This window comes from Scomber japonicus, chromosome 11, assembly GCF_027409825.1.
Source record: "Scomber japonicus isolate fScoJap1 chromosome 11, fScoJap1.pri, whole genome shotgun sequence".
NCBI classification, from domain to species: Eukaryota; Metazoa; Chordata; class Actinopteri; order Scombriformes; family Scombridae; genus Scomber; species Scomber japonicus.
In genome coordinates, this window is record NC_070588.1 from 13,302,143 (window position 1) to 13,545,935 (window position 243,793).

General features: G+C 39.8%; 8 protein-coding genes across 10 annotated transcripts in view; 5 read left to right on the top strand and 3 right to left on the bottom strand.

Moving 5' to 3' along the window:
• Nucleotides 1-1,259, top strand: part of vgll3 (vestigial-like family member 3) — a 2,521-nt gene extending 1,262 nt beyond the window's left edge. Inside the window, exons 2-4 of the mRNA XM_053329256.1 lie at nt 1-264; nt 361-900; nt 997-1,259. The exon at nt 1-264 is cut by the window's left edge and continues 79 nt beyond it. Of these exons, the coding sequence (XP_053185231.1) occupies nt 1-264; nt 361-900; nt 997-1,037 (845 nt within the window). The 3' untranslated portion in view covers nt 1,038-1,259. The remainder of the gene's footprint in view (nt 265-360; nt 901-996) is intronic.
• A 24,367-nt stretch (nt 1,260-25,626) lies between these two features.
• On the bottom strand, nt 25,627-28,095 carry LOC128368356 (uncharacterized). Its single transcript, XM_053329148.1, has 2 exons — nt 27,954-28,095; nt 25,627-27,860 (listed from the first exon to the last, which is right to left on the bottom strand). The coding sequence occupies exons 1-2, from the start codon at nt 28,093-28,095 to the stop codon at nt 25,795-25,797; spliced, it is 2,208 nt and encodes a 735-aa protein (XP_053185123.1). The 3' UTR covers nt 25,627-25,794.
• Nucleotides 28,096-38,178: 10,083 nt separating this feature from the next.
• Nucleotides 38,179-52,127, top strand: LOC128368358 (coiled-coil domain-containing protein 138-like). The gene is made up of 15 exons (XM_053329149.1): nt 38,179-38,256; nt 38,808-38,847; nt 38,982-39,096; nt 39,190-39,290; nt 39,642-39,796; nt 39,924-40,061; nt 40,569-40,688; nt 41,070-41,147; nt 41,619-41,729; nt 42,888-43,040; nt 43,139-43,255; nt 45,303-45,516; nt 47,318-47,491; nt 51,361-51,499; nt 52,001-52,127. Exons 1-15 carry the CDS (start codon nt 38,179-38,181, stop codon nt 52,125-52,127), a joined length of 1,860 nt encoding a protein of 619 aa, XP_053185124.1.
• Nucleotides 52,128-66,298: 14,171 nt separating this feature from the next.
• Nucleotides 66,299-91,253, bottom strand: edar (ectodysplasin A receptor). Its single transcript, XM_053329254.1, has 11 exons — nt 91,203-91,253; nt 87,286-87,405; nt 82,809-82,990; nt 79,886-79,971; nt 74,711-74,788; nt 74,432-74,557; nt 74,232-74,306; nt 71,049-71,121; nt 67,436-67,751; nt 67,255-67,318; nt 66,299-66,684 (listed from the first exon to the last, which is right to left on the bottom strand). The coding sequence occupies exons 1-11, from the start codon at nt 91,251-91,253 to the stop codon at nt 66,299-66,301; spliced, it is 1,557 nt and encodes a 518-aa protein (XP_053185229.1).
• A 12,489-nt stretch (nt 91,254-103,742) lies between these two features.
• Nucleotides 103,743-222,485, bottom strand: septin10 (septin 10). Of its 2 annotated transcripts, XR_008321939.1 has the most exons (11): nt 222,355-222,485; nt 220,846-220,960; nt 219,049-219,244; nt 218,753-218,939; nt 216,228-216,389; nt 215,779-215,875; nt 215,130-215,298; nt 214,901-215,033; nt 213,868-214,046; nt 213,193-213,371; nt 103,743-103,752 (listed from the first exon to the last, which is right to left on the bottom strand). XR_008321939.1 is itself a non-coding variant. In XM_053328459.1 (10 exons), exons 1-10 carry the CDS (start codon nt 222,382-222,384, stop codon nt 213,356-213,358), a joined length of 1,284 nt encoding a protein of 427 aa, XP_053184434.1. In that variant the 5' UTR covers nt 222,385-222,485; the 3' UTR covers nt 211,370-213,355. The 2 variants fall into 2 exon arrangements, 1 of the variants encoding a protein (XP_053184434.1); XM_053328459.1 differs by lacking the exon at nt 103,743-103,752 and having other exon boundaries at nt 211,370-213,371.
• On the top strand, nt 110,351-205,662 carry LOC128367808 (E3 ubiquitin-protein ligase SH3RF3-like). The gene is made up of 10 exons (XM_053328458.1): nt 110,351-110,806; nt 172,266-172,541; nt 176,695-176,790; nt 182,613-182,921; nt 184,354-184,469; nt 188,428-188,598; nt 192,725-193,002; nt 197,888-198,213; nt 204,754-205,127; nt 205,388-205,662. Exons 1-10 carry the CDS (start codon nt 110,399-110,401, stop codon nt 205,554-205,556), a joined length of 2,523 nt encoding a protein of 840 aa, XP_053184433.1. The 5' UTR covers nt 110,351-110,398; the 3' UTR covers nt 205,557-205,662.
• A 2,904-nt stretch (nt 222,486-225,389) lies between the features above and the next one.
• sowahca (sosondowah ankyrin repeat domain family Ca) lies at nt 225,390-229,276 on the top strand. Its single transcript, XM_053328923.1, has 4 exons — nt 225,390-225,732; nt 226,911-227,302; nt 227,466-227,855; nt 228,812-229,276. The coding sequence occupies exons 1-4, from the start codon at nt 225,390-225,392 to the stop codon at nt 229,274-229,276; spliced, it is 1,590 nt and encodes a 529-aa protein (XP_053184898.1).
• A 4,633-nt stretch (nt 229,277-233,909) lies between these two features.
• Nucleotides 233,910-243,489, top strand: akap17a (A kinase (PRKA) anchor protein 17A). 2 transcript variants are annotated; one of them, XM_053328625.1, is made up of 7 exons: nt 233,910-234,010; nt 235,422-235,720; nt 236,138-236,356; nt 236,778-236,990; nt 239,807-239,955; nt 240,888-241,128; nt 242,151-243,489. In XM_053328625.1, the coding sequence occupies exons 2-7, from the start codon at nt 235,475-235,477 to the stop codon at nt 243,045-243,047; spliced, it is 1,965 nt and encodes a 654-aa protein (XP_053184600.1). In that variant the 5' UTR covers nt 233,910-234,010; nt 235,422-235,474; the 3' UTR covers nt 243,048-243,489. The 2 variants fall into 2 exon arrangements, with proteins under 2 accessions (XP_053184600.1, XP_053184599.1); XM_053328624.1 differs by lacking the exon at nt 233,910-234,010 and having other exon boundaries at nt 235,387-235,720.
• The last annotated feature ends 304 nt before the right edge of the window (nt 243,490-243,793 follow it).

The following is a 243,793-nucleotide window of genomic DNA, read 5'->3' on the forward strand; positions in this document are numbered from 1 at the left end:
ATCAGGGCCTCCGACAGGTTCCTGGAACCGATTCAGGCTGTATATCCGCATCCGATTCAGAACTTAAGGATGGTACTCAACCAGCAGGAGCAGAGTACTTAAACTCCCGGTGCGTGTTGTTTACCTACTTCCAAGGAGACATCAGTGACGTGGTAGACGAGCACTTCTCCCGGGCTCTGAGTCAGTCCAGCACTTTCAACAGCGAGACCAAGCCGATCAGAATGACTCAGCCATCTGTATCAACCACTGCTGGTTCATGGAAAGGTGAGATTTGTTTTTACTTCACAGCAAATACATTTTAATATCAGCTTAAAAGAACTGCAGTTGATTAAAAAAAATGTGTGTCTGTGTTTGTTACAGATGGTGTGTCTCACTCTGAGGGTCAGAGCAGCTCAGTTTGGAACAGCACATATCCATCCCAGGCCAGTTCCTGCCTCCCATCTGTCTCCGTCTCAGTTCACCCAGACTTCTCTCCCAGCCCCGTTTCCTTCAACCATCCCGATGGAGCTCTGTGGGCGGGCCATGTGCTCACCCAGGCCAGCCTTCCGCCTCTAGCAGCCCTCCCCGACAGCTGGACCTACAACCTGAACTCCCAAAGCCCGAGCGGTTATCCCAGTGTCCACGACGTCTACCCCCCTCACCCCCATGCTCACATCCACACTAGGCACCACCACCCCATGCTCCATTCCTATCCAACCCACAGTGCAGCATTAGATACCAGGTTTGGTCCTCTGCTGCTGCCCAGTGTTAGGAACCAGAGCCAGCCAGCTGCCAGTGCTGGCAGCTCCCCCCACAGTGAGGGGGTGAAGACAGAGATGGATTCCAGCAGCCCCATCATGGCTACCTCTATCACCTGGACCCCCTCACCCCTCCATGGATCCTTGGAGGTGTACGACTCAGGTAGATACACAAAATAGTGCAGTTACAAGCATGCATATATTCTAAGTGGTAATAAAGACAAAAATAAACTGACCATCTTTCTTTCTCTTTTTGCAGCTCTTGATCAGACCAAAGCAAAGTCATCAGTTTGGTTCTAAGTGATGTACTAAGAAGGACTATCAATGGATTCTGCCTACAATTTACACCAAAAAGGACCTACTATGTGGCTTTATCAATGTATGGCTGCAACACCAGCACTGTAATGTACAATGTAGATATAGACTGCTTACTGTAGCTTAGACTACGAGTCCTGCACTGTCCATACAACTTATCATGGAGATGAACTCAGGCTTGGACTTAAATGACAGTGATGAGATGCTTTGGCTGCAGGTCAAGGCCCTTGAAGAACGATAAAAACAGACTACTAGCTTTAAAGATGGGAGGCCCCTTTTTCTGTGTTGGCACAAAACACAATTTCCTCTTCATACAATGTGAGACAAATTGGTTCTGTTTCAAGAGCTTGATTTTGATCCACATTTTGTTTTGTACAGTAAATGTTTGTTGATGACTATATATTTTTTGTGCACAGTTTTGTCATGCTAAGTTGTTGTTTGCTGGATGAGTTCTGCTAAATTGTTGCCTGAATGCTACCTTTGCTATTTTGCCTTCGGGGGAATGTGTAATGTAAATATTGGTCCTGTATGTTTAAGTGATAAATTGTTAAGATCTATTTGCAAGTGTGTTTTTGCAGACATAACTCAATGCGCCCCGAAACGTGGAATGCAAGCAGAATATTCACCTCCAACAACACTCTAATAACACTAGAGGGCATTGAGCACATCACTGTTTTAAGAGCAGAAGTCTTCCTACTGAGACCAAGAAATGGTTCATTTCTTGTAAAATCAGGGAAAGTCAATATCTTCTGACCCCAAAATGGATTTTTCCTGTTTTCAATGTAAAACAGGGTTAGAAACAGGTTAAATAACTATAAAATAATAATCATAATAATAATACATTTATTTAGTATAGCACCTTTAACACAACAAGGACACAAAGTGTTTCACAAGAGTAAAACTGTTAAAAATAAGACCATAAACCATAAAAAGCAACAATAAAACATAAGCAAAATAAAAGACATGCAGGATTACAAACACAAAGGCCAATCTTCAGCTGTTTTTTAAAGGCATCAGATGGTAGATCTATAGGAAGAGCATAGTGTTGGAGCCACAACAAAGGCACGATCACCTTTTGTTTAAAGACGAGCATGAAGGACAACCAATAAGCTCTGTTCAGAAAACCTGCTGGTGATAGAAGGATGGAGCAGGTCACAGATATACACACGTGCCAGACCATGCAAGGCCTTAGTGAATACAAGTACATTAAAATAAATCTTAAATTTGATGGGAAGCCAAAGTAGAGAAGATAAGGTGAGTGTGATGTGAGTTGTCCTGCTGGACCTCGTCAACAGCCTTACAGCAGCATTCAGGATCTTTTTTAGCAGGTGAAAAGGGAATTGCAGTGGTCCAGCCAGGATGATATAAAAGCATAAATAATCATCTCTACCTCACACTGTGACATAACAGACCTGAATGTGGTGATGTTTCTAAAATCCAAGAAACATGCATGCGGTTTACGATTTGATACGTTGATCGAAGTAAAGTAGGCTGATTAAATACAACACCAAGATTTCTAAGATTAGACTGTGCAGCTGTAGAGGAGATTTAAAAGAGGATACTAAGTTTGCTACAGCTGTGGTGCCTGGACAGCAAAGGCCTGGTTAACCTCTCACTGCAAGCTGAGACTTAGGAATCATTACATAATAGGATCCTGGTCAAGGATCCCAAGCAGCAATCAGGCTCTACAACAATTCATGTGATGATGCTGGTATATACATTTTACATAGTTTCAATCTACTATTTAAAGGACAAACCAGAATATCAAAACTAAAAACTAAAATAACAGTTTGTGCACCTGTTCCAGTGCCTAACAGAAATCCTCCAATAACTGGTTACTTTTTTTATTTTCAACTCTGTGTCTTCAAAAACACTACTAATAAGGCTCAGACTGTGTTAAAAAACGGATACTCAATACTACAATACTCAGTTACAGGTACTAACACTGCTAAACAATATAGTGTACATTATGAACCTAACAGGAGCCAATTTGTAACAAGGGAAGTGCGTTGCATTCCAGACAGATACTGTAAGATACCATGACAGGTCTGTTGCCTCTCCTCACACAAACAAATACATAAAAATGCACACACTCCCAGTCTGACAAACACACACCAAAGAATGCACTTCCCGTCTGGACAGGAAGTTTGTTGGACTGTGGCAGACACACCTAAAAAGACACATTTCAGGTATATCAGTTAAGTTTGGTTTGGTGTTAGTCTGTCATGACATTATACACAAGAAGCCTGCAAAGAAAATACCATAAAACACATTCTTTTATACAATGAATGGAAAAAACACATGCAGAGAGACATCCTGGAGGTCAGTGTCTGAATGAAGGTCTGGACTGATCTCCACGCTGAAGAATTCAAGGAGCGATGATGACTATGTACAATGATATGAATTCTGGAGGGAGGGGGGGGGGTGAAAGCTGCTCTTAATACATATTTCAGGCTCGGGTCCAGTGCCAAGATCAGCATTATTAGTACCCATCCTGACATAATCAACAGCTGTGTGAGCTTGCGTAAGCATGGCCATGGCTGTGTGTGTGTGTGTTTGTGTGTGTGTGTGTGTGTGTGTCTGTGTGTGTGTGTGTGTGTGTGGTGAGTGGTCTGACCAGGTGGTATGATCAGCAGTAGCAGCCCACTAACATTCCTGCCTCCTCTCCCACGTCTCTCTTATTCTCCATCTCAACTGACCAGCAACAGTTCAAATCTGGAACGAATCATGATGCATCAAAACACATAAAGATTTTCTTGGGATGGGTAATGACATAAAAAGTAAAAATACCCTTTGCTTGACCTTTGCAAAGAATTTAAAAATATCATCTACTCAGTGAAAAATCCAGAACATGCAAATATTGTTCATTTTAGTTTACTTCACTGAAAAGTCCCTTCGAGTTTCCACATTGTAAACACACAATTGGCTTACTAATTTTTTTAGTGGAGGGGGAACATGAAACTCAGAAGTGTCAATATTTGTTTATCAACAATCTGGAACTTTATTGTTAATCATCACTTTCAGGGACGTCTGGCATGTGTGATCCAGCCTACACAGAGAGGCTGGGGAGTATTTTGTTGATAATAAGTAAATACTATCAATAAATATTGCTTACAACAAGCTTAGGCCAGTAGTTCAACAACTGATCTAAGCTTAAGGGGATTTTTGGATACACTTGGTAGCTAACATTTTTCATCATTCCATGTCATATAATGTCATGGCAATGAAAACTACAGGCTCTCAGACAGGTCGAATGTGCAACTGCTAACATGTAAGTCTGTGTTTAACCTCTTAAACTTCACAAGGATGTTAGCATCCTCAGCTGACATTACTGTCTTTCAGAGGCTGGAGCGGGCTCAAGGCATCCATTGGTACCAATCATGTCATGCTAGCTTGTCAGGAAGATGGCTAAATTATGCTCTAAAGTTAGGCTAAATTTTAGTAAGTAAAAAACTGTCACAGCCTCATGAAACTTAACAAGTAGAAACATGAGACCTCAGGCATTCTGAGGATGTCTGGATGTCTGTGCATGCCATGTAATCGCAACATCCCTAGTTTGTCTCTGGCAAGGGACCTTTGTTGCATGTCATTCCTCTGTTTCTCTCCCTCTCCCTCTTTCCTGTCGGCCTCTACACCTACTTTCAAATAAAGGCAAAAAATGCCCCAAACATGATATATTAAAAAAAGGAAATCTCTGAACATCAAACATTTTTTAAAACAAATCACAGCATGGATTTTTCTACAGTGTTCCTCAAGGTTTTGGTGTCTTAATGTAGTATTTTGGGGGATTGTTTTTTTTTTCAGTTTCAGTTTCAGTTGTCAAAAAATCAAATCTCTGTAACAAACAGTATCAACCCAAAAACTGCTGCAACAACTGAGACTGGGACATAATTGAGCACAGGAATAACCATCATACACTTCCATCATAATGTTTGACAATCTTACACACTTTAATTTCAAAATTTGAGCTGCATCTCAAATTAATCTGCAGGTTCCCAGCTTTGAAATGATGTATACTCCCTCTATGAGACATGCAGTGTTGACCAGCTTTCCCCAAAGTGGTCAATGGCCTGATGTGTAAGCATTACTAAATGTGCTGTGTAGCTTAATCTATAATGTAGAGTTATAATTTATTAGGCAATTATATTCTGTATGAATAATTTGAATCTGCAAAGTAACCAACATGTTTCGTTTTGTATCAATGTACAATAATTTTCTTTCAGTATATATGTAAATTACATTTACGGATTCAGAAAATGAGTCAGCAAACACAAATTGTTGTTATTATGTTAAATAAATGAGTTTGCTCAATGAAATCATATGTGAAATCCTTAATCAGGCCTCAAAGATTCCCAGAACTCGCAGAAAATGAGAAAGAGCATAGAAGAGACAAGCCGAGAGGAAAAAACAGAAAGTGATGGAGACATTTAGAAAGATTTTTGAGCAAAGATTCTCCTCTTCCCTCCTCTTCTCTTCTCCAGGCCTCCTAATTAGCATTAGCATGTAGCCTCTGCATCAGCATGTAGTGTACTTATATGCTAACAGACATCCCACTGGCAGCCTTGAAGAATCACCACAGGCACTTCCACTGCAGGAAGAACACTAAAAGATAGAAACCCAAACCTGGAGGGATGTAGGATTATAATGAATGTCGAACATTATCTTTTGCTGTAATTAAAGTTCAAAAGGCCAGTGCTTTTTTGCTGATATGTAAGATCTACAATGTAATTATTGGTAGCATTTTTTATACACACAAGTATAAATTAAAATAACTCACCGATATAGTACTCAAGAATAGGTACGTGTAATTAGTTACTTTCCATTATTGAAACACACAGATACACACATGCACATACACACACACACACACACACACACACACACACACACACACACACACACACACACACACACACACTTCAATTCACAAAAGATACAAAATGAGAAAAGCCAGTCTGGGGATTTTAATCCTCATCTCTTTGTTGCCATGATTGCCTCTTTTGTAACCAGTATGTATTTCCTTTTTTGTGATGGAGAATTGCATTCGGTTGAAGAAATTGGAATAATATTTTTTAATTTATTTGCTTGGAATCTCCATTTTCTGCTGACTTGTTGAGCCCCATTTCAACCTTTCATGATGCTGGCTGAGACTGAGATTTACAACGGAATATTAGGGCCAGGCAAAAAAAAAAAAAAAAAAAACCCAGGCAAAAAAGAAAAGACAGAAGGAAATCAACTTACTGCAGAAGCTTGATCACAGTACAACAGGATCAAACCAAGTTAGTAGAGCGACTGACTATGCCAGCAGCTAGAGTGTGTAGTCTTTGGAGTGTGAAGGTGATTTTCTGAAGTTATACAACTGTATTCGTAACTGATAAATGTATCATATCAATCACGTAAAGCATATTTATTCTCCCTCCTTTTTTTTTTTTTTTTGTCTGGCCCTAATACTCTGTAGTAGAGTTCCTGTCATTGCTGGTCCTTATCAATTTAATTAACTAATATTTCAGACTGGATTATTTATTAAATCTCAAGAGTAGTGCAATGGGAAAACTGCACAGGAGAAAAGCCAAGTGATTCTAAACCTTTATTTACACAGCACACATACACAATATCTAATCAAGACGAACAAAATCAATCAGTGTCCTCTATGTTATTGGCTCCAATAAACAGGTACAGCATATATGTATGACTGATCAGATGGCCTTAAACTCAATTCAAGGGTATTGTCGTTTGTCAAACACAGGTACAATAAACAACATGGCATTAAAGTTAAATGCCACGATTAGTGTGCTGCTTCACCTATGATGTAATCATTTTAAAATATTTGTTGGATGGGAGTTGAACGGAAAGAAAGCTAAGTCTCTCGAGACTGATGCATCAAAATGTAAAAAGCTCACAGTGTTTTGGCTGCAGTGCAACTGCCAGCAGAAGCAGCATTAATGCAGTCTTAGACGTCAGCCAAAGTATTGAATCGTCCAACAAAAGTGTTGAGGAGCAGGTGGAAGTTGAACCTGATGATCATCCACAGGTTGGTCATGATAAGGGACAGACAGCAGATGTACTGGTAAGTGGCAGGGACACAAAACAATAGGCTACATATATTCAGGTTACCATTGACCCCTCTCATCTCTATCTGACATATTCAGCTTTTATCAACTGTGCTTGCATATGATGATGAATAATGACATGCCATTTAGTGCTGTCAAAATTAAGGTGTTAAATCTTGCTGTCAAGCTAATAAATAAATAAACATGTTAATTAGGGGGTGACTGCGATTTCATCTCAACGTTATAGAGAACTCACTTCTGCAGGTAGATAGAAGACCATGAATGAAACTAGAAAACCTAAAGCATCCATTGGTATCACACTGACATGCTAGCAAGTCGGGAAAGGTTTGGGGGGTTAAAATCTCTCTGCCTTCCATCTGAGTGCTGTTTGTTTCTCTGTCATTTGCGTGGTGGGCAGGGCTATGAGCTGACACTTAGCCTAACATAGGTTTTTTTGTATACAGCTTCATTATTATAAGAATTAAAATGATAGTAATTAATCACAGCAGAATTATACAATTAATTATTTAATTAAAAATGTAAGGTTTTGTGATGTTACTTGCTGCAAATACCTTGTTTGGTATAATATTGGTATAATATTTGGTTATAATATTGTGAGGAGATAACAGGACAACCCTGTTAGTGACTGTTTGTACCTGGTGGGCCTATTAGGGAGAAAGTCCAGGGCAGTTTGTTAGTCCCAGTCCATCCCTGCTTACAGTATCACTAGTAAAATCATGTTGAATTAAGCGCAGATTCACAGGTCAGTCTCTGAATGCTTTGCTCATAGAGACTGAAGAGACATCAGGTTTCATTGTTAACAAGTAGAATATTTAAAAAACAAACCCTGCATTGCAGAACCAATCCAAAGTCTTTAGGTTGGCCCTTCATATTGGGTTCATGTGGTTCACTATGGGGGAAATTGGGCGTAGAACATCATTTCTGGTAAGGCGTGTCCTGGACAAAATGTATGAGGCGTAGGTTGGTTAGCAGCCGTTCTCACCACTGTTCAAGTGACTTCTGTGCATTTAGAAATCCCTAAACTTTGGTAGGTGGAGATCTATGATTGTGTATCACAAGACTACATTTAGTGGAGTAAAAATTGCTTTAGTTTTTATTTTTATATTCCATGTCAAAATAGTGCAGCGAGAATAGATGGTTTTACAAAGCCTCCAAGCTATACTACAAATAGCTCAATACACTACAAGCCAAATCATTACATACAAAAAAGAGCCAATGTAAGATTCAAAACACATGATGGTAAATATTACACCACAGATCATTTTTTAAGGAGCTGAACCACTCACTGAACTGAACTGATTTGAATTGATTCAGCTGGTAGACAGAAGAAAAAGATGCAGAGAGATGAAGAAAGAGAGACAAAGAAACAGCACAAGAAAGTGAGACAGAAACCAGATGCTGAAAGAGAGTAGCAGACTAGAGAGAGCCAGAGTCCACGAAGGAAAAGATGAAAAGACGGACTGAAAGCGAAAGAAAGCTGATCAGTCATAACATGGCCCTGCTACACATTCCTGAGTAATTGAGCGGATGATTAGTCTAACAATCAGCAACACAACGCCAGCTGTCCGAACACAAAGATCAGGATGGCAAGGAGAGGAGAGGAGAGGTGAGGTGAGGAAAAAGAGGAGAGGAAAGAGAGGAGAGGAGAAGAATCATATGGCAATCATAATCTCAAACATCACCTCCCTCTACTCCCCTCTCCTCCCTTCCCCGCCTTCAACCAGTATTTTCTCACTTACATGAGCCAGCACCACGCCTACAAATCACTGGGGTATTTAGAGTTAATTTGCCCTCCTCGTGTGAGTATTAAGGGTATTAGGGGTATTAGTGGAGGGCTCAGCTTTCACCACCCTGTTTGTGTCAACAGGGCAGCTTAATGAAGCATGCTGGGAGTGTCACAGAACACTTGCTGATTACACTTAATTCACCAAGTCCTCTTTGTTTTAAATTATACCTGATTTCTTGTTAATGAGCAATGAGGAACACCCAAGAGTGAGAAGCAAGTGAAACACTGGATTCACCTGACGTTCAGCTTCTGAAGACGAGTATTATTATTAGCTGTATTGGATAAATAGTTCAGGATTAATTGGATTAATAGCAGTCTTGCATCAGCATTTTTGCTTCCTATTCTAACTACCAATTATGTTAAACCTAATGCTGCACGTCCAATGAACAAATCACGTAATGGGGGTTCAGAATGGGACTGACATTAAATCTCTATAAGCTTTCTAATCAAGTTTAGATTAGATCATTATTGTTTCATCTAATTTAATCTGTAGTTGATGAAGCTGTAATGATGCCACAAAGAAAAAAGGTTCACAGCACAAGAGAGCAAACAATAAAAAAGTGAAACAATAAATAATTTTAACTGCTGTGTGCAAATATGCAACATTTGCTATTCATGAGATCAGAAATCATAGATGGAGCTAAATGTTAACATGTGCAAATGCATTGCAAGATTTTTACATTATTACTTTTATTGGAGCTTTACATCAACACGCAGGGAGCACAGGCTACTAAATTGGTTGCATCTTTTAAAATGCTTGTTAAACATGCAAGTGACGTTTTTGCCTACTTGAGGGTTTTTCATAAATAGTAGTTTAATTGTTAAAATCAGGAAATTTTATCTACTAAAAGCAAGCACTGTTAGTGAATGATCATTTGTCTGTTTTTCTTCATGACAGATGAAAGAAATGCTAAATGAAAAACAGTCCAGACAAGATGTCATGACTTTAGCTGTCTATGGCAAATGTATTATCATTCATGGCTCAAGTAGCTGTACAGTGCAACATCAGCATTCATTTGGAGTTGTGTATGTATCCCCATGAAGAATGTATGTCTTATATTCACTTTCCTTTTAGCTCCATTTTTACATGAGTTTACACCAACTCATGAAACAAACAATGTTTTCATTAGCTTCTAAATGTTGCATGACGTACACCAGCTAGTTGCTAACTTGTCTAACTGGACAAGTAACGGTTGGATTTAGAGGGTTTTTTTTAGTTCTTCCCTGAAAACAGTTGTCTGCTGCTGCTGAAAATGACATTGTTGAAAATCAGCACAGTAAAGGTGCACTCAATTAAACCAAAACAATGAGACACTGAATCACTGATTGAGGGGAACTGCTTCATGAACTGGGTGATAATTCTCTGTGGATTAGTGAAACCTTTCACATATAAGTAGTCTTGTTAAATTGTTTGGTTTACTAACATGCTTCTTGACTTTCTTAACTTTCCTTCATTGCATTTTCCTTGAATTGTTTTTTTCTTGCTAGTTATGTCTGTAGTACTAAGAACAATTTGATGAGATTATAGATAGTATTGGTTGAATCAGACAGCGAACCAAGATGGTTGACTACATCTGGAACTTCTGCACTGCTCACTGAGTGGCTTTCTCACAGCAAAAAATAAATGCAATGAACAATTCCTTGAGTGTGCCTTCACTTTTATCACTTCATGATGTTTAATTAGGACCCACATAGGCATTTGAACCGTTTCAACATGGCTGGTGTTTATATGTGTACTGTAGTCCCATATGGCACGAGGGAGGGAGTGTTTGCACAGGTCCATGATCCTGAGTGGGGCATGCATGAGGTCTGCTGGAGCTCTAACAGCTAAAGGCAGGCTGTTAAATCAAAATTCAATACACAGTTATACCACAGGAAAAGATCAACATTTACGCCTGTTTACAATGTACACCAAGAACATCCACCCATAACACAGACCGGCCACATTCCTCTGCCTGCCCACACACAGAGCGTGAGGAAACATAATGATGTTTTCCCTCCAGATTTCCAAAGATTAATGTTTGAATTTTTACATCATACATTTCTTCCGAAAGAAGAGGTGGAAAACAAATTCCACCGTAAAAAAAACATCCGAACTGTAAAATTTAATGAACGGTAGCTGCTAAAAAAAGACCATGGAGCTCAGTTTGTTTGGCAAATAAAGATTAATACAGACATAATACAATAACTTCCTGCTTTTTCATGCTGTTATTGTCTGTTTCCATGTCCATTTACTAAACCAAAGTCCTGTCTCCATCAGAGGGTTAGGCCCTCCATTCATAAAGGCCCGAGTAGCTGCAGCAGCAGCAGCAGCAGTAGGTTGTTTCTGTCAGCTCCACTCTGGGTAATATGCCAGTAACCACAGAGGCCAGTACATAGCTGTCATTCCTCTGCTCACTGAAAGCACATTTAGCAGCCAACACCTGTTTCCCCTGCTCAGTGCTCTACTACAGCTCCGTCTGCATCTAGAGGAGCAGAGATTCAACTCTTATGACGTTTTATGAGCCAATACTGCTATTTCTGGAATGTAGCAAAAACACTATTTTTAATGCTAACACTTACAGCAGCAAGGAGGACACTTATTAACAGTGGAGCTTAAATCTTGATCCCCTGGTTGAAGGGAATTTATTTTACCACGAGAACTTCACTTACTCATCCTGACTTATTTTCATTATCAAAAAAAAGTAGTGTCACGTCACTGTCTCTCTCTCTTTCTGTTGTTTCTCCATTTGATTTCCCCCTAAACCGATACACTTTCTCTCCAACACAAACACAAACACACACACAAACACACACACACACACACACACACACACACACACACACACACATGCACAGACACTTCCTCTCCCACCCAAGCTTTGTCATGTAATTAGGCTAAAGCAGTGCTGAAAGTTTATAGGACAGTTTCCTGTCCTGTCTTTTTTGCTAATTGGTACCAGCTTACAGTTAATAGGAACAATTGTTATCTGTTAATTAAACTGTCATGAGGTAATCATATTTCACAAATGCCATTTAAAGACCATTTTATCAAGAAGGGAAGACAATTAGAGTAATTGTGCTGTTTGTGGTGTGATTAGTCTGTGAACAAAAAATGTTAAATGTTATCCCAAAACATTCAACAATCAGTGCAGATGTTCACAATGGACATAATACAATACATTTTGTAATTGAAATCTGCGAATTGTTCGAAATTCCCTGTAAAACACTATATATTGATTTTTTAAAGTGCCTGATTAGTTGAAAAGGCACTGAAAACACACACACAGCAGTGGGGAATCCCTTGCTCCACCACCTGCCCATCAATCATCCCAGCCAGTGTTACATTACATGACCCTACTTACTGTTACTGTCCCATGCTGGCCATAATGACCATACCACACATACCAGAGCCACAGAGGGACATTCCTGGACAATTGACCCACATCCTTGTTTTGTTTTTTATCACTTTCAAGCAGTAACTGAAGCCAGGTTTCCACTGAGGATCACAACAACTAAAGGATGGTTTCCTGTGAGAGATTTGGCATCACAAGCAGTGCAGCATTACAAAATGCTGTTCAGACCATCCAGGCTGAGAGAGAATAGGGTGTTAGTGTGTAAACAAGGGCTGGACTGCCATGGTGTTGGAAGTCTGTATTTTTGCCAGTAGTTAAATATTTCAGTGTCACTTGGCAAACATTACAAGCGTTTGTCTCCCACAATATGAGTTTGTGTGTAAATGGTTTCTGACTTTTAAAGTTATGTGCTCTCTGAACAGCTTTCACTGAGGCAAAACTCTTTGGGCTTGATTTACTAAAGATTTGCGTGTGTAAAAACGTGTGCAAACATGACATCACCCCGCAAAAAATGTGCAAGCTGATCTACTAACGCAGCACACTGAGGTTTGCGTCTTTCAACTGTGCAAGATAGTACACGCTGTCTATTTAGTACATTTGCTATAATGAATATGTAATATGGGGCGTTTCAACCCCAGTATGCAAAATACAAAGAGGAGAAAATGCAAATATGTTATTTAGCACGTACATTGTGATCTACCAAACCTGAAGGTATATTTTCTAACACTAACTGCATCTACAAATAATACCTTTGAAGGACAGGTATTAACCGGCTGCGCACTGCACACAGATGACTTCTGTCACTGTGGAGAGTAGGAGACGGAGGCACAGGACGGAGTTTTTCCACCTGTGTTATATTTTAGGAGTGGAATATTTTTGGTTTTAATAACAGAATTGACTTCGTCACAAATCCTTTCTCATGTCGGTTTTTCTGGTAATATTTGTTTTTGTTATAACTCAACATATCTGTTAACCTCTTCCACTAGAACCTGATCACATTTCATTTTGCACTTGCAGCTTTCTGCTCGTCCAAACTCTCCATAAAGACACGCAAAACCCTCATTTAAATACTGCTGTCTTCATTTACGCAGTTATTCTTAGTAGATCACCCGCAATACGAACGCAAACGAAACCCGCAATCTATTGCAATGTGCATGCAATTTAGTAAATCAGGCCCTTTGTCTAAACAGTGGTGCTCAGCCGTTTAACCATTTTCAGTAATAAAAAAGACTGAATTTTTCTGTACTTTGTTTTTATTATGAGGGGTTAATGGTATGTTTTAATGTTTCTCAAATTACATGTTTTTCTGTTTTATGTAAAGCACATTGAGTTGCCATTGTGCATGAAATGCGATATATAAATAAAACTGCTTTGCCTTGCCTTGCCTAAACTTAAAATATGATCTTTCCCTAACTTTAATCTTACCATAGTTTATATTGTAGAAGTCTTGTCATTGCACATAATCCAGGGTATGGCAGAATCGTCCAATATTGGCGTTCTTGCCTGGCAATAGGCAAATCAAGGCAAGGAAGTTTTATTTATATAGCGCATTTCATACACAATGGCAACTCAATGTGCTTTACATAAAACAGAAACATTAAAACATACAATTAACCCCCCCACACCCACCACCCCCCATAATAAAAACAAAGTACAGAAAAATATATAGGGTTGTATCATCTGTATAGCAACAGAGAAAATTACACAAACTGAACAAGAATCTTCATATTGTTATCTAACTTCAACTAAAGTAATTTAATCCAATTACAAGCTACATTTTTGGTCAAAAACGGAAACAAGTTTAGATTAAATCGATTTTTTAAATAATAACTTAAATGAAATGCAACTGTAGCATTGTAACAAACTCCAACCTACAAACCTGCCAGTTTGTTTGCACTGCATGTGTGTGTTGTGTGTGTGTTGTGTGTGTGTGTGTGTGTGCATGAATGTATGTGTCAGTAGAGAGTGTAATCTGAGGGATAACATGGTGCTTATCCAGCTGATCCCCCCACCTCCCCGGGTTCTGACAGGTTGACACCCATCATTCTGCACATTCACTTTGCCTAATTGGCAGGTAATTCTCTGCTCCCCTACCAACCCTCTACTGTCTCTCTATTGTCCTTGTACTCAGCTCCTACTGTCTGAGGCTTTATGCACCAAACTAACCAGGCACCCTGCAGCCAGAGAACCCCCCCACCCAGCAGGACTTCTTGTCCAGGCCCAGAGGCCCAGTGGGTTCTGTCACTGTAACCTGGGGAAGTGAAGTTGGGAGCTTCCTCTGTGATGATGACCCCCATGCTGGGTGGCTCTCTACAAGGCTGACAGGAGAGCCGGCCCCAAATAGTCTTAACCTGTCAGCATCAGCTGCCCACCCATCCTTTTCTACACTCACATCTCCCAAATGTATGGGGAGAGCTAATATATAAGGAGCAATCTAAGGAGCCAAATAAAATAATGTCAAAATGACTTTCAGAGAGTTAGTGGGTTTTTTTGATGATGAAACTAGAAATAAAAGTTGGTACAAACTTTGCTAATAAATGACAATTATCTTCTCTCTTTGATGTTAAAACACACAGCCTTTTTTACCTCACTACCATGTTACATGCTTACTCCAAATCTTCAGCATTGCTCGCATTCTTTTTTTCAATTTCTCTATTGAAAACATACAATCACACACATTCCAACTGTACTGTAGCTCTCGTCCTGCCCTGACAGTGATTGACAGGTGTTTGCAGAGCCACTCTGCAAAGTCAGACATGAGACATATGGGAGTCCCACCCTCCTGTCATGTCTGCCTTCCCATGAGTCCTTTGTGGCTGAAGTGGAGGTGGCAGGACCAGTCAGGAGCTTGTCAGAGCAACAGGAAGAGGCGAACACACTCGCTCACAGATAGAGATTCCCTCTCTCTTAAACTCTTGCTGTCAACCCCCCTGTGAGTGTGTCTGCTGTCATTAGCTTCCCAGACTTCCAGTGAGCAGGGGTGCTTCCCCTCGCTCCCACCCCTTCACAGGTGACTGTCACTGGGGCTCCATGCTGGGAATGCCAGGCTCTCTGCTGGAAGTCTCCATCCTATCATCATTGTATAAGCACTGCATGTTTATGAATGACTTTTAACATTATTATGTGTAAACACACATAGGTGAACATACATATATGTGTTTGTATGCATGCCAATGATGTATTTGTGTCTGTTTTTCATGTTTGTGAGTGTCCACATTTCATTTTTAAGCTTATGTGTGAATTATTGTAAGTTTTGTTAATATTGTGAGTTTTCAGTGTTTGTATCTTTATTCGTATGCGAGTTTGTATTTTTTTTATTTGCATTGTGTGTGTATGTGTGTGTGTGTGTGTCTGTGGATGCGTGTGCATGTGTGTGTGTGTGGTGCGGGCGGAACATTCGTGGAATGTGTGTGCGGTATAAAGGCTCTCTCCTCGCGCCACAATGGTGTCTTTGACAGGCGGGAGAAGGGAAAGCTTTGTTTGGTGACACCACACTGTGTTGTGAATGCCCGACATAGCTGTCATTCCTCCCTCTATGCCCTCCGCCAGGCTACCGGCTTATCAGGGATTCCTCTCCTTTCTATCTGCCCACGCACACCCCTCACTGTGTGTGTCTGTATGTGTAAGTGAGGGAAAGAGTTTGTGGAGCAGTGTTGCTAACACCAAGGAAATGCAAATGAGCTTGCCAGGAGAATAGACTCTCTGTTAGGTTACATATTTCCACACAACAGGACCAATTTGACAGCCACATTTTCAAATGATTTTAAGTGACTGGTTAGCCTGGATTTGATTGATTTCATTCTATTGTAACATAGAATACATAATCAAACAAACTTAATACTGTTAATGCAACCATAGTGGTGATGATAATGACAATATTGAATATAGCAATGATGATATGCTAACTTTTTTCCCTGTCAACCTTTTCAGAATTCTTGATTTCTACAATATCTTTGGAAACTATGATGTACTAAATGGAAATATTGCATTATTATGGCCATTTAATGGCTGCATTAATGTACTGCTTTTGTCCACAGCACTTTACAATCTGCCTGCCATTTATCCATTCACATACCAGTGCAAAGTACTAGCCTGACTATCGAAGACACTTTCACATGGGGACAGGAAGAGCAGAGGATTGAATCGTCAGTCCTGTGATAAGTAGACATCTTTTCATACTACTTCCTGAGCCACAGTTGCCCAGTTAAAGGACATGCAATTTTCTGTATAATTCTTATTGTCAACATTTTCTGTGACTGATATAACTATTTCTCTATACAGGTTTAGACCTGCTGTATGTAACTTCTGTTGTGATTTGGCATTATCTAAATAAACTTGACTTTACTTGACATAACTACAAATCACACATCTGACATTACACAGTCATTGAAACAATGTTATTATAAAAAATATTGATTATTGCTGCTTTACATTTAAGAATAATCTTTTTCACTCAGAGAACCATGATTTACACAAGTACCCTTCTTTTTCAGGAACACAATGACCTCTTGGGCTGCTGTTCATCTGTGGCAGCTGATGTTTTTTTTTGCAAAACCAATAACTGAATAAAATACATGAAAGCAAGTATATGAAACATTTTGAATAGTGATTGCAGAAACAGTGGAGTGGATTGTGCTAGCCTAAACTCCTCATTCAGGTTGTTCTAGAGTTCATACTTTGTTCCCTTATTTCCATCCTCTAATCCTCCTCTCTCATCATTTTGTTTATCTCTCTCTGCTCACACTAATCATACAGGTCCCTCTAGCTCACACGCTCTGAGCATTGTAGTTGCCAAGAGGCCTGATACCCAACTTAAAGTAGGTATGGTACCCACATGTGAGCAAATTAGGAATTGGACACATAAATGCATACAAACACACACATGCACAGCTGTTTTTCAATGCCATGGTGCTGTTATGTGTTTGATGTGTTTATATGAGCTTTGATGGGTTTTGCAGAGGCTTGGCAGCGACAATTCATCGTAACTTGTAGGCAGGGCTAGGCTGAAACAACAGTTTGACTGATAATATCAGTATATTTCACCATATTAATTACAGAAACACACAGTTTATTATACAGATACACAGCAACACCTTAAAACTATACAGTAAGTTATAGAAACTTAGCTTGAGTGATGGTCTCCCATTATCTTGCTGACATTGGCAATAAGTGGGATATGTGGAGGGTGAGAAATTACCTCCTTGATCTTATTGCTGATATTATGGATTATTGCATTATGTGTCTGCCGTAGACTGTCCATAAACATATCCAGTGCTTCTTTTCTCTCATTAAACCAGGAGACCATTTCTTATGGACACACAAGTGAAGAATGGGGGCTTGTATGTCGTCGTATCTCCATCTGGTGGTGAGGCACATCAGATTGAGGTGGAGGCTTCTTGACAGGCCTAGTACACCAAAATGTGTGTTGGGGGGTTGCTGGAAACAGCTGTGGGGGGCTGTGTTATGGTTTCAACTATTGCCTTTGAGCAACTTTTCTTTCATATGGACAGAACTTAAGGACATGAGTCGTGGCAAGGTGGAGGCTAGTGGAGCCTGTCAAGCTGTTAAGATAGTTAGAGAAGTACACAAATAGAAGAAGGAATGAAGAGAAATCTTGCAAAGGAAACATCAACCTTAACTGTAGCGAAGCTGTCAGAGGGTATATTGAACACAGTAAGGAACTCATGAAGTAAAATGACATGCTTCATGCACAGGAAGCAAAGAGGAGGATGGATAATTAAAGGGAACTGGTGTCCATCATCTTCACATTGAAAAGTGGCACCACTTTAAAATTGGCAAGGATCTGCGTTTGTGTTGCTACCAGTGAAAAGATGCAATTCGAGAAAGTCCAGTTGGAGTAAGTTGAAGGCTTGTCAGATGCCAGAAGACTGCAGTGGTATAAAATTATGAGACAGGGTTTAATGGTGAAGATCCAGTGGAAGCAAACAAATATGCAACGTCACCTCCACCACTTCTCGCTTAGGTTGTATGTAGAGTTCCTAAACAAAGACAAATATTTTCTCCTCCACAGACATCTTCCCATAGTTTCCTGGTCCACCATCAAACAACCTTTGGTTTCACTGCATCATTTCCAGACAAATTACATAGATAAAGCTGAAAATTGAACTAGCTTTAATAACTTATATCTAATAAAGATATGCCAGGAATTTCTCCCACTTCCTACCTGACTCTGAAATCACCAGGAGCTGCATGGCCAAGATTATTGGTCATACAATGTTTACTTCAGATGTTGCAGTTCAAAAACTGTGATATTTTGGCTCATATTTTGGAGAAATGTCTCTTCCAAACATCCTTTTCCTCAGGCCATTTTTCTGCATTCTTGTTGTTTTATTGAACATTAAAAAAAACCTAGTAATCTTCCATCTCTCTCTCTCTCTCTCTCTTCTAAACGCTTGCCAACATTTCTGCTGTGATGCGGGAGGTTTGAGTTATTCTTGTCTTGTCTAACACTGTGGCTCCAGGGAACAATTAGGTTGCTTTTATGTTGTTGTAGCTTATTTCATCACATTCCACCTACGGTCTTCCTTCAGACTTAGAGATACACACACTCGCATACGCACAGTTAATAATATGAACACACATGCTCCATTAACTCTACCAGTCTCCCAGGAGTCTTCTGCAGTTGAATCGCGTCCATTCCATCAGACTCATCAGCACTGCGGTGGGAATAATATTAACAAAAAATAATTAGCCTTTCCAGTGGCCTCTCTCTCTTTCTGACTTTGTACAGTGTATGTTTTTTTAGTGTTATTCAAAATGTTTCATCTATATTTGTGTGTGTGAAAGTAGGCTGCATGCACATGTAATAGAGTGTAAAACAAATCAGAGTGCAACAAATATGGAGAGTTATTTTGTAAGATGTGTTTGGGAGCGTGCCCGTCTATGTTTGTGAGTGCATGTGTGGTGTGTATTCTCAGACTTACTGCTCCCACGTCCCTGAGAATGAGGCCAATCAGATCGGACTGACAGTTTATTTCCAAACACTAGCGTCTGGCCTGTTGCCTCACACACATTCCAATACTTCCAGACGGACTTTCAGAAGCGGGAATTAAAAGGCATTGGAGTTGTTAAAACATGACATTCCCAAAAAAGGGCTGCTGGGCCCGAGACTACCCAGAAACATCCCACATGACTCAACCCTGCAGGAATTACAGTACCGCCAGGGTCGCTTACGAAGGTCCTCTCATAGATATAGTCTCTCTATTACCATCTTCCCCTCTCTCTCTTTCTGTTCTTCTGCCTCACTGTCATCATTCTCTCTCAAAAATGAGATAATCCTGAACTGACATGTCTGTCTATGTTATTGTTTTGAATAGATTCAAGGGCCTCTGTCAAGGGAGGCTCAGTGGTGGTAATGAGGGGCAGACAAATGTTGTTTGTTTATTATTATTCTAGAAGTCCAAGAAGCAAATATGATGACCTATTTGTCACAATCTTTTCTAACCTTTAGGCTACTGCTGGCCCATGCTAGTAAACTGTACATTTGGCACTTACACAAAATGTTCACTGGCCATGTATGGGATGACCTTATTCTGAACTGACTGTTATGAGACATTCTTATCAGATTTTGCATAAATATGCACAAAACAATTTAGGTTCAAGTTGAAGTTCAAGTTTATTGTCTCTTACATTTCAAGTACTATTGTGCATTCAGATACAATGGAATGGATCTGCATTTAAAAATATAAGTAAGAAATTTATTTTAAAAAATAAGAAAATAAGAAATCCGACAAATAATAAATTATTATGAGTTGTGTAAATGTTTACTGTTCATTAATCTAAAAGCCTGGAGGTAAAAACTGTCTTTGAAGCAGCTGGTCTGAGCTCTGATGCTCTGTAGGGAAGGAATGAAAACATGTGCTTCCTGGTTGCTGTCCTCCGTAATGGCCAATCTTCTGCAGTGGGAGGTGCAAATGTCCTGAATGTATGGCAATCATATTCCCATAATTTTTGAAGCCATTTTTACTGTCCTCCTCAGTTGTTTGTGGTCATTCAGGCTGCCAAACCACAACAGTATGTCTCCAGTAAGGAAGCTTTGTGTGGTAGCCCGGTAGGAATTGACCAGGGTTTTTGTGGACATTTTATATTATTTAAGGCATGACAGAAAGTTCAGTCTCTGTTGTGCCTCTGTTGTGCCAGGAGACAGAGTGTGAGACCTGAAGAAGAATATGAAGTTAATCACAGTTCTAACAGGGACATGACTGATGTAACCTTATGGCTGAACAGTTTTGGACACTTTTTTCCTTTGATTTCTGAACATTTAGGAAGAGGTTGTTGTCTTGACTCCATATGAATTGGTCCCTCTTCCTTCCTCCTTCCTGTGCATCCTCTTTGTTATTTATCAGTCCAATCACTGTGGTGTTATCTGTGAATTTCATAATGCTGTTATTATGATATTTGGCAACACAGTCAGTATGAATATACTGCAGGGGACTACTGCAGGGGCAGCAACACTGTGGTGCTTCTGTGTTGAGAACTATTCTTGCTGTCTCAGGTCTGCCTGTCAGACAGTCATACAACCATTTACAGATTAAATTGCAAAGACCAAGGTAAGCTTTAAAGACTGTGTAAAGTGAATTCAGACATTTTCTTCTAAACACATTAAATAGGTCCTAAATGTATTTCTAAAATAAGTGTAAAAAGCATTTCAACCATTTAGATTTGAATTGTGGAGCTAGGCTTCACAAACTTCAGCGCACACTACTACTCAGTGTAGCCAACTTGGCGACTTTGTCGCTAAATCTGGCGACTTTCCAAATCCTCTCAGCAACTTTTTTTCTCAAAAGCGACTACCGACAAATCTAGCAACTTTTTCTGGTGTTATTGGAGACTTTTCTGGTGTTTTGGATTTGTGAAAGCATGTATCTCTCTGCAGCTACTGTCCTCAACGAGCAGCAGGTGCTGCGGTGAGCCCCTCCCCCGCCCAAAAGCACTCACAGGCGGTCAGGTTCACAGTAGCGTTGTGCAGCAGTCCCAGCTGCAGTCAGAGCAGAGAGGAGACCCACACCACTCCGCGTCCAGACTGCAAATTAATCACGCATGCGCAAAGCCGCTGCTGTTCCTGCCCCGTTTAACAATACCGAATAAAATGTATTTAAATTTTAAAAAACACACCAGTAATCAACAGAGGAAAGTTCATTTGTACTTCTAAACATATTTAGGTTTTTTTAAACTCACTTTTTATGTCTCTTACGATGTTATTCCTCTCTCCTACAGTGTCCATAACAATGACATGCAAATAGAAAATTATGCAAATTAGGCGATGACATCATTTAGCGACTTCTAGCGACTTTTAGGACAGCCAATAGCTACTTTCCTTTCTGAGGAGTTGGCAACACTGCTACTACCACTACAGTTAGCCAGCTAGCTGAGTTAGCCGCCGAGTTAGCCACCAAGCTAGCAGCCGCTGGACTAGCAGTTGAGCTAGTGGCAGAAAGCTCTCAGAGTAGCTTCCATGTTTCGGGTAGAGGTGGTGACTTTGATTGACAGGTGACACTTGGTAGGGGGCGGGGTTTCAATGAACTCAGCAGGCACTCCCACAGCGTTTGGGAGCAGGGAAAGAGACTGATATTTACACAATTCTGAACCCTAATTTCATATATTTGGCGATTTTTTTAATCATTCAAATTTGGCAGAGTGGTTAACAACAGACTTTTCTGTGGTATGTCAAACTCAGAACACATTTATTCTTACTTTATGCGGACTTTAACAACTAATTTAGATGGTATAATTCTATTAAATGCAGAGATATAGTCAAAAAATGTTGACAGGCATTTTAAGACAGTATGCAGGTCATTGAACAGTCACAATCAAAGCGGGCATATAACATGTTCTATGCAAGGTTCGAGGTCAAGTAGTTTATTGAAGAGTCTTATGAAGAACTAGGTGTTCCTTAAAATTCAGTGTATTAATAAACAAGCTTAGATCAATATTCTGAAATGAAAATGGCCTGTTTTGGTCTTCAGATACCCCATTGCTCTCTCTCTCACACACACACATACACACACACTCACAGGAATGTTGTGTGTATTGTGAGTGGGAGTTGAGGTCAAAATTCACTATCAGGGACTGTGTTAATGTATTCAGCTCAGTGGCTGCCTCAAGCGGCTATCTGTTTAACAGTGGGTCAATTCATCCTGCTAGCAAAGAGGGCTTTGACACAAATGAGGGGACCATTTCAAAGTTTATAAGGGTTGGCCAACTCCAGTCATGTCCGGCGATTCAGTGAGAGGTTGCACATACATCACCTTGGGGTTTGGTTCAATAAAAGTACATTATGATATATCCCTGGTTTTTATTTTTTGAAAACCATAACGGAAGCAGATACACAGGTGTTAAATGTTTTTGGAACATCCAAACTGGAAAATGCACATCTGTTGACCATTTCAACCTCATTTTATTTCAAACTACACCTTGCATTAAAATGGGCTTTGCAACTGGATAGTGCTTGACCACATAATTGTACAGCTGTAAATGTACCCAAGATGCATTGAGTACACATTGCCATCTCAGGAGGTGGTCAAGTATGCATTGTGATCACATTGAACATAAGTGTAAATACAAATGCATTGTCAATCCACATACAACAACTACATACTGTAGGCAGAAATACGTAATCACGCACAACTGTTCCAAACCAGCAAGCAACCATTAGTCAATTAGCATGCTAAGCTACTAGCAAGAAAGCATTAAGAAAGCTATGGATAATCAAGATGAGACCAAGTGTCCTGCTTCTTTTTCAATTCAAAAAGCAAGCAGCACAATTTCATGAATGGCTACCATCTTTTTTGTGTGCTTTTTTGGACATGTGGTTGTTGCAGCTGGACGAAGTGATCAGATCATATTTGATATCTCAATGTGGACACTGGAGATACAATTATATCTGAATATGAGACACATTTTATTGCAACTTTTAAAATGGCAAAAAGAGCCTCTACATACACTACAAGTAAAAAACAGGTTTCCGGAGAAAAAAACATCAAATGAAAAATCATGGTATCTCAAAAGAAGTTTTCGCTTTTTAGAGTGAGCAACAGCAAAGTATTAAACATGACTATGATGTATGAAGTTTATCCAAGTTACTTCATGTTCACTGCTGCCAATATACAGAAATTGTATTGTGTTGCTTCAATGTCTGCCTTCTCACAGAATGTATTTTGGCATGTCACAGTGGGAAGAGCACAGATATAACATTAATGATGGCCACGCTGCAGTACTCATCCATGTTCAGTGTCACATGCCTCAGTGGGACACATGAATAGAACACAGGCTTTGTTAATGTTATTACTAACACTTGTTCTTTTCATACTACAAGTCAAACTGTGTGACATAGGACAGAAACCTGCTGCATCCCTCATGTGTGTTGACAGTTTCAAGCATGTTGAACTTTTGTCCGAGTCCTTATAAGTGATGTCACAGCAGGTGTCTCCCATCAGCTGTCACAGGCAAAACACCTGCTGTGATTTTACTGCTTGGAATAACTGGTAACTTGTGAAGAGATTTCAGCCTATAGAGAAAAGTGCTATAGCGTTTCTGCTCCCACTTTGGTTCAGTATTGATTTGCCCAGTGATTGTAGATAGATAGATAGATAGATAGATAGATAGATAGATAGATAGATAGATAGATAGATCGATACAAATAGAAATAAACTAATTATTTTGTAAACACCAAATTGATTTTGTACAACTTTTTAATAATCACTCACTCTAAAAAGTACATTCACACTGATTTGTGTGACTGAAATGTATGCATTTTAGTATGGAATACAGCTTGGTACATGTTTTTAAAGTTTTGTCGACACATTGTCCCTCATTTTAATCTTAATGTTGTTGTCTGCAACTTACAGCACATTTGTTTAGTTGTTTTTGTGCACATAGACCTATTTCACAGGAAGAACACAGGAGGGAAAAATAAATAAAAATATTCAATAAATATATAACAGTATGTTCATGTTCTTGATATTCAGTTGCCTGCTTCTAGAAGAGTGTAACCTACCTGTTCCCTTCTACAATACACTATCTTTATGAGTAATCTAGATATAATGAGGGGAAATTTGGCAGTAATAAAGAAAAACTATGCCTAATATTTTGCACATTTTTCATTATATCGATGTCTATATTGTATTGTAAGTTCGGAATCAGCTATAACTTTAGGTTATTTACATAACCCCGGTTCTCTGAGTAATATGAGTGAGATGTCTCACTATGGGATGCACGCCTCGCTGCAGCCCTCAGAAGCATTTATCTCATTACGCCAATCCTGATTGGCTGGTGAACGTGTCCGTCCGCCACAGGTAGTCCCACCTACCTTAAATAGCTCATGCGGACGGCACCACCCTCATTCAAGATAAGCACCTCTTCTCACTCGCCCAAGCAAGAAGGGTAGTCTGGTGAGACATCTCACTCATATTACTCAGAGAACCGGGGTTATGTAAATAACCTAAAGTTCTCTTTCATAATATTTCGTTCGATGTCTCACTATGGGATATGGTTGCTCCCGTATTGCCAGACAAGCTTATCGAGCGTCCACCAACCCACAGGGAAAAATGTACTCTGTTCCAATCAGGACAGCAAAACCGCGCGTGCCACGCACGGAGCGGAGACGTCCAGCATATAAAAACGGACAAAAGTGAGAGGCGAGGACCAACTCGCTGCAGCACAGATGTCCTGAACAGAAACTCCCCTGAATAAGGCCCAGGATGCGGCCAAGCCCCGAGTCGAGTGTGCCCGCAGACCCGCAGGTGTCTGCAAACCCTGACTCGTATAAGCCAAAGCAATCGCCTCCACGACCCAGTGGGACAGGCGCTGCTTTGTGACAGGTTTCCCCTTATGAGGATTAGCCCAGGAGACAAACAGCTGATCGCTCCTCCTGAAACCCTTAGTCCTGTCCATGTAAGCGCGCACCGCACGGACTGGACATAACGCATGTGACCGCTGCTCTCCAGGTGAGGCAGCAAAGGCCACAAGGTCAATAGGAGAACATGAGCCCACTACCTTAGGCACAAAGGCCGGGTTGGGCTTCAAAATCATCCTCACATCCCCTGGGAAAAGCTGAGTGCATGATGGATGCACCGAAAGCGCATGGATGTCACTAACCCGTTTAGCCGAAGCCAGAGCCAGTAACAACACTGTCTTGAGAGACAGGTGTTTCAAGCCTGCTCCCCCCAGCGGCTCAAAAGGAGGACCCTTGAGCCCCTCCAGAACCACCGCCAGATCCCATGGTGGCACCAGCGGTCTGGACACGGGGAGAAGCCTGCGCGCTCCCTTCATAAAACGGCAAACCAGCGGGTGCTGGCTCGCTGTTTGTTCCCTAAACCCCACGTGACAGGCAGCTATAGCTGCCAAGTACACTTTAACTGTGGAGAAGGCTTTTCGTTTGTCAATCAGGTCCTGTAAGAATGACAATATCACACCCACTGGACACTGAAAAGGAACATGGCCATTTCTGTGACACCAGTCCTCAAACACTCTCCACTTACAGTCATACAGAGACCTAGTGGAAGAGGCTCGAGCACTTTGTATAGTGGAAATCACACGCTGTGGGAGTCCCACAGCTGACAAATTGAACCACTCAGGGGCCAAACCCACAGCGCCAGGCGTTCTGGGTGCGGGTGGAAAACCGTCCCCCCCCCCTGCGATAACAGGTCCCTGCGCAGCGGGAGCTGCCAAGGTTGCGCGCACAGCAACCGATATATCTCCGCCAGCCAATGCATCGCAGGCCAATGCGGAGCTATCAGAATCAGCGCGTGGCCGTGGTCCCTCACTCTGGATAGAGTGGCGGGTATCAGGGCCAAGGGAGGGAACGCGTAAAGAAGCTCGTGCGGCCAGACGTGCGCTAGTGCGTCTATGCCGAGGGGAGCATCCAGGCTGCGCAGAGAGTAAAACAGCGCGCACTGCGCGTTTCCTCTTGACGCGAACAGATCCACCGCGGCCCGACCATAACGGGCCCATATCTGTTCCACAATCTCCGGGTGCAGAGTCCACTCCCCGTATACCGGCGCGCCCCTGGACAACAGGTCCGCGCCCGTGTTCAGAGCTCCCGGGACGTGCGTCGCCCTCAGGGAGAGGAGACGACCGCAGCTCCACAGGATCAGTCTGCGTGCCAGCATGTGCAACTGACGAGAGCGCAACCCCCCTTGGCGGTTGATGTACGCTACCGTCGTGGTATTGTCCGTCCTCACCAGGACATGATGGCCCATGAGAGACGGAAGGAAGTGTTTCAGGGAGAGGAACACCGCTGAAAGTTCCAGAAAATTTATGTGAGACCGCTGGAGGTCCACACTCCAGCGGCCCCTCACTGACCGGCCTTCGTGAATTCCGCCCCACCCTGTCAGGCTGGCGTCCGTAGTGATCACCTTCCTGGACAGGACAGAGCCCATGGGCACCCCGCGGGTCAGAAAAGACGGGGCTCGCCAGTGGCGCAGTGCCCTGACGCACCCCGGCGTAACCAACACTCTCCGTGCGCCATGACGCACGGGATCCAGCCCGCATGAGGCCACCCAGAGCTGGAATTCCCTCATGTGGAGGCGACCGAGACGAACCACGAGAATGGCTGACGCCATCAGTCCGAGTAATCGAAGACACAATCTGAATTGAACAGATTTGCCTGGATGGAAAAGCGCGAGACATGCTCTGAAAGCTCTCACTCGCTCCGCCGAGAGGCGCGCCGTGAAAATCACCGAGTCCAGGGATAATCCCAGAAAGATTATGTCCTGTGTCGGGCACAGCATGCTCTTTTCCGCGTTTATCACAAAACCCAGGTCTAATAGGTGCCGTGTGAGAATACGCGTATGCGCCATGGCCTCCTGCCTCGATTGTGCCAAAAGCAGCCAATCGTCCAGATATGTGGCCAAGCGAATGCCCTGCTGTCTCAGCGGGGCTATCGCCGCTTCCGTGCACCGGACGAACACCCTCGGGCTTAAAGACAGACCGAATGGGAGCACGCGGTACTCGTAGCACGTCCCCTGGAAAGCGAACCTCAGATACTTTCTGTGGGGAGGATATATTGGAATGTGGAAATACGCGTCTTTCAGATCGACAGAAGTGAACCAATCGTTCTGTCGCACCAGGCGCAGCAGGGATGCGTGTGTGAGCATCCTGAACTTGTATTTCCTGAGAAATGTGTTCAGAGCACGTAGATCCAGGATAGGGCGAATACCACTCCCCCCCCGTTTTGGGACCAGAAAGTACCTGGAGTAAAAACCGCTCTGACACTGTGCGGGAGGAACGACACAGATTGCTCCTTTGTTTAACAGTGAGAGGATTTCCTCTTGTAAAACACGAGCTGACTCTCCCTGAGCCTGGGAGTGTATTATGCCGGCGAATCGAGGGGGAACGGCGGCAAACTGCAGCCTGTAACCTCTCGAAATCGTCTTCAACACCCAGGGTGAAGCTGCGAGCGCAGCCCACCTCTCCCACCTGCGGCAGAGAGGTGAGACGCGCTGCAGCTCCTCCACCATGAGAGGTCCCAACCGCGGTGCGGTGGTGCCCTCTCGTGGTGGAAAACTGACATGGCCTCTGGGCAGTGCTGTGCACTTTGGCCCGGGAGGACATTTTATAGTTTTGGCTTTTATGCGCTGCGCCCTCGGCACTCGGCCTGGATGCGACAGCGGGGCACATTTTATTTTCTTTATGAAAACTTGTGTGTGTGTGCGTGCTTGTGGACATGGGAGAGGGGCAACCGCTGAACCCTCTGCCGTCAGATGTCCGTCTCTCCCGGTCTGCTCTGGCACGGTCCGTGGCAGCCGGGAGATGGGGGCGTGGGGGGCCCCGGAGTGCACGCTCGGAAGCCAAACAGGTGGAGCTGGAGAACGGGGAACTTCCAGCTGCATCACCGGTGAAGAGAGGGGCGGTCAGGCCGCTCTCTTCTTCTTCCTGGCCTGGTGGCTGGTAGCTTGCGCGGGCTGTGCCGGCGGAGCTGTAGCTGGGGCCGAGGGCTTCTTGAACCAGCCGGGCCGCCCGGGCACGGGCGGCGGGGCGGGCTGAGGCTTCGGATGTTTCGGTATTTTGAACTGCGAAACCTGGGAGGCAGCCTGCGCGAAGGATTTACGCTGCGCAGGTGGAGAGGGAGCTGGGGGCTTGCGAGGGAGGCAGAGCTTGAGAGCTTCGTCTTCCTTCTTTTTGGCTTCACACCGTTTTTGCATCGATGCTAGGGCGGAACCAAAAATACCCTCCGGGACAATGGGCATGTCCAGGACGTCGTCCTTCTCTCTGTCTGACAGGCTGGCGAGGTTGAGCCACCGCGCTCGCTCCTGCAGAACCATGGTCCCCATCGCTCTTCCCGTGGCCTGGACCGCGCAGCGTTGGACACGGAGACACAGGTCGGTGATGACCGGTATCTCCTCCCACGCAGCTGGGTCCTGAGTTAGCGCAACATCCTCGCACAACTCAGCCTGGTAAGCCGTGAGCAGCGAGAGGACATTGAGCGCTCTGGCCGAGAGCGCCGCCGCCTTGTACGCTTTCTCAGTCAGGGCTGACTGAAAACGGTCGGACTTGGACGGCAGGCTGGGGCTCCGGGAGGACACCGCTGACAGCTGGGGGTGAAGGTGAGCTGCAACAAGTGGCTCCATCGGAGGCATGCGGAGCAGACCCAGGCTCTCCATCGCCTCACAGTCGAGGGACGAGGCCCCGGGAACCGGGCTCCGGCTGCTGTAGGGGCGGTCTCTCCATGAGCGCGCCATCTCCTCCAGCAGCTCCGGGAAGACGGGGAGAAGTTGCTTCGTCGCGCTCTTGGCCAAGGGCAATTTCTTCCCCTCGTAGCGAGATCTGGTGGTCTCAGCTACGACAGCGGGCCAGGGGATGCCCAGCCGGGCAGCAGCGCGTTTGCACACGTCTAGCATGTCCGAGCTGGGGGAGGGAGAAGCTGGTGTGCTACTCTCATCTCCATCCCGAGAGTCGACGAAAGCCGCGGGCTTTGCAGCCCGAGCTGGCGTGATGAAGATGTCATCCTCTTCTTCATCCTCTGATATGAGGAGATCCAAGGCGCCATCATCATCTTCCCCATAGTCCAAATCCAGGACGTCTTCCTCCAGCGGGGGAACCGCGGCTAGCTCGAGCTGGGAGCCCCAGCTGTTGCTAGCCTCCGGTGTCGCCACCGCAGCGACCCCCACCTCCTCTCCGCCCTCGACGGCGGCGCCGTCGGAAGAGAGATAGGGGTCATGTCCAGACAGGCTAGCCTGGCGGGCTAGTCGTCTGCGGAGACTCTTGATTGTGAACACCGCACAGTGTTGACACGAGCCGGGGACCTCGATAGCCGCCCGGGCGTGTTCCAGCCCAAGACAGCACGAGCAGACCTGGTGTGGATCCATGCTCGATATCTTATTCCCGCAGCGACAGAGTCTGGCTCCGGAGTCTCCGTGCCCTCTGGTGTGAGGGGTTTTAGCCTCCATTCCGTGCGAGCTGGTGTGCAGGCAGGGAGCCGAGGCAGTTAGCTGGTGTGCTAACCGTAAAGAAGCCGAGAATTAGCTGGTGTGCTAATGCCCGGTGCTCGAGTAGCCGTGGTGGGGCGTCGAGAGCAGTGCTGACCAAGCCGTGGAGGGCAGGAAAGCACTGAGTTCGATCTGGTGTGACCGACGAAGCAGAAAAATGTCCTAAGCTAGTAGCGCCCAGCGACAGAAGCTAAATAAGATCCGTCTATGGACAGTTAAGCTAGCTAGCCCTGGACGCGAGATATGCTCCGAGTGAGAAGAGGTGTTTGAATGAGGGTGGTGCCGTCCGCATGAGCTATTTAAGGTAGGTGGGACTACCTGTGGCGGACGGACACGTTCACCAGCCAATCAGGATTGGCGTAATGAGATAAATGCTTCTGAGGGCTGCAGCGAGGCGTGCATCCCATAGTGAGACATCGAACGAAATATTATGAAAGAGAACCATTTTGTTTTTTGGTTCTCCTTTTTAGGTGGCCCAGATACAGAAGTGCATTACAGTAGTCCAGCCTGCTCAACATTCAGTTTTGACCACACCACAGTGTCTTTCTCTTTGGCTAAGGGTCTCTGAGCCTTAGAACATGAGAATGACTACAATTTTGGTTTTATCCTGATTGACCTGTAAATCAGCAGGACCAATTGATAACATGTTGCGTCTCCTGATAACATCACTGATGGGTAGCATATATAGATTAAATAGAAGTGGCCCTAAAATTGATCCTCAGGGAACGCCAACTATAACTTATTATCTAAGAATGTGAAATGTGTCTCAGGCAGAGGTGGACTCCCTGTGATATACTCCTACACTGTCTCCATATACCACAGTGTGATGAAACAGTCCACTGCTGGTGTGTGGGGAGGAGCACACATCATGTCCTGTATATGATGTGATTTTTTTCCTTCAGCTGTTGGTAAATAGAAGTTAGGCTCTATCTGTTGTTAAACAGACAGAGCTGCAGCCTTCTCATCCTACCATGAAGATCTGTCTTTGCGCACCCTATGGTTAAGTGCTTTTTAAAAAGGAATCAAAAGACCACAACCTGTGTGCTTCTTGGCGTGTGTGTTTGTGCTTGTGGACTGTGGACTCCTCCAACACCAGATCAATGAATGACGCTACCTACAGAGGGTGGGACTCATTCATACAGCAGGGTGAAGGAGTCCAACCCTCTGTATACAGTCCCCATGCATTTAAAAATCCTTCTCAGTGTAAGTACACTTATCACAACGTCATCCACTGTGCTCAATAACATTCTCCACACACCGTTTCCTCATTCAAATATGAGTTATAACCTGAAAAGTTTCACGTTATGATGTAAAACTCATTATGTTATAATGTGAAAGTTATTACATTATAATGTGATAAGTTTCACGTTATGACGGGATACTGATACTTTTTTACTCTCTTTCTGGCGTGGCAGCAATATGTTTCCATAGAAGACAAACAAGAGAGACAATGATAATAAAATGTATAGAAGGAGTACCAGAAAAAGAAAGTGGTAGTCCAAGACAATTAGATTGTAAGAGGTAGAGAAAAAAAAATCACCTGTCTTTTTCTATTAAATTAATTACATAACTGAGGCTTATCTATAGACCAGCATGTAACTTTTAGTACATCATTAGGAACATAATGCAAGGTAATAAAAAACAAAACACTTACTCACACTCTGCCAGATTTTATCTAGTTATTATCACCTACATTGCTATAATCAGTAAATTAAATTTATATTTCAGCACCAGAATAATTAGACTAATCTAAAATTCTGATTAAACTATGAACTGATTGAATAATTCAAACCTTTTCATACATTTCTAATACAAAAAAGGGGATTACGAAGGGCTCCCCATGAAGGGGATTTACTTTACTTCTCTTCCTCCCATGTTCCTGAGACCCCAAAGGCCTTGTACAGTACGTAAGGGGTAAACATTAAAATATTCATGTATCAATTAAATCTGCAGAAATTAATCTAATAAATATAACCTGACAAAGCTATTACAGGCTCTTAAACACTAGAAGTTATTATGAGGATAAATTCTGCAGTGCTGACTGCATGACTTCTTCTGACTAATACAAATACATAGAGCTGTGAAACTAGCAATGATATCTCTTTCTATAAAGTGCTTACACACTTACTTACTTTACAGGTGTTCCATGAAGTCTCTGTATCATGTTTTGATTACAACAATTATCTCACAATGCTCATTTAATGCACCTACAATACCTGAGAACCAATGGAAAAGCCTCTTAAATTGTCTGTGATGCCATCACAAAATTAAATCAAAACATCATCTACACACTCATGGTGAACCCACACAGGTGATTCCAACTTTTTATGTTAAATTAGACCTCTTTTCAGGACATACAGATGTATCTTGCTGACTGTCCTGTTGGTGCAGGAGAAATTACACCTCTGTCTTTCTTATTCATTCATGGAGTCTGGTGACTTCACATACTTTCCAGTGTAGCTCTGCCCACCATCAAACTGAGCAGTGCACTAATCAATAAATCTACTAAAAAATATAGTTTCAATGAACAGCTGACAATGAGGATTGAGGATTATCTTTCGTGACATTGTTTGTCAAGTCCTCTGATTTGTCACAAACAAATGCCCATTCACCTACATTGTGCTAGATATGCAAGTTAGATATACACGGAAACCAAACTACCTGCATAGCTACTATGCTTACTTTTACTAATGTGGATGAAATAACCCTTTAACCACTTAACGCACGCTGTTCCGTCTACGGGACGGGACGGATGTTAGGAGGTAGCCACAAGTTCTTCTGGATGTTTTAAACACCAACCCTTAAACATATATATTCATGTCGTACATCGTTGGAAAGCTTAGATTGTCCTGATTCATTCAAGACCACTCACGACTTATATGGTTGCTCACAGCCGTAATAGTATTAGCGATTAGCTCGGCTAGCCCCTGAGCTAAGTGAGAAAAGCTATAATGCTACATACCTTCAAAGTCTTTCCTTTATCCACAACGATCATCTTATGACTCAGCACTTTCTGTACAGCTCGCCAAATGTCCATTCTTGTGAAATATGAAATCCGTTTCCATAAAACCGAAATACTTTCCTAAATATGTCCATGTATTTAGTCCAACACGTAACGTAATAACACAAATAACAAACCATATACGGTCCGTTTACGTCATTTCCTGACCTGCACGTCCATCTCAGAGTACACGTGACTAGATGTTTACGACCGTGAGCCTCTTCTGCTTCTGACGACAACACACAAGAGCCAATCGGTGTTTAGGATTAGGCAGTACATGTCTCCAAAGCCAATGAGGACATGTGACCGACAACAATGACGACATGGCTTTGATTGACTGCTGTTCTAGCCTATGGAAATATTCGGTGAAATGGAGTTGATAACCTTTTAGCCAATAGTCTGAGGTTTCCAACGGTGTATGACCCTAAACTATTAAATTTGGCTAATAACATGGCGTCAGCTTTCATTAGAGACCAAGATTTTGATTGTAGGCAAAGGGGATGTGAAGTTATAGGTGTTTGATTGTGGTTATACAGCTTTGGTAACCAAGTGTCCATTTGGAGTCTCCAAAAAGGACCTGAGGAAAACGCATGGACATACCTGTTGAAAAATAATTCTGAAAAATTCATCTTTTGGTCTTTTGACTCCAAATTTGGACTGCATGAAGCCAAGACATGTGGCTGTGGCCTCATTGTGTCTATATCCTGCTGAGAGGTCCCTGAATGTCTGTACACATGTCATTGTAAAGGCAAACCTATGGGCGAGTAAACAACCCCATCATTGTAACCTCTGCCACTCTTTGTCAGTAAGTCACAGAATCACACAGACACTTTTACAAGAAACCTAAGAGTGTTTCCTTTCCAATGATACCAGACACATCTCTGAGTCTCAAACTATGTGGGATCTGTGCTGCTCACAACTTGGGCATGTCGCAAAAAAACAGGGGCGTGTGTTAAGTGGTTAATTGTGGCGTTACACTCTATAACATTTCTTTAACATTTCGATCACAGGCTGTGACTTTGAAAGCCTTACTGTGATACTGGTAAATTAATTAATAATAATAAAAAATTTTACAAAGTGCCTCACAAAGAATAGGAAGACAAGAAAATTAATTTGTCAGAATATCATCTTAAATGATACCCCAGTCTATCAGTCTTAGATAATATGACCAGGATTCATTTGCTAAAGTGCCTGTGAGTAAAACACTGCTTTCCTCCTTCCACCCTTCAAGTCTGATTCTCTTAAGTGTAAGTGATGCCTGACTTCTGTAAAAATATGAACATTGTGAGGATAACTGGAGCTGTATTTTTAATTCATTACATTTTTCATTATTGCCCCCCACACTGTCTTGGTGGTACTTACTGGCCAAGGTACTGGGCTTCACATTTCCACAGGCTAATCCCTATGATGTTTCAAAATATATATCTTTAATATGGAAAAGCCTGTAAAAAGCACTTCGCAGACCCAGGGACGCTGCGTCTTCTCCAGGCTCCGAGGCAGGGTAATTGCTCCAGGCCCTCCCCCCCCCGCGAACCCTAGATCCGTCTTTACAGCTTGCATTAGCATACATAATACTGCTCTGTGGACTTAAAGAGTCATGCCAATTGAAAAGCAATCATTTTCACAGCAGAGTACTGCCATCACTACTTTAATTGAGTGTTTGCATGTGTATGTGCATGTCTTTGTATCAAGAGACAGGAGATAATTGCTTTTGCAATACAACAGTATGTTGTTAATTCAATGATGGGACATGATTGCTTTTGTCTTGTTGTATCCCATGGGCTGGGTTAAAAGGCTTGTATGTGTTTGTCATGTTTGCCATAAAACAGACGGTGCAGACGATAAATGTTGGCCGCATCCCTTTAGACTGTACACACATACAGTACACAGACAAACACACACACACACAACAAAAATAATTTGAACTGCATGCTTAAAACAGAGGCCTCAGGGATCTATAAACCTTACTACAATAAAGAGGAGAATTGCACCTCATATCCCACGTTTCATTGACAATCAAACCCATTTATCTTATCATTGTCTGTGGATTGCTTTTGTCAAATTACAAAGAGGGGAAAAAAGAGGCATGGTTGAATTGTGGATTCAAGAATTTCATGGCCTCTCTTTATACCTCTGACGTCCTTCTTTGTTTCTGAATGATGCTTTAGTTACTGCATGTCGTTATAGAGGAATAGGATAGACATCACATACAGACCCACAGTGAACACACTACATGGCGTTTACCTTAATCATGACTTAACCCTTACCCTAGCCTCTGACTGGATCATAATTCTTACTTTAAACCTACCAGAAACTATACACCTAACGCAGTCTCCTTTTGGCGCAAATGGACAGTGCAGCTCTGAATGAGGCGTTTATATGACTAATTAACATAAATAAATGGCCATTTCCATACAAAGTGGACAAAGCAAATAGCTCTCTAATGAAGATCAGTGTAAGTATGTTTCCTGGCTAATTTCTTCAGTGAAACCCTGCAGGGACAAAGTGATGGATTCATTCCTGACAATGTGTATTAATGGCTGTGGTGGCTAATTATCCAAACAGAGAAAAAGGGCATTAATCTTTGGGTCTAGTTGTAGACCATTCAACATTTCTATTTCATCTCTGTAGCCCGTCTAAAGATTTCTGTGTTACTAAGTGATTAGTTTAAAGTGAGTTTGTTAAATTTCTCACAGTGTCATTACAGCAGCACAATTTTACTAGAAAAGAATAACCTCAAATAATAATTTTTATAATATTCTTACAGATATAGTTTATACCATTTACAAGGACCATGTTGTACTTTATATTGTTCACAACATACAATGATTTGCAATACAGTAATAATATGCCTATTTGATTATTTAAACCAGGACTACTATTAGAAATCAAAAACTTGTGGAACATTCTCGTATGTAAATGAGAAACTTAGTGAACTGACTACAGTAGTTGGTGAAGTACACAACTGAGCAGGACACTGGTGGTACAATCAGCTACAACCCTGCAGAGAAGACAAATTGATGTAGCCTGGTGCTGTTATTTCTGATGAGGCACTGACACCTACTGGCTTATTGGTGTAACTACACCTTGTCTGAATGGGAAAGGTACCCCATCCATCAGGACTGAGAAAAAGTACTTTGCCCCAGCCCCCAGGACATAAAAAACTGAAATTAGCTGAAATGTGTCCATTTATAAAACTCAGCCCAAAGCAAGTTTTAGTCCAATTTAAAACCCTGATTGCGTCTACGCGTGATAAATGCAACATTCAGTACTTTAGAGGTCAATCAGATCACTTTTTTGTCATGTAGAAATCATATTAATTTTTTAAATGTATAGCCCACTCATTTTGTGGAGGACACAAATATCACAGCAGAACTAAAATATTCTTGATTTTTAAAAAGTTTTATAGCCAAAACATGGTGGGGAATAAATTCAACTCAGTTAATTCAATGACTTCATTGGCATGTTCATAATTTTGCTAAAGCACTGTATGATTATAACTCTTACAGGAGGAAAGGACAAAAAGTAATGCGTTCATGCATAACGTAATAATTTATAACAAAATTAAAGAGAACAGATGAAAGTGAATTTGAAAGGCTTGAAACTTAACTTCAACTTTTTTTGTTTTATTTGACCTGCACATTTAATTACCATGGACAGTCAAAAATAATTAAGACAGGCACTTCAGTTGTTCTTGAGGCTAAATAGTTTGCCGTCATATTTGCTTAGCCAATGTTTTGACCAACAGTTAACAGTTAATAATAAAGACAACACGTTAAAGGATATGTTCACATTTTTTAAAAGTCCACCTGAAAACAACAGTCAGGTGTCCATATGAACAGTAAATTAAAGCATCAATCTAAAAAATACAAAGTCTTTTTTTTTCTTTCAAAAAATTGAAGTCAAACTAGAAGCCTCTGTTCGCACCAGTGGGTCTTCTGGAGTCCTCCATTGGTCTTATGGGTATTTTCTAACAACTTTGAAGGTGTTAAAAAAGTATATGCTGCTGCTGCTGCTGCTGCTGCTGCTGATGATGATGATGATGATAACAGGGTGCAAAAACAGATGGCGTGTCAGGATAGTTATCAAAATCAATCAATGCAATATATTTATATGGGAGAGTAATCAGATACCAAGTAATCATTTTAATTTTGGGAAAGTAATCAGATTACAAGTAATTAGATTACTTTTGGGAAAGTAATCAGATTACAAGTAATCAACACGTTAGAGAATAATCAGATTACAATTAATCAGACTACTTTTGTGAGAGTAATGAGATTGCAAGTTATCAGTTTACAAGTAATCAGATTGCTATTTTAATCTTATTTGTGTTTCCTTTCTTTCTAAAGAACAAATTACAAATATATACACTTTTTAAAACAAAGGTAGGTTAATTTCTATTTTTTCAAATTAGCTGAGCTTCTCCACAATCTTTCCATATACATAGGTTACTGGTAACTGCAGAGGTACCCACTGGTGTATGACCCCAAGCTGCAGCCCCGGAGTAGAAGCCCCTGACGTGACAAAAGCCTCTGGCTTGACGGAAGTCAATACTTATTGTAACTGACTTGTCTTATGATGTTTGAATTTGTTTCTTGATTTTAGACTGCCAATCCTGATCAGGGACAACAGATGAGAACTAGCCTTTGGGCTAATTCTGGCCTATTTACAGAAATGTTTATTTAAATGCACTGCCCCTGACAAATAAACACATTAACATAAATGTGTGCAGTTATGTTACCCACTTGACCGCTAAAAAATACTATTGATGTCAGTTTACATTGGAAACGCTATTCCAAGGTGGCTGCAGTACCAGTATGAGTCCCCAGATAAACTAGATAATATGTTACAACAGATATTAGAGTTTAATATTAATCTGTTGGACTTTGGCACAAAAAAGGTATTGAAACATTAGAAGATATCTACTCAATTTGACTAATTAGGATGGCTGGAATGTCAGATAAACTTTGAAATACTAACACAGAAGGAGGCTTGTGTCCCCAATCACTCACATTGTTAGTGCATTAAGAATGGATTTTCTAATAGTCAGTATGAACAGAAGGAATAATTACAGCAAGAAAAATAAACTGCGTCAACGTTCATTTGGGCACTTTTCAGATAGAGTGCCTTTAAAGGCACTCTACTTTCAGACAGCCTTAAAAACAGTGAACCTATCATTTTATGTCATGTGATCAGTGATGTCATTTATGCGCCAAGTTTGGATTGTGTTTTGTTGTGGTTACCGGCCGACAGTCTAATTAGACGCTGCGTTAAGTTAACACAAATCAAGTAGAGAGATACCGAAAGTCTGACGATTAGAATTTCAAAATAATGCACCTAAGACAGCCAAAAAGCAACTCGTGTTTCTCATGAGCGAGTTTAAGTTTAAACCGGAACTGTGTTTTACTTTGATTTAACTTGAAAACAAGCGGCGGCTGAGCTCAAACTAAACTTTAGCTTTGGCATTACAGTAACATTAAATAGCCATGCACAAACAGTTTAAGGCCGACAGGACAGATACAGTGGAGAAACTTACGCAGAAATACTTGGAGAGGAGAAAACAGGTTTGTTTTTAACGCCAAGTTAAATTGTAACACATCTTTTAACTTGTTTAGTGATAACAGTGCTAGCATTAACCTGTTAAAACAATGCGTAACGCTATGTGTCCTATGTGGCCCAATCGTTACTGTCATTTGGTAAAGTTAAACTGGATTATATGCGAAATCGAGCTATAGCTTTGTGGTTTGTTTAACTTTAGCTAATGCTGGATAACTAAAAAATAAATTAACGCTAACTGAAGAACTTCACGTCAGTATTCACTAAAATATAAACCCTTATTTACGCTGTAGCTTAACCAAGGTGTCATTTTTTTAAACTCTGTGTAAAGTAGCGCTTCATGTCAAGTAAAGACACACGCCACCTAGCTAACGTCAACCTGTGATAGTTGCAAATAGGTTGCTCTGCCGTTGTTACTAACCTAATTGAATAATGAGCTATAAGAAATCATGTTTAATTTTTATTCTACCAGTTATACGTATTGGTCGGGCATAATGAGGATGTGTAACAGCAGATACAATGTACACACTGCTTACTCTTCGTTGTCCTGTGTTTACAGTTGACCCTATCAGAGGAAGATGCCTCACAAAGCAGTAAAGGTAAGTGTAACTCAAGGAGACCTCCCCATGGTCCTCCAGTGGTACGTGATTGTTAGATCCACGTCTAACTAATGATCCTTGCCAAAAAATAAATGTCTAATATACTAACATTGCTTTATGTTTACTGTTTTTAGAAGCAGGACAAAGGCTCATTCAGACCCACAGATCCAAACAGCCAAGTAAAGAGTTGAAATGCTACCACAAAACTTTGCATGAGCTGTTTAAAGCCATTTCCAACTATCCTGACCAGTAAGTCATATGAAATGACTTTCGGATATAATCTAATACATGTTTATAATGAATATTGTGCAATGAGTGAAATGTGATGCTGTCTTGTTTCAGGTTTAGCAGTGATAGTAGTTTGCGTGGCAGTGATGAGGACCTGAGTGGGGACTGCACAGCTACTACCCTTCAGGGTTCTCAGGTGCTGTGTACAGAAACAGGTGTGTGTGTGTGTCAGAGGATAACTATTCATCAGTGTCTGTGCTTAATAAGGCAATACTAACGTACACCTGACCACCTCATAGGAAATTCAAAGTAGCAGAGCTGAAATAATTTCAAAATTTCTACATTCTGAGGAAAATCCTTTCAAGAATAGTCAAGATTGATATTATTGCAGAGTATGAAATGAATCCCTCTGTTGACTTGACAATATCATGAATGATGAATTAGGCTTTACTGATCAATCCCAGAGTCTCACAGACAAATTCTTGATTTCCTGTTATTGCTGAATTCTTGAGTTTTCTTACTGCTCTTTCTTATAAATAGATAATATCTTACATCTATTTGTCCAGATGTGACCTTGCCTTCTTGTCTGGATGGTAGCCCTGGGTTCCAGCAAACTGAGCCCCAGTTACAGAGAGCTTGCCGATCATCCGACTCGTGCTTCTCCACCTCATTATTAGCAAAGGTTTACCAGGAGATGATGACCATCTATGAACAACTAAAGGTGAAAGAGTGACAATTAATCAGTAAAACCAGATGGGAGGAAATATAGATCAACAGTTGCATTTGCATTATTGCTTCTTCCTCTCATGTTTTTGTATACATGTGTTTTTGGGTTTGTGTGTGCCCAGGCAGAGCGACAGAGCCAGCAGCAGTGGGAGAGGAAGCTACAGGAGCGAGAGAAGAGGCTGAAACAACAGGAGGCGGCCCTGGGTAGCCTGGCTGGGCTGGAGGAGATGCTCCACACTCGGATAGTGGCTGTAAAGGAGGTCAGATACATAAACTTCATCCAGTTACAACACTTATGATGCATTCTGTGAGTTTGAGCTTCACCTTGTTTCCTCCCCTTCGCCACTACCACTTCCAAAAAGTAACTCTATGGTCCTCCAACACAAAATTATACAATATCTTGACATTAAAAGTGGAGTTGCATCCAATTTTATTGTTATATTGACAAGATTTTAGGCAATTTTCCACCTCAAAATCTGCATTTTATGAAAAGGATTACAGGTTTCAACTAATCTATGCGTATGGACATTTTAGGTGGCTTAAATGAACCGTAACGTTTTCAGGAAATACACTTTCAATCAAATTTACCGACTAATTGCATTTCTGTCGTGATCAGTAATGACCTTCTGTCAAGGATGGCTTGGGGTGGATATAATACAATTATAATAGCAAACTCAGTTCAGTGTAACGTATCACTGAAGCATTCAAGCATTGTCGGTATGGTTGTATTGCTCATTATGTGTAAATGTGTATTTATGTCTAACCAGAAACATCAGCAAGAGATGGGCCAGCTGCAGGATCTCCTTCGAGAGCGGAGCAAGGACAACAGGAGGCTCAAGTCCAGCTTCGACACCATTAAGGAGCTGAATGAAAACATGAAGAAACAGGTTAAAAGGCAGCTGTATTTTTTGTTTTTATGTTGTTGTGTGTTTAAAATCCTAAGTAAGAGGTTCATTTATCGACCGTGCACAGAGCCAACTCATAATGAGCTCTTTTTTTATACAGAGCAGGTACTACCTTGGACCACAGGAGGGCGCTCTGACATAGGCCTCTTGTATAACAGTATTCACATGTTTTATCACTTTTTAAGTGCCCTATGGGAAGTTTTAAGTGTTTTTCTCATTTTTCAAAAAAAACACAACCCCTGCCTCTCACCACTTTTTTGTTTTTGTAGGTTTGAAAATGTTACAGTAAAACAAATTAAGGAGTGATTTTGCAGATATCAGTCTTGCATAAGAGATTGATATCCACTGTTTTTACATCAACAGTTAAATGAGATCAGTGAACAGAATACAAAGTTGGAAAGCCAGTCCAAGAGGGTGCAGGCTCGACTTGAAAACCTACAGGTAACAAGCTACGAAACTCTTCTCAAATCATCATTGCTTAGTGTTTTTCATCTATTCTCACAAAATATTTGAAAAAGTTGTGTTTTGTTCTCTATTTTTGTGAGCAACATTTTGAAACTGCTGTGTGCAAAATTATTTTGTCTCAGCCTTTTAATGTAAAAAACAATCATACATAACCAGTCAGTGATGTCTGTTTGTTTTATGATGGATATGGCACACTTTGTTTAGTTCATTATTTCTTATTTGATCAGTATTCCATACCTTGGATGTCTGAATGTTGTTTGAAGCCTTGCTGTTCTCCTTCTCTTGTTGCATTAAAATAGTTGATACTAAATATCTGCTGTTAAAAGCTTGCAGCCTGCACTTAGACTTCTCTATTTGTTGAACACTAGAGCATACATTAATTATATTGCTTCATTCTTTCAGTGACGTATTTAGTGTTCTTTTTCTATTTTTTTGTCATACCCCTAGAGGAAATACGAGCACAGCGTGGCATCGAGAGGCTGCCTCAAAGTGAGAACAGAGTGTGTTAAAGCATCCAAAAAGGAGAAAGCTGCTGCTTCTGGAAAACCCAGCAACAAGGTACTTTAAAACCCTTTTTGTGTGTGCGCGTGTGTGTGTGTGTGCGCGTGTGTGTGTGTGTGCGCGTGTGTGCGAGTGTGCGCGTGTGAGTGTGAGTGTGAGTGTGTGTGTGTGTGTGTGTGTGTGTGTGTGTGTGTGTGTGTGTGCGTGTGTTTGTGTTTTACAGATGACTGTACTACCAACCATTGGGATTTGCTCTAATTACAATGCTTCATTTATCACTGATGTGTTTGTTGAAAAAACATAATTTAGCCTGGTCAGACACGCTCTCATTTACACATGTCCAGGCTGGAAACAGTACAAAACTCATTCTCCACAAACCACACTCACCCTGCCAGCTGCCATGATAAATCATCACTGTTGTGTATAAAGATGAATATACTGCGCTCAGTGGATGAAGTTTTACTTGTCATGTCAACATTTTCTATTTTTTATTTTTTTTTACTGCTTTCTTCAAAGATCACTGACAGAGCCAAAATACATCATTTAAACTTTTATTTGCTTAAATTTCCTTTTCTCTGGACATATTATAGAAAACCGCTAAAATAACTGCAATAAAAGTATAATCAAAACAACAACATTAAAGCTGGGGTACGTAATGTTCTGTAAAAGGCAGAGTTCATTTCCATTGAAAGTCTGTCACTCAGGTGTTGCCAATAGGGATTACGCTCTGTTCAGTTTCTCCCTCAGTGCAGGAAATAGTCTGATGGGAAGTTGCTTCTCATTATGCTTTTCATTGATATCTTTATCTTTTCACCATCACCATCTTCTCTCCTTCTCCTATCTGTTCATACAGTTCCTATCCGTCAGTACCCTGCTGCTCTTCTGGCCACCAGACTCGGTGTCATGTGCAATTAGTGCATATACCTAGTGCATGCAGATAAGTACGTGGATAGGTAAACCGGTAGATAGCCCGTCCAATAATTTCATGAGAACCAAATGAAAGGACTGGATGGAGTTATGATAGGCCTGCGTCACACACAGGATTTTTTCCTTTTATTGTCAGAGCATTTGATTTATTGATTGCTGTTGAGATGTAAACAAAATTTCAACAAATAGCACCAAAATGCTTTTAAAATAGATGAGCTACACTAGCCTTAACTAGAGTGACTATCTTGTGGAATTTTCAGTTGCAGATGATGTTTCTCTTTCCCTTAGGTCAGCTCCAGTCACAGCCCACTGAAGCTCCTGGCCTTTTTATTGGACTGGGTACTTGATGGACAGATATTCTCATCAGTAACAGGAAATGAGGGGAAAGATGGAGGCCAGTTTCTGCCTCCGGAGGTCATACTCAATGAGAGATGCCTCAAGGTGGGTTTAATCTCATTACACCTGTATTATAAGTGAAAAAGAACAATATTGGATTAGTTTTATGAGATCAAAATCATAACTTATCATTGGTTCCTTAGGTGCTGCCGGTATTAGCGGATCAGCTTTCTTACATTCATTTGTTGGAACCCGGCCTCGTCCTCAATATTCTTCGCCTTATCCACTGGGCTCTGAGACACATCGAAAACAGCACACAGGTAAAGATAAGATGAGATAGGATGATACAACATGAAGAACATGTGAGGAATTAACCTAATTGTTTTCATTTATTTTCAGTTTTTTACTGAAATATCTCAATTAAAGGATCAATGCTACTGGTTTAAATGTGTCACATGACCTGCAGCTGTGCCTGTGGACATGCCGTAAAAATCAACCATGACTGTTCCTGAGGATTTGACAGAAGCATGAAGCCATTTTATGAAATCTTTAAAGCATGTAACCACTAGGAGGGAGCCACATCACTGTTGCTACAATACTAATGAGATATGTAATCAAGACAGTGATCTAAGGCTAAATAATCAGTCCTTTCATAACACAGAAACAGGAAGATTAACTATGTTATACTGTAGCTAGAGAATGCCAAAAAAAGACAAAAGCCTGTTTACACACTCTTTAGGTGGCTGACTTTAAACATGCCATCTGCTTTTCTTGTCCAAAAATGTATGAGCTCCCACATGGCCACCAAAGGGAGTATCAATCAAAAAGAGCCTGTTTATCCTTGAAAATGTTTTTCTTGGACATATTTGGTTTTCTGCAGCATCTACTCTCTTTTGATTGAATTTAATTGATTATCTGGACTGTAAAAGAAGCAGCAACACAGAGGTGTGTGTTTACATTATATTACACGGCACTGTTGATTCTCTGGCCTGCATCTTCCTCCGTTATTGGTATTCAGCCTTGCGAGAGATGATTGATACTTTCCAAGCAGAGAGCTGCTGGGACACTTTCACAACTTCATGCTGCAGAAACCAAACACGACACCGAGTTTTCCCTCAACACACAGCTACACATCAGAGAAGTACACATCCACTTCAAGCTGGGGAATCCACTTTATCGCTCCATCTCTCCTCACAGCAAGACTGACTTTAATGTGCTGAGGTCCTGTCGAGTCCCATCTTGTGCTCAGATGAAAAACATGGTTATCTGAAGTCCCCTGCCTGTTTTTGTGTGTTGAACAGAGTCTAGACAATAGAACAGACTGTTTTTTATGGCTATGACAATGATGCATGTCCCCCTCCTTAACTGAGATACGGGTGTTATTTAAATGACTAAATTCTCTTAGAAACAATATATTACATACATAAGGCATCCCTTAACAGCTGTTCACTCGCATGTGAGCATGTCAATTTAGGAATCTTGAATCTGCCACTTTTGGCAGCTGCCAACTAAAGCCAGGTTTATCACATCATCCGCCTATGAAGCACGTTCAGGCGATAAGAAGTAGTTGAAGTGGTTTAAAGGATAATAAGTTACTGGAAAGCTTATCTCTATCGTCTCACTCTAGTTTGAGTGTTAACAGCTAGCTGATATTCTCATCATTTTGTGAAGGCCACATACCAGCCTGAAATACTTATGTTCAACCTAAAATGTGTCCATAAAAACATGATAATATGCTTGAGCCTGCAGCATGCTCCTCTTGTCCCCCTAAACCCTAATTCTCTATCCACAGCCTCCAACTTCCAAGCTTAAGTCCTCCTCTCTAGTCTTGCTGCAGGGAGCTTGGCCCCTCCATGTTTGTTTGTCAGGTCATGTCATTTTTGCTCAGTGACATGCTTGATGTTCAACTGGAATCACATGCTCCCTTATTGCTGCAACATGTGCTCACTTTTAAGACTAAAACCAGCCAGTATCAGGCCAGAATTCATAAGTGGAGGAAGGGAGATGACTTCAAATCTGGGGTCCCCATGGAGGCAGCGGAGTCCTTGGGGAGAGGGAATAGAAACTGAGAGATTGATGTCGTGAGTTTGAAAACCACTAGCTCCTCATTGCTTTGGAAATACATAAATCTTGGATACTTGCTGTAGTTTATTGTACTGATTTATTGCTTTCATCAATTATTTGGGGAAGGAGCCTACTGACTCACTGTCAGGCTTAGCTTGTATTTTCTACAGTTGCACTTGATAAAGATTATTGTAGGCATATCATTCCTATTTTTGACAGTTATATAACAAAAGTAACTCACCGCAGACACAGTTGTGAATTTGTGTGTGTGTGTGTGTGTGTGTGTGTGTGTGTGTTGCACAGCATGTAGCTCCATTTGCCACTCTGCGGAGGATAGGAGAGACTCTATCAAAGCCCCCAGCCCAGCCAACAGTGCCCCAGTCTGAAGATCCAGACCTACCCAAGTCATGCAGTGGGGTTGCTGGTGGACCCTCCAGGAATTGGCCCCTTTACCGAAGCCCCTGTCCTCACACATGCATCCTCTCCACCCTCATCATCCTCCGCACTGTCACACAAGGTACGTGGAAACTGCAAACAGATGGTAAATGAATAAATGGGTGTCAGTAATGAGTGAGCTACTTGTAAGTCAGAAAGTAGTGAAAATGCCTATGGATGACATCTTTAAATTGCTTGTTTTCAGACTGATATTTAAAAATCGCCCTCAAACCTCCCCCACCCCCCCATATCTACTCAGATGCACTTGGAAGATATTGAATTTCAGGGGTGATTTAAGTTTAACTGATAATTATCATTTATTATTATAATTTGTTGTGGTTAATACATATATGATAAGCAATTATAATAGTTTACAAATGCTAAAATTTGAAGAGGACAATTCACACATTTATAGATTGACAAGTGTATTTTTCTAACACAACTCCAAAGTTTAAAGAGCCCCCATCATATCTAGAATAAAGAATACATTTATTTACTGTGAACTTGTTTGTAAGAAACCAATTAACACCAAATCATATCTCCTTATTGACTATAAGAATCATTTTTACACAATGTTGGACTGATTAATGGTTACCTAAAAACCCTTGATGTATGTCACTGTTAAGAAAGGGTGGAGGTCTTTGTGGTATCATTCACTGTTAGTTACAAATTCTACAAGAGCTCAACTATTTTTAAGATACGTGGCTCAATGTTACATACAATTGGTGTTTGTTGTTACTCTATTCATAACAATTATTTACTAGCATAAAGAGCTCCATAAAGCTGTAAAACATGCTGACTCTGAAGAGGGGACAGCTGCAGGCAGAGTGTCAAACATTTCTTATGCTTCCAGTCAGTATCAGTCACTGTGATGGTAGCATGCCGATGTTAGCACATAGCTTCAAGCACTCCCAAAGCAGTTGGCATGGCAATAGCACATCTCAAAAATTATGGGATGGATCGACATGAGATTATATAAAGACGATCATTGTTCCCAGACGATGAATTGTAATAACTTATGTGACCTACAGTGTTTTTCTCTTTCACCACCATGGGGTTGAAATTTTTGTTTGAGTGTAGTAAAAAAGTGTTGAGAACGGTTGGATCCAGTTATATGAAAAGAGTGAGAAGGTTTTTGCTATGTCCAAACTTTAGTCCCTGGCCTTTATCTTCTTGTTTTAATGAACTAATTTGGTACAGCTTACATGTCCTAATATTTTTCTTCTTCAACTTTTCTGAAATGACCTTCTATCTAAACTTAAATCTCAAGGGCTTTTTCAGTGAGTGTCTATATAGACTATTTTTCTGCGAATCTGCACACCAGGTTTGCTTTTTCCCTGCACTGGATTGACATGAAACCAGATTGAGCGTAATGGGTAAATGTTTTTTCCCCTTAATTTTTGCTGGGATTCTGCACATAATGGGTACCATTCTGAGATGGAGCTCATTTCAAAATCATAAAAGAAAGCTTTTATCCCCTGTCAAGTTGTATAAATCCAGTACTTTTGGACATATGAAGAGCATTTTTGTAGAACTTCAGAATTCTCACAGCTATTTAACGTGATCACAGATCATTTGGCAGAATGAGAACTGCAAAAGAACGACTATTGCCAAAGTACATTAGTGGAGTGTGAGAAAGAAAAGATAGACAGCTTGGATAGTGAAAAACACTTATCCATGATGGAAGATGAGACTTGAACCCCGGAAAGAAGATCAGATTTTTTTTTATAGATTGGTTTATAATGTAAAAATACCTAATCTAGCTCAGTTTCTTTTCCTAGCACTTCATGCTCCAGCTAATGCATGCAACAGTTTTAGCTGAAAGACTAAAATCCGAATATAACACTTGAACAACTTAAATAATTCTGCATGTGTGTGTGCAGCTGACGTGCTGGCCCAGGCTCTGGACAACCTCCATACTGAGCTGATGAGTGAAGAGAGTCGAGGCCTGTTCATTCACTACGGAGGAGTGTGTGTGTTGCTGTCGGTGCTGCGGGCCAACCGCGGAGGGCTGCACCCACACATAGATATTCTGATGCAGCTCACAGGGCAGTCACGTAAGTAGTTGTGGTTTTTTGGATACACACCGTCAGACAAACCATAGTGTGGAACTCATCAAGCTCATGTGATGATGATGATGAGTCACTGAGGCTGACAAATAGCAGGTTTTTTTGACATGAAAGTAACTCATTTCACAAATTTAAAACTGAGATAATCACGAAATGGATCTGTATAATATACCTCAATTTTATATTCAACCTCAGTTTGAACATAGAAAAACGAGTGTGACATTTTAATCCCATTTTATTTTATTGTTTGGATTTTTCTCATCATTTGGCATTCTCTCATACAACTAGTTTTTAATCCATTGTTTTCTGTATGCAAGAATTAAATAAAAAGGAACATTAGACTTTAATGGCCAGAATTGTTTAATAAATGTTGACATTTAAAAATGCTTATGCTGTAGTTAACTTGTAATTTTTACAATACTCTATGGACTGTTGTTGACATAGGCATGCTGGTCCTTGCACATCTGGTAAAAGACAACAGGCGACAGTTTTATCATAAAAAATAACCAGAAAAAGAGACAGTGCCCCCCCATTGCTAAATGGGTTATGTCAGTATGTTTATGCTATAAAACAGGTGAAGATTAAAACCATCAGAACCGAATGTGCAAGTGTTACTGGTGAGAACACAGCACTCATTGACATATCACCACCACACTGTGTGCAGTTTTCACAGTTAATATAGTATGTTTTGATAGTGTGAAGCTCTTATTTCAGTATGTTCAGGTAATATTGTTCATTGTTATCATTTTGGATAAGATAATCATACTAAGAAGTTTAAATGAAAAGTCAAACTGTGACAGATTTTAGAGGTAAAAAGTCACTGCACTGAGAGTCCAAATCATGTCACATAATGTATTTAAAAGTTAAAAACATGCAACATATTCTTTGGTTTAGGAACTTTACAGTACTATAGCAACTTGTAAAGATTTTTTTAAATTCAAATTAGGAGATGAGACAACTAGTGCTGGTCCAAGCTGCCGCAGCAGCTCTCTAGTGACCCCAACAGAAAAAAAACCCTTTAAAAGCTGCTGCTGTGATCACTCTTCCATGTGAGATTTATAGACTGTCTTTACTATCACTATTTACTTTGATTTATACCAGTTCCTCCAACAGTATCACTCATTTCATCCCAGTATAAAAACCACATGTGAGAAGTAATGGTTAGTCTGAGCTCACATCAGTCATAAACAGTGGTCAGGCGATGGATTTGGAAGTTGAGGTCGTAAAAGTCTTGGAACTCCACCACCTCTTTGCCTTTTTTTTTTTTTTTAAGAGGAAGACAAAAGAGTTGATTGAGTCGGACGAGGAGGAGACAGCAGCTGCAGCACGTTTCCTTGGAAGTGTGAGTTCGGCAGGGTTATGAGCCGTATCATTTAAGACTGCTGTATGCTAATAGACAGCAGAGCCATATGCCAGAGGTGACTGGGGCCAGTTGTGTGTTTCAAGGGGACTGTAAGTCTAGTAAGACTTGCTAATTATGGTGTTTTACAAGCGGTAATGAGGGGAGACAGGAGAGGGGCGAGGAGGAGGGAGAGAGAGGCTTACACCTGAAGGTTGCCTGTAAAACAAAACAAAACAAAAGGGTCTAATTGTACACAACACACACATACACACAGGGTCCTGGTCATACCGCGACAGCAAGACTTTAATGTGTAAAGTAGAGTCACATGCTGTACCTGGTACACAACACATCTTGTAAAAAGCACCTTCATAGTTCACACAAAAGCACTCACATATACACAAACACACTTACTAGAAATGTTTTACTGGCTTTGACTGATGTCTAGTAAATAGTGGGTAGTACATTAACCACCAAATTGCTTCATACAGTATATCCAGCTTCCATGGTCACATATGGACCCACTTGCTGTGTGTGTGTGTTTGGTTTGCATTCTTTCCATGCTCACCACTGTGGAGAAGTGTGTGTCGTTATGTGTTTTGGTGGTGTTGCAGTAAAGAAAAGCTCTTGATGACCTGCTTGAATCACTTTAGACAGGGACTTTTTTACCCCTGCTGCTCACTGTGTGATGTTTCCACTGCACGTACAGTATGTATTCAACCTTCAAACCAACAAAGAATGGGTTCTTTTGAATCTGTATTTCTGTGTGTGGTGTGTGTGTGTGTCTGTCTGTTTCCATCTTTATCTCAAGGAGCCACATGTAAAACACATCAAATCAGTGGGTAGTGGTGCTGCACATGTTTGTTATGCTCCTGGTTTAAATTCGGCCTGAAGACAGACACAGGCCAGTTGTAAACATCTTTGTGACAATTATTTGATGATTTCAATAAACGATGAACCCTGTACTCCATCAGTTTTTCAACGATTCTCACTCTGGTCTGAAAATATTTGGTGTGTAAAATGAGGAAATTTGTCTTAATGAATAAGTTGTTTCAGACATTTTCTAATCTTAGTTTTCTCAGATGTGGGGATTTGCTTCTTCTCTATATGAAATTGAACATCTCCTGGTTATACACTGTTTAAGTTGAATCACTTTCAATGTTACCTTGCATTTACTATTTTCTCACATTTTGTCGCCTTAACTAGGACTTATATATTATACATTAATCTACCAATAATCTTATCAATTCATTGTTTTCTCCATAGAAATTCAGATAATACTGAAAAAGGCATACACACAAACACACACTCTTGTTTTATGACACAATAATTCCTTCAAATATTCATATTCAGTATTATTCAGATATTCAGTGTACAATATAAAACGGAGAAAAGCAGCACATGTTTAAACCTTGAGATGCTGGAACCAGAAACCAAAAAAAAAGATGGTTGATGGTTTGAAAGTAAAGTAAAGTGTTTTTTGTCAATCAGCTAATCAATTAACTAACAATTTTAACTGTTGTCTTAACAGATTAATCCCTTAATAGAAAGATAATCAGATAGAAACATAAACTCCTTTCACCTCACACATTTGTTGTACTGATGTTAAGCTTCAGATATGTGGCCTAGCTCACAGCCACGTTGTCTGTCATTAAGTTATACAATAGTTTGGATGACAGTGGACTTTAAAATATACCAAATGTGCAAGAAAAAATATAAAATATTGAAATTGTTCAAGGTCTTGACGTAACATCACATTTTCAAGCTTTTTAACTTTGAGATGAGGTGCTGTTTTTACTGGAACAGACTGACCAAACTATCCTATCCCTTTTTATCCTTCTCATATAATTGGATTCTACCCTTCCTTATCCTTTCTCATCTGAACCTGATCCCATTCCTCCGCGTCCAATCCTCTGCTGTGATTTGATGCCAGCAGGGCCGCTGTACCAGCCAAAAAAGTCCCTCTGTTGCTCAGATTGTATTCCCTCACCCTGGTGCGTGGTTTAAGACAGTGGGGAGTAAGTTTTTGAAGGAGCAGGAATGTAAGTTTAGCAGAAACAAATGTTTGTTTACCAGGAACCGACTAATTTTAGGACTTCATAAGGTCCACATTAGCTTTTATTAATGTAAAAAATGTGCAACTGACATCTGTGTGGATCAACGCTGTAGTCCTTCCCCTGTTTCATCTGTGTGTGTGTGTGTATGATTGTGTGTGTGTGAGAGGGGGATTATGGTTTAATGTAATGGAGGTCAGAGTTAACAAGGACAAATACAGTCATCACAGAGTCACTCTAACCTGCATCTGTGTCTCCGTCTCACTCAGTTTGATCATTAAAGTGTTTTCATGGTTTGTTTGTGGATTCATGTAGTTTTCATTCTTACCCAAATCCGGAAAGTATGGCAAGACTAAGTTGATCATTTCCACCTCTTCAGAAGTTCTAACACTGAGCACAAATATGCGTGTTGTTTTGATAATAAGCCGCTTTTCTTTGCTCTGCTTGTGTTTTTGTGTTTGTAGGCTACATAAATGCTTTCCTGCAGGCGTGTAGCTGTGAGGATTTTTTCCGAACAGCCTCCCAGCTTCTTAAAACCCCTCATCTGGAGCTGCCGTCGCTGGAAAAGTTCTCCATCCTTCTACAGAAGCTCTCCGGCATCAGGTAATTACAGTGACCCTTCATGCTGGTATCACATGTTGAATTCTTATTCTTTTTGCTTATTAGTTGTTTATTCTTTCAGATGCTCGTCTAATCTTTGCTTTTCTTTTCTTTTCTTTTTTTTCTTCTGATTTACTCAATAATTTCACCTCCTCAGAGCTGTAAAAATATTCAAATTCAACAGTAATTAATACAATTATGTGTGAATGTTTTGTGCTGCTTTGTTAATCACCTCATGCATTTTTATCTTCTGTGTCCGATTAAGTTAAAAACTTCACCATTGGTAGTTTATTCCCTGGACTCAGAAACACACTTGTGGTTTTCAAATACATCAAACGATAGAATAAAATGGAAAATTTCAAGTCTAATGTTTAACTTTTAGACCTGTTCAGGCAGGTGGTTTGACTGGTGACTGGCTCTTTCACACGTTTCATTGATTGTCTTTATACTGACAGGTGCTTGTGTTGTATTTCTTTGATCCTTACTTTTTTTTTTTTTGTCCAGGTCGAATCGACGTCTCTTTGAGCTGTCCTCCCTCCACCTCCAGATACGAGAGCTTCATCACAAAACCAACCCCGCACACACCTTCCTCTGCCTCAACCTCAAGTCCATACTCCAGAACCTCAAGTAACACAACATGTGTTTCTCTACATCGTGCTGGATTCAAGGTCCGACTCCCCAGTTGGGGTAAAGATTACTTGCCTCCATGATTTCAGCACGTCCGCTTGGTCTTTCATGTGCACTCAAACTGTAATTACCATATTTTCAACTACGCTTCATGGCAGCAGCTCTGTCCTGCTGTACCTCAAATAACATATGCAGACACACACTCGCGACTTATACAATGATATGTTTTTGAAGTTCTTTTGTTTGTCAGAAATTCTTTTTTTTTTTTTTTTTTTTTTTACAGTTGTGTGTGTTTGCACTTTGTGACCTGTTTTTGTGTTTCTCAATGCTAATCTGATGTCTTGTCTCTTTTCTGCGATGAAAAATGCTTGGTCTTAATGGGTGTCTCATGTGCTCAGAGGAAGCGAGGCTGTGACTGTGACTGTGAAGCTTTTTAATGGTAGTAAACAAAAAGAACCAAAGGACATTAAGGTTGGACAGCATGTGTAATGTTGAAATCCATATGTTTTGAATAAACTTGTCTTATTTGTTTGTTACAGATCATGAGTGGGATTGATGGGAGTAATGTTCTCAGTATGGGACACGCTGGTGGTGTTAGTTGATGGAGGAGATTGGAGGGACTGGAACAATTACGGCTCATATTTAAAACGTACTTGTTTAGAGCCACCCGGAAGTGCTCAGCTGGTCTGGATTTGAAAGTTGTGCATCCGCTTTTTTAAGAGCATTACAGCATCTGAAAGTAACTATGCAGGAGTTTATTTTCAGTTCATGTTTCGTCGAAAGTTGGTTTGATGAAAAATGTGTATCCCACCTCTCGCCCTATGTCAGCAGAGATTGCCTCCTGCTCCCCAGTGACCCTCCAGAGAATAAGTGGGGGAAAAAAATGGATGCTTGGGGTGGGAGCGCCTTGGGTAGTCAAGTGGTTACCACGCATGCCACGTAATGGCAGTGTCCCTGGTTGGATTCCAGCAAGGGGCCTTTGCTGAAGTCATTCCCCTCTCTCTCTCCCTGTTTCCTGTTCCTGTTCCTGCCTCTACGTAGAGCACCTGCCCCATGTGTTGAGGCTACAGTCCTCACTGCAGGCAACAGTTCAAATCCCGCGCCGAGTGGTCCTATTCTGCGTGTCATTGCCTCCCATTTCCTGTCTCTCTCTACTAACCTGTACAATAAAGGCAAAAAGCCCCAAAAATATACTTTTAAAAAAAGAATTGATCATTATTATGCTTATTGTCCAACTTGAACTGATTAATCGATAGATGATTTCTAGGACTTTTACTCAATTTCTCACTATGAATGCGGCCATTTTTTATTAATCAGTTTTTCATTTTTATGTTTGGTATGAGACTGCGTACACAGTAATGATTATACTCAAGATCAGTTTTGTAATTAACTACTAATTGATTGGATTTAATTGAATCAATGTTGAACAGGTAAAATCAAGATCTTAACTTTCTATGTAAGAACAGAGGTGAAAACTCTTCACCTTTTGGCCAAATTTGCCGTTTTGAGGTCGAAACAGGTCACTTGTGAAGATTTGTGTTGTTCCGAGGAGAATTGGTTTAATTTTAACTTAAGCGATACAAATCTTTGGTTTGGAGCACAGAATTCCAATTATGTGGTTTGGAGCCTTCAACTCATGTAAACCCAGAGAACCTCTGATGTGCGTCTTGAAGGGCGACCATGACAACAGCAAAACAACAAACAACAACTAAATGACAAATGGTTGGATATCTGCGAGCGCTAAGTCAGTGGTTTTCATGGCTGCTTGTTTACGTGGCAACAACGGACGTCTTAGTTTATTTGATATGCGTTTTTAATGGCAGAGTGCTATGGTAATACTCTGGTTCTTCCTTGGAAATAGCATTATTTTCAAATTTTTATTGAAGTAAAAAAAGAAATTCATATTTATGTTACTTGTTATTATGTAATTATGCATATAGACTAGATGTAAGCTTTTTATTAATTTGACTATTTACATATCTGATAGTGAAGAAATGAAGAAGCTACTATGAGCAGATTTCCAACATACTTTTTCATCTTGTTGTTGTCTTCTTGTTTTCGTCTTGTTTATGTATCCATCTCCCACTTCTATTGATACGTTTAGTGTTTTATGTAGGATTATTTTACCCCATAATGCTTTTTCCCCTGGATCCCATGAGCTGTGACAGGTTTTCTCTCTCTATGCAGTGTTCTCACCATTTTTACCTCTTACCTGTTTACAGGTTAAAATTGAGAAGAAGTAAAAGAAGCTTGGTTTCACTCAAGACAACCGTGTGTGACAGTTCATATTTAACAGAAACCACCTGCTGGAGAAAACATTCAAGAACAAAGATGTTTAAAAATGTTCTGCCAAACTAAATTCAACCTATTTCAGACATTTAAGTCAAAGTAAATTCTTTGAAGGATTGCAGACCCTTGGAAACTGTTTGCATCTGCAGGAGGCATTACAGTTGCAGTGTATTATTTCCACTGGTAGAAACAAGACGTGGTGGTATTGTAGTGAAATGTAAAAAGAAAAAGTCAAATGACCTTAGAAAATATGGAAATCAGATTAATTCACAGCATTGAACCCGCCTAAAACAAATTGAAACACTGATCACTGCATTTACAATACTTCTGGGCATTTTTTAAATGTTCTCTACTGTTTTTCCCCCCTTTGATCTGTTTCAGATCTTCTGAGTCATTGTTGTAATAAAGACAAGGCAGTAGATGATAGTTTATCCCATTTAATGATTAGTTATTCCAAATTGCTTTGGTTTTTTAACAGCTTAATTTATTACCTGACTGGCACCAGAACACGTGCTACAACAATGTTAACATTTCCCTTTTATATACAAAATGAACTGAAAACAATTTATTTTTAAAGCACTTTGAAAAATGATTGTGGTTTATGTAAATGAGTGGCATAGCTAGAGACCAAAAGGGGAATTCCCCCACCATCCTCCTGAGCAAATCACACTGATTAAGTTTTTATTTGCTTACTTTTTTCACTATTTTACTATCAGTAAAGAGACATAGATAGAGATGATTTCAAAGATAAAAGAGGGGAGCAGATTTTTCTGACAGTATTACGGAGGAGGAGAATATATGGCATTCCCATTGGATGGGATGTGAGATTTTTGTTGCATCTGGATGGTATCAAATGGAAACGTCTAGCTTTATGATCAACAGTGGAACACACTGCACAGCAGCAGAGTAACCATTCAGTGCTATGTTGAGCATTTTTCAACAAGCCACCCATGTGAGGCTACAAGTGTGCATTGAACCCTGACACGTTTTAACTTGAACACTGGTCCTTAACTTGGCCAAGTTGTTGGGTTAGAAAACACGCGAAAGTCATTAGAGTTATTAGGATGCATCCCCTGGGCACCAGAATGATCTGTACCAAATTTCAATGCAATCAGTCCAATATAATTGTTGTAAGATAGTTCTCTAAAAAAACAAAAATGTTAAGCTCTCTGCTGGAGGAAAAGTTAGGAGACCATCAAAGTCAGGGGGCTTCATCCTCTGGGAAACATTAACGCCTGCAAAAAATTTCATGGCAATCCTTTCAATGGTTTTCAAGATATTTCAGTCTGGACCAAAGCGGTGGACCAACAGACCGGCATTTCCATCCTTACACTTTGCTAACGTGGCTGAAAATCCTTTTCATATGTCTTTTATCACTTCAAGGCAGTTGTTGTGTGGTTAATAAAATCACTGTCAGGGTCATAGTTATCAACCATCATCAACTATGATTATCATCAACTATGATTATTATCAACGTAGATTGTACATCTCTTCTGCCTCTGAGCATATCAGCTCTTTGACTGAAATCTGGAGCTCAATTTGAAGCCACTTGTCACTTTCTGACTCCATCAACTTATTTGCTTTGGCAAAGCTGTAATTTTGGAGCCTTTTGGGAGTTGGATCATTTACTAGCTGAATGTCATAATGCTGCAATACTACTAAACAATCTCTGGTAAACGGACCACAGATCTGGAAACAGATCAATTATGAGCGTTATGAATCAAACTGTCCTGTGAACGGTTCCCAGAAGGAGCTGTGCTCAGTTTGAAATTATTTCAGTTACAAATAAATACGTGTCCAAAAGTCTCAAACCACCCCTGCATGATAATTTACTTATGCTGTTGATAAGTATGTCCACAAAGTCACATTTTCACCCAGAATACAGGTAACACAAACTTGTCAATGTGATGCAGAAGATTAAGGCAAAAACATGACTGAAACATGCTGAGAAATTGTGGAGACAGTGAAGATGGGGATTACAGTTTTTTTGAAGTTTTTAGAACTTTTTCGTGAGCTTAATCTACAAGCCAAAAGCGGGGAATTGATTTTGACACTGAAACAGATTTTGGGTGGAGTATCACTTTAACAGACCCTTAGTGCCTGTGTGCCTACTCCTGAAACTATGTACCGCTGATTTATTTACTTTCATGAATTCATTTAAGTCTGGTCTGCACTGCAGTCGGCACGCTGGTGTCTGCTCCATGTTCCCTAACACGTTTAACTCCGCCAGTCTACTCTGCACTGCATCATCCACACGAGTTTATACACTGGCTTTGATTTATGTTTGGGTCTTTTCAATGGACCAAATATTCTCAAAATTACCATAGTCCCCCAGCTCCAGTCTGGCTTGTAAACCTCATTAAACTGTTATTTGGTTGGGGGGAGCGGCTGGCAGAGCGAAACATTAGCGGTTCCACTTTAGCAGAACCATAAAGCCAAGTCAATCAGCGATTTGACATGGCAGACAAATGTATATTATTTCCACCAGCCGCAATATGCTGCTTGAGTAACACAATAAGCACTCATATGTTCTGGTAAATATACCTGACTGTAAATGAGGTAGCTATTGTGTTAAGGAGCTGTGAGTGGAAGCAGCTGTCAGAAGTGATTCATGATCGATGGGCCGGAATCCCGCTAGTTTCCAACTTCCAGTTTGTTTTCACTTCTTTTATTTTGCTTTTCTGTCATTAAGGAGGATTGCATTTAATGCTGGTTGTATGAAGCAGAAAAATATTATTTCAAAACTGTTAGCTGGTGATGTTTGTATATGATTATAAAATGTTTCCATCCACTTTTTATTTATTTATGGAAATGAATTATTTAGGAAATAGTGTTAACTGATTTTATTACTCAATACTATGTTTGGCAGTGAAAGGCTAAATTAGCACACCATCATTTCTTATGTTTATTGTACATTTAACAGTAGACTCAGATTTGTGATCCCTTGGCTCACCAGAAGTCCAAACAAGAAGTCCTGCTTTTATGGAGAATTGCGAGTGCAAGTATTTCTCAGAACAGGCCAGCTGTTTTCTCCTTCTCCCAATCCTTATGCTAAATTAACTAACTAAACTGCTTTCTGTCTCTAGCTCTGACCGTAAGAGGACATACTATGCACTTTCCAGGTCGATACTTTTTAATCTGGGGCTCTACCAGAATATCTTTGCATGATGTGCAGTTAAAAAAACTCCTTATTTCACTCATACTGGCCCTTTTTGTAGCCCCTCAGTTCAGCCTCTGTCTCCAACAGGCTTTTTCAGTTCCAGTCTCTTTAGGACCCACTCCCGATGACCTTACCTTGTTCTGATTAGCCAGCTCTTGGTTTCCCCTCAGAAGATGTTCAGTGTTTAAATAGGGCATGTCATCAAGCTATGAAACAAACTGTAGTAGCAGGATTTCTCTGTCTTTACTTAAAATATCAACTTCTCAAATATATCTGTACATGTTATTGCCAAAATAAGTGGATCTCTCAAAATGGAAAGAATCAAAAGTTTTCTGACTGTTTGTCGTTTACTGCTGGCAGTTACAAAAGAGTTTGGGACAGGTTTTCACAGCAATACAGAGCCACTAAATTCCCAAATCTCATCTAAGAATTAGAAGTAATTATCTAGTGTGCACAAGGTATTGATCTTGTACAAACAAGACACTTTAATATAAATACATATGTGTGAAATTTTCACCTCATTCATAAATTAAACTTATAATTATTCATAACTGTAGGCCTCAGTGACTCTGAATGTAGAAGACAAAAGGGCAAAATAGCACTTTGAATGTTTCAGTAAAATAACATTAAACAAATGTAATAGTACCTGTCTAGTTTTACCACAACAGTAATTATACTGAGTCTGCTGAGACTGCATTCACACTGGACAGGCTGTGTGTAAGTCCCCGAATAATCAGGATGTTTATAGCTGAGCTAGGATGATCATTCCAAAGCATTAATGATATGAATTATTAACAAAGGTTAAAACGTTTCATGCTTTCAGATACAGTAAGTCATCAGATCTGCAGTTATAAATTGTTAGAAGTCAAAGGGTTAGTGTTTCACATGTTCCAAGTCATCAGGTCTGCAGTTGTATTTAATGAGTCACTAATGAAAATAATTAAAGTCTTCAGTTATACATGTCAATAAACTGTTAATGGATGGGTCTTTGTCTGGATGCCTGCAGGCCTTTCTTTCTTTCTGTCTGTCTCTCTTTCTTTCTTCCTTTATGTGGAAGAGCAGCAATCATTTCATTGTATCCAAGGTGAACATAAAACTTGATGAGCTGAGCTCTCTCCATTATATGGTGGCTCTGTGCATCAAATTGGCAGGCTCATGCATTTTAGTAAATAATCTCATGCACAGGATCCATCTCTTGTGCACCTAAAGTGATACCTTGTTCAAATAAGTATCAAAATATTCATAGAAACGTCTTAAACCACTTAACACACGCCCCTGTTTTTTATGTTGTTAGCCTAAACGACATGCCCAAGTTGTGAGCAGCACAGATCCCACATAGTTTGAGACTCAGAGATGTGTCTGGTATCATTGGAAAGGAAACACTCTCAGGAGTCTTGTAAAAGTGTCTGTGTGATTCTGTGACTTACTGACAAAGAGTGGCAGAGTTTACAATGATGGGGTTGTTTACTCGCCAATAGGTTTGCCTTTACAATGACATGTGTACAGACATTCAGGGACATCTCAGCAGGATATAGACACAATGAGGCCACAGCCACAGGTCGTGGCTTCATGCAGTCCAAATTTGGAGTCAAAAGACCAAAAGATGAATTTTTCAGAATTATTTTTCAACAGGTATGTCCATGCGTTTTCCTCAGGTCCTTTGTGGAGACTCCAAATGGACACTTGGTTAGCAAAGCTGTATAACCACAATCAAACAACTATAACTTCACATCCCCTTTGCCTACAATCAAAATCTTGGTCTCTAATGAAAGCTGACGCCATATTATTATTATTATTATTAATATTATTATTATTATTATTATTATTACAACCATATTTTTTTGTTTAGCCATATCTATCTATCTATTTATCTGTTTATTTTGGTATAAGTCATATGTCAAGTCGAAGAAGAACCAACCGTGTACCAAAATGCCGAGTGCGTAATGATATATGGTTCAACTCACTAATAGCTTAGGGTCATACACCGTTGGAAACCTCTGACTATTGGCTAAAAGGTTATCAACTTCATTTCACCGAATATTTCCATAGGCTAGAACAGCAGTCAATCAAAGCCATGTCGTCATTGTTGTCGGTCACATGTCCTCATTGGCTTTGGAGACATGTACTGCCTAATCCTAAACACCGATTGGCTTGTGTGTGGTGTCGTCAGAAGCAGAAGAGGCTCACGGTCGTAAACATCTAGTCACGTGTACTCTGAGATAGACTTGCAGGTCAGGAAATGACGTAAACGGACCGTATGTGGTTTGTTATTTGTGTTATTATGTTACGTGTTGGACTAAATACATGGACATATTGAGGAAAGTATTTCGGTTTTATGGAAACGGATTTCATATTTCACAAGAATGGATATTTGGCGAGCTGTACAGAAAGTGCTGAGTCATAAGATGATCGTTGTGGATAAAGGGAAGACTTTGAAGGTATGTAGGCATTATAGCTTTTCTTACTTAGCTCAGGGGCTAGCCGAGCTAATCGCTAATACTATTACGGCTGTGAGCAACCTTATAAGTCGTGAGTGGTCTTGAATGAATCAGAACAATCTAAGCTTTCCAACGATGTACGGCATGAATATATATGTTTAAGGGTTGGTGTTTAAAACATCCAGAAGAACTTGTGGCTACCTCCTAACATCCGTCCCGTCCCGTAGACGGAACAGCGTGCGTTAAGTGGTTAAACCACTCCTGTAGTATCATTTTCTGTCTTTTCTGTCAATCAGTATGTTCCAAACACGAAACACACAAAATGGGGCTTCAGAACACTGCTTCTGTGCCTCATGCAAGATCTTTTCACGCTCACAGCCGGGGCCTGTGCAATGTTTTGCGCACACTACAATGACTGCTTCTTGCTCTAATTTTCAGGAGGCCCACTTTTCATATGCAAAGGAATTCTCCTATTATGATTTCTGAAAGTCTGTCCAACATGGCAGCTTTAGAAAGTAGCTGTTGCTGATTGTTTTGCAGGGCTGGCAATCTATTTTGACAGTTTTTGAAGAATACACCACAAGAATATTGCCTTAAAATCTTCCCCTAAAATTCATTTAGCTTTGTTCTTATGTTAATGTTTTGCATTTAGAGTCCAAGGAGGGCAAAATGAGCAAATATGAACATATATAAAGTGAAATTATGTAAATAAATAAAGTGCATTGTGTGCAGATGTTTTCTAACGTGGTTCAGTGGAATTTTCTTTAAAGGGCAGTTTCAACATTTTACTGGAGTTGATTAATTGCTGTTGAAAGCATTGTACTGATTGCAAACACTGTTTATCCTGTCCTGCACTCCAGACAGACACCACATTATGATCCAAATAGATCAAAGAAATTACACCTGACTGAGGGGACATTGAGGGGGCATTACTAGTGCTCCGGCTGTTTGATGTGTCGGCAGGTGACTGACAGGGATGAGTGTGTGCATGTAGTGGTTGTGTTAAAGGGGAAGAGGTTGCTGACTGGCAGATGTTTAATGATCCTTCTGGTTGGCACTCCTTCCCCTGGGAGGCTCTTTATGACTTCTTGCTCTTCATTTAAAAGCAAGCCAAGCACTAAAGATGCAAAAAAAAACAAAAAAAACCCTGAAGACACACAGACTTATGCATACATGTGTGTGCCTACTGCATGTAGGTGCGTTAACAGATTTAAAGGCTCTCCAAGTGGAAATGATTATTTTGGCAATTTTGAGTGTTTGAAACCTGATGAGAGAGAAAGACCTCTGTGTTGCCCCGATGCCCCAGAGCAGCAGCAGCGTTTCCACTGCCAGACAGATATTTTCTTAAACCATCTTAAGATCCCAAGCCAACACATGCACACCTAATCATTTAGCTAAGGCCATGGGAATCCTGCCACAAATACACACCCAGGCACAGCGAAATGATAATAGAGATGTGAGCGGAGGTGACAGCTGACTCTGTTGTGGCTGATGTCATGTTGGTAGAGAGATGGTCTTTAAAAAGATAAGTATTTGCAGTAGGATTTACTCAAGTGTTGTCCATAATAACATTTCCTCCAGCTTGTGAGAACGGTTTGTTGAAAATGTTAATCAGGTTGCATCGTTTACTAATCCGCAGTGGTGGAAAGCAACTTAGTGCATTTACTTTGTGGCAGAAAGGGGATAAAGGAAAAGAGCAGCATTGCCCTTTATCACTTAGAAGGAAAGGAGAGGAGATAAATGAGGCACACCTGTGAGTGGGGAAGGGAAAAACTAACAAAAGCAACATGGAGGAGAACAGAGAGGAGTGAGAGTGACATAAAGAGGATAAGCTAAACTAAAACATTTAATCCAGTTTGTGGGCAACCTACCTAACCTCTTGATAGAAAAGTATTGATTTACATAAAAGAAAAATAGTGGCAGTGGTGCTAAAGAATGTGGTGGATTTTCCTTGATTACCCTCAACAGCCATGGACTGAGGAAGTGTGCTGATCCCTGGAGCTGGTTTGAGATGAAAGTTGGTCTGTCTTCCCTCTGATCTGCTCGGAAGCTGTTCCTAGCCTGGGTTGGATCTCCAGAAAGTGAAGATAAGTGCTAAATCTCCCTTGCTGTAACTCTCCAGGCATCTCCTACTCTCTCCTTTTCAACCCTCACCCCCCTTAAGCAAATTCAACATACTCCTCTGCCCCCTCCAAACCACAAAAAAAAAAAAAAAGACTGTATATATTTTATTATAAACTCTATGTATGATTTACCTCCATGTTCACTTCTGTGCTTTTCATTGATGTCAGTGTGCATGGAATTGGCCCAGGTTTCCAAGCTGAAGCACAGAGTTATGAGACCATGTTTTGGTCTCAATAAAATTAGGTAGAGTAATAGTGAGACACACAAAAATAACAATAACAAGATCTTATGTATAAAGTAACCTTCATACAAATAATGCTTTATCGTAAGGAGAAACAAGTGGTTCTGATTCCCGAAGTCTCTCTTGCAGTAGCAAGCCAGTGAGAGACATTAAAAGTGCATTTGAGGATGAAAACTAATGCTTCAATGAAGTTAGTATTTTTCCAATGAAATTACCTCTAATGAGATGAACCATCTAGTTAATATGTCACATGTAATGACCCATAATTAAATGATGGAGGTTTGAATGAACTGGAAAATGTTGTGTTTAGCAATTTTCTATTCAGTGTCTTTAAGCCATTAACCCACCCCATCAGCATCTGCTGTAATGGCTGACAAATACCGGTCTGTGGTGCACCACTGCAGTATATGAGATCATGCGCCATTCTTTATCAGTTTTGCTCACCTTTGACGTGATGCACATAATGTAATCTGATTACATTTTTATTTAGCCTATTATACAGGTTGTGATATGGGAGGAGCTTAAAGAGTGAAATAAAAAAAAGCATTTTTAGTTTTAATCCTGTCTCCTTTGTTTATAATTACATGATTTCACTCTCAAGTGAGATAAATATAAATGTATGTCCAAAAACTACTTTTTTCATATATCTATATCAAAATACCTCTGTATTCTCCTCTTGTAAAACATTAGAACATTTTAACTACTCATCCTGCACCTGGGAATGTATACATAGATTTGTCCAATCAAATGTGAGTTTTTAATTTACTTAAATTCTAATGGTTTCATCCCTTTTTGGAGGGTGTTTCATTTATTCGTCATCTTTTGAATCAGTGTTGCATTTTATTTATAGTATTTGCATAACTGGAACTTTGTAGCCAGCAGCATTGCTCTCAGGATGTCAGTGTGTTGGTTGATCAGTCTCTGTGATTGAAAGGCCGTAACAATTGCTTCTATTATTGATTTCTTGACTAATGATTTAGTTGTCTGGTCTAAAAAAAATATGAAAATTGTCGATTTCCCACAAATCCAAGGTAATGTCTTCAGATATCTTCTTTCATCCTGAGCAACAGTCCACAACTCAAAGATATTCAGTCAACAATCATAGATGGATAAAGAAACCAGAAAATCAACATATTAAATAAGAATAGTTCAATTAGTTTTTGTTGATGGACAGTCTTGGTCCTCAGAGAATGAATTCTTCAGACTCTGACTTTTCCTTTAGTGCCACCATGAGGTTGACATTTATGACTTTCAGACAAATCAAAAACTATGATGTGTCCCATGTTGCCCTCAGCGTGTTTGCATTTTAAATGAAATACCTTTCATCACTACTTGTGCTATCTTTAGTCCCTCGGGCAGTTTGTACCACACGCTAAAGACTCCTGATGGGTCAATCCAAACTTAATAGTGTATTATAGCTTCTCACTCTTCTCAAACACCAAGCCATGGTTTGCCATACATCTTTATTAAAGTATACATTATGTACAATAATAAGTTATATATACAGTTACACTTTGGTTTTGTGATGAGACTGTGTCTGTTTCTACATGTTCTACTATAATGTATGTGCTACTGAGGTAAGTAATTCATGTTTGGCTTCTGTATATCATCCTATCAGCACAGCATATGTCAGACAAGATTCTGCCTGTCTGAAAACAGGGCTGGGGTCCATTTCATTTCAATTCAATCCAACAATTAGATTATTTACAAAAGTCCAACAGCATTAAAAGATCATAAAAAATAACTAGTTCAACCTGTTTTGAATTGAATTGGATTTGATGAAGACAACCCTGCTCTAAGAAGGCACATTATTTCAAATGTGAGCGTTTTATTTGCCTTGACACAAGATGTTAAGTAATAAAAATATGAATACATGCCTGATAAACATGCACGTTTATTAATTTAAAGTACCAGAGTCCAGCCCCAGAGTTTGCAATGTAAGATGTGAATAAGAAAGCTTTAGAAAAGGGAATTTGGCAGCAGATGGTGTGTTTGATTCTGTGCAGAGTGGTCATGGGACATTATGCTGACAACATCAAGCATCAGATAAAGATCATTCCTATTCCCAAAAAACTAGATCAAAGCCGTTCTTGGCATTGCTTGATAAAGTTGAACTTTTAGAGCTTACTGCTGAGTTTCAGGGTTAACTGCTTGAGAAACCAGGATCTTGACCTTTTAACATTTATCTGTTAACCATGGTTATGGATTTAAAATTAGCATAATTTTGACACTCACAAAATGTAACTTCATTCGGAGCTACTGTCTACCTCGGTACATACAACTGGTGTCTGCTGCTTTACGGAAGTGGACAACTGTGGCTACATATTGTTCTCATTTGCCATATTGGTCCCATAGGGGAGAGGGGAGCTCAAATCCTGTCTGAGCATGACTGAGCCAACCACAAACGCTGAGCAAGATCAGACATTATAGTATCACCGCAGCGCTGCTTCCACCGCGACCGACTGCATTCTTGCTCCGTTCACAGTGCAGCAACCCCGGGGGCAGTTAGTCATGCCCCTGCCGTGGCATCTCTCCTTTTAATTCAGGGTTTTACAGCTTTTCCACTGGGCTTTCAGTGGTTAAGTGGCCCTAAATGCTTAATTGGGTGCTGGAAATCACAGGCACTTTGCACCCGCTCTGTAAACCACAACACTTCAGCCTATTAGAGGCCCGGGGAGCCACACGCCAAATAATTAGGGCTGGCGGCAGCACTAGACCACAGCACTGGGGTAAAAGGGGAAGAAGAGGGGGAGAGGAAGAGTTGTGAGGGGGTCACAGACTGGGTCACTACTGTGGAAGTAGTTGCAGTAAGAGAGTGTACTGGTCTGTGTGTGTGTGTGTGTGGAAGCTATGGAAGTGGATTTACACGTGTGTTTAGGCATGCTGTGTTCACGTGTGTACGGTTGGTTGAACTTTTCTATAAACCTCATCTGTTTGTGATGAGTGTTTCCACACTTCACACACACACCTGTGTTAATCAAGAGGCATGTCTGAGTTGGGGTCACACAACGTTAAAAAAAAAAAAAAAGATGTTGCAGACATTTTGGTCACAAAGGTGTTGATAAAAACCTGCACAGTGTCTTAATTTAAAGAAATTATAATACTGTTCCCTGGTTGTGTGTTTGCTGGTAAACATCATGATTCAGCAAGAGACACTGAGGCGTCACTAAACACTAGTTAACAAGCAGTGTTTACCAGAGGTAAGCTTAGATGAATGATGTTTTAGCATTTCCAGCTGAGCATAATGACTGCATTTTTAGAAGGGAGCTCATGTCTGCTGTCTCTCCTGTATGATGATAACACAGCCAAAGGTGCAGTTATGAATGTTAACTGATGTTGTGGTCAAATTGGGTCACTTTCATTTCACAAACACAAACATCTGGCTTTGTTTGCAGATCAGAGGATTCAGCGAGAGTGATCTTCAGTTCAGCAAACTATTGAAATGTCCTTATCTACTCACCATTTAAAAAAAAAAAAAAAAAAATAGCATGAGGCATTTCGTATCAAACCCTTTGAAAACAGACAGAAAAGCTGTTGCGTCCAGCGCACACTTCATCCATGTTAAATTCTTAAACATTTGAGAAAGACAAAAGTCTAATAGAAAGAAATTCTGCTTATTATATAATGTAACTGAACAAGCCAACTACAGATGAAATGAATCTGAGGTATTGGATTTCTGTCTTTCTCAAACTCTATTTTGGTACTTTAGAGACAAAAATTTAAAACCAAAGAAAATATTTTGGATTAGCTTCTTAACGGGGAAAACCCATGATAGAAAAACAAGTCTGTGTCCAGAGAGGTCCACTGACATTCTTCATGTGATGGTGGTGATGTGTATACTGTATTATGTGCTGTCCTCCTTGTCAGAGCAGTATCTGTCCCAACATACATGTATACTCAGAAGTCTCTGCTCCACCACATATTTAGACACTGGCACAGCGTTGGGAGGGGGACGGGCAAGGGGACGTGCAAACCAACTGGCTGTGAAAACTGCTGATTCCCTGCCGTCCGCCTGCTGCCGCCACCTCATTGCTGCCCAGCACGTCTGAGCAGAGCGACTCGACGGCATCCAGCCTCTCGATCTGTACCAGGCGGGTCAGGAGGTCGGGGATGCTGTAGCCCGCCGTGCTCACCCTCTCAAAGAGCTGCAGGCCGTCGCTCATGCCACCGATCTCGTCGCGTTTCAGGCCGAAGCTCTCGGCCAGGTGTCTCCACGTCTTCACCACGGCCGCCTCGCTGCTGTAGGAGGAGCTCAGCATGCGGCTGGCCTTCTCCAGGCAGTCGAAGGGAAGCTCTGTGGGGCTCAGGCCTGGAGAGAGACGAGAGGATCACACATTAACAGGATTTAAATCAAGTTCATTTTTTGTCCTTTGGTCGCCCTAATATGTATTACAATTCATACTGATTCACACTTTCATTCAAGGCATCATTTTATACCTATCTAGTTCCTGTATTCTTATTTATATTTTGTCTTTGTTCTATCTTAATCTGCTTTGCTGCTGCGATGACCCAGTTTTCTTTCAGCAATGTTTGGTTGTATCTTAAAAAAGAAAAAAGATCTGTGGTCTGTGATCATCTGTGGGCATTGGAAAGAAGTTATTTATCAAACAACACACATGCATGCACACACCTTCACTTCCTAAGTCTCTTAGTCATGGATTAAGTCTGAATCTTGTTTACTTGAAAAACAAGACCATGGAGTAAGGTAATGACTTCTTTTCAATGCTCTTTCATTTCCTCAAGCAATTCTATTCAACACAGTTCATAAAAAGGGAAAGAAGTGAAATGCGCCCACAGTACTGGCATAAATCAATTCTTTATTCTATATTTGTAAAGACCCCTGGTGTGTTGGATATTTTCTCCTGTTTGAGAGACTTACCCTCTGTCACATTGCACGCTCTGGCATACAGATCCAGGATCTTTTTCCTTCGACTCTGTAGCATCTGTGTGGAGAAAAAAGAAGTACAGTTCTATTTCCAGATGATACTGAACTGAAGATCTGTTCATAATCATATTTTTTTTAACTGTAGTTAACATCTATAAAGGTCCAATCTTCCTACCCCTGGGGTTTTATTGTTGTTGTTGATTGCGGTCACACTGCTGGCAATGTGGTTGACATTGCCAATGTGGTTGGGGCTCTGGACATTATTGGTCGGGCTGGCAGTAATGTTGGGGGTCCCGTTGCAGGCACGTTCGCGGTCCAAGAGGCCCAGAGAGAGCAGGCAGAGGTCAGGCTTGTTGCCCAGATTGACGAGGCACAGGTTGGGGTTGGGGTTAGTGGTTTCGGCTGATCCTTGCTTCTCCAACGCTGCCTCCTCATCGCTGTCCATGCTACGGCTCAGAAGCTGCTCGTTCTCTGACGATGCGTCATTTTCACTGCACACACACATATTTTGATGATATTCACATGTGCACATATTCACTGGCATCACATAAAGAGCTTAATGCACACAGTCTCTTGCCAAGAAGAGCTTATGCTGAACAGTGGTTCATAAAACGTTTGGTCGAGCTATCTGACAGACCTAAGCTCGATCCACCTGTGGGCTTAGTGGTGGGTCATGGTTTTTTTTGCATACTGTTTTCCATTACAATGTTTGTTAGTACTCAACATTTCAGTGTCCAAGGGCTTCAAATACTGCACTCAATAATGTTAATGTTAAACATTCATGCCAAGCGTTAGATAAAAAGATTGGTATGACTCTCACATACAGCCACACCTAACACACTCTTTTAGCCTACCAGCACCTCTAAAGTTTACTTAAGAGGGTATACTTGTGTTTGACACAGGGTTATGTGCGGGACTCTTTGTTGGCTGGGTGCAGTTATGTGAGCTTTAGAGTTGCTGGTAGGCAAGATTTTGCAAGGCTATAGCTGTTTCTCCTTGTTTATAGTCTTTATGTGAAGTACAGCTATCGGCTGCTGGCTGTAGCCTTACATTGAATGGACAGATTTGAAAGTGGCACCTCAAACTCTCATCAGAAAAGTCAATGTGCACATACCCTAAAATGTTGAATGTTGTTAAACTCCTTTTAAACAGAGAGAAACCTTTTATGCAGTCACAAGAAGCGCTGTACACTTAGAAGAATGTTACTGGCACTTGTTTCGCACTTTTTTTTTAAAGTGCAAAGTATTTCAGTTTATTCTCAGTAGAAAGATGACATCACGGTGCAACATGCCCATAACTGCACAGATACAGGCAACGCAAAACAAAGCAACTACAAACTATGATGTAAATCTTATCTCTTACTGTTCTCTGCTTTACACCCAGACACATACATGCTCTTATGTTGATCAGAATCCCACCACAGTGTTTATTGTGCACTGCATGATGTTATACTACATAATAATTAAAGGCATTAATTACAGCTAATGCCATGTCTGTCCAAACTTAACAGGACATGTGACAAATGAAAACTGGAGAAGCATACTGTTGTTGTTGTTGTTGCCGTAGCTGCTGATGTTTCTAAGGAGTTCCTGTGATTGACTGAAATAGCCCCGCGTTTTACAACATGATACCATGTAATATCACATTATTACCCGTCCTCTCCCTCTCTGTGCCTGTGCTGGATTTTCTCGCAAAAAAGCACCTTGTTGACAGAGATGCTCACAGAATGCCATTGTTTCACAGTCCCACGCTCTTATCCTGAACACACACACAAATCGGCATTGTTTCCCAGACATCTAACACCCACTCTGGCAGCTTAAAGCAGTGAGTTAGCACATCTTTTGGCATGCTGCTATACCACACTATTTATTGCTATTGATGTTGAGGAGTGTGTGCGTGCATGTTTATCTAATCTGTTCTTAAATTTACACCCCCTCCATATATTTGAACAGTGTATCAATCTAAACATGTGCGCTACAGGCATTGAAACATTTGCACACAATGGCTCTTGGTAGGTTTGTGCTATATGCTTTCACTGCACATTAGTGTCTATAAAGCAGCAGTATCCGTTCATAGAGGATGAGATGTATGCAGATAGACGAAGGTGAGCAAACTATCGTCCTTTTGTTGTCTACCAGGATGTGCTTTCACCTGGTGGTGGTTTTAGGTGAAGCCTGGAATAAATACCCCTATCCACCCTGACAGCTACCCCCCTCCCTCCCCCACATCCATCTTTGTGTTTGCTAGGCTTCAGGGCTCATCTGTCCTACCTCAGCCCCCATTCCCCCTTAAAAAAAAAAACCTCACCCCTCTGCCTTTTCCAAAGCCACATAATGACTTTCTGCTTCATTAAACAGAAAAAAAAAAAACTCGAGCGAGCTTGGGTTTTTTTGCTTTTTGTTTTGTTTCCTTTTTCATGACACACACACACACACACACACACACACACACACACACACACACACACACACACACACACACACACACACACACACACACAGGAACATCAAAAAAAAAAAAAGGCCAGCAGCATAGATACTACTACTGCAGTGACTTGTTCTGTGGTGGCTTAATTACATGCAGATGCTGAAAAAATTACAAAAGGCTCTTTTTGTTGTGTAGAGTCTCTGTGACGCCACATACAAATGCACGCGCACACGCACACTAAAAGATAAAGACGATAAATATTGTACTCATCACTATGAACAATAGTGTGTGAAAAAGTATGCTGATCCTCGCTAGCAACAATAAGATAACTATATTCTATCATCACCAGCCCACCAGACCAGATCTCAGGACTGAAATACTGGATTTGGTAATGCCGCCATCCTCCACTTTACACCTTTTTATAAATGAATCAACTTTTAACCTCAAATGCATACAGTATGTACAGTATGTGTGTACTTTTGTTTATCTGAGTGGTTGTTTTCTTTCCACCTGCTGGACTCAGGTCTGTTTTTTCAAACAAAATCTTGATCTCAGTGAGATTACCTGATTAAATAAAGGTTATATAAAGATCAGGATACAGGAGGTTTGGATCCACCTTCCCATTCACTTGAATGAGAAAGTATGTCTTAACTTTTCATTGGCACTGTTAACAGTATAATTGTCACCTAAAGATTCATTACATCATCAGTCACCATAACACACACATACACAACAATTATGTGAGTATATGCAATAATTTCAACACATAACCCAAGTTCATATAGTTCACAAAACACTAAATAATATCAATTTTAGGTGTTGAAATGCTGGTGGATGAAATTGATACTGTGGTAAAAATGTGGTGCAATCTGGAAAATTGTGAGGAAAACAAACTTAGCAGACGCCTTTGTGCAGCAGCAGTGTTATGGAAAAGTTATTCTGCATTGATGACAAAAAAAAGGGAAATTGCAAAAAATCAAGCCACACTGCTTTTTTCAATGCACAAAAGTTTAAAAAGCCTTTACTACAGTGACTAAAAACTAGACTATGTATTCTGAATGAACCTTTTCGTAATCTCGACACTCTCAAGACCCTAACCCTTCAAACCTCACCCATCACCTGTTGTAATCAATCAAGGTTTGTAGCTTCTATTTCAAATCTTGTTTTGAGTCCCTCTGGTTTTGTACAGTCAGTGAGGCATTAGTGCTTGATGTCACTTGTTTCCCAGGGATGCATTTTATTCCTCTAAGCTGTCTACATGTAACCATAAACCACTGAGAATCCATCTGTCAACTGTGATTTGCTCAGCTGAGGAGCAGTGGTGCGGTGCAGTTGGTCAGTGAATCAGAAGTGTCTCTCACCTTTTCACCGTCTTCTGAGGGGGAGCTTTCAGTTTGTCAAACTCATCTTTCTCTGAATAGATCACAACGTTGTCTGAGGGAGAAAAAGACAGGACATAGAACATAGATCTTGTTTTAATCACGAACACAGAATACAGCAAACAGAGAGAAAAGTCAATCATGATTTAAAGCGACACTGTGTCACTTTTGGATGAACAGCGCCCACTGTGGTTGTAAATGGCAATTACATGATCATTGAATTCCCCCCCTTTTCTCTTGACTCTTGTGTATGTTGCTCTCATTTTAATTATCAGAAAATGCATACGTCCTGCAACACTTTTCTTCCAAAACACATTTTGAGCATCATGCAAAAAGACACTATTCTAAATTTTATACATAGAAATGTGGACACTCATGGTGGGTTAAAGTACAGTGAGGCAAAATTAAAGACATGAATTCAGAAAATATCTTAAAATCAATGCTGTAGGCTCTTGTGTGATCTTTTGTGATGAAGCAAGGACGCATTAGGTCTATGTTATATAACTAAAGTTGGCATTAGTTATAGTTTAGAACCGATTCCTGAGGCTAAAAGGACGTGTAACGCAAATGGAGGGACGATGTATAAAATGATTACAGTGACTTATGTGGAATTACACTTACATCATGGACACCCATAGGGATAGACAGCGTAATCAGAGAATACCTAAGTGGAACAAATTCCGTTTGTGTGTGTTTTTGAATTTAAACGTCTGTATCTTTCATCTCCTAGTCTTATTAAGTCAGTGTCTACATGAGTGACAGCTAGCTCCGGTAGAGCTCTGAGCAATGTGCTGCTCTCCTACATAAACACACCATTCATCAAAAATACCTTACTCCATACACACACATGCACACACACATTTACGGTAACCCGACATTAAGTAACAATGCAGAAATGTATTTTTTCATTATACTCTAAGTACTTAATCTTGTTTTTTTAGTTATTATATTATTAAGTTAGCAACCTTGTTGTGACACATAATGTGTCTGCAACCACAGATACTGTGTGTGTGTGTGTGTGTGTGTGTGTGTGTGTGTGTGTGTGTTAGTGTTCTTGTCCACACCACATGTAAGTTGTTAGTCAGTCAGTCTGGAAATGAAATTGAACAGAGCATCATTGTCAGAAGAAATGGCGCCTAAAGCAACGTATGGCTTTAGCTTTGGAAGCTTCACATTCCACCATGATGTCCTCATCATACTGCAGGTCTGTCAGCTTACACACACACACACACACACACACACACACACACACACAAACTAGAGTGCACAAGCGCTTGCATTTGCACATATTATGCCACAAAGCATAAATATGCGCATACATACTCAACTGAGCCAAAGCTGTATTAACATTTAGATTAGACGCGGCTTTATGATGTGATACAATTGTATTTACATTACATATTCAATATAGACTTTTACTGTTTACTGCTTTGGTTGTCATTTTGCTGTCTTAACGTAACCAGAGTTCAAGTGTCCTATAATTCATGTAAAGATGCTGTTCCTGGAAATCTTCTACCCTGTTTCTCAAGGAAACTCTTTTTTTGGGGGGGTCACGAAATATCCGCACAAAATGATCAGCAATTTGCAGCTGCATCAAAAAATCATTATCAGCTGAGCCATGAGCTCTACAGGAAAGTGTTAGATAATGCTTTTGGTAGATGTAGGCTTGTCCACAGATGGCCCACAAGTTTTGGGTTTAGAAAATAAACTAATCATGCAGTTACCGGAACAAAGATTACAAAAGATTTTGCCGCAGGATTGTGTTCCTCTTATACTGTAGCTGCTGGGTGGTATCTGTTCATTTTACTACTGACTATGGAGCTTTGACACTGTGTTGCAGTGATAATTCTGGAGTTGTTTTACAGCCGTTAAAGCTAAGGGTAGTATAACTAATTATAGTTTGAATTGTCACTATAATTATACAGCTTTGTTTGTGTGTATTTCTAAGTTTGATTTGACTTCAGCTACAGTTTAAACTGCATCTGTTGCATATTTTGGAGGCTATCCTTTAGAAACTGCAATGCGTGAGTGAAGTTTATGGAAACATGGTAATGATCAGTTAGCTGTTTATTTTTACAGATATGAAAACACTGAGGAGAAAAAGAAGAAAAAACAGATGGCCTACATAGAAACAAATAATAATGTCGCTAAATTATTGTTTGTTCATGCTTTACTTTGTTTCTGCATATCACATTGTGTTCCAAGATAGAAGAAACTATTTAATTACAACTGTTTAATTACAAAATAATCTTGCAATATGTACTCAGTATGATCTAAATAAAGTAACACAGTATTTACAGCTTTATTTACTCTCAAGTACTGTTGACTTCTATCGTCCAAGTTTGCTTCACGATGAAAAAACCATTTGTATCCAACAATTTCATGTGTGGTCTTCTTGAAGATCAAAGTCTTTAAATTGTTTTTTCTGCTTCCTTTAGTCTGCAGCTCAAAATGTGACCTTTTTGTAGTATCATGTTTTTTTGATTTAATATCATAACTAACCTTTCATAAACATCATATCATAACTAGCCTGTTTTTAAAAACCTGGATATAAGCACATACCCCAGTTTTGAGAAAGAATTAAAAAATAGAGTAGAAACTGTGAAATTTTGAAACCTTCTCGCAGGTGTGTTGTTGAATAGTCAGAAAAAACAAAGGAAATTCGAATAAATGATGCACACTCATACCATGTAATGCACAAGTCTGACAATATTAAGAGAACGAATGAGATAAATGAATTTGCCACACTTGTCTTCCATTCATTAGAAACCCAGGCACAGTCAAAAAGCCAAATGTGTTCATCCTCAACTGCTGAGGTAAATAAAATGGATTAGAAGTGACGGAGAGGCAGGATGTGGAGGACTCTAACACATGTCTGCACACATGTGATGAGGATCATGGATGAAATTAGAATCATGTATGCAAAGATATGACTCACAAATAACTTATGTTTCATGTAAACAAATCACAATCAGAATATGATCAAAGCCAGAATACAGACACACTGTTTGCTGTTAAATAATCCAAATTACGAAGCCAGATTTTAAAGCAGTTCAGTGAGACTCACAACAGGAAGCCATTAACGAGCGTGAATGCTCTGTAGACTTATTAATTATTCTGTGTGTGTGTGTGTGTGTGTGTGTGTGTGTGTGTGTGCTGTCTCACCAGGGACATCTTTCTTGTCTTCCTGTTTGTTGGATTGAGCCTCAACTGCCTTCGTCACCTGTCCAGAGCAACATGCTGCAGACAGACACACACATAAAATGTCAACACAAATGAAAACATAAATGAAAATCTTAATGATAAAATTGTGTGTGTGTGTGTGTGTGTGTGTGTGTGTGTGTGTGTGTGTCTGTGTCTCTCACCCTGGCCACTTGGTTTGGCCTTCAGGATATAAAACATAATGATGAGGACGATGGCGATGGCCATAATGAAGATGGTTGACATGGCGATAATGAGAGCTGTTGCTAGGTGACCCTGTCCTGTGGAATCTGGAACATGGAGGACTTTGATGAAGTAAAGTAGTATTAATTATGTCTGTTTGTGTGCATGAACAAACACAAGAGATAGAAACTGATGGGAATTAGGACACAGATGAAGCTGGTTTGTATGTTTTTTGCTTGTGTGTGTGTGTGTGTGTGTACCTTTATGTGGATTAGGAAACACAGTTGTGCTGCCGGGATCAATCTGAGGTTTTTCTATTTGCCCGCTGGTTGGCATGCCTGTGAAACACACACATACATGCAGACATGAACTTTCAGTCCTAATTGTCTCAGCAAACAGACATGTACTGCATTAAAGAAAAACACAGTACTACTACTACACACATTAGTACCTAGTTTCCATTTCACTGCACCTGAATGTCTTGAGACTGAATTGATAGACTTCCACACATAATTTGTAAGATTGAACCAGCCAGCTGAGATTAAAGGGTAGGTTCACAATTTTGTGAAATGATCTTCAATTACAGTAGTGTTTCCTAAAATGTATCACCCTCAGCTGCCCTCTGCAATCAACAAATAGTTTTTTTGGGAAGCGTGGATACAGGAAAGCTGTCCCAAGTTTTCTTTTCTCACTTTCCATCACTTCACATTTCCCCACTCCTCCCTCCTCCCCTCCTCTGTGTCTCTATTCTGGATTATTCATTCAACTGTTTTTCCTCTTTCCTAATGGAGCTGTAAAATCCTGGCAGCTCATAAATCAGCCTTTTTAATCAGTCTTTTATTTCAACCAGTTGATATACTGTAAACCTCTTTGGCATGTGCCTTGCCGCCGCTTCCCGTGGTCTCAGAGCTTCATGTCATCACACACACACGCACAAACACACACACACACTCACACACACACACACACACACACACACACACACACATACATATTTAAGTGCCCTGTGGCTGCAGACATTAACTCAGGGTATGTGTTTACACTCCCTGGATAAGGATATAAGCCTGAACTGGAATTCTGTTTAGTGTCTTGCGGTTTCATCTCTTAATAATGTCTCCCTGCGTCAACACACACTGCAAAATGATAATTCTGCAGGGAATTCTGGGTAATCAGGTCCAAACAAACTGAGAGGAGCAGAACTACAGAGCAGTGCTATGAAGCAGTTTAGTTTGAGGTGAAAACTGTGATACAGGATAACTTACTCACTATGTGAAATTGTGATATATGTGTCTAATGTCTTTATGGGTGTGAAAAGAAAAAAACAGGGTCAGTATAGCAAGTCTCTGTTGATGGTGAAAAATGGCAGTAAAAGTCAAGAATAATCAAAAATTAGCGATGCCTACAGACTCATAGCGACTGTCGACCAAAGAGTAGCACCAGCACAAGCACTAACACGCTAATCATCTTTTTTTCTTATACCCACTGAAGTTTTAATTATCACACACACAGAGCTAGGCAGGAGCCAGGGTAATTTACAGATTACATGGCGAGTGTCAGCCTGTCTTCACCCTGAGCACATAGAACTCCCAGCTTTCTGCTCCTTTTCCTTTTTTTTGTTTTTGTTCTCCTACTGTGGGTGCACTTAGTTCTCGTCTAGAGGGGGTTTAATTAAAATGTGGCCTACTTCACAGATATGAAGAAAAAGAGAATCATTGTTTAATCTGTTATCTTTTATCCAAACTTATTTCAGAATATGATACGGGCCTGGCAGCTTGCTTTGGCAAATTCTACGTTACAAGTCATTGGCATTATCTGTTTTGAACCTCTGTTACTGATTAATATAATATGGCAGGGATTCAACTAAATTTCTATTGATTCAAGGAATAATTTGACATTTTGGTAAATAGAGCCAACACTTTTTTGCTTGAAGATGAAGACTTGCCATCCACTGAGACTCCAGCTGGATTAAGCAAACCAGATACATGTGTGGGCTTTAGAAAGGATTTTAATGATTTTGTTACCTTCAGACAGAGCCAGGCTGGCTGGTTCCACCGTTTCCAGGCTTTACGATAAGCTAAGCTAACGGGCTACTGGCTGTAGCTTCATATTTAGCATGCACTAAGGGCCTGATTTACTAAGATCCCAGATAGTGGGTGCTAAATTGCGTGCACAGTGCAATAGATTGCGCGTTTTGTTTGCATGAGTTTTGCGGGTGATCTACTAAGAATAACTGTGTAAATGAAAACAGGGGCAACAGGGTGGAGACAGCAGTATTTAAATGAGGGTTTTGCGTGTCTTACATAATGGAGATTTTGGACGATTACAAAGCTGCAAGCGCAAAATGAAATGTGATCAGGTTCAAGTTAACAAATACATTGAGTTATAACAAAAACAAATATTACCAGAAAAACCGACATATGGGAGAGTATTTGTGACGAAGTCAATGCTGTTAGTAAAACCAAAAATATTCCACTCCAAAATTATTACGTCCTGTGCGTATTCTGTCATTGTGCCTCCCTCCTCCTCTCCACAGTAACAGAAGTCATCTGAGCACAGTGTGCAGCCGGTTAATACCTGTCCTTCAAAGGTATTATTTATAGATGTAGTTAGCGTCAGAAAATATACCTTCTAGTTTGGTAAATCACAATGCGTGTGCTAAATAACATATTTGCATTTTTCCTCTCTGTATTTTGCACACTGGGGTTGAAACGCCCCATATTACATATTCATTATAGCAAACGTACTAAATAGACAGCGTGTACTATCTTGCACAGTTGAAAGACGCAAACCTCAGTGCGCTGCGTTAGTAGATCAGCTTGCACATTTTTTGCGGGCGATGTCAAGTTTGCACACATTTTACCTTTAATAAATCAGGCATCAATCTTCTCATCCTTAAATATTGTGTGGTTCTTTAAAACAAGAAACTTGGTTGTCAAAACCTGTCAGCGCATAACAAATGCCAATTCCCATATGAGATTATTGGCCACATTTGCCATTTTTTGTGGCATTACATCATGAGTGGCATTACATCTGCTCCCCATCCGTCCTTCTCAGAAACAGGAGTGTAATATGCTTGTTTTCCAAAACCATTACAAATCACTGTTTAAAAAATAATGATGTTTTATGGTGTGACAGCGCTGTGGTTAAGGTCTGGTTAGGTTTAGGCACAAAGACCACTTTGTTAGGGTTAGTGAACGATCATGGTTTGGGTTAAAATGACCACTTGAAATGTGGTTTCTACTGCCTTAAAGTTACACAACTTTCGTCATCATTGCAACAGTAAACACCACGACAGTCGTCGTTATGGTTTCCTCGACTCACGGTTAGAAAAATGACCCTTGTGGTTGGAAACGGGAAGCGATTAGGGGTATAACTAACTACATGTTTTAACTATTATATTCTACATATATTTTGCCATATAACTAACTTACTATCTAGCCATCCACCTAACCCACCTCCTCTTAATAAGGAAGTCATCCCATATTGATTATCTGAACTGTGTCACTTCCCGGGGTCATAATTACTGTGCCCGCTAGATGTAAATGTAACTACAGTACAGGTCGTTTTTGCCGGCCTGAATTTTAGGCCAAAACTTTGGTTTTTCTTGAGAACAGGCTGTAAATCTCTTTTTTGCACTTCTTCCCAGCACCATTCAATCACTAATTTCCATGCCTGGGAGAAACAATTAGGGCGCTGTTGAAAACCAAGTGTTTATTCATACACACACACATTGACTCGTGCTCCTACTTCACACCCTCTTCTCTGCAGGCCCAGGCTGCTTTGAGGGCTTTTCATCTTTCAAAACACGCTCATTAAATTTGACACAATAACAATACCATTCATTTCCGGGCTCTTCAATTACACTCAAAGGGGGTTTTGAGCAATTATGGGACCATAAATATCATTCCCAGGGCGGTATGTATCAGTGTGGGTCAAAGACAATGTTCACATTCGGCTGACGTTCCCTCATTCTTGGATCAACGTGATCTATTTGTCACATCTGGCCAAACCCACAAAGGGCACAGCAGGACTGAGGAAATATCTGTTCCAGCTCTGCAATAAATATTCAACTGTATTCTTCTCATTTTTCCTTTCTCCTTTCAACATATAAAGAAGATGGGGAAACTGCACTCTCATTATTGCAATGCATTTATTTCAACAAATGAAGATTCATCAAAGCTTTCCTTTCAAGATATTGATTTATGATGACTGATGATGCTGGAAAATGTAAAATTGCGTTGGCTTTCTGTTTATCTCGTTACCACTGGCAGATGACTTTTGCATATGGAGAGGAAGGTCAGGTTCTGAGACTCATTTCCAAACTAAACTATTTGATTTCGGGGCCATGATTAGTTGTCTATCTAATCCATCAATCAAATTCTAATTAACTGGACTCTAATGTTCCTCTCATTCTCATGGTGTGTTTAATTGACAGGGGGCTGACACAGATAAATGTAACTTATTATAGCTGTACATGGTGAACACATTGTGAAAGAGGCGATCATTTTCATTTTAAAAATGATGAATGATGAAAACTGAATAAACTAAGCCCTTCAGGAGACGCTATGGGGATTGGAAATTAATTGAAATTACACATATTGTAACCCTCTTGCTATCAGCAGAACTTGCTTACATGTCATATGGTAGCAATATCGCTGTGTCCCCTTCTTTTTTACTGTACTGGGGTTTTGAAAATCAATCGTCTCAATCGGGACGTACTTGAGAAAAAGATACAGGAAAAAGAACAACGGGAGCCGTCACCCGATAACAGTCACGTTCATGTTGCGAGTGCATGTGGAGAAACGTTTATGAACTGCTGAGCCGATACTGAGTGGGAAACGGAAAAGTGGAGACACCCTCGGGTAAATATTATCGTCCAGAGATGTGGTCGCGGCAACAGTTGGCGCCACGCATGCAAGCACACACACACACACACACACACAGATGCATGTACACACAGTGTCAGGTATGCAGAGTAATCAGTAAGTCAGTGAGGTTATGGATGAGCTGCCAAACACCCCTCTGGAGCCAGTAAAGCAGAGAGGAGGGGGTGCATGACTCCTTCGATGAGGCCCGCTGACAGGGGAGGACAGTGACTAGAGGGTCTGTGAGAACTCAGCACAACCTCTGACCTTTGATTGTTCCCTCAAACTAACTCCAGGTTTCAATATACAGTACATCTGTATCTGCTTCTACGCACCCTGTCCCTTTTTATTTCCTTTCATTTTAGACAGAGAGTTTTATCATCTATGGTAGCTTTGAATACAGCGGAAACCAGGTCTATGTTTGAACAGAGAAAGTTGTGAAGGTACATGTTGAAAAAGAAAAAAAGGGGATTTTAGAGTTGGAAAAAAAAAAACGTGATAGGGGATGTTGGAGGAAGCAAGCAGCAAGAAAGGTAGAGAGAAAGTAAACCATGAAGAAGTTGTTCTTACATTCTTTGGTGTTGGGTGGTGCATTTTGACAGGAGTGGCAAACCATCCCATAGAGGTTCCTGGGTCTGTTCTCCAGCATGTAGTACCTGGGGGGCATAAAACACATAATCAGTAACTTGTTAGGCTACATGATTACACTACTCTAAACAAGGTTATGCTTCCTGGTAACTTAACAGATACAATGTAGATCATCTATTCTCCAAAAAGCCTTCTTCTATAGCTTTGCTTCACCATGTAAACCAGGGCCTCCATCAGGATCTTTCCCTGCACCAGCCATAAAACCCTCATGAACCTTATTCTGTTCCTTACACAGCCATAGGAAAGGTTAAAAAAAGGAAAAAAATCAGCTTGAAGGGAGAGAGAAAATTTTCAAATAAATACAGTTTTTAATATTTCAAATGAAGCATGGCAGGTGTGTGTAGGTATGTGGCCTCACTACCTTCTAGACATGCTGCACCTACAGTACACGATGCATAAATAAGGTGAGGCAGCTGAGGTGAAAAGTTTGACACAGTGAAGAAATGTACATAATTGATGCCCTGAAGGCGCCAAACATTGCTTGGTACAGACATCGCCCTGAGTCATAGAGCACCTATGGGAGGAAAAGGAAGAATGGGAAGCACTAAGGAGCCAAATTTCTCTGAGTAAGCAGAGTTTGTTTTAAATCGTTGAGGCTTGAGAGCGTGAGCAGAATTTATGAGTATGGACACAAAATGCAGCGTGGAGATAATTACCTGACGCTCGCTTATATCTGGATATACACAGGGCGGCTGGTTCAATCGTGCTCTCAGAGACTCTTCAGCATCACAAGACCACGAGAATATATTTATGGATTTTTGAGGATTTTGGTGGACAGACAGATGAGACATCTGATTTGACTTTTGCTGGTGGTGTTTGAATTCCCACCACTAGACATTAGTCACTGCGTTTTAACTACAAATAATATTTTAACAGTTCACATTAAAGAGGAGCACACGATATATGATTATTTCATGATGATTTTATTCAACACTTCCTTTAGTATACTCCTTTACTTTAAATTACTATATATGTCCTATATTCCTGCAATAATCTTCATCCTAAACCAATTTTAGAGATTTTTTATTTAGTACAAAGTTGTATAAAACCCTAAAAATAGTTGAAAATTTGAAAGATGTACAGAGAAAATATATACTTTCTGTACCAGCTGCAGGCAGTACTAGATTTTTTTTATGGAAAATTGAAAAAAATAAGCAATCATTGAGTACAATTAAGTGTACATTCAGATAAATTATACAAATTACTTCATGAGTTATACATGTTATATGCAAAATAATGTAATATTACATCATTAAATTAAATAATGTGTTAAAACCGTTTTAGTTTTTAAATATTTAATCTATTCATAAAGATATTTCATTATCAACTATGTTTGTGTAAGAGATAACTGATATCACATATAATAATGTCTACATGAACTTACTTCCTACTGATGACTTAAACATTAAAGATTATAAAGTGCTACTGTTTAAAGTGTAACAGAGTCATTCTCGTTTTCCTTCAGGTCTTTTCCTCTACTGAGACACAGACTTTAACTTAACTTCATAGCAACTGTTCAGGCCTGTTCTGTTCTGCGTCAAACGTGTGTGGACTCTGCTAACTGTAGCGTACGACACCCACACAAACATCACAGCCTATACAGTACGGATACGGAAACAAACATGACTGAACTCAGTATTCGCACGCTCATTCCTGTAGCAATCACCCTAATCAAAAGCAAAAACATCCTCTAAAAACGAGACTGAAAGCCAAGAAAACTACAAAGCAGCCTGACAGCATCCAGATTGATAGGAAGAGGCAAATATTTCAACATTTAACAATCTCTGTTTAAAGTGGAAGGATTATCCAACATCATAAATCCCTCATATTTACGACATTTCCTTTAAGAGATACTTAAAAATACAGTACTGCATATTGCTTACATTTAACAAATATTGTATGAAATCCATTTTCCTTTAGCAGCAATGTCAAATAATCATCTCACAACAGGAGATCCTAAGCAACAATTTAACATGCTGTGAGAAGGAAACAGTTTGGTGTTGACACAGCGAGTTAATTTCTACTTAGAGGCAAAAGGAGGAGGGGTTGATAGGCGATGGGAGGTAGAGTGAAGATGGATAGCAAAAATGCTTAATTGTCACCACAAATTTATCACAGGAGAGCAGTGACTGCAACTGTAAAGTGGGCAGATCACACCAAATTAATTAAATACAGAAATTGGACACATGAAGTCGCTGAAGGCCTAAGGGTGTTAAGAAATTTTCACTCTTGCTTACTGTCTCATTTCTGCACAGCTGGCCAATAGTAGGTGTCAAGGTCTGACTGACAGTTTCATAAAGACACAGAAATTGTCGGGTGCAGTCTCTTCAATACCCATGTCAGAAAGGTCAAAAAAATAATTGCTTTCCATTTAAAACTACAGGTTATTTTCCTGCATGCTACGCCACTTGAATTGAGTCAAAAACACAATTTTGACTAAAATAATGTGTCATTTACAATCGCTTCTTCCACTTCTAACATTCATGTGAGGAAAGTTTCCAGATTCTGGATCAAGTTGAGTTTTAAATATATATACAGTAAAAGCTATATTTATTTCAGTATTTTCTTATAGTGTACATTGTTGTTAGTGTTCATGTCAGAATATGTCAGATTACTTTCTATAAATTGTGGTCACCTCATGTGGTCATCACATGTAGTACTCATATGGCTTTGTTTTATGTAACCACAGCTTCAGTGGCAGCTCTTGATGTGAACACTTCCTGAACTTAAAGTAATAATATTTAAGTGTACACTGCAGTATTGTATAGTAAGTGTATGTACTCTTTTTGTTCTTTAGTTGTGCTGCTGACTATCAATTTAAGTCTTGTGTTTGTGAGACATTTACCCTGGTAAACAAGGTCCACACTCTGCGTCGCTGTCTGGAGTTCCCGCTACACGCACTGTGGCTTTGTAGAGGGCATCGCAGTCTTTATGTCGTCTGCAGATCTCATATTTGCCTTTGGAGTACTTCCCCTGCGGGCACGGCACACAGGCAAAGTCCTCATCCTTCACACCGTAGCCACAGGTCTGCAAAACACACAAACACAAACGCACATAATGATGTATAGTTGTGTTAACATTTCTCCCCCTTGTCATTTCATGTCAATAGAGTACATTTTAATATAATGTTGTTTAAATGAACTCAGCGCTGCTCATGATTAATGACATGATTCAGAACTATGGAGCCAACACACACGTTAAAAAAGACCACTTGCAAACACACATCTGTTTCTCTGCAGAATCCTTAGTAAATCTGGCATTACATTTTTGAGATGACAAAAGAGGAATCTGATTGGTCACAGAGGTCCCTGTTTGTTTTGTGTGTGTGTGTGTGTGTGTGTGTGTGTGTGTGTGTGTGTGTGTGTGTGTGTGTGTGTGGCGTCCCATGCCTGGTAGTGTTTAAGATGACCAACTCATCATTCTGTCATCTAGCATTGATCTCCTCCTCCCATCTCCGCATGTTAATTCCTCACAGTGAGGAGGTAGAACAGCAGGCACTGACACACACACACACACACACACACACACTCACACACACAGACACACACACTGTCTGTCTCTCTTGCTCCCTTTCATCTTTCATTTCCCCTCTTACTTTCATCTGTCTTTTAAAACAAGCCTATGTCTCTTCGCTTTGGGCTACAGGAGACCAACCTCTTTTGGAGAAATCTAATACTGCTTCTCTTGTGTTTGACATTCTGAATTCACAGTGTGATTGTTTGATATAAAATTGCACCGGGCTATCAGCAGGGTGTTGTCACTTTGGGTTTAAGCTCACTTTGTAGACAGGATGTCTTTTGTAGACAGGATCATAGACCTGTGGCTTCTGTTCATTCAGTCAAAGCATTTCCGAAACATGACAACAAACAGGGCAGATTATTTTTGGGGGCATTTCTGTGTTTTAGTTTGATGATTGACAGTGAAGAGTGGAAAGAAACATGGAGGAAGAGAAAAGGGAAGAGAAAAGGTCAGAATCAAACCAGGAAAATTGCGGTTATACATCTTAAACCAACCAGGCCACAAAGTTGCCCCAAGGGAACATACTGTATTCTTTATTTTGGGCAATTTTGCCACATAATGAAAGCTAGCTTGAAACTTCAATACCCTTTTTTTGGCTGCAGGGCCAGCTTTTAAACACTGACTGACTGATAGACTGACCCTCTAGTGTTTCATACACAGTCCAACCATATAAAAGGTTTCACTTCATCTTGTTTAATGTTTCCGTCACTTTCGTCAATCAATAAAACTTCAGAAACGATAAAAATATAAGTCTGACTTCGGTGTTCATGTACAACTAGCATGAAAATCTAATCCAGCTCTGTCAGCCACAATCTGGATACAAGATGCACATGCAAGGGGGTCCTCGAACGTCTTCATCGTTTTGTGATGTGCCATGTAGCCGTGTCTCTATGTGTGTGGGGGGCACATACTTTCTGAAGTCTGTTGTGAGGAGGAACCATATGGTTATCCTATGATTAAAAGGGTGTCGCACACTTGCAGGGAAAGCTCAGGGGAATAGACTAACACATGAATTACAGGCTTTGGCACCCAGTGGATTACACAGACAGGAGAAAGTGCAAAGAAGCCTCTCATCTCACTGATCAAACTCCTCTCCCCTCTCATGTCTCTATCGCTCACAAATGGCTAAATTGCTCTTTATGACAGAGCTGTGTGCTTATCAGTCTGAGCTTCTTGTCGCTGTCTTTGTCAGAGAAAAAAGACACGTGGACCGCTTGGTTTTTGAGTTCAAACACAATGTGCTGCTGTGGTTGTTTAGCGAAAGCATATGGTAGATTAGTGAACTCAAGGACGGAAGGAGAGAAGCTGGAAAGGAAGTGGGAAAAAAACTAACAAACAGTGGCACCAATCATGGGATTTTTATGTATGCTGGTTTATTGAGCTAAAAGAGGAAGGAAGGAAGTTGTTATTATGATGAGATAAAAGGATAGTCCAGTTTATGTTTTTGTTTTATTGAGCTTTCATTCAATTTTATTTTAAAACCCTAAAAGAGACTAGCTCAGGATGGCATAAAAATATACATAAAACATTTTGGTGTTATCTATATTCTGTTCTTGGGTTAAAAGAGACTAGACTGATGCCAAACAACGTTAGAAACTCACTCATTATTGAGACATCCAAGTTATATCTGAATATGAAGATTTATTTTTTTAATTCAACTTCTGAATTTCATGGTGATCTCAGCCTTGAAACCAATTTGGTCACTTCATAAACAAGCCTTGAATGTTTTGGATAGGAAGGCACAACAGTATCATCAATATGATATATTTTACAATTAAGATGATCTTTGCTAATTGTATTGAGTTTGGTGTTTAACTTGCAATACTTCACTTCCACCACTGAAAAGCTTTATTCAACTTTTCTCAGAGCTTAATGGAAACTTCAAAGTCAGCTTTTATGGGAAAAAGTAAAAAGTCCTTGAAAGAGACACTTCTCTGCACACTTAACTGCCTTTTTCATTTAAGGCCATGAAGGAGTGGAATAACCTGCCTGACCCTTTGAAAACTTGTATTAGCGTCTTTATCTGAGCTTGTAAAATGGATTTTGAGAGATTAATCGTCTTTTTATTAATTGTATTGTTAGTAGGTGTGTCTGTGTCTGCCTCACTGCAAAAAGGAATTCCCCGATAGCTAAACCTCTCATAAAGCATATATTCTATAAATTAGATTAAATAGGCACATTGGAAGATTTATTGTAATAATTTCTCTGTCAGTGCATGTTGACGTAGCTTTAATTTACCTCAGCCAATTTAAGGTACAATACATATAGAGAGTCAAAACATTTGTTCCCTAAAGTGAAAGTAGGTATAAAACTGAAATCAAGAGAACAGGCTATAAAAAGGATGCATGAACAGGCTTTCCAGTAGCCGCTCCTGGTTTCAATTTGAACCAGGGACTTTTCTTGCACGTCAATGTCAAATAAACGGAAAACACCCAACAAAATCTTTAAAGAAAAGATGCACATACTGAATAAATTGAGAGTGACTATAATTCTGTTTGTTCACTGCTGGGTGCATCTGTCTCTCTTAGGAGGGCGTGGCACCCTGAGGTGCCTGATGAAGCATTTACCTCCGTTGTGTTTGCTTTGGCTGTCTGCAGGCTGACTGACAGAGGCTAAATCACTACGTGACTACTGCAAGTCATTCACCATAATGCATGCCTTCACATCGACGTCAGTGAGAGCGATAAACCATAAAGAAATTGTGCATTTGAATTTAAGCACTCTTCACTGTGCAACAATGTGTGCACTTATGTGTGTGTGTATGTGTGCTTATTGTGGGTGGTCTGAACAAAACAAGGTTAGGTTTTCGGGGCTAATAATCAGTTTGATATGGTCACAGATTGCAGATTGATGTTGAATTGGCAGCTATGCTCAAGCCCCCCCTCCACGAAACAAAACAAAAAATATCCACATTTAAGAAGCTAGAAACTGATCATTTTACTTTTTTTCCTACAAAAAATACTCAAACTGATTAATCAATTATCAAAATAGTTGCTGATTCATTTTCTGTCAAGCCACTAATTGCTTAATTAACAGCAGCCCTAATAGCAGCAGCAGGATTGAAGTTATTCTATCTTTGTGAAACAAGGTCAGTATAATACTAAATATCCTTAAAACTGGGATTTTTGGGACAATTTATACCCAATTCACCCCTCCCAACAATCAGTGGAGATATCTGGTCTGGGATCTTTGTTGGTACCAATGTTTGGCCCTGATTATCTGGTAATGTGAGACGTTTACAGATCCAATTTCTGACGTCCAGGACTGCGCGTTTGATTCATTGGGCCGGTCCTATCATTTCAAACATGTTTAATATTTAGGGTTTCAAATCTGGATGATTGCGTCACTACTTTCCGAGAGGGGCCCACAATAGCCAATAAGAGAGAGCTGACCTTGATGCCAAGCAATGGTAAACACTGTAGCCCTGGAGCCTAACATTAGCTAACATACCACTGCTGACAGACATAAAAAATGTGTCTCACTGCAAAGCATTTTGTTTACACCTGCTTTCCCATGAAACCCACGAGACCCCGTGAGATCATATGAGGTGGTGCAATGCTCCCTCTGGCACGATAATCTTAATAATATCTTGTAGTATTATTTTTCAAGTCTTGTAGTGTGTGCATGTTTGAGATTAGAGAGAAGAACATCTGTGAAGTTTCTCCTAATGTGTGTGATGCAACGTAATTTCATATTTGGTTAGGATTTTAAAACACGTGTAGTCTGATCCAGGCTTAAGTGAAAGTGCAAATTTGGGCTGTACTCAAAATCCATTATTACATGTGCATGCAAATGTGTCTCACCATGTGTGGCTCTTGTCCTGGTTGGCACTGAGGGCAGGCCTGGCAGCTGTTACTGGTCTGGTTTAAGAACTCGTACTCTCCACAGCTGGAATACTCCGCACTCGCAAACATACAACACACCTGGAGGTACAAAGACAGACAGAAACAAACAGAGAGAGTAAGAGTTGTACATTGATAACTTGGTTAATGTGCGAAAACAAGAAAATGCAAATGAAAGCACAGAATATGTGTGAAGTTTATTTTTTGGTATTTAGACACATTCACTGAGCTCGACACATTTTTCCTTTTTAATTTAGCACATATTCCATGTATTAATTTCTACATTTATTTTTAAGTTTATTATTGTAGATATGTATTCATTCTTGCATGTGTAGAATTCAAAATTTTGTATAATTCAGGATGACATTTATTACAATTTCTCTAGATTTCCATATTCATTTATTTAATTATAATCATTTTTATTTATGTTTAGTTTTAGCAAATCTGGAGCTCTGATATGTTTTTTTTGCAATATTTTCATACTGAGCTATTATTTCACATTCTTTGCTGTCAAGTTTAATATTGCAAACCTTGGAGAAAAAAAAAAACTATTCACCCTGTTTTATTTACAGAGGTTTACTAAGACTGCACTTATGATTATGTTTAGTCTTTAAAATGCCAAGACAAGTTTTCAGCAGAATCTTAAATAATAAATAATTTTAACTTTCTCTTCAACTCAAATCTAGAGAACTGACATAAATAAATCATGCTTCTCTGCATATACAGTCTGCAAAAAAAAAGACAACTAGTCCCTCCACAGTTTTATTAGTGTCTCTGGAGAAAACATGATTTAAATACCAAGGAGACTGATGTTGATTTGCATTTGTGTAATGTCGGTGTTGCATCAAATGTCTCTTAATAAATAATTTATAGTCAGTGTAATAATAATTTCAATAGTCAGTGTATGGCAATTAATCAAAATCAACATCTGCAACAACAGCAGAGAAAAATGACTGCACTGGATGCAAACAATAAAGAAAACAAACATCATATCCTGACACTCAGTTTATTGGAGGTCACTGCTGTCTGTGTGTGTGTGTGTGTGTGTGTGGTGGTGGTGGTGGTGGTAGTGGGGGTTGTGTCATTGTGGCTAACTGTAATATGTAACAGCTGGTATTTATGGCTTGACTAGCACACTTTGTGCTTTTCCAAACAAACTAACTGACTTTTTAAAAGAATCATCTGTAGTCCAGAAAAAGGTGGAGGCAAAGTAAACAAGTGTATGACCAATGATTAATTCTCCCCATCTTTTCTTTATTGTCTTAATAACATCTCCATCCATCTCTCTTCCCCCTCATAACTGTCTTACGACAACAAGCACAACGCTGTTTGAATAAATATACAAATGTGCACTGAATGTGTGTATACGTATGTGTTTGGAAGGATATTTGTTTGTCATCTCAGGCCAAATAATCAGTTTGCAATTTAGACTGGATCTGCACCTGATGTAACCTGACGTGCCAGATGGTTGGTTACACAGAACCATCTGAGAAGTCCACCATGGAAACTGTTTGGGCAGGGCAGGAGCTTTCAGAAAAAATACTTGGCATGTGATTATATCAACCATCTGTCCATCACCGTCTTAATTTGAACTTGTTTGCCTAAAAGTCATTTAAAAGCTGCATATAATGACGAACTGTTTAGAAAATCACAACACGGTGCAGTCGAGACCAGTGTTTCCTCTCTGGCTGGTCAGAGTCTATCTAGTTTTGCATTTAAAGTTCAGAGACTCACAACAAAGAAATAAGAATGTTAGTGTGGCAATTTCCAAAAACACTAGATCATGCAATTTCCTTGATACAATTTAACAGGGCTTTTCATGAGACCCCCTCTGCCTTTTAAATGTCCACTTCTTCCAAACCTCACACCTGCAGCTAAACAGAAAACTTTGAAAAGCTCCCTTCACAGCCCCAGAGATTATTATACAACTGCGTTCACAGGCTGAGCTCATTACAACGAGTAAACACAACTTCATGTGGAAAACCTGCACCGCTTTAACACCTTCATCCACTTAGTTTGGGACTAATAAGACAAGCCTCCTATCTCTATAGATCTATTAAATGCTGGACAAAATGACAACCCACTGGAAGCAATAAAAATGTTTTACAACACATCTCAGCATGCGCAGGCTTTCTCTGAAAATGTTTTCAACTTTTCATATAGCAGCACTAATTTTTTTGTCATTCATGAATCCCTGAAACTGCAACAATGATCTCCTCCTCCACATTTTTCCACAGCTGGAGAAAGCAGCTGTTATACCAATGCACCAACACTTCTTTGCAGGCCCACACAGTTTTGCACGTCAAAACCTGGCCTTGTGTCCCCTATAATGTTTTCTATAACACATGGAGCATAATATCAGTAACTGTTCAAAAAGGATGGGCTGTCTATTGGGAGTACCAGTATTTTTCCAGGGTGTCTGGTGCACAAATTGGCTACAATGAAAGAAAAGAAAACACCAGAGAGAGATGGATCGAGCTGTAGTGATGAGTCCCACCACCCTAGTCAATCACGTTTGGTTACCTGGCCCCTTTTCTGTATCTTTGAACATCATATTAATTAACTCACAAAACTGTGGACTGCTGCTGACTCGCTTCACATGAATAACAAACCTAAAAAAACGCAGAGGTAGTAGTGAAAAGATCAGAGAAAAGAAGTGGAAATCCCCCCCAAATAAGCACAAAAAGCTGTTATTTCTAGCTAATCTGTGCTTTCTCAGCATAATGTCATTTATTAACATTTTTTTGCTCTGGTTTCAAAACAAGGGGTTTAAATAGGGAAGAAAAGCCTCTTAAATTAACTTCTTTGATGCTGTAATTGCTGCTGATCAGTTTGAATTCTAATCTTGCACTAAAACTGGTCATTAGCAAAGAGTGGAGCATGAAAAATATGAATGCCTGTACAATAATTATGATAACGTAATGCTAAGAGAACTGCTATAAATACCAGATACCTTCCTTTTAATGTTAAGCTTTTGTTGATGCTACTTTAGCTGTTTGTATCATCCACCTCTCAACTTCACACCACCATGGAATTATTATAACAGCTTTTTTGGCTTGACTAGGCTCAAAGGTCATGGTTCAATTGTTAAGATTAGGCAAGATTACTTTATTGTCACTGTACAAGTACAATGAAATATTGTTTAGATGCCCATTTAAAATAAAACAAAAATACACTTTGCAGTACGTTGCCTCCAGAAATGCTGTCTATATATAAGCGGTTTTAGAATTTGTGGACATTTATAATCCAACCACTTCAGGATTTGGCGATTTGACACCGCTGACTTAATCCAAACATTTCTTCCTTTTTGGCTAAGTACTCCAGTGTCGGCCCGCATGTACGCATCATGACTGACGAGAAGAAAACTGAAGAGGGAGGGAGGGAGGAAAAGGTGGAGGAGTCTGTTTGGAACACCGCCAGTGGGTTTCAACATCAAAACATGCAGAGAATGTATAGATTATGGTTGAGATTAAAAAAGATATCTGCTCTCTTAAAAAAAACTCTTTAGATTGACTAATTGGTGCAAGTGCTGCAGAGTTATGCAAGCTGTTGGCACCTAACGCCTCAAGTCTGGATGACACTGTGCCAAGTGTGGAGTCGATTGTGGCTGCGATCCATACTGCTGGAGCAAAAGGGGTTTCGGAGAGCTGATACAAGAAACATGATGATGATTTTGGATTAAAGCTACTACTTTGTAATATTTCATAATACATAAGGAAGTGAAGTAGAAGAATAACAAAAAGTTTATAAATTAGGCTGGGATGAAAATGAAATGAAAAAATGAAAAGCTTGTTAAGGGATGAAAAATGAGAATTTCAGAGGGATGACAGAGGGAATTAATGAGGAACAGAGAAAACAGAGAAAGAGTAAAAACTTACCAATAACGAGGACAGAAAGATGGACTTTGTCTGAACTCTCCTCTCTGACATTTTTGCGTCTTCTTCCTGGGGGGGGGGACACACAGAAATGGAGATAAAAACACTCATTCATTGTAAAATACATCAACATAAACATGTACTGCTTCCGTACCTAACTGTATTTACAAAACACCAAAGTCATGCATGTAAGCATTATCACTTACAATAGTGCTGTCAGTAGGCGCGTTGTGAATGAGTGTGTATGTGTGTGGCCCAGAGAAGTTCAGTGTCCCGTTACCATCACGTCATAGCCAATAAACATGTAATAATAGCAGAAGAACCACCCATGGCATTCCTCTGGCTCATAACTGCAAGCACACATTACCTCTGCTTGAAAAAAGGTTGGTGATACCACGTAATAACATTTAATTACCTGCTTCTTTCTTTCTTATATCCCTTTGGCAGTCAGGTGAAATTTTTGTCAAAACCCCGTAACTACTCGAAATGCCAGTGAAAACAGCTCTTGAGTTGAGTTTCACACCTGTGGGTGCCAGTAAACAAATACATTGTTGTATTCATGTAAAAAAAAAAAGAAAAAAAAAAAAGGCAACTTCGACAAAAAAAAAAAAAAACACTACTCATTCACTTAACAGCTGCACCAAAAAAAGGTTCAAGGGTACATTTATAGTCTTAAGCGGCTAGGATACCATTTCTCTGCTTTTTACCTTCTCTCATTCTCTCTCACACACACACACACACACACACACATATACAGTGGCTGTGATCCTCAGGTGGATTTGGGTAAGCAGTCATTAGAGGATGCTGTGTTTGTTTTAGCAACCAAGATGAAATATTTTCTCTCCCACTGCTGAAAACTGTCTTAACGACTTTGGCAAGACAACTATGAGGTTGTAAAAGTATGAAAGCCTGGAAAATCAGACAGGAATGTGTCATAATGTAATTTTTCCTCACTGTTATAGAATTGTGATATGGTGATGCGTTTGGCTATACTTGATAGCAACACTTCAGAAAGGTTAAAGTGTAAATTCTTGTATATTTGTGTGACTAATGTGGAATTTTCTTATTTCTTCATATGTGTCCACAGGATCATGTTTATGATTGCATTCAATGTGTGTTTGTCCATTCTTGGTCCGCACAGAGCTTGCAGCGTGTGTCTCTCAGTGTAAGAGTGTGTAAATAATGTCGTCATTGTAATTGAAAGGAGATGCGCTGGCTGGGTTTACTCTGTAAAGAATCACCTTATTAACTGAGTTTGGATAGAAACGATGAGCCCAGAATCACTCATCCAAACAAACAAAACCCATAACAGAAGTGAAAAACGAATAGACTTAAATAATAAGAAACAGCAAATGTCTATTTTCCTTTTTGCCTTCCACTCATCTCAAAGGAAAGAGACTGAAAACCTTCCAAAGGTTTCCCAAAATCTGCAGCTACTGTATGTAAGGATTTGTAGAATGGTAGTTGTACCTCTAACAGTATGTCTGTGTGTGTGTGTGTGTGTGTGTGTGTAGCTGTGTAGGTGTGTGTGGTCCCTGACAGGGCAGCAGTATAAGATAAAAGAGAGCTGAATGAAAGCTGCTTCTGAAAAGCGAAGACTTCAATAAATGCTGCAGAGCTTTTGGATGTTAAATTTCTCTTTGCAATTATTATTTGCCTTTAATCCACAAGTAATTACGAGGTCAATATTTTGCACCAACTAATGCCAGCGAGTAATTGTCAGAAAGGCCTGCAGGGAATCAAATGCAGAATCCTTTGATCATGGCAGTAAGTGGCTGGATTAATTTTCAGGCCATTGAGATTCAATAAAAAATGTTAATACTTATGATGAATATGAATCATAACAATCTGAATAGGAGATTAACTGCCACACTGAAAACATATCCATGTTTACTGCTTTTCCCCTCTTAGATTTTAGTAGTATTTATGTACATTGCTTAAATAAGTAAGTTGAAACCCAAACACTATCAGTGGTGGACTTCAAGTAACTGTTCAAGTATACTGTAGATATATACAAACACAGCTGTAATTACTGTTATTATGTGCATTTCTCATGGAGTCTCTTTTAGTGTTAATTGCTGGATATGAATGAAAGAAAAACAGAGAGCACAACAAAAGTCCCAGTGGTTAAAACAGACAACCTTTTACCATAAACGTAAAGGTTTTTATCATTATCATATTTTTAGATATGTTATTTTTACATATTATTGAACAACCAAAGATAAATCAGTATTTTTATTGCTACAGTACAGCAGAAATCCTGACTTGCAATTTTAACAAGACAGCAACAATCTTCCCAGAGAATCCCTTTGTAGAGTGGGTGAGTTGTGCTGTACTTACACAGCTGATATGTCAAACAAAGTGTATTTACAGGATTGCACCAGCCATTAGTTATTATTAGCCATGAAGGTGATCATTCCCTTTAAAAAGGTAGTTTTAGCTGCCCAAATCTAACCACACCCTCAGCTGAGGAGCAGATCAGAAAACAAATGTCCTCACATTACAGTTTTGAATTTTGTTTTGATTGGTGCACCTTGAGGTCATATCAGTTCAATTCAACACATTTACAGATGAACTTTGAATCCACCTGAACTTGTCGGGAGAATCAAAGTATGTTTGTGTGCAAGAGAGGAAGAAGGCGCCATTATCTGCTATCTGATGTCAAAATCTGCCTGTCTGGCTCCAAACCTCTGATTTCACTCTTCCATGTCACAGACATAAGTGTAAACCTTCTGATCTTCAATAATGGCTAATTCCTCAACCCCCAGGGTTTGATCTAGCTTAATTACAACCTTCACACACACACACAAACACACATAGACACACACACATGCGTACATGTATAGTCTATAAATACACAGAGAGCCGGCTTCTGAGAGTACAATAAGCTTAATTACGCAAGTCCTTGAGGTAAGACCACAACCCAATGAGTTTATGCATGTGCATGCATGTGCGTGTGTGTGTGTGTCTGTGTGTTAGTGTTGAAAAGATAAAACGGTAGATAGCAATTTTTTTTTTGGATGAGGAAATGAAGAACTGCCAAATGGCTCTGGACTGCCTCAAGGCGACTCATTATGGGGTTAAAGTCAGTTATGCTCTCAAATACTCTCTCTCTCTCTCACACACACACACACACACACACATGCATGTACTGCTGTGTTTGAAGACTCTCTGTGTCTTCTTACACTCTTTTCTGCCTCTTTCAACCCTCTCTCTGTCTCTCTATCCTGAGCTCCCTTTGTCAGGGCAGGTCTGAGATGAAAGTCAGCCCAAATCTTTTACCCCCCAAGGGTATTAATCTTCTAACAACCACATAATCACAGATAAATAACCCTTCTGTCTTTAGCTGTATCATTACCCAGGTAGACAGGTACACAGCTTGCATAGAGCAGCGTGGCACAGCAGCCATACTGGGCAGTTCCCAGTATGAATGTGTCAATATAAAGCAGGGTGTTGCTGAGGAAAAACATGACGTTCAGCTTCACATTATAAAAGTTTTAAAGGCCTTCTTACATTGCAATGTTTGCTAGACTGAACAACTTGTCAAATTTTTTGCAGCCTCTCCCCCTCCCTCCCTCCCTCCCTTCATTAGCTCCGTCTTCCGCTCTGTTTTTCATTTGGCTGCATTTGATTGCTCTTTTTGTCAGCAAAGAAAACCAAATATGGAACTCCATGTGACTATGGGAGGACAATTTACTTTGCTTCATTAAAAAAATACACAATAACAAACCCATTGACCTAAATAATCCATACAATGCATATGAACAAGACCTTAAATGTGCAGTGTGTAGAATTTAGTGTCATCTAGAGGAACAGACATGGCAGAAATGGAATATAATATTAAAACGTGCATTTTAATTAGTGTATAATCATGTGAAACTTAGAATAAGCCCTTTATATCTATATTGGTCCCCTTATATGGGGGCCGCCCTGTTGGATTGCCATGTTTCTAAAGTAAGGAGGGAGCAGGGTGGGTATTCATTTGGTTGTAATCCTCAACCTCACTGCTAGATGGCACTAAATCTTACACACTGGTCCTTTAAGAAAGACGTCAAAGTTTCCTGGCCTACAGGGACAAGTATAATACCTTAATGTCGCTATTAATCCAGCGCAGAACTTCAAAAGCAGAATTAAATCTGTATTAATATGGACTGCAGAAAAAAATGACAGGCGAATCTGATAGACTGAGCTAAAAGTCATTATGGGGATGGTAAGACCCGGTAGGTAAAAAGGAGGGGTTGCCATATGGAAATTCCCATAGATCAGCTCACACAAACACACATTAGGTATTCATTTTTTCCTCAATTTTTTGGCAGAGGACATAACTGTCAGTCAATCTCTTGTTATTCATCCTCCTGCTGTCATTCTTCGCCCTCGTGTTTGTCTTCCTTGTGGTAAAACTTTAGACATTACAACACTGTGCACTAATCAGTTGTGAGGGGTCTTGGTCGACTGATTTTAGTTGAATGCCAAATTTCCCCTGCAGCGTAGTCTTTGCCACTGCTAGCTCTACTGTTGGCCTTGCAAGGGCTTGCAGACAGACATGTTCTGCCTCCTTAATAAACAAGGTGTCACCAACCATTTGACCATCCAGCACTGATCTTCACTTGATGTACTGCATGGAATATCCAGACAGCAAAAAACACAATCATGAGATAAAGATGGGATGATTCCAATTTCTAAAACATTTCATTGGATCTGTATGTCAGTGTGGCCACAATGTAAATAAACCTAATTTACTTTCTTAAACCTCACATCTTCTAAAAAACAAATTTAAGTCTACTTCAGATATTCATATGTTCTACATCTGTTTGTTGAAAATAAGTCAGAAACAATATTGCAGGAAAATGAGGCAGATCAAATAATTTCTTCTCTAGAAATGTACACTAAACCTGTTTTAATGGTTTTCACATGTTTTGGTTTGCATGGATCATATAATGTTAACTTAAACACTGATGTCTTTCATGTCTGTCTTCCTGTCTCACTGATTTAATTAATTTCATTCATTTTATTAGCATTCCTCTATTTAAAAAACGATCCCCCTTTCTCAATTGTGTGGGAAATGGCTTTTCACCATCAATGTTTAACCCCATAAAGGATTTTCATTACGGTGGTTGATAATGACATCCTGCCCGATTAAGTAATAGGCCAATCAGTGGCCAGGGAGCCCAGCCAAAAACCAAACCAATGAAGATGAAGGATGGAGTAAGAGGAGGGTTTGTGGGCTCCTCTTTTAATTTCTGATGACAATTAAACCAGCAATGAAAGGATCAAGGAGTTTCTGTTATCCTGGCTTTGGTAATCATACAATGAAAATCTGTTACATATTTAAAACTTTCTCTTTCTTCTCTTATTTTTCCTTTTCTGTCATCCTGCTCTGCTACCCTTTCACCTAATACTCAAAATCTGTCATAATGCCAACATCTAACTGCTTGTTATAGAAGTAAAATTGCACATTCAGTGCACTACTCATGCCCATATTGTCTGATTGAAGCTGCTGGTTGCTGAAGATTTTTACCAATATTAGATATTTTTGGTCAATTTCATCCCACAAAACAGAAACTATGAAGATTACAAGGCTTAAGTCTACAGTTGTCTGCCAAAACCAGGCTAATAATTACCATGATTATAACAATCAACATATTCCAGCATGTAGTAATTTGAGTGGAACATGATTGAAATGTTATCTACAGTTTAATAAATCTGGGTTAAGGTCTCATATAAATTTGTATCCATCATCTATTATAACCATCAAGGCTACAATCTGTCAATAATTTTGGCCCCAGACATTGGCTAACCAAGGTATCAGCCTAACCCTAAACCCCTAAACCATAACAACTCTCACACATGTAATCCCTCTGATTCCAGGTCATAAACAGGTGCCAAATGTAATCAATGCAGCACTCCTGAGCTCTAGCTCAATCTGCCAAATCCAAGTAAGATCTCAAATACATGCTGCACACAAACCCTCCATGTTTGTGTGTTTGTGTCAAATTCTGCTCTTTCCACAAACAATAATTGTCATTTCATCATTTCTGACACATAGTATAGATCATTTCCTGTGGCTTTTTTTGCAAATTAAAGCACAGTGTATACTTTAAACAACTTCCCTCTTTAATAGACCTGCACATGTCCATACAATGTATCTGACTTCACACTGACCAATCCAAACAACTTGTTTAATAGCTGCAAATATAAATTTAATGAGCGAACAACAAGAGCCAAGAAGGGGGAAAACAGAAAATACCACAATGGAAAGAAAAGTCCTCCTCCACTCAAAAAATGTGTTTTTTTTTCTATGTCCAACTATTAAATGTTTGAGCTTTACTGTGCAGCAGAATGAAGTATGTGCAGATTGACACAAGAAGACTGACAAAAGTTATATTCAAAGTAGGGTTTTCTACTTACTTATTAACTTAAAACATATTAGGAGGGGATCTTTAAATAAAATGCTTTAACATATTATGAAAGTTAAAGTCTTAGAAGTAATAAAACCGTAATCTTGTGAATTTGTAGATGAAACATTAAGATGCTAACTAAACATTATCGCACCTTTTCTCAAGTTTGTAGTCTTTCATTAAAACCTGCTTCAGTTCTGGTAAACAACACTCTAACAAAGAATCACTTTACATATATTTTTACTTTAACACCTGATAATTATTCCTCTGCATTCAACTACTTTGTTATGTTTCTCACCGGGTTTTCCACCAGGTTTATGATGAAGGCCTCCAGCAGCCACCACATGAATAAAGTGAATGCTAAGCCTATAATTGTGAAGTATGAATTATGAGAATATCATAAGCACAGAACCCCTTCTAACAATAATCTATAATCATCGAAGGGAAAAAAATCAATAGCATATCATTAACTGCAAAGCAGTCGTAATCATCTACCAGTGTGTTTAATATGTTTACTATCTGCTTGAAAAGCATTAAAAAGCACCTCTATTTAAGTGCTCCCGCATTGACTTTCAATAATAATTTTTGTGTGTGTTTAAGGAATCCACTGTCAATCCATGTTTAAGTGCCCTGATTGTCTATTTTTCTGAAGTGAATTATTAAGGAGTAATGTGCTCCTGGAATTTTGTCTCCTTTCTATCATTTGGAGGCAGCTGGAGAGCAAATAAAGGGGTGGTGGCAGGGCTGTCAGTCAAATTAGACTGCTTTCACCTTCAGCTGAATCTGAACTTCTTAGACTGCACTATATTTATGCAGTGTACATTAATTATTTTAATTAGATTTCTGCAAATCAGACTGCACTCTTTGCAATTGTTCATTCCCATTCTCCTTGCACTTTTCTAAGTTTATAAGTCCTCCTCGGTGCTAGAGGAAGTCAAAGTCAATGAACAGAGTAGCCATCAAGGTTCAGTTATCAGGAACTAAATGAGCCAGAAATAAATAAGTCTAATTTACAACATGATTACCGTCTAAGTTTGATGTGAAAATAAACCCATGATTAAAGCTCTGGAGACAGACTCAAACCTCAAACAACAGCTGGCCCTCGTCTCCTGACTAAATATCCATTTACTCCAATCCCATCCAACTGCAGCATCACGGTTTATCAGTGTGAACTGTATTTTCACGGGAATGTCAAAACATGCTGTGTAGCAGTGGAAAATGACTTGACTTGAATTTCCGCCGACAACTCAGACTGACTGGGACACACAAAGAGTTCTTGGCTCAACTATCATCCACAGTAGGAAACTTGAAAAATTGTCCACTGACGTGTTTGAACTTCACTTCATTTCAAAACTATAGATTTTTAAGGAGCAGACGACAACTGAAATCATATTAATACAGCGTTACGCCAATGGCCAGAACACTTGTGATGTGTGTTTGTGTATGTGCATGTCTATGTGTGTGTGTGTGTGTGATGTTTCTTCCTCTCTCTTCATCTTTTGATTGCTTTAATTACAGACTTAGTGTCAGCTTCCCACTCAGTGCGCAGGAAAAACAAACTCTAAGGGCACATGAAAAGAAGCAGACACACACACACCCACACTCTAGTAACACACACCTATCCCGGCTCTAGACAGTCAGTACACTCTTTGATTCCCTGCCTGCCGGTGATCTGTCTTTCATCGTCTCGTCTCCCTGATACCTTGTTCCCCTCTTTGGCTCTGCTGGGGCAGAACATCTCTCTCGTCTCTGTGTCTCTGTTTATTTTGCGGCGGCTGTAGGTGGAAAGCCTAATCTGCAGCCTGGAATTCATCTGTATGTTTTCCCCTTCAACACCCATATTGAAAGTTAAGAAGACATATATAAATATATATTAATATAAAAATGTTGTTTGGGATTCTGTGAGTTAGAAAAAGTTATCTTGAGAACCACACTTGCTGATTGTTAGACAATACAGTGCAGCAAAAAAATGAAAGCATATATGAAATATGTCTTTTGGGAGCTACGAGTGATTTATTGTGAGTAGCACACAAGAGTACGGCAACACCTCTGATAAAAATGATCTTACTCAAAGAGAGTAACTCTTACAACACTGTTTTTGAGTGTTTACACTATAGGTGAGCAATTTCATCATCTGTGGAGAATTTCTTCAAACAAATCTCAGGGCTCTTGGGAGTGCTTGTGGGTGGATAAATCTAGTTGTCTCAGCAGTAGTTAGTTATGATGGATGTGTGGTTGGAGGGATCTTCAAAGCACAAATCCTAGTGGATCCATTAAAAAAGTAAAGAGTTAAGAATTCAAGCACTTCGAGGGTTTGCAAATGAACAGAAGCATTCATACTGGTAATGTGTGGAGGGTCACGGCATTTTAGGCAGTTCAAAACTGCTTACTTTCACCTGCCACCAAAAGCAACACGGAGACCAAACAAGTGCAACAATTACATTATCCCCCACTGACTTCCCACCCACATAGCCTTCAACAGATCACCCACCTGAGCTGCAAACAACGCAGCCGGCTAAACTGTTCCTCTAAGTGCCACCCAGCACCTGACAATCCAGTCTTATATAAACTATGGTTTATATTACTATTATAAGGTTAAGCTATGAACCACACTACTCAAGACGCACTACTGATATTCCTTCACTTAACTCTGTCATGTCACATGCCTTCAACTGTCTCTTATTAAGTCATGGACCACTTTGCTTTACCAAGACATTTTTAGTATCTACCTTCACAGTTTGGTTCCACTGAAATGACACATAGTTGGCAGCCGTAATAATCTTTTTCAAATGTTTTGGTCTTCTATTGCAACTACTGATCATGTTAAATTAGTTATGTATTCACCTGATGATTTCTGACAGCAGGATGTGAAGCTCTGCACTGTGAAATCAATCTTTTAATCTTCTTAAGTGACAGTGAATGAAACTTGCCATCAATAGGAGTAGAACTGGAACTTGTGTGTAACATTTTAGGGCTTCATGACCAAATCCATTAACACCCATCTAACCCATGGTCAGGTGGTATTCATCAAGTTCATCAAGCCATTCAAGAAATGTTTGGTAAATCTGACTTAAAACACTCATATAAACAATGCTCATTGAAAAAAGGGCAAGAGGTTTAGGAGAAGAATACGTTAAACTTCTTGCATGAGGCCCTGTAGGTGCCAGATCTCCATCCATGGACTGAACAGAAGAAATTGATGATTAACTGAAGTAGGTTCACTATACAGAGAACTTTTAAGCAGACCCAAATTAGACCACAAACCCCAATTTGATTACACTTAATCCCTGGGGCCGACATGGAGCGATTTCAACAGTTGATTTAGTATTGCTTTGTTGAACTGTCTGTGCATGGGGAAATAATAGTGGTAAGAGTGAAATCTATGATTAGATCCTTTTTATGTTGCTTTGGTGGGATTATTGCATGTAAATTAAAATATAATGAAATGCAGCTACTTCTCATTCTGCTAGGGACCTCCTGGAAGCCCCCCAGGAGGTTCTGCAGATCCACTGCCTTGTTCTCAGCTGGTACCTTGTCGGTCTCGGTGACTTCATGTTGTAAAACAGTAATTAGTGACGGAGCCGCAGAAGGAAACAACCACTTCTTTTTTAATTTCAGAACAATGTGCACTGTACACACTGTCAGTGTTGAGCATGTGTTATGCAGATGCTCAGCATAATGAGAATAACAACTACAAAATATAGATTGTGACCCTCAATTTTAGCAGGTATTTAATGAGAGAACATCACTTTGTTCATTTCAGGGAAGTCAGGGTCAAATTATATCATACTGATACTTAGAGATACTTCAATAAATACATTAACACTACAATTACACTAACATATTTAAATATACCGCACTTAGAGGACATAACATGCATATTTCCAGGTCTATTTGTCTGAAAGCCCCTATGCCCCCTCCCAATGAGCCCAGTCTGTGCTGATTGGTTAACTCCCCGGAGATGCCCCTTGGCAGACTACTGCCAGCTCCAGGGGCCACGTAAACAAACAGCAGTAGTCAGATTTGTTACACTATATGTGATCCAAAATATGTGAGTGAACAACATGACCAACATGAACATGACCAACCAGCAAAGGCTACAGAAGAGACCACCATTTGTGAGAATGTGCCAACAATCTGATGTCATCACGAGCAGTCAATTGATCCTCTTTTGATTTGAAAGTGGCATTTTTACCTATGTGCAACTTAAATGTAACAAAATGCAACAATATATTTAGTTTCATTAAACCCAGATTTTTGCATTGGAATAATACACATTTTCTGAGCTACTCCTCTTGTATGAGAATTTGTTTGATACTTTTTCCAGATTTAGCAAAAAGCCCTAAAAATAAATATTCCTGTAGAGATAAACATTTTGGCACTTACATTGAATTACAACAGCATCCCTCCAATGAATCTAAAAGTCTGAGATTCAGGATTACTGCAGTACTTGCACATGGTTCTGGTGCTGGTAAAGCAAACAGCCGTGCCATAAATAAATGTAGTAACCTAATGAGCTGAAATAACTTCACTTCCATAAGTAAACACTGAATGACGTGTTTAGTAGAATTTCTCCTTAGATGTGTGAAGGATTATGAAACATTCTACTGTAACAGGCCTCCTGAGCTCTATAAATTTCTCTACGGGTGGAAATGGATATGCTCTGTGGATTGGAATCAGCTGTGACATCTAACATAAATCATAACTTTCACAAGAACACACAAGACTCATTTTCCTTTCCGTCACTCCAAAATACATAGTTATTTTCTAGTACTGAATAGAATGAAGCAACAGAGAGGTGAGTAAGTAAACAAATTATCTATTCAGTTCAGTATAGTATAGGGTGATCAAGACTACAGGCACTGGCTTTGTTAGTTTTTTTCCCTGCCTTCATCCCTTTAATCCTCAAAAACCATATTAACTTCTTTTGAAGATGAGTTACATCTCCCTCCACCCCTCCTCACTCTGTTTCTTCTCTGTGTCTCCTTAGCCTTTCTACCTGTGAACATGAAAGATTCAATGGCAATGGAGGCAGACTGTGCTTGGGGGCTGCGAGAGGAGAGACAGATAGAGACAGAGAGAGAGAGAGAGAGAGAGAGAGAGAGAGAGAGAGAGGAGGGGGGATAGAGACGGATTGATTTCCACCTCCAGCAGCTGCAGTTCAAAGCCAGCCAGCAAACTTCAGAGGCTCGGCAGGACCCGGCATGTCCCCAGCCGGGCCAAGCTGCCTGTCTGCGGGCAGGACTTCCCCCGGGGGCCCCGGGGCCCGGGACAGTCAGGCGGCACCAAGAAAACAATTATGCAGACAGAGGAGTAAGGTGTGCAAGGTCACAAACGCACATGCTCAAACCTACATCGCCAGAAAATAAACTTCCTCACACACGATAGGGACGGTATAAAAGATTTAGCAGCATTAAAATGATCAGCTAATGAATTGCCCAAACTTCCTGTTTATTCTAATGAAATTCACACTAACCAAAGTCATCACAAGAGAATGAAGCCAGCGCTTACATCTGCAGGGACTCAAAAATCAGCCTTGTCACAGAGCATTTCATGCCAGACTCTTGGGTCAGTGATGTGAAAACAATCTAATTTTTGGGCTAAAACTTTGCAACAACCTGTCACACAGACTTCAGCATGAATTTAGGAGTATGCTTGTTACACACAGCATATTCCTCAAACTCATTACTCAAAAATGCACATTGCATGTAGATGGCAAATATAAACCTGGAAACGTATTCTTCCAATTTTATGCACTTGATAACAAACTGCATCAGCCTCAGACATGATTTGACTTGTCAACATCAACTAGTCAAATATAAAAGAGTCATCTAAATGTAGAAAAGTTGAGTTTGATGTCACTTTAGCTTATATTTATTCAAAGCTGTCATCATAAACTAAGGTTAATATGAAATATATAATAAATATGTACCTCTTTTGACATGCATTAACAATATTTCTCTCCAAAAACAACATTTCCCGATACTGATTGCGCTATTGATAACAAAAAGAACAACACTGCATGCTTGTGTATTTTAGATGAAATCACAGCTACATGTTTGTTTGGCATAATAAGTGTTGCTCAGGAATTTCCCCGAAGTCTTGCAGCAATCCGTCCTTGCATTCCTGAGAGCGGAGCTGCTCAGTCGTCTTACCTGGAGCTCAGAGAGGGGGGTACGCTGGTCTGGATTCTCCGTGGACGCTGCACTGCGGGATCAGCTGGCGATCAGTCCTGGTGATCTGTGATCAATCTCTAGCGAGGGTGTCGGATAAGCATCGCCAAAGGGACTACCGAGTTTTCCACTCCTCACAGTCCCACTTGTGCCTCAGCCTCCACTTTTGGTTCATGTCGGTGTATCTTCTGGCTCCTCCTTGATGAGAGAAAAAAGTGAGAAGTTTCTCCGCCCTGAATCAGATTGAAGTGTCCCAGGTAGACTTTCTGCGGGTACATTATCCAGCTGTAGGCTATAACTCAACTGCGCCACCTGGTGTTCACAGGCAGGTAGTTGCAAACATGAAAGGTGACTGAAGTTTGACCATCAGGGCAGCGATCATCACAAGGTAAACGACTACCGAGATTAACAGAAATCAATACTATTTTGAAGTTATTTTGTAGCTTATCACTAAGGTATGCAAAACTACTTTTTATTGACCATGTGGACAACAATCTAGATCATAAATACATACGTTTTAAAGGTTTGTTCACAAAACTGGTGTAAACATGTCTAAGACACAATATGTTTACGTTGATAGGGAGAAGCTGCATGTCACTAGCACTAAATTATAGTATTACCATTAAAGTACTCTGGTACAAACACACACACACACACCTTCGGATGATAAAATCTAAAGTCTTTTGAAACAGAGGCCATAAATTAGTTTGAGTATGTCTGTGTTTGTGTGTGATGTGGAAGACTGGTGCCTGTTGTCTGTGTTGGACTAAAGCTTGGACTTTAGTCTTCCTTTTCTCCTCCCCCTCCTCCTCCTCCTCCTCCTCTCCCTTTCCGCTGCTTCTTCTTTTCTCAGCCACAGGAAGGGTGAGATAAAAGAGGGTCTTTGAAAACTCTAGGAGTCCTGTAATTACATACACTCTATCTCTGTCTCTCTCTCTCTCTTTCTCCCCCTGTGTCCATATTATTCTTTTTCTCCTCTTTTTCTTACTCCTTCTTGGTCACTCTCTCTTTTTTATTTCACTTTCTCACTCTTTTTCTCAATGTGTATCTTTCCCTCTTTCTCTAATCTTGTCTTGCTTCTCTCTTCACTCACTGTCACTCTGTCGCTCTGTCTGTCTCCCTCCTTCTTTTGGAGGCTCATTGATGTCGATCCAGGGGCTTCCTGACTGAAAAAGAGGATGAGAGGAGAAGAGATTAGATGAGAAGAGAGGATAAAGAGGGGATGAGGAGAGGATAACCAGAAGAGTGATGAGCTCTGCTGATAGAATGATGGCTGCTCTGTCACAGACCGGACAAAACACATATTAAGCAAAACCTGTATTTACTATCATGGATGGTGTCACACAAAAACACAAACAACACACTCTGAATGAGGTGAAATGGTTGTATAATGAGATAGAATATGTTCAGATAATAGGACGTATTGATATATAGCACAATGAAAGGGAGACACATGAGGCATAATGCGATAAGACTAAACAAGATTAGATATGATGAGATCAGGGATTGTTTCATAAGGCAATATAACATAAGATGGTACCGGATTACTACTGCATGATCCCTGCAGGTAAATAAGGTTGTTGTAGAGTTAAATAGTACAATACAAAAACAAAGAAACTCATAATTTAAATAACAAACTTACAGAATGCAATGCATTTTGCGCAATGTGAAAAATAACATTTATACACCAAAAATTATTTTTTACAGATTATTGTTATCATGAATCATCTGTTAAGGATTCTCTTGAGGCCTGCAGGCTGTTTCGGCATATGTCAGTGTATATATATACACACCTACCTTCCACCTTCCTGTTTTCTTTATTAATTATTTGTTCCAAACAAATAAGGTTGGGTGTTTTTATCTTTTGGTTCACATCATTTTTGTCTTAAGGTCAACATCCATTAATGTTGGAGAACAAACTTTTAAAGATTTAGAACAGCACAGCAGCTGTCACAGATTGGCTATCCTGTTTAAATCCCCTCTCCACCACCACATCAAAGTACTGTAAGTTCAGAGAAGACAGCAGTCAGTAGAGGCCTAATTTGCTGCTTGGTGTAATGTAGTTGGGGTAACTTCGTTTTGCAGCATGGTCATTAAAAACAAATTTCCTCAGGTTTTTTGCACCCAAAGGAGGCTTGAACTCTGGAAAGAGAAAATATGGTTGTTGTAAAAAAAAAATTCCCAAAAAAAACAAATGTAGTTGCAAATATTTTCTCAAAAATATGTTGCCAAATTATCTTCCATGGAAAAATGTGATAAAACAATAAACATATGTATGCATCTATATGTGTGTAAATAACTGTACGACTTATTCAACATATTGTCATGTTGAACCAATGTAGTGTAACTGATGTACAAATAATATCTTAAACTCTCTTAAAGTATTTTTTTACTTTAAAAAAAGAAACTTCACATGTTCTTTCATGGCACACATGCTGTACAAGTGAACCTCATCATGACTTTGTTAGTAGCACTGTAAGTCTCCCCCATACACTCATACTCTAACTCTGCAACAAGAGCTGGTTGCCATGGTAACTGCCTTGTCAGCTAACCTACTTTTGCATGAAAGAAGGACATTGGTCGATGAGAGAAGTGCAAGGTATAGGTATATAGAAAGAAACATGCCCATACACACACAGAAATGCACACACACTCTACATATTCATTATATTTGATTGACTAATGTATTTTGGGGTTAAATGTATTGTATTTTGATGTGATGTATGTGTAATACTTTCAAAAAAAATGTTTCAATAAAGTTCATATAAAAAAGCAAACAAGATTGAATATTTCTCCACAGCAGCTCATGGGAGAACTATTGTGTTTGCTGAGAAATTATGGGATGAATGAGAATTAGTATTGATACAGATTACTGTAATATAGGAGTGTATGAAATATAATTGATCCCTGTAGGTAAAGGCTGATAAAGAAGAAAACCGCAATTATAAAGAACAAAGGGGGAAAAAAGCATGAATGCAAATCAAGCTAAAGTCAGGTTAAATTTATTTTTATAGCTCATCACCACAAAGTCAAAATTTAATTACAAAGTAATTGCACTGCAGTAGTAATAACAATTAAGTTTATTTATTGCAGCAATATAACATAATGCAGCACAGTATGCAACACAGTGAAATACAATGCATGCAACACTAACAGCCCACTGGAAACACTTGAAAGGTCTGACTAACTTACCTCGCCAAGCCTTTAGCAGGTTTGGCAGGGGACTGCTCAGCATGCAGTAATGTGCCAAAAATGAAAACAAATGATTGAGAAGTTAACGAGAATGAGAGTGAAAAAACCCCAAAACAAAACAAAACAAAAAACAGGTAAGACCATGATATACAAATGTGGCACGAAGACAGGACTTTAGCCAGCTAAGTCAGCGCTGGCATCCGCAAAAGCTACGACTTGCAAACCAAAACAGAAATTACAATTCCAACACATATATTTCATTATATAAGTATGAATTATGCTTTATATGAATGAAATGCACAAATAAAATTACAATGCATTAATAAAATAATATTGTGTTAGTAATTCATTACTTATGTGTGTATCATTATTGGACTAATTAGTCTCAATGAGCTGTTTAACCCATGTATCTCCAAAATGCTAGCTACCAACTTAGACGTCTGCTCTTGAACCAGCATCCACCTTTTGTCAGCAATGTGTCCCACAGGGAGTTATGACTATGCTGCTTCAATGCTTTGAGGGAATTTAATCCAAAATATTTTTTTCCGCTTCTCCCTATAGTTTCCCTCTAATTCTGAATCATTGGCTGTGGAGAATTGTATTAAGCAGATGAAACACACTGGGCATAAGACATGAGCGGGTATGATAAAGAGAGAGAGGGAGAGACACATTATGAGTTTGGGCTTGTTGCCAGCACTTGTGGGCCGCTGCGTGACTGAGGCATTCAAAATCAGGGCTTGACAACAACAACACACACATATTTTTGGTGGCTGAATGACTGTAGCATTGCAATGTTCTGCAGCTATGGGGCTACAAATAGACCTATCAGAAATGGCAGGCCTCTGTAGATGAAATGTGAGGGGAGCTTCTCTTCACAACTGAGCTGAAAAAGGGCAAAAAGTCTTGCAGTTACCACATTGTTGGTGCAAGAAACTTGACCTTCACTTGATTTTAGATTTTCTCTCCTCCAATCATAAGTAGGAGCTCCTCATACATCTGATTTTCTATGCTACAGCATTTCTAGCCAATATAAAACATTACCTACTAATATTTGCTACTTTGATTTTTGTGGCTGTATATAACTGAACACCAGCAAGAAGTAAATTAGTTCGCACTTAAATCTCATTTCAGTTTAATCACTAGGGCACATTTCATTTTTTAATGTGTATTCTCTCTGTTGTAGAAGTAGATGTGTGAGTTAATAGCATTGCCAAAACCTTTGCGATACTATGACTTTTAGGTGTTTAGTCAGTGTCTAATCAATGTGAATTTTGTGATTGCACACACAACACACACACACACACACACACACACACACACACACACTGACAGTCTTTGTTATACTTTGTGTAAGCAGTCCACCCTCTGCTTTTCGTTGTGGGTGGTAAATAGTGGGCCCACCTCTCATCCAGGAAGGCATCTCTTTAGTCTCTCTCTCTCTCTCTCTCACACACTCACACACACACACACACACACACACACACACACACACACACACACACACAGGGACAAGCATATACACCGCCTATCCCTCTGGGGGCTGAGTGTGAGAGCAGAGCAGGTCTGAACAGGTGGACAGGCAAAGCAAATCTGCAGAAATAACACTCACACACACACACACACACACACACACACACACACACACACACACACACACACACACACACGCACAATAGCATGTCCTTTATCTCTGTGTCCATCAAATTGCACATTATGGTGTTCATCCCCTAGGACCAGCTCAGTGGAAATGCTGCAAAAAAGTGCTGCATGCCATCTGTACGTACATAATCTATGGCTTTCACTAGTGTGTCTGTAAACATAATGTGTACCTGATGATACCTTATAATGGCATGTTTTGTTTTCTGTGGTTACACATCAATCCTATATTATCCCTTTAGGTACTACAATAATGATTGTTTTCAGCTTTTGTGATCAACAATCTTTCTTTCCTTCCTATCACCAAATCTGTTGATCTGGGTGGCGAGCAGCTGCACAGTTGGCTTTATAGGGATAACAAAGTTGTATTATACATTTTATGTAAAAACCATCTCGCATTGTTTATCATTTGCATCACTGATGTTTCTAGGAAGGCCAATTGTGTGCCTTTTAAATGGGAAACTGTAGAGAGCGCTCAGTCAAAGCTGGAGAAATAAAAAAAGAATACATTTATGACCACCAGGTGTCGCCAGAAACCAACATTTCCTAAAGCATAGCTGCAGTTACTGAGGTGAAAAGGATGTCTGCCCCTGTCCATTGGTTATCACAAGGTGAAATGTTGTTGTTTTAACTATGATGCTGTGCTCTCTGTAGATGTACACAAAAAGTCAAAGAAAATCAAAGAAAATCAGCTGAAATCTAGTTGGATTGAAATCTAGTATAACATATTGTAATCAGTCTTTAAAGACATTTGCATGTGCTTGTCTTTGTGAGCAAGGGTGATGACAGAGATTAATCTCAACCTCTTGGTTGTTTGAAAGGTGTGATACCAGCCCTCAGTTTATTTTCTTCATTCAGTCTGTGTGAAGGTGTGAAAAGAGAGTAAAAAAACCTGGCTGGTAATAATTGAGTGACTGTCTCTCTGTAGTGGTTGATGAAGCCACGGTCTGCCCCTGGTTCTTCTGCATCTGCCTGGCTCGTTTTCTTCAGCTGTTTTATCAGCCATAGTTGTGAGATCATTTGCAGGGCTGGAGCTAGTACCTTTGGTGACCTAGACCATAGGGCAACCCCCCAGTGACCCCAGCACTAATTAACTAACAAAAAAGATGACATGATGCTATAATGATTGATCCAACAATTGACAAATCAACATTTGTGGTTTTGTTTTCACTCCGAATTTGTTTAGGCTTTTCATTTTCTTTAAATGCACTAAGTTAAATACACTCCACTCTGTCATACCCGTGAATTCTCTTGCGTGTTCTGACTATGATGATCACTCATTGATGAACTTTTTTGGGGGGTTGGGTTGATTTCTTCGGTATCAATTACATGTCCCGATGGTGTTGAATCACTGAGTCTCAGTACTTGTTCACTGAGGTCTCTCTCTCTCTCTCTCTCTCTCTCTCTCTCTCTCTCTCTCTCTGTCTTTATCAATCTGTCTCTAGGGCGTGCGCGCGCGCCGCAATTCTGCTCGGCGCGCGGATGATGATGATGAGAGCGTGACCTCACCGCTTTCTGCACAGCTGCTGGAGAGAGAGGGGGAGACACACACACATACACACACACACGCAGAGAAACGGAAACACGTTGAGGGAGACAGAAGTACAGAACAGCGGAGAATATTGAGGAGAGGTGACTGTTCGGTGCTTGGGGCTCCGTTGTGGGGCGTCCGCTTGGCTGCTTCCCGCCGGCTTGCCTCCCAGAATGATCTGTGATCCCGGTTCATTTCTACGGTACAAGAACCAGTCGCCGCGGCGTCCCCACGGACACTGAAGCCCAGATGCTCACCCTCTCCGCCGACATGGACGAGTCTTCGTCGCTGCTGGATCTGCTGGAGTGCTCGGTGTGCCTGGAGCGCCTGGACACCACAGCCAAGGTACTGCCGTGCCAGCACACCTTCTGCCGCCGCTGCCTGGAGAACATCGTCAGCTCTCGGAACGAGCTCCGCTGTCCGGAGTGTCGCATCCTGGTGGACTGCGGGGTGGACGACCTCCCGGCTAACATCCTCCTGGTCCGCCTCCTAGACGGTATCAAGCAGCGGCCCCAGCGAGGGAACGGTGGAGGAGGCAGCAGCAGGCAGTCCCTAGCCGGGGGCTCGCTGCAGGGGTACGCAGCCGGGATATCCGCTTCTCCCCCGGGCAGTGCAATCAGAGAGCTGCCTGTAGCCACCAGGAGCTCCCCTGTAAAGGTTGGTTACTTTTTTACCATCCACAATATGTACCAGTCTCTAAGCTCTGCAGAACACTAAACACCCAACTATGTGTAGATGTCCGCTCATTTTTTTTTATTAATCCATGTTTATCCACAAAAACACACACATTCTTACATTCTTACATTCTTACCTTTTGCTAATGGTTTGGAGTCCCTTTTCTGTTCAACACACTGTTATATCAGCATAACGGCAACTTTAAGATCGCTTAATGCTGCCCAGTATATCAGCAGTCTTTTAGTGGAAGAAGGTTTTGGGGACAATTACATCGTACAGCTGAATTCCCACTGTTTATCTCTCTCTTTATGTTTAGCCGAACAGTGTGTTCAGCATGCCATCTGCACAGACACCCAACTGCTGTATGGTTATGGTTTCACAGATGAAAATTTATATGCTCTAAATGTTCACGCAGTGAGACTGATTGCAGCATAGATTGCTGGATAACTGAGATGATTCAAAAACTTGGTAACTGAGTCCGAGTTATGGAGCATGGAGACGGAGAAAGAGAGAATAAAAAAGCATTGCTTCACTCTAAGATTCAACAGCAGGATTGCATTGCGTTGGTTTTTATCATATTGTTGTTGCTGGTGTTGTTGTCTATGGACTGTTCAATCGAATTATTACCAGTCTTGTGTACAATTCCCCACTGCTTTGACATCATAATTAGGTTTTTGCCTGTGATGCCACTGAAGTATTAAAACTCAAGCAAGTGAGTGAGAGGATGAGAGATACAGAGGCAGACTGAGAGGGTCATCTGTCTATGTTAATGTTGTTGCCATTGTCCTGGTGAAGTCCAGTTGACCGCAGGCTGCAGCAGTGTGAGGTTTCATAAGCCGAATGGATAAGGAATCATGAGCCTTGTTTACTTGCTATGCAGTGCATCCAATGCATTGTCTTGAAGCTGTAATGTGGCAGTGAGACAGAGAATGTGAAAACAGTACTGTGCTGTAAAAACTACTGTTGATCCACTGTAAAATAAAATCTTGTGCAAAAAAACTTGTGGTGCGATAGAAACACCCAGTTTATTGCAGTTGATATCAGATGTTTCCAAGACGCTGCAGGAATAAAAAAAAAGTCTGACCACCAGTAAGTTCAGTATAAAATGACATGAAACAGAGAAATGCAAGCAGCTCCCACCACCAGGAAACATTCATTTTTATTTGCATGAGACGTGATGACCTTACCCAATTGTTTTAAAGAAAGCCAGGATTGCCAGTCAATACTGCTCGTTGTAACTTGTTAAGGTGGATGTACTGTATTTGTCTAAGCTGATCTTGTCAGGCAAGCTTGCCATTGATTGAAGCAGTGGAGCGCTTTGGTGTGATGAAGTGCAGCAGCAGTGAGCAGTCACTCATTCATGGCGATGAACAGCAATTCAAACCCTCAGTGACATTTCCACTAACACTTAACACTCCATTTCAATTCACCCAATAAACTTTACTTGTCCCTACAGAGCAGTTCTGAGGCCTGGTGCATAAAGAAAAATAGCACACACACAAAAGAGATAAGCTGCAATACAGGGTTTTAAAATCAGAATCAGATTAATTGCCAAGTAGGTGATCAGATTACATACAAGGGGTTTGAGTGTTGTTGTGGTGTGTAGCAGTCAGAAATACACACAAAGTTAAGAAATCTTAATATATTAAAAAGAGATTGTATAATGGAAGAAAACACAGGATACATTATTCATAATAATGTATCCTTTACATTCATGTATATGATCAAATATCATTGATGTGCAAATGGGAGGTTGTGGAGTGTTATGTTAATATAATGTGTGATGTTGATGGCGGGGCAGATGGGAAGAAACTGTTTTTTTGGCGGGAGGTTTGGGTCTTGACAGAGCTCAGCTTCTTGCCGGAGGGGAGTGTTACAAAAAGTTTATGTACGGGGTGGGAGGGGACGGTCATGATCTTTTCTGCTCTCAGCAATCTGCTGTCCCTGGAGGGACAGCAGATTGCATCCGATCACCTTTTCAGCGCAGATGATATGCTGCAGGACACTTTTGTCCTTGACAGTTGCAGCAGTGTACCTGATAGTGATGGAAGATGTTAGGACAGACTCAATGATGGCTGTGTAAAAGTGCACCATCATTGGCTTTGGTAGGTTGAACTTTTTCAGCTGTTGTAGGAAGTACATCCTCTGCTGAGTCTGCTTACTGTGGCTGCTGAGGTTTAGTTCCCACTTGAGGTCCTGGCTGATGATGGTTCTCAGGAAGTGGTTGGACTCCTAAGTTTTGACTGGGGAGTCACACAGGATGATGTGGGCGAGTTAACATTAACAACATGATGTTTAGATTAAAACTGCATTTATCATGTAACTATTTATGTTTTAAACAAACATTTAACAGAAGGTCCCAGATCCCAAAGTGATGTTAATTTACAATTTCACATTTCAAACATAAAATGAGTTTCATAGGAGATCCATTCATAGGATGAACATTTTGACAAATGTCAGAATATTAATAAGTCTGAAGAAGCCTTAAGCCTTATAGAGAGAGAATGCAGGCATGAGTGCATTAGAGCTGCAACACTTAATCAATTAGTTGATTGATTATTTTCCGGTTCCAGCCTCTCATATGTGATGATTAGTTACACAATCTTAGTTAGACAAAACAGGCAAATTTAAGAGATCACAATGACAATAAAGAAACTGTGAATGCATTTTTTCACAATTTAAAAAAAACCATTTAGTTGACTAAACGATTAGTTGATTAATCTTGAAATTTGAGCAGATGAATCAATAATGAAAATGATTATTGGTTGCAGCTGTAGATTGCATGTAAACACATACACATTTACAGAGTGCAGACTTTAGTCGTGGTCAGTCTGTGTTTGTTTTAGGGCCCCATGGAGAGAGCACTTCACTGTGGGTGTCTTCTTTATTGCCACTAAACACTCACATACACACACTGACACGCGTACACCTATAACCCATTACCCCCTGCAATCCCCTGCAGCCACTTTGCCCAAGTCTCCTCCGAGCTCCTTTGGGACCAAGGCTTGGTGATGAAAGTGTGAATTAATCTCCTCTAACAGTGGGATATGGTGTGTGAGCCTGTGTGTGTGTATGTGTGTTCACGCGCATTAGGACGTGCATCCCCCCCGTGCACACAAAGAAAGAGGGGGTCTTGCAGAGGGAGTTAAATCTGACACACTCATGCAGTACTGCCGCATACACACTTACTGAAGGAGTCAAATGGGTCAAACAGAACACCACGTCAGGTATTAAGGGTTGTAGATGAATGTGTTGCTATGGAAATAGAAGCAGAGGCAGACTTGCTGAGTCAGCAGCAAGGGCAGCTTTTCCCTTTACTGTTTGTGGTCTTTGGGCTTCTGATAATTTTTGTAGCATTCTGAACTACGTGCCCAGAAAAACATCATAAATAATTAGCAGACATACCTCATTGGAATATTTCACATTACCTGCGTGTTTTCAGCCAGGCACTGAAGTGAAGTGTTCTGTGGGATTGTATGGTGTTTTTTGTTGTTGTTGTTGGGACTTTTTCTCTTTTCTCTAACAGGAAATGTAGCCTCTTAGCAGTTGATGACTTTGACAACCTGTTATAGTCCCTTGGTTGTCATGTTGTACATTTAGCTGTTGCAGAGATGACTTGCCTCTTGTTCTTCTGTTCAAAGACAGCAGTGCAGAGACACATATGGTCCACAAACAGAGGAGGTGTTCTAACAATGCAACAATGTTGTGTAAACAGAATAATGTGACTGGAATACATTTGTGTGAAAATTTGTGGGGGTTTTTTCCGAGTAATACAAGATGTTCATTAGGAAGCCCAGTCAGACTGTCTTTCAATGGAGCTGTCTGTCCTCATATGATGCTTATGTGATGTTTCAGTCATGGTATAATAACATCTTATCCGTGTCTTAGTGTCTAAAATTTGCTTCGCCCCCTGTCTGAACACGCTGTTACAGTTGGGAATGTTTAAAGCTATTTGATCTGATTTTAGAGCTGCAACAATTAGCCTATTTATTTATTTGTCAATCGAAAGAAAATTAACTGCCAACTATTCTGATAATTAATTAAGAGATTTTTCAAGCAGAAATGCCAAACATTTGATGGTTTCAGCTTCTCAAATGTGAAGAATTTCTGTTCTTCTTTGTCATGTAAGACTGTAAATTGAATATTTTAAGGTTCTGGACTGCTGGACAAACAAAGACATTGTAGACTTTTATAAATTGTGAATGCCATTTTTAAAATCTTTTCCTTTTTTAAACATTCAATTGATTAATCGGAACAATCTGGTTTTGATTTCTATTCAGATCCTGCTGATCAATTATGTTTTTTAAATAATATATATTTTGATTCTTGGTCTATGATTTAAGCCAGAAAATGAACCAAAACACATAATATTGAAAGCCACGTTTATTATTGGCAGATTTAAGCTGCGATTACAACATATTGTATCTGCTGTTTCCTGACATTACACTGATATGATTACAATGTGATTACCTGCTGCATTATTCCAAGTCTTTAGTAACGTCACAATAGCTGATACTGTACACATACTGTAGTCTTCTTGCTGTTGCTATGAAGATGATGTTTTTATGTTTCTTAACATTGAGAGACCATCAGGCTAAGTTAAGAGACAGACTGTCTCATGATGCAATGATTCTCATACATTACTATCTGTATATTCTTCTGCTGATCGATCTACAGTTTTAACATTGCTGTTTTTTATTACCATATTTAGAGGACTGTGTAGCATTGGTGCTCTCTAAGTACTCTCTAAGTACTTTCTAACTTTATGTATCTGTTTTAGCATTTTTAAGTTCAACAGTTCAAAGTGAGTCCTCTTCCTGTTTTAGTTGCGGCTCTGTCTTTGTGCCACATGTCATTCCTGCACATTTCCTGCTAATCTTGGCCTAGGACAAGATGGATTGAACACATACAGAGCAATACATATGTAGAAACAATTTACACTGTGATTGTCTCATTTTTGCACAATGCAGCTTGCTGACAAAACCTATTTGAGAATGATGTATGAAGGCAAACGTCAGAGAAAAACAAGTGCAGATCGGACGTCTTTAGATGAGCACAACAGGCAGTCTGATACAAAGGTTTCAGTTGTCAGAAACAGCCTTATATTCAAGACTGAATATAAGTGAGCCTTTAAACCATAATTAAATCAATACTTCACAATAAATGAGGCATATGACTTACTGATCCATGATTGTTTCCTGGCCTTGCTGGCCGGCTTTGGCAGGTTCTGTATGTCCTTCTGCTATGTACTGTACTGTTGGTCTCATAGGTCGTTATAATGACTAATAGAGGTATTCATCCATCAGCCCTTGATTGGTTTTTAAAAGTGTCTGTGTGAAGATTCAATTGCTGAATGGTGCATATATCTTGATTTTTTTCCTCATCATTTTAATGATCAGACAAGAACAAGAATCCAATAAATTCTGCACATTATGTTCTTGTCAGAGACGGACCACCATGAAGGGACTCTGTGGAGCTCTGCCAGTCAAAACATCAGTATGTCATCATCAAAAATCAATTTTAAAAGCCCCTGTTAGACACTAGGTCTATAATGATCAAATAAGTATTCAAGCAAACTGAAGCATCCATCATATAATTGGGTAACTTGATATGATCAGGTCTAACACTCTGAACACACTTTATCACCAGATCATCATCAGATACTGCTTATTATGCTTCCACGTTACAGATTTACCTGATCAGTTGCGAGAAATCTATAGAACTTAGTTGTTTACTCTCAACCTTCCTATCAAAGCAGTGTGTGTGCTGTAATCACCTCAACCCTTCATCTTCTCCCTTACCTGTATTTAACCTGAGGTTGCTGCGGTGACGTCTGGGGTTACCATGGTAACGAACTGCAGCAATGACGCCACCTGCTTTTATCTCTGGAGTGAGACATTGCTTTGCCCTGTCATTCCCACGTGTCTGTGTGTTTTTGTGTGTGTCTGTGTGTTTTTTGTGTGTGTGTGTGTGTATGTGTGAGGATTAGGTTGGGAGTTCCAAAAAGGAAATGGCCCATTACCAATCCCTGTAATGAGACTTTGTGAGTCTTTTGTGTTACAGCGCCAGAGCACACAGAATACCTAACTTTAACCTAACCTTAAAGGAAACATATCATGCTTTTTGTCATTTTTTTTATTTTTATACTGAACCAGCAGCCCTTTTGAAGAGGTAGGACTAACCAACACATCACTTTCCAAAAACTATTACTGTTAAGGTGTAAAACATTGGTCCTCACTAATATAGTTAATACAAAACCCCATGCACACATACACTTCCTGCTCTACAGCTCCATTCACAGTTAATTTTCATATCTTTCACACCTTTACAATAACACAGTATAAGAAAGGCTCATTTTTCTTTGTTTCTTCTCTCTTTCTCTCTCTCTCTCTCTATTACACACACACGCACGCGAACACACAGACGCGTGTGCACATTCATTCACATTCATTAGTTTTATAAACTGCCCATCTCTAGCAGTAAACAAGCTCTCAGTCATTACCTCTAGATTACCCTCCAACACCACCACCACCACCATCACCGCGACTTCATGAATACTGAACGAATGCCTGACACATGCTGTACATGCACACGCACGCACGCATGCACACACACACACACACACACACACACACACACACACACACAGACACACAGATACGTATGAAGAATTCATCCTCTCAAGTCTGAGAATATCTCTCTGGACACATCTCTCCTTCTAAGCATGTATATGAACATAAGATTTTCCTTGTTAATGTACACACATTGCCGTTCTTTAGTCATTCTTTCTCATCTTCCTCTTGCTTTTTCTCTGAGGTTCATGTGAAGGGAACTTAATTAATTTTAGTGATACCACATAATGAAGCCTCTCTCCACACTCTCTCTCTCTCTCTCTCTCTCTCTCTCTCTCTCTCTGACTCTCTCTGTCTCTCTCTCTGTCTCTCTCTCTCTCTCTCTCACACTCACACACACACACTCACACACACACACACACACACACACTGAAGGGGTAGTTAAAACTAGATGACTGCTCTGTGCCTCCTGGGATGTTTTGGCAATTATGCTTTTGTGTGTGTGTGTGTGTATGTGAGCACATCATATGCATTCATCTGTTTCCACGCCTGTTTGTTTGTTTACTGGTTATATTTTTCTCAACACCAGGCACAATTGGATTTTGAATGGTTTGCAATGAGGCAGCCCACAGCCCATATTCAGTGTCTAATAGTTTAAAGGGAACATATAATGCTTTTTGTGATTCTCTGTTATTTTTATGCAGTTTTTTTTCTGTTATTTTTGAACTTGAGGTAAATGGTAGGGGGTTGTTTAAGCCTTCATTAGCAACGTTACCTCTGCTTACTCTTTGTGATAACGTTAGACTGTTCGTGCATCCCCACAAATGGCTGTCCATTACATAGCCATTGTTGTTAAAGTTGTTTCATGTGTTGTTTGTGTTCACTCATATTTTGGATCGGATTTTGAGTTCCATGTACGGATTGTTTACGTAGCTATATGGGATGTTGCCAGATACGCCGTTTCTGAAAGCTAACCAATCAGAACAGAGTGGGCTCATCGGGAGGGGGGCCTTAAATAGACAGGAGCTAAAACGGCTTGTTTAAGACAGGCTGAACTGAGGAGCTGCATAAAGGAGTAGTATAAAATAAACAGGGAGCTTTTTGAACTATAAATCATGCAAAGATATTCTAGCATAGACCTGTAAATGTGCATAATACGTCTCCTTTAATCCATTTTCATGCCATAATATATAAAATGTTATTCTTGTCAGCATAGAAACAAACACACATCTATTTTTACTGTCCTTTGAAATACAGGGTGGTACAAAAATACCTTGAATGTAAATATCAATAAATCCAGGTTTCCAAATGGCAACAGTGTAACAGTAAACATCACGCCTATCATCTGAGAGAATGATGAAAGCAACTGGATAAAATATCATTTTTAGATTGGCATGATTTGTTTTGTTATATTGATATAAACACCTGATAATATGAGGAAAGTTCCAGCTGTGTAGTGCTTGTGGTGGAATATTGGAGAGGATGTATCAACTTAATATAAATGAATGATGAATCAACTAATGATAATGTTAAATGACTTGCCTTCTAGCCATGTTTGTTTTGATTCAGAACCATAAGACGGCTTTGGTGATGATGTTGCTGATATACTTAACAATGCTTAACGAGTGAGACTTCTCCTCAATGTCCCCTGTATTTACTTTCTTTACATAACGAGTTGCCCTAATTCCTTGTGTACATGTTGCCCTGAATCTGGGTGATGTCATCTTATATAAGTCGCTATCCTTGGCCCTACCATCATCCTGCACATACAGATATGGAGGTGGGTCAGATGATGGATTGATGGATGGAGGCAGGGTGGTGGTGGTGGTCAAGGGCAGCTTAAAGCTTGGGAGATGATGTAATTAGTTAGTGTGTGTATGTGCATGTGCGTGTGTTATTTAGTTTGGGGGGGTTGATGCATAATGGGTGTTAAAGCCTAAACAAGCTTTTGGAGCTTGACTGCTATTCCCACGGGTGTATGCGTGGAATCCCATCAATCCCATCCCCCAGCTGCACAAATACACACATCAGGGTTAAGGGTTAACCCCCTCGCCACTGTTCCTATTGTTACTATGGAGATGAGGGTGAGATGTCACTGGTCACTGGTCACTGGTCAGCAGTCAAGCCAGCACATTTTAAACAGTGGAACAGCGGCATATTTTAAGGTTGAAATTAAAACATGGCGTCATGAATATGCAATGAACAGACTAACATGTAAAAATGTCCAACACGTCAAAGTCAAACAATTAAAATTCATTTTTGCTGAGAAATTATTATCTATATTATCAGTGTCCTGTGAGAGTACCACCTGGGGGTGTAAATTCCTGGTTCTCACTGACAATGTTGCGTAGGCACAACATTGTCAGCTTTGGGCTGTTTTCTGCTGCTCCCTGTTGTGATCAAATCATGGGGTAACATACAGATTGTTGTATTAGAGGACTACTCCCTGCTGTCATTTGACAGTTGGGTCATTTGCCATCACCACAAGAAGACTCATGACAGAGAGACAGCTAGTTAGACGCTCCTTTGTATAATATGGCACGAGTGCAACACTCAGCTGACTGACTCTGAGTGGAATATAAACTTAACAGCATGACGTGTTGTTCCAAATATCAAACGTTGTAATGGGACAAATATTCAAAATTGCTAATAGTTAAAAATCAAGACTAGGGTTAGGGTTAGGGTTAAAAACTGAGGAGACTTAAAATAACATTAAGATTTAAGTGAATGAATGTTGAAAGTAATAACAATTTTACCTCCTTGTTGAGTGTGACTGGAAGAAGCACAATAGAATGACTTTATAGATCACCAGTTTTAATAGAAGTAAATAGATGACAGAAAGCGTTGATGCGTACCACGTGGGGTTGTGTACAACAAAAACTTCATAATTAGTTAACTATCTGGAATCCTGTTGGATGGGTGGGCATTCATGTGCTACTTCCTAGTGGGAAAGTCACAGTTTCTGGCATCGTGCTCCATGTTTTCTGGCCAATTAAACCGGCAACATTCAGACCAAACCAGAGTTCACTGCTGCTGCCATCTGGAACGCTCAACGTGCAAGCAGCTTATAACAGTTTTCTACTGTGTGGGAAAGGTATGAGCAGTCATCGTTTGTGAGTCTAGGTAGTTTTCATTTTGTATGTAGATTCTGCTAACTCATCCATCGGCATGCAGCGTAATGTGTGTGTCTGTTGTAAGAACGGATGAGGTTCCACTGGTGATGTGTTTGAAGATGTGTGAAACGTTTCTTGGGGAGAAAAGATTTGTGGAAACACTGTGGTTTCTCCAGGTGTCAGACAGTGCAGGTGTGTGTGTGTGTATATGTGTGTGTGTCAATGTCTTTCAGTTCCTTCCTGTCTTGTAGCAAATATGCCTCCTCCATCCTCCACCTCCACCTCCTCCTCATCTTTCTCTGTAATGGAGAGATGTTGAAATGCACCCACCGCCCACTTTAGACTTGGCAGGAAACAGATTCTTGGCTATGCTAGAGAAGAGAGATCGGTGTACACACTCACACACAGACACATGCGCGCAGTAACACACACACACACATCTGAAGAGAATTTGGAAACATGGCAGCGAATGCAGGTCTTCCTCTCCATCGACCTGCTGTTCATTCTCACAGCTCTCAACTTCAATTCATCACCAGCTGTGTTTATGGACCTTTTGTGAAATCATTCTTTTCTCCTCTTTTTTATTATGCCTGAAGGACTGATTGAACTTTCTGAGGTAGTTCAGTCCCTCCTAAAGAATTCTCTTTTTTGTAAACGTCACAATAATTTGCACTCTGAAATGTGTTGTTTGGACTTTTCGGCAGTTTGAAGTTGAACTATAGAAGAAGAATAGCAATGGAAGAAAAGCTCACTTTGGCAGAACTTTTGTCCCTTCTGCCATGGCCGCACTGAACAAACTGCCTTGCTGGCACAGTGTATAGATCGAGAAATATCTGTGGGTGTGTGTGTGCGGTTACATCTATATGTGTTTGCATACAGATGGAGGAATAAATGTTATATATAAGTATATCTGTATGTTTCTCTGTGAAATATGTAGAGGCTGTGAAAACAAATGGTCTGAGGAAACAATAAGGACTATATCTATCCATTCTTCCACCCATCTTTCTGTTTTTCATTCCTTCCTTCCATCCTTCCTTACCTTTCTATCCATCTAATGCATAGGAACACAACAAGTATTTTTAGTAGTTTAAAGTCAAAAATATGCTTAATACAGTATTAACACAACAATACCAAGAATATATAACATCTATAATATAATCAGTAGAGTGATATCATGAGCTCAAAATACATTTGGGGTTACATTGGTCCCTATAAATGTATCATTAAGTACAACTGATCACTACACACACATTATGGGATTATTATCACAATGCGAGTGGATGTGTGAAAGGCGCCATATGGCCACCATAAACTCACTAATGAGCATTACACATAACACATAATGAGTATATAAATATTGTTTTGATATTATAGTTACAATACCGGTAGTTGTTTTTTTTTTTCATTGTGGATACGTGTGATATTCTCCTGAAATGTGTGCTGCGCATGGTGCATATTAATTTTTGGGGGTCAAATAAGAACATTTCAGGTTATTTCGGGACACACTTTGATCCACAGTATTCATGGCTGCAGTACAACTGTGATCAGCTTTCCACTCTGACGTCCATGTCCAAACATCCACTCCTGGCTCTGTGTGTGTGTGTGTGGGTGTGTAAATACTATGTGTGCAAATTCGAATCGGTATGCATGTGTGTGTGGTGTTTGATGGTGGTTTGCGTGTGTATTTAGAAATAAATGCGTGTGTGTATGTACAGTGTGTCTATAAATCATCATGCGCATGTGTGTGTGTGTGTTTTTTGGCTACTTAATGTTAAGCCAAGGCTCTCAACCTGTTGGAGTGCTGTAGTGCTGCACTTGTTTAGGATGATGTGTTTCAAAATGAATGTCATTTAGGACCAAACACAGGAGAAGTGCACCTCAGAACGAAATGTGCAAAATATCAACACACAGAAAAACGACCATAGGCTATAAAACAGATGTTGATTATTGCACATGTGTACAAGTAGCTGTGTGTGTGTGTGTGTGTGTGTGTGTGTGTGTTGTAGGGGTGTGTGTGTGTGTGTGTTGTAGGGTGTGTGCAACAGTTGTTCATGGTAGTATGTTAGAAAGGAAGGGAGTGTTTGGAGAAAAGTTGGAAGAAAAATGCAAACGCCTAGTGGTAGTTATGTAGTGAATATTTCACTTTGGTTCTGGTGTTTGTGTGTGTGTGTGTGTGTGTGTGTGTGTCTGTGTAAGAGGGATCTGGCAGTTTTCATCCTCCAGGACAGGGATTATGTAAGCAGAGAGAAGCGAGGTCAAATACCATCCTCTCTCCCGGCTGCATTCTGTTTAGACTGGGAACAATGGGAACACTGGTACAGTTCAACTCTTCTGCTCTTAGATGTAAAAACGCTCTGAGCTGAAAGCTGTTTTTTCAGGTGCTGGATATTATGCAGCCACTGAAGACCTGACTAATGTTTGCACTGTTTATTCTCACTATTAAGTGTCACTTTAAGAAACCTAGAGAGGAGATGGGACATATCAACAGAGACTGGTCGCCATGGCAACACACTCAGCTCAAATTAACATCCCTGCTTTATAAATCCACTTTTTATCGTCCACTGTTGCACAATGTTTGGGTTGTGGCAAAGAGTTGTTCCAAACATCCTGTATTCTGGACAAGAGAAGTCACAAGATTTGAATAAAGTTATTTGAATTTCAGGGAAAATTTAAAAATGGGTCACTAGTATAAAATATATTGTGAAGGCTGGTAGAAGTTTCTGGTGTCCCTGGTCAAAGTCTTGTTGGTTTTTCAGCAATAGCTTTCAAATATCACACCTAATATGGAAATGATTTGTAAGGTGTTAATGCTGCACTACACAAAATCAGTGTAAGAACTGGTTGAAAATGTGATTACATGTCTATGTTTCTGTCTACAGAAACTTTACCTTTTTAAATATGACTTTCACACCAGTCAAACACATAATTTGTACTCTTTTTTTACCTATAAAGTCCAGCAACATAATTATTTAATCATAATTCATGTTCAAAGGCAACTTGAAGTTTAAATTCTCTGGAAGGTTGAATGGCAAGTCCATAAATGTGGCAGTATGCATTTATGTGAAAGAAAACTCTAGCAGTCTGACTGTAAAGTAGGTTAACAGAACAATTCAACCATCTAAACTCAGTGCTGCACTGAAAATATTGGCATCAGGAGTAAAGGGGAACATTTATAGTAACACAGCTGGCTGCTGGTGACTCTTCATCAACCTGAACCTCCACCTCTCGATTATTGGGTGTGTTAACAATCGATTGTTCCCAAGTAGATTGCAGATAAACATCCACAAAATGGTTATTAAAGTATCTGTAATATACAAGTGATTGTCTGTTGTAGTAGATATTCATACTTTGTTATAGTAACTACTACTCAGTTTGATTTTTTAAGATGTAACCTAGCATATTGTTAACCAGATAATAAACAGAACATCTGCAGGTATTTTGGACATTACAAGCATGCTAACACATGAGTAAAATGTGAGGATTTGAAGCTCTTATGTGTCATGCATGATAGTAAACTTTATATCTTTAGGTTTTGGACAGTTGATCAGACAAACCATGACATTTGAAGATATAAACACTGGGCTCTAAGACATTAGAAGTGGCATTTTAAATGATTTTCTAACATTTTATATAGACAAACAGTGAATGATTAATGGAGGAAAGGTTAGCTGCAGCCCTAGACTGACAAAAACAGTGTGTTCCTTCAGGTTCTCTTGGTGACTTTCTGTGGGTGGAGAAATGTCTAATCCTGACCACAGTCTTTAAAAGGATAAACAGAGTGAATTTCAGTCATGAGTGGGATGCGTTGCGGTCCAATTTAGTCATTTAACCCAAGACAACACTGTTCTCATTGCATTACTCGTCAATGAAGTAACTTCAAGTTAACAAAAAGGAAACACACAAAGCTTTTAAAACTTCTCCCAGAGCTTCAGTCTGACACTATTTGTTTCAAAGGGGCTTGTTTTGCATCAGACTAAATGTTCAGTCACATTCAGCTTTTAGCAGTCTTGACTGAAATGACCAAACAACAGAAAAATCACTGCTGTACTGTAGCTCTGCTGTGTGGGTTCATCTGTTTATGTGGCCGTGTGTGTAAGTGGCTCTATCTTTAATCCTGTGTGAGTCGTGTGAGTCGTGTGTGTGTGTGTGTGTGTGTGTGTGTGTGTGTGTGTGTGTGTGTGTGTGTGTGTGTGTGTGTGTGTGTGTGTGTGTGTGTGTGTGTGTGTGTGTGTGTGTGTGTATTTCACAACCTGGCAACAAGACTGATATACACCACAAAATTATGCCCTTATCAATATATTATATATATCAATATTATATATAGAGAGGATGTCATAAGTCAAAAGTTTAAACACACCTTCCCATTGACTTGAATGAGAAAGTGTGTCCAAATTTGTACTCTATAAAGGATATTTTGCTCATGATAATGCCACCATAGATCATACAGGTAATATTGCAACATCATTTTCTATGATGCATCATGAGAGAGGAAAAACATGACTGTGAAAAAGCAAAATCATATTCTGTGAAAAGTATTATTTAAATGTCAGTTTATCCCAAACTAGCTAAAGGTCAAGCTGCCTGAAAGCAGAACTGTTTAACAAAGGAAGGAAGCAAACAATAACTCGCCCTTTTTTGAAATAAGTTTTTTCAAATGACCAACCCCCCCCCCAGAAAAAACAACAACAACAACGCAAATTACATTGTTAAATAATCCTACACATCATTCAAAAACAGCCAAACATCTAACAAGAGAACATGTTGGAATATTGCTACCAGTGTATCTATAATGTGTGATTTTATTTAACTGGCACAAACACTGACAAACTAAGAATTAGTATTCTCTCCGAATCCTAAACCCCTCAGCATGCCGCTGTGCCGCTGTGCATCACTGTCATCTCTTTCATGTTTCACTCTCTCCTTTCTCTACTCTCTCTCTTTCATTACTCTCATCTCTGTCTTTGAATGATGTTTGTCCACTCGCGGAGGGACTTCTAGCAAATGATTGCAGCCACTTCTCCACTCAGCTCTCCATTCATTCTCTTCATCCGCCCTCAGACAAGTTGGCTGAGGTCCCAACTCATCTCGGGCCTCGTTCACCGAGTCCTGCCAGCTCTATTAAAACTCCATAGGTCATCACGCTGTTCTCTGGCACAATCTGCATATCGCTGCCATCAGGAGAACTTATACTGTGTCCAGTGTTTTAATATCAGTCTTTTAGAAACAAGGAAAAAAGGTTTTGATGTCTAACACATAGAAGATGTAACCCTTAAATTAATCTTAAAAATATGAGCGACAGTTTTTGTGGTCTCGATCCCTTTATTGTAGGTTGCTGGTATGACCCTGAGGCTCTACACTCTACCATAATTGTTTTTTGGTTGTCGTCATCCTCTTTGAATCTGAAACTGCCAGACAGTTCTTTCAGATGCCATTTCCTGATTTGATTTCCTCCTTGTCACCACCACCATGTATAACTCCTGACTCATTGTATTCTCATTTTTCTTGTTCTCGTCCAGCTTTGTCTTTTGCCATCACCACCTTCTCTTTCTCTCTCTCTTCTGTCTAGCACATGTAACATTTGTTTTTGTTTTCTCCCTCTGCCTGTGAACAATTTGTCATGCAGTTTTCTCATTTCTTGGATATATCTTTGATAGTCCACTATTGGCTGATAATATTGGCTGACTGATTATATGAGTCGGGGCTTTACTGGGACATTTACATAGACGACATACCCACTCCAGCTTCATAACACTGTTGGGAGGAATCCTTGGTTGTGCACTTTTCATATAGGGCCAGATAGCGATAGATCATTTCTGTGGCATTTCTAAGTAATGTGCACATTTCAGAGTTTAGAAAGAGTACTCGAATCATCCAAAATCTTTATCAGTTTGTCAGACGAAGAGACTTATACTGATTTTAAATAATAATTTTAGGGATTTAAAATAAAAGTCAAACAAGAAATTGCTGCTTGTGCCAAGTAATCTATAAGGATGTAATCAATTGTCTCCTTTGATCATAATTTGATATAATAATGTGTTTTACAGATTGCAGTCCCTGAAACTGCCTTTTTCACAGCCTTTTTTTAGGGGTTTGAGACAAGCCAAACTTTGTGTGTTGGGATAGATTGGTTCTTATTATGGTTGAACTGATGCTGCCAATATTGGCTGCTAAATATTTTTAACAGTCAAAGTGGCATCTAAGTGCCTCACAGAAGGCTGCAACAGAGAAAACTGTCCCATCTCCATAAAGAAAACCTTTCAGATTTCGAATGAAAAACACCTTTGATACCATAAAACTGTCACTTTTAAAGATATTATTGAAATAAAAAGTAGTGACTTCAGCTATCAGAAAGTCATTTTGTTGAAACTGCAGCTCCTGCTATGAATTTAATTTACTCCACACCATCCTGAGCTACTGTGGTGTGCAGTCATGGCCTAGTTCCACCATCATGCCATCACGTCCCAGAACTGTTTTTCTCAGGCTATCAAGACTAAAACTAGGCTAAAACTGAGTGCAGTGCTGAAAAGAAATTTTATGTGGATCATCATAGTTTCTTTTTTTTTTCTTCTTCCAGTCTTCAAAGAGGCTGGCGATGGTTGCGATGGCAGCATTAATCAATGCTGGTGGAAATGTACTGGGGAGCCACAGGAGATACTGGCACAGTAGTAAAACTGGGACATTGTCAGGCCCTGCAGCCATGGCTTTCCCTTTTCCTCTCTGAAAACACATTCTTTCATACATTAACCCTATTTCTCTCTTCATCAACACTCTCCGCCTCCCTATCTCACCCTCCTTCCTCATTTTTTCTCTCTTTTGCCTCACTCAGTATCCCAGCTTTATGCAAATCCATTTCTGCTTCTTGTGAGTGACTAGAAAGAAAACATTCTTGTTAAAGTGATTCAGAAATCACCGGTAATATTAACAGATACATATAAAAGAATGCGAGTGCTGTAATAGAAAGGAAACCATACAATGGAAAACTGCTTTGAAACCAACCATGGTGAATTCCTAAAATCTACCAACCATGATTTTTATCAGCATTTCGACTTGATGAAAAAAAAATCTCCTATAAAAATGTGCAATGTTTATGAAAACCCACACAAACTGCATTTGCAAACTGCATTTTTCTGGCTTTCCGAACATCTTCACAGAATAAACTTTTGAGAGTGCATTCTAGGATAAAAAAGAATATTTTGGATACTTTAACAATGGTATCAATCTTAGATTTGTGCTACTTTCACTGTGTTTTTATCCCTGTAAAGCTGGCAAGTTTGACTTTCTCACACTCAAAGGAAGCTGCACTACTTTGTCAAGGCTTTTATACTGTATATATTTTATATTTTAAGTACAGGATGTTTTCCTGTGGTGATCTAAATTTAAGTTTTGATGCACCTCCACAGCAGAGTTTAAAATATGTATGGAACATATTCTTACCCCCCATGTGGCCACAACAGGTTTGAGTGCCTCACTACCACTCCCTCAGAATTTGACAGCAAGTAGCCAGTGACCCACCCTGACCAGAAACTCTTAATTGGCCCTCCTGTGAGTGTGGAGTGCATTTGTCCAGTGTATGTCAGGATAGGCTCCAGCCCTGCATCTCCCTCAAGCTGCGTGGAACACTTGTGGCTGCATCCCAATCAGTGATGCTTCAACAGGTGTTTTGCCTTTGACAGCTGATCGACAAAAGCCTGCTGTGACCTCACTGCTTGGGGTGCGGTCAGAAGTGCAACATGCTTGAAAATGTCACCCTGCAGAGAGGAGTCCAGCAGCCGTTTTCATTCCTTTTATAAGGCAATGATGCCTATGTTGAGGTGCTCAAAGAAGGATGACTGGCAGGAGAGGGCAAATTAGACTATATATGTTGCCTTCCTCTGACTAATGTCCACTCTGCAAATCTGCTATCGCCTCCTTTGTTTTACTTCCTCTTTGTTCTGTGCACTATTTCTCTCTATTTTCTCTCCCTCTGGTTTTGAGTGACACTACAGTGCTCCTTTATATCTGCTGAATTCAGCTGCTGCAGCTTTTTACACACACACACACACATATACACACATTCTCACACGCCTTTAAAGACATAAAACAATGTCAGCAGGAAGGCTTTTCCTAGCAGCCGTTTCTACTGTGTATTCTGTGATCGCGGCTGTGTTAAAGGAAAACCTCTGCAGTCACACCTATTCAGTCACGCTCTCGCTCCCTCTTCTATCGCCACCAGAAAATTGAATTTCTACCGCAGTTGTTCTCTGTGATGTCCCTGTCCCAGATAAGTCACTCATGTCACTTGGCGCATGCATATAAACATACACACACACACACACACACATGCAAACACATAAACACGGTAGCGCTCAGCTGACAAGGGCTTTTTGAGGCCAACGTTATTGTTTTGTTGACAATTGTTTATAGCTGATATTTGTGCTGATATTTAATGTTTTCCCAGTTTGACTGTTCCTGGGCCAAAAGCTGGAAGTATTAAGTGTTCTCCCCAGATTTGTGCTATTATCAGGGTTGAAAAGCATCTGAATTAGATTTAGGACACAGTACGAGGCACTGAAACTGAAACCTACTACAGCTTCTACAGCTACTAATACATGTTTAATAGTGAATATCTAAATATCTAAAAACATATAGTCCGAGATTTTTGGAGAGAGATGGAAAGTGAAAACCAAAGGTCCTCTGCCAGATTCAAACCAGGCCGATTTACGTAGCACCATAAACTCATTGGCCAGCAAGAAACCCTAAATTAACACATACATTTAAACTAATTCAAGTTAAGGACTTCCTGTAGACAGAGCTGGCAGCTGATTTATCTGTTGGGTTGTCAATTGCCGCTGCAGTTACTGTGGTGGCAGGTTGGATGTGTACACGTTTACACTTTTAGTGAAAGCAGAGATGTTTGGGTTGATCACGGTCAGCAGTCGCCCCCCCCCAATGTAGGAAACATGAGGATTTAATGGTGATTTATGAAAGTAGAATTGATTTCATGAAGCAGAGGCTTGTGACTTTTGTTTTCTGTTTTACTTTATTTCTCCAAAGTGTAATTTCCTTTGTACAGCAGTTGATTATAACAGTGCAGCTCAAAGAAAGACAACATGGTGAATAACTCTCTGAAAAAAATTGGACTTAATTTCACTGAAAAGTAACCTTTAGTAGATTATAACCTGTATTTTGATGGAATATGATATATAATACATAAAACTGATTATACTGGATCTCTTTTAATTTATTGGCAAATGCATCCAAAAAGTGGGATCTTTTGACATATATTACAGTGTTAGGTGCCGGTTTACAAATGAAGTGCCACTGCAGAAATGGCGACTTGGTTATTTCTGCCTGCAACCTGAATTCGTCTAGTGTAGTATTAATTCAGTTTTCTTATTTATAATATATATTTATTGCTATAATTATATGTTAATTAATCACTTACAATAGTTGAGAGATAATACGATACAGCAATTTTAATGATTAATTTTGAAGTCATTTATCAAACAAAATGCCAACATTTGCTGGTTCCAGATTCATAAAAGATATGTTTTCTGTTTTGAATCACTGTGCATTGAATATTTTTGGGTTAAGGACTATTAGGTGGACAAAAAGCAAGATATGTGAAGTAATCTCTTTTGGAATTTTGATGAGCATTTTTCAGTATTGTATAGCACTAACTGAATGATTACTGAATCAATAATGATCATTAGTAGCAGTCTCAGTTCTATTGTGTGAAAGTGAATCATCTGCGTCACATCCATCATATTGGAGCTGAACACCCTGCTTCAACCAGCTAAACTGCGAATGGTGTCTCAGCAAACTGTGGTATAGTGTGATGTTGTGCCTCCGGCTTTGAAGATTTACTGTACAGCACAAGTTATTATATAATTCTGACTCACAGAAAATATGTCACTGGTCATTTCATTCAGCAACAGAATACAGATAATAATGACCGTGTGTGGCAGTGTAATGCCCATTTAGGCTTCAATTGCATATCAAAAGAATTCTGAAGACACACATTTGTATATGTATTGATTGGCTGTAGGTATAGGCTTTGTGGAGCTCCTTTTGTGGTTGATGGTAATGTATTGCTCTTGTAATATCTCCGAACGCAGGGATGAGGACACAAGATTCAATGAGGCAGAAATAAAAGTAAGCAGGCAAAACAGGCAAAGGTCAGCAGTAGGCAATCAGTCAGCAAGGGAAGCAGGTGTGTAAGTAGGAAGGGCCGACAGGTGATTGAACTGGTGGGAGAACAGGGGTCACCTCAGGACAGGAGACTGCATCTGAAATGACATCAGAGTAATACCATTTTCAGACTACACGACCTGACAGACGTAGGCCATCAGGACTGAAAACGGGCATCAATGGGCGACAACTGATTGATCATAGTAGACGACAAGCGATGCTGCGTCTGGGATGCCTCATGACATTCCAACAAAAAGAGTGTCAGTTTCAGTTTTTTTGCTTCTCTAGCTGCGACACCTTCCACAAAAAGGGTGGAAGTCACAGATGAACACACAATAAGATACTATCATGATATTCTTCCAACAATAATGATTTATTGTAACAGAGGTGATTCTGCGATATACGATATATCACAAAGAAATGATCTACGCTATATCACGATATCTGTAATGGAAGAAAAAATATTTCAGAGAGAGGGAAATAGTCAAATAACATATAGTGTTTACAAAAAGTACATCAGTTTCTCAATGCCGCCAAGTATATGACAATATTTATAACTGTAGCCAGAGATGCTGGCAGTGTTAGGAAGCCTGATAAGAGACAACGGAGATGCGACTTGGTGCTAATAACCTGAATATTTGTTATTTTTCTGTGGCAGTAAATACAACACGCAACCCGCGGATAACTAACTGTTCTGTATAGAGCTTTCAAGATATTGACGATTGATGACAATAGACTAAACATTAAAATGAAAAACAGCAACAGCTGCCTACTGACACGCACACACACACACACACACACACACACACACACACACACACACACACTCTGTGTTTCCAGTGCGGACACGGAAAGTCTGACAGCAGCTGCTCTGCTGGTTATTTCACTTGCATTTCTTCTTCATTGTCACCCACAACTGACATCCATGTGACCATCACCAGTGTGTTCAGCATCTCCATAAGGACATGGAGGATAGTGGCGCACTGCTAGTAGGGAGCCTAAGTAGCTGAATCAATTCTGAGTGATCCTGTGTTTAAAAAAGAACAGCGTATAGATCTTGCCACCGGTATATTAATCATTTATCGCAACTGAAAATATTGCGAAAAGTTGCGATATTGATTTTTTTTGTCTCACCGTTGTTCAATGACGTTGGCACAGAGAGCTCTTTTAAATAGAACTGTAAACGTAGCGAAACAAAAGAGAATGATGTTGTTTGTGGCACTATGGCAACCAGACAGCTAGTATCATACACACTGCCTCAGACGCCATTGTTCATTTTTGTTCCTGGTAGTTGGTCACTGGTATCTCCTTCCGATGACATCATTCAGATCATGAAAGAGGAAATATGTGTTTTTCAGCCTGGATTTGAAACTCTCAACAGGGCTCGCCTCCCTAACGTGCAGTGGAAGTTTACCAGTACCATAGATGGGGAACTTGGTAGGTTGTACCACCAGTTAAGTGGCCAGTATTAAAAGTTAATGTTAAGGATGATAGAGTAAACTCAGTAATAAGTGGGGGTGGGGGAAATTTCCAATTCTTATATGCATCGCAATTCGAACGTGGACGAATCTGAATCGATTCACCCACGACCAAATTTCAATTATTTAAATCTGTTAAATAAAGTAATACAGACGGTTCTAAAATGTGGAACATCTCCGGGACACTATGGGGAGCACACCAGGAGCGGACACGCCGCGCAGTGAAAACAAACAAGGCTGACCATAGCTACCCACCCCACCGTGACATCCAACACGCTCCTTCTAATTTAAAAGCAGACGTGTGGAAACACTTCGGCTTCTAAAACGTCGACAGCGGAGGCGAACTGGACAAGAGCCACGTTATATGTAAGCTGTGTCGCGCTTAAATAAAATACTGTAGCAACCCTGCAGTAATGTTCTTTTTATAATGTGAAATGTTCTGAGTTAATTCAGTGTTTTGGGATTGAATGAGTAGGTAGGGGCCGGGGACGAGGGCTGTGTGATTGCGCGTGCTTGTGTGTGTATGAGCAAGCTGGAGGAGAGAGCAGCAGTACACAGTTGGAGATGCAGCTAAGTCCTTGTTTGTAGGTTGTTTTGGTGTGGTTACGGCCAACAGTAACCTGTACTGTTCAGTAATAAACGGTGGTTTGCCAAATAACTGCGCCGTCCTTTCAACACGTCCTGGCTGGTGGATACTACAATACTTTGGCAACACTACAAACATGAGAATATCTGACCTGTTACCTTTGGTTCTGTACAACGAAGTTATAACTTTCCAGTTTGCATGCATTTCCATTAGTTTAATAAAATATAATGGAAATGAACTATTTTTTTCTTATTACAAATGCACTGTTTTTAAAAATTGCAAGTGATGAATGCTTATTCAGTGAGACAAAAAGATATGTGAAAAAGTGCATCAATATACATAAATTAAAGATGCATCAATAATCGTTTTATAATCGAATCGTAGCCCCTGAATCATAATCGAATCGTGAGGTGCCCAAAGATTCCCACCCCTAGTAGTAAGGCTGGTGAGAAGACAATAACAGTCACTGTCATATTTTTTTCCCCATCTGGTGGAAAGGGTAATCATTTTGATTGTGTAAGTATAGTTCTGTTTAAAGCTGACTGACATTCCTATTCCTAACCACAAGCTGTACATATTCTCAGAAACCACTCTCACACACCTACACACATTCAGAAGACAATGGTTTATGTCTAACTGGTATGATATGTGGCATTCAGACGCATTCAGCACACACCGGGCTGATTGAGCAGTCTGTAACAACAGATGGCTCTGAACCCTGCAGATGTTTGTGTGTGTTGCTGTTGTCAGTCGTGAATAAAGATCTCTTGTTTTTCATAATTGAATCTTATGACTGGCGTGTGGCTCATGAGGCAGAACGACGAACACACACACACACACACACACACACACACAGAGAGATAAAAATTAGCTTTTGTTTTGAGTGGTTGTCCTTGGTGTCTTCTTTTGCTTGGGCATGCACTGACTGACACTGATTCATTAGCCGCTGGTGGTCCACAAATGGACAGGTGGGGCAGCCTGGTGTCCCACTGGTGGTCTACAGACATCTGTGTGTGTGTGTGTGTGTAACATTTGGAAGCAGTCTGGTCTGTGCTCGCGGGGCTGCGGCTTCCCTCTATGTGGTATCTGAGTTGCCTCTGTGAGTGTGTGTGTGTGTGTGTGTCTGTCCTCAGCTTTCTCTGTGAGCCAGTGTTTGACCTGCCATCTGAATGAGGTATTTCACAGCGGAGTCCCAGAAAGAGCAGAGTGAAATAATGAGCTGAACCAATTTAATGTCAAATTACGACAATAAGCTGCTCTGTCGATCCCTGTGAGGACGTTTTTACTTTTTTTGAAGGTTGGAGATTGAAAAGCACCCAGATTCAGAGTCCTGCTCGAGCACACAGGACAACAGCAGTCGGCATAATTGATTAATGAAATAGCTGGCAATTACTTTCTGGAAACTGGATTGATAAATTAATTGACTTATTGACTCAGCATTAGTCTGGACTAAACAAAACCCTGCACTGCATATGAGTTAATGAGTTAATGACACTTTTTCTTAACATTAAATTACTTCACTTTCATCATTACAGTTGACCACTCTGAAGGTGTCTTTAGACCGTGTGGCAACAACGATTATCACGCCGTGCGAGACGGCTCAAACAAAATCTTGGTTGCAATTCGAGTCAGACTGTACAATATCAATTCGAGGCATGTCAGATTCTCAATGAATGTGTGGTGAATCGCAGCTCTATGATAGAAAAGAAGCATATGACAGCAGAAGCGTGTCATCCATCTGTGCTGCTCATATGTTTTGAAAATCCAGCAATACTTTTGGTTTGTGGAGGAGAACGAGTGTTTTTTTTTTTTCCTACCAAACTTTATTCAAAATTAGGAGGAAATGTCACGCTGGTTATGAGTATTCATGTGTCATCATTTCATATCGTTTTCTGTTTGGTTGGTTTTGTTTTGTCGGGTCATAGCAGCAGTCACATTGTGAGAGTTTGCTTCTAAATTTGTGGCACTGTTGGAATTTCGCTGCAGGCTGTCTTTGTTCAGCCGTCAGTGGGATACAGGACCGTCGTTCAGGATTTACGACCAAAAGATTTCACCATGTTTCTCTATGCCTCAAATAAACTAAACTAATCCACTTCAACCTATTAGAATTTGATTACCATAATGCCAGTGAAATTCCACTCTGTGCAATAAAATGTGGTTAAATTCAATGTAATCTGATTCAGTCTACTTTAATTCACTGCCTTCTTTTCCTACTCACTCAATATAGTCCCGATTTGTCCAATATAACCCAGTAATTCAGTATAATCAGTTTAAAACCCACATGATCCAGTTCAGTTCAATGTAATCCCATTTCAGTCCAGAATAATCTGGTTCAGACCAGTTCAGTTCACATGGTGAGGATGTGAATTTGTTCTTGGTCCCAGTAGGAGACAAAATCTGTCTCTCTCGCCATCTCTCTGTGTGAATGAGGTTACGATTGACCTGCTAAGTAGACAGATGGAGGAAGGTGTGTGTGTATCTGCATGTGTCCGTCTGCAGATAACAGCTTCCCCTTGGCTTTGTGGTTTTGGCCAGACTACTCATACGAGTACGCACACACACACGCACACACACACACACACAGGCACACAGGCACACAGACAAGATTTCTTATTCTACCTCGGTTACAACTGTGACTGGCCACAATCTCTGGTCACATAAAGAAAATATAGTGTGGGTGTGTGTGTGTGTGTGTGTGTGTGTGAGAGAGAGAGAGAGAGAGAGAGAGAATGAGGGGAAATAAGCTGTAATCCATGTTGGTCGAGTTCACCTCAGACTGACTGAACCACAATTATGGCTACAATCGACTCCCCACGCTGTATTTTTGGCAGAATGTATGTGAGGCCCCGAGGTTGAACTCCATAAAGTTTGTGTTTCAGTCAGTTTATTCCAGAGAAGTTTGCGGTTGTTGCAAAAAAAAGAAAAAAAAGGTGGAGAGACTTACAGTCGAGGTTTGGTCCGATGACCTAAACTCCCCCCTCTTGCTCTCTCTCTCTCTCTCTCTCTCTCTCTCTCTCTCTCTCTCTCTCTCTCTCTCTCTCTCTCTCTCTCTCTCTCTCTCTCTCTCTCTCTCTCTCTGGGGCCTCGCAGCTGCTCTCAGCTGTCCTTTAGTAATGATGTCAACAAGCAGCTGCAGCCTGGTGATGACATCGACAACCCCCTGTACCCCGCCCAGACAAAACTCACATACACTGAGTTTTACTTGGAGTAAAATCGCCTAAAATGACACACCCTAATTAAAATGACTGTACCTCTTAAACCCAAGTTGTCCAAGTTTTACAAAAGGGGTGTGATGTAGTGAGGCAAGAGATGGAGAGTGGGCCAACTGGCTGACGCAGGCCTAGTAGAATTAATGAGGTTACTTTTTTTTTTTTTTTTTAAATGTGACAAGATATATTGTGACATTTTGCAGTAGAAACATAAACCTGCCAGTGTTCTCTGGTAATTATGTAATGGCTATTTATTGGCAACACTACTTGAATATGTATTTTTTTCCTGACCTTTAATGGCTCACAGCAGGTCTTATTTAATGCTATATGACTGAAGGGAACCAATTAAATACTTATGTCTGCTTGTAAGATTTCTTTTTAATAGCAACAGTCTAGACTCTAGACACAGATGTGTAAGTTTTACCAAAAACCTTCAACATTGCTTCTGTAATGTAACTAATATTCCCTCACATAAAACCTTCCTTGTGCACAATTACAGCTCTGAATGTGTCTTCTTTTCAATCACTATTTTAAGTGTGATCTTATTTAGCAGCTTTTTATGCAAATCAAATGAGCTGCGGCTTTACTCATTTACATATTTAGATTATAGATGCTAAACTGAAAAATTGTGGTATCTCTGGTGGTAATTGGCAACAAACTTAGTAAATACATCCTCCTCACCTCCCTCACCTCGCTCCCCCCCTTCTGTGTCTTGAGGGCAAGTTAACTGAAGCTGAAAATGTTGTTTATGTTTTGACCTCCAGTGACTTCTCACCTCGCTGCGGATGATGTAGACGTTGAACTCCAGTACACCCTGATGCATTACAGATGCACTTCTCGCCACACCCAGTATCACTTATGAGTGCAGTGTATCAGACTTAACACAGTCAGCCAGAGAGGGCAGTGAAACGTTGCTCCTCATTAATATTAAACATGTTTATTTTTAAAGACCCTGAAAAGTTGGCTTCAAATCTTAGGGATTTCTTAATCATATTAAATATTGATGACTAAATAGGGAAAAATCAAAATTCAGATTAGTTGCAAAATATACAGTTTATGTCAATCAAACCAAAAAAGTCACTCATAAGAATCTGATTGAGAGAGAGAGATTGATTCTAATCAGTTAAATAGTTAAAGTCCTCCTCCACTCAAATCTGTATTTTTCCCATTTTCATATTTTGTTGAGCTTCATTAGATTCACTGTGCAGAATGTTGCATGTGCAGAGTTTGACACTTAAAGGCTGTTTTCACACTGAAGGTCTGTCTGTGCTCACCTTAAATCTGATACAAGATTTGTTCATCTCGTATGGAGCCAATCCTGGTCCAGTATGTAACTTACAGAAGTGTGATGTGGAAACGTGAGGCCTGAACTGCACATACAGTAACAATGAATTTTTCAGTGAAGTACAAGACAACCCGCGTCTAGCAGTTGAACTACTGAAACAAACAATATTATACATACATTATTATCCAGATTAAACAGCATTTCGAAAGTATCTAACTTCCATATTGTGATTTATTTCTGAGTGGAACAGGATAGACAGGAATTTTGAGAGGAATTTGATTTGAATGTTGAGAAGTGGCTGTGTCATAATTAATTTTAGCTCTGTGCTGCTAAAACTTGAAGATTGATTGATGGGTGGAGTAGTTGAAATGGGTTGGTTTAAGCCTGCATAAACAAACATCATATTTATACAGGGAGAAAACCTGATTGTATTTGAATATAAGAACACAAAAAACCTGACTTTTTAAATGTTTCTGGTATATATTGTTAAATTAGTGCACAAGATGACTGAGTATGTGATCTAAAAGCGTTAAAAAGGCAGTTTTCATGTCATCTTGACTTTAAAAATAACAGAAAAATACTGACAGCATTCAGATTATATGAACAAAAGCAAAACATTCAAGCCTCAATCTAAAATAACTATCAGTAATTCAACTCGTGCTTTTACCCGCTGTCCTAAAATAAATGAATAGAAAGGAAGCCCTTTGTCCTCAGGAGTTATAAGTGGGAATTAAAGAGATGGTGTTTGGTGAGAGGGGGGTTTGTACTGTAACCTTTAAACCGACCTGAAGCTAGTGAATGTTTTGATTGTAAGGATTTCTTTGGATTTAGCGTTTAGGGACCCTGTCACCAGGCTGATTGGAAACGCATCCTCCAACCATCTGCCTACTCCATCTGACAGCACAGCCTGCCCCTTCCCTTCACTTTCTTTTCCTTTTTATACACTTTACTCCTCACATGTATGTTCCCATCACCAGCCCCCCCACCCCCACTCTCTCACCATGAAATGTTCTTCCTATGTGTTCTCTATATGATGTCTGCACATTATCCCACGCCTGAAATACAGTATATTACGGTGTAATTTACATTCCACTCGAAATGAACCGATGCTTGGCTTCCCACAGAACATTTTCACATTAGCACATTTTTGACCATTACTGAGGCAATGAGGAATGAACGAGGTCCTAAACCTCAGTGTACTTTCCCTCGTGTGAAATGGTTCAATAGATGAATTCCATCAACACTAACCCTCTGTTGCAGTTGCTGTTAAATGCAGCCTTTTTATCGGGTAATACTGCATCTTTTTCAGTCAATTAGGACTTTTTCTCTGATGAATGCAGCATCTGAAAGAACCTTCCAAGTAGATTTTATCACTGTACAATGTCAGCTTTGCAATGTTTGCAATGTTCGCAAAACATAAATTAGTTTTTTTTTTTTTTTTTTTACATTAAAGCTCTTTACAATTTTGTATTGTAGTCTGTCTTTAATGAAAAGAGAGGAAATAATTATCTCTACAAAGACTTTGTTGATTTGGCCTTAATTTAACCCTCCTCCAACTTTAATACATCATAAAAATATTGTTTTTCATCTGATTGCCTCAAGGCCTTATGATATCCTCCACACGAGGCATTTGAGCATATACAATTGTTGATCACCAAGTTGAGTGAATTTTGAGTGGTTTAGTAAATGTTGTTACACCTTTCGTGTTCCTCCTACTGGTTATCTTTTCATAGACCCCATATATGAAGCTTTATTAGTGCCTTGCTCTCATTTCACTCTATGAACACAATAAGTAGGGGACTGATGATTTTCTGTCCAAGAGGCTCAGGACCATATTTTTGAGCCAAATGATAACTTGCGAATGATAGTTACTTATGTTACCAGCACTCTGAGACCATGTTTCAAACCTAAAAATTGTGATAATTGACATCTGGTGATGATTTATGTTTTTTATGTTAACGTAAGAGCAGTTAAAACAGACCTGTCAAATTTGACCACGAACACTTAAATAAGGGTGGAGCAACGAACACTGGAGGAGGGTTAAATGGCTTTATTGGTGTTAATGGTAAATGAGAAGAATGTCCAACTTTTAACAGTGGAAAAACAGCAATTCAAAGAAGCATTTTCTTAATTTTCCACAAGATACATGCATACATGTAGATAAAGTAATCAGTGTTAAATTAAAAGATGTTTTAGCCAGTTATGATGTTCACTCACATAAAACAGTGTGGCAGTATTCCAGTATCACCACGTAATCCTTCTTCTCCTCTATCATTCATTAATGCCCCTTATCTCTTTCATTTTAAATTGTGACGCCTATCAAATTCATTTTTTCTGCTTTATAACTTATCAAGTTCCTTTATTGCAAACTCTTATCAAGTTCATGCATTATTTTATTCGTGACTCTTATCAATTTCCCTGTCTAGTGAAACGCTTCCAAGAAAATTGAAAGACACAGTGAATCACAGATCTGCAGCCCCAGCGCTCAAGGCTGGAGCCCTGTTAATGATAATAATAATAATGTTCTTACATGTGCGCATGAGTCAGTCTATGTGCCTGGCCTGTATAAAGCTGCACTCATCCAGGAATTATCCACCGGATCCAGTAGTCACTCTCACCGCCAAGGGAGGCACCTCCAGGGCTACACAAAGCCTCTTTACTGTGCAAAACTAGAAAACAGTGTGAGACTACACTGAATTAGAAAATCTTAAAGTGCTCCACTGGTTGATTTAAATTCATGTCTTAATTATCACATTTTCATTGTGTTTCTTTATTCTTATGAAGGGCTCCTTGCATGTGTAAAATATGGTCTCAATCTACAAAATAAGTTGCAACTCTCCCTCAAAACCTTTTCATTGTATATTACAGACAATGCATTTTCCCTCTTAGTCATTCTTGCCAATGAGTTACCATGTCCAGAATTAGATAAAAACCAGGGTAAGACTTGTGTGCATGTAAATGTACTGACAAAGAAAGCCCAGTTTCATGCTATAATACGGAACATTTCTCATTATAACAAGATAATATCATGTTATAATGATGTACTTCTTTCTTTGTTACTATAAACTAAATGATTCAGTTTTAATGTAAACACTGGTAACATAAACCAGTTATAACATGAAACCATTTCAAACATTTCTCATCATAGTAAGAAACTGAGGAAACATTTTGAGTATTACACATTCTGACTTGCCACAGACAGACAGGGAGAGCCACTGACAGCTGCATGCATGACTGAAAGACTTGGTGGCTCCATGACAGAGAGAGCCAGACACATACAGTGGGACAGAGAGAGAGAGGAGGAAAGAAAGAGCAGAGGGTCAAATTTCTCTCTCCCTGTCTGCATCAATGAGGCGTTATCTGACCCGCTGTGGCCTTATACATCTGTCCTATTTGCCTCCCTATCTGTTTATCCATGTTCAATGTCTCTCTCTCTCTCTGTCTCTCTCTCTCTCATTTTCACTCCCCTCTCCCCAGTAGGAGGCTTCCTACCATCCCTCTCATCTGGCCCACTTCCCAGTCACACTCATCTACAGTGTGTGTGTGTGTGTGTACGTATAGGTTATAATTCTTTTTAAAGGAGATTAAACCTTTATTTTGGCAAACATCTTAGTCAGAAATTATCCTTCTTACACACACACACACACACACACACACACACACACACACACACATTTTTCTTCATATCCTTGTGATGACCGTCATTGAAGTTGCATTTCCTAGCCCTTTACCCTAACCTGAACCATCAGAACTAAATGCTGTATCCCTATACCCTTACCCTAAACTGAATCTAAACCCAATTCTAGCTTTAACCTTAAATCCATGTCCTAAATCTCAAATTGCCTTTTGAAGTTGTGAAGACCGGCTAAAATGTCCTCACCACACTAGTTTTCAACTGAGCTTTCTCAAAGATAGACAGACATGCACACTTAGGTCACTTTTGGAGACACTGCATTGACATTAATTTCCTTACCCTAACCATAACCACTGCTTGCCTAAACTTAATCCTAACCTCAGCCACTGACCCAAAAATCAGCTTTTTCTTAATTGGGGACACATGTTTTGTCCCCAAACAGAAAAGCTGTCCCCAATTAAGTGGTCTTCTGTCTGAAATATGTCCCAGAAAGTAGAATAAGTCACAACTACACACGTGCACAGACACACACACACACACTGTTAATCTGTGTCTTAGCATCACCAAATCCAACTACTGTATTTTGAGAGAAACAAATCCACTATTCATTGGAACAATTTCAACACAGGTGGACAAAAAACACCTTATCTTACAGTATATTTTGACAAAGGTAGCGTTTATTTTAACACTGCTTTATATTATAATGTGCCCCATTACTTCGCCCACCTGTGTTTCTTGTCTGGAAATCAAACAAATCAGTTTGTCTGTCGTGACTGGGGTTTGGATGATAACAGCTCACAATGATTTTACCCTATTCTGTAGCTCCTTCATCCTCTTTTTGCTTTATTTTAATATGTCATCGCTTTGCTCTGCAGTTTAAAGCTTTGAACATCATAAAAATATACATCACAGACAGTAAAAGCAGACTTAGATCTGTGACATTTAATTTGAATGTCAACTGATACTAATCTTTGTGTTTCTGTAGTAAAAAAACAAAAAAAAGTAGGCAAATGTTCACAAAGTGTAGAGATTTATCAGTGTTATTGTTAAAAAAAGCTTAAAATCGGACAAGATGGATGTTGTAACTTGATGCATTTCTGTGTTTCTATATGCATATCTTTCTTGTACATAAAAAATGCATGAGAAATGTGAAACAACATGCAAGAAAGTAATTTAAAAAGAACATCAAACTTCATCTTTTCTTTTCATCATCTTGTACTTTATCTCTGTGAAACTGAAATCTCATATAACTTGCACCCCCCCCCCTCTGTCACACTGAGCCGATGTGGAAAAAGACTACATCCCCAACCCCCGCCCCTCTTCTTGAAAAAACGCAAATACTTTAAATATTTGATGATGGACATATATAATTCAAATCCCTATGTGATGAATTATACACTGTCTGGTGGGATTTGATGAATATTTGTCTTTGTTAGTGATAGCTCTCTCTCCCATCTCAGGCCACTGAGCGACTTTCTCTCTCTCTCTCTCTCTGTGTGTGTGTGTGTGTGTGTGTGTGCGTGTGTGTATGTGTGTGTGTGTGTGAAGGGAAATGATAGTTAACCAGACAGAATAGTGAATTTAAATACTAAAAAAGTAACAGAATTATGGATGACTCAGTAATTTGTACACTTCTTATTAATAATGAATAACAAGTAGTGTATTTACACACTTCTTAATATAAAATGAAGTTGTCAGTTTCTCTTTTTAATGGTCAGGAACCAAAATAAACTGAAGCTTTCCACCATTTGGCCTAAAAGAATAACAGCTTCAACTTCAGGTGAGTACCTACAGTATACCATTAATGAGTAAAGGGTAAAGTAATGGCCTTCAACATGTTTTGGTCAAAAAAGATGAATTAAATAGATTTTTTAATTATTCAATTCATTTAATTAACACACTGAAATAAAATGCAAAGGCAGCTTGTGGCAAAATATCCTGTGAAGATACTTTTGAGAAGTCAGTTCAGTCCAGCAGCTGAACTCTTTGGATGGTTGACTGATCTTAACAGCTGAAGATGCGTGTGATTGTGTGTGTGTGTGTGTGTGTGTGTGTGTGTGTGTGTGTGCGCTCCCGCAGACGTACAGCACGCTAACTGTCCAGGGTTATTATCAGGTCAGGATGAGTCATGAGAAGGTCAGGGAGGAAGCCACATTTTTGTTATGCAATTAACAAACAAGACTAACAGACTACGCTTGAATGAATTTTGTGTGTGTGTCTTCCTGCCTCAAACAGTTGGTATACATAACTGTATATTATATGTGTGAACACTGCTTGTGTGTGCGTGTGTGTGTGTGTGTGTGTGTGTGTGTGTGTGTGTGTGTGTGTGTGTGTGTGTCAGTGTGTGCACTCACAGCAGAGTAGTGGCCCACCCACCTAATGTGCCACCTGATCCAGCCCACCCCTCGGCCCCTAAAGTCATTACATGCTGCTACCCAATCCCTCTCTGTCTCCCAGTCAGCTCTCTGGGGTCTCAGACACATGTGGCACCTCTCTCTCTCACACACACACACACACACACACACACACATACACTCACACTCACACACACACACACACACACACACACACAGCTTTAATTATTTTAAGAACAATTATAATTTTACAATATTAGCAACCATGATAATTAATAGCGATATTATCAGTGTCTTGGGAGGTATAAAAATAGGTGGCTAGAGGAGCAACAGGGGTATTATTGATAATATTGTCAAATAATATTCAAAATAGTATATGTCTTCCTGTGGAAGTCCTTTCTGGACTTTGGGTGTTGCCTAGTAACTCTAATCATTGTCTACTCGTGGTCTAATATATTGTCATCAGTCATTCAACATGCACTTCTCTATACTGTAGCTGTCAAGACCAAAAAAATCTTCACACAGAGAGAAAAGAAGACCATGTTAAAAGCACAACACACCTCATTAGCTGCTTGTCATTTCATATTTAGTTTCTTTAACAAAAGCAAACACTGTTTTGGCTTTGGTGTTTGTTCTGACAGGGTTTATAATTATTAGAGTCATTTGATATGGAGTTGGAGTGAACTGAGTCAGCAGGCGTTTTAGGACATTTAGTTTTATTTCACTACTTCACTGTTGGTGTGACCAAGCACTACTGCACACATTTTCCTTTCAAGTTTGTTTAAATCCCAGCTTCTGCAGAGGAAGTAGTGTATACTTCTTTTAAATCCCCTTTTGTGCTTATGCAGTGTTTATAAATTAGCTACCAGATGCATAATGTGGTATTTCTCATTGTTTTGTGTCCACATTTAGGCTCATTACATGAGTGCTTTTTCACCACTTCTTCAGGAGATAACTTGGCAATCAAATTTCATTTTGGCATTCGTAGTGTTTTCTTCCCCTAAGGAAACACATTCTGTAGATGAACTACCATGTTTTCCCAACTGCTACATCTACACCCTGTTTTACTATTCACTGTCATCTCCTGTAGCGCTCTCCCTTCATCCCACTGCCAAGAGAGATCCCTAAGACACACATACACCCACACACAGCCCTGAATAGACGTGAAACCAAAAGTGTAAATGTTGATATTGAGAAATAATCCTTTAAACACAGAGGAGAGAATAAAAGCCACAATGAGAGAAAAGACCTGCGGAAATGAACAAGAGAGAAATATTAAACAAATAAATATTAAACTACCTGAAGCTGCATCCTTTTCGGTTTTATCTATCTTTGTACAGTTTAACTAAAGAAAGAGCTAAAGGTAGTAATAATGATTTGTCACCATTAGAGTTGTCGCAATAACCTCCATATTGCAATACTGTGGTATAGACAAGCCAACCACAGTTGATGTCAAGCAACGGTCAACACACTATGTTCATGTTTTTTTTCTTTCTTTAGTTAGGCTAAGCTCTTCTTGTTTCACACTTCAGTGTGTGTGTGTATTGAATATTCAACAGCTCTCCTAGTTCAGTCTGTCTATGGTGGTCACACTGTGCTCTTGCTAGTGGGGCTCCACAGAGCCTCCCGCAACTAGCACCCAGGCTAACAAGCTAACATGACGCCCAGTCCTCATAACTGAGCCGGTCTCAGGGTGAGCTGACTGAGGGTGGGTCCTGATGTTATTTAGTTTGAAATATGAATGAATTTATATATTTTTTTCTCTGTTACATATTTAAACTCTCATGCATCACCACGCAGCTGAGCAGACTGCCATTTAACCTGCAGGGTAAAGTAGTTTTCCACCAATCATACAATCTAAAGCCAGCCAGACTCCATTCATAAATCACAGGTTTAAGGTGACTCAGCTTCAGGACAATGCTTTTTCCTGCCATTTTTTGTGTTCCTCAGGTATTACTGCTCCAATCGACACATAACCAAGCTAACGTACCTTGATTTTTTTCACACAAACATACACAAAATTGCACTAATACTGCACATAACTGCACACAGTGCTATTCTAAATCACTGCAGGGGAAATTCCCTACTGTGATAGCCTTAATCACCAGGTTATCCACTAATCAGAAGATCAGCGAGTCGATCCCCTTCTCTTCCAGTCTACATCTCAAAGTGTCTTTGGGCAAGATCCTGAACCTCATATTGCTCCCGGAGGCTGTGCTAAATTAGATCTCCTGATGAGCAGGTTGGAACCTTGCATTGCAGTTTCTTCCATCAGTATATGAATGTGTGTTTGAACTGATAAATGTTGACATGTACTGTGAAGAGATTTGACTGATCAGAAGACTAGAGAGATGATATATGCAGTCCATTTACCTTCTGGGCTCTAAATACTGGCTCCCTGTCAGCACCCCACTGCTTTACAAAGGTCAGTCACTGCACCTTATTAACTGCGAATGCACCAATCAGAGCAGTTTATGCTGCATGATTAATGACCTCTACACAGGTCGTGACCTTTTCCTAAGTAACTGCAGAAATAAAAGCAGTGTGTGGGTGTGAGGTGTGTAGGTGTAATAGGCTGGGAGGCGGCAGAGTCTATGACTTGATATATGAAGAGTAATGGCGAGTAGAGCGCTCACCTTCCTAGTACATCAAGATAGATATGGAGCAGTGCAAAGCTGTGTGTGTGTATGTGTGTGTGAGAGAGAATGAGAAAGATGAAGAGATTTGGAAGTTAGTGTGCGTTAGTGTGTGTGTGCACACATGTGGATATGTGACAAATGAGAGCAAATGGGACAAATGAGAACTGAAGATGTCATTAAATCAACAGCAAGGCTATACAATCCAGACCCCACACACACACACACACACAGTCATCGAGCCTGAACCACAGCCATCATTAGCATTTCAAAGTAACAAGGTGCAAGGAGGCACAAAATTATGCATTTTGTGCACTTTGCATAAAGACTGGAAAATACTGTTTACTTTTCCACAAGACAGAAGGTTTGATATGCCCCAATTATTCCTACTGTATCGTCAATGCCGACTCAGTCACTCAGTCACTCGCTCACTGGCATATTTACGACAGTATTTCTTTTCTTTTGTTTTTTATAGTGTGTTCATAAGGGTTTGTTGCATATTTCCTCTGCCAACAAAGTTGTAAAGAGGTTGTTTACACCTATTTGTTTTCTTTGTTGAAACCAAAGCACTCTAGCAGCTATAGAAGTTATTACTTTAGTTGGGTGAAGTTGTAGAGACACAAAGTCAGCAGAGGGAGGAAGTTGGGGTGGATGGATGAGTCACTAATCGCTGGACTATAGCACAGGAGGGCACAGTCAGTATTGATTTCTTTTTTAAGCATGAGCACAATTGTTATTATTGTAACCATGGAGACCACGATCTTATCCTACCTTTAAACCTTTTACCAGGCATCCACATTTTTGTGCATGAGACTCAAAATCATTTACCCAAAATGACAAAGGTTACTGTTCTTCAACCCCTTTGATTACAGTCATTAAAGTCTACTTTAAAAGGTAACCCTTGAATAAGTGATGCTTAAAACAGTGCCATCAAGGCTAAAGTGTCCCATAGGTGAGACAGTGTTTAACAGGCTAACCGAGTAGTTTTCTTGCCTAAAGCTAAAGGTGGGGGCACATGGGCATGACTGTGGAGCCAATTATGAATATTATTTCGATGTAACCACTGATCAGGCTGAGTAGCAGCGCGTCTGTTCCAGTCTGGCTCAGTTGGTGGTGACAGTCGGCAGATCAGAAAATGTTTCTCTGTGAAACTTTGTGTAATTCTTAATGTTTTGGTAAAACACAGGTAAATGGTGTGTTTACCAGAAGGCAGGCAATATGTTTTGTTGTTTAGTTAGATGTGCAATGTGAACCTTTATTGACAACTGAGGTCAAGAGGTCAAAAGCTCCTTAGAAAGTAACAGACAGACTGGCTCAAATATGGGCACAGATCCATATTGTAACCAGGCAAGCCAGGACTTCCAAGTCTGTTGTAGAATAGTGACACACTCACATGCTATACTTCAAGTATCAAGTCAGAAAAGATGAATAGCTAAATTATTACCAGAAGCTGTTGCTGTGTCATTTGAAGAATTGCTCTGTTGGTGAAAGTTTGCCTTCTTACAGAGTTTTTCAGTTGTTTTTAGATACCGTACTATGTATGGCTTATATTTAGTTTTATTTAGATTGTGTAATGCCTTTCTTCAAACCATACTTTTTATAATCACTATGTCCTTGCAACACTGAAAACTTGCAACACTGAAACAACCTTTTAAAAAAGTGAGGAATTCTCAAAATTGTTTTAAAACTCTTCAGGTCTAAAGCTCAAATTGATCTCAGGAAGAAATGACTACAGGAACACACACACATACACACCAGATCAGAGAAAAAAAGTATATTTTAGTACAGTTGGTACATGTGTTTATCTGTTATTTTCTTAAAATGTATCTATTCTTTATTTTCTGGGTACCTTGAGGATATTCAAGAAAAAATCACAACGTTTTAAACAAGGTTTAATCCTCTTTTATCATGAATTCAGTTTGTTCAGTAAACTCTCTTTGCAATGATGATTACTGTTTTTAATTGTCCATTCAGTTTCATGCAGACGTTTTTCATTTTCTCCCTTGAGACTGAATGTTTTGATTTTCTTCTTTCTTTTTTGGATCAGATCCTTAGAACTCTTTTAAGCTGTTGAATGCTTTGTATTTTGTGGTAACATAAAAATGGAAAAAAACAAAAAACAACAAGCCATAATCCAATTTGATGCAGCTCTGTCTCCATACAATAAAGTGTTGTTATTCAGTTGCCATTTTGCCAATAGTAGTAAAAACAGCAGCTTTAAGAGGAATATCAATTTGTTGTGTAAGAGAAATGTACTCAGTGCTGAACATTTTTTCTTAGTGGAATAGCCAACCAATTAGAAATCAAAGTTCAAGTGTTATTTTCTGCAGATGTGATTGCTGTGTTTGCTTTGAAAAACAGAACTACAGAAATGAAGCACAACTCACTAAAGACAATCATGTTGGGAGGTGCCAGTGTGAATTTTGATATGTGGCACAACCTGCTCTTCTTAATGGTCTGATTAAGGGAAGAACTCATAGTAAGAAATCTATGAGATGTTGTAAGTCACTTTAAGAGCTTTTTCTCTTGCTGTGTTCAATATGTGATTTTGATTGTAAGCCTTTTTTCCTTGTTTTAACATTTTTGTTATTGGATTATTTGATTCTTTGTGGCTCATACCTTTAGGCTCTTCACATGCTTGTAAATCAAGAGTGTTTTGCGTTGGTTTATCAGTGGCACGTGCAGTGGTGCATGCTGTACCCTTTGGTTACATTTACATAAATGAACTCTAACTGAGTGGATATGACTACATGTGGTGCCCTGTAACCACAGGGACACCAATTTAACTCACACAGTTAAACTCATACGGAGCTAGCAAAGTCATTATTGGTGTAAGGTTTGAAGAGTTTTGGTGAAGAAAATATGAAGAAACAGATAAGATAAGTAACAATATCATATTGTAGTAGAAGAAGACTAATTGTGTGCAGTAATGATATCTAGGGGAAAAAAATTAAACAAATTGCTACTCAGTGTCAAGAGTATTTTCAGGGCTTATCTTTTTCGGCTGTTTCCGGTGATGTAAGACTCCCAAGTCTACAGTTAACTCTCAGTAAATGTCTAACACTGTGCTGCTGTGGTGAATTTACTCTCCCCTGTGTGGTCTTTCACTCCACATAATACTTAAGCACTCCAATACAACTAATCAGGTCTGTTGGAAAGATTAGAAAGAGGAAAAAACAACAGTCTGAGTCTCATTACCCTTTGATTCATTAATTGATCATTTGTTTTGTTGGAAGGGTTTTGGTATCTAATCAGATAATAAGAGGAAGTGTAGACAAATAAAACAAAAATAGCCATACTCTCTGGTCTTGTTTGCATTTCAGTCAAAATGTTGCAGCCTGGGAGCTTTTCTATAGACAATTATAGCAATAATGTTAAATGCATCATATCCATACAATTAAACCTAATCCTAACATGATAAGATGCATATTTTAAATGCAACCAATATATAATTTAGTGCATTATGGTTATTGTTTGACTGTGTATTGTTAAACATGTCATACTTCCTAAAAGCAATATGTCTGATGGTATTTATTTTCTAATGAACAACCTTTCTATTTACTGTTGCTAAAATATCTTGAAAGTAAAATGAAAAATTTGAAAACAAGCAGAGACAAAGAAAATAGAAGAGAAAAAAAAACACACCCCGCAGCAAGAGGATGAGACGGAGGTGGAAGGAAGAAAGATAAGCAGAAGGAGACAGAGAGAGAGACAGGAAGAGGTAGAGATGTGACATGTGATAGAGAAGGAAGCACGCCAGGTGGAGGATTTAAAGTAGGTGGAGGATATAACGAGAGACATGCAGGGAGAAGGTGTTGGCAAGAGGAAGGAAGATCGACGAGATAGACCCCACTGTCATCACATGTTAACTGTAAGCTGATTGGACATTGCCAAGAGCTCCCCTCCAATCATCTTTGTTGTCAATGCGAGTGTGTGTGTATGTATGTATATGTGTGTATGGGTGGGTGTACCACTGGCTGCACTGGCTGTGTGAAGGACTGACATCATGGTGGAGGAATCTACTTTTCAACAAATAGTCAGTGGAGAGGAGGGGGGGGGGCTCATTTTGTACTCCCTTTGACTTCAGTTCTCATGCTTGTTTGATGAATGTATAAGAGAAAAAGAGAGAGGTGCATGATGTGCAGAGATGTGCTGTGTTCTCTCCCTTGCTTCACCACAAAATGTAAACCATGCTGATTAGACTCGTGTGGGTGAGCTCTTTACATTAAGATGTAGATCAAACTTATATAAAGTCTGTCAGATGTCCAGACTGATAACAGACAGAAACTTCAGTCCACTTCAGTTTTCTGTGAATGGAGGGATACTTAACAGTCTGTTATGTCTCTGGTCTTGCTTAAATTGAGACATCACAGAGGAACCTTTTATATATAGAACTGATTGTGGATTTTCCCTTAATATGTCTTAATACCCCAATCTGTGAGCAGTTTCCATTATCCAAAATCACATATCCACATTTCATGGTAGAGTATGTTGGTGAGTCTACACAATCTCCAATTGATAACCAAACAATTGGACATCAACACTTAGGATCTGAGAGATTATAATGGGTATTTCTGACTATTTTCTGATATTTTACAGACTAAATGATTAAGTGATCATGAAAATAGTCATTTTTGGCTTTAACCTACATAAATACCAGCCAATAACAGTCCACATCATACACTGAATGCCTTTAGTTGACAACAATAAGCTTGTTGACCTGGACTATTTTTGGTGGACCTTTTAAATGACACACTCAGAATTAAGACACTCAAATAAAATAGTGGACAGTAAATATTGTTCACTGTATAGTACATAGGGAGTGACATGGCCTCTGTGTATGTTTACTGAAATAGCCTTGGGGGATTTCACAGCTAGTCTTTACTTTTGGAAATCCACTAAGTGTGTTTAGTTCACTACATAGCTGTGCACCTACATGCATAGTAAGAGCACTGCACAGAAATAGCAGGGAGGAGGTTTGGGGGGTGACTGGGTGTAGCATACTGAACACCAATGATTTGGGTTTGTGTACTGTGTCCTGTGTGCTGTTAGGTTCAGTCTTTGTTCATACTTTAATATGGATGTGGACAGCTGCAAGACTTACACCTGAACACCAGATGTGCACATACTTACTACAACTGGGGGGGTCTGTATACACAGATTCGTACCTCTCAAGCATGCTTGAAAATAAAATGGCAAGATCACGACAGCAAGAAGAGCTCCTTTGTTTGTTGCATTTGGCTGAAGAACAAGAAAGGGGTAAAAAAAAAAAAAAAGCTTAATCAGAATGGGACCAAGAATGGGGAGCATAGTCTACATGAAACACTTTTCTAATACAAGGATTAATTATTTTCAGATATGGTCATTAAAAATGTTGTGTTGGGAACATTGTCTTACGCACCTGAATTTTAATTAACATAACTTCACCCAGTCTAATTATGTAGCCTGCGTATATGTGCAGCAGTGATGAACCAGGTCACCATACTGAAGTACCAAATTTTGTCACAAGTGCAACAGAGCAGCTGTGACACTGAGTATATCTTTCAACCCACAGAACCTGCTGCTGCTTTTTCCCACTTCCAAAATATGGTGTTAAGTTTCTCATTGAATGAATTTACTAGTAAATGAGCTTTGGTCTCTGAAATCTTGTTACTCTCTAAATGTGCAGGTGACAGAATCTTTTAAAAAGCACAAGTGGTTAATGTGCCGTAAATCCCTTGTCATCAATCTTTTGCATCATATGATATCTTCCATACTTATACTGTACATACTGAAAACCTTCAGAATATATCATGCTTTTCAGTCCATATTCTCAATTTCAAAGCTGTTTCTTTTGGCCTTTAGTATATCCTTTAAGCTCTTTATGCATGTTGCTGTGATTGACACATTTAGTACTCCTAATAACCGCAGACACGCCTCAACAACCATCTGTCACTCAAGGCCCCCTGTCGCCACAGTAACAGGGGTCTAGAGAGGGGAGGGGACCAATAGAAAGGACACATGACAACCTGTCACCCCTAGCAACCTCACCTGCCCCCCCCCCTGCATATCCCTTTCCCCTCATAGCAAACCTTCCTCTATTACTTTTTCACAACGGTTGAATTTATGGTGTTAGAAATCATCTTCAAAGCTTCAGCCCTGAAATAACAGTATTGGCCTTGATAAGCAAATTTTCATCACACCTACATTTAAACTTTCTCTCTGTGAATAATTGAGTCACTTCTCAAGTATCGGCAGTATGAGGGCACTAACTCGAATCGCAGTGAGAGGCTTCAGAAAAGAGCTTGCTTCATTATGAGAGCGCAGCAGTAGCCCTGGGTGCTAATGACAGAAGAGACGAGGTTGGTTAACCGCCTCCTCTGGTACACCTCTGACCCCACAGGCTGAACACTGCTGAAGGTCAAACTTAAAAATGAGTTTGCTGGCAACAGAAATGAGAAAAAGTCAAGTGTCAAGAACAAGAGAAACTGAAAAAATGAATTAATTTGAATGAGAGGGATAGATCTGTCTTGCCCTGTCTTCTCATTAACATTTGAACTCTTTATTTTTCTCCTCTCTACCTATTACATGAATCCTATTCTGAGCTGTGCATGTTACATCAGAATACAGCGAGTTTTGAGCATTAGAGGACATCCAAAAGAGATGTCCAGTCGCAGTTTTTTTTTTTTTCAGCTGATACCAAATTGCAAAATTTCACAAATTCAAATCAAAAGTGGGAAAAGAGGGACAAAAGTCATGCGCTCCTTTAATCTACACATGTACTTTTGGTAATGTAAACAAACACAAATACATTATTCAGACATGAGCACCTAATTCTTTCTGAACAGATAGGAACAGAATCCATTTATTTTTGTGGCTTGTTTTGTCATGAATAACATTTCATTCGTTTTCACCGGATTAGTTGTGCTATACAGGAAACATTCTCGGCTACAGCGCAGGTACTGGTTATTTTAAGCTCATGATCTCATATTGAATCCTGGCACCTTGCTGGGTTTGACAGTAGTGAGAAAGCTAACAAGTTGAACAGCAGCATCTTATAAGTGCAATACAAATTGGAGAAAGAGAAGTCTTCACATTTGTGTTGGTAGCTTTCTCTTTTTTCCCCATAGAAGTTCAAACCTCCTTCCAGTTCATGCTCAAGTTAATATTTTTTCAATTTTTTAGTTAATATTCTTTTCTTTTTTTATTATAGACCACCTTTATATTCATCAATATGGCCCAACACAATTGTGTCAAGTGTGCTTTAGACTATTCATTTTCACCTTTTTCAAGGGCAGCAGGCAGGCAAGTTTAATCATTGAGGAACTCGGTTAAAATAGGATGTTTTACTATAAATGTAATTCAGTTGTTGTGGGCTGCTGGACTTGTACATCCTGTATATCTATGAGGGGTTCAGTAGAAAAAACAACAGTACACAGAAAACAAAGCATGACAGACAGCATTACAGGCAAATATAGTAGCACAGCATATGTAAATGTAATCAAATAGTGGTCAAACTGTTTCACTCTCAGCCACAGTGGTACAGCAACAGCCTTTATAGACAACACAAATATTACACATTTTATTTCTATAGGAAGGAAAGGCTGCGATGGAAATATGCATTCAAAATGTATTCATATGAAATATATTTCTAGAATACTATAAGGCCATCTTAAGTTTTTAAGAATAAGTTTTATTGATTCTGCAGTCAGGTAAAGATAGTATCATATGAGATGTGAAGCCTGTTCTTGCACTTCTTTCTAACATCATCATTTTGTGTATGTTGTCATTATATCCGCCTCCAAAGTCATTTAGTGAATTGGTGTTTCAAAGAGATCCCCGAAGCAAAAACATTAATCAAAATGACAAATTCAGACTTTCAAAGGTGTATTTCATGTAAGGCACCTCAGCCATGAAAGGAATTCATTTTGTAGGAAACTCCTAATGTACCACACAGTATCAACTGTAAGAACTTGCACATAAAAACACAATCAAAAATACATTAAATGTGTGATATAGATGATGTGATCCGCATGATAACCATCAGGTGGCATGTCATGTTTCCTACTTCTTATTGCCATCTTTTTATCTGCTGCAGGATAATGATGTAATAGCTTCATCATAGCTTAATGCGATAAGATGATCAAGGTTGTTAATTTACGGGGTAACTGTGTAATTGTCTGCCTGAGTTCTCCAAGTATGGAGCTTAGCAACTGATCAATATCACAAGTAAAGCTTTAATATCCACATTATCAGGCAGTTATCATATTCTGTGAGTTATGCAGTTGTCAGCTCCGTTGTTAAAGCTACTACATTATAAGTTAAGCTCTTTAAACTTTGGACAGCTTCATTTTGTCGGTACATCTAGATACTAATTCTTCTCCCTCCTCTGTTCTCTCCCTTTCTGCCTTTTTTCACATCTCCCGCTTCGACACTTTGGATCCTCAATCAGGTAAGACATCCATCCTTTTCTCAACTCTGCCGTTGAACAGCTTGCATATTTAACAAGCTCTGCTGTATGTATGTGTTTATTTTTCGCATAGCCACTGTTTCACAGCTCATGAGATGGAAATGAGTCTTATGAATATGCATGTTATCCCCCAAGCTTTCTGTACTAAAGCTTGCTGTCGCTACTCCTTCTCGTCTCCTTCTGTCTTTCTCTCTCGCTGTCACTGCCTCTTTCTCCATCGTTCACTCAGTCAAACACCCTCGCTGCAGGAGCGTGACATGAAGTTGTGAAAGTACATTGTGGAATATAATCACAAAGAATATTCAATGTGAAGATGAAAGTTTATATGACATTGTGCAAAAGTCTAAAGGACAGATTAAAGATAACTGTGTGTTTGCGTATATGTGTGAACAGTGATAATTCACTTTGACAGGTCTCCGCTGTGTAGCAGTTATACTGTTACCTTGCAGTTCCTTGTAGGTTTACACACACATTACCATTAGGACAAATGTTACACACATTCACACGTTTGTTTTAGTTTTTTTTAAGACTCACTACAAATAAGGTTTCGTGAAGTGGGAAAAAAACAAAAACTAAGCTCGTCAGTGAAGATTTGTGCACAACTAACTAAATACACATTTACACATTTCTACGCACAAATCCACAATGTTGGCTCTTTCAAGCCCAAAACTTGATCTGAATTTGAATGTGTAAATAAGACCAAGAATTGGACTACTCAACATGCTTCAATTATATGAGCACAATTTGGTCTGTATTCATGGGGTATTGAGGGTTGATACGAACCTGTCTGTAAGTGAGGTACTGTATCACAGAAGAAAAATGCAATGTAGTTTATGTATAATAGAGTTTATGAAATACAGTTCAATAAGGAGAGATTGAATGAAAGTGTATAGCAACATTTATTGAGATTAACAGCATAAAAAGAACTTTGGTCATTGGATTCATTGGATATCCTGTCTACATCAGCAGAGTCATTAAGGACGACATAAGCACAACTTGCATATATGCATGTTTCCAGGTCTATATTTATATTGTTACTTATTACTGCTATTTACTCAAAATATAAACTTCTCAAATATATCTGCATAAGTTACAATGAATTTGATATGAAATATGTGGACAATGTGAACAACCTATGGAGCAACCTTAACAACAACCTTAACAACAAAGGCTAAAGAACAGACTCATTTGTGGGCATGTGTGAACAATTTGATGTCATCATGAAGAGGAAGTACAGGTAACTTTGCAAGTGGCGCATTCAGAGTTGGATGAAGCCTGGGCTTTTGACCTGAAAGTGGCATTTTACATAATGTTCACCTCATGTTTTGGAACTTTGAACATGTTTAACATAAACATCCAACATGATAACAGCATATCATTTAGCATATTATGTCCCCTTTTAATCATAAGCCCATGATAATAAGAGTTAGGTGGAGTAAAGCAACACATGGAAGACATATCCTCTCAGTTAACAGACAAGGTGGTGATCGGGAGCAATGACGTAAACACAGCGGTCCAAATGACTGGCTGACTGGAAGAACGCAAGCAGAAAGATCACTGGCCAGATATGGTGATGTCAGAGTTGTGAATTAAAGGGATTTTGACAGCGTGGGAAAAATCCTCTTTATTGAACTTCTGTCAAAGCGTGAAAGAACAAAACAACAAGCTGACCCTTGCTAAAACTTTCCAACTGGGAGTAAGTCAGAAAGAGCAACGACGCACATGATTTACACTGATTACTGAGTTTGTTCACGCTGCTTCAGTGACCCTGTAATTTAAACAGAAAGACAAACACTTCAAGAAGTGACTAACGAAAGAAAAAGACCCAGGGTATGTGTGTGTGTAGATGTGTGAAGCAGTGGGTGATATTTTATAAATAGCAGTTATTAAGTTGTTATTGGCTCTTACTGTGATTCTGACGTAGGAAGTAATCCCTGCAGGTTGCAGCATGAGAAATTAACAAAAATATCAGTTACTAGGAGTGCATTTATGTATTTTTTCATTTTCCCTTATACGTCATTGCTATTTTAGGTGTTTGTCATTTACTTTATCTTATTCTGTCTGTTCCATGTTGTCTGTTCGTGCACATTTCAGCATATTTTGTTTATTTATTGGAGTCTGAGTAGGTTGTCTATTAGTCATCCTGTGTTACAGTTTGCTCCTGAGAAAGACATTTTGACATTTAATGATACTTTATTGAGCACATTTATGCTCCTTAGATGGACCTGTTTTTATCCTGGAGACAGCATGATCCTTTCTATATGGTGAGAAGAAAAAAGTCAGGAAAAAGAGGGGGAGGAATGATGACTGATAGGTGAGGAGGGAAGGGTGTGCTGAGAAAGCGTAGAAGGAGTGAAGACATGAAGGAGGAGGAACGAGGGAGGGATGGAGAGGTGAAGACAAGGTTCAGATGAATGAACTCCTGCTTTCCGCTGGCTAGACTTGTCTGTGTGTGTGTCTGTGTGTGTGTGTGTGTGTGTGCGTGTGTGTTTCAGTGTATCCAAGTTTATGCACAGTGAGTGGTGTTATGTTTCTTGTCTTCCTACTTCTCAGAAACTGCCAGTGTGTGTGTGTGTGTGTGTGTGTGTGTGTGTGCGTGCGCATGCGCATGCGTGTGCGTGTGCCTGCGTGTGTGCACGCGTGTGTGTATCTTCACTCACTTAACCTGAGATGTGTGTTGTATCCTGAATTATAGATGGAAAGTGAATCAATAGTGTGCTGAATTACTGCCAGACAGCCTGCGTATGTGTTTGGTGTGTATGTGTGTGTATGTGTGTGCCTGTATGCGCTAATGTTTGCATGAGTGTAATTGTATTTGACATCATTTTTTGTTTTACATTTTGTATTTTCAAATAAATATTTACCATTTGCATTTTTTTGGTTTGTTTGGGTTTCTAATTTTCATGCATTCAAATTATTTTAACTCAACGGGGACATGTTATGCACATTTCCTGGTCTATATTTTTAAGCTGGGGCTCTACTGGAATATTTTTGCATGATTAACAGTTCAGCTGTTGTCTGAATTAGGCGTTTTTTGCCTCCCGTCTCTTTAAGCACTCCCCCACTGATGAGCCCACTCTGTTGATTAGTTAATGTAGTGAAGGAGGGTTCCCACACTGGGCCTCCAACCCCAGTCTTCCAGATATACAACTGCACTAACCACTCAGTCAAAGGGTGAAACCGCTAGCCATCATGTCTCGTCTTCTGTGGTTGTTACTCTATAGAGTGCACAGGGCTGCACCGTGACATTACGGCAAAGTCTACCAGCTCCCTCACACCTCTGAGCTTTAACCTTCTGGCTCTCTCATGCCACTGACACCAAATGTAGCAAAGTAGGGTTACCATACCAGTTCTCGAATCCTGGTCTCCCAGACCATGGATGACTGCGCTAACTACTAGGCAAGGGGCCGCACATCTAGTGAACCATGGTCTCTAAATGGCACAAGCCAGTTAGATTCTGGAAACTGCATCTCAGCTCAGCAGCTCAGGAGGCTACGTCAACAATATACGACACAAACTGTAGTATTTCATTACTTCTTCAAAAACATCAACTTCTCAAAAACATCTTTAAATGTTCGAGCCCGAATCTTATCTGAAATATGAAAGTGGACAATGCAAACGCCACATGGAAAAAACTTAGCAACAGCTCTTTGAAAAAAAAAAGTCTACATACATTAATCGCAGGTTTTGGAAATTTTACAATGTTTAACATATACGTCTGACATCATGCAAGCATATCTGTTCTTTAAGTTCTTTTAGAAAAAATCAGCAAATTTAGGTTATCTTAACACACAGGTAATACTTTTGCGTCAGACTGAGCATAAATGTGTGTGTATGTGTGTGTTTTGAGTGTCTGCTCCAATAAAACAGCACAGCATGATAAAATGCCGCTCTCACAGCAGAGTGGAAAAAGACCTCTGCAGATTTACTGTGCTTTTACCACACACACACACACACACACACACACACACACACACACACACACACTCTTTTACACAAACACAGGCACACTCTGAGGCAAAAAAGTTGTAATGGCCCAGTGCCCCTCCAAGGACGGATGAGCAAGAGAAGTAAGAGCAAAGTAATCACAGTTAAAGAGAGAGTGTCTGTAGAGAGGCGAATAGATAGACTACAGGGGACAGAAAATGGTTTGGTGCTAGAAAAATGGATGGCGATATGAGTGGAGTCGAACGTCCTGTCCCGTCTACAGTACCATCCTTCACACACACACGCACGCACACACACACACAGGCTCGGCGTGGGAATGTTAGTGTTGCCGGGCAATAGGGTTGACAGATGAGTGAATCCAGCATACGGGATGTGTTCCAGTACTCCAAACAAGACCATTTAGTCCCTTTAATTCCTTATTTCCCTCAAAGCTCACTTAACCTGAAGCTCCTTGACATCCCCTACCCAGTATGCAAATGTTTCCTTTGAAGTGAAACATCAAAAATTGAGTCACAGCTTTCAACAGTCGGTACACACATTAATACTCATGCAGTGTATTGAATTTAAAGAAGTATTTTCAGCTGTTTTTGTTATTTATTTAAATGTATTTCAATTAATTATTTTAAGGCTAAGAAATCATAAAACATTTTTGACAGTGACAAACAGCTTCCACTCTGCCTCACTGTGTGTTTATATGTTGTGGGTGTGTTGTTTGTTTCAGCTCAGCTTTTATTTCCATTTTTGCACATTGGAAAAAAAAAGGTATCTACATCTGCATATTAATTAAATTGTGGCTTCATTTGTAAACACTGCGTAGGCACAAAAGGGAGCCTGAGGGATGTATATGCACCTCCTTTAACAGATAACAAACTGGGCTCCATTTTTGTGCAGGTGTGAGGCTCACTCAGGTTTTCTCTTCACCTGCACTTCACTTCACATAGCCCTACAATGACTTTTAACCAGTAGCTCATTGGGATGCCAAATAAAATCATGCAGAGCCACTCTGAAAAAGCACCGTCAAAGTCACCAAGGACCATGAATTCATCTCGAAAAGGTGACATCCAAGCTTGGCAGCATACTGGGAGACAATATGTTCAAACTTGAAAGCCTGCACATGCACCAAACCAGAATATTCATCTTCTTAGAAAAAGGAGATGAAAGGAGTTGATGTGATTGTCCATGGTTCTCATTGCTGCCGACACATTCGTCTATGATAATGTATTCTTTTAAATCCCAGCCGGTATCCAAGTGTGCCACAGGTGCACCAGGCACCTCTTCCACAGCATGCCTGATGTCAGCAGAGACCGGCACTTTGCTTTGACTTCTTGTCTCTTAACTCCTACATTGCATGAATGTGTCTACTTAACCAGACACAGACCTTAAGCACAGTGGTACATTTATCCAGTGATTGATGTTGATTCTAGTGCCAATTATATCCCTGAGGTTGATCCCATCACCCGCAAAGTAATGTCCATTGGCTGCCTTTTGAGATTGATATCCTGTCTACATCAGCAGAATAGTGAAAAGCAACAGAGCATGATGATTTATGGTTGATTAGAACTGGTTCTTAGGATGTGTTATCCAAACACGCTGGAAATCAAATGTGTTAATAGTTTTTCCAAATGGCTTCGCTCAGATGAAGTGAAAAGCTGACAGACACAGAGAGGAGAAGGCGTTGGGGGGGGGGAGAAGCGATATCAGTTAAATACAGGGATATTTTCAAGCAGTCTCTCCTGGAAGACATTCATACTGTTCCACTTGTTTGTTCATATGAAGTAGCAGAAATAATTGTTAAGACTGAAGTTAAAACCCTGACTCCTTTCTCACCTCCACACCTGGCCAGTCTCTGTGGTGAAGTGATGTGTGGGTGTCAAGGTTGGCTTGTCTGTTTTGGTAAGTTGCAGAAATGACAAGCATGTCTGAAGGGATCATCGAAAATGGAAGAATATGAAGTTTAAACCTTAAATGATTCTTTGAGTACCACCGTACATGGTTAGCTGTATTGATTCAAATAGAAGCTTTTTTGATGGCAAAGTTAAATGTTAATATTGTTTGATATTAAATAGCAATGGATATCCTGGCAGAAACAATGTCTTTGAAGTGTGTGGTGGGGATTGTGCTTCATGCATGAGGAACAGCCTGTTTATTTTCAGCAGCTTTATCCACCGTCAGACCTGAGTCTCCTACCCTCCGAGGAACAACACTAACGATGTGGCATTTTTCAGTTATAGAAGTCAGACACTTGTTAAAGGCAGGGAGCGCCGGTGACTGTTGACCCAAACCAGACAGCACTACAGCTCAGTCTGCCAATACACATGTAGCATCATCTTTCATGGTGTCAGTTTTGATATGCAACTGCTTCACTGCAGGTTCCAGAATTCTCCCCCCTCTTTCTCTCTCTCTCTCTCTCTCTCTCTCTCTCTCTCTCTCTCTCTCTCTCTCTCTCTCTCTCTCTCTCTCTCTCTCTCTCTCTCTCTCTCTCTCTCTCTCTCTCTCTCTCTCTCTCTCTCTCTCTCTCTCTCAGTTTTGTTAACCTATTCTCTCGGGAAAGTAGCTGTACATTAAAACAGAGATAAACACAGAAAGAAAATAAGGTGTGTCCATAGCTGCTGTGATGTACTGCCACTCAGCAGATTTTCTCTCATTGGTCACACCAGTGCTATGACCACCAAACAATAAAGCCTCAGGCTGAGCAACAGACTCCTCTATTTCACACTCCATGAAGTTTATCCTATTGATTCACAGTCTTTTCTATTTGTCCTTTTTATGAATAAATTTGACTTACACATATAAATAGATTTATACGTGTATCAATTTTACCAATGGCCATTTTATTAGCACTTATTGTTGTAGTAGTTTAGTGTTCACATATTTTTATGAATTGATTTTGCAGATTTCTTCAGTCTCTGGAATCTGTGCACACTTGTAAATGATACTGCTGGTAGAGACACTTGCTGTTGTGACCTTTCTGAAGCAGATAGAGGGACATTGTTAAAGTGTTACGGGGAAAGGTTTTAGTGGAAGTGAAGTAAAAGGAGGCAGTCAAGACAAAACGCAGAACACAAGCTTGATCTGTCAGGAAAACCTGAACAGGTTTGCTGTGGTTGAGGATGATGCTAAATGTTTCTCTCTGGCAAAGCTTAAATATTATAAAACGGTAGTTAAAGATCACAAGGTGAGCTTCATTAACCATCTCATATCAGACAGTTTTTCTACTGTAGACTATTTCTTCCTTATGCCAGCTACAGTGTAGAGAAATAAACAATAATTATGGGGACATTTTAAACATTAATTTCAATATATAATTTATTATATATATATTTTGAGTCTGCAGTTTTCCATGTTTTAAAAAAAAGAGGAATGTTTTTTTTTTTTTTTAAATGTGAGCTTTTGCTGCTAGATAATGAAAGTCAGTGAAGGCACAAAAGCCTATTTTGTATTTGTAGTTCACATATAGAAATGAATGTACTTTATGAATGTACTTTTTGACTTTAATAAGATAAGTAAATTGACCAACACTAATAACATAATTTTCTTTTTCAGTCCACTACCTTTCTATTTAAAAGTGTTTGTAATATATTTAGTTCTTCCTTTGGGAAAGCTCTACGAACTGACTCCATGTAATATGAGGTAAATAAAATCCACACATCAAAGCTTTTGTCTTTATTATGCAGGCCACAAGGGATTGCAGTAGCTGCATACATATTTTGCAGCTTGCTTGGATGACATTATTAACTCATCCCAAAGCGCAGTGAAACACGAATAATTGTCTCTTAAGAAGAGTGTTGTCAAGTTGAATTAAAGTCCTTATTAAACCTAATGCTATATTGTTAAAATAATGATCTGCTGGTTCATATTCAGGTTATTATATTTAAATTCAGACATAATGCTTAATAGGATCTTTAAATGCCCTGTACACTTATTGTAAATCCTAACAGGTGTTTTCACTTATTGGCTGATTAGACCTCCTCTGAGGACGCTGTGGGCGTGTACAGACTGTGTTTGATTGACAGCCTCCTCGCTCTCCTGTTAGCTTGTTGCACCTGTTGCACAGGACTAATGACACTGTTACCATTCTTCTTAATACGGACCTTAAGGAGATAGAGGCCTGTTGTAAACGAATACCCCACTGAGCAGTATTTTGTGTCATTTGCATAAAGAGCTGATGCCAGACGGTTTTGTCTGAGAAACAACAGAGCTCAAAGAAAAGGTTTTTTTTGCTACTGATTTGAGAAAAGTGGTTGAAGAAAAGACACATCTAGATCTGCAAGCATGTATTCATCCCACAATAGTCAATCAGTGATTGAATGAGAAAAATCAGTGGGAGACTTTGGTAAAACTTTAAAACCGATAGGATTGTTTCATTAGACAGCTGTAACAGTCTTCTTATTATCAATAACTGGCTGCTCCAATCATATCAGAACATGATAGGAGGAGGCAAACAGAAAGATAAAGTTGTGTGAGAAATTGATTGAAATAACAGATCGTTTCCTTCCTGCCCCTTTGTCCTGTGTTGTGAAGTAACTGCATATTTCAAACTGCATCTCTCTCCCTCTCTTTCACACTTACCTTTTCTTCCTGCTTATAATTTCTCTCCCTCTGTGTGTGTGTGTGTGTGTGTGTGTGTGTGTGTGTGCCCGCTAAAACAGTGCCAAAGATTTTACACCTCTTTTTCCCAGACGTTAAATTTAAGACAGTTTCCTCTGCGGCAGTGGTCAGTCACTGGTGATAAACACCTTAAAATACACACTGCTTGAGCCCAAACACACAATTTTCAGCAACACTTGCTTTTTCTTCCAATTTATCCAGAACAAAACCTCAGTGCAGTATTTTAGTAAGTAAGGAGAAGCACAACTCGAGTTTGGGGCTTTGCTCTGCTGACATGACATTTATTGATGTGACCTACCAGATAGCAACAGATATATTCTGACAAATAATACGCTTCATTACTAAGACGATCAGTTGATGTACTTTGTAAAAGGATGTTTTAAAGAACATCACATCTGTAAATGGATAATTCAGATGAAATTAATCAAATGAACAGCTGTTTCCTTAAAGACTGTAAAGTGAATTCAGGTGGTGACTTTAATTGACAGGTGACACTTGGTAGGGGGTGGGGTTTCAGTGAACTCGGGGGCACGCCCACAGCGTTTGGTAGCAGAGAAAGAGGCTGATTTTTACACAACTTTGAAGCTTAATTTCATATATTTGGCGATTTTTTTAATCATTCAAATTTGGCAGGGTGGTTAACAACACACTTTTCTGTGGTATGTCAAACTCAGAACACATATTTATTCTTACTTTACACTGACTTTAAAGGCACAAAGTATTATATTTAGTTCTTTAATAGTAGGTTAATATTAGTTTTTTCCAGCCAAAACAAACAGCTACTTCAGTTCACTTTGCTTCCTTTGTGTACAGTATATTACAATGTCTGATTTACTTCAATAATATCTTTAATAATGTCAAAGATTAAACTAGGGTGTTACAGTTGTAAATGGCCTCATTATTTCGAAAAGCAATGTTAACTTTTTGCATCACATTTAGTGCATGTTGTTTTACATTCTTGCCACGTTATCTACTATGGGCATATCCACATCTGAGAGGGAAAGCTCTCCAGTTATTAGGAAACATGTCTTCAGCCTCAGAGATACTAATATTGGCATCCATTAACTCATAGAATCACATAGTCACAACATTACTTTAAAAGTCAGGTCAATACCATTAATGCTTGTGAAATCAGTACTTTTCACAGTCTGGTATGAAAGATGAAGACATGAACTAAGTAAGTGAGGTCACTGCAGATGAACAAGGATAAGCGCGGTAGATGTTGTAGTGTGTTGTTGCTGCTTCAAATTGACTCTCTTGTACACAGAGCTGAGGGTGGCCATTAATTATTGATTTAATAAGCTCAGTATGAGTGACTGTGTGATATACAGAATTTAATCCTGTTATGAGGGTGTGAATGCATATATGCCTGTTAACTGTTTAATCTTGTAATGTGTCTAAAAATTGAGAAGGAAGCTCTTGTGTATATGTATTTTAGGGCAGGAACTAATTATTATTTTTATTGTCAATTATTCTACTAATTGCTTTCAAAATTAGCCGATCAATAACATGTCCCAAAGTACAAGTTGACTTATTTAAATATAATTGTTTAACCTTTTTGCTTAAAAATACTTAAACGTAGTTGAACCAAGGTAAAAAATACATTGTTTTTTTATTGTTGTAAGTGTGTGTGTGTGTGTGTGTGTGTGTGTGTGTGTGTGTGTGTGTGTGTGTGTGTATGTACTGTAAACGTGTGTACATACTGTATGTTCATATGTTTTGTGTGTTCTCTTTTCTCCTCTCAGTTCAAACAGGTAATTGTGTTTAACACTGATGCCAAAGCATAAAAACACCTGTACTGTACCCTTGAACGTAAAATGACAGATATAGTAGTGTAGTGTGAAATCCCATTTAAAGGTTTCAGTGTTTGATGTGTTCTGGAAGAACAATGTAATAATACAGGTGTTGCAGTATTAATTATAGGTCTGATGAAAGGTGAGAACATATTCTGATCTATAGTCTAATGGAATAATAGTTTCCTGATTATTGATGGTTGCATGGTGGTTATACAAGTTTGCTGTGAAATTAAAGTTAACAATACAGTAATCTAGTTTCAGGGAGGCAGTGACAGACTCAAACATAACAAGAAGGAAACAAAAAACAACCAATAAACACAGCTGTATATCAGTATCAAAATCTGTCAACTTCTGAAGGTTCAGGCTTAATGATAAGGCTGGCGATTTTCTCTATTTTTCTTACTGTCAAAAAAATCTACTGCCAAACCAACAATGAACTCATCCTACTTAGGTAGCCTGATATATTGTATTCTTCTGTGCCGTAGACTTCCATTCATGTCCAAAAACTATTAAAAACACATCAATGAGCCACACCGCTGCACTAGGTGACACGCTCTTTTACCGTGAAGAGTTTGAGCATGTTAGCTTGTTTAGAAATTATTCCAAAGACTAATAATAGTGATCACTACTCCAGAGAGTATTCTGTGCATGTTTACAGAGCTTCGCTGGCTTGTTCTGCTATCACAGTGTCTTGAGTTTGTAAGCGACCAAATTGAACAAGGTAAATATCTCAAAGAACTAGTGAAGCTCTGTAAATTGAGTTCCTGCACATGTTCAGTGGCCTTGGCCTTATGTGGAATACACACACAACACCTGTAAGTAGGATCAGATCATTGTTGGTTTGGCTCTGCACATGAGATTTGTTGACAATAAGAAAAATATACAAAACCGCCAGCCAACTCCTTTGCCCGTATGGCTTTTGTATTTGGGCAGTGGATACAAGGACATAAGGGCAGTGGACACACACACACACACACACACACATGCAAACTCCTTCTGTCCATTTCCACAAACACTAATTACTGCACCACAGGGGTTAGAGAGCATTACCTTGGTGAATAAGTGTGTGTGTGTGTGTGTGTATGTGTATGTGTGTTTTTACTAATGATAGTGTTGTGCTGGTATCAGATACAGCGCTTAAAACTCTTTTTCACACATAGAAGATGCTGTGATGTACCGGCCTTGGTTTTTGCCATTCACACGATTCCATTTCAACAAAATGGCTATTCTGAACTGATTGTTTTTGCAGTTAAGGAAATAATGACACCATCAACAAAGAAGACTGGTCTCAGTTATCTCACAGGCTGCTTCACTGATTGATTTTGAAACATATTTTTGCAGGAAAATGGCTGATTATTGCTTCAGCGTCTCACCTAGATAACAAGTCTCTGTGTTCACACAATCCAACAACAAATGGTCTTAATTATCTTGCCTTTGTTACACAGCCTGAAAGGAAGTACACAAGCCACCACAATTAAAATGAACAAGATATAAAAGATTCATAGATAATAGACTCACTTGCTGTTGATTCTGTAAAGCTGATTCGCTCAATTTTCATGCTGCACGACCTTGGCTTAAGTTAAGGTCGGAAACTTTGATTGTCTTATGTATGTGTGCATTGCATTTTTCTAAGGCGTATTTCTAAGATTTATTTTTTTTGTCCCTGCATTCCTGAGGAAAAATAAATATTCAAGGTTAAGGCAGCTTTACATACACAGCTTTAAATCTCTTCCACAAAAAATGCAGCTGGAATTGGTTTATTCACAGTATTTCATTTACAAAATTGGATTTTCCTGTGCATAGGAAATGATGATGGAATGTTAAATTTACTACACTGTTATCTAAAACATGCGGCACAAGTTATTAGAACACTTATAAACGGTGATAAAGGGCCTTTACAGTGCTGGAAATACACTGAGCAAAGCTGCTATAGTTACACAAGTAGCACAGCAGGTAGAACGAAAGAGGGAGACGAGGAAATTATGGGTGACAGAGCTTATAAGAATAAGAAGTGAAAAATTGTGAAATAGATTGTGAGAGATGTGTAGAAAAAGAATAAAGGAAACAGATTTTTACATTCATTGTTCCCACAGGCCTTACAAATGTCTTGCAGGCAACTGAACTTGCTGGCTACATTAACTGCCTAAACTATGTAGTGATTCTTATGAGGTATGTGTTTGGTGTGGAGTGATACCAATAGTGTTGCACAAGGGACATATCATGCACTTCCTGTTATTTATATACTGTTATAATGTCAGATGTCTATGTTAAACATGGTCAACGATCCAAGACATGACGTAAGTGCATGTAGAAATGGCTACTCTAATCGCTTCGTTTGCAATGTTACCTCAACTTAACTTGTAATGACATCATATTTTTTTGCTCATGTTCACAATGGCCTTTGTTATTCATTCGTATTCCGTATCGAATTCAGGCACAAACATGTCTGGATGTGTTTGTGAAAAGTTTCCATTTCGAGTAAAGAACAAGAAAAAGAAGTGAAATCCGGCTACTAGTCTTTGTTTATGTTGCCTCCTGAGATGCTGGAAGTCAGCCATGACAAACTCAGATGGGGGTCTTGAAAGGACGATAAAACAACCTGTTTCAGACAGAGGCTGAACTGAGGGGCTGTATAAAGAGCCAGTATAAGATAAATAAGGAGTTTTTGTAACTGTTAGTCATGCAGAAATATTTCAGTTGAGCCCCAGAGTAATAACATAGACCTGGAAATGTGCATGATTCAAGTTTTTACAGCCTGAAAAAGAAATGAGAGTTGGGCCAGAGCTTCCTTGCAATGATAAATCTCTCAGGTAGATTTTGCAACATCACATCTACATTAAGTTTGATCGGAATAACTAACATGAAACATAACTGGCCTGTTGTTTAAATTCAGGTGCATGCAGCAGCATGACCCATGTTTTAGTTGACGCCTTCAGCAGAGAAAACTCAGCGACCTCCTTCAGAGAATCCAGTGGCAAACCCAGCAGTTTCCTCATGACGCCCTCTAGGTGTTCACCCAAGTCTGTTGGCCCAGGAGAAAAGAGACAAAGAAAGAATTAAAGGGAGAGGGGTGAGACTTGAAGAGAGAGAGGAGATAATAGCAGGAGGGTGAGAGAGGCGTATAGAGGCATAGAAATAGAGAAAGTTCAACATGGATGAGTTTTTCTTTCAAGTGACTCAGATCTGATTTTTTTTTCATGGAAATATGAACAAACCAAATCGGATTAATGCCCCTAAATCTGATTCATATCCAATCTCTGGCTATGCAAACACTGTCAGAACAGTCAGATAAGAATTCATGTGTTTGTTTGGTTTTTTTTTTTACTTCTCATTTTTCTGTGCATATTGCCCGTCATCATCATTCAGTGTCGACACCTCGCAAACCAGTGAAAATAAACACCTAGGAGAGCAACAACAGCAACAGGGGTCGATGGAGAGATGATGAAGTTTCAAATTTGTTGGACATTTATGGAGAAGTTAGTGTTCAAACAAAACCTGAAGAATTGTATGCCATGTCATCCATGTTTATGATTTGGCCTAAATGATGTTGACCATGTGGCTCACATTTCAGGTAAATCTGCATGTGTGTCATTTTAGGACCTCAGCAGTGCAACATGAATGTGACCCACCAACACAAAATAGTTGGATCTGACTAAAAAAATGTAATTAAGCGTTAATGATAATATGAATGTAGCCCTATAGTCTCCTTTCATCCTCTCCACTCTTTTTCTCCCTTTCCCATATTTGAGGTTAAACAGTTACACTTTGATTCATGTTTAATAGGCACAAATACCACTCTGGTGATACCACTCCCTCCCCAGCCCATTATACTGCCCATCTGGGGTTTACATATGCCTTCACAAATAGAGACACACACTTTGAAAATGCTTGCTCGGCATCAACTAGTTGTGTGGAATATTTGATATTATTTAAGTATGTAATGATCACTTTGTTTTTTTCAATGTAAGGCCACAAGTTTGGCCACATGTTTTTTCTGTGGCTGTTCTTTGTAGTTTGGGTTAGTCCTGATGAAAAGAAATATTCAATGCTACAACATATGATAGTTTATACACTAGTCAGCCTCCAACTTTGTAGCAACAGTGTGTTTAAGTCCCTTTCTTGTTTCCAAGTTTGTTTTCAAGTTATATCCACAAATAAATGGTTTTCTAATTTGCTATGGAAAAATTTGACTGGCCTACACAGAGCAGGCTTTGTCGCTCAACATTGCTCCTCGTCTGTCAAATGTCTGTAACCGCTAGACTCTGAAATCTTGTGAAACTGCCTCCCACAAGAGTGCAGGATGTTATGGCAACAGATTACAGTAATTTAGGATTTTGGAACAATATATTTAGCAGTAGATTTCTGGCGTCTTTAATCTTCTATGACAGTAAACTGCCATGCATCACCATTGCCTGATTTTTTTTTAAACCAAACAACTAATTGATTCATTTATAAAATAATCAACAAAATAATTGATAATTAAAATAATCATTTCTTCAGTATTTAGTGTTCAGGTAGCGCAATGGCCATGTGACCTTAAGGTCCCTGCTTCAATGGCCAGCCAGGGACCTTTTTGTAAGTCATACATACAAATGTTAGGCCTATTTAATAGTGTACATTTACTATAGTAACTGTTGTAACAGTAGTGGTAGTATTAGTAGTAACAGTGAGTGCAGCAGGAAAACTGGATTTTTGTTGTTTGGGTTTGCATGTGTGTGTCTGTATGTTTCCTTATATTGCGTCACCGCTGATCTCTGAACAGTCAGGCAGTAGACCCTTAGGCTTTTCTCCTCAGTGTTGCGTCTGGGGAGAATCAGTCTGCATGAAAGTGTATATAAAAATTGTGTGTTTGTCTGAAAGTGTGTATTTTTTTTTGTGTGTTAATGGTAAACACCTTCTCCGGGAAGTAAAGCAGTTGTTTGTCTTTTATGCATCTTCTCTTTTGTTGGCTGACGTGCTGCTGTTTATTTACCTGCATCCTCTATAAGATAAACTCCCTTTCAAGAGCATGTTCAGTATATTGAGTGTGTGCTGAGCACTGCAGTGTTTGTTTTTATGTCTGTGTTGGAATATAAGGTGTGCTGTGATGATGAATATCTATGTGTCACTGGTATAGAAATGTAGCTTTTATGTTATGCAGGTTTAAAACTATATTAGATTGTATATTTGGGCCTTTTATGTGAAAAAGGAATATTTTGTGAGCCAGTTCAGCCCATATACAATGATGAACTAGATCCAGTTCGTTTAATCACATCTTAGTTGACCTTTTATTTGGCCTCTGTCTCCTTAGTTACTATCGCTAGGCAGTTTGCAATGATTAACAATGGCAGATTACTGCTTGAAATGATTAGTACTTCTTTAAACAATGGCTTGATGTAGACAAAAGGCAGGCTTCTCAGTGAGCGCTGATTTTGTTCGTTAAAATGATAACTGTTGCTGGCAGATTTTAACAGCTGTTGCTAGCTAGCCAATTATGCTAACAATAGCTCCGTGAATTGGTTGAAAATGCCATATCTCTGATTTTTTTTATTGTGTTAAGTCTGCGTTTGATGGCTACATATATAGTATGAAGTCATACTAAAAGACTGAGGCTAAAGCTATATTTCATATAAGAAAAAAGTCAGCATCCTCACCAGGTCCATATTGATCCAAGTCATATTCATGTGACGCTGAATAAAGAAACAGCATTGCCCTCACATCGAAATGTAGAATTTACTGTAGTATGTCTGCTTATTTTACATACTTTACATACTTGTTTGTACTCTTGAATGGGGTCGCTGGAGTATAAACTTATCCAAATTCACTAAAGAGCAAGATGGAGCTGCTAACAAAGGTTCCAATCTAGCAGAGTGGCCTCATAATAAAACCAGACAAAAAAAGATGATTGATCAATATGCAGACAATCTACTGCTAGCAACATTAGCAGTGTAGCAAAGGCTCCATCATCTAATGTGAAATGTTGTTCTCCTTTGGTCTTGGAAAAAAGCATTGGTCACTACTTCAGGAACTAAGCTTAGTTAATTGCAGTTTACATACTGTTTAATGCATTCCTTACACTTACACTCTTGTGTTTGTGGTTTTGTGAAGGATAAAAAAGTACACTTCCCTCCATACTTTGAGACAAGTACCAAAGCTTGACAGACCCACTGTGCCAAGTCACAGTTGCTAACCTATGATTTTAAATGGATTAATTGCAAATGTATCAATTAGGAGACCTTTAACTTGAATTTCAAAGCAGCACTTTGCTCATATTCTAGACAACTATGGCATTTTGTACAAAATCAGTTGGTGTAGGGTAAAGGGGTCATGCAGGTGGTTATATGTCTAACGGCATGTCATAAGTTAGACACTACAGACCAGATTTTGATGAAACTTTAGGGAGTCGTGAATCTCTCCACTCTGGCGTTTTTAAAATTACTATGTTTGGCCCAAGGTGGGAGCAGCAATTACCTGGCAAACATTTTAATAACCAGTCATATCTCACAAACTGCTGGGGGGAATCAAATGAAACTTGGAGCACATATCCAACTATCCAAGCTCTCCAAATTTGTCTCCAGGGCCAACAGTTTGCAACATATTGAATTTCCCACTGTTTTGAGTTACTTCAAAACCAGTTTGCCCCCTAGGTTATTTTTTAATATTAATTTACTGATGAATGCAAGAGTCAGTACTTCATTTACACCTCTTTAATATAGGACAGCACAAATGTTAAAATGAAAAGAATAGAGAACAAACACATGCAATGTATTTTTATTCTCAGATACCAGACTTGAAACTGACTTGTTCCACATATGCACAAAGGCGCCCTTTCCAGCTCTTTAATAGGAAGAACATAATGAAACACCATTTCACAGGAAACTCACACAATTGTCAACACCAAGGTTTGTGAGGTGTAGTTATCTGCAATCATTTCAGCACAGTGACACTAATGCTAGACAGCAGTGCTTTTAATCCTTTGTAGGGTTTTTTTAATGCACTTAATGCTGCTCTATGTAATATTTTTTATTTTAAAATATACACCTGTCACCTGGGCCTTTTATGTTAACCACCAGTGGGGCAGCTGTACTGAAGAGAGGCTTATCCTCAGTGGTTTCTGGTTTAGGGGGAGATAAGTGACAGGTAATAACATGTGCCCACTGAGACAATAAGCTGAAATTTAACAGCAAAATACAGACGTTTCTAACAGGGGCGTGTGAGTGGAAAAAAACATATGAACTTACTTGATTTTAGAGCGATGATCTGGAAATCAGACTTCAACCTTACTCTTATTTCAGGCCCCCAGCCCACATAAAATGACCTTTTGTTAGGCCCCTCCCTCTTAGTTACTGTTGCTACCTCTGCCAAGCTTTCCAGTCTTGTCTCGTACATACAGTATGCAGTTTATGATCATATCGGTGACAAATTAGGTGTATTTAGCCAGCTAAATAACTTTGTGACTTAACATTTAATTTAAAGGCTCTTTTCAATGTTTCCATCTGACTTTCCATCTGAAGTTACCCCGCTAACAAATTGATCTGTAATTCATTTATTTTTCCCTTTCCCTTTTATTTATTTATTTATTTATGTTATTATTTATTTATTTATTATTTATTTTGTTTTGCAGAATATTCCAGCGCTGCCTTGCGGTAAAGCCCTCTACTCCTACGAAGGCAAGGAGCCAGGTGATCTCCAGTTCTCCAAAGGTGATATCATCATCCTGCGACGCAAGGTGGATGACAACTGGTACCATGGCGAGCTCAATGGTTGCCACGGTTTCTTGCCTGCTAGTTACATCCAGCTGCTGCGTCCTCTCAGCCAGACTCCCCCCCAGGGCAAAGCACTGTACGATTTCGAGGTCAAAAACAAAGACCAGGATAAAGACTGTCTGGCCTTCAGCAAGGTAGCCCACACACACACACACACACACACATACTGAACACACACTCATCTGAGGTCACTTTTTGTATCAAACACAGCGTAAACATAGCAATATAAAATAGATGAAGGGATGGGGGAATTTACAACTGCATAAATACTGTAGTAGAAACAGACACCAACCTATTGTGTTAAACCAGGCTTTCGTTGTAGGACACTAATAATTTATCACTACTGACTCTACTCACAGATTGGTTCTGATGTAAACCAGAGTAACTTCAAACGGAGTTAAAACTACAAGTGCTGTGTGGTTCCTTCCCAAAGGACCTGCAGTTTTGACATTTTCCCACGTTCTTTAAGTAAAAATTATTGGCTTTTACATTTGAAGAAGCAAGAATCCACGACTAGAGCAATGAAGTGTGTGCTGCTGAAAAAAACTGTCTCATTTTCAAAGGTGTAAGATGGTCAGTAACGTAGGTAAGTAAGTAAAATGTATTTGTATACTGCTTTTACAGAGACACTAATCATGGGCTTCATAAGGACTTCATAAGACAACATACAAAAAAACTGAAATCATAGCAGATTAAGTGAGGGTGACCACCCAAGTCACATGATTAAAAAACTGCAAAACTAAAAAACACAATACACAATGAAAAGTTGGCAAAGTCAGACAGCAAAAGCTTGGTTGTGAAGCTGCGGGATTAACTGCCAATCTCATCAGATATAGGGCAGCAGGATCCCACTCCTGTATCTGCCCTTTACTCATTAGGGAGGTGGCCAGGCATTGGCGCTGCCTGCTCGCCAGAGTCTCTGCATCTGCCACCAGACCTTTGCAGCTAGCCTAGAATACACTGCTGTCCGCCTAGTATTAAACACCCTCACTACTCCACTTCTCTGTTCACTACACTGGATCACTGTTGCTGCTCTTATCCAATTGAAGACTCTGGCCTACGGGGCACTGAAAGGAACCGCTCCCTCCTACCTTCAAGCTGCTGTCAAATCCTGTACTCCAGCCTGACAAATGCACTCCTCTGCCTCTAGAGGTTTAGCTGTTCCATCACTCCGAGGGCCTTATGACCACTTATCTCAGTTAAGGCTCTTCTTTCTTTCTGGCTCCGCAGAAATGCTATGAACTCCCCACTAAAGTCAGGGGGACAATAGAGTCACTACCTGTCTTTTGACACAGGATTAAGGCATGTCTACAGAGCCCCTGAATAGACGAAGTGCTTTTGCATTACCTCACAATAACTTTGCGTTGCCTCAATGTTGACTGTGTCCACAGTTGTAGCTGCCTGGTTGTGGGTTGAGCTCTGGTTGAAGCTGTGACTGTAGACATGGTTATTGCTCAGGCAACAGTGGGTGTGCTGATGCTATGGATATGGGTACAGCAGCTGATTTCTACTCTTTACTGCTCTGATTAACAGCCCAACTCTCAAGATTTCAATACGGTGCTTCTATCATATACTGTATAACAGGTGTGTTATTATAGTACACCAATTCAGGAATAGCTGTAGCTCAGCTAGCACTGCTCTTTCACTTAATTGCACACACTACACCACCTCTGCATGTAGTTAGTTACACTCATTATTAATAGGTATGTCACAGCCATTAGCATAACAGTCAAAGCAGTACAAATACAAATATAGTTATAATTACTGCGAGATCAGAGGCCAAAACTATAGCCATCCCATGGCTGTAGGCAAAATGACAATTACAGCCTGTGAGCAGATCATAATACATTTTAGAAAACTAGTTTAAGTAACTCTGCTAATTATCTTAACATTAGCTGCATTTATACAGACTTCTGGCTGCGCAGTCATAGCTGAGGGTACACCAACAACCACAGATATTCATACTATTGCATCATTGTGTGTGTGTGTGTGTGTGTGTGTGTGTGTGTGTGTGTGTGTAAATAGCTCTCAAAGTATTTTATTGTTTTTATGTATAATATATATATATTTTGACTTTTTATTGCACCACAGGAAGAGATTGTCAACGACAATAAAGGATATTCTATTCTATTCTATATACAAAACATATTGTGGAGCAATGCAAAAGTATTGTGAGTGAGAGTAACATTTAGAGTTCCAATTATTAGTCAACTGTTAAAGTAATTGCCAACTATTTCAATAATCGATTCATTGTTGGGAGTCATATCAGTAAAAAAAAAAAAAAGTCCAAATTCTTTGATTTCAGCTACCCGTCAATTTTACGATAGTAAACGGAATATATTTGGGTTGTGGACGTTTGGTCAAGACAAAAGAAGATATTTGAGGACATCATCTTGGGCACTTCATACACACACCTCACCTCTTAAAAAATGAGCCTCAAAATCACTAAAATCATACATTTGATGTTCCTTTGATGGAGATGGAGGGATAAAGACAAAATGGGAGAAGACACTCCCTCAGAAGTGTGTATCCAGGCTGGATTCACTGTAAACAGTCATTTATATTCCCTCCTCTGTTCTATTCCTCTAAGCTTGTCATTTGGTTCCTGCTGTTACATAGACTCATTTGTGATAAGACTGAACTCAACATATCCACTTTGAATGTGTTTGTGGAGAGAGGAAGAGGGAGATTATTAAATTACAGTGTGCAGCACACTTGATTATAGGTGTTTTAAGACAGTGTATAAAGCAACAGATACCTCACCTCAAACACACTGCGTCCAACATCCATGTAAACACAATAATAAGGCGGTAATATTTCACATTATTTTGTATTTTAGGGCGAAACTAATCAATAGGTTAATGATTTAGGATTGCACAGAGTCACACACTCATGCAGAGACTCATGCCCCTGTGGCGTGGTCTATGCGTGTTGTCATGCAGAACCAGTGTGTGTGATATTGTTTTCTCAGTGTGAAAGGTAATTACTCAGTATGACTAATACACAGTCATTTACCAACATTATCACTGCTGTCCCTAATGGTCTAACCGAGATATTATATTCATGTGAGGAGAGGAACAAGAGGGGGGAAAATACTTTCATGATGAAGTCTGTGTGTGTGTGTGTGTGTGTGTGTGTGTGTGTGTATTGCTGAGAATATCATGTGTACAGTGTATACAGTACTGTGCAGTGCAGTTTGAGGACGCCTTCAAAAGTAATACCATGAATACGTTTAATAATTTAACTAAGAATGCAGTATGATAGACAGAAAACACACACATCAGTTCTTCTCGGTACACCTGCTAACACCACAACATACTTGGCAGGTTGGTTGCTCCATGCATCTTGGAGAACTTGCCCCAGTTCTTCTGTTGATTCAGGTGTCTCACCTGCTTCTGTTTCTTTATGTAATCCCAGACTGACTCCATGATGTTGAGATCAGGACTCTGTGGGTGGGGGAGGAGAGGGCCCATATACTGTTTGTTGCAGGACTCCTTGTTCTTCTTGTCACTGAAGATATTTCTGAATGACTCTGTGTGTGTCTGGGGTTACTGTCATGCTACAGAATGAATTTCCGACTTTTGCACAGTACGATGTATATAGGTACAGGTAAGCATATACTATATATAAAGGAATGCTGACCTTTGTTATGTTATTTAACCTTTATTTACACAGGATAGGTTGGCAATGCCTTGTTTACACTTAAATAAAAGCACAAGGAAATGAACATATATTTAACTAGATGTTAGACAATATACAAAGTGTAGCCTCAGTTAAAACAGCCATAGGGAGACAGAGGACAATTACTGCATAGGTTCTTGAAGTTACAGAAAGGCTTAGAGTTAAACATTTTAGGTAACATTGCAGCTGATATCTCTCACAGTATTTCTATTGTATCCTGTACACATGACTGACATCTGGTGTAAAACGACTTGGTTGATAGATGTCTATACTTGTGGTCGGATTTATGACTAGTCTGCTATAATAGCACACCCTGTCACAGTAGAGCAAAAACAGATGCACCGCCTTAAAATACAAAATTGCTCCTGGGTCATTTTCATTGTTGCAATCGTCTCATCAATTCATTTGTTTTTAAAATCACACCAAGTATTTTCCTAAATCGATTCAAATCAACCAACTGTGTGTGTGTGTGTGTGTGTGTGTGTGTGTGTGTGTGTGTGTGTGTGTGTGTGTGTGTGTGTGTGTGTGTGTGTGTGTGTGTGTGTGTGTGTGTGTGTGTGTGTGTGTGTGTGTGTGTGTATTCTTACTCTCGGCTTCTCTCTCCAGGATGAAGTACTGACAGTAATCAGGCGAGTGGATGAGAACTGGGCAGAAGGCATGCTGGGAGACAAGATTGGTATCTTTCCCATTCTCTATGTGGAGGTAAACCCACAGACACAGTCACACACACACACACACACACAGAGTAACACACATACACACACACACAGAAAATAACTGTACAAGAAACAGCTATTTACAGCCGAGCTGTATCTTGGGAGGGGGGGCCTGGGATATCACAGCTGTTTGGTTTTGTCATCATTCACAGGAGAGACACTGACTTATTCAGATTTTTGAAAAGAAGAGAGGATGAATCATTGCAATTTCCAATGGAAAAGAAATATAATAATCAATTTATGTTCCATGGGTTTAAATATTACGATATTTATTTAAATACACTTGAAATGAATGGCAGTCGCATTAATAGAAGTAGGATGTATTGTCATTAACTATGTGGTAGTTTCACAGTGTTTATCAGCTCTTTGCACCATAATCCATAACGTTTTTTTTTCTGGGTACCTTGTGATAACATAAATCTTGTCTAACATAACTATTGGCGCTGCTCCTGTTGGCGACTTAGTCATCTGTGTGTTATTGTAGTTTCCGCTTCAGGTGATCGATAAAGTATATCTATCCATCTAAAAGCCACTGGCAGTGGAAATTAGTGATGCATTATTTACTTTTCAATGGTAATAGCATCAGATCCACATGTTTTCAAATAGGACACAGTGAGTATCACTTTGAGGTTAGGATGTAATAATACTAGTATCATTTTAAATAATTACAATTGTGAGCTACTGTGACCAGTTAAGATAACTTTTATATTAAGTATATTAAATTATAGGAGCACTATCAGTGTCAACTTTAACTCATAAAGCCTGCTGTAGTGAAACTCCCAGTTGTAACGCTGCATTAGACTAAAGTCATATTCAAGAAAAAAATAACTCATATATAATAACTAACTTGTCATTTATTTTCTTCTTTCGTACCCATTTACAACCTCACTCGTCTATCTCTACTACACTTTAACTCCTGTGAGATGACACACTGACTTTTTTGCAGTCAATGTAAATGGGTCACTCTGCACTGTCCGACCTGCTTTCAAAACCCTCCTCCTGGGCTGAAAGGAGGTCTCGGACACTGTATGACTTTGGTATAAACATGCATTAGATAATGAGCCTCACTTAAACTGCAGGTAAATTGTGTGTTCATAGGATTTGTGTTTCACGCTACTAAACATTAAAATCCCCTCATGTTGTTCCCATGTAGGGATGGGATATTAAGATGTCTATGTTTGACCGCATATCTTAAGGAATATGCAACCAAATATTAAAACTACCTCATAGATTCAAGCTGCATTAGCGATGCTATTTGTACCTCCACTGAGGAGGAGTTTTCTTTAAGGAATTTCCTCTAAGCAAAAGGATAAAAAAACCCAAACGTTTTTCCTTCTTTCATGGTGCTATGCCTGTCAAGGGTGGAATATAGTTTACTTTAATCCTTGTGCCACTGAATAAATACCGTTCACCATTTGCTGTGGGTAGCTTTTAAGGTTTTTAAGCCGTGGTTAAAAAAAACCCAAAGTTTGATTTCTTCTTCCTCGCTGTTGGTGAGGATTCTCCTCTCTCCTCCATCACCACCACAAATTTGTGCACACGCTGATTCTCTCACGGCCCTGTCAGAAAACAAATGATGAGACTTGACAGGAGGTTCAATCAGGCTGGGAGGCACTGCTGTGTATGTATGTGTGTGTGTGTGTGTGTGTGTGTTTGTGTGTGCGTATGCATATGTGTGTGTTTGCATCAAGACAATAAGACTGTTGTAACACCAGGTACCAGGTGTATTGTGTAGCTTAGAGGAATTAATTAAGACTCAGGCCATGGACAGAGAATAATGGGATGACACATCTTCCGTACTGCTTTTAAGCATTATATTGCTTTTTCTCTTTCATCTGCTATTCAGTCACAAACAATCACTCACACTTATACAAAATGCATGCGCTCATATCCACATCCACACAGATAAACAGGTTTAGTGGTCTACACGGGCACGGATTCTCCGCTTTCCAATCATGTCCCCGAGATTAGCTGGTTGACCAAACAAGTCCCGGAGGTGATAGTGATTAAGCCATGGGCTGAGCTCAGTCGGCGCTCAAATACACACAGGCACTCCGGGGCCCCTATTAGATAGAGATGCATCAATAATTTAGACTTCTCCATCACTCTGACACAGCAGGGGTATGGGGGGGATGTCAAGTGTGTGTGTGTGTGTGTGTGTGTGTGTGTGTGTGTGTGTGTGCCTGCAATGAGAGTCTAATGAGGAGGGCCCAGCTGGATTTCTGCATGTGTGTGTTGTGTGTGTGTGTGTGTGTGTGTGTGTGTGTGTGTGTGTGTGTGTGTGTGTGTGTCTGTGTGTGTGTCTGTGAGCTGTTGTCTCACTGTTCGGATATATATGAAGACTGCTTGTGGATGATGTATGTAGAGTGGTGATGAGGGGTTTGAAAATCATGATGATGGGATGCCACTACAAAATGTCAAACTGACATTGTAAGTATGTGAGTTTGGGTCACGCATTGTTAAAACACATGTAAAGCAAACTTCCTTCTTTCTCTTTCCTCTCTCTATCTCCGTGTGAACACTACTGTGTCTGCAGCAAAAAAGAGTAGACACACACCTGCCATTATCTATGTGTGTGTGTGTGTGTGTGTGTGTGTGTGTGTGTGTGTGTGTGTGTGTGTGTGTGTGTGTGTGTGTGTGTGTGTGTGTGTGTGTGTGTGTGTGTGTGTGTGTGTGTGTGTGCTTGCATCTGACCAGCTTTCTTTTCGCAGTGCAGATATCAGCTCATCAGCCAGAGTCTCAGTATTACCTAGAGAGAGCGCTCACTCTCCAAAAGACCCAGAGTACAGTTAGTTCAACACATAATAGATGACCTTGGAGATTTCATCCAGCCGAAAGCACCAAATGAAGAATTGTCTCTATCAGCAACGTCCCCCTCTCTCTTTCTCTCACACACATTTATACTCCCTTATCTCCTTTACTGCAGCATGACCGGGCACTATAGCAGCGGTAGTTAAAGAGAAACTGACACAGCAGGCATCTGTGTGTGTGTGTGTGTCTGTGTGTAGATGTGCAAACTTAAATAAATGAGTATAAGAGACTGAGTAAAAGTTTTTTGGTTGGTACACTTTGTTTTGAGTGTATGATGTGTGATGAGTGTTGCTTCGGTGACCTTTTGTGGGCGTGTGTGTGTCCTCTATTCCGCCGCATGAGAGCAAAGTGAGTATATCTGCAGAATCAATCCATCATGCTCATTAGCATATGATTTGGGTTCGATTAGCATATCTATTAATATGGAAATGCAACATCACCAACACTGAGCCCAGACGGGTCGGTCCTGTACACAATCTCTCTCTCATACACACACACACACACACACACACACACACACACACACACACACACACACACACACACACACATATAACTCAACATTCTCTCCAGGGATTGTTCTGGAGTTTGAGGTTACATTAAGCAGACATGATTGCGATGTAAATTTGAAGTTGGTGTTGTCGGTTACCGTATTATGTGTCCCTTTTTGACCCCTGTGCGTGCGCACGTGTGTGTGTGTGTGTGTGTGTGTATGTATGTGTGTGTGTGGAAGTGTGTGGGTGTGTGGGTGAGTATGTATGTGTTCAATCCTGTTAAGTAAACTAAGTCATGACCCATGATGTTTTATAGAATAACTTTGTCCCATTTCTCACCAATTTCCACTCAGGAAGTTTGCATACTAATACAACAAGAGTGGTGTAAGTGTAATATTTGCTTCACGTTTGCTTTTACACTGTAGACAAGTGTTGGAAATTGCCCAGAGATAATGGTATAGAATTTCAGTGAAGTATGTGTTGAACACATCATACTTGTAACAAAAGAGACAGTTATATTTAAACAGGTTTTGTATATCTCTGTAATGCTTGCCTTAAAATTTGCCCTTAAAGGGGATGTAAAAATGCACATTGCCTGGTCTATATTTATATTCTGGGGCTCTACTGGAATATCTTTGCATTATTTGCTGTTCAAACTCCTTTTTTATTTTATTCTAACCCTTCACTCAACACCTAAGTTTAGCCTCTGTCTAAAACAGGCTGTCTCTCGATGAACCCCTCTGTTCTGATTGGCTGCTCCAGCTACAGTGCGAACAACCCATGGAACAACCTTAGCAACAAAGGCTTTTGAACGGACAGCTGCCACAAACTAAGCATTCACCACAATTTTTTGGAACTTTAACCATATTTAACATATACATCCACCGTCATCACAAAATCCTGCCCTATCAAGATAGTTCTGTCTTGTTCTTAAACATTTATTTGACATGGTGAACAGACACAGACTCTCAGTTCATGGTTGAACAACATCAGTGAACATGGAAATGGTGTAGGAGGCTGGAGAGGTGAAGGAGTTAAATATGCAAGCAGCAGGTAGTTCAAGAGCAATGAGAAGCAGCAGGAGATTTGGAATAAGCAGAATGAGTAAGCATCAGGCTGTTTGCAATGATGCCTCAATGAATGATTGAACAGTATGTGGAACATGTGACTATAAAACAGCTGAAGTTCCTGCCTTAAATACCATGAAGCTCTGTAATTGTCGAACAGATACAGTAATTGTTCACTAAGCTTTCCTAGACAGTTTCCCATTTATAATCAAGATGCGCTCTCAGCCACGGGGCAGAAAACATGTTGGCACAATGACGTAATAGCTCATTGTTGGGCTTTTTCTGCATTTAGGAGAAAATGCAATTTGCTGGAAAGCACTTTGTATGGAACGCTCGTCTTCACATTTCCACAACTTTTTTATGCCACATTGATAAACAACTGCCAGCTCTAGCCAACATTGATGTAACTGACCTGGACGGATTTTTGGCGTACCACAGCTCAAATAAGCAGCACAGATCAACAACTATGGTATATTGGTAGATAATGTGAAATTCCTGCTGTTCTTGTTTTGCAGTCCAATATGCCAGACACTATACACTAGGATTAAATAAGAAAATGTTTCCTGCCACAGGGTAACATAAATAGAAATTCTGCACACCTGTGAACTGCTGACTGTAATGGAAATGTTAAATGTATAAGATTTAAACCTACAGTGCAGACCTTTTGTCTCCCCCTTCTGGCAGTGAGAGTAAATAGTGTTTATAACGACAGTCCTATGAGTACATACATGAGCCGGTCCCTGTCATTACTGTTGTGGCTATAAAACGGAGGATAAAAAGCATCACAACTCCTGCAAAATGACTTGTTTCACTACCAGAATTGGATTAATTTGGTCCGATAACATTTGGAAAGTCTAGAAGAGCCACGCAATTAAATTATTTTATAACTCAGGTTAGCGGGTAGCTAAACTGGAAGTTAGCCAGATATCTCTGGTTTGCATGCTCTATGGGCACCCAACCATAGCTGGTTGATGTTAAACGCATCACTACCAGTATACCAGTGCGGAAATGTCACCACAGGCACCACATTAAAAGCTCCAGTATATGTAAAACACAAAAGAGAGATTTAGCTGGCTTGCATGTCACGGATGTTTATTTAAACAGTATGTAAAATTACCACACTCCAGCTTTAAAGTAATTGTTTTTACCCAAAGCTATACTAATGAGTACTAAAGTGAGGTAGTCCGCTCACCTTTGGGTCGGTATGTGTGTTTTTGACAATAAAGAGAGACAGAGTGTGTTACTCAGAGGAAGTCTCACCAGACCAGCTGTTGTGAGGGATGATTGTTATGATGCTCGTTTGAAAAGCTGCCAACAAGAACAAGCGAGGAAAGGCACAGACACATTTCTCGTGTGTGTGTTGGAGACCTCGTTATGGATGTGAATCACTGAGGACTGAAATCTAACACCTGTCCTCTCCTCTCCTCTCTCCTCAGTTAAACGAAACAGCAAAGCAGTTGATGGAAATCGACAAGCCCACAACAACTAACGTGCCAGGTCCGAGCTCTGAGCCAACTCCATTGGACCCGTGTTCTCCTGGTGCCTCCCCCAGTTCCTCCCCGTCCAATGGAAACGGCTCTGGCCATCGGAGAGGTGAAGGGAAGAAAAATGCCAAAAAGCGGCACTCATTCACAGCACTGTCTGTCAGCCAGAGAGCAGCCCAACTTAACAACAGACACAGTATGGAGATCTCCCACCCGGTCCTCATCAGCTCCTCTGACCCCAGGGCTGCTGCACGCATCCAGGTGAACACACACACACACACACACACACACACACATATATATACACTTTGATTAATATATGTAGTATAATAAATTCATATCCTTTTCTGAAGTAAAAATAGAAATACCCCACTGTGAAAGTACTTCCTTAGGTGAAAGTTTGTAAATTCATATTTTCACTGTAGTACAGAAGTGTTACTATGCAGAATGGCTCCTTCCATAAAAATGTATCTGCAAGCCTCACTGTTGCACTGGGTGACATGTGTCTTCTTTATGATGAAAATGTGTGTATTTTGAGTCAATCCTGCAGTAGACAGAGTCCTGCCACTGAAAAATAATCAGTAGAGTCAAATGGGTATTTATCCACTGCTGAAAATAGTATGTAAAAAATGCCACATATACTCCTGTCTGAGTGATACTTGCTACTAACTACACTGCCAAGCAAAATACTAAAAAATAAATAAACTAAACTATATAGTCGTGATTCTATAAAGTTTGAATCAGAGCTAAACGCTTCAGACAGAATAAAAAGGGTTTAAGGCATTGTTGGTTTTGGTCTTTTTGTGGGGTTTAAGAATAATATAGAATATACAACACCAAACTTATCTTTAAACAGTGAATCAAGTACCTCACAAGTAAATGTAGTCAAGTAAATGTATTTAATTACTATCCACAAATTATATACATTTAGTATTAGGATTAATTTGAATGACTGACTCCATAAATGATGCTAAAAAAATTAAAATGCTTTTCTGTTTTGCTGGAACTCAAATTAATACAATAATATTACATTATTAAGGGTTTCTTTTATCAGTCTTTTAAACCAGGGTCACCCAGTTAGAGTTAATGACATATTAACATATTTCTTATTTGTTGTAGAACAGCGAATGCATTATTGTTTTTTTGGTTTTTTTATGAAATCAAAACACCTAAAACAGTAAATGTTGCCACAAAATATTGCACCCAAGCAGCTTCAGTGAAAAGCTATTAATATACCAAAAATGTTTCACCGATTGCCTGACTGGCATTAATCAGTCAATCAGTCAGTATTTACATAATTTTTTTACTTACTGGCTGATAACCACAGCTACACCAATACCAGTGTATCTGAGATGAGTCAATATTGGGCAATAAATCACCCCAGAATATTCAGGCATAACCCTCTTTGACCAGATTGTATTAACTTTTCCCCAATCACCCACTCTGACAGCTCCATGTAGATAAAATGCTCTCTCTTTTTCATAGCTGTAGATTGGAGACACATTTCTTCTACATTTACTGCCTCCAGTTGCACTTACACCTGGGTTTAATGTGTTTTTGCTGTCTCTGAATAATACCCAGGATGCATACTGAAAAGCTGCAAGGCTACAGACATATATTGCAAATAAGGTTTTGTTTCAAATGGAAATCACTCAGTATGTGCAAGTATTTATATTCTTCTGTGTGTCTTTAGGATGCATCTTCCCCGGGTCCCTCTCCCTCCTCGGCAGGGGTACTGGTGCCTCCAAAAGTGGCATCCATAACCTCTGAGCTGCTGGCCCATGCCAAGGTGCAGCTGCCACTCAACATGTAAGTACACCTGAGTCAGCTCACCCACCTGCGACCGGGGCTTTAAGTTCCTCTCTTTTAAGTTTTTTCAGCGGAAAATGTGCCTGAGATCCAAGCATGACTTCAGAATCCACCTCCTGGCAGCGATAAAAATATTTCATCTCTTGTGCCCGGAGATATTGGCCATGTTCCACCACCTCTGCAACCACATTTACTCCTCCACTGGTCAAGGATGAAATCCTACTCAAAAAGGAAAAATACAGTCACACACTCTTCCCTCAGTTGTGTGAAGTTTACATTAGTGTTTCATAACAAAGCTTCCAACACTAGACCTATGGCTTGTACTATGCAATTTATTTCACAGCATGCTGAATATTCAGAGGAACACAGTTCATCACATATTCTTATTAATATTTCCTTCAAAATGATCAAAACAGAAAAAGTCATTCTTTTGTTAGGAACTGGTGCCGTAGTACAGTGGCTCACATCCATTTTTGCTTATGGCTCTGTTGTATGATAGATGATTTATTTTGTTTTTATTTGAATATTTTTCAAAGCCTTAAGGAGATTGAATGCAGTAATTCCCAATAAAGAAAGCAAAAATTAGAGGAAAGCTTAAAGAAAAAAAATGTGTGTCTCAGAAATGTGTGTTTTTTTTATTTTGTGCTGTTCTATCATCTCAAGTGTGGACAGGTGTTAGATGGGTTATAAGGCTCAGTATGAGAACACAGGACCAACAAAGGAGGGTTGCATAGTTTATCTTTAGAGGCTTTGCTATCAACATTGCCATCTTCACAGGCTAACTGTTTCTTAAGTGGATAAACCACCTGACACACACTAGCAAATACAATTAAATTCTTGCGGAAATGTAACCTCTCAAGTGTCATCCAGATGGCTGGTGATGAGCCAAAACTGAGCAAGAATGGTCTATTATTTACCTGATAATTAATCCACCAGGTAACTGCCAGGAAGATTTGGGTATCCTCAAGGTGAGTGTCTTTGTGTGGACCAGTTTGAGTGTTAGACCTTGAGACTGAGGACAGTTTTTGATATTTTTGGAAAGTGAGAACATTTGCTCAGTCCGCTCGTCTTCAAAGGTTTGGATTTGTTTAACGGTGAACGAGGGTCCTCACAAGTATAGACTTTGTATGTGCACTGTTTGCTGTTAACTGGTGTCTTGCCTGCAGGATGTGAGTCAAATACAGAAACATTGTCAGCTTTAATAATATCACCTTGTTCCAAGTAGCGCAAGGAAGAGACACACACACAGGCACACACTCACAAACACCCACATACACACGCATTCACTTAACACACACACACACACACACGTCCGGAGTGGGTTTGTCTTACTGATGAGGTCGGACGTTTCCATCTTGACCTGGTAACTATTCCTGTTGCCATGGGAAGACAGGAGACGGTCCCCACATCTGTTACCATGGCAACGGGGGGAGGCAGCACATATAGGGCTTGTTTACTCTGTGATCTCATCGTCTGCCACTACATGCTACGAGTATCTCCCAACGACGGGACCAGAGAGTCATTTATATGTTAACGCAGATGCGCAGTCCACAACACTCAATACATGTACATAGTTGAATACAAAGTAAGATGCTAAATACTACATTTATCGGTGTACCTGTTAGTTGGCAGGCTGACAAGGACATCCTTTCACAGCATATCACACTATTTTAAAGAATTCAATTAACATAAATATATTAAATCAGCGCTTTCCTCTGACTCTGATAATCAGTCTTTCACATTGATTTTTAGCATAGCAGTTGTGTTATTTTTTATATTTCTTGCTATGTAATATATATCCCCAAAGGGGATTGTGGCTAACTTGCCAACATGGATTACTATTAATTCTGTGGAAATTGGTCTGTTGAGATATTGATGACGATATGATGATTCACTGACAGGAAAATATTAAAGGAGATTTATACTTTCTTTCCCAAATGATATTCTTGTATATACAATAAATATGAGGTTGTTATTGTGAGAGAAAATGTGTTCCCAGATAGCTTACTTGGTAAATAAAAGTTAAAAGGGATGTGTGTAGTTTGTTTGTCCCTTCCAGAGACAAAGTTCAACATTTTCTAGAAATTGTTGCTGCTATCAGCAGCAGTATAACACACTGTGCATGTGCATTCACTTAGGTTAGACAAATAAATTGAGTGTCTTCCAAAATTAAACAAAGGAAATGCTGTGCTCGATGCAACAGTGTCTTCGGAGAATAACGGGTGGCGACCCATAAAGCACAAATATAGCAAATGAAGTCGTCAGCACTCGCTAACAAGTATGTACCACTTTTAATAATGCACAGAGCAGCAGAGGGAAATGGACGCGTCTCTGCCCAAGGCTTTCCTCAGCGTTTCTCATACATTTGGGAGTGTGACCCTTATTATACAACAGCCAGGGAACGTTGACTAACCAGCTGATACAGATCATCAAAACATCATTATCAAAAGCTAGTAAGAATAATTGTAGTAGGAAAAACTGAGTCATAAGAAGAAATATATCACATTCTATTATTGTAACAACCAGATAAATGAACAGTTGATTTTCATATTAACAATAAATAATGCATGTGTGTAGTTATGTAAACTCATCATGTGCAGAACATTTACAGAAAATACAAATATATAAATAATACCAATCTTTTTTCACACAAAACAAGACAACCATTCATAATTTAAGCCCACAGGATACTCAGCCAGTAAGTAGTGTATCTAATAGGCCTCTCTTTGGAGAAGATTCCTCTCCCTATCTCCTCCTCCCAACAGTGGCCTAACAGCCTAACATCTTCCAAAGTCACACTGGTTTTAATATATAATTCATTCTTTGTGTTTCCTCTGACAGGGTTTCCTTGTTGAGCTGCAGCGGAGGAATAGTAACAAAGAGAGAATTTTGCACTAAAAAGACTGTAACTCTGGAAGACATGCACTTGATTTGTCTAACTCAAACTGCTGACGCCTCATATTAACTTCAGATGAACTTTTGAAAGCATTTTTGTACAGAGCAGTGAGCGTGGAGGGGAAGCACATTATGAAAGGAGGAAGGGGTATTTTAATGGCCAGTATGAGCAGGAAAATGATCACAGTGAGCAAAAACTGCTTCAGTGTTCATAGGGACACCCGATCGTTGTTTTAACACGCACTTGAAAAACAGTAAAATCATATTTTATGGTTAAAAAAAGATATAATCTGAATATATTTTTCTATTTTCTCCCCAAATAATCCTGATTTACTTAAATAAACCTCTCTTAAACAGTAGCATAGCATCACTCCATTGTCAAGATATTTTCTTGTTGTTGTGAAGATTTAATCAAGTTGACCAGTTACTGATATCTGACATATTTATAGCACCTCCCTCTCCTCCTCTTCCCTGTCTTCTTTTTCTAGGAGAAACTCACATAAAAACTGGTGAACCCTCAGGGAAAATAGACGGTATATGATGGGAGGACTGGCCTTCTCTGTTGTAGATCAAAATGTTGTTTGATGGTCTAATAAAGGAGCTGAAAGAGCAACAGCAGTATATGAACTCTTATTCTTTGATCCTCTGCACTGTACGTTTCATTTAAACAACTGAGAATAATACATGTACAAAATACCCTCATTACAGTCTTTTTTTTCTGAGAAGATAAATTAAGAAAGTTTCCTGAATATTTTTGAGTCATTTTCATATTTGCCTTCTGAATCAATTGAGTCAAGTCTTACCTCCTTCCTCGCACTGACAGAAATGTCTGCTTGTTTTTCAAAGCATTGGTTTGTTAATATTTCCTCATTTGTTCATTAATTTATTTGCATGGTGCATTGCGAGCTTCACTTTTACTTTGCATAAAACATATTAGAGATAATCCACATGTAATTGAAAAGGGGAGAAAATTGATCACTGGTGTTATATAATGCTTCTAACAAACTTTTTATGGTTTTATTATTTCACAGTCTACATTTTTCTGTTTCCTTTGTTCCCCCAGATACCTAGCTCTGTACGCCTACAAGCCCCAGAAGGCTGACGAGCTTGAACTTAGGAAAGGAGAGATGTATCGGGTGACAGAGAAGTGTCAAGATGGATGGTTCAAAGGCACGTCACTGAGAACCGCAGCCTCTGGCGTCTTCCCAGGGAACTACGTCACCCCCGTGTCCAGGTCAGTGAGCTCAGGCGTGGGCATGCAGGGTGGAGTGAGAGTGAAGGGTGCAGCGGTGATACAGCTGCCCAAGGGACTTTGTCATCCGTACATCCAGATCAAAGGGTTGGTTGGATGTTAGCAGTGATATTAGTGGTGTGTAGCTGGTGATGAAGCTGGAACTACAGTCTCTCAGTTCACCCAAAGCTCCCAGAGGTGGAAAAGTGACTCAGCGCTAGAGCATGTAAGCATATGCGCACGTTTATTTCCTAGAGCTATCACGTTTCCTGTCAAAGTGTTCTTCGACAAGGGGCCCCAGTTACCTAGAGGTTTAAGTCTGAACGGGAGATATTTGTTTCCTGTCAAAGCCAATACTTCTCTCCTGCATTTCCTGTCATATCTCTACTGTCAACTCTCCAACAGTCAAAAAATGCCTTAAACGTACAAAAAATATGAAAATAGAAGCAAAAATTGTTCTTCTGCAACAAAACAGCTTACTCTGGAGTAAAAGGGATTGATGCTTAGTGGTCAGGAAGCTCTTTGGCATCTCTACTGAAATTGTAAGCATTCAGAGTATTTTATATGCTGTTTTAAATTACTGGAATTACAAATATTTGCTCTTTTCATATTCATGTAGTTTTGTCATGAGAAACCAGCAGTGCAGTTTAATCAGTCATTTTGTCCTTACACAACCTAGTTGTTTCCATTGGAAATTTTTATGGTAATCTCTCGGGCTCCAACTGAACCCGAATACAGGGCTGTGTAATTTTGGTACTTGTTATGGCATGTAATTGCACTTGTTTCTTTTGTGCTCAGGCTGCCTCTTGTCACAATGCAAGCCCAAGTAGCAGATTTTTTTCTGCTGAACTACATATTCTTCGTGCTGATAATGTTCTCCTCCTGATTCAGCCTCTTCTCTACACTGTGTCCCTCTGTATGGTTATTATTATGGTTTCACCTCTGGCCACAAAATTCCAAAAATGCAGGGGTCACATCTGTGAAGGAACTATAAACTGCTGTAAGCACTTTTAGTGTAGTTTGTTGTTTAAATAGGAATATAAAAAAGTGAAAAGAGGCTGTAAATTTAGGTTTTAAGATACTTTGTAAAAATTCAATCAATCTTTATTTGTATAGCGCCAAATCACAACAGAGTTATCTCAAGGCACTTTACACATAGAGCAGGTTCTAAACCGAACTCTTCAGGTTTTAACTTTATAGAGACACAACATTTCCACATGAGCAACAGTGGCAAGAAAAAAACTCCCTTTTAACAGGAGGAAGAAACCTCAGGCAGAACCATTGAGATATTATAAATTGAGATATTTTAGATTTGATTTAATTACAGCTCTGCCTTTCTAGTGTTGTGCTGCTGCCACAAACTCAGTTGATCCTTATCATTAACATCCTTATCGTTATCATTATTATTGCCATCGTCGTTACGTTTAGCATACTAAACACTTTTACTCATAGCTGGTAAAACCACATAAAATAAAAAAATGAGGATGCTGAAATCATATTTGGCAATTTAATTACCCTCATTACTCCTGTATGCATGAAAACATTTGCAGTAGCTGTGCATCTCATCTGTATTCTGCTCCATGATGCAGTCAACGAAAAAGAGAGTGAGAGAAAGGAAGAAAATGAAAGCGAGGAAGACTTAGAATAGAAATGCAAAAGTGAGGAAGGGAAAGATAATGAGAAGATAAAGAGAAAGATATGGTACTGTAGGATAAACAGAGAAAGGGGGCGAGAAAGGACGAAAATGAGGCTGGAAAGTAGGGAGAGAAATGGTAAAAACTAAATATGTTGGAGAAAGAAAAAAAGCGAGAGAGGCAGAGAAGAATGGACGCAGTGTGCAAGAAAAGATAGTTGAAAGAATAAATGACATAGTGATGAGGACAGAGAAGGAGAAAAAGAAAACAAAAGGAAGAGAACATCGTACAAAGAGATGAAACGGCTGCAAAAACAGCAGGTGTCCCTCTCCAGTCGATATGAATGGCTGCTTCACATTCTGCAGTTATGCAATTTGAGAGAGAGAGAGAGAAAGAAAGGCAGGATGGGAGAGTAATCAAATGAGTGACAATTTGTTATTTTTATGCAAGCATACTCGCTTTTTCTCCCGCTACCCCTCCCTCCCTCCCTACTTACCTCTCTCCCCTCCTTTGTCTGCAGTGCAGCTCAGAAATTTCTCAATATGATAATGAGAGGCTGCCAAAGACACTCACACACACTCACAGGGTGGTGTTTCCATCACTTCTGAGGACACTACATTGGCTTACAATAACAGATAGGTTCAGAATTTTTCAAGTCTCAAAAGAAAATTCAGGAGCTCAAATGAGCACTGAAACTGGTTTTGCTCGCTGTAATCATTCCTCCTGTTCAAACCGACCATTACAATATCCTCTCCAGGCGCGCTTACAATGGAAGTGATGGGGGACCAAATCCACAGCCCTCATTTTGAGCAAAATTCAGAAGTATATGGAAGATAATATGAGGCTTCAGCCATCGGAGTTAATCAAATATGGTGGATATCTTCCACAGTTACAGTCTTTTTAGTTTAAAAAAAATCCTGCTTTGTGTCTTGATGAGCTGCAGTGGAAGTAGAGGAAATTTTGCACTAAAAAGACAATAACTTTGAAAGATGTTGACAATTAAACGAGATCTCATATTGTTCAGTATGAACAGGAGGAATGATTAAAGCTAGAAAACAGTGTATCAGTGTTCATTTGGACACATGGCCTGACACATTAATTAACTATAACCTAATCCTAAAGTTACATTAACAAAGTATTTATTGTAACCCAAACCTTAATCTTATCCTCGACATGTGTTTTTTGTGCCTAAACCTAGCCACATCATAAAATATCTTTATATGTGGTGGTGATTTGTAATGTTTTTAGAAGGCACAGATAAACTATTTCATCCTGCCGACATGGGCGTCAGATCAGAAAATGCTTGTACATGTTGTTCTGGAGTGCATGGACCAACGACATAATTTGTTGTTCACTTGTTGAAACAGATTTATGTCTCCACAACATGAATAATACAAGTACACAAGCGCACACATTGTAGAGAAATTGTCATTCTTTTTGAAATATGAGAAAACGTCTGCACACTGTCGCGCTTGCTGCTGGAATATTGATACATTTATAGTGTCTGTTTGACCTTCATCAGGTATATATGTAGTGTATATATATTGTATATTACAGACAGTCATGAACAAATAAATATTCCAGCAGTAAGAGGGACAGTGTGGAGGAGTTTACTTATTTTTATTCAACGTGGGCTTTACTCCGATGCACCTGTCACATATTCAGCTGTGCAGAGACTCTTTCAATTTTCTGAGCACACATCATTCTTATTAAAATGCAGGTTGAATGTTTACATGAATTTATCCAACGTTAATATTAACACATGACACTGATCATTCTGATTATTTTACCCTCTGGCAAGAATACAGTTTTGGAAAAAATGATTGTATCTCCTCTTTTGAAAGTGTGAGAAGACACCCAATAAATGCTGGCTAAAACAAATCAGCATGTTATGGTGTCTGTGTGGGCCTTTAGAAAACTAAGTTGAACCCAAAGACATCATGAACAATTTAAGATTAGAGTACATGGATGGTGTTTGTGTAGAATCTCTAATCAAAAGACTTTGATTTCAACCTGTTTTTTATTGGCACACACATGTACATACACACACGCAAACACACACACTAAAGCCATTACTCTGTATACGTGTGACAGGGAGTCGATGAGCAGCTATAAGAGTGTGAATACCATCGAGTCAATAATGCTCACCTCACTGTTCTGCCATTCAGCACTCTGCAGACAGAAACATGAGCAGCCTGCAGCTCCATATGTTACAGTCGGACACCGTGGTCTGCTGGTCAGATAATAGCACTGAGATCATTCACTTTAACGGAGGATAATAGTGCAGCTCCTGTTCTGCTATCATTGACTGAATCCATCTATTAACATTTTGTGCTAGCACAAAATGCGGTTATTAGCTTTACAGGTAGAGAAACCAAAGTAATATACTATATGACAAGTGCTGATGAATGTAAAAATCAGTATATAAATCATCTTCTTATCATTTGAGACATTCAATTACAAGTCAAAATCCATCCTCCCTCTCTCCTTTAAAGGGCTCCTTTTGGAGTCGGTGCTTCTCGGGGCTCCTGCCTGTCCAGTCCAGTAAGTGGAGGAGGAGGAGGAAGTGGGTGTAGTAAAATCTCAGACCCGTCGTCCCCAGGGTCCCCGGGGCCCTCTTCATCTCGTCCCTCCACCCCACTGGTAACCTCAGCCAACTCTGTTAACACCGTCAGTCCCGCCTCGTCGCCACAAACTGCCGCCGCCCAGCTGAAGAACTGCCTGCGCTCCAGCCAGCACACAGTTAACCAAGCACGCACCTCAATGCAGCTGGGTAAGCAAAAACACACACTCTCTCTCTCACACACACACACACACACACACAGACACACACACACACGTCCACACTTGAAATGCACAAAGAAGCTTTTTAATTATGTGTATTTAAACAGATTCATTAAACATTGAGAGTCATCTATTTTCTTTCTATTTGAGGAGTTGATTGATGAATCTCAATCACATGTGCACTCATTATCATGAATTAACATAACGAAACAGCCCCACCACACCACAGCACCTTACAGTACAGCCGGTCATCTTCTTGACCAAAGTAGTAATAGTGAGTACTAACTGGGTGATGCAGGTGAGGTATGAATTAAAGCCTCCCGGAAATGACACAAATCTGAAAGAAGAGGTGAGTATTGTTACAGTACTCCAGAGAAATGATAAAGTTAAAGGAAATACGTTCAACACTGGAGATGTATCTGTGTCTTTATTCCCTACAGCATCATGTCCACTGTTACAACAGCTCACCAGCCAACAGAGTCCAGATCATTTGGGACATTGCAGCATTTTATACCCTTAGTCTCTGATTACAGAATAATAGAATATTGATCAACCATTAATTCAAGTAGCCCCTACGCCATGTAAAACATTTGCAGGCTTATGCTCACAGCAGCCTCTTTAACCTTCAGCTTCATCAGTGCCGTTAGTCATGTGTAGAAATGTCTGGAGAAAAAAACAGAGCAATAAATCAGAGCTACAAAAAGTTGGATGAATGCCCAAATGAATGAGAAGGTTGAAGTCCTGAAGCCCAGTTCACTATGTCCAAAAGTATGTGGACACCACATCGTTAAGCGTCTTATTCCAAAACCATCAACATTAATCTGCTCCACTCTTCTAGGAAGGCTGTCTGTCTGATTTTGGATGCAGAGATTTGCTCTCATTCATCCGCAAAAGCATCTGTGAGGTTGGGCACTGATGTTTGTTGTCGGATCTCTGTAATAAGAACGGATTCACAAAAAGCAACTTTGTCTTCAAGAGTTTATTCTGAAAACATACTTGTAAGCATGCAGACTCAGTGTGTGTGTTAGATAAAGAGCCTCAAACACTAGTCAAACAGTCATAGGTATACTGGCAGCAATGCCTGTCACCAAAAGCTACAGAGCACTCTGTCACCCTTAGAGTATTCGACCTTGGCTATTAATTGGTACAACAGTTACCCCTTTTTTCATCACTTTCCATTTGCTGGGAACTCGGAGTTGAAAGTCGAATCACAGCTTTACTTCTGATACATTTCTAGGCTTTCTCACACAAGGGTTATTGTCAAAGCTGCTTCTTCTAGTAAAAATCCTTGTCTGGTTTTGTTCCCATTAAAAATACTGTGGCAGTCTTGTTACCCTCTGATTCACAATTTTAGCCTTGGTCTTTCTAAACAGTTAAGTTAACAAGTTCTCTGCACTCACTTCCAGAAACTAAGTTATCCTTGGTCACATAACCTCAATAAACCCTTCTGTTATTTTGATAGTACGTAAGTATATAATCAGGCTAAAACTATCTCAGTTAAAGGGTTCATGATAAGATACAGAATGATTGAACATGGTGGAAATTAAACATGTGCAGTAACTGTATTCAAACGTGCACGAAAGACATTTAAACATGATTATACATGTAGTGAGTGTAACTTCCATCACGTTTCATCCCCATCTCCTAGAAATTACATTTATAGACAACTAAATTGTTTTCCCGGTTATATTGTGCATATATTTTGAATGAATGAAGCACTACAGTTATATATCACACTGATCTGACACGTCCTGAGTCCCACGTGTGGTTAGGTTTAGGCAGAGAAAACACATTCAGTAAGGTTAAAGCAATGGTTCGTAATTTCGACCCAGCGTCATATGCACTATTATGTTTATCTAAACACCCCCTTAGCCCTTTTTTTTTCATTTGGTCGCAAATTAGTGGAATCAGCCGAATGTCTTAGTACATGCGCTAATGGAACCAAAAGTGTATCTCGTAAATTACCCCACTAATAATTCCTGGATTGTTATCAAACTTCTACAGTAGTACAAATAGGGTCTTTACTCATAAATCCATGCATTGGAAAGTTTGTAAGTACACCAGGAGTTTATTAAAATAACATTTACCTGATGGCTTTTACTCTGCTGCTACTGCTAAAGCTGTAAACATCGTTGAAATCGTGCGATTACTGAAATACTGTGTGGTCGCGCGAGATCCCGCACAGAGCACATCAAACGTGAAGATGAGTGGTTCAATTTCGAAGGTGCTCGGCGCAGGATCACGCGCGACCACACGGTTTAGTGCTACACTTATACGGACTGAGTCATAGGCACCATATCTCCTATCAATTACAATTCATATTAAACCATTCTTTATACCAGAATATCCTTTTTATGGTCATAGTCTGTCCCAGCACATGTTGGGCGAGAGAAAGACACGAAAAACATGCTCATATTCACATTATTTTTAGAATTTCTGATTCACCTAAGTAGCATTTCTGTTGACACTTGGAAGAAACCGACACAGACGTGGGGAGAACATGTAAACATCACATAGAGAGAACCCAGCTGGCAGGAGCTTTCTTGCTGTGAAGAGACAGTGGTAACCACTGAGCCGTCGACCTGCCCTGCAAAAATTTTGCAAAAGTAAAAATATGTTTCCAGGGTGCCATAGCAGCCTGCTGGTAAAGCCGTGTGCCACATAACTGCACCATCCGCAGTACGATTCCAGCAGCGGACCTTTGTTGCATGTCATGCACCACTCTGTAACCATGTTTCCATCAAATAAAGGCAAATATGCAAGGGTGGATATATTGCCTGTATCTGCAAAGTACAGGTACAGTTAAGGTTTACATTTTTAGTGTTTTTTTTATTTAGTGAAAAGTGGTTTATGTTAAATAATCCTATTAAGGTTGAGTATGAGTATCAGACTGAATGCAAACCCCTTTTACTCGAATGTAAAGCACCAATCCACACTCCAGCTTTCCTCTGCACTGTGTGATCCCCCTCAATCAACCCTGAACATAAGCCACTGTTGCAGAATAGTTGTACTGGTACATACTGTGCTTGTACCAGAATAATTTGGCACAATTGCAGTGTTACAACATGCACATACACACACACTCACACACTCTTCACATTTGCACATAACACAAAAAGACATGTGCTCAGATCACATAGTGGTACTGTTTGCGCCTGTCGTGTGCACACTGACAGAAACCCCCGCAAACACACACACATACACACCCACACCTGTGTCTCTACAAGGTCTAGATTATATCAGTCTTGTTCTCCTTTCAGAGTCTATTCATCTCTCCAACACCCCTTTCTCTCTTTCCCTTTGTATTTTTTCCTTCTCCCTTTGAGAAAATAATAGCGAAGGTTTCTTTTTGGGAGGCTATAGAGTACACACTGTGAGAACACTGCCAAGAATTACACACACAGCACAGCTACACACTCATTCTGGATGCACACTCCCACGTACACACACACACACACACACACACACACACACACACACACACACACACACACAAGTAAGCACAAACACACAGCCGAATGACATCAGTGCTTTTTGTTTTATGGAGGCGTAATGACAGAGCTTCATGCCTTTCTCCCTCCACCTCTTTAGCTTTTCTCTCTCTGCCCCCCCCCCTCTCTTTCTCTCTCTCTCTCTTGCTCGCCTGCTCTCTTGCATACACACAAACACATGCACACATCTGGTCTCCATTACAAAATAAAGTATGTGCATAGTTCTGCCATTTGGTGGTTTTATCACATGACCAGCATGCCTCTCTATGGATTTCTGCTTGAGTGCTGCAGTTTAGTGCAGCAGGTGGCTCAAAATCCTGTGTGTGTGTGTGTATGTGAATACGTGCACACGGTGTGTATTTTTGTGTATTATCCTCATGAGCACCAAATTACAGTTTGAAGGCTGAGAGAAGTGCTCCAAACTCAAGACAATTCAAGACAGTTGTTTTTTTCGTCAAGGGTTCAGTGTAGAGTTAGCGTTGCTTTTGTTGCTCTTATTCTTTCATTTGAAGGAGAAAATAAAGAAAGGTACTTGTGATTACTTTACACATTAGCATAAATGCTAGCCAGCCTTGAGTTCTCCCTTCAAAGTTGCTATTTTGACACATCTCTAACAAGTTTAATGGTTTCACTTTTGGTCCTCTCAGATTGGCCTGTTCCGTGTTGGCGGGTTCATCTCTACAGACCAAAGTTAGGTGAATAAAAAACTGTTCAATTCCCAAAAGTTGTAATTAAATGTGTCCCAGCTCCCTGGCATTACTTCTGTCTTCAATTATTACATTTAGCACCATTCACTACTATGAAACAAGGAGTGGCCATAAACTTCAACCTGCATTTTCATGCCCAATTTAGGATTTGAAACAGGGGTCATTTTATCTCACTCATTTAAAAAAAATCCTCTTTATTAGCTTTTACTACCTTTCTATTTTGAGCAATTTGTAGATTCTGGTTTGCACAGGTGAGCACAGATATTTTGCTCCTAAATTGTGATGTTTTTTGACTCTTGGGGGCCACAAGATTTTCAGCCTTTTGGCCTTTTGGCAGCACATTTCATTTCACAAATATTTCCTTTTGCTTTAGTCTGTTTTCTATTTCAATATTGTGCAAATAAACAAAAAATTTAGTTATCTAAAGTTGTCAAAAAGCTATCCAGGAATGTGGTCATATCTTGCAGATCATTCGACTTTGAAAGTGTACTTCTGTAATAATGTTAATACTAATTACTATTATTGGATATAAACCAGAGATACAGTCTGTTTTAAAAATCAACTGTCTCCTCAGATATTAAGTAAAGAGATAAACTCAGACAAAATGTTGCCCTCTAAGTCACTGAAAGCTCCTCTCAGTTATACTAATATAAATGTGTGTCTGTGTCTGTTTCAGTGCACAGTCCCCCTGCTGGAAGTCCAGAGCGCCCCATGGTGGCCATATCTCCCCTGCGTCCTCAGATCTCCTCTCCCTCACGTTGCCCGGGCCAATCAGGACGCCCTCTCTCCATGGTCTCTCCAGGACCCAGCTTAGGGCCCTCACCGCTCTCATCCCCAGCCTCGCGGCCCCTCCTCCCCCTCTCGTCTCCTCTTTCCTGCCTCACACCTCCAAATGTGTCAGCGGCGCTCCTTAATGGGGAACCAGGAAGTCCACTGCAAACGCCATCCCCAGGACCCTCCCACGTCACCACGCAGGGTGGCCTTGCCCCCAAAACAGAGAAGGTAAGTCTGATCCCCTCTAATTGTAAGAAAGTCAAAGAGTCAGATATCATTAGCTTGTTTACATATACCTCACATGAGCAAGTAGAGCAAATAAGAGCAAGAATAAAAAGTATAAAATGTCACTTCTACTTAACTTTGATTTCAGTTGTTTTAGTTACCCTTTAAATAAAACAAATTCATTTTAACACACCTGAAAAGCTTAATGTTCTGTCATCCAGATTTCACAGTTTTTTGGATGTGAAGTCTATGGTGAGTGTAAGCATGCATGCGTGCATGTGTTTAATGTGCCAGTAGTCTCATTCACCCCGGCAGCTGGCACAAATTTTGAATGCCATCCTATATGTTGGGAGATGTGCAGCGTTAAAGCTCTGGATGTTAAAGTGGGCTGCGCTGACAGTGAAGGATGGCACCGAAAGCTCGCATCTGTCTCAGCTCCATTTGTTTCACTGTTGGCTCCACTGTGTGGGACAGCTAATCTAACTACATGGCTAGCTGACAAACAGCTCATTGACTATGGAACAGCAGGCCGCAGCCTTGTTTACATCTTTCCATTCAAAGCTGGCTTGTACTTGTATTTTTTAAGAGGTCTGATATTAATGAATGCTCTCATCTTAACACAACTGTGAATATGTTGTTTTTATATGAAGTGTATGGCCCTAAGAATCATTCTTTTATGTTTTGGGAGGATTTTTCTTTAGCTGTTTATAAGGTACTAAGTGATAATTGCTTAAATTAACAGCCTCTCAGTATGGATTTAGCTGCAGTTGTAGAATCCAATGATGCTGTTTCAAGATTAAAATTAAGAAGGAAAACCAGAAGGAAAAAAGTGTTTATCAGATTTTGGGCAGGGTAGCTTAATAGATCAAATTTAAAGATAGTGGGTATTAGCACAAAAAATCAGCTATTGTCATCTCCTGTCCCAAAGTATCATATCTGCACATTATCCCTTTAAAAAATGATCAGTTTAAGGCTTATTTTCAGTAGTGATCTTTGTTGCTTTGAGCAGGGCAGAGCAACATCAGGTTTAAAGTCAGGGTGGAGATGATGCTGCACAGTCAGTCTGTGTAACAGAACGTAGAGGAAGTGATGGAGCAGCTATGATAACTGTCTGGTAGACACATTTAGTTTAATCTCTGTTCGACATGCTGTCTTAAGTGCCGCCAGAGTTACAGACACATATCATGTCGGACATTAAGACTGTTTCCAAGAAGTCTGAAGTCACAGCCAACAGTGATGGCAGAGTTTCAGCAGGTCATAAAAAAAGTCTTAAAATGTCTTGAAACACTTTGTTTAGCTGTATTTAACATATTCAAGAGCTTGAATAGTATTACATTTTACATTACTGTGTGCTACGTTGTTTACATGTTGCTATCCTTATGTATTTTTCACCTCCAACTAGAGACACTCCTTGCCTTCGATCAACAAACAGACAGCTGTGAGCAGCGAAGACAAGTACATCAATCAGAATGTGCGATTACCGCGATCCGTTTGATTAGTGCATTTCAAACATGTTGTTTTTCCCTCTTTCAGTTTTTGTTTTTTCCTTGAAATCTCTTTTCATTTGTAGTTTTGTCTTTCAGATAATATACCTTAAAAGCATTCAAAGAGTCTTGAGCGTGGGCGAGTTAATGGCAGAATGATTAGGTTGGTGGGTGGATGGAAGCTGGCATCTTGAGCATCTTTCCTCTCAACCCTGAGCAACCCTGGGTCTCATTTCAAGCTTAAATCGTCAATGAACTCAACATCAGCACTGAGCACTTCTAGAAGTGATTGTTTTAAAATATTATATTCAGTATGTGCCAGTGAATATTTTTACATTTGGAATGAAAGAAATGCCAGAAAGTCACAGATGATAACACAGATTTATTTACAAACCAGTATATTTATAGATGTGTAGGGAACAGAGAAGAAAGAGAGAAAACAGCACAGGTTCAGTTCACTCTCACTGTCCTGCCAGTAAGCTGCAGAGCAAGGCAGTGTGAAATTAGATTTAACTTGAATGACAGACATTAGATGAAGTTGTGAGTGTATGCTGCCATCTGGTGGCTTATTTTGGAACAACGGCAGCAACAGTGTATAAGCAGACACACACGTACAAGCACACATACACACACACACACACACACAATCATAGGAGGCAGATTAAACCTTTAAGCCTACAGATGAAAGAAGAGAGCTCATGATGATATGTCAATCTTATTTTCACAACTCGTTTCTGCTGCCCCCAAGTGGCCAAAAGATCAGTTAATGTAGGTTCAGACAGAGCATCCACAGAGGTATCAGATAATGTCCTTTCGATCAGCTAATTGATTAATTGTTTCAGCTTTATTAGTGATGTTACATCTGTTAAGCAGATCACTCTTTGGGTTGTAATATTTCTACCAAATTGTGTTTGGGGAAACTCATAAAATCATAAAATGTAATGATGAGGGGTTTATACAGAAAACAGTAACTATAAGCCCCATGTACATTAACTATGAGTATCTACTGTATGACTTTGTTAAAGTGCCCAGATGAACGTGTTGGATAAATATGTAACTGGTGGTTTCATAACGAAATCTCTGCAGAGTTGTGTTTTCCTGAGGTCTGGATTTTAGTCTGACAGATCATTACTTTGATCATCGTCCATGTTTACTGACAAATTCCAGTTTTTACAGCAGTCATGAAACACTTTAAAGCCTTGTTCAGTTGTTGACAGTATTACAGAGCAATCTGCAGAGGCTTGCAAATTTGCTGTGACAGCTGGGTGGACGTACCACAAGGGCTAGTCAGCAGTGGCAGCTGGCAGTGGAAAAATACAGATATATCTCTCCCATTTTTTATATATATACATGTTGAAAAAGTGTCCTTTATATCATGATTATGCCAAGATAAGCTTTCAGAGTTGGTTCAGTAATGGTAATTGGGTGTACAGTGTTTAAGACAAATGTATAGCATGTTGGCGGTCATTCAAACTGGAACAAAGGAGGCGAAGAATGTTTGGCTCATATTTTCTATAAAGAACTTGTTAACCATTACTGATGTATTCAATTAAGACTGTAGAGATGTTTCTTCCAAGGTCACAGAGTTTTCATGTACAATGTGAGCGTCTGTGATTCATACAAAGAAAACACAAAGTACTGACAATGACAGAAACAGATGACATACAAACAGCAGGAGCTGAGAAAAGAAGCCAAAAAATCTGTGAAAATGAGCTTTAAAGGTTTTCTGATGTTAAAGAATTAAAAAGGGGTAGATCTGCAACTAATGATCATTTTCATTATTGATTAATCTGTTTTCTTGATTAGTTGTTTGCTTTATACAATGCCAAGACATTGTTAAAAATGTTGATGATTATTTTCCAAAGCCCAAGGTGAAAACTCCACAACTCAAAGATATTAGTTTACTATCATAGAAACCAGAACATTTTCACATTTGAGAAACTGGTACCAAAGAATTTGGATCTTTTTTCCAGCTCTAAAAAGGTATTATGTGTTATTTCTCATATAATCAGATCAGTAACATATGACACTAGTGTGGTAAAGTGGCACCTAATGCACATACTGTATGTGATTTGAAACAAGTAATTAGATTGTTTCAATCCCCGTGCGCAGAAGACTGTATTTATATTTAGACTCAAACTGATGAAATCCAATTAGCATGATACTTCACCCTTTTTGTAATTGAACATCAGTGTTTTGTTTCATGCTGACAATGTTATGAGGCAGCGTTTACTGTAGTTGAGACACAGTTGCAGCCCTCTTATGTGAGGTGCAGCTGAAGCAGTAGGACTCCTCTGTAAATTAAGCATTAAGGGTTCGATAATTGGGTTCCTCTTTCAAAATGTGCGTGTTCCAGACTTTTCCCTACAGGTTGTTTACGAGATTTAACTGCTTGTATCTCTCGATCCACCTGTTTGTTCATCATGTGCATTTTCTACAGTTGCTGCCACAGTTCAATTCATCACACTTTAGTACTTTCCATTAAGATTGTGGCTCAGACTATAGAGCCAATTCAGAGTCATACATGACTGTACCAATCATATGCAGGTAGTCTGGACAGCTGTACAGTGTAGGGACACAGCTGATAGTCGTAGCTCCAGCGTGTCTGTTTCTGTCGCACTGATGCTCCATCATTGACTACACCAGACAAACATTGAAGCATTTTTGTACTCGACGCATCATTTAAGTTGAAATATAGGCAGCCTTTCATCTTCATATCCATTTAATGTGTTTCCATACTGCTACTGAGAAGTTTTGATCAGATTTGTCTCATTTGGACGGTGGCCCTGAGGTGCAAACAACAACAAAACTGAACAAAACAACATTTCACAAAACAGAGAAAAGGTAGGAACAACAGTTCTTGTTTATGGTGTGTTGTGTGTTCAGAAATGTTCTTTTGTTTTGCACCTGAGGGCCACTGTATGTCTGCTGTTATATTGATATCCATTCAACTACAAATTTCAGCTTTATGTCTTTAATAAATAAGGTCTTTCAACACTTCTGTTGAAAGCGAGATTTTAATTGGTTCAATATGTTGTTCAATAATGCAATGTGGAAGATGACGATACTAATGTTTCTGTCACCGCCACTCTTTTTGTTTTTGTTTTTCACTCTGCTGTTTTCTATTTACTTACAATCCTTCTTCAACTAGAACCATCTTTTCTCTCTTATGCTGTCCCAACTTTTAGTTTTTTTATCCTTATTTGAATATAAAATCCTTTCGTTTTTCAAATCAGGATTGGGTTTTTTTTGGGTTTTTTTAGACAAATAATACTGGTAGTTGTCCATTTTGTCTTTTAGCTTTATCATATTTGCAACTCCAGCCCGTTGACATGACAACCATCCATCACAGCATTCCAAAGACAGTGTTTAATGAAAATGAAAACGGGTGTAAAGAAAGAAAAAAATGTGATCGAGCAGCACATGTATGTGAAGTTAACAGATGGCTGAGGCGGAGACAGAGCTGATATGGAGGCTTCGTGCATCGACACAAAATCACGCTGTGAGATGCTTATTATTGATTCCCGTTGTCATGATTGAGAGTGTGAAATCATGCCAAGCAGCATAGAAACAAAGCTGCATCACACAGTGTTCAACTGAATGGACAGTATTGTACAGCCCATCCATAAGCATAAAAAAGTCCTGAAAAGACAAGTGTGAATCTGCCTCTACACACAGTTAACTGTTGAGATCAGCCCTGCAGCTGCACATATTCAGCTGGGATGCTTGGATCAGTATCTAACCATACAGTCTGTGGTCTGTTCAAAATTACTGGGCAGATATTCAGCCTCTTATTGTCTTATTTGATATAATAACTACTCACATTATCATTGTTTCCTCCTTTTTGTGCCCTGATAAGACAGAGTAGACAACAAATGTGCCTTTTTTCATTATGATATTCTGCTCTGCTGATAGAAAATAGTACACAGGGACTATTAGGGTTTTTGGTCAGTCTGTCCACTTTGGTCCAGACTAAAATATCAACTAATACACAGACAACTATGGATTGCAAACATTTGTGTCTAGTGTTGAAAATAATAAACGTTATACCTTCCATGAGCATTTAGCTCAAAGCACTGCTGTACCTGAGTTTAATCCCATCCTAATGTTTTAAATCCAGTCAGCAGGAAACAACAAATCTGTCAGTGTTAAGTAACCAATATTGTGATTTACGTTTCTCATGATTGGAAAACCCAGAGGCAGTTATCTTAGTTTAGCATAAGAATGAAAGCAGAGAAACAATTTGCCTAGCAGCTAAAGGTCACTAATTATCTAGTTTGTTTAATCTGCCAACTAACAGAAGTGGGGAAAATAGCAATTTGTGGTTTTATAGGGAAATGTGTACTGTAAATATTTCTTGGTGAGCAACAGCTTGTCTTGATGTCACCAGGAAGTTGCTAGGCAACCAGCAGAGATGCTACACAGCAGTGGAGATTAGATGGATGAAGACTTAAAGCACTTAACACCTCCTTTCCTTTTTGCAAGGTTAATCTAATCACCTCCTGGCTCCAGGTCCATCCTTAACACACAGACAGAGTAGTATTGATCTTATCATGTAAGTCTTGGCAAGAAAGCTAAGACACTTACTCACCAAAATGTTGAACTACTCCTTTAAGGATGCTGGGGGGGGGGGCGGCAACTTTAAAATGTGCAGGGGACATGTCCTCTGTGTCCTCCCAACATAAAACAACACAGATAATGTCTTTGTCTTCATGCAGGCCCAGAGGTTTTCCTGTCCTGCTTTAATGCCTCCATGCTGTCTTTTATCAGCTTTATTTCTTGTGTCGCCTGAAGTCAACAGGAAAATATTTTTCTATTTGTTTCATAAATGTGTTGCTGGCTAATATGTTGAGAACGTGTTTGTGCTCTGTAGTTTTCGATATAGAGAAAATGAAAATAAAATATACAGTAAAGGTGTTGTTTACATAGAAATCTCTTTCATTACCATCTTGTCACTTTTTGTCTAGACAGAGTTTATATTTAATCTATAAACCTGTGTAACACTAACAGCATCTCCTCTTTCCTCCTCTGTCCTCTCTCTTCCTCCTTCCATCTTCAGAAGGAGAGGAAAGCAGGAGGTTTGTTAAAGCTGTTGTCGGGTGCGGCAGCAAAGAAGAAGCCTCGTTCACCACCTTCGTCCCCGCCCACCCACGATCCCTCCTTGGCTGGCCAAGGCGCAGTGGCCACCGACCCCACCCACCATCCTCACCACCATCACCACCATGCCCGCTCAGGTTCCTGTCCGATGGCGTCGCAGGGGCGGGCGGGCTCGTGTCCAATCGAGAGTGACATGGCGGGCGCAATAGGGCTGGAGCCTCTACACAGGAAGTCCGGCTCACTGGATACCAACTTCCCCTTGTCGCCCCCGGCAACACGCGCTGGCAATGCTCTGATGGTCCTCCGGCCTGAACCCAAACCACTGTCCAGAGAGAGGTGGGCACAAACACATATCCGTACAAAAAAATGTGTGTGGCACCAACACACACACACATACACACACACAAAATAGCTACCCTAAATCTGATACTGAACTTTGAAGAGTGTTTCAGCCAAATACTCTGCATTAAAACTAGATTTGTTGATGTCTTCTAAAACAAACGGATATGATCCAACTGCTTAAATTGTTTCAGGTGGGCTGATTGTTCCAGCATGTGCATTAGGTGTGTTATAACAGCCTCCTCTGTGTGCGGCAGGTATCGTGTGGTGGTGCCCTATCCACCCCAGAGCGAGGCGGAGATCGAGCTGCGGGAAGGGGACGTGGTGTTCGTGCATAAGAAGAGAGAGGATGGTTGGTACAAAGGCACCCTGCAGAGGACGGGACAGACCGGCCTGTTTCCCGGCAGCTTCGTCGAGGGCTTCTGAACTGGAAAAAGCAAGAGCCCACACTGTTCCCATTTCTGAGTCTCAAAAAAGGAAAAAAAAAAAAAAAAAGAAAAGACACACACAAGCTACCACTTGAGCTTCTTACTTTCACACAAAAAAACCCACACACATGAAGGCTGGGCCGATATTGGTTTTCCAACTTGCCTTAAGAAGCTGCTAACCCTAAAAAAATGTAATTTGTCTGGATTTCAGTGTCACATGGTGGTCTTTTTAAGAAGCTTTTCCCAGAATAATCTGCCAAGAAACACTGGACTTTTAGATATGAAAATAATCGAATTAAATGATTTTGAATACTGGCACAAAAAAAAAACATTAGTGGTAACAGTCTTCAGAAGCCCATATCGGTCCAACTAACTCACACACATTTAGCCCCGGCTCCGACCAGCCACTCAAGAAGCTGGCCGGCTTTTATGTCTTTTGCCGCGGGGCAGTGTTGGGGTTCATCAAACTCATGTTGACTACTGAAGGCACACAGACTCAAAGAGCACAGCAACAAAACAAACCCCGCCTCTCACAGTTCTCCTCCTTGACATCATCCACCAGCAAACACTAGCTCGAGACCTCAGAACTTGAATTCTTTGTTTGAAAAGTAAAAAGAAATTTGAACACCAGGTGATGAGGGAAGCGTTTGAGCCTACAATCGCACTCCAGGATCATCGTAAGCACAGCTCCGTGTCTAGTTTGTGACAACAAGCACATGTGTTTCTTTTCAACTCAATATCTGTTAATAATAATACATGTAGCATTATTATGTTTTTTTTAATATGTCGAAATTGATATTTGTGTTGTCTCAAACTAGTCATGCTGTGATCTGTCACTGGACACTTAATTTAAAAGAAAATGGTGCAAAAGGTAACATTTAAATTAGGTAATCTGTTTTTTCTATTTATATATCTTACATTTGTAGAACCATTTTTTTTATTTAAAAATTGCCCCATGTACAGTACAGCCCTGCAGCTGGGTTGAACTGAATAAACTGGCTTACTGAATGTAGAAAGAAATAGGAAGTGACGCCAAAACTCTTAAAAGGATTATAAAGTTGATTTTTGATCTTCTGTGTGGGAATATAGAGACAAAGAAATGCACTTGGTGATATTTGATACAACCTGCCAATATATCTCCATATACAGTATTTTACACACTTATTTATTTGACAGATGGGGTTCCCATTGCTATGTGTTGCATCTCTCTAAACATATTTTGCTTTAAACCAGCAAAAACCTCTTTTACTAAAACATTTTAATGCAGTCTTTTTTTTCTTTTCTTTTTGAAATGTGAAAATCTTAAAACAAACAAACAAAAATACAGACTTACTAATGCTGTCGGTCCCTTTTGGAAACACAGTACATCCTGTCACAAAGATTGCTAACAGTTATCAAACTTTTCTTAAGATACTGCTCCGACTTTTCGTCCGACAGCAGCAATATTGTGATACCAAACGACACTCGTGGAGGAATGTACAGTCGAGGGTGGGGCGGGGGAGGGGGGCATCTGGCGTCCCGAGGCGGGGACAGACGTTTTCCGTCGTAAAACTGCCAACCTTTGACAACAACTTTTCCTCCAATCTTATCGACCTTTAACAAGTATTTTTGTACTGCTTCAGCAAGTGTATCGTCCGCTTTATGAATTTCTACGTCCTCAGTGTGAATCCAGGCTTGTCTACAGTAGTTTACATCACACCATCTACCTTTTTCCCCCCTGGTTTCTGGAGATAGAAGCACAGTGAAACTCAGAGCTTAACTCGCTCACTCTATGTGTGTGTGTGTGTGCGTGTGTGTGTTTGTATTAGTGTGTATGTGTGTGTGTGTCAGTATGTATCAGTGAAAGCACGCAGTTGCAGGACACAGCTGGCTTTTTCTGCTGTTTTTTGGCCTGCCACAGCAAGGTGAGAGTCTGTTATTGGCTAAGCACATTGGAGCCTCCTTGGTGAAACGTGTCAAACTGCATTTATGTCATACGGGAAACACAAATAATACAAAATTCTGAACAGAAAATACTACTTGGAAAAACAAAACTGCAGCATACAGTTTGCAAACGTCTGTCCTTTCTTATTCTCGTGACGTGGCTGGACAGGATGAACACCCAGATGTGAGACTTTCCAACACACTCTCCACAGACAATAAATCTGACACAAAAATGAATTTCCCTGCCACAAGCCTTCTCTTGCTCCCTTTTGCCCCCAGATAAATGGTCTGATAAAAATGTCACAGATAGATCTTTTTCATCCATATGAGTGTTTTGGGTTTTTTTCCAGCATAATACTTAGAAGTTAAAACGGGGGGGAAATGAAACAGGCAAGCACATTTTTAAGCCTTTTTATTTGTGATGTTTTTATTTTCACCATGGCCTCTTAAGCGGTGATGATGTGCCATGGTTAATGCCACCGAGGAGACAAAAGCACAAGCTGTTGGTACTTTGTGACTTGTTTTTATTCCTACTGTTAGATTGTGAAGAGACGTTAAAAAAAAAAAGTGAAGGAAAGTGAATGAAAACTTAAAAATCGAGGGAAAGTTTGAAAGAGAAAGTGAAGTCATGCACTCAAACACGCGGTTATTACAGAGAGCAACATGGTCTGCAATCATCCTCTGGCTGCTGGCAGTGCAGTATGGGTAATCCTGTGCATCTGGAGCAACAGATGAAACTAAAATCACTCTGCAATTTAGATTAAGATTTCTCTCTCTCTCTCTCCAGGAGGTCACAGCTCAACTGGAGACTAAATCAGCACACACACACATTCATAGATTAAGCACACATAAAAGAAGTAGGACTAGACTGACATATAGCTGGTTTGATTGTTTACAATTTGTCTATTCATTTAATCCTGTTTTATACAAATGTACAAGACTGTGATATTTGTGTGAAGTGTTTCAGATCAAGAAAATTAAAAAGGGCCAATTTATTTTCCATGAAAAGGGTCGAAAGTAAATGTCAAATTTTGGCACAGGCTATTCGTTATTGGAAGCTTCAGCCCAAAAATATGTGTATTGGCATTCAAAACCTGTCAGTCAAACCCGAGTGCCTACAAATGCTAACACACACACACACACAAACACACACAAAACATCAAGCAGATGAATCTATCGTTTGTCTCAACCTTCTTCCTTTGTTCTTCCTTCACCTTCTTTATCGGTACAACAAGCCTGTTGGTGGTTCTCCTATCAGCTCTGTCCTGTTTGACTTGATGACAAAAACCAGCAGACCCCAGAACAACCCTGCACAAACCCCCCCTTCCCCCCCAGTGAGGTTTCCTCTCATCTGTTTGTACGCCCCCGCTGAACTGAGGACTCTAATTTCTACTGAGTCAAAAATTAAGCACAAGTCCTCATTTGTGTCAAAAATCAACAATCTCAGCAATCTTTTGTTTGTTTTGGAGGAGAGTTTACAACCATTCAAACATCAGGAATGAAACCACTGCACGGTGGCCACTTTACGTAAGATAACTTGAACCACTGGTTTCGCAAATGTTTTCATGTGTTTTATTTACGTGATGTAAGCTTGTCAGTGGCCTCGGCTTCCTGAGAGCTCGACGGTGCTGGCTTGAAACGTGCCAACACTTCCGAGCCTTCGTCCGTCTGTGCCGTGGTGATTCCCAGTGGACTTCAACACAAAATAAGACACAATTGCACATTTGTGGGACGCCAAATTTTTCCATTGGACTTGACATCAAATTACTGTCCACTCTGTTTTGTCCTTCCAGGAAGCCTGAGCCTGAATCTTGGATTAGATGTCGGTCATATTTGTTTCTATGAATACTTGTGCGTTTGAGTGTGTGCATGTGCGTGTGTATGTGCGTGCAAGGGTGGAGGCCTGTGTATGTAGCTCTTTCCATGAAAAAGGAACTTCATGAAAAAGTTTGGTGGACGCTCATGCCTCATTGGGACTGAGCTGGGTCTGTTGAGCACAGCAGTACAGCGAGAGGGGAAAAAAAGAAAGTATATATATAATTCTATATTGTGCAGAATATTTATAGGCCTTTTGTGCCGTTGAAGTCATGCTCTACCATGTGATCATTATACATCGTCCTGTACTGATGACCCGTGGTTGATTTGATTGTTTTTTTTTTCCATGTCAAGTGCATTTTTCGCAATAAATGCCTTTGTTTTAAAACAGATTTTCAGTGTCTTTTTGACTGCAGCTTTATAAATGGAGAGATCACAAAAACAGAACGTTTTACAGAGCAATGCACACACTTGTGTACTCTGATCCGTAACAAACACATTACCTGTACATCCCATTAGGATCTTACAGTTGCTCATCAGAGGATTCATCCTCAGAATCATATTATATCCTGCTCTAATTATAATTAGCTGTGAGCTTATGGGGCTCTTATGAGCAGCACTCCAGGTACAAGTGAGAGTGTATTATTGTCTTTATCATTCACACACATTCTTGTGAAAGGTGTTTCCCCCTTCTCCTCTTTCCCATCCTTTTTTCTCTCCACTCCTCTCCATCCATCCTCCCTTTCTTCTCTGTTCTTCTGTCTCTCATGTTCTCAAGCCAACATTGGCATGAACGAGGTGTGTAATTGGTAATTTCAGAGCGTCGCCAGCACCCCCACTTAAATGACAACCTCATTCCTTCCAGCAGCCAGGCCTGTCTCCAATGATCACCTCCATTTGCATTTAGAGTGACTAGCATAAGGTGACAAGGCTGTGTGTGCAGGTGCAGGGGTATAACAGCCTTTTCTCTGAGTGTATAGGTGCAGTCAGAGAAAAAAAAAAACTTCACACACAAACTGTTCGATTTAAGGCGAGCAGGAAGCCGGCTGCAAATTTAGATTCTTAAGATTTCTGCAGTGCAGAGATAGTGTTCACCTCTGGCAAGAAAACCTGGTGAAATCACTTCCCACCTAGAAGCTGCATCCCCCTGAGAGTAGTTAAAGGTTTCTGTATGTAGACACACACACACACACACACACATATACACTCTCTCTCTCTCTCTCTCTCTCTCTCCCCACAGTTTGCCTGGGTGAAAACTGTTCTCCTCAGGGTGCCCTCCTCCCAGCATAACAGCGAGATGCTGCAGGCCCCTGCGGGGAATCGATCCGCCTTACGCTAGACCTGTCTATCTACCTGTCTGTGTGCCAGCTCTGAGTCAGATGAAGGGCAACAGAGCCAGAGGGTGAGACACTGCAGGGAACAAGACCTCTAACAGGATGTGCAGGGCGGTCCCTTTGTGTCTGTGATCAAATATAGCAAGTGAGCAGAGATGTTAAGCTACAGAGACTAAATCTTTCTTTAAAGCAAAAAGGAGGCTTATTTTTATCATGTCCACCAAAAGCTGCAGCTATCTTATCAGATTCTCAGGTGATACATGCAATGCCGTCTCTCCTTCAGGGACCAGATCTGTTCTTCCCACTTATGGGAAGTGGTGAGATTACAGTTTTAGACACAGAAAAGATAACATTGCAGGTAGCATCATTCATGTTGGCAGAGGGTAAACTGACAGGTGTTAGAAGTATTTGGGTAAGTGTTTGACAACCAGCTTAATTGGGAGGGTAATATATAAATAATTCCGTATGAGAGTGGACCTTTTAATGAGTCTCTTAACCTTTTATTTGCTAGTTTTACAGACAGGAAAAGTCTGAACAGCTGTAAAATTAAAATGCATAAACAGGAACCTGTGCTGCTCTGACTCACAGTTCAGTTATGTCTTTTTCACGTCCTCGACAAATGACCTTTTTTGATTTACTCCCACCTGTTATTTGCATTAAAGAAAAAGTAGCAGGCGTTCACTGCTTCAAATCCATATTGTGAAATCAAAACAAAAAACAGGCAAGCACCATGTATCATGACAAAAATACAAAGATTTATTTAGAAAGAAGGATAAAGGCTCCCAAGTAACACTGTTTATTCCATAAATATAAGTGTAGTACAAATGTGTCTTTGAAAAAACTACTTCACTCCATCAGGCATCGTTGTGTTTCCCTGGATGTACAAGTTAATAGTGGATAGTGTATTTCTATAGTAAGCACACATGTAAGGCACTAACACATCTTAAGCACTAGTGTAAATATAAATTGGCAGTGTTTGTGAGTAAATGGCGGTTTAAATATCACACTTTTACTGGAAACCAGCACCACTGTACTGTTAAATGGAATGAGGAGTGAATCCCTGTCTAATCATGACTCCAGAGAGAAGTGAAGTTTAAAAATAGTTAAATAAATGCATCTTCCTCTCTCCTCTTCCTCCACCTCCACAAACACTGAATCCATAATGCATTATTTTTCCATGAGTCAGCTCTTTTCAAGACAGACTGCATTGCAAACTTTAACAGTTTGTGTCAGTAGGAATAAAATAAGGGAGCAAGTAAAACACAATATATATATATATATATAAATATATATATGTACTGTAACATGTACCTAATCCAAAACAAAACATCAACCTCCAAGAAAAACCGTAAAACTGTCATAGGAGAGAAAAAGTTTGGAAATAACTTTCCCTTTGGAACAACTAGAGGAGGATCAGTGTGGCTCCTGCTGATTTTTCTAACACTGGTTTATAGCAGGTAAAAGAAACCAAACCAGATATGACAACAATGTCTGACCTTATAATGATAATACAGAAAAGGTTATGACAACTCTTGATGATAAATGCACTAGATTCAGAAATGATCACTTAACACAGTTTTCAGACATGGTTCCTGTCATTATTTTAGTAAGTCATGGCTTTCTGGCATTCAAACATGTACATGGTAAGACGATTACACGTACAGTGAGGATCACGAAGCTTCCTGTCATTCTCAACGCAGACGATGATTTTAAAACTATTTCTGCCATTAAATGATTGTTTTTCTCTCTGTGGTTTAATGAATGGCCAGCGTTAGGGACAACTCATCTAACCAACTCCTGTAGATAGTGTCAACATTTATTAGAAACTAGCATAGTTCAAAATAGCAGATGGGTTGTGATGTGCTGTATACAGTGTTTTGCTGGATATCCAGACTGTAAACCTTTGATATGAATAAAACACTGATGGAATTATATGAACAATAACATATTTCATACAAATCTAAATTGGCTCATTTAGTAGTATTTCATGATTTAAACTAATTTTCTGTTCTTGGTAAATTGGGCATGATAATTACAGGAATAATGTATTACAGTGATCACAGAAGGCCAAACATTTAGTTTAGTAGGTGAGACGGAGTCAGAATCTTAGTGTGATATTATTGTTCAGGCATCAGACCAACATGTAAAATTGCTACCAAACTTAAAAACCTGGTTATGGTTTTATAATAAATTATCAGCATGTTATGGATGTCTAACTGTCTCATTATCAAAAACTTGAATGGTGCATTAGAAAAGTGTGATTTTATAATTCACTAGAGACTAGAGTGTCTCTTACTTTCTGTATTGTTAATAGCTATCCAGGTGCTTTAATCTGTGTGCAGGATCTAGTGTGGAGGCTGTAGTTAAAATCAATTCACTGAGAAGTCCCTCAGTCTGGGAAAATGTTACAAAAAAAGGAGGTATATGGAAAATAAACACTTGATATAAAAATGAAAGGATAAATATAAAATATTACACAAAAGAGGTATAAAACCCACAAAGAAGATTAAAAATAACACAGAGGAAAGTGTGCGCAGGAGTCTTGGGAACAGTCATCTTAACTTTGGCACGAAAAACAAACTCGCACGCACTGCTGGTGTGTGTATTTGTGTATGTGTGGGGCTTTCCTGGTTAGTGTTTGAGACTGGCCACAAAGAGCTGGAAAGGATGTGACAGGTCTGAATGTCACAGGTCACACTGGAATTTACTTCAGATCCAGAAGTCTTCACATGAAGCCAGAACTGACAGAGGAAACAAGAAGAGAGAGATTTACATCAGCACACTGCATAAAACAACATATTATTCACATCTTGATACTGAACTTAAACATCCCTTTAAACCCTTAACTTATGTGGGTTCTTTTATTTTATAACTTAGTCTTTTCATTTGGTTTGTCTCTCATTGTTTGACAGAAACATATTCAGGGTCACATTTAATATTTATTAAGTTTGAGAGGTTGCAAAATGCACAATAGACAAATATGAGTGGTTAACAGATGGGATTTAAATCACAGTCTTCTGCCTAAGGTGTCAAAATCCTGCTCTCAACACCTGCTAACCCAAACCATGCAACACATCTCTGTAGTAATCACATTTGTTAACCCACATTACTGTAACCAGCAGGTGGCAGAGTTTCAAATGAAGCTCATACTGAACACTCATTTCACCTTTCCTGCCGACAGATTTGTAAGTTAAGGATCCTGAATATTGCGGTGAAATATCAGCATAGGTCTCTTACTTCTTGCGGTCTTTGTCCTTCTTGCCGTTGGCGGTGAGGCTCTGAGCCTGCAGCAGCTGAGCAGCAGCACGTCTCTTGCTGAAGGAACTCTGGTCATCATCCAGGAGTCTCTTCTTCTCCTCCAGAGCCGACTTCTCCTCTGCATGGAGGCGCTTGAGCTGCTCAAAACGGCTCTGCAGCTAAAACACAGAAACAAGAGCGAGAGGTGAGTTACAGAAATCTGCTATCAAATAGATCAAGTAATAATTAAGATCTTTCTAGCAAACTCAAATTATTACTAGGGCTACGACTAACAATTATTTTCACTATCAATTAATCAGATTTTTTTTGGATTAATGGTTCTGTCAAGAAAATGTCAGAAAATAGTAAAGAAAAATAGTCAAAGGTCACATCATCAAATGTCTTGTTTTGTCTCAAAGTTATTCAGTTTGTTGTGATGAAAGCATCAAATATTAAGATTTGACACATTTTGGGCATTTACACTCAAAACAAATACCCTCATTTAATCATTTGATTATTGAAATAGTTGCAGATTCATTCATTTTCTGTTTATTGACAAATCGTTTAATGGTCGTTATACCTAATTACCTAATTACTACATGACAGATAGTAAAGTTTCTTGAATCTTGGAAAGGCAGAAAAGTTTATTTCTCTGGGAGGAAAAATTGCTTTTACTCTAACATGCAGAAAAAGGAAAAACATCATTAAGTATAATTGCTGCTTGGTTTCCTGATCATTCTGAAGAGACAAAAACAACTTCAAAAAAAGGAAAAAAGGTTGTTGACATCACGCATGTCTGAAATAACATAAATATGTAATGGAGTACACCACCAACTTCCTACTTCTAAGAGGAAAAAATAGATTAACTCACAGTCAACACACAGATAGTTGGCTAAATGTTACTGAATTGATTCATTACATCAGTGTAAAAAGTTAAAAACAATAAGAAATCATGTTATTGATTAGCTGAAGTCAGACCCATAAAACCAACATACACCTTCTTTATGCAGAGTGTCTGTGTTCGTCTACGTACCTCTCTCTCAGCCTCCTTCAGCTCAGACTCCTTCTCCTTCACCCTCTGCACAAACATCTGCCTCATCTCATCCTCTCTCTTCTGCAGCTCCACCAGGAACTCCTGACGCTTGGCTTCATAAGTCTGCTGCAAACTGCACACACACACACACACATATATAAAGAGGTCAGTGGTCTGCTGTTGTGTTCCTCTGTGTGCTTGTATGTGTGTTTGTAAGCTGGCAGCTCACCTGACAGGTTTGCACTCTGGGTCGGTGTCTTTGAATCCCATTTCCTCCAGTTTGCAGCGTCTGTACAGCTCATAGTGTCGAGTGTGTGTCTGCTCTCTCAGGTCCTCCATGTTTACACAGATCAGCATCTCTCTCAGCTTCACAAAGTCACAGTGGTTCTCATTCTCCACTGAGAGTCACAGGAATGAATGTGTGAATGTTAGGTTGTTTAGTGGGGCTTGTTTCACTGCCGGCTTCACACTAACCAAACTGAACAGGCAGGCGCTGATCTCAAAATATTACAGAACAATTACCTACAAAGTATGTGATGTTGTTGTCCAGTTCGCCCACAAAATGACTTATCAGTTAGACATAGTGCTATCTCCTCATTAATTCAATTAAGTGTTTAAAACAAATGCTAAATAAAACAAAAGCAATGAAAACAGCAGCTTGGTCTTTACTAATCACAAGTGTGTTCAGGAGCTTTTAATGTGACCCAGAAAGTGTTACTCTCTACGTGGCAAGTGTGGAGGCAAACAATTCTTGCAAGTGACCAAAACAAACTGGTCTGAAGAAACAGATAGATGTCCATTAATGCTAAAATCAATGTGGCGCTTTAATTAACAGCAAGATATTTAACAGCACAGTTAACAGTAATGACCCATCCTACCTTGTACTACACCCCAGGGATACTGGCGAGCCTTCACCATCTTATTTCCAACAGAGACTTCCTCTGTGCTGCCGACCACAGCGAATGGCAAATGACCCTACAAAAAAAAAAAAGAAAAAAAGAAAAAATGTTGTAGTATGTATACATTTGATAATAAACTACAATACAAATGTACCAACTGAATCCACTATTCTATGACTCAAACTTGTTTTAGGTAGAACATGTACATTTATATACTTAAGTCCAGTCCAAGACTAGACTTGTTTCTCAGGACAAGTCTTAATCTCTGTCTGATAAACTGGACCAGTGTGTCTGCTTGTTTAACTTCAAGATGTGTGAGACCTCCAGGACAAATAATATAATGTAAGAGAGACATGTAATGTAAGAGAGAGAGAGAATGTATGTGTGTGTGTGTGTGTGTGTGTGTGTGTGTGTGTGTGTGTGCTTACATTCATTGTAGTGTTGACTTTGGCTACTGTCTCATCATCCAGGGGGAACTGGTAGATCTGGACACCGTTGCTGACCAGCTCGCTCATGATTTTGATTTTGAACTTGTGCAGCTCGCTCTTACTGATGGTGTCAGCTTTGGCGATGACTGGGATGATGTTCACCTGCAGCGAGACAAGACGCACGTTCACAATCAACCCATTTAGTACATAAATAGCTTCTGAAATATCAAGTGAGGATCCTGAGGGAAAAAAATGTAACAGACAAATCAACATCACAGTCTCGTTGCTCTTCTTAAACAAACTTTCATCTCAGTTGACAGGATAGAAGTTCTGACACTAAAACCTTCCACTACCACGAGGCACAAGAATCAGCATATTTTATATATTATACACATTGTGGCTTTTAAGTTACTCATGCTTCTTGAAAACATTGCCTGATCAGCTTATTATACATGACATCAAAATTCACAGTTTATATGAAATTTGGGTTTTAGCATAGTTTAGTTAATATCGGTTGATCGATATATCGGCCGGGTTCTACATTAAACAGCCTTTTTCATCATATTTTGAAATAATTGGTGGGTTTATCAAGATAATAATCATTAATTGTAGCCTTTGTTCATTTGTATGAAACACCAATTTAACCGGCTTCCCTCAAACTTAAAGCAGAGCAGCACTTGATAAAACAGCCATCTGCTGCATTGGTCCTGGTTACTGAGCTAAAACGAGCTAATCTCACTGATCAACATTCCACAAATAGTCGCTCCATCCAAAAGTCGAACTCTGCCAAAGTAAAAATAACAAAAATGTAACTATTCCTGTAATCGTTGTTTATTTTCCTTTATGTTAAATATTTTTTTAATATTGTGTTAAGAGGAGTTTACTGATGTTATTTCTGGCCCAGCAGCCCGCTCTGCTGTCCAAGTCATCCCGCATTCCTGTCTGTCTGTCAGTCATCTTGTCGTACCAAAAGAGGCTTGGAATGAGTTGTTGCCACTAGAACAGCTACTGAGTCAGACCACACACCCGTGTACACACACACACACACACACACACACACATACTGATCCCAGCAGAGAAAACAAAATGCGAGCAGATCTGTTCCAACAACCGTCTGGAGTGACTGACTGTCTCTGTGTCAGTGCTGCAGATCCAACAAATGGCTCTTTCTCTGCGTGTCTGTACAGTGACACAAAAGGACAACTCGAGTGTGTGTGTGCATGAGGTGATTACAGCATTCCACAGCTTTTTCTGCTCTTTTCACACGCAAATCCTGGGTTACTGACACTCCACAGCAGTGAAATCACACACACACACACACACACACACACACACACACATACAGTCACTAACACAATAAAAACAAAACAACACACACAAGTCACTACACACACGCAGAGAGCATGGGAAAGTTTCTGACCACTTCAGGAGGTTCAGCTAGATAGGCTAGTGAAGCTCTCCCGGCCACACACACACACACACACACACGCACGCACACACGCACGCACACACGCACGCACGCACACACGCACACACGCACACTATCACATTTGTTTAATCTGTACAAAAACTAAGTTCCCTGTTTTACGTTCAGTGATGTGCGGGGCCGTTTCTTAGCCAGGCACACTAACTTCCTGAAGTATCCACTGGTTGCCTGGCAATGCCTCAGAGACACCCCCCACCCCCTCCCCCACACTGTGAAAAGGTGAATTATCATTCCTAAACTTAAGCTTTTGTTCCACTACAAAATCTCAACTCTTGGCAACTTTTGGCAAGTTATTGTTTCCAAAATTGTGATGTATGACAGAAACTGCTTTATGTGAATGACAGTTTGACTCTGGCTAGTGACCTTTGTATGCCCTACCCTTCTCTCTCCCCTGTCTACTCTAGAGCTGCAACAACTAGTCGATATATCAACAAAAAAAATTAATCAGTCACTTTTTTTTTAAAGAGGAAATGCTGAAATTCACTTCCTCTATGATAACAAACTGAATATATTTGGATAGAGGAATGAGAGCAAGACCTCTGAGGTTGCAGGCGGCTTAGGGAAATGATGATCAACACTTTATGATTTTCCACCATTTTATAGACCAAACTAATCAAATAATTGGGAAAATAACCATTACTTGTAGCTATTTTAACTGATCTGATAAGGAAAATTGGCCAAAGCATAATCGCTTTTCTTTTTTTTAAAGAAACTGCTGTTAAGTGCATCTTTGCTTGATTACTCTGCTATTTTTAATGCAAAACATGTTTGACTGCAAGAATACAACAGGCTGCCTAATAATGTGTCTGCTGTTATCTCACTACGCAGCCATTTACAAACAGCTGTTTCAAAATCTTTAATTTATTAGTGCCATCCTGTTTTCACTGTAGGTGACTCCAGAATGATAAAAAGATAAAAGCTAGCAGCTAATATAATTTGTAGTGTAAAAACATCTTGAGCAAAACATTCTAGGGTACTTTACTCTAAAATAATATAAGTCTAATCCTTCCTTTCATCACACTCTCCCCCTTCCCCTTACTTTGCTGTCCAGTTTCTTCATGGTGACCAGGTCCAGGGATTTGAGTGAGTGACCGGAGGGGGAGATGAAGTACAGGCAGGCGTGGACTCGTGAGTCATGGTAGTTGTGAAGGGAGCGCTTGATTTTGAGCTCTTCCTGCAGATAACTCTCAAACTGTCTGTCGATGTAGTCCACCACCGGCTGATAACTACAGGACAGACATACAGGGTTGATTAGAGATTCTGCTTTAAAAAAAAAAAACAACTGGTTGATGGTCACTATTCGTCATGATTAATAACACACTCGCTCACACTCACCTCTCCTGTTTGTTCATTTGGTCTCCAAAGCCCACCGTGTTCACCACGGTGAGGCGTAGTCTGACGTTACTTTCCTGCAGGTCATAGGTTTGAGCCCGCAGCTTCACCTGAGGCTCAAAGTGGGACGACTCAAAGTTCTCAAAGTTGGTATTGAACAGAGTGTCCATCAGGGTAGACTTGCCAATACCGGTCTCACCTGAAGCCAAGAAAAAGATGGGATGCAGTTTTTAGCTACTAAAACTACTAAGCTACTAAAGCAACTCAACTTCAAAGCAGAGATTCAACACAGTGTGAACATCTGACACCAAAACAAACTGCTGTAACAAAATCTATTATCCCTAAAACTTAATGTACTAAGAAGAGGAAACTGATGACCTAGCTTCAAGTTCACAGTTTATCGACTAGGGGTGTCATAATCTCCATTGTAAGTCGGATATATATCGCAATTAGATCATGATCTCGACCTTCGAAATCAACTGAGGAATCGAGGATGTAGCCATGCTACCTATGTCAAGAGGGAAAAAACCAGACATGTTGAAATGTGCCAAGTCAACATTACCTCCTAGATTTGAACCTGCAGCCGACTAAAAGACACCATTGCAACCGCTGATATAGGAGACACATCAACTGAACTCAAACCCACTCCTGCTTCACTGAAATCACTGGTGTGACATTCACATGTCGATAAGAAAACCACAGTTTGTAAGGTATTTTATGAACGTGAAGCGTACCCGTCCACAGGCAACATCACAAATATGGCAGGATATCTCCACAGGCATCATAAAGAAGTAGACTTAACCATGAAAACAACACCGTTAACACAACCTCATTTAGAGCTAAACTTCAACAAAATTCAACTCTCGCCAAAGCAACAATTTGTTAAGACACTTAGCTAGATGTTCAGTGATGTCTATGGACATGGCTGCTTTAATTTTGTGTTTGTTTTGTTGTGAGCTTGAATATCATCTACTATGAAGAGTGCACACTGGACAAACATGTCACTACATTATTCTTTTGTTTACAGTAAGTTTCCAATTGACTGCTGAAACAAGTTATTGTTACATTATATTGTTTTTATATTGTATTGTTGTACAGTAAGGCCTTAGTGTGGTACATTGCAAACAACTGACGGAGATTATAACATTCACGACTAGTCTACAAATGGCATAGGCATCTGTGCTAAAAGGACCAAAAAAAGATTGAGAATGGAATCGGGGCGTGACCTTAAAATCGAAAATTAAATCGAAATGAGTATTTGGAGAATCGTGACACCCCTATTATCGACATAGTGATGTCAGTTGCTGAGGAAGAAGAAATATTATTTGTTTACCCAACTACATTATTCCCAGCTGGTCACAGGATTTGAATCAGCAGCCTTATTATTATCACAGTATGGCTTCTCTACTCTATCTTCCAGTGTACTACTGCCACAATTTCACATAGTTATTAGAATAATATTGTTATTAGGAGTGTCAAGCACTGCCATTGTGGTCAGAATGGATACCAGCTAAGGAACAAAGAGAAAAGTTCAACCACAGACCAATGCAATGACTCCTAAATAAGCACTTATTTTAAGTCACTTTGGAGAAAAGAATCTGCTGAATTCTATCAAAGTAACTAGGTAAAAAAATTGTACGTGTTTAAATGTAGTCCTGCATCAGTGCCGAATTTATTTAAGTAGTACTGTGACATGCTGTGTGACTGTGTGTGTGCCCGTGTTTCAGTAAAGGTCTAGATATATGTTTTATATAAGTATGTGTGTAGTCTTGTGTGTTTGTGTGTGTATTGACATGGTACCGATGCAGAGGATATTGAAGCAGAAGCCCTGGCAGATGGATTTGTTGACGAGCTGATCTGGGAGACTATCAAAGCCCACATGGCCGGCCAGGGATAGGGGCCGAACTGCCTTATGCTGAGGAAGACATCGCACAGAAAGTCTCAAGATAGTGCAGTCATTTACACATCAAATGGTAAAATCAACAACAACAACAAAAAAACAACAGAGATTAGGTTATTTCAGCAAAAATAATAAAATGTACCCTCCACTGAGTATTATTATTGAGAATAATTGTTGGATTAACTGAAACAAACCAGCTGCATACTTCACAATGCTCTGTTTATCTGCTTATTTTTCAGTTAACCAATCCATATTATATATTACAGATAAGACATTAACTTAGATATTGTGTCAATGTCTTATTGTGGGTAAAGTAAAGTCACAAAATAATTATCACTTGTTAATAACAAACATAATTAAACACTTATTAATGGTCCAGCCAACTGGACCATTAATTATTTAACACAATTACTGCTCGAGACAGTATCCTTTTAAACTTGCAAACCTTAAATGATTGAAAAGAAAAACATCTTTATTGTTTTAAATCAAATTTTAAGTGTCTCTTAAGGTCTAAATACATGTTCTACAAGTTATGAGTCCATATCTCAATCAGTGAGACCAAAATTTGAGAATAATCATCATACATTTGTAAAGTTTAGGCTACTGAAAGGCCATCTCACTTTACATTGTGTAATGCTAATCCAGTTTCCTCAATCTGTCCTCCTTTGACCTGTCCCCATCTGAACTTGTATTGAGAAACAGGGAGCACCATCAGTGAGCTAAACTGAGGGCTAACAATGACGTAGAGCGTGGTACAAAATGCTGATGCTCAGGAAATTATTCATAATAGACCTTCAAATTAATTGATAATTGTACTTCAGCTTGTCTGTGTCGGAAAAAACAACAACAAAATATTTCCATTTAGATTCAATCGCTAGTGTATTCTGGTTGGTGTACGTGAACGCCACATTTCATTCAACAAAAAAAAAGTGACGTTAGCGACTCAGTGGCACTTATCAAGCTACAAAGCTGGCGTCACCGCCATAAAGTACATGACCCAACACTTTGGCATTTTCTGTACTGGTGACTGTAGAGCAGAAGGTGTTTAACCGTGCAGCACACACCTTACTATAATTACTATTTCATTGTTGGGTGACTTGATCGGTATTTTAGCCAGCTAACGCCCCCCGCGGTATATTTTGATGAAATATGTAACAAGGAATCAAGCTTTAAAAGTTGAAATGCTCCAGTTAACTTTCTAGATATATACTTAGGTGAAATACAGATGGTTTGCTCTGTCATGTGATGTGTTCATTGTGTAAGTTATGTTTAGCAGGTTTTTTTCATAACTTTAAAAGACTGAAAGTAGTTAGTTGTCGGGCTAGCGGTGGCTAACATAATGATAGCCTCGGACACTCCCTGCTCAACTGTCATGAACATTATCAACCACAAAGGAGAAAAATACTAACCGGCTGCCGAGCGACATCGGAAGAAGCCATAGTTTTAAACAGAATATAATGTCCCAACTAGATTCAGGAATAACACAACAAAAAACTGACTAAAACTTTTCTTATTTTAGACTCTTGATGAGGACCGCCTCACTGCCTCTACCGTCGACAACTGGACAGACTAGACCATTCACAGGAAGATAGGAATTAAGTGACATTTATAGTTTCTAAATGCGCTTCAAAACTATAATTCCGTTGTAGATTAAATATTCACTGAAAATTAAATATTGAGGTCTGTATGGGAAGAAATTGCACTGTATTTGTAAGTACTTAAAGGCAAAGCACGTTTATGCACTGAATTAGTAAATACAACCCCCCCCCCCTTTTTGGTATAGTGGTACAGCGCAGCCTCTTTCATAGTGTGTTGCAGTTGTGGACTGTGAGAAAATTGAACATTTCAGCTCCATACATCTGGTATTTTTAGATGCTTGACACACTTACAACAGTCAGTTGTACTTATTGAACCGACGACAGATTACACGATTTTAACACTATTTTTATACTACAGTGGATGCTGCTTAGTTTTTTTCTTACGTTTAAAGACTATGTTGATACAAAATCTAGTTTAGGGTTGAGGCTGTCTAGACTTTTAAAAGAAAAAGGAAGACAACAATTTAAATGAATAAGACAGAGTGTAGTTTGGTTGAGACAGTCACAGAGAAAACAGTTTCAACCAAAACTGAATTATAACCTGCATGAAGTGAAAATTTACTCCAGGACTATTGTATTAGACTACAGTACTTTTAGCAAGGTGGACACTTATTTATGGCAGTTATTATTTGTGTTTGTTATTCAAGTAATTTAACTGTTGTTTACAAGAAGTTATCTGGCAGACACCACCACACACAAACATAGCAGACAGATGAGCTCTGTTGTCAGTACTGTTTTGGGCAAATAAGCCAACTCATTCAAGAGGCAACATGGTGACCCCAGTCCGTCAATCTTTAAATTGAATTAATGGTCTTGTACATATTTGTACAGGGAAGTGTACTGTACTCAAGCACAGTACACTTGCACTCACACTAGCCAAATAATTCAGGGGGAAAACGTGCTTGGGCACGGTACGATTGCCTAGTGTGAGTGCACCCTTAGTGACTGAAAATGTGTTGAGAGAGAGAAAAAACGGTTAGGAAGTGATTATACCCTGACCTCTGTTATCTGGGTAGTTTGGCTGTTTTTGTGAGACCAGAGTGAGCTATAACACCTTACCAGAAATGTCAGAGCCTAATTATCATATTTACTTTTCTATATTGACATAGAAATACATATGTGGCACAGATATACACAGTTGTACTATGGTTAAGTTATTACTAAAGTAATCAGATTGTCCCCCTACATGTAATGTAATTACTTGTAATCAGATTATTCCCCTAATTTGCATTACATTTTAGATATAAACCTTGAGAGGGGAACAAAGGCCAGCTAGGGTAAGCTGGTGTCCAAGAAGACAGTTCTGGCACTATTGAAAAAGGCTATGGAACATTACAGTGCTGTAATTATCGTGGTACCTGTGGTGTCTAAGACAACAACAACAGTTTAGGAATTAGTAGACTGATTACACAAACATGCATGATGATGTATCTACTTGTATTTACAGGAATATTGTTAAAAATAATTTGCAGCTGAGGCAAACAAGAAACATAATCTTAATTTCATGTTTTCTGCATGAAGCAAATCTTTTATTCAGATCGATGTGGTAAAACTGAATCTGTTTATTACAATGCCGCTCCAAGAGTCTGGTATAGGTGCCCTGCTGGTTTGTTGAGGTTTGTTGCTGCAGTAAAATATGTCAGTTTACCTGTTCCAAGTCTCCTGCTGACTTTAGCATTTGCTCTGTGGTCAGGGCTGGAACTCCAGAGACGACCTTGAGCTAACGTGGGTCTGAGGGATGCATCGCTCTGTTTCCGGGCATCCCCTCATCATCAGCCAGCTGTCAGGCTCATGTCTGGAAAGTAACTGTCATCCTTTGGAACTGAAACAGCATGTAAGCTTGTTTCAGACTTAACTAAAGAAAAAAAAGATAAACACAACAACCTGTGTATGATGACATTTTTAATTTGTAGTAGTTTTTGTAGTACTTCTATTTGTAATTGTAATTACAAATACATGTAGTATTAGTATAGGGTTAGGGTTAGCAAGGTAATTAGGTTTAACATACAGCAAAATACCATGCCTGTTTTTCATTGCTTGCCTGTGGATATGGTGATTATAATCCAGGCCTTAGTGTAGATGTAGGTGTGAAATGGTTCCAGTTATGCAGTTGGTCAACATGTAGTTTAAATGGCAATATTATAAATAGATTAAGGATAGGAAATACGTTCTCATTTTTCCATTTCATATGTCCAAAGTGTCCAAACCATATCATTGTGTACACACACCTTTTTCACTTTATAAGTATAAAGTACATAACTACTTACCCGAAAGGCAAAAACAGTAATTTGACTGTCTAGAGTATTATTTTGACAGGTAAGATTTAGGAAGGTTTTTATTTTGTTTATCTCAGCTATTTTTTCAGCTGTAGCGAGTCAATGGGGATCTGCTGGGTTATGGGGTTGGTTGGGAAGCGAGTTTTGTTGTGTGTGTGTTCATGATTTAGAGTAACTTGCAGCCTTTCTCTCTGATAGATAGACATGACGGTCTGTCGGTTAGTGTTAAACCTCTTTTCCCCGAATACTCATTCCTGAAAAGAACAAATCGAATGACCAAAAGATAATAACATCTTATTTAATTGTAAAAGCCGAGTGTACAAGGTGTACTCGAACGCAGCATGACGGTGACCCGTTTTCTCGGTTGCTCCGGCGACCCCTATCTGCCAGACCTCGACACTGATCGACCCCATGGAGGAGAGGAGAGGAGAGGAGGCCAAGAGGAGAGGATGCTGTCATCCGTCCTTGCAGAGATCAGCGACTGACAGCAGCGTGAACATGAAGGCTCTACGAAACGCTCCGGTGTAAATAACCCGTCTCTGCGCTCAGCTCGGACCGTCCATTATGACGATGGAGTCCCGGTGCACACAGCAAGCCGTGCAGGAGTTCCTTATGGAGAGAGGAGGGAGGGTCCGACAGATGGAACTGATCGATCACTTCCTATCAATTTGGGAGGAAAATGATCCATCTAAGGAAGAGGTGGATCGTGAAACGCTGAAACGCATCGTGGACGTGGTGGGTTTCGTGAATGTGGAGGACGGTGTGAAATTCGTGTGTTTAAGTGGTGAATTGACGGCGGAGTCGGTGATGCGGACGGACGCAGAGAGCAACGATCACGTCGAGAGCAACGGTAACGGTAATCTCCAGGACAACGACTGTGACAACGGCAACGCTGACAACAGAGAGCAAACAGGTGCGGGATATAGGATACTCTGCTTATCTTTAACCTCTTCTTTTGTCCATGAAGTGTTAATATACAGCCTATCGTTTGATAACTCTGTGGGATTTAGTTATATCTATCTATGCAGGGGCGATTGTAGGGTCAGACCTTTAGAGGGGCTCAGCTCCTAATGAGAATGTGACATACAATGCCCTGCAAGTGTTCAAACCCCCTGCTAAATGACTAATTTCATTGGATGAAATATTAATAATAGTTTGGTCTACTATAATGTATAATAATAATAGTTCAGAATAAACAATCACAGATTTCTACAGAGAGAGGACCCGAAGATAGTTAATCAACTCTGATGGAAAAACAATATTAATGACAGAACTATCCAAAGTAGGCTACATTGAAACTGTTAATAAAACCATTTGAATTTTTAGAAAAAAAATACAATGATAATTTATTTTTAGGGGTCCTGAGATCATAGTAAAGGGTACTTGAGCACCCCTAAAAAGGGTCTAAAATCGCCCTTGTACCTATGTATATTAATGTTATCATTTTGTCTGTGTATGTAGTTATTTGTTTAGATGCACATTTCTCACCTTGGCCCACTGAATAATAAAAGGCCACCACAATATCCGGTACCACAGTTTAGCCATTGTTTCTGAAGGCCACCCGCCTAAATCCCATTATCCACACCTTTTAATGTAAATATATTATTGTCTTTATGCTTTCCTAGAGTTTAGGGAAACAGAGTGGACTAACAAGACTATAGTCATGCATACTTGTGTGGGATACAATTAATGTAATGCTTTTAAGGATCAGTTAAGGTAATTTCATGTATAGGCCATTTGTTTCCAACCTTTTTGGAAATTAACCAATGTCCACTTAGCAACCTCCTGTCACAGATAGCACATATCAAAAGATTGTGATTAGTTTTTAACCAAAGGCGTTGTTTGTTTTTATTTGACTATTTTGTAGGTCCTGGAAAAGCATGATTAGTAAATGACTCACAAGACAAGCAAAAAAATAACAGGGAAGCAAAACTTTGTGTAGCAGAAATGTTTTCTTTTCTTTTCTGCTTTTCTCTGCTGCTATTGAGTTGGTAACAACCATTGTCAGTGCTCCAGTCTGTACAAACTGTCATACAGTATCAGAGCTGGGTGGCAGTGAGGGGGATTTAATATGTTCAATGGTTTTTACAGGAGCAACCAGTCCACTAACAGCCAGTCTGGACAATGACAAGCAGTCAAACGGCAATGAGCAACCTGGAGCCCCATCCCAGAATAATAAGACCAGCACAATGACCCCTGCTTCTACTGGAGGAGGAGGAGAGGTGAAGCTGAGAGACAGAAGGAGGCGAGAGTCAGCCCCAATTATCGGCATTCCAGAATTGGACCAGGTGCACCCTGGAGGGTCCCACAGCCAGCAACTGAGAGGAGCTCGCAGGGTATCCAAAGGGTCACAGCGGGCCATGCTGACCAGCTGCCTATCTGAAGACAGCGCATTGGAGGGGCTGGACCCTGTCGGCGATATCAATACTCCGAAGGGAAGCCGCAGGAACTTCATAGAGCTGATGATGAGTAGTTCTCCTCAGGTAGGATACTCCGTTTGCTAGAGAGAAACCATGTGAAAGATGTTTGTTTCAAATGCATGAGCAGTGGCATGAGACAAAATATGATACTGTATCTGGTGTAAAAAAAAAACAACAATATTGTAAAGTGTTTACCTCCTTCATTCCCATGTTTTTCCCTCTGCAGGTTCGGAGGTCTCTGATCAACCGTGGTTCACGTCTCCGGGACTCTGTGAGAAGCGATGGCGACTCTGCCTCAATCCTCTCCTCAGCCACTGACGAGGACTGTGCCTCAGTGACCCTTGATCCACTGGAGCACGAGTGGATGCTGTGCGCCTCAGAAGGCTTGTGGGAAAGCCTGCAGCCCCTGCTAACTGTTGAACCCAGTCTGGTGGCCAAGAGAGACTTTGTGACCGGCTTCACTTGCCTCCACTGGGCAGCTAAGCAAGGCAAAGCTGAGCTGCTCTCCCAGCTACTTGCCTTTGCCAAGGAGAACGCTGTGCCTGTGAATGTGAACATCAGATCAAGTGCTGGATATACACCTCTACACCTGGCAGCCATGCATGGACACACACAGGTCAGTTGCATAGAAGGTGGTGGTAGTTGTGTATCATGTGTTACTCCTGCTCAGGGAAGTCACAGATAATTGTTCAAACAGAAACAGAAAGAACATTTTGGGTTCCTCCTCGAAAGGATGAAGTAACTTAACTTAGATTTTGACAAATATCTATTTTAATGTTGTAACCTTTTTTATAGATAAAGATTTTATTGCAACATTCCACTTGCTATTCATTTGGTCAAAAATATTGAAAGGAAGTGTCTGATAACGTCTATCTGAATGGGGGTCTGTTCACCCTGTTCATCCAATCACCAGCCTTGGTGGGACTTTAACAGGATAACATGCTGCCTCTGCTCTGGTCATATCAAAGAAATAGATATATACTTGTCCTCAGCATTACACAAAGGGTTGTCCAATATGTCAATATTGTAATATCGTGATATGGCACACATGTTGTCTTTTCCCGTGTTAAAGTCTGCATTACAGGAAAATTAATTTTCTGAACTTGCCAGACTTTTCTAGTTATTCTATCATTTGCTTTTACCCACTTAGTCATTATATCCACATTACTGATGAATATTTATCAAAAGTCTCATTGTGTAAATATTTTGTGGAAGCAACAATAGTCATCCTTACAATATTGATGTAATATTGATCAAAAATATTGTGATATTTTATTTGGTCCACATCATCCTGGCCTAATTACACATGGTAGTTTTCCCACAATCTATATTTAAGGGGGGGGGAAACATGCAAGGACATGAATAACAGGATTGATCAAGACAGGCGTGACAAGACAGTAACAGATGTTGAGGTTTTTAATTATTAATGAGCCACAGTTTCAGTTGATAATCACACATGTACAGTATTACTGTCAGAGAAATCTTACACCTGTAAAGTCTGCATGACTGACAGTTAAAGAAGAAGACATTGTGTCTGAAGTTTCTCTACATTTGATGTGCTGTGACTGACAGGTGGTCCGCGTGTTGCTGTCAGACTGGGAGGCTGATCCTGAGGCAAGAGACTACAGCGGGAGGCGAGCCATCCAGTACCTCTCCCCACCAGTGGCGGCAGACCTGCACGAGGAGGGCGTGGTCACCTCACCGGGAGCTGAGTCAGACAACGAAAACACAAACGGAATCAGTGGTGGAGGGCGCAGCTGGCGGTTTGCCAGAGTGCTCCAGGGCAATCTGAACCCACTACGCCTCCTGAACCCACCAGCTGAGGCAGCAGAGGAGGCGGTCGGGAACGGGAGGACTAAAGGGGGGATACAGAGGAAGTCGTCTCTGAGCAGGCTCAACGCACGGCTGCATCGGGGACGCCACCGAGCCCAGATCATCCACAGCGCCTCCTTCAGGGACACAGGGGAGGTGGGAAGAGGCGAGGACCTACCCAGCAGCCCTCTACGAACCAGACCACTGTCCAACCTGTTTGGATGAAGTTGCACCACTCTGACCAGTGATATATTTATGACCAGAGTTAATAGTATACATCCAAATACATAGTGTAACACTGATTTTAAAGTTTGTATTATAACAGGAGTTTAAATTAGTAAGAAAATAATTTATTTTTATTTTATTTTTATTAGACTTATGTCGATCACTGAGAGGAGGGCATAGTTCACGTAGCATTTTATTTTATTTGTAGAACAATTAATTGAGTTCAAAATTGAGTTTTGAACACGATTTTTGGTGCTTGTCGGGTTTTCTACACATCTTTGAGGCTCTGTGTTAGAGCAGGTTGCAAACATTACACCAGGTGTCTTAGTTTAATACTTTACACTAGAACCATGTTCACACAAATACAAAAGCAACAGGCAGGATTGTACTAACTTTTTACTTTAGCTTTTGACTCACACTGGTGATAACAGCACTTAGGTTTCATCCCACAATTATCCAAAATCGTCTTTCTGTTTGGAAAATGAAGTAATATATTTATAGAACTAATTTTCTATATTTCAACCTCCTTCGATTGGATGGTGCTGAGGTTTTTTTTAAACTAAATTTCAGTGATGTGAATGTTTTTAAGTAGCAGATTTTAATATTCTCTTTAAACTGTTGTTACCACAGTATTCTTATATGTCCAAACCATAAATGTACAGTTGTCACGTTTGCACTTTGACACTTTGAAGGTAGTTTGTGATCATGGGAGGAAATTGCTCAAACTAAAACCATGACATCTGTTCTTGGTCCCATGTCATACTTACAGTATATGTAAATATCCTACACACAATATAATCTAACTCTTACACCCCTTAGATGTAAAATCTATTGTATAAACAGTAAGTACAAATAACCCATTTTTTTCTATATACCTTTCACTTTTGTAAATCGGTCATTTTCACCAAAAGGGACATAAAAGGTTGGTTTAGTGCCGGTCAGTTGCACTGATAGGGGAGATACTTCCAGACTGCCATGACTTTAGTCAGACCCAATTACCTATACAAGAAACTGATCAGTTACACTGTAGGACTGTTTCACATAGTGGAAGCACAGTGGTAGACAATATTGGTAATATAACTTTTTCTACTACCTATAATGTACCTCAAATCTTCCTAATCTGATTCTCTCATTATAACATTTCTTTTCTGTGGTGCGTTTAATCACTGATAGCAGATTTCAGCCTCTTTGTGCTGATATGCAGCTCCAAAAGATATTTTTTTTAGTGGTTACAGATTTCCAGTTTCCATTTCACTGTTTCATTCATTCATTCATTATCTATTTCAATGCCTAAGAAATTGGTGCATCAAGTAAATACTGTAAGTGAATGTGAATCAGTTATTCCGGGATAAGTTCAGGTAAATGTCTTTTCATAGACAACCAGCGTAACACTGATCAGTTCTCTAGTAAATATGCAATCAAACAAACTGATTCACTGACCACCTTATCACACTGGATCAGATTTAATATGTTAAAAAAGGCCTATGTTGGCCTCTTGTATTGGTCTAACATTGCATATACACAATCATTCACTCGTGAATCATGTCTGTGTAATCTCTGAATAGTAAAGACTCAACACCACAATATACTGTTTGTTTAGCTGAGGTGCACATTGACTTTTTGACTGTTTTCCAAAGTGTGTGAACCTTTCTTACAATTTCTGACTATTGCATCAGTAGCTCACTGATGCATCCTTGATTTCATGAATGTTCCCTTTGTATTTTGGGTTGTAGCCTTTGTACTCAATTCATAGGGCTTTGTGTAATCATGCGGTTGACACCTTTGATGTAGAAATGTATTATACAGATGTTCTTTGATGTCACTTTTTCAGATGCATGAATAGAGGAAATGTAAAAGTAGTGCACTGTCAATTTTTGTATGTCTGTAAGTCACTGTGTCTGTCTTATTTGTTAAATACTGTGAAGTTATTATACTATATGGTGAGAAAATGCCATGCATAGTTACTGAGCCACTGTCATCTTCCTCCTCATGTCTCATGCTTTATTATGAAATAAAGCAACATGTGTTATCATAAAACTAAACTTAATGCTTTGTTGAGTTCTTACAATAATACAAGTTAACACATTTACAGATTTTCATAGGAACGCAATGTCAGTAGTCAGAGTTTGAGACAAGATTTTGAGGAACAATACTCCTTCTCTGGACACTGGCCTGGAGTTCAGAGTGAATGGACCAAAGTCCCCAAATGAAGCCGGCTATTTCATCTGTCATTCCTGCTGACACCAACTGATTGTCCTTGTCTGGTGGTGCTGAATAATTGATGATCTGATGACCCCCCTGTGCCAGCTTTGGTTCCGCATTTACAGAATAGCCACAGCTTCCTGTCCACAGTCTGCCTGTGTAACACTGCACTCAATATACATTCAAAGCCAGTCCTTATTCTGCACCTGTTGTGTGCGTTCGTGCGAGTGTCCATATGTGTGCCTCAGTTGTTGCACAGGCCAAATGTCCTCTGAGTGATCTCAAGCCTACGTTGATCTAGTTTAGTTCAAAATGATGTTGGTGTTAGGATGAGAGACACAAAATGTAACTATTTAAAAGGCAAGTTTCTCCAAGTTTTGTTAGTATATTAAAAACAAGATTTAAAAGGAGGACAGCACCTCTGATATTTCTCATTAGGCAGTTGAGCATATTATCCCCAACATGTCACTTGGGGAAAAATAGAGGAAGTTATGTGAGAGGGATGTGGTATATTTCCAGTTTACTCAGCACCTCGACTAGAGCACACAACCACAGTGTTGACTTTCCTCTTATTACAGGTTGATGTTCCTCTGGCTTGTTTGGTCAATCTGTTCTCCGCCTCATGTTTATCAGGACAAATCAACCATATAAAGATGGGATGTTAGCAGCCATTACATATTATACACATTGCTTTGGTAAATGTAAATGCTCTAAAGTCAGAGCTGGCTTTTAACATTGTCTTATCTCTGTTATTTCCTTCATCCTGTCAAAAAAAATTTATAGAGGTCACTGAAGGCCAGAGCTTTTTCCCGGGCCTGTGGCTTCTATAGTCTTGTTGCCTTAGGCAGCCTATCTGTTAGATGACTACTGATGGGGACAGAGCAGAGAGGCTGCAGCTACTGACCTACATACACAGTGAAGAGAGTAATGCCTATTATGTAAATTCCTCTGCCATCTTTTCAGGGAAATTGTGCCAACTTTTTTGCCTGGGGCCTCTGCTGTTGGACTAATCCATGTCCAATCTACCCAGGTCTCTCGCTCTCTTTCTCTCTCAACAAACAGTTACCACAGTGATAATGACAAACCTTCATCCTCAGTCTACAGTAAGTTCTCACTAACAAGGCTAAATATGCATCAAACAAGTAAGAAATGTGCACTGTCAGCTGACTTCTCTTTTGTCTCATGACAATTCTGCATCAGTCCTGTGAAGAAATATGGGATGTGGTTGTTAGGGTAATGCTTGAAATGACTAGTTGAATGACTGATTAGTTGCATCAAAGTCAGTTCAAATCAGAAAAATTTAAAGCACACACATCACAGAGAAAAGACAGGATGAAATTACGCAATAGTTAAAATACTAGAAAGGAAAAGTGTACCTTAACAGGGTTCATATAAACATAAGTGCAATAACCAAAGTGTATATTGTGTATTATCAATTAATCGAGAAGCTAGTTGCTGCTCTAAAAAATTCAGTTGGTTCACACAGAGGATGGAAAACATTATCGTTACCACTATCCCTACTATTACTAGCAATAGTAATAATAACACACTTTTTTTGCATTGTCAGAAAGGTGATTTTTAAGGTTGTTGTGTTGGTGTATTGAAAAGTGTTCCTAATATTTTGTTAATGCCATTAACATATATAAGGGGGGCAAAATACTAGGAACACTTTCCAATAAAGTGCACTCCACACTTTTTACTCTCTGGCTGCATCAGGGCCTCAAATGGGAACAGCTCCAAGCAGGAACACAAATCCTTGCAGAGAGTCACCAAAGCTGCTCAGTGCATCTGCAGGTCTACATGAAGAAAACTGGAAAGAACATCAAGGACCCCAACCAAAACAGCAAGAGACTCCTTTCACTGCTACCATCAAGTAAGCAGTATAGCGCACACTACACACACACAGTACACAGTACCTCTTGCTTCCTCTCTCTGTCTCTTTTCCCCTCCTACACACGTACTCACCCTCCACCAAAGCCAAACACACACAGTCTCTTCCCCACTTGTCAGGTTATTATTTTTTTTTATTTTTTTTTATCAGAAGTACCAGTATACAATTGTGCATCTATTCACTTCTTATGTGTAATATCACATTTGTACTGTTATATGAATTTGTCTGTCTCCTGTTTTTTTGTTTTGTTTTTTTTGTTAATTGGTGATAATTGATAACTGATGTGAATTATCAACTTTCTGATAATGTCAACAGAAACTGTATATATTTAACATGTATAAGCTTTATAAAAGTGGAAATAATGGCAGAGCGATTGTATTGGATTTAATTAAATCGCCTAATAAAGTGATGTGTGAATTTATATATTATTATTATTATGCATTTTCCCACATGGTGGCGCTGTTTTGAAATGATGACTACTTTGTGCTATATGTTGCTTCCTTTAAGGTCAAAGTTGAAGATGTGCGGAAGTGGCATGTATTTTGATCATTTTCTTTGCAGTGTTAGTCTCTCCATAAGTGACTACAATACGATTGTTGGGTTTTTTTTTTCATTTTCACCAGGAGGCTAACTACTGTTAGGTACGTGGCAGATAACTATATGGTGATTGTTGATGTTAGAACAACTTTCTGTAATAGAGACGGAAGATGTCGAAATGCTAAAAGGATACAGTTACAGATCACTTAAAGCTAACTAGCCTAACATTAGCTAATGTTGCTATGAACCTGAATAGTTTTCACGTATACAAGGTTAATAATCAAGCTAGAAACAATACTTTAGTCACGTTTAGTCGTTATGGTTAAACGTAAACTACGATGCTCCTTCGGCGTCGTTTGAAATGAGTCGGTTGCTAAGTGAGTCAACACGACCTGGTGTTTCGATGTAATGAGTGGCCGTGTTAATTAGTGTCTCTCAGCCGAATGTGTCGTGGTTTCTCTTTATAACGGTGTTACAGAATTTTTCGACTCCCTCGCAAATGTGATTCTCCTTCTCTTGAACGCATTATGAGCTAGCCGCAATCTCCGCTTCGGTTTAAATTTGTTTACTGTAAACAGTCTTATTATCTTCGGTTTACTGCAAGATAACCCCAAATCCTCTCTTAGGCTATATTTTAAAAAAAACAACAACAAAAAAACATCCAGGTTTGACACAAAGAAAAATGTCTTAGCTGACGTATCTGGACATATTTGCCTCTAGTGGCCACAGGGAAGACACTGATGGGGAGTCAGATTTTTTTGGGTTGGTTTTCATATATACCAAAATATGATTCCCCCTCTTATATTATAAATGCAATTTGTGACACACACACACACACACCACAATCAGTCAATTGGTACATCTGCCTATCTACTACTTATGTCTAAAGTCATTTGTAACTAGTGGCAACACGGGTGACATGGCGGGACAGCAGGGGAAGACAGCCATTGTAAACATGAACATAACATGTTAGTGTCCTCCCAAAAGCCTGATCCTTCTTACTTTAATCAATACCAATAATATCTTAGTGCTAAATGATGAAGGTTTCTCTGCACTCCCCGAAAATCTCAGTTTAAGGGTGTGTAGTTGTGAGCACTTTTGAGACATCACAAATACTTGTGTGTACAGTATGGTGTGTACACAAGTCTGATATGGAAACTTGAAGCCACCAGTGCACATACACTGATAATGTATGTGATAATCAGTAAAATAGGAGATATCATGTAGTAGTAGTTAAACTTTTTAAATAAAAAAAGTATTTGTTTATTCATAGATGTGGTCATTTTTAATACGGGAAAAGGAGGAGTTGTAGATTTAAGAAATTAAAACAACTTTTTTTGTGAAAAAACTGCATCAGACGTAAATTGTTAGTCAAAGCAGATTCATTTTTTTAAATCTAACAAATTCATGTTTATTTCAAGATGATAGCTTGTGTTAACAGTCTTGTCTGTTTAACCTTTCAGCAGCTTCCTAACCTGTCTGTAACAATGACCACCATTGTCCACGATACTACAGAGGCAGTGTGCCTCTCCGCTGAGTACAACCTGTACCTCAAGCCCATCGCCAAAATGACCGTCAGTGTGGCACTGCCCCAGCTCAAGCTGCCAGGCAAGAGCATTTCCAACTGGGAGGTAATGGAGAGGGTGAAGGCCATGGTAGCTCCTGAGCAGTTTTCAGTCCTGCGGATCTCCAAGAGCACCATGGATTTCATCCGCTTTGAGGGCGAGGTGGAAAACAAAACAGTGGTCAAGGGCCTGCTGAGCCGACTGGATGGGAAGAGCATCAAACTAAGTGGATTTACTGATGTACTGAAGGTAAAGCTGTCTTTACAGCTGGATATTTGCTGTCTTCAGTACCTACCATTTCTCGGTGGTCAATTTGCATTGAGTTATATATGAGTCATATTTTATTGACCTTACTTTTATCAAGGAGAGTAAATCTGCTGTCAAAAGATCCTTTTGAAACTATAGTGAGCTTAGTATTATTGGAGTTATCACTAGTTAATGTTGTGGCAGAAAGTACAGTCTTGATTCAGACAGTTGTGTTTATAATGTGTTGTGTGAGTTAACACAATGCACAGTGTCTGCGCTTCTTCAGGCAATTTCATAAACATTATAACATTCAAGAATGAAGGATTTATTGCAGTTTATTCCTATAGAGTGCATTAGTTTAAGTCAGTAATACCTAGCAACTTAATGTATATCAGTCCTTCTCTCTGTCTCTTTCCTCAGGTTCGTGCAGTAGAGAACAAAGTGGACTTCCCAACACGGCATGACTGGGACTCATTCTTCCGAGATGCCAAGGACATGAATGAGACTGTGCCGGGAGAAAGGCCTGACACTATTCACCTGGAAGGGCTCCCTTGCCGCTGGTTCAGCCAGAAGGACAGTCAGTTCCCAGATCGTCCCTCTGAGGAGGTCCTCATTGCTGTCTTCCAGATGTTTGGCAAGGTGCGACATCTGTCTCTTTCTAACTAACTTGAATACAGGTTTCAAATATGTAATTTGTTAGTCCCTTTATTTTAAGGAAAGTTTATATTCAACCAGAAACAACTCATGTAATGTGGCTTTCACCACAGTTACATAATGGCCTGATATGAAATTATATCTGTACAAATTTTAGAATTACTTAATGTTTTTCCAGAATCATTCCCTCCTGTAAGTAAAATAAAGATTAGGGTGAAAAGTCCCTCCTGTGTAGAGCTCTGACTGCCCCCTTCAAACTGCTTGACTGACTGTGACTGTAGCATTGAAAATTGCACACAATCATTAAAAGTCATATTCAGAATATTATCACATCATCAATATTAGAGAAATGAGACAAAACTAACTTTTTATTCAATTTAATGAATGCAAAATCTTTTGATTGTAGGTACGAAATGTTGACATCCCGATGCTGGACCCATACAGGGAGGAGATGCTGGACAAGAACTTCAATACATTTAGTTTCGGGGGTCATTTGAACTTTGAGGCGTATGTCCAGTATCAGGAGTACTGTGGCTTCACCAAGGCCATGGACACTATGCGCAGCATGAAGCTGATGCTGAAAGGAGAAGATGGAAAGGCAGTGGCCTGCAACATCAAGGTACTGTGAAGCATCATCTACACACTAATGGTTTTGTCAGGAACACATTTAAGGGGTGATTTGTTTTACTTAATACTTTTATTAATTTTTTCAATTAGAATAATAATTGAAATGGCTTTATTCATCTCTCATAGTCTGGCATGTTTGGCCAGTGATGGTTTTTGGGACACATCATCAGTGATGTTCTTGAAATCAGCGGGTGTTTCGGGTCTTGTAACATCAGACACCTTCACTCAGGCGACCCAGTCAGGGCTGATCAGAACTCTGACTTGTGTCCCAGTAGCATCGGCCCACAGTTTGGACCTAATGATCCAAAGCCACCTAGAGGCCTTCTCCTCAGCCTCTATGACTTTATCGGCTCTCTTTTTGTCAGCTCCTGTGATGCCAAGAAGGATGTAGAGCTTACACACAATGAGCAACTGGCAAAGCCTCTACACCCCACCTTGATGGGCTCACAGGGAGCTTTCCAGGTGTGACTCTGACACTGCTCCACCAGATCTTGATACTTGGACCACATCCTTTCATTTGCATCTTCTATGCTGTCCTCCTGGGGACAGTATTAGCTCCATTAGGAGCACCTGCTTAGAAGAGGCACATGTAAGCACCATGTCTAGCCTCAAGGAGGTTGCTGTGATGTGGTCCAGGAACTTGAGCTGCCCGTCTAGGTCAACTCGCAGCTCCCAGTCTGATGCTGAGGAGAGCCGACCAGCTGGTGATGTAGGCTGTTGTTTCTTTCCAGCCTTTACAAATGTGATGTTCCAGTGCCTGCAGCCTTTTGTTACTGGTCAAGGCTTTAGAGATGGCCTTCGTCACTGACTTTAGTACCTGGTCATGTCACCAGCGGTAGTGGCCCTCTCCAAGAGCTTTTGGGCAGCTGCTGAGGATATGCTCAAGCCGAACCCTTTCCAGGGCAGAGAAGACAGGATGGAGACTCACTCTTTCCCCAAATGTAGAGATTTTCTGACCTCATACACAGCTTGCACCATGAACTTGATACGCTGTGGTTCTGCCCGCCAGATGTCAGTCCAGGGCACTTTCCTCTCCAGCACTCCCTCCCACCTAGTCCATGCTCCTTGCTGTCACATGCCAACCATCCAGCTGGTTCGCTCCTCCTCAACACCTGGCCCGTACCTAAAAATGAAATGTTAGCACTAAGTGAAAATACAGCTCAGACAGTGCCAAAGAGAAGAGCTGGAATACTTAATTAAATATCAGCTTCACCCCTGTCAAACAATTTATCACTGACACAGTCTGCCTTCTGGAAAAAAGGTACAAATGGGGACTTTTCTAGGGTTCCTGTGTGAATGCTATATGATCAAATCACAGTGTAACATACTGAGAACTGCAGTCTTAACTGGTGATAGGGTCATGTTCACGCCAGCATTTCACAAAAAAAACAGAAACGCTTCATTGATTTCAATCAAGCCATGGTTAGGTGCTGATAATGAGGGCAAAGCCAAACAGTCTATGTCCCCAAACAAATACTAAACACTTTCAAACCCATCTTCCTGGGAGATTACTTTCTAGCTTGATGTTGAATTTCTACTTTTTAAATTCTGATTGTCAATGCGGAGAGTCAAATGATTGTAGCAGACTCATAGCTTTACAAGTCCGGATTGGACAGTATTAAGTTATTACAGTATACCAGGGTATGTAAAATCCTGCATTTATGATTTTCAATACTGTCAAAATTACATACGCTCCTCTAGACAGTTACATATTCACAGCATCAGATATTGTTTTGAATGGATAAATTACCAAGCTTTAAATGATTTTTATTCTGAAACGGTTTGAATGATGTTGCCAATTTGTGTGATAAAGAAAAAATCAATACAGTGTCAGACAATTTCATTCATCCTACAATGACCTCTATAACCAGCTGGCTATAGTTTTTTTTTTCATGTGTCCTTATGAAATGTCAGTAAGGTATAAAAAATTAGATACCGCCCAAGTGCAGCGTTTTGGTATCTGACATGCCTTCAATCTCTTTGATCGTTTTTTGGACACGTTGTAATTTTTGGGTTGGAGTATCAGACATGTTTTATGTGTGAGGCCACAAGTGAGCTGCAGCTACACTAGTGGAATTGTAGATGAGCAGATTTCAGCAATGAGATTGTGTTATTCAGAGTCACGTAGCAGCTTTAAGACCTTTTAGTGGAATGAGAGTTAGAGCTGCATCATCATCATTTCAGATCATGAGATGGGGTTGAGGGGGAGGACAGGGCAGGTCCCTTAATCCACAGAATAAAGCCTCACTGTGAAATCTAAAGGAGGATAGAAGAAGGTACGGAGGGTCGGTATAGAGTGATGAGGGAACAAAAGACAATATTGTAGGTTAGGTCTGTGGTTTAATTAGATGGTTACAGAACGATAAAGCTTCTTATAATCTCTACCAATCTTTAGCTGAACAGAGTCCTGCCTGTCACATAAAGTATTTGGTAAATAATAGTCTTCATAACCCTGCCTGATCAGTATTGTGCTGTGTCTGTGCTAACCAAGACATTGTGTTATAATGCACAATATAATTACACTATCAAACTATATCACTCTATAGCTGTGGACTATAAAACATCAAGCTGTTGTGATTCACATTATATTTTCTTCCTATAAATCTGTTCAGTTTTATCTATTTACTCACAGGGTAAGTTTGATATGAAGCTGGTAGAGTGAAGTAAGTCAGTCACACATGATGATGATGAAGTAGTAATGATTTTATCCTCCACCTAGACAAGACTGTTTATCATAGATGCTTAAACATTGGGGGAGCTTTTGTAAGCGCTGTACCTGAGCTTTTGTGTATGTGTTTTTTTCTCCAGGTGGCCTTTGACACCAGCAAGCACCTGAGTGAGACAGCTCTGAAGAGGAGGAGCCTGGACAGGATGAAGTTGCAGGAGCTGGAGCGGCAGAGAGAGGAGCAGAAGCGACGGGAGAAGGAAGAGGAGGAGCGGCGCAAGGAGGAAGAGAGGTATGACAGAAGTGTTACTCGACAAGAAGATAACCTTCTGAAGTTACTTGGTGACTACTTTATTAGTGACAGCCATCTCCACAACACACTTCAGAACAACAACACTTCCTGTGTCTTCACAATGAAAACTCTACTTTCCAATGCATACATAGTTGCCTGAATGTAATGCAAATAGTATAAAAGCATCATAAGCATACACATGTAGGAATGCTATGTATTAATACATAAAATGATTCATTCTAAATCTATAACATATTAGAAAAAGGACGCTATTGCATGCTATATTTTTGGGTTCAGCACAGCATTATAAACATTTCCTTCCCAGTTATAACACAAGAAAATGTAAAATAGTTGCTGTTTTTACACTTAATGTGAATATAATGTGAAGGCAAACCTTGTCTTTATGGAGAAATGGTTTTCATACTGATGTTATATAGTGTAGTTCTGTCATTGGCACTGTCTCAGTAAATAGACCTGCCTTAGACTTACACCCGTCCCCAACTCACCCTTTTTATTAAAGGTATTATAGGTTTAAACTGAGCAATATTTAATTATTGTGAAGACAGCAGTCATTTTTAAAATGTCAGAAAATCAATTTCAGTGCTTCTTTTTTTAAACAGAAACAATACTTCACCAAGAGAAACTTCACTTTTTCTCATCTATTACTCCCTCTAATGTACCATTAACTAGGTTTCTGTGGGAGGAAATCAACTCAGTTTGAAGAATATTAATTCAGGGTCATCAGTAAGATGGAAGTGACATTTTTGTTATTTTTGTTTTGGGTGATAAATATATCCTTATTGCCAGGCTTGAACTATGAATTTTTCACTCTAGTAAGTATTAAGAAAAGTAATCATACATTGCTACCCAGCTCTGTTTAAGCTAATATATCAACAGATTCTCACAGATGCTAAACTTGTTTTTTTTTTCAGGAAACAGAAGGAGCAGGAAGAGGAGGAGAAGGAGAGGAGGAAGGAGGAGAGGTTGCGGAAGCGAGAGCAGAAGTTGCGGGAGAGAGAGGAGAGGAGGAACCTGAAGAAAGTGAGGCGACAGCAGGAGGAAGAGCAGAAGAAGCTGCAGATGAAAATCGCCATGGAGGAGAGGCGACTGCTGCTCGCTCAGCGTAACCTGGAATCTATTCGGCTCATCGCTGAGCTGCTGGCCAGAGCCAAGGTACACATGTACACAAACATACACAAAACGCATCCAAATGAGTATACATACATGCTGTACAACAGTACACTTCTGATTTAGGACATTTGGACCTGCAAACATGCTGTGTTACTGAACTTCATCTGAGCATTGTTTCCACAAAATGTTCCACAGTTAGGAGTTTAAATTTAATATTGATAGTAAAGAAAACGCATAACAAAATACAGCAAATATGAGATGATATAAACATGTACGCAGTCTGAACTAGAAGGTTTGCTTGGACAGTTGGGTTTTTATGTTAGGGTTCACCTTTTTTTCAAGGAATAGTTTGACACTTTGGAAATGTGCTTATGCATTTTCCTGCTCTCATAACCGTACGTAAAATATGAATACAAGACTCCAAGAAGTCAGTTTGCAGTTGGCCAAAAAAATAGTCCAGCACATATCCTCCAGTAAAACTAGAACTTTACTGCACTTTTTTTTGTACGAATTAAACACAATTAAAAATGCATGATATAAAGTTTTCTATACTTTGAATCTGTTTTTCCACTTCCCAGGTTTACACCTTTAGCTGTACTGTCTTTGAACTTCTGTGTTTTGCAAATGTGTTTATTGCTTTTTCTTCATGATGACAAAAATTATGGAAATAGATTTTTGTTAGTGTTAATTATGTTAGTGTTGAAGGTGCTGGTTGGGGTGATTTTGTTACCTCTAGAGAAAAAACTGGCTAATCATCTCTGCCTGTTTCACAGTAGAATAACTTTTTAATAATTTGCAATAATAAGGAGCTTGTGTGATTTGTAAAAAAAAATAATAATAATTTGACAACACTGTAACATTGTTTCATAGAGGATTTGAGTCAGCACAGCATCTCACCCCGACTAACTTGATTTTGGATTTAATGCTGGTGCAGAACTATTTAGAAGCTTTAATCTCCAGCTTGTACAACATGATCAATGACAGCATATTATTTTCTTTTTTCTTTTTTTTCATCTTTTTTGTTTCTTTCATCTTTACCTACACTGTCTCCTCTTCCTCCACAGGCCCTGAAGCAGCAGCAGCAGGAGAAAGAGAGAGCGGAACGGGAGGAACAGGAAAGGAAGGAGCAGGCGCGACAGAAGGAGGAGTTGGCCCGACTTCAGCAGCTAGAAGCCTGTCGACGCAAGCAGGAAGAGGAGCTCCGGAGGGTGGAGGTGGAGAAGGACAGAGCACTGGAGCTCCAGCGACGAGAGAAGGAGCTCAGGGAGAGACTGCTGTGCAACATGTTGAAGAAGACAAGCGAGAAAACCACAAGACATTCAGACACTCAGGACGAGGCTGGACTTGTGATGAGGGACGAGGCCTCAGATCCCGGCGATGATGATGTAATGCTGGGAGCTCTGGGCCACGTGAATGGAGTGAGAGCAGTTGAGAGCAAAGAGAAGCAGGCGTCCAAATCTAATGTGCACTCCCAGGTTTCAGGGAAAAACAGAGGAACAGACAGGAAGAAAGACAGGGAGCAGAGGAGGGAAGACGCGGTGAGGAGCAAACACAGCCTGGAGAGGGCGAGAGACCGGGGGGACCGCTCCAACAAAGAGAGGAGCTCCCAGAGCCGGGGCAGGAAGAGACGCTCTCATAGCTACAGCAGGAGGAGAAGGAGCTCCAGCCATCACAAGAGGAGCTCCAGCCGTCACAGGAGGAGCTCCAGTCACCACGGCAGCAGGAGGCGCAGCCACAGCCACTACAGCAGGAGCACCAGCTCCAGCCGGGACAGGAGCAGGAGCAGCAGTGGGAGGAGTTACAGCAGGGGAAGGAGCCACAGACATAGCCACCGAAGATACAGCAGAGGCAGCTCCAGGAGCAGCAATAAAAGTAGAGACAGGGGGAGTCAAAGTCGGTACAGTCGAAAATACAGGAGACACAGCACAAGTAGAGACAGGAGTCACTCCAGACGACGTTAAACTCAGCAGTATTAACAATTCACTGGTTGAGATATTCCCCATTTATGGCCTTGCAATAAAAGTTAAACAGATTCATGAGTTTCCCAGAATCAGCTTTAGGGAGTTGTTTTTCCCTTTTTTTAAATTTCATATTGTTGGATTGAAGCAACAATTTTATTTGTGTAAATATTGAATATTTTTACCTTAAACATTTACTAAACATTTGGAGTGAGGTACCCTAAAACACTCAAGTTAAGAACACTGACCAAGTTTTAATTTCAGGCTAATATCAGCTCACAGTCTGTAGACGGTCTTGTCATCTGCATTTCTTTATCAAAACACCTGTTAATGAACTTCATTTCCTCCTGTTTTGTCATCATGCATAAATAACTGTGAGCTCTAAAAAATTAACAGGTACAGAGAACACATTGAGTTGGTTATATTTGATGAAGCAGGAGTTTGATCACCACACTTGTAGCCTGGTTTTAGAAGAAGTAAAGCTTCATCTTCATCTTCTACAGACATCAACATGGAGTTTAAGCCTTTTTTTTTTCTTTTTTTAGAACAAGTGTCCTACAAGCTCCTGAACTACTTCTCATGGCTGCTATAAGTGTGAACACTTTTTAGTGGACTACTGATCTAAAACTAATGGCTGCTGTTTCATTGTAAATGTGAAGTTTTAGACTTTAAGACTTTACCTCTATGTTTAGGCTGACTAGCAGACCAGTCGGCTTCATAATCCTGCGTTAGCTGCCTAAAGTATTTAT

Coding starts and splice junctions, on each gene's coding strand:
- LOC128368356 (XM_053329148.1), bottom strand. CDS start 28,095: ATGCAGCTGGAAGTTCCCCGTTCTCCAGCTCCACCTGTTTGGCTTCCG. Junction 27,861..27,953: donor CGGACATCTGACGGCAGAGG/GTTCAGCGGTTG, acceptor TGTCGCATCCAG/GCCGAGTGCCGAGGGCGCAG.
- LOC128368358 (XM_053329149.1), top strand. CDS start 38,179: ATGCACAAACAGTTTAAGGCCGACAGGACAGATACAGTGGAGAAACTT. Junction 39,797..39,923: donor CCATCTATGAACAACTAAAG/GTGAAAGAGTGA, acceptor GTGTGTGCCCAG/GCAGAGCGACAGAGCCAGCA. Junction 45,517..47,317: donor CCTCCGCACTGTCACACAAG/GTACGTGGAAAC, acceptor GTGTGTGTGCAG/CTGACGTGCTGGCCCAGGCT.
- edar (XM_053329254.1), bottom strand. CDS start 91,253: ATGTCAGAGAGGAGAGTTCAGACAAAGTCCATCTTTCTGTCCTCGTTA. Junction 74,789..79,885: donor ACCACCCAACACCAAAGAAT/GTAAGAACAACT, acceptor TGTGTTTCACAG/GCATGCCAACCAGCGGGCAA. Junction 74,558..74,710: donor GTTTCCTAATCCACATAAAG/GTACACACACAC, acceptor TCCATGTTCCAG/ATTCCACAGGACAGGGTCAC.
- LOC128367808 (XM_053328458.1), top strand. CDS start 110,399: ATGCTCACCCTCTCCGCCGACATGGACGAGTCTTCGTCGCTGCTGGAT. Junction 182,922..184,353: donor GGGCTGCTGCACGCATCCAG/GTGAACACACAC, acceptor GTGTGTCTTTAG/GATGCATCTTCCCCGGGTCC. Junction 205,128..205,387: donor AAACCACTGTCCAGAGAGAG/GTGGGCACAAAC, acceptor TGTGTGCGGCAG/GTATCGTGTGGTGGTGCCCT.
- septin10 (XM_053328459.1), bottom strand. CDS start 222,384: ATGGCTTCTTCCGATGTCGCTCGGCAGCCG. Junction 219,245..220,845: donor CTTCAATATCCTCTGCATCG/GTACCATGTCAA, acceptor TCTTGGCTTCAG/GTGAGACCGGTATTGGCAAG. Junction 218,940..219,048: donor CAAATGAACAAACAGGAGAG/GTGAGTGTGAGC, acceptor TCTGTCCTGTAG/TTATCAGCCGGTGGTGGACT.
- sowahca (XM_053328923.1), top strand. CDS start 225,390: ATGGAGTCCCGGTGCACACAGCAAGCCGTGCAGGAGTTCCTTATGGAG. Junction 227,303..227,465: donor TGATGAGTAGTTCTCCTCAG/GTAGGATACTCC, acceptor TTCCCTCTGCAG/GTTCGGAGGTCTCTGATCAA. Junction 227,856..228,811: donor CCATGCATGGACACACACAG/GTCAGTTGCATA, acceptor TGTGACTGACAG/GTGGTCCGCGTGTTGCTGTC.
- akap17a (XM_053328624.1), top strand. CDS start 235,394: ATGACCACCATTGTCCACGATACTACAGAGGCAGTGTGCCTCTCCGCT. Junction 235,721..236,137: donor GATTTACTGATGTACTGAAG/GTAAAGCTGTCT, acceptor CTCTTTCCTCAG/GTTCGTGCAGTAGAGAACAA. Junction 239,956..240,887: donor CGGCGCAAGGAGGAAGAGAG/GTATGACAGAAG, acceptor TTTTTTTTTCAG/GAAACAGAAGGAGCAGGAAG.